This window comes from Talpa europaea, assembly GCF_964194135.1.
Source record: "Talpa europaea genome assembly, chromosome: 1".
Classification (NCBI taxonomy): Eukaryota; Metazoa; Chordata; class Mammalia; order Eulipotyphla; family Talpidae; genus Talpa; species Talpa europaea.
Genome location: NC_140073.1, coordinates 154,975,268 through 155,236,945, shown reverse-complemented (window position 1 = coordinate 155,236,945; position 261,678 = coordinate 154,975,268). Strand labels below are relative to the sequence as shown.

The window sequence follows — 261,678 nt, the reverse complement described above, 5'->3', positions numbered from 1 at the left end:
AAGTGCCCCCCGCCTCCTGCCCACATGCCCTTTCCGAGTACAGTCTCCCCCTTCGCTGCGTATATTTTACCACAATTAAAAAATATAAAATTAAAACAAACATAACAATGTAAAATAAAAACCTTCATTCCAGTCTCTTTCTCTCATTTTATTCCAGATGCCCATCAGGGGCTGAAGCCCTCTCCACAGAAGGACGGTCCCCGGCTCAACAGAAGGAACTGTCGCAATAAAGGGGGGAAATCCCCCAAATGCACCCCCCATGCCAGCGCCCACCTGACTTAACCTATTTCGGTCTCAGCCTCTCCCCAGGTGTCACCCTAAACCATGCCCTCTGGAATTCCCGGTCAGAAGGTCACCTGCATGACAGGACCCTCTCTGCCTGACGGGGAAGGAAGGGGGCTTCCCTTGAGATAACTGATTCTTCTGCTATAACCTTGCCCCACCCTCTCTCTGTCTATAAATACCCTTCATTCTGTGTGAGGATCGACAGGACATGCTGCCTGATCCATGAATCACCTGCTGTAGCCAAGTAGATGTGGGAAACTCTACGCCCATTAACTCCCCACCTAGGCCCCTCCCCAGCCTCTGAGAAGCACCATTCTGCTTCTGTCTATAAACACGCCTATTCTCGGAGCCTCATCCAGTGGATCACGCAGCATGTGCCCTTTTGTTTCCAATAAGAAACAGGTATCAGTAATCAAGTTTAACTGAGCCGCCGAGCGACTTCTAGAAAGATGCTCAGGAATTCCTTCCTTGGTGCAGGCGAGTAACACGCACTCAGCTATCAGACCCTTTCCCTCCTTCCTCGTGCATTTATGAAACACCTCAGGAACTGGCCACGCCGAGCATTGCACCCCAACTTCCCTCACAGACAGGATTACGTTCACCCCTTAAAAATGCCTCAAGGCCAGGTCAGGAGTGGTGAGGTCCCCGCCTGTGACCAAGCTGGGGACAGCCAGGCACAAGCATCCCTGCCCCCACCCCCAGCCCAACCCCTGCCCAGAAACCCAATCCTCATGCTCACTGTGGGGCCTCTGCTCCTTTTCCCAATACCCAGAGGCCCTGGGGGGTAAATCTGAATTTTGAGAAGCAATTGGCTAAAATACAGGACTTGGGTGAACAGGTCCAGTTACCCTGAGGCAGGCGTCACTGTGTTCAGGGTGCAGGGGCGAAACCCACAGGCTGAGGTGTCGACATGCTAATAACCGTCCTGGGGTGCACGCTCTAGCCCACTCAAGAGTTCACCCATCCAGAGTGTGCTCCCGACACCAGGCTGGGTGCAGGGAAGGGGCAGGAAAGCCGGGTGCAGCTCCTGCCACCCAGCGCTGGGAGGTGTGGCCGACGCTATCGGAGCTTTGTCAGAGAATTCACCCATCGCATGGTGCAAAGGGTGCCACCGGGCCCCTCAAGGACCCCTAGCTGGAGCGTGTGACCTGACCAGGGATCACGGAAAGTTGCCCAAGGAAGTCTCACTGAAGCCCAGGTGGCAAGGATGCATGAATTCAGCTCGGCTATGGATGAGAGAAGCGGACCCCGGGGAGAGGAGGAGCAGGTGAGAGGGCCCAGCTATGTGGACCGTGGGGGGCGAGAGGCCAGAAGCAGTGGTGTGGCTGCCACCTGAGGAGGGTGGGCCTGGGGCCGGAGGGACAGCAGCACCTGGTGACTCAGAGTTTTGTCAATTGCGTTGACAGAGTTGTGGGTCCCCATGTCCATACCAAACGCCACAAGCTAAAACTTGTCCAAGCAAACCACGCTTGGCCGCCCAGTCCAGTACCCCAGCCCGGCCACCGGGGAGCCAAAGCCGGCACGTGGCCATGTGACTCTGCCCTCGGGTCCACCGGGCATCCCCTGGAAGCAGAGCAGCAGACTCGGGCCTCTGGCGGAGGCCAGCACAAGGACGCAGCCCGGCCAGTGGGCTCAGCAGAAAGCAGACCAGGGCCAGCACCCCAGTGCTCATTTCTGCTTCACAGGAGCACACTGAGCAGCACCACGAGCGCTGAGACAAGCTACAACATGGAACATTCTAGCACACCCTGGCCCAGTCCCTACAACAAACCACCGCCTTCCCTTAAAAGGCAGGAAGCTTCATAGTATTAAAACAAACCATGCACATGGGAAATGTCCTCACGCTCTGATTCAAACAAACCAACTGTTGAAAGACTGGTCTTCGCTTTTTGAAATCGCGGTAAAGTGTATCTGATGTGGAGTCCCCCTCTTAACCATTTCAAAGAGTCCAATTCAGGGAAACTTAGCACAGTCACGAGGTAGGATATCTCAGCTGTCTCCTTCCAGAACACTCATCACCCCAAAAGGAAGCACTTCCCATTAAGTGCTCCCCGATCCCTTACCCCCAACCTTTGGAGGCCTCCTTTGTCTTCATGGATTTGCCCTTTCTAGATACTTCCTGTAAATGGGATTGTACAACATGAGCCTTTTGTGTGTCTGCTCCTTCCCTTGGCAGCATGCATGTTGCCGCCTGTGTCAGGACTCACTCATTTTTATGCTAGAATAACCCCACCGTGGAAGAGACTGCTTGGTGCTGGTGCATCCTTCAGCATGTTGTGCACTTGCAGTGTCACCACCTCTGGCAATTGTGGATAGGGCTGCTACGAACATTCCCCCAGCAATACTTGCTTCAATGCCTGTGTTCAATTATTTGGGTAAATATTTATTCAGGAATGGCTCCCTGGGCCATAGGATAATCTCGGTTTAGCTTACGAAGGACCTGCCAAACTTCCCACAGCAGCTATCTTAGTTCACTTGTCCCACCACTTGCTCCACATTCCTGCCCACTTGTTATTTTCCGTTTTTTCCCAAGTATGATCATGTTAGGTGTGAAGTGGCATGTCCCTGTGGTATGGACTTGCATTCCTCTAACACTTGCTATTTAGCATCTTTTCATGTGCTCATTGGCCATGTCTGTATCTTTTCTGAAGACATGTCTACTCAAGGTTTTTGGCATCTTCTAATCAGTTCTTTACTGATTTTTGGATACTAGGATCTTAGACTTATGATTTGCAAATATTTTCTCCCATTCTTTGGGTTGTCTATTTGCTCTCTTGAGAATGTCCTTGGATGCGCAAAATTTTTCATTTTGATGAAATCCAATTGGTCTCTTTTCTCTTTGTTTCTTGTGCTTTTCATGTTATATGTAAGAAACCATTGGCAAATCCCAGGTTATGAAGATTTGCTCACAGTTTTCTTCTAAGGGTTTTATAATTTTAGCTTGTGCGTTCACAAAACCTAAATATGTGGGCCTTGCACCCATTTTAATTTAATTTGTATATCTAGTGTGAGGTCAGGGTCCAACTTCACTGTTTTGCACACTGACACTTAGTTGTCTCAGGACCATGTGTTGAAGAGACTATTCTTCCCTCACTGAGTGTTTTTGGCGACTTTGTCAAAAAACGATTAGCCATAGATGCATAGGTTCTCAATTCCCAATTCTGTCTAGTCCACTGATCTTTATGTGAAAGGCAATTTTTAGACAGCTCGGGTAATTTAATTATAGACTGGAAATTGGGTAATATTGAAGAATTATTGATACTGTTTGCAACAATAATGTGGTTATGTAACAAATTTGCCTTACCTTTGATATTTAGGGAAGTATTTAAGAATGGAATAAAATATAAAGATCTAGCTTTGAAAATGTCAGTCAAGGGCCTCCCTGGTGGTGCAGCAGTTGAGCACTGGGCTGTGAAGCTCTGCAACACCGGTTCGATTCCGGACACGGGCGTGGGTCCCACATGGCGCGCAGACCTCTCCTGTGGCACCCGCTGCTCCCCTTAGCAGTGTACTTCATCGGTCTACCTATTCTGCTCTCTTCTCTGGCTCTGGTGAATTCTCTCACCCTTCCTCACTTCTGACTGTACCCAGTGCTTGTATAAATAAATAAAAAATTCTTAAAAAAAAAAATGACAGACAAACTTTTCTTAGAAGATAAACAAGGGTAGATGAACAAGTACAGCAAAATATGGAAAATTCTTTAACCTGGAGATTTGTAAATGTGTGTTCATTTTCCCATAATCTCTCCATCAGTGCACATTTGAAAACTTGGATAATAACAGTTGAACTAAATCGTCTTGGTGGAAGGCCTTGGGCTTCCCCACTAAAGCTAAATTTAAATTTGAATTTTGGAATAAAGTCAGAAGATGAGAGACTTGGGGAAGATCTTTTATTGCTGTGTAACTCACCCCTCCTGCTGTCCTCCAGTCATTGTATAGACCGAACTTGCATTTTTTTCCAGCAAGACCTAGTAATCAACTCTCATGGAATTCACCCAAAATTGAAAAAGACTGGAAATGATATCTGGGTTATTTTTGCCATTAAAATGATTTTCATTTTCTCCTGAATGATAATCTGCTGTACTTGCAACATGTTTTACTTAGTTATTTTTACTTTTTATTTTATTATTTATTTTTAACCGAGTCATGCTGAGGCACCCCATCAGGGATGACCACCATGGTGTACCCACCACCAACTCACCCATATTCCACCTCCACAGACCATTGTGCTTCCTCCCCTGTTGATTCTTTCCCCTCTCCCACACCCACCCTTGCTGCTTCAGTTCTGTACTCGGCTGTCAAAGGTTAGTTTTACACCTGGTTTTATCTGACTATTAATTGTGTTACTTTATATTTCACGGATTAGTATTTATTTTTCTCCCTCTGACTTATTCACTTAACATTATCCTTTCAAGCTGCATCCATGTGGACATAAATGGCATGAGTTTATCTTTTTTATCGCTGAGTAGTATTCCACTGCGTATACATACACACCACATCTTCAGGATCCAGTCATTTGTTCTGGTAACATATTTAATTACACCCCTGAACATAATTCCCCGGAGCAGACTCAATGAGATCATGTTACAGGCGACTCTCAGGAAAACTTCCTGAAATGCCCACATGACGAATCCACATATATTCTATCATCAAACCGTATAGCATTCCCATCAGACAGGTGATGCTGTAACTATGACTCCTGCTCTCAAACAAGATTCAACGAACTGTGTGCCTTTTCCTAAAAACTGTGTGCCTTTCCTAAAAGCCTTCCCATGGGAAACCAGCCTGGAGAAATAGACAATACCCATGATTTCGCTGATGAAAATTTACTTCAAACTGTGCTTTATCCAAGGTGCTGTGTTAAAAGTTCCCCTTGAGATCTGAATTTCTGTTTGAAAATTATGCTTTATATTTACATTTATAAATATATGCTGACGTATGAATATAGATAAACTTCCATATATTTAAAACATTTTGGACACACATATTCATAAATTATAAAACCATATATCTTACATGTCTTCATACATAAATATTTACATAAGAGAGTACACTTGTTAGTGGTAGGTGTAAAGTCACATATGGCTTGGTATAGCTCTAAATCCCTTTGTGACCCATGAACAGGATGAAGCCAATATGAGTTCAAAAGAGGTGGCAGGGCCCCACACTGGGGTGGGGTTGGGTGGTGCCTGGGTGAGTCCTGGAGCTCTAAAGGGGCAAGGTTCAGGCTCTCAGTCCTGGTGGCACCTGCATCTCCCTGCCATAGGAGAACCACAGCCAGATTTGCCAAGAACGGAGCCATGCATATTTTGACAGGCTAAACAGTAGTGTTGTTTATTTTTAGAAAGAGCATTATTTCATTTTCCCATCAGGTGGCTGAAAAGTCACCCATTTACCAAGTACCCGCTGAGCAAGTGGGCACCTCTGTGCCGCCTTCTCCCCGCCCTTAGTCTGCGACCAGCTGTCCAAGTGAATGAGAGTTCTCAGTGTTGGCCTCACTGAGGAAGGTTTAGTTCTCACCCCTCTCCCAGGCTAACGTGGGCCAGACCTGTTCTGGACTGAGGAGTGGCTTGCTGAGCTGAGATGGTGCTGAGAAGCCACAGGCCTACATGCAAGCAAACATGAAAGGCACAGCAAGCTTGGTCCTGGATGGTCTTTGAAGTTAGAGGCCACATTCCTCGCCCAATTTTCCAGGCAAGCTTCCCATCCCACCTTGGAATCACCTCCTCTTGGAAGCCCTTCCTGATTCCCCAAACAGGACTCAGGGGCCCACTTTCTGTGTGTTTCTGCATATTTTGTGGCCATTTCCATTGCCCAAGTCTGCCCCTGCACCACAGCTCCTCCAGCCCTCCTTACTTTAGCTCAGACCTAGTAGGATTCTGAACTCAGCATTGGAAACTTGAATGGAGAACCACCACATTCCAGGTACACTCAATGTGACTGAGGCTAAATGGTTAAATTGCTTTCAGAATTTAAATCACAAAAGTGGGGGGGGGAAAAGGATCTAAACTTTCCTCTGACACTTGTTTTTCACAAGGACAGCAGTGCCTGCAGGCTTCTCTACTCATGTTGAGCTGAGTCCCCAGGCAGCTGGAGCCTGGAGACTAAAAATGCAGAGGAGAAGGGCCACCCAGAGAAAAAGAGCCCAACAGAGCCCCCCAAAGCCGGGTATCTGAAGAAAATCTCCTCATACTGCTCCTTGTTTAAGCGGCCCTATAACTACCCCTTGAACCTGATCAAGTCTTCACACTTCTTTGCCCCAGCCCACTTGTTGTTAACCCTGATCCCTCAAATCCTATAGAACCTCATCCCCTATCTTAGTTAGGGAAGCAAATCTGAGTTTATCTCCTGTGTCCTTGCCAACTGATTTGCAGGAAATCTTGTTGCAAACCCCAAGCCATGGTATCTGACCCACACACACCCAGTTCCGTGATATCAGTAACCTGCATGACAGCTACCCAGCAAAGTCTATGGCATTGAGGACCTTCTAGAAAGAAATGAAAGGCTTTCGTTTTGAACCTCTGGGAAGCTCTCTTCTAGTCACCCCTGGAATGTGCTGGGGAGAAAAACATTAATGACATCACCCAGAAAATGTCTCCTTTTTTGAGAGGTGAAGGACAAAATGTCCAAGCCCAGGGAAAAGTGGGAAGTGAGACGTCTGGAAAGAGTTGTCCATATAGACCAGGACAGAGGCAGCTGGCAAAGGTGCAAAGGTCGAAGGACATGAGCCAACCCTAAATGAAGCCATTTGGAAGCCAGTTTCATTGCAAAATTGCCCTAACTGCACGCGCTTGTTACCTCATGCAGCGAGCGGGCAATGTTTTGTTTCATTTCAGGGTGAATATGTTATAGAGCAACCCCGATATTAAAACGGGTTCCTGGCTGTGGGTCCTCACCCGCGCGCTTTTAAGGGACTTATGAATACTCCACTGCAGGCACACACAAAAGGTTAATAAAAGGTTTATTTACAAGAGAAAAGGAAATAAGGAAAATGTACAACTCAGGGAAAAAATAGGGAAATAAAGTCTTTCATGCGTCCTACCCGATCCGACGACCTGGAAACCCAAAGGCACTCTCCGAGCTGGCCAGACGCTGCGAGCTGGTTGAGAGCCAAAATGGGGGATCCCCAAGGCCCACGTGTCTGCCTTTTATATCCACCTGGCTGCTTAACCCCACCCTCAGGTCCCAGCCACCTTCCCTTTGGTGATGATGGGATTTGGAGTTCCCAGTGTCTTTGGCTTTGACCTAGGGTGGGGGTGGAGTCCACAAAGCCTATATGGAATTAGCTTTGGGACAGCCTTTTTCCCCTAACAAATAGAGTACTGCAATATGTCTAGAACTAATGTTTTCTAATGTTTTCTATAAGACTTCCTATCTTCCTCAGAGACCCCACTTCTGACTTTGCCCTGGGGAGCCCAGAAATCTTGTCCCCCCACCTCTGCAAATACAGGAAAACTAAGCAAATTAGGTTTGGATGGCCCATGAGCTAAGAATGCTTTTTACATTAAAGAGCGGTGAACAAGCAAACAAAAAGATTATGCAACAGTAAACAAGTAAATAAAAAAATAATTATAAATAACTAAATGTAGGGCCTCACTGGTGGCACAGGGGTTAAAGTCTCCATGCTATCAAACTATCACCAGCCACTGGGGCCTGAGTTCCATCCCTGGCCAGGGAGCTGACCCACATGTGACACTACAGACCTCTCCTGTCTCGACCGCTGCTCCCCTCAGCATTGGATTTCAGTGGATCTGCCTGTTCTGCTCCCAATTCTTTCTGGTGAATCCTTTTACCCCCTCCACCCACAACTTTGGCCTCCATCCCAGTTCTTGTATACATAAATAAAAAAAAATTTTTAATGATAACAACTAAATATATGTTTTACCAGTAATCTTGCTCCTAGGATCCTAGCCTATTGATGAAGAGCAAAAATATAGAAATGCAAAGAGAGTTTTTAGGAATGTTTAATAAGTCTTGCTCATAGAAGGAAGAGTGGAAAAGTATAACTATCTGAATGTTAGTTAGTTGAATAAACTAAGTGCACACAGGCCAAGTCATTTTATGCAGTGTCCAAAAAGAATGTAGCAGATTTTAAGGTGCTGGCTGTGAAGATGGCCATACCTTATTGACAAGTTAAAAAAGCAAAGTAAAGAGCAATATAGCCATCTGAGACTAGATTGTGTTTTAATGAGTGAGACTTGACATTAACTATATCAGATACATTTCAAAATAACTGGGAAAAAAGATCAAAACTGCCATGAACATTTTTCCATAGGCATGACCTGGGATCAGTAAAAAGGAAAGTTTCTTACTGAGTTTTTCAGTACTTTTTCCAAAAACATTACTTCAAATTGCAGATGGGAGTTATAAACAATGACACCAGTTGTCCACACATACATACAATGAAAAGAAATGACAAAATGATCCATTTGATCAGAAAGGCATGCCAAACGCAACACGTGTGAACAAGAAGTCACCATCCAGCAAGGACCCGGGTTGTTTTAAGTCATGGCCAGATTGTTCTTGATAGGCTGAAGGACAGGTGACTTACCTTAGACAGTGGTTTTAGCTGGTGGCAGTTGATGCCTCCAGTGAAGACCATGTTGGGCATCATGGGTTTTGGATAATCCATAGTAAAGTCAGTTTCAATCAGCCAGATGGATGCATGGCTGTAGAGATCGTAGGGCGTGACGGGTGTTTGCAGGATCTCAGAGGCAACCTCTAAAGCAGTTTTGAGAAAATAGGGGCAAAATATATGTTCCTGCATGTGCAAGAATTGATTCTGCATTCTCTCCCAGAAAGTCATGACATCCGAGAATAACGAGAATGCCCTAGGGACGTAAGAAAGAGGGTTGGGACTCTGTGTCCCTTCATCCATATAATGGCAAAAAGCTGCCCTGGTGAAGATCACAGAAGGGACTGACAAGTACTTGGCTACAATTAAGCCACACATGTCAAGAGGATCTAGTAACACAGCATCAAAAGTACTCTCTTCTAAGAATTTCACTAATTTTTTGTCCTTAAACAAAACCCTGCAGTATGAAAAAAGGTGTTCAAAAACAGAGCTGCTGCGTGCATTCAACAGGGTAAATAAAACAATTCCTCTCTTTTCCCACTGAGCATCCATAAAAGTCTTGAATTCTTTAAATGTATTCTCCACAGTGTGAGCTGTGCCATAAGTCTTCAACGTAAGGTTGAGGTGGCTGTCCACATGCAAATTCATCTCTGGCGAGACCATGACGAGCTCATGTCCTCGGTGGAGGAGCTCCTTCACAACCTCTCGCATAGTGAACCAGTGGCTCCCGCCCATGGGCATCACCAGCAGCTTGCCTGCCTCTGCAAAGCCGGATGTCAGCAGGAGAGACACACAGAGTGGCAGGAAACCAGTCAAAATCGCAGGAGCCATCATATAACTGCAGCCCAGAGCGATCCAAGGATTCTAACCTTGTGTAACAGTTGGTGGCAGGACAGGTATAAACCCTGCCCTAGGAGAGGGCGTGTTTTCATGCATTCAAAAGAAAGATTAACTCGTGGCCAATGACTGGCTCACAAGAACAGTAACTACTGAGTTTTATATTCACAGGCACCTGTTTGTTGGTGGCAGATAAAATTAACTTTTGCTCCCTGGCATAGATTCCATGAATTGTACTGCAATACCCATTTAGAAACCAAATTGTTAAGCAATGTTTTTACACCTTGAGGACTCAGAAAGATTAAAAAAATATTTTTCAATAAAATTGATATTGTTGAAATTTGTCTCAAAGTAAAATTTGGATTTTCCCTCAGACTACCAAAGACGGCCCAGCAAAAATATTGGCATTCCAGGTGCCAAGAAGCACTTGAAGTCTCTGGCCCCCACCACCCGACAGGCAGCAGAAGTGTAATTCCTGAGGGTCTCTGCAATGCCTGGCAGGGTCTTACTCCATTTCAAGCCCTCTGAGACCTGCGAACGCTGAAATAGAGTTGATGACCCCATCTACTTGGGCCATCCTACAGATGCTGTGGGACCGTCACACATTTTAAATCCATTTCACCAAATACATTACAAATAATGGGCGCTCACCTGCCCCGTGCCTGCCAGAAGCACCCTGCTGACACTCCTCTCTTCTCTCTGCTTTCAAAGCACACTGCTAAAACCTCTGCAGTGGGCTCACCCCAAAAGGCCTGGTTACCTTCTTTCAGGAATCCCTGCATCTGTCTCCCACACGCGCCAACCACTCTTTGAGGTCAGGGGCTAAGCCTTCTTCGTGCCTGCAGCCTCCTCCCTAGCGTAGCTGTGTCTTGCACAGAGGAAGCGCGCAGGGATGTTGGATTGGACTGTGTGACAGCACGCAGTTATCTAGTGACCTTCACGAGTGCGTTCATGGTGCCTGTCAGGAGAGGTCCACAGCCAACTTGGAGGCGTAATCCATTAGGAGCCAAGATGTCTCTCTAGTACACCCCAACTCTGATGACACTTGCTGACTCCCCTTTAACCTTAGGCAGGTGGCGGGGGCACTTACAGATAAACATCTGAAGATGTTTCAATTGTGTGTGATCTGTCTTGTCTGGAGGTTTACTTCAGAGTAACTACCAATAGAATGAAATATAAAAAGCAGTAGAGATATTACTGATCCAAGGGCTCACTGCCCAACACGCCCAGAGACCGATTTCCAGGACATCAGAATGTGAGAAAAGAAAAAAGTGTTACTGCAAATCTTTGGCAAAGAGTCAGAAGATAAACTGAAATCTGCCTCCCTGCTTGAGGGAATGAGGTTACACAGACTCAAGGGGACAGGGACAACAAAAGAGCTCAATGCTGTTGGCTAAGAAGTGGGTTAGGGGCAAAGTAATGTAGACTTGTCTGTAGTTCACTGGCCAATTACAAGGCAGGTCACACATAGAGACGTATGAAGAGGCTTTGCTTCAGCTCTCCGGAGCTTTGAATGTCTGGTAGTGACCCCTTCCCTCCAAGCACCAACCACCCCTCTTCAGCATTTGCAGTGTCCTGGCTCTAGAATGCCTTGGTCTCAGCTCAAGGTTTGTCAGTACGACTCTGGGGTCTACTATGCTATATCTTCGAAAGCAAGTCTCAGAGAATATGATAGATAAGTTCACTTGTCTTTTGTTTTTGGGCTCTGAAAGACATGTAACCACTTATACTTGGCTACAGAGAATCCCAATGAACCCCAAAGCTGACTCTTTGAGAAGATGAATTAACTTGATAAAGCTCTAGCCAAACTGATCAGAAAAAAAAAGAGAAAGAAAAAATTACCATTGCCAGAAATGAGAGAGATTCTGTAAATATTGAAATAATAAGCGGCTATCATTAATAAGTTTATGCCACTATATTCTACAACTTAGATGAAACAGACACACTCTACAAAAGACGCAAACTGCTAGATCTTAATCAAGAAAACATAAGATGGGGCCTCCCCGATGGTGCAGCGGTTGAGCGCTGGGTTGCGAAGCTGCCCGCGGCCTCTGCGGCGCCGGTTCGATCCCCGGCTCCTCCCCGGCCACCGGAGGAGGGTCCCACATGGCGCGCAGACCTCTCCTGCCGCCCGCTGCTCCCCTCAGCAGTGTACTTCGGTCCCTCTGCCTGCTCTGCTCCCTGCTCTGGCTCTGGTGAATTCTCTCACCCTCCTGCGCTTCTGACTGAACCCAATGCATGTATAAACAAAACAAAACAAACAAACAAATAAGTAAATAAAACATGCCTTTATTAAAAAAAAGAAAACATAAGATGTATAGAAATAATTTATTTTATATTTTTAAAAATTAAACTATGTTTTATTTTTTTAAAGATTTGTTTATTCATATATACAAGAATTGGGTACAGTCAGAATTGCAGGAGGGTGAGAGAATTCACCAGAGCCAGAGCGGGGAAGAGAACAGGCAGACTGACGAAGTACACTGCTGAGGGGAGCAGCAGGCATGCCAGGAGAGGTCTGTGCACCATGTGGGACCCTCGCTGGGGGCCGGCTGGGGATCAAACTGGCGTTGCAGAGGCTGCAGACAGCTTCGCAGCCCAGCGCTCAACCATGCACCACCAGGGGAGACCCTAAACTATATTTTAAATTAAACTAAATTTGTGATTTACTTTACTACAAATAAAACCTCAAGCCCAGACTCACTGATAAATGCTACCAGACATGGGAGGAAGAAATAAGACAAATTATTATTCTGGAATATATACTGGAGACTAAACACAATATATTCTAAGAATAGAAGTTCAGGGGACTTCCTGATTCATTCAGTCGAAAAAAACTTCAATAGAATTAGTGTGCAATAGAGAGAGAGAGAAGAGAGAAAGGACATAGTTTCCCAATAAAACACCCAAAATCACATCATAGAATAAATCCATGAAAGTAGCATTGCCTTATAATATCACTAGACAGACACTACAAGAAAGCAAAAGACTAAAGAACAATACCTCTCAGCAGCATGGATGCCAAATGTTTAGCAAATCAAATTCAATAATATAAATATACAAAAAGATATAGATTACATATATGTATGACATAAAAATATAATACACCAAATGAAGTGGGATTTACCCCAGGAATGTAAGTCTCTTTTAACGTCAAAAAAAATTAATCAGGGAAACTCACCATATAAATTAACTAAAAAAGTAAAGCCATGCAATCATCTCATAGACACAGAAAGTATATTTGACAGAATACAGCATCCATACCTGAGAAAAATTCTTTGCAAAGTAGGATAAGAAAAGAAGTTTCTCAACCTAGGAAAGGACATCTACCCCAAAAGTTACAGCAAAATCATACTTAATGGTGCAGAACTGCATGTTTACTTCTAAGATCAGATAGAAGTCAAGGATGGCTGTCTCATCACGCTTATGCAACTTCTAGAGATACTATCCAGTGCAATCAGGCAAGAAAAGGAAAAATCTGTTATTCACAGACATGAGCATCTCTGTAGAAATCCCAAAAGAATCTACAAAAATCTCTTAAACAAATAAGTTCAGCAGGGTTGCAGAAGACAAGATCAATACTCAAACAAAATTGTTCTTTTATAACAGTGTAATCTCAACAGGAAGGGGAGGTTTCACGTTCCCTGCCCCCACCTAAGGAAGGGTGGAGCGGAGCACCCAGGGAAAGCTAGAAAGGACAGAGAAAGGACCTGGGGAGACAAGACTTGGAGGTGGTACATGGGGCAGAGGGATCATGCTCAGCAAAATAAGCCAGAAAGACAAAGAAAAATACTGGATGTTCTCACTCATAGCCGGAATTTAGGAAACCTAAATAAGTGAAAATAAAAATCAGCAAGCAACTATTAACCAGGTTGGGATTAGGGTCAAAATAAGGGGGTGGGAAATGTTTGGAGAACATAACCAAGAGGAAAATGCATACATTGTACAAAAATGAAAAATGATGTAAAAAGTATATAAAATAAAATAAAAAAGAGAGAAAGACATGTGAGGAAGCACCCACACTTGCTTCTCAGCCTTGGGCTTGCAACAAGGACTTGGGGGACACAGAAGATATGTGTCTGAGAGACCCGAGGGCAGGCTGACCATGGTAGCCTTTATCTTGACATGTGCTTTGATTTTGTTCCTTTCCTTCCAGACTTGCCTGGCCCTATCTACCCCTTTCCTGTGGTTCACTGCCAGAAGGTGCCATAGACTGCTGGCAAGCTTTCAGGTTTCAGTGTCCCTGCTTTGGCTAAACCTGCTTGGCTGGGCATTTACGCAAGAGGGGATAAGTAACTCTGGGGTTTCATTGGGAAACTATGTCCTTTCTCTCTTCTCTCTCTATTGCACACTAATTCCATTGAAGTTCTTTTCTACTGAAATTCTTATGCACTAAGGGTATGTTTTGTCTTTATGCTGTGGATGGCAAAACCTATTTAAGGCATGCAAGATTTTGGGGGTCAGGATGCTCCTTCATTTCCCCACTAATATTTCTATACTAGGAGTGAACATCTGGAAATTGGAATATCAAATACCATTTAAGTAGCATCGTGCATATGAAATATTCTTTTAAAATATGAAATATTTAAATGATAGCTCTGACAAAAGATGTGAAAGAATGCACACTGAGGTCTTCAAAACTTTCAATGATTTGAATAAATTAAAAAAATGAAATATTCATGAATTGGAAGACACAAAATTATTAAAATACGAATCCCCAAATAGATCTATAGATTCAGCACAATCCAACCCATATCCCAACATTCTTTTCTTGTGAAAATTGGAAAACTGAAATTTCTATGATTCATATGGAGACGTAAAAAACCTCTAAGAGCCAAAACAACCTTTAAAAAAGAACAAAGTTGTAAATGTTATATACTGAACATTTATGTTCCTCCCAAATTCATATGTTAAACTCTACCTTTTGGTATGATGGTATTAAGAGGTGGGATTTGGAGCAATAGTTAGTATTAGAGGAGGTTTTGAGGATGGGGCCCTCAGGAATGGGATTAGTGCATTTATAGGCATCAACATATAACTTGCTTCCTCTTGTACATGACTTGTTAGCTCAATGGTTAGCGAGTGTTACTAATAGCTTGCTTCTGCTCGCTGAGTCTCTGTTCACCAGTGAGGATACAAGAATTTGTCAGTCTACAACCCCAAAGAGTACTCTCAGCAGCACCTGAGCCTTTGATAACTTAATCTCCCACATCCAATATCCAGAACAGTGAAAAATAAATGTCTGTGGTTTATAAGCCACCCAATGTGCACTATCCTGTTACTGCAGCTGAACTAAGCAAGACAGAGGCCAAACACTACCTCACTTCAAGACATATTAAAAAGCTAGGGTATGGGTCTCCCTGGTGGCACAGGGGATAGAGCGCAGCTCTGTGACTTTGTCTGCAGCCTCTACCGTGCAGGTTGGATCCCAGGCTGACCAGGGAGATACCCACACGGTGAGGTAGACCTTTCATGTCTTGCCCACTGCTCCGCTCAGCAGTGTTTTCGGTCCCTCTGTCTGCTTGTTCTGCTCCCTGCTCTGTCTCTGCTGAATCCTCTCACCCTCCCACACCTCTGGTCTCCACCCCAGTTCTTATATGCATAAATAAATCAATATTTTTGTAAAAAGCTGGGGTAATCAAGTAGTTCATAAATAGGTGAATAGGATCAAATAAAAAGTCCAGAAATTAATGCACAGAATGATGCTTCTTTGTGTACAAAGATGCAAAGGAATTTGATGGAGAGTATTTTCATTAATTGGATATCCCCAAGCAAGAAATGAAATTAACTTTGGGTGTTCTGTGAAAATCTGAAACTCTGGTCTGATCATGACAAACATTCAGATAAACTCAAATTGAATTACCATCTACAAAGTGCCTGACCAGCACATGTAAGCACGTACGAGGTCAGCAACGACAAGGACAGTCTGAGGCCTGATGCTTTGAATAAATAAAACGGTGAACTATATTTAGTCCAGAGGAGACAGAGACATCAGAACGAAGTGTGGTGTTACATCCTGGATGGTGTTCTGGAAAAGACAATACAGGAAAATGTATTATATCTCATTAAAAATAATGAGATCTGGATGAAATATAGATTTTAGTTGATCATAATGTATCAGCATTGGCTCACTGGTTGTGATAAACACACAATAATCATGTGAGATGTTAACCACAGGGGAAAGAGGTATAGGATACACAGGATTTTTTTAAACCATTTTTCCAATTTTGCTAGAAATCTAAATCTATTCTCAAATACAATTTTTATTTTAAAAAAGTCTATGCACAGACTGGGAAAAAAATATTTGCAGGGCCTATCGCTGATAAAAGATTTATATCCAGAGTATAGAAAGAATGTTCCAACTCAATAATGAGGAAGAAAAAAAACCAATTTAAAAAGATAAAGATTTAAACACTCTGCCCCAAAGAAAACAGAGGAAAAACAGGCCCAGGGGAAAAAGGCTTTACATCACTTGTCAGTAAAGAAATTCAATTAAAACCACAATTTTATTTATACACCTATTACAATACAAATCCTGTGAGCTTTCAGAGAGCCAGAACTCTCCTGGAGCTAGAGAATCCTGTGGCCATTTCTTCAAAACAGGGATTTCCCTGAGAAAAGACAGCATTTCCTGTACTGGTCATACATTTTATTTTTGTACATTATGATGTTCTGATGTGTTGAAAGACCTTCTGGCTGGGGACAGACGGCCCCTCCCTAGACTAGCCAACTCTTGGCAACATCAAAGGGTCCAGTCCATTGCCATTCATGTGCAAACTAACTAGCCCAGAGCCAGGTCAGCCATAGCCCTTCCCCTTGACCACCTCAAGGCCAGGGACCAGGCCACTGACACACTGTAGGCCTGAGAGTCTGACAAAATGATGCCATCTAGCCAAGCCTACGCCATCTGCCCTGCCCAGAGTTGCCGGTCCATGAAACCTCCAGTAAAGAGCACGGCTCCTGCTGCATCTTTGTCCTGACCAAGCTTGGGGCTTCTTGTGGCCTGCGTGACCTTCCCTGACCCTGTCTCTGGGGACTATGGGTGTAATAACCTGGTTGTCCTGAGCTTTCCCGGAACCTCCCCTTACAGCCTCGCCTAACTGACCATCGCAGAAAAGACCACACAACACTTTCCTGGCTCCTGTACTCGTAAGATAAACACTGGAAGCAGCACTCGGAGGTTTTAAATCCAGTCCCGCTCTGTTCTAGTTTCCCTTTTTTCACTCTCTTTTAATGCTCATGTCAACTCTCTGACTAGATTGAACCATCCCATAGTGAGACATGACCCTCCTGTTTGAAAGATTAGTTTACAGCAGTGGTAGAGATTGGATAACACGCGGATTATGTAACAGAGCATAGATAAGGAAATGCGTAATAATTACCAAATTACAGTGCAAGTTTTGCAGGTTAGGGTCACGGTGTTATCTCTTATGTAAACCATTTAAAGCAAAAATCCCAGTTTTTGCAATAGTAAATATGAGCCTTGAAAGAGCGTGCCCAGTGATTCCAGCCTGCCCGAGTGGGTGTCTGTGGGGTGTCTGGCTGGGCTGAGTCTCTGGTTGTGGTGTTGTCTACTGTCTGCACCCAGGAGTCCCGGGGGCAGCACCCAAGAAGAAGGTGAACAACATAAGAGGAACGTCCACCCAAGCGAGACTCGAGAATGTCAGGGTTGAGCTCCAAGGTTAACCAAACCCACGTTCCACGGTCCCTGGACTGACAAGTCCTCCTTCCCTCGCACGTGGCTGTTCCTCGGCCCCTCCTGGGCCCCGCCCTCATAACAGCAGGTGAGGCTCAGATCTACTGCCTGATCTGTAGGTCCTCGGAAGGGCCTGGGTGCAATGTCCGTGCGACGCTGACTCCAGAAATACAATTCGAGGCAATAGGTAGTTTTCAATTTTCTAGTGGCCACATTTTAAAAACAAACAGAAGAAATTCACTTTCGTATTTGCCGAACCCAAGACATGCCCCAAGTGACCACTTCTGCAGTCACCAACATAGAAGTGAGGTCATTTACATACTCCTTTTCACACTCAGCCTTCAAAGTCAATGTGGCTTTGACACACCAGTGGAGCTGGTCTGGACGAGCCACATTTCAAGCGTGTCACAGCCACGTGTCCAGTGGCTGCCCCTCGGACAGGGCGGGACAGCCCTACCCACGAAGAGTCTCCGACCAGCAGGGTTGGCACCACCTGGGGTCTTGGCAGGAGTGTAAATGTAGGGTCCCGCTGCAGACCCCCTGAACCTGCCCATGAATGAGCTCCCAGAGGATCCCCAAGGATCTGTGGGCATGTTATCTCTGAGGCATCTGTTCCTCTCTTCCCCAAGCTGGTCGAGGGAAGCCAGAGTGTAGGGGACTCCCTACACTTTGTGTACAAAGATGCCCCCAGTAAATCAATTTCCCACACTCACATGTGTTCTCTCCCAGTGCCCATCTGCCTAAGAGAAAATGTGACGAAAGTGCCCCCTGCCTCCTGCCCACATGCCCTTTCCGAGTACAGTCTCCCCCTTCGCTGCGTATATTTTACCACAATTAAAAAATATAAAATTAAAACAAACGTAAAAATGTAAAATAAAAACCTTCATTCCACTCTCTTTCTCTCATTTTATTCCAGACGTCCATCACTCCACAGAAGGACGGTCCCCGGCTCAACAGAAGGAACTGTTACAATAAAGAGGGGAAATCCCCCCAATGCACCCCCCATGCCAGCGCCCACCCAGACTCAACCTATTTCAGTCTCAGCCTCTCCCCAGGTGTCACCCTAAACCATGCTCTCTGGAATTCCCGGTCAGAAGGTCACCTGCATGACAGGACCCCCTGCCTGACGGGGGAGGAAAGGGGGCTTCCCTTGAGATAACTGATTCTTCTGCTATAACCTTGCCCCACCCTCTCTCTGGCTATAAATACCCTTCATTCTGTGTGATGATCTACAGGGCATGCTGCCTGATTCATGAATCACCTGCTGTAGCCAAGTAGATGTGGGAAACTCTACGCCCATTAACTCCCCACCTAGGACCCTCCCCAGCCTCTGAGAAGCACCATTCTGCTTCTGTCTATAAACACGCCTATTCTCAGAGCCTCATCCAGTGGATCACGCAGCATGTGCCCTTTTGTGTCCAATAAGAAACAGGTATCAGTAATCAAGTTTAACTGAGCCGCCGAGGGACTTCTAGAAAGATAGATGCTCAGGAATTCCTTCCTTGGTGCAGGCGAGTCACAGGCACTCAGCTACCAGACCCTTTCCCTCCTTCCTCGTGCATTTATGAAACACCTCAGGACCTGGCCGCGCCGAGCATTGCACCCCAATTCCCCTCACACAGGATTACGTTCACCCCTTAAAAATGCCTCAAGGCCAGGTCAGGACTGGTGAGGTCCCCGCCTGTGACCAAGCTGGGGATAGCCAGGCACAAGCATCCCTGCCCCCACCCCCAGCCCAACCCCTGCCAAGAAACCCAATCCTCATGCTCACTGTGGGGCCTCTGCTCCCTTTCCCAATACCCAGAGGCCCTGGGGGGTAAATCTGAATTTTGAGAAGCAATTGGCTAAAATACAGGACGTGGGTGAACAGGTCCAGTTACCGTGAGGCAGGCGTCACTGTGCTCAGGGTGCAGGGGCGAAACCCACAGGCTGAGGTGTCAACATGCTAATAACCGTCCTGGGGTGCACGCTCTAGCCCACTCAAGAGTTCACCCATCCAGAGTGTGCTCCCGACACCAGGCTGGGTGCAGGGAAGGGGCAGGAAAGCCGGGTGCAGCTCCTGCCACCCAGCGCTGGGAGGTGTGGCCGACGCTATCGGAGCTTTGTCAGAGAATTCACCCATCGCATGGTGCAAAGGGTGCCACCGGGCCCCTCAAGGACCCCTAGCTGCCACCTGAGGAGGGCGGGCCTGCGGCCTGAGGGACAGCGGCACCTGGTGACTCAGAGTTTTGTCAATTGCGTTGACAGCATCGTGGGTCCTCATGTCCATACCAAACGCCACAAGCTAAAACTTGTCCAAGCAAACCACGCTTGGCCGCCCAGTCCAGTACCCCAGCCCGGCCGCTGGGGAGCTAAAGCCGGCACGTGGCCATGTGACTCTGCACTCGGCGCCACTGGGCATCCCCTGGAAACAGAGCAGCAGACTCGGGGCCTCTGGCGGAGGCCAGCACAAGGACGCAGCCCGGCCAGTGGGCTCAGCAGAAAGCAGACCGGGGCCAGCACCCCAGTGCTCATTTCTGCTTCACAGGAGCACACTGAGCAGCACCACGAGCGCTGAGACAAGCTACAACATGGAACATTCTAGCACATCCTGGCCCAGTCCCTACAACAAACCACCGCCTTCCCTTAAAAGGCAGGAAGCTTCATAGTATTAAAACAAACCACGCACATGGGAAATGTCCTCACGCTCTGATTCAAACAAACCAACTGTTGAAAGACTGGTCTTCGCTTTTTGAAATCGCGGTAAAGTGTATCTGATGTGGAGTCACCCTCTTAACCATTTCAAAGAGTCCAATTCAGGGAAACTTAGCACAGTCACGAGGTGGGACATCTCGGCTGTCTCCTTCAAGAACACTCATCACCCCAAAAGGAAGCACTTCCCATTAAGTGCTCCCCACTCTCCTCCCCCCAACCTTTGGAGGCCTCCTTTATCTTTATGGATTTGCCCTTTCTAGATATTTCCTGTAAATGGGATTGTACAACATGAGCCTTTTGTGTGTCTGCTCCTTCCCTTGGCAGCATGCATGTTGCCGCCTGTGTCAGGACGCACTCATTTTTATGCTAGAATAACCCCACCGTGGAAGAGACTGCTTGGTGCTGGTGCATCCTTCAGCATGTTGTGCACTTGCAGTGTCACCACCTCTGGCAATTGTGGATAGGGCTGCTACGAACATTCCCCCAGCAATACTTGCTTCAATGCCTGTGTTCAATTATTTGGGTAAATATTTATTCAGGAATGGCTCCCTGGGCCATAGGATAATCCTGGGTTTAGCTTACGAAGGACCTGCCAAACTTCCCACAGCAGCTACATCATTTCACTGTCCCACCACTTGCTCCACATTCCTGCCCACTTGTTATTTTCCGTTTTTGCCCAAGTATGACCATATTAGGTGTGAAGTGGCATCTCCCTGTGGTATGGACTTGCATTCCTCTAACACTTGCTATTTAGCATCTTTTCATGTGCTCATTGGCCATGTCTGTATCTTTTCTGAAGACATGTCTACTCAAGGTTTTTGGCATCTTCTAATCAGTTCTTTACTGATTTTTGGATACTAGGATCTTAGACTTATGATTTGCAAATATTTTCTCCCATTCTTTGGGTTATCTATTTGCTCTCTTGAGAATGTCCTTGGATGCGCAAAATTTTTCGTTTTGACGAAATCCAATTGGTCTCTTTTCTCTTTATTTCTTGCGCTTTTCGTTTCCTTCTAAGGGTTTTATAATTTTACCTTGTGTGTTCACAAAACCTAAATATGTGGGCCTTGCACCCATTTTAATTTAATTTGTATATCTGGTGTGAGGTAAGGGTCCAACTTCACTGTTTTGCACACTGACACTTAGTTGTCTCAGGACCATGTGTTGAAGAGACTGTTCTTCCCTCACTGAGTGTTTTTGGCGACTTTGTCAAAAACCGATTAGCCATAGATGCATAGGTTCTAAATTCCCAATTCTGTCTAGTCCACTGATCTTTATGTGAAAGGCAATTTTTAGACAGCTAGGGTAATTTAATTATAGACTGGAAATTGGGTAATATTGAAGAATTATTGATACTGTTTGCAACAATAATGTGGTTATGTAACAAATTTTCCTTACCGTTTATATTTAGGGAAGTATTTAAGAATGGAATAAAATATAAAGATCTAGCTTTAAAAATGACAGTCAAGGGCCTCCCTGGTGGTGCAGCGGTTGAGCACTGGGCTGTGAAGCTCTGCAACACCGGTTCGATCCCGGACACGGGCGTGGGTCCCACATGGCGCGCAGACCTCTCCTGTGGCACCCGCTGCTCCCCTTAGCAGTGTACTTCATCGGTCTACCTATTCTGCTCTCTTCTCTGGCTCTGGTGAATTCTCTCACCCTTCCTCTCTTGTGACTGTAGCCAGTGCTTGTATAAATAAATAAAAAATTCTTTAAAAAAAAAATGACAGACAAACTTTTCTTAGAAGATAAACAAGGATAGATGAACAAGTACAGCAAAATATGGAAAATTCTTTAACCTGGAGATGAGTAAATGTGTGTTCATTTTCCCATAATCTCTCCATCTGTGCACATTTGAAAACTTGGATAATAAAAGTTGAACTAAATCATCTTGGTGGAAGGCCTTGGGCTTCCCCACTAACAGCTAAATTTAAAGTTGAATTTTGGAATAAAGTCAGAAGTTGAGAGACTTGGGGAAGATCTTTTATTGCTGTGTAACTCACCCCTCTTGCTGTCCTCCAGTCATTGTATAGACTGAACTTGCATTTTTTTTCCAGCCAGACCTAGTAATCAACTCTCATGGAATTCACCCAAAATTGAAAAAGACTGGAAATGATATCTGGGTTATTTTTGCCATTAAAATGATTTTCATTTTCTCCTGAATGATAATCTGCTGTACTTGCAACATGTTTTACTTAGTTATTTTTACTTTTTATTTTATTATTTATTTTTAACCGAGTCATGCTGAGGCACCCCATCAGGGATGACCACCGTGGTGTACCCACCACCAACTCACCCATATTCCACCTCCACAGACCAGTGTGCTTCCTCCCCTCTTGATTCTTTCCCCTCCCCCACACACACCCTTGCTATTTCAGTTCTGTACTCAGTTGTCAAGGGTTAGTTTTTCAGCTGGTATTTATCTGACTATTAATTTTGTTATTTTATATTCCATGAATTAGTATTTATTTTTCTCCCTCTGACTTATTTCACTAAGCATTATCCTTTCAAGCTGCATCCATGTGGACATAAATGGCATGAGTTTATCTTTTTTGATCGCTGAGTAGTATTCCACTGCGTATACATACACACCACATCTTCAGGATCCAGTCATCTGTTCTGGTAACAAATTTAATTACATCCCTGAACATAATTCCCCTGAACAGACTCAATGAGATCATGTTACAGGAGACTCTCAGGAAAACTTCCTGAAATGCCCACACACATGACGAACCCACATAAATTCTATCATCAAACCATGTAGTCTTCCCATCAGACAGGTGATGCTACAATTATGACTCCTGCTCTCAAACAAGATTCAACGAACTGTGTGCTTTTTCCTAAAAACTCTGTGCCTTTCCTAAAAGCCTGCCCATGGGAAACCAGCCTGGAGAAATAGACAATACCCATCAGTTCTCTGATGAAAATTTACTTCAAACTGTGCTTTATCCAAGGTGCTGTGTTAAAAGTTCCCCTTGAGATCTGAATTTCTGTTTGAAAATTATGCTTTATATTTACATTTATAAATATATGCTTAGACGTATGAATATAGATAAACTTCCACATATTTAAAACATTTTGGACACACATATTCATAAATTATAAAACCATATATCTTACATGTCTTGATACATAAATATTTACATAAGAGAGAACACTTGTTAGTGGTAGGTGTAAAGTCACACATGGCTTGGCATAACTCTAAATCCCTTTGCGTGACCCATGAACAGGTTGAAGCCAATGTGAGTTCAGGAGGTGGCAGGGCCCCACCCTGGGGTGGGATTGGGTGCTGCCTGGGTGAGCCCTGGAGCTGTAAAGGGTAGAGGCTCAGCCTCTCAGTCCTGGTGTCACCTGCATCTCCCCGCTATGGGAGAACCACAGCCAGATTTGCCAAGAACGGAGCCATGCATATTTTGACAAGCTAAACAGAAGTGTTATTTATTTTTAGGAAGAGCATTATTTCATTTTCCCATCAGGTGGCTGAAAAGTCACCCATTTACCAAGTACCCGCTGAACAAGTGGCCACCTCTCTGCCGCCTTCTCCTCACCCTTAGTCTGCGACCAGCTGTCCAAGTGAATGAGAGTTCTCAGTGTTGGCCTCACTGAGGAAGGTTTAGTTCTCACTCCTCTCCCCGGCTAACATGGGCCAGAAACGTTCTGGACTGAGGAGGGTTTGCTGAGCTGAGATGGTGCTGGAGAAGCCACAGGCCTACATGCAAGCAAACATGAAAGGCACAGCAAGCTTGGTGCTGGACGGTCTGTGAAGATAGAGGCCACATTCCTCACCCACTTTTCCAGACAACCTTCCCATCCCACCTTGGAATCACCTCCTCTTGGAAGCCCTCCCTGATTCCCCAGAGAGGACTCAGGGGCCCACTTTCTGTGCGTTTCTGCATATTGTGTGGCCATTTCCATTGCCCAAGTCTGCCCCTGCACCACAGATCCTACAGCCCTCCTTCCTTCAGCACAGACCTAGTAGGATTCTGAACTCAGCTCTGGAAAACTTGAATGGAGAACCACCACATTCCAGGTACACTCAATGTGACTGAGGCTAAATGGTTAAATTGCTTTCAGAATTTAAATCACAAAAGTGGGGGGAAAAAAAGGATCTAAACTTTCCTCTGACACTTGTTTTTCACAAGAGCAGTGCCTGGAGGCTTCTCTACTCATGTTGAGCTGAGTCCCCAGGCAGCTGGAGCCAGGAGACTGCTAATGCAGAGAAGAGGGGCCACCCAGAGGCAAAGGGCCAACAGAGCCCCTCAAATCCGGTATCTGAAGAAAATCTCCTCATACTGCTCTTTGTTTAAGCGGCCCTATAACTACCACTTGAACCTGACCAAGTCTCCACATGTCTTTGCCCCAGCTCACTCCTTAAGCCAATAAAATTGAACTCCATTGTTGTTAACCCTGATCCCCCAAATCCTATAGAACCTCATCCCCTTTCTTAGTTAGGGAAGCAGATTTGAGTTAATCTCCTGTCTCCTTGCCAAATGATTTGCAGGAAATCTTCTTGTTGCAAACCCCAGTGCCATGGTATCTGACCCACCGTGATATCAGTAACCTGCATGACAGCTACCCAGCAAAGTCTATGGAATTGAGCACCTTCTAGAAAGAAATGAAGGCTTTGGTTTTTAACCTCTGGGAAGCTCTATTCTAGTCACCCCTGGAATGTGCTGGGGAGAAAAATATTAATGACATCACCCAGAAAATGTCTCCTTTTTTGAGAGGTGAAGGACAAAATGTCCAAGCCCAGGGAAAAGCGGGAAGTGAGACGTCTGGAAAGAGTTGTCCATATGGACCAGGACAGAGGCAGCTGGCAAAGGTGCAAAGGTCGAAGTGTAACAGGGTGGTCCCCAGGAAAAGGGAAGGTTCCCTGCCCCACCCAAGGGAGGGTGGAGCTGAGCAGGAAGAAGAGAAGCTGCAGAAGAGACTGAGGAAGGAAGCAGGATGGAGCCAGGAGACCTGGAGGAGGCGCATGGAGCCTAGAGACACGTGAAGAAGCTGTGCTTGTCTTTTGGTCGTGGACTGGGTGACACAGATGTGGGTGAGACCCGTGGGGAGGTGACAATGGCAGCTTTTATCTTGATGTTGATTTTGCTCTTTTCCTTCCGGGCTTGTCCGGTTGTTTGTGACCCTTTTCTGTGGGTCCCCACTGGAAGATGCTTTAGACTTGGGACAGACTTTGGGGCCTTGCTCTGCGCCATTCCCATATGGATGGACTTTTACCCACGAGGGGACGGGTCACTTTGGGTGCTTCATTTAGAAACTAGACTCTTTGCCTTACCTATATTGTTTCCTAGTTTTATTAAAGTTCCTTCCCATTAAAGTCTCCTATGTTTTGTGTTGATGCGGTGGATGGCAGAACCCTACATAGAATAGGCAGGTTTGCGGGGTTTGGGCTACCCCTCTCCCTGCCCTATAACAGAAGGACATAAGCCAACCCTAAATGAAGCCATTTGGAAGCCAGTTTCATTGCAAAATTGTCCTAACTGCATGCGCTTGTTACCTCATGCAGCAGCGCGCAATGTTTTGTTTCATTTCAGGGTGAATAGAGTACTACAGTATGTCTAGAACTAAAGTTATCTATAAGACTTCCTATCTTCCTGAGAGACCCCACTTCTGACTTTGCCCTGGGGAGCCCAGAAATCTTGTCCCCCCCACCTCTGCAAATACAGGAAAACTAAGCAAATTAGGTTTGTATGGCCCATGAGCTAAGAATGCTTTGTACATTTTTAAAGAACGGTGAACAAGCAAACAAAAAAGATTATGCAACAGTAAACAAGCAAATAAAAAAATAGTTAGAAATAACTAAATGTAGGGCCTCACTGGTGGCACAGGGGTTAAAGCCTCCGTGCAATCAAGCTATCACCAGCCACTGGGGCCTGAGTTCGATCCCTTGCCAGGGAGCTGACCCACATGTGACGCTACAGACCTCTCCTGTCTCGACCGCTGCTCCCATCAGCGTTGGATTTCAGTGGATCTGCCTGTTCTGCTCCCAACTCTTTCTGGTGAATCCTTTCACCCCTGCCCCCACACCTTTGGCCTCCATCCCAGTTCTTGTATACATAAATAAAAAAAAAATTTAAATGATAACAACTAAATGTATGTTTTACCACTAATCTTGCTCCTAGGATCCTAGCCTATTGATGAAGAGCAAAAATATAGAAATGCAAAGAGAGTTTGTAAGAATGTTTAATAAGTCTTGCTCATAGAAGGAAGAAGTGGAAAAATATAACTATCTGAATGTTAGTTAGTTGAATAAACTAAGTGCACACAGGCCAAGTCATTTTATGCAATGATCAAAAAGAATGTAGCAGATTTTAAGGTCCTGGCTGTGAGGATGCCCATTCCTTATCCACAAGTTAAAAAAGCAAAGTAAAGAGCGATATAGCCATCTGAGACTAGATTGTGTTTTAATGAGGTGAGACTTGACATTAACCATATCAGATACATTTCAAAAAAACTGGGAAAAAAGATCAAAACTGCTATGAATGTTTTTCCATAGGCATGACCTGGGATTAGTAAAAAGGAAAGTTTCTTACTGAGTTTTTCAGTGCTTTTTCCAAAAACATTACTTTAAATTGCAGATGGGAGTTATAAACAATGACACCCGTTGTCTACCCTGACATACAATGAAAAGAAATGACAAAATGATCCATTTGATCAGAAAGGCATGCCAAACACAACACGTGTGAACAAGAAGTCACCATCCAGAAGGACCCCGGTTGTTTTAAGTCATGGCCAGATTGTTCTTGATAGGCTGAAGGACAGGTGACTTACCTTAGACAGTGGTTTTAGCTGGTGGCAGTTGATGCCTCCAATGAAGACCATGTTGGGCATCATAGGTCTTGGATACTCCAAAATAAAGTCAGCTCGAATCAGCCAGATGGATGCATGGCTGTAGAGATCATAGGGCGTGACGGGTGTTTGCAGGATCTCAGAGGCAACCTCTAAAGCAGTTTTGAGAAAATAAGGGCAAAATATATGTTGCTGTATGTGCACGAATTGATTCTGCATTCTCTCCCAGAAAGTCATGACATCCGAGAATGACGAGTATGGCCTAGGGACGTAAGAAAGAGGGTTGGGACTCTGTGTCCCTTCGTCCATGTAATGGCAAAAAGCTGCCCTGGTGAAGATCACAGAAGGGACTGACAGGTACTTGGCTACAATTAAGCCACACATGTTAAAAGGATCTAGAAACACAGCATCAAAAGTACTCTCTTCTAAGTATTTCACTAATTTTTTGTCCTTAAACAAACCCCTACATTGTGAAAAAAAGTATTCAAAAATAGTGCTGCGTACATTCAACATAACAAATAAAACATTTACTCTATCTCCCCACTGAGCATCCGTAAAAATCTTCAATTCTTTGTTCACCTCCTCCGCTGTGTGACCTGTGACATAAGTCTTCAATGTAAGGTTGAGGTGGCTGTCCACATGCAAATTCATCTCTGGCGAGACCATGACGAGCTCATGTCCTCGGTGGAGGAGCTCCTTCACAACCTCTCGCATGGTAAACCAGTGGCTCCCGCCCATGGGCATCACCAGCAGCTTGCCTGCCTCTGCAAAGCCGGATGTCAGCAGGAGAGACACACAGAGTGGCAGGAAACCAGTCAAAATCACAGGAGCCATCATATAACTGCAGCCCAGAGCGATCCAAGGATTCTAACCTTGTGTAACAGTTGGTGGCAGGACAGGTATAAAACCTGCCCTAGGAGAGGGCGTGTTTTCATGCATTAAAAAGAAAGATTAACTCGTGGCCAATGATTGGCTCACAAGAACGGTAGCTACTGAGTAGTGTATTCACAGGCACCTGTTTGTTGGTGGCAGATAACAATAACTTTTGCTCTTTGGCTTAGATTCTGTGAATTGTACTGCAATACCAGTTTAGAAACCGAATTGTTAAGCAATGTTTCTAGACCTTGAGGACTCAGAAAGATTAAAAAAGTTTTTTTCAATAAAACTGATATTGTTGAAATTTGTCTCAAAGTAAAATTTGGATTTTACCCTCAGACTACCAAAGACGGCCCAGCAAAAATATTGGCATTCCGGGTGCCAAGGAAGCACTTGAAGTCCCTGGCCCCCACCACCCTACAGGCTGTAGAGGTGGAATTCCTGAGGGTCTCTGCAATGCCTGGCAGGGTCTTTTTTTTTTTTTTTAAGATTTATTTATTTATTTATACAAGCACTGGGTACAGTCAGAAGAGTGGGAGGGTGAGCGAATCACAAGAGCCAGAGCGGGGAGCAGAGCAGGCAGAAGGACCGAAGTACACTGCTGAGGGGAGCAGCGGGCAGCAGGAGAGGTCTGGGCACCATGTGGGACCCTCCTCCGGTGGCCGGGGAGCAGCCGGGAATTGAACCGTTGCCGCACAGGCTGCGGGCAGCTTCGCAACCCAGCGCTCAACCACTGTGCCACCGGGGAGGCCCACTACTCCATTTCAAGCTCTCTGAGACCTGCAAAGTACTGAAATAGAGTTGATGACCCCATCTACTTGGGCCATCCTACAGATGCCATATGACTGCGCCCATTTCAAATCCATTTCCCCAAATACATTACAAATAATGGGCGCTCACACGCCCAGTGCCTGCCGGAAACACCCTGCTGACACTCCTCTCTTCTCTCTGCTTTCACAGCACTCTGTTAAAACCTCTGCAGTGAGCTCACCCCAAAAGGCCTGGTTACCTTCTTTCAGGAATCCCTGCATCTGTCTCCCACACGCGCCAACCACTCTTTGAGGTCAGGGGCTAAGCCTTCTTCATGCCTGCAGCCTCCTCCCTAGCCTAGCTGTGTCTTGCACAGAGGAAGCGCGCAAGGATGTTGGATTGGACTGTGTAACAGCACGCGGTTATCTAATGACCTTCACGAGTGCGTTCATGGTGCCTGTCAGGAGAGGTCCACAGCTATGTTGGAGGCATCATCCATTAGGAGCCAAGATTTCGCTCTAGTACACCCCAACTCTGATGACACTTGCTGACTCCCCTTTAACCTTAGGCGGGTCGTGGGGGCACTTACAGGTAAACATCTGAAGATGTTTCAATTGTGTGTGATCTATTTTGTCTGGAGGTTTACTTCAGAGTAGCTACCAATAGAATGAAATTTAAAAAAGCAGTAGAGATATTACTGATCCAAGGGCTCACTGCCCAACACACACAGAGACCGATTTCCAGGACATCAGAATGTGAGGAAAGAAAGAAGTGTTACTGCAAATCATTGGCAAAGAGTCAGAAGATAAACTGAAACCTGCCTCCCTGCTTGAGGGAATGAGGTTATACAGATTAAAGGTGACAGGGACAACAAAAGAGTTCAATGCTATGGGCTAAGAAGTGGGTTGGGGCAAAGAAATGTAGACTTGTCTGTAGTTCACTGGCCAATTACAAGGCAGGTGACACATAGAGACATATGAAGAGGCTTTGCTTCAGCTCTCTGGCGCTTTGAATGTCTGGTGCTGACCTCTTGCCTCCAAGCACCACCCCTCATCAGCATTTGCTGTGTCCTGGCTCTAGAATGCCTTGGTCTCAGCTCAAGGTTCGTCAGTACAACTCTACGGTCTACTATGCTATATCTTCGAAAGCAAGTCTCAGAGAAAATGTTAGATAAGTTCACCTGTCTTTTGTTTTTGGGCTCTGAAAGACATGTAACCACTTATGCTTGGTTACAGAGAACCCCAATGGACCCCAAAGCTGACTCTTTGAGAAGATCAATTAACTTCATAAAGCTCTAGCCAAACTAATGAGAAAAAAAAAAGGGAAAGAAAAAATTACCATTGCCAGGAATGAGAGAGATTCTATAAATATGAAAATAATAAGCGGCTATCATTAATAAGTTTATGCCACTATATTCTACAACTTAGATGAAACAGACACACTCTATAAAAGATGCAAACTGCTAGATCTTAATCAAGAAAACAAAAGATGTATAGAAATAATTTATTTTATATTTTATAAAATTAAACTACTTTTTTAAAGATTTATTTATTCATTTATATAAGCACTGAGTACAGTCAGAAGTGCGGGAGGGTGAGAGAAATCACCAGAGCCAAAGCGGGGAACAGAACAAGCAGACTAGTGAAATACACTGCTGAGGGGAGCAGCAGGCATGGCGGGAGAGGTCTGTGCACCATGTGGGACCCTTGCTGGCGGCTGGCCTGGGATCAAACCTGTGCTGCAGAGTCTGTGGACAGCTTCGCAGCTCAGTGCTCATCCGCTGCACCACCAGGGGAAACCCTAAACTATATTTTTAATTAAACTAAATTTGTGATTTACTTTCCTACAAATAAAACCTTAAGCCCAGACTACTGATAAATGCTACCAGACATGGGAGGAAGAAATAAGACAAATTATTATTCTGGAATATATACTGGAGACTAAACACAATATATTCTAAGAATAGAAGCACAGGGAACTTCCTGATTCATTCAGTAGAAAAGAACTTCAACAGAATTAGTGTGCAATAGTGAGAAGAGATAAAGGACATAGTTTCCCCATAAAACACTCAAAGTTACATCATAGAATCAATCCATGAAAGTAGCATTGCCATACAGTATAACTAGACAGACACTACAAGTAAGCAAAAGACTATAGAACAATACCTCTCAGCAGCATGGATGCCAAACGTTTAGCAAATCAAATTCAATAATATAAGTATACAAAAAGATATAGATTACATATATGTATAACATAAAAATATAGTACACCAAACAAAGTGGGGTTTACCCCAGGAATGTAAGTCTATTTTAACATTAAAAAAATTAATTAGGGTAACTCACCATATAAATGAACTAAAAAAGTAAAGCCATGCAATCATCTCACAGACACAGAAAGTATATTTCACAGAATACAGCATCCATACCTGAGAAAAATTCTTTGCAAAGTAGGATAAGAAAAGAAATTTCTCAACCTAAGAAAGGACATCTACCCCAAAAGTTACAGCAAAATCATACTTAATGGTGAATAACTGCATGTTTACTTCTAAGATCAGATAGAAGTCAAGGATGGCTGTCTCATCACCCTTATGCAACTTCTAGAGATTCTATCCAGTGCAATCAGGCAAGAAAAAGAAAAGGCATTCAGGTTGGAAAGAAAAGGAAAAATCTCTTATTCGCAGACATGAGCATCTCCGGAGAAATCCCAACAGAATCTACAAAAATCTCTTAAACAAATAAGTTCAGCAGGGTTGCAGAAGACAAGATCAATACTCAAACAAAATTGTTCTTTTATAACAGTGTAATCTCCACAGGAAGGGGAGGTTTCATGTTCCCTGTCCCCACCTAAGGAAGGGTGGAGCAGAGCAGCCAGGGAAAGCTAGAAAGAACAGGGAAAGGACCTGGGGAGAGAAGACTTGGAGGTGGTACATGGGGCAGAGGGACCATGCTCAGCAAAATAAGCCAGAAAGAAAAAGAAAAATACTGGATGGTCTCACTCATTGCCAGAATTTAGGAAACCTAAATAAGTGAAAATAAATATCAACAAGCAACTATTAACCAGGGACACACTATTGGAAGGGAATTGGAAGGAAGGATTAGGGTGAAAACAAGGGGGGTGGGAATTGTGTGAGGAATATAACCAAGAGGAAAATGCATACATTGTGCAAAAATGAAAAATGATGTAAAAAATATATAAAATAAAATAAAAAAGAAAGAAAGACATGTGAAGAAGCAGCCACACTTACTTCTCAGTCTTGGGCTTGCACCAAGGACTTGGGGGACACAGAAGATATGTGTCTGAGAGACCCGAGGGCAGCTGACCATGGTAGCCTTTATCTTGACATGTGCTTTGATTTTGTTCCTTTCCTTCCAGACTTGCCTGGCCCTATCTACCCCTTTCCCGTGGTTCACTGCCAGAAGGTGCCATAGACTGCTGGCAAGCTTTCAGGTTTCAGTGGCCCTACTTTGGCCAAACCTGCTTGGCTGGGCATTTACGCACGAGGGGATAAGTAACTCTGGGGGTTTCATTGGGAAACTATGTCCTTTCTCTCTTCTCTCTCTCTATTGCACACTAATTCCATTGAAGTTCTTTTCTACTGAAATTCTTATGCACTAAGGGTATGTTTTGTCTTTATGCTGTGGATGGCAAAACCTATTTAGGGCATGCAAGATATTGGGGGTCTGGATGCTCCTTCATTTCCCCACTAACATTTCTATACTAGGAGTGAGCAACGGGAAATTGGAATATCAAATACCATTTAAGTAGCATCGTAAATATGAAATATTCTTTTTTTATATAACTTTTTTTTAAGAGGCATGTTTATTTATTTATTTATTATATTTGTTTGTTTGTTTTGTTTATACATGCACTGGGTACAGTCAGAAGCGCGGGGGAAGGGTGAGAGAATTCACCAGAGCCAGAGTGGGGAGCAGAGCAGGCAGAAGGACTGAAGTACACTGCTGAGGGGAGCAGCGGGTGGCAGGAGAGGTCTGCGCACCATGTGGGATCCTCCTCTGGTGGCCGGGGAGCAGCCGGGGATCGAACCGGCGCAGCAGAGGCCGCAGGCAGCTTCGCAACCCAGCGCTCAACCACTGCGCCACCGGGGAGGCCCTGAAATATTCTTTTAAAATATGAAATATTTAAATGATAGCTCTGACAAGAGATGTGAAAGAATGTACACTGAGGTCTTCAAAACTTTTAATGATTTGAATAAATATTGATTTGAAAAAAAATCATGAATTGGAAGACACAAAATTATTACAATATTAATCCTCAAATTGATCTATAGATTCAGCACAATCCAACCCATATCCCAACATTATTTTCTTCTAATTGGAAAATTGAGTCTATGATTCATATGGAGACGTAAAAAAACCTGTAAGAGCCAAAACAACCTTTAAAAAAGAACAAAGATGTAAATGTTATAAACTGAACATTTATGTTCCTCCCAAATTCATATGTTAAACTCTACCTTTTGGTATGATGGTATTAAGAGGTGGGATTTGGAGCAATAGTTAGTATTAGAGGAGGTTTTGAGGATGGGGCCCTCAGAAATGGGATTAGTGCATTTATAGGCATCAACATATAACTTGCTTCCTCTTGTACATGACTTGTTAGCTCAGTGGTTAGCGAGTGTTACTAATAGCTTGCTTCTGCTCGCTGAGTCTCTGTTCACCAGTGAGGATACAAGAATTTGTCAGTCTACAACCCCAAAGAGTACTCTCAGCAGCACCTGAGCCTTTGATAACTTGATCTCTCACATCCAATATCCAGAACAGTGAAAAATAAATGTCTGTGGTTTATAAGCCACCCAATGTGCACTATCCTGTTATTGCAGCTGAACTAAGGAAGACAGAGGCCAAACACTACCTCACTTCAAGACTTTTTAAAAAGCAAGGGTATGGGCCTCCCTGGTGGCACAGGGGGTTGAGCACAGCTCTGTGACTTTGTCTGCAGCCTCTACCGTGCAGGTTGGATCCCAGGCTGATCAGGGAGATACCCACACGGTGCGTTTATCTCAACTCTGCCTTCCAACTCCATCTATCATTATTCCTAGTCTTGATCTCTCAAACCTTCAGCTGACGTCAAAATGACTTTCTGTGTCTCCCTCATTCATTCCTAGGTGGAGGCCGGATGGACTGCACAGGGGAGATGCCCGAAGTATAGGCTAAATAGTCACCTACAGTGGGCAAGAGGTGGTCATTTTTTGAGATGCTTTTACCCTGTTGCATGCCACTTAAGATTTGGTGGAGACAAAATAAGCACTGAGGGTATTATAAAGGTTCAAGGCTACGTGGAGCATTGTCGCTGGGGGTTGGTTATATTGAAGTTCCATTTGGAAAATGTCTTGCAAAATGGAGGTCAACCTTTAAGATCTACACAGATGTATGCCATTTTAGGTAACTTGGGATAATTAACCACGCCAAACACAAGCGAGCTTTGTAAACCCTGCCGCGACTAGTATGGATCGCTAACAGCGGTGGATTTAAACTTGAAAATGGGAATGAAATTTTCCATCATGTGCAGTACTCCATCTAAATGAATTTGTTTGACCTGGAATTTGGTCTCCAAAGAATTTGCTTTAAGCATAGGTTTTGAGCTCAGATGACAGGTGTCGTGGCTGGCACTTCACTCCTTCCCGGCGCTTAAATAATTTGTATCGCGACAATGAACATACCACCAAAAAATTATTATTTTTTTAAATGTGAGTGAATGAACGGCACCTGCGGATCGCTAAGCCAGCGCAGGGACCCCGCAGCTTCCCGAGCTCTCCGGGCGAAAGAACTACATTGCCCAGAAGGCCGCGCGCGCCGCGCCGGCGTCCCGCGAGGAATCCTGGGAGGCGTAGTCCTCGCGGTCCGTCACCCCGCGCTGGCCCGGCCGCCGGCGACCCGCCCTCGCCAGCATGGCGGCGCCCGCTTGGGGCGCGTTCGTTTGCTTCGAGTTTTGGCCGGGGCGGGGTTCTGGGCTTTAGGCAGTAAGTGAGGCCGGCGGCCGGGGCCCGGGGAGGGACGCGGGAGGCCCGGGGAGCGTGTGGGCTGACGGCCCGGGCCGGCGACGCCAGGGGCTGTCCCGGCGGCGCGGCCCCCGCTCGGTCGCGCCCGGGGCCCGCGGTGGCCCGAGGCCTGAGGACCCGGCCCGGCGGGAGTCGGGGAAGCCGAAGCCCAGACCGCGAGCTCCGGGCCGCACTTTCCAGTTCCAGTTTTCGCGCTTTTCTTCTGAGGAACGAGTTGAAAAGAGAAATAGTGGCCTTTCGGGTTTCCTGTCAGGCGGGAGCTGCGCGCGGCGCCCTGCGTTTCGCTGCTCCGAGGGGTCGGCCCGCGCGCTCGAAGTGAGCCCTTGAGGGGGTCCCCGAGAGCCCAGGGCAAATAGTGGGGTGCCTGGACACAAGCTGAAGAGCCGCGGGCTTCTCCGCCAGCGAACCTCTTCCCCGGCTCTTCAGCCTTGGGGGTCTGCACTCAGCTGCTGTGAGGGTTGATTTCTTCATTTAAGTATCATAATTTGGTATAAAAAGTGTGAAAGGCAGAGATTGTGAGTAAGTGATTGCTGGGTCTCTGCATCCCGGTCAACTCATTATCTCGGATTGGCTTTGCCACACCCGGCGTGGATTAGGTCTGGTGATGGATGGGTTTTTTCTTTTTTCATTATGGCTTTTTAAAAACACCGGGCATTTATTGTGGACCCTGTGCCCTAAGTGCATTTCTTAACAGCATTTGTTTAAACCATGTCCCTCAGCCCCCACCTCTGGTTATAGGTGGGGTCCCCTTTTCTATATGAAAACACAGGGTAAGTAACTTGCCCAAGGTGAACTGCTAGTGAGGAGCCACGGATGAAAAAAAAACAGCTCTTGCCTGCGAAGCCCGGAATACTGTATATACTTTCTAAGGAACGATTTAAAATAGGTACTCCCAAGTATAAATTGGGAGATGCGGGGGAAATGTGTATTTAAAATAAAAGCATTTATATAACATGTCATTTTTTTAAGGAAAATATTTAGTTTCACAATGTTTGGGGACCTGTTTGAAGAGGATTATTCCAGTGTGTCAAATAATCAGTATGGAAAAGGGAAGAAATTAAAGACCAAAGCTTTGGAGCCACCCGCTCCTAGAGAATTCACCAATTTAAGCGGAATCAGAAATCAGGGTGGAACCTGTTACCTCAATTCCCTTCTTCAGACTCTCCATTTCACACCTGAATTCAGAGGTATGCTGTGTTACATGCATTTGATTAGTAATATGTACCCTCACCTCTACAGTAATTAATTATGCAGACTCACAAGTAATGTATCTTAAAGGTATATTCCACAATGTGAGTTGATTATTATTAATGTAAGACATAAATTGGTAATTCTCCCTGCAGAGAAATGTGAAACATCATCTAAAACGTATCCTGCATGCTTACGGTAATGTTTAGGAGTAAAATCACAAGCGAAAGCAACGTAGTTTCTAATTCCTATAGAGTACAACATACAGTTTTGTCATGCGTGCCAGACTATTATTCTTACAGTATTTGTATTTTTGAGTTTTGAAATTTCTCCAAAATAATAAACACTCAAGCCAGAGTTACCCAAAACAATCATACCATGCCTTTTGGAGCAGGGAGGTTTATCTGCAGTCCTGAAATCTGAAAACTGACCACCTCAATCCCAAACACCAAAGATACTAGAGAAGGAATTATATGTAAGAAACAGAAACCCTTTCAAATCAACTGAATTAAAAAGGGATGCTCCCAGAAACCATCCGCAGGATGCTGGCCTGACCTCACTGGACCTTTGATTTCTTGCCCCTAACCTCAGCGTGTCTGTCCCATTCTCACCTCTGCACACTAAGACCAGGGTCTTACTCTCTCTCCCTTGATTTCACTTTGAACTTTACTTTGCCCTCCCATGACCTTGCTTGGGGCCCCAACTACAAAGTCAGGTATAGCTCTCCATGGTGGCGCGTGCTCGGAGGACAGACACCTGTATCCATCAGTCTGGCCCATCTTGAGTAGGTCATCTTTTCTACTGCTGCCATATTTATCGAATCTTCATGACATTTTTTGTTGCTTCTACACTTAGATTAGAAATCTCCCGCTGGAGATTTTAGTAAATATCATCATCCCCTTCCCAGGGTCATTTCGATGGATTGGACTGTGTGTGAATTTAAGAGTGGTGTCTCTTGTTCTTGACTCCATCCTTCCGTAAAAATATCTCTGGGGTACACTCAGTAATTCTCCCATTAGAAGTTTTCAGTTTTAATAAGCAGATTCCCAGGGAGGGTTAAAACTGTTCTAAGTTTTAATACAGTTGAAGTTAAAGGGCAAGTTGAAGTAGAAACGTAGCCTTAACAAGACTGAAGAAGGTAGTCGTGTAGGGCGGGCAGGTCATGGACCATGTCCCCAGGGAGAACAGGACTGAGGGCCGCAGGCATCTTCCTCTCGAACAAAGGGGCTACCAGCCAAGCATGTGAGTAGACATCTTAGTGGACTCCTTGTGAGTCATCGTTGCTAATGCCCGATGAAGGGGACTGTCATTTGGAGAGAGTAAGGACTGTCCGAGAGTTAACAGAAAAACTTTGGAGCTTTATAGAATTATACTTTAAGGAGTGGGATTAGATTGGGCTCTCGGTTCAGCGTGTAGCTAAGAATGATGGGAAATGATTGTAGAAGTCCTGGCTGCTAAACTTCCATCTTTAGGCTTGTAGTTCATTCTTTCCCAATTCTGCCAGGAGCTCAGGAGGAGGGTAACTTTCCTAGCAGTCGGGCAGCAGTGGTTTTCATGGGAGACAACACCATCACTTCTCTGCCTGGAGCATATCAAAGTTTCCCAGCAGGAGTTTCCAACTAGGTGTGAATACAGACTTTCCAAAAGGTTCAGGTATGCCCCCTGGGGTAGTATTGAATTATTAAAAAGTTCTGGAAACTGGCACTAGGTTGCTAACTTATTTTTTTAGGTAAGATCACTATCTGTTGTGCCCTCCACACAGAAAAGAGATTTTCATGTTACAGAAAGGCAAGGCACGGTCTTTCTCACACAAGGGAGGCTGGAACCTCACAGGTGTAAGTGAGCACTGGCAGCGCTATCATATATTGTGTCTCCTGATAACCCTCCCGTTGCTTTTGGGGCCTGCTACCGTAGGCATTAGGAGCCATCAGAGATTTCTGATGTAACTGTTTTTCATTTTGTGTGCATAATTTTCTTTTTGTAGATTCTCCTCACTATGACTTTGGCATGCCACTTTATAGAGTCAGTGGTTAAAAATGTTACCAGAAAGTAAAAATGTGTATAGTAAAAATGCCATAATCATATTTCTGAATCCATAACTAATTTTACTTACTGATGGTCTTGACTTTCTAAAAAAGTTTTTAAAATGAAGTAATGTTATTTACACTCTGTTTCTATTTTTTTGTTTAGAAGCCTTATTTTCTCTTGGTCCAGAAGAGCTTGGTTCTTTAGAGGATAAGGATAAACCTGATGCCAAGGTACTATAATCTGTGATTTACAGGTGTTTTTCTTTTTCTTTCTTTTTTTTTTTTTTTTTTGACGTATCGAGGGAACGTCTTTTAAGGAAGGAGTTGTGTTCATTATTTCTAGAAATCAGTTATTTTATTAATTACCAAGTATGCTCTTTATTTTCAGAAAGTTATTGGCCAGTACTCTACTGGTAATAGAATTTCCTTTCCAAGAATTACTTTTCCAAATACAGTGCCACTGCTGCTTTCTAGACACACCTCACTCTCCAATATGTTTATTCTTTCTTATGCTCAAAGAGCTATTTGCAAATTGTTTATACTAGTCTGCCAGAAAAATCCATTTAATATACTTACTTGTAGCAACAACAAAGGGTAGAGGCCAGTATTATTTCAATTTGGTATTCTGGAAATAAATTGGTTAATTTTAAGCGTAGATCTAATGTTTCTTCCCTGTATAAACTTCGCTCAGCAGCTTATGACATGCAGACAAAATCTGGGTTTCTTAATAGGAGTGTCCCATGATCAGCCCAGGGCTTCTCAGCTCACTTGTGTGACCAGGGCCAATTTTTTGCATATTTTTTTAAAAAATCCTAATCTGTTGCAGATTATATTCCTTTTTTTTTTTTTTTAAGATTTTTTATTTATTTATTTATACAAGCACTGGGTACAGTCAGAAGTGCGGGAGGGTGAGAGGATTCACCAGAGCCAGAGCGGGGAGCAGAACAGGCAGACTGACGAAGTACACTGCTGAGGGGAGCAGCGAGCGGCAGGAGAGGTCTGCGCGCCATGTGGGACCCTTGCCAGTGACTGGGGATCGAACTGGTGCTGCAGAGGCTGCAGGCAGCTTCGCAGCCCAGCGCTCAACCGCTGTGCCACCGGGGAGGCCCTGCAGATTATATTCTTATAATATGTGAGGAACCTGTCATGGAAATGTCAGGTTGCTGTAAACACTCTAAAGGCCGATTCTCACTGTAGATGCTTAAATTCAGGCTGCAGACCAGTCACTAGCAACTTTGTCAGTCTGTCCAACCCTCTTCATGCCAAATGAGGCAACAGTGAGTGTGGAAGAAAGCGCACAGGGTGCAGCCAGCTCTATTGGGTGTCCAGATACCCTAGAGTGAGATACTGTCACCTGAAAATTTCTCATAGAGAATATATATGTAGCTGAAATATTTTAGAGAAAGAATGATCTATTAGAGATGTAAATTACTATCTGTAATTAATTGGGTGGTTTTTAGGGCCTATTTGGGCTTTAATATTGATCTGGACTTTCTTAAGGTAGAAAATTCCAGATAGCTAAAACTTTTTGCACTGAATTGGAATTTTCAAAGAAAACTAAATCTTTGTTTACCCTTTATAATATCAGTTTATTATAACTAGTTCATAATAAGGTAAACTTATAATGACGTATCATGTAATTTGTAAGCGTTTTCCTGAGCACACTAGTATGCAGTTCTTTTCAAAAGACACAACACTTAAAAGACTTCACCTAGAAACGCATTTGTTCCTCATTCAGGTTCGGATCATCCCTTTACAGTTACAGAGGCTGTTTGCTCAGCTTCTACTCTTAGACCAGGAAGCCGCATCCACAGCAGACCTCACAGACAGCTTTGGCTGGACCAGCAATGAGGTATGAAGGTCGGCTTTTCTAGGAATTTACCAGGAAGAATAAACACTGGTTTAATGATGTTAATCTGACTTTTAAAATTTTGTTACCAGTACTCAGGATAGTACTTAGATGTTTACTTCTCACATTAAATAATTATAAACCAGAAATATATATTTTAGACACTTGCTATAGGCAAGCATAAATTTCTGTGATTTGGGTTTGGGGAGGGGGTTGTGGATTCAGGGAACACGTGTTAGAACTGACTTTTCCAACTTCTGCCCAGAGAATCTGTGTATAGTCTCGCTGAGATACAGGACCTCTTACATAGGAATTGCTTATCCTTCTATAGCGAACTGCTAATCAGCTGAAAAACCTCAGCAATAATATTTTGCTGTCATGAGGTGCTTTGTGTTTGAGTCTGACTATTCTGATTTGAACTGTTGCATCAGTGAAACAGCGAAACCCTTCTTGGTGGGTCTTTTCCTTTTGCTATCCTGCCTTTCTCCTGACTCTTCATTTCCATTCTGTGCCCCCATGTGTAGACATTCTCTCATTTTTCTGTTTGCATCCCTGGAGGGGATTTCACTGTATACAAACACTAAACACTTGTCAGCAGCACATTATGGTGCCTGTTGTCAGTGTTGATGAGCTGTCTGCTATGCAGTCAAACAAACCAGGCCTGCCGAATAGATTCCCTCTTATAGGGACAGGTGTAGGGACTGCCACAGAATTTTACAGAGGCAGCGATCAGAATGATGTTATGTTGCTTCCGACAATAAATGCTGCACAGCGGTCTGAGAACAGGCTCCTTAACTGCATGGTGCTTGTGGTTGGGGGATAGCTTGGGCTGTGGAAGGAAAGCACAGTAGCGGGGTATCCCCTATTGGGGTGGTCAATTTCTGGTGTCAGGCTGGTGCTGAGAGCCAATTCCTTTTTCTTTCCTTGTTTAAAAACAACCACTTTATTGAGGTATAATTCACTTGCCATAAAATTCTCTCTTTTAAAGGGTAGAATTCTGGGTTTGTTTGAATTTTTTTTTAGTATTTTCACAGAGTTGTTCAGCCATCTCTGTACGTAATCATCACCTCACAGAAACCCCACACCAGTCAGCAGCTCTCCTCTACCCCTTTCCTCTTGTGTCTTGCTAATAACACTTTTCAAATTTGTTTTTAAGTCTGAAGCCCAAAATTACACTGAAAAATTACCTGTTTTGCAGGAAATGAGGCAGCATGACGTGCAGGAACTGAACCGCATTCTCTTTAGTGCTTTGGAAACGTCCTTAGTTGGGACGTCCGGCCACGATCTCATCCGCCGTCTGTACCACGGGACCGCCGTTAACCAGGTCGTTTGCGAAGAGTGTCGGGGTGTCAGTGAGAAGCAGGTGACTGTGCACGGGTACTTGTGGCGTGAATTATGATTCATGCTATTAAGTCTCTGACCTATATACATGAGGATGAAAGTATTCATTACTAGAAAGTTTTTTATCTGTTTTTTATCTTTTACTCTGGCTACACCTGTGTCATCAGTTTATTATCTGGATGGTCCCATGTGATCTGTAAGAAGCAAATAAAACTTAACTTTAATCTTTTAGTCAGTACTCTAATAGTTGGAAAACTGATTTGGGGGATATTTACAAAGAGGTCTTCCTGAGGGACGCCAATATCACAGTTGGTGGTTAGAATAGTATAAAGAAAGTTAATTAGGGAGATAATAAAAATAGAGCTTACTCAGGAATATTAAATGACAAACACCTACAATTAAATATTGGATTTGGTTTATTAATATCCTTCAGAAGGTTCATTTGTGTGTGTGTGTGCTTATGTTTATTATATATGTATATGCAGAGCTATTATAATCCCATTTTAACTAGTATAACCTTTAATTCTTTGTTGTAACCCAGATTGCCCATTTAATCTAACTGGTAATTAGATATTGGAAAATTTGCTCATATAAATATAATTCTGTTTGCTCTACAAATCTTACGCTGCAAATGGCTTCATCACTATAACAGTAATGTTGCTTAATACAAATTTCCTTATGGCAAAAGCTATAGAAAATTTCTGTGTTTTGCTATATGAGTGAAAAATTAAATGCCATATTTTAAATGTTGCAGTAACTACTTTTTGGAATATATCAATATGTATATATTTTTCCTCTTCTTTTTTATTTTTTATGAAAGAGCTGGAGATAAAAACCATTTCTTGGCCCTATTGCCTATGCCCTTAAAAGGTTTGGTCAACCCAGTTTGGAAAGATGAATATGTTGTGTGTGTGTCTTGTGTGTATTGCTGTATCATAGGCTTATCTGTAATATTTCACAAAGTGATTTTATTTTATTTAAGATTTTATTTTTGTGTGGAAGAACTGGCGTGTAATCCAGAGGTGTGTGGGGAGGGTGTGATTCACCAAAAACTGAATGGGGAGCAGAACAGGCAGTTCTACTGAAATACACTGCTGAGGGGAGCAGTGGGTGAGACAAGAGAGATCTGCTGTGCCATGTGGGTCAGTTCCTTAGCCGGTCCTCGAACTCAGGTCATTGTCACAGTAGTAGCGCTAAGCCTTAGCCTCTAGGCCACCAGAGAGCCCCACAAAGTGACTTTAAAGCATAGTGTGAATGAGGGCACATTATATGCACACTTTCCATGCATATATGATAAATTTCATGTATCACTTTTATTACTTTAGATTTCTTCTAACTAGTGCTGTATTTATGGTCCTTATAATGCTTTCAAGTAATACTATTGTTCTCACACACGTAGAACTATAAAGATGATTTAAACTTGTCAAATTATGTTTATTACTAAAAATGTGATAATTCAAATATATTTACAGTGGAACGGCAGGCTCTCATTTTGCAAATGTCATCCCCTTAGTTTTCATGGGATACCTTTTTATCTTGACTCAAATGATTTTTTTCTTGTAACTGTTTCAGTACACCTTAAACCAACTTTAGCAACAGCAGCAGAAGAAATGGAGTTTATATTGGGAGTCCAGTCCTGCCCTTGCTATTCTAATATAGAGACTAACTCAACACTAATAAACCTTGCACATACACATCTCTTAATTCAGATATGTATTCAGTGATTTATTTCTTTTACTTGCAGTATAGTATAACTCAAACTAGGTCCTGATAGATTTTAAGTTAAATTGCAGTTTGGTTTAGAAAGGATAATTTAGTGTTGCGCGTTTCACAATATCTGATGAGAAGATCTGTGCGTTCATGTGCTCTGTGGTTTTTTGTTGTTGTTTTTTTTTTAAGATTTATTTATTTATACAAGAACCGGGGTACAGGCCAGATGCATGGGAGGTTGAGAGGCTTCACCAGAGACAAAGTGGGGAACAGAACAGGCAGACTGACAAAATACACTGCTGAGGGGAGCAGTGGGCACGACAGGAGAGGTCTGCCACGCCATGTGGGACCCTCGCTGGCCGGCCGGCCGGGATGGAACCAGTTCTGCACAGGCTAGGGACAGCTTCACAGTGTGGCGCTCAACCGCCTGCGCCACCAGGGGAAGCCCACATGTGCTCTGTGTTTTGGGAGAACTACATCTGATTATTCCCAGTGTTTAAGTTGATGATGTGTTTGTGAACCTCTGTGAAATCATTTTCTCCATGTTATTTTCATGTGTATTGCAGGAAGACTTCTTAGATCTAACAGTAGCCGTCAAAAACGTGTCCGGGCTGGAAGATGCTCTCTGGAACATGTATGTAGAAGAGGAGCTTTTTGACTCTGACAATTTATACCACTGTGGGACTTGCGACAGGCTGGTTAAAGCAGCAAAGGTAAAGAGAGCTGCCTTCTCTGAGGGTGCCTGCTTAGAGCCTAGTAGCAGAATGTCTGTTAAGTGAAGTCAGCCTGGGTGAAGAGGCCTGGGGGATCCACGTTTCGGTCCTAATAAATACTAGGGATTGGAAAAGACATTTACATTATGTATTTTAATTTTTATAGTAAAAAATTTTTTTAAACTTTCAACCCAACAATTCTTTTAACTTCTGTCTGTCCTTGGAAAAATTTACATGTACCTCAGCGTTTCTTAAGTGTACCTTTTTGATGCCCTCCCCACATCCCTGCTTTCTGCAAGTTACCTTTAGGAAAAGACAGTGTTTTCATTTCTGCCAACCAAGAAACTTGTCAGGCTTTCCCATCATCGTCTGCTACTGTGAAGAGAGACGGTTTTCTTCATTTTCTGAAAAAGCAGTTACTGTACAATGTTCATAAACATCCCCCCTCATGCTAGCAAATCTAATTGCCCTTTCCTCCTCCCCCAGTTGGGAATACTAGATTGCTTATTAAAGGGCTTGACAGAGTTGCGGGTTTCTTTTTATACAGCATATCAAAATGGAGGATGAATAGGATTTAAGCAAATGATTGCCTCTGTAGCATGCCGTCGGCCCTATGCTGTCCCTGCCTGTACCCAGGGTGACGGCCAGGCTCAGAGAGAAATGAGCTCAGTCCAGTCAGTGGATTTACGCACTGACTTAACTACCACAGGGACATCTTTGCAGTTCCTCTGTGATGGCAAAGATAGCACTGTTCCTCGAGCTGACAACTGTTGAATTTTCCAACAAATCAAATGAGGACTGATACTGACTTGGATCCTGGAGATTATAGGTGGAAATATACTAAAAAGCAGTGAACCCCATGCCTGTTACTCTCACAATAGGATTTAAAGCCAGAGTGAATTTTAGATCTAACAGTAGATCTTTAAACAAATTGCTTAAAGTGTATTTTACTTCTCTTTGTGAAACTCAGATTTATTATTTGGTTAGGCCATATTTTACTTTTAGTGTTATAGCTACAATGTAATAAAATATAAACTATGTGACTAGAAAAGTCTTGTGAAGATATTTATACATTCTTAGTATTGGGTTGAATTTAATTTGCACATTAGTAAAACATAGCCTTTTGCTAGACAACAGAGGTTTTTTGGTGCATCTTTTTGTATTTTTGGTTTAGTTTCCTTTTAACAGAAATTTATCTTGATACTTAAAAAAAAATTTTACTCTAATTACATTTAATTCATTGTATTATTAATTTAGGTTTGGTTGTACTACCTAAATTAATGCAGATTTTCTTGTTCTGAGCAGGCTTCCTTCTTTCAATCACATTAGAGTTGAGTTACAATCTTTCTACATGTGTGTTTTTTTTTAACCCATTCTCTTTGTGGAATTGTTATTTGAAATGTGTTTTTCAGGATCTTAGAGTTACATGATTGTGTATTCTTTTTTATATGGGGTGGGGGATTTTTTTGCTCCCTCCCCTGCACATGCTGTTAATACAAGGAGTTTGGGGAAAGCTGGCAACTTAAATAAAAAGCACCTTAACTTAGTATTTTGTTTTAGAGGAAGGAATCAAAGCAGAAAGACCTTCTTGTCTACTTTTAAGAAGACTAAATGTAACGCCCAATGAATGGATTGTATCACCTGGGGAGTTAGAGCACTTTGAAAATTATGGATCTTCTCCCCAGGAAAATATACATACCCATCAATTCTTGTGTAATCCTGGGGTTTGGCTACATTGAGACAGGTCACTAGGACTGTGTGTCTGCTCGGAGACATGGAGACTATGAGGAGGGACATGAGGGCCAGGAGGCAGGTAGGAAATTGGCACTGCTAGAGGGGGGCACACCTGCCTGCAATGTGCTGCTCAGGTGGCTTTGATTTTTAGGCTCCCAACTTGAAAAAACAGAATTGGGTTGTAAGTTTTCCGTTATAAATGAGTTTAATGAAGAGTTTAATGAAGTTTAATAGATGAGTTTAATGAAGAGTTGTATTGAATTCATAGTGATGAGTATATGTTTTAAGGGTTTCTCTTAAAACTGTTCATAAGTTTTTTTTCACATCTTAAGAAATGTGTCCTTTTATGTAACTTTTTAAAACCTTTCAATTTTTTTCTTTTAACAGTCGGCCAAATTACGTAAGCTGCCTCCCTTTCTTACTGTCTCATTATTAAGATTTAACTTTGATTTTGTGAAGTGTGAACGATACAAGGAGACCAGCTGTTATACCTTCCCTCTCCAGATCAATCTCAAGCCTTTTTGTGAACAGGTTTGAACTATTTTCTTGTGAAATTGCATCTTTTCCCCTCTCAAACTTGAATCTTTTGTTGACCTCATTTTCACTTGGCTTCTTGCAGAATCTTTCTGTCTTGGCACTACTGACATTTTGAGTTGGCTCCTTCTCGGTTGTGGTGGGCTGTCCCTTGCCTTACAGGGTATTAAGCAGCACCCACCTCCTAGATGACAATGGCACCCTACCCTCTCTCCATGTGGTGGTCCACTAGGATGTCTTCAGATCTTGCCAGAGGTCTGTGTTTCTTAGGGGTAGCAGAGGTGTCCTGGCAGAGAGCTGCTGGTTTATTGCAGTTCTTTTTAATTTCCAAAGTGTGGATTTCTCCTCGGTTCTTTTTATTAAATTCTCCTTGAAAAGGCGTTGAAAGAAAATTTAAGAACAAAATTAGAAATGACCTTGCATTAGGAAAAACTGCCATTACTTGTCCTTTGCTACTTAGACTCAGTTTGCATTAGATGCAATAATGAATATACATCTAGAAAGCAAACAGGCAGCTGGAGCTTCACAAGTCTAGAATTTGTAATCTTTAAGACATGGGACACAAAAATTGTGAAAGCAAATTAACTACTCAGTCAACCTACTTTATACACCATTTTAAGATGTTTTCTGTATAATTGCTGTGTGTGCTAAAAGCAGAATACAGAGACTGCTGCCTTTCTTATAGATCTTTCTGTGTTGATTAAGAACAAAACATTGGCTAGCTGCTGTTGAATTTCTGTGTATAAAAGTTATCCTTGTTTTAAAGTTCTGAGACTCAGATGGCCTTCTACTTCAAGCTTAATTACTGAGTTTTTCAGGGTTTATTTTATTGCCTTAATTACCATGCAACATTCCAGGGTTGTGTTTGCCCTGAGCCTGTTATTGGCACACACATAGTAAACAGTTAATTTATTTGACACCCCCTCCCCCCATTTTGTGCCTGAAAAAATTTTGTCTTTTTATAAAAAGTAGTTTGTCAAATGATTTTAACATAATCTGAAATAATAAAACTAAAAGAAAACATAGAGTTCTTCTTTAGGGAAGTGACATTAATTTTACTTTTTGATTGCTGTAGTAATGCAAAAACATAGTCGTTTTGAATATTTGTGTATAGCTCTCTTTTGCCTGAGCGAGACATTTAAAAAAATGCCACTTACTTAAAAAGTAGTCTTTAAACAAATAAGCTCCTCTGGTAATTGGTAATCCCTCAAAATCTCTCTTAACCTAAAATAGATTATTTTTTTTAAATGGTGCCTGTGTAGCTAGGTGTTCACCTGTTGGGTGGGTGAACATAATCATAAAGCCCAGTAATGATAGAATTAATAAGGCAGAATTAATAGACCAAGAAAGAACATTTTCATTCCACCCCAAACCAAAACCAGTTTTCATGACTCTTCGTAGCTGCTAAGTTCCTGTTCTGTGCAGAGGACTGAAAATTCAGGAGGTCGTGGTGGAATTGACTCTAACATTGAGGGACATAGCAGCTGAGTTGAATACAGACAGATTCAATCAAAGCAGCACAGCGCATACAATGCAAGGATGGTTTTCTCTTGCTTAAAATTGCTAACAGACTCCCAGTAGGGGAGTGAACCTCCTTATCACGTGGGCTTACATCATCTCAGACGCAGTCTGTTAAAATATGTCCTGCTTGGATATATTTTCCTGTTGGGTGGTGTGGTGTAACTGGCATTAGCTCAAGGATAGATCATTTTCAGTATAAAATTAAGAATTCTAAAATTTAAAGCCAATTATTAGAATTTATCTTAATTTACTCTTAAATAATGATAAACAGTGAAATTTCATATTAATTTCAATAGTTGAATTGTTTTTTCCCTTTGGTTACGTGTCTTCCTGTTTTATGTAAACCGCGTCAGTGTTCATGTTCTTTATTTTTGTAGAGTGAACTGGATGACGTGGACTATATATACGACCTCTTCTCAGTTATCATCCACAGAGGCGGCTGCTATGGAGGGCACTACCACGTGTATATCAGAGATGTCGATCACCTGGGAAACTGGCAATTTCAAGTAAGTATAGAAATTGGTCTAGCCAAATCTTTGCAATTTCCTTTCCTGGTCCTATTATTTGGGGGAGGATAATATTTTGCTACTTACTATGCATTCCTCTGTAGAAAACATTTGTATATACTGAAAGTGAGCACAGATAGGAGTTTCAAATTTTTATTTCTAGATAATTTCACCCAGAAAATTGTGAATATAATATAAACCTGTTGTGCATACACCACCTTGATTCTCCAGTTAATATTTTGCCAGGTCTGTGCAGGCACACACTGCATGTGTGTGTGTACGCGCTGCACATTGTCCTCATTAGCAGTGAACCGTTTGACATTTGAAATTAAGTTGAAGACATTGGGCCCCTTACACTCAGCAGCTTCAGTGTTTCTCCTGAGAGCAAGGCTGTTCTCTTGCATAAGCATAGCTGAAAATTAGGAGCTTTAATGTTGATCGAACACTATTACGTAATATATAGTTTATATTTGTATTTCCCTAGTTGCCACATCCAAATCCTTCAGAGCCGGGTTTTCCCCCTCCAGTCGAGTCCGGGGTCATGCCTTGTATTTAACATCCTCTTTAGTCATCTTTAATAGCTGCCCCTCAGCTTTTATTTGTGTTTCAAGGCACCAGCCACAGGTGATCCCCTTGCCTGTATTGTCTCCCTGTGTAGTTGGAGCTGATTCTTGTCGTAGTACTGTTCTTCGCCTGGCTTTCTTACATTGCCAGTGTCCTGGAGTAGAGCCTTCTCTCCCAGCACACACCTTTTCAAATAGTTATTTTAGCTTTATTTCATTCTTTCTAGAAGATGAAGTTGAAGTGTTTTTCTTTGATTCTGAGAAGCTTGTCAGTAGGTCTAACATATTTCTTAGGTTGTTCACTTATTTTTTTCTCCTTGCCTTGTCTTCTGCCATTCTCCCCCCACCCCTTCTTCCAGTTATGTCTCCATCTGCTGTAACCTTTTCTTCCCAACTCCACCAGGTCTCTCCTCAGTCTTAGAAAATGCTCCCATCGCTCTCTGCCAGTTCATCTCCCACCTCAGGAAGTATGTCTACTTGGCTCAGTGCCTGACTAGCCAGTCAGATTTCAGACAATGTTCTAACTGCTGGGAGTTATTCTCTGTCTTCTGATACATAAAGCAGCTATCTGTAGTTCTGCCTTCACATTTGTCCTTGAGATTGTGTGCAGAGGTAGCGTCAGGCTGAGGTGAGGTCGTGTGTCATGATTCCTCTGTCTTCCTTTTGGCTTGTGCTCTCTTGGACAGCTTGCTATTTTGCCTTCATTCTTTGGAATTGATTTTCTCTCTTCTTGCAGTGTCAGGCTCTGCTCCAAGTTCTGTCACTTGCCTTGTGACCCCAGGGGCAGCAGACATTCTTTCACTGGGTTTTGCTCTCTGCACAGCTTCTCCAATCTTGAAGCTGTTATTTCAGCAAAACCTTCTTCAGGCTTTCATGAACAGCCAGAAGTCACTTTCCATTGCTGCTCAGTTTATGTTCTCACTCATGGCTCCTGTCAAGCATCTCATTGGCTAATTTTTCCCATGTTGTTCTCTCCTCTAACAATCTGGTTTTCATCCAGAGATTGTGGTATCCAAGTAACAGTTCAGTGCTCTTAAGAATTTCCGTAGGTACATCTGCTGGACACTGCACGTCTCTTTACCACCTTTACCTGAACGTTCTCTCGGGCCTAGAGATGAAGATCCCAGATATTCTAGGCATGGCTGGGTATTGTTCTGCTTCTGGTTTGGCAGTTTCTTCTTCCCTTTCAAGGGACTTTCCCTACGTCCGTGGAGCTCTCAGTAGGTGCTGTCTGCAAGGAACAACTCATGACCAAACCTCATGGAATTTTCCCCAATGAAAGCGAACATTTTAGTCTGTCGAGTATCTAGAAGATGATCCCTTTCTTCTGGCAGTCGACCATTAATTGTTCACAATGTGACTAATTTTGACTGAAGAGAGCCTGCTCTGCGCCCCCTTTCTGGGGCCTTTGCCTCGCTGACAGTCGCTTCATTCTGAGCGCCCTTCTCATGTTTGAAGAAGTGGGACCAGAAAGGCTTCACAGCTCACTCCTAGGGATGAGTGCCTGCTGGACCAGGCTGTGCCCACAGGTCAGTGGTGCACACTTGTGAGTAGAGGAGGATTGGGTTCAGCCTGGGTGTCAAATACTGGGCAATGCCAACCTGCCTCTCCCCTCCTACCATTTTTAAATCTTTCGTTCCATAGTAAATGTCTTTATACATTAACTCTATTATTTTGTTCTGTGTTGATAATTACAGTGTCTGAAGACTTTGTAAGTGTGATTTATGTAGCTCCTGATTCTATTTCTTTCATAATGTTGTTGTTTTAGACTGTTGGGCATCTTGATTGATTGGTTTGGTAAGAGCGTGACTTGAGGCCTGACTTGAATGTCCCTTCATCCAGGAAAGAGACAGATTCATCTCTACCACGTGCTTGGGTCACCAAGAAGCCTTAACAAATTTTCTTTCTTTCTTTTTAACAGACATTTATTCTTAAATACATAGCAGGCTCCAAAACCCTTAACATTACAGCTGTTAGAGAAGACAGATTTTAAGGCAGGAAGTCCAGAGTGGAATTAAGGGTCACCAATGCCTCAGGCACAAGGGACCACTTTTGCCAGATTTCGTATTCCCCCCGTGGCCAGGGCCCCTTCCTTTTTCCTTTGCTTTTAGGGGCTGTTCCTTTTCCTCCTATTTCTGCTTAAATGCCTCTTCCTCCTCCTCCATGTCCGTGGCCTGCTTCTTAGACAACTTCAGGGCTTCTTCCCTCCACCTGCCACCCCTGACCCTGGAACAGCTCTAGAGTAAGACCTTGTCTTGATAGTGTACAGCCACATGGCTTGTGTGATTTGGGCCACAACCCACACGAAGACCTTCTTCTGATCCCAGTGCTGAGAGGAACTGTTTTTCCACCTTCACCTGGTGTCGCAGTCAAATCAAGTCAGTTCCTCATGGTCCTTCATTGTGGAATAGATTTTTTCTAGGTCATGTTTATGAGCACATGTAGCCATTTGGGATTCCTGGCCTCTTGCTGGGTTCTGTCATTAGGATATAATCAGGGTTTGAGTGATGGGCTTATCTCTGGTTATTCGTAACAAACCCCTGCAACCAGCCTGAGTTTTTGCTAGTGAAGTGGCCCTGGTGATTAGGAGAGAGGAGGGAGTGAGTGAGCTGAGTCCGCAGGGATGGGCGGAATTTCATCAGGCCAACTCAAGTGAATGAGATTATTTTGGATGGAGGCCAGAAATTTTTATTTTTTTAAAATTGTATCTTTTGAGATAGCACAGATTTACAGCACTGTCTACATGACGATCGCATCCTAAGTTCCAGTAACCTTCGACTGCAGTCAGTCCAGTGAGCTCCCTTTCTCCTTTGCACCCCACCCTCCATCGGCCCCTTTCAGAGCCTCAGATTTCAAGGGTTGATTTTGGTTTAGTTTTGTGTGTTTCTTTGCTCTCTTTTTTTATATTCCACATATGAGTGAGATTATCCCGCATTTGTCTTTCTCCTTCTGGCTTACTTCACTTAGCATGCTCCCCTCCAGCTCCATCCATGTTGTCACAAGTGGCAAAATTTCATCCTGAACATTCCATCATGTTTATGTTCCACATTTTCCCAATCTGCTCCTCTGTCCAAGGGCACTTAGGTTGTTTCCTCAACTTGGCTGTTGACAGTAGTCCTGCCATGAATATAGGAGTGCAGATGTCGCTCGGTATTGGTGTTTTGCGTTCTTTGGGTAGATGCCTAGGAATGGAATTGCTGGATCACATGGCACATGTATTGTTAATATTTTGAGGAACCTCCATACTGTTTTTTATGGGGCCTGGACCCGTCTACATTCCCACCAACAGTGTCAAAGGGGTCTGTTTTCTCCACACCCTCATCAACACTTGCTTCTGACCAGAAATTATCAGCTCATTTCCATTTTGAACTGAATGGTAAGGAAAACATAACATATCAAAATTTGTGGGATGCAGCTAGTGTAATACTTACTGGGAAAATATTGGTGTTTTTTTTTTTTTGTGTGTGTGTGTGTGTGTTGTGCTAGAAGTTTTACTTAATCTCATTATCCCAACTTTCAGATAATGCCAGAGATAAACGTGTCCAGAATTGTCAACCAAAGCTAGGATTCAGAGCTAGTTCTGCCTTAGCCCAAAACATAAACAAATTATTGTGATGTGCTTATCGTTTTTTTAGTCTTAAAATCTCCATAGCACAAACATTTCTATTTTCTTTGTTATCTTTGAAGATTAGTGCTAGAAACTTTTAAAATTTGTTTTTCCTCCTAGGAGGAAAAAAATGAGCCAGATGAGAAATTGAAAAATCTTCAAAATGAAGAGGAGACTGATGATCCAGTGATGATTGTAAAAGCAATCTTACTGCAGGTATACAGAGAGAGCATGGTTCTATTTGTGCATATATTTGTATGTTAGATAAATAGGTGTGTGTGTGTGTGTGTGTGTGTGTGTGTGTGTGTGAGAGAGTGAGAGAGAGAGATTTAGTGGGTAGTGCTAATATTATTACTGTTAATAGTTTTCCTTTAAAATAGTCTCCATGTCTTTTTAAAATTTTTATTAAAAATTTTCTGGTTATAAAAGACATATGTTTTCGTGGTGGATAGTTTGAGAGAGAAAAAAACCCTAGACAATCTATGAGGAAATAAAACAACACAAATAAGCCAAATATCCAGATAGTCATTGCTGACACTTTGAATATATATTTTTTTGTGTTTGTATTTGAATTGGACTATGATTTGGGGGAGAGTATTATTGTCATTTCAAACAGAATTGGGATTGGCTTTACATACTATGTTAGAATTTACTGTTTTCTCATGTGATCCTTTTAACGTATGTCACCCCTAAAGTTATGTTCCCCTTTTCATTCCTAGTGTTGGTGATACCTCAGGTGTCTGCTCAGCTACCTGTTGTAAGGGTGGCAGGTGTCCTTTCACTTACTCCTTCCTTCTTGAACAAGTTCTCACTTCCTGTAGGGACTGAGTTGAGTCCTGTATCTGTATCGCCCTGTGGCCCCTGTCCCAAGGCTCCCATGGCGAGACGCCGCAGACTGTGGCTTACACAACACACGTCTGTCTCCTGACAGTTCTGGAGATGGGGTGTCCGCTCTTAAGAGGGGGTGGGTTTCCTCTGAGGCCTCCCTCCCTGCCTTGCAGATGCCGCCTTCTCATTGTGCTCTCACAGCCTGTCATCCATGCGTGCATGTCCCGTGCCTGCTGTGTGTCCAGGTTTCCTCCTGTCATAAGGACATAGCTGGCCATTGGACAAGGACCCACCCTGAGACCCCTATCCTGGCTCACCTCCCCAAAGCCCTACTTCCAAATGCAGTCACAGTCAAAGTTTTGAGGGAGTAGGCACTCAACATAAGAATCCCAGTGGGGGACAGGTTTTCATCCACGACAGTCACTTCTTCCCCCTTTAGAACTTGTTTGCACTCAGAGCATTCGGAGAAGACGTGAATACCCTTGTTTTGCACTTCAGTGTTTCCTCTGAAAAGCCTGTCGTCCCAAAAGTTTACCAAACCTCACAGTGCTCTTTGGACTTTGCTCTTTAAGTGATTAAACTATAGCACATGGGAGCTGGCAGAATTCAAGTTTTCTAAACTGAATCTTAATCTACATTTAAAATTTCTCTTCTTTTGAAATAAATATGGTAGATACACTTACACAATTAATTAGCTAGAATCCTGTTGGTCCCTCTCAGCTCATAGCATCGCAGTTAAATTGCCTCAGATTTCCTTATCATTGTGTATCTTTCTTCAGGAGGAGAGCAATCTAATTCTCATTGATCAACTGGGCCAGAAACTCTTGAAAAAGATAGGAATATCTTGGAACAAGAAATACAGAAAGCAGTACGGACCGCTGCGAAAGGTAATGGTGGTGTCTTGAGCGGAAGCACTGTCCCAGGAAATGTTGGTTACCATCCCACCACCACGGGTCCCTGAGAATGAAATCAGAATTTTTGTGCAATGATTAGAATTCAGTTACATTACTTAGTAAATATGAAGTAACTTGTTAAGGAATCAAGAAGTAAGCAGAAAAAGGAGAGGACAGGACTTCTAATAAGAACATCAGAGAATGTCACAAAGTTCACACCCTAGAGTTTATCACTTTCCTGAACGTGGTCGTGGTTGTCAGGTGCTCACCCAGATTTCACTTGGGCTTGCTTCCCCACAATTCTGATCAGCTTGGTGATCTGGCTTCCTGGCCTGTGATGACATGCAGAAACTGCTGCTGCCAGAAACAAGGTAACAACTTGACTCCAAACAAACAACCCAATGGCAGGACACTTAGGGAACATTGCGAGCTCTTTCTGTGGGGGAGCGAAGAGCTGAAACCCATGTTTTCGGTGCATCTCTTAATTAGACCAGACTCACAAAGGAATGTCAGTCCGGTGACCCTGAGTAATTCGGTTTGAACAGGTCTTCAATCAAAGTGATTGGATTGGTGTTTCAGTATTTCAAGGGTGCTGTATTAGCTGTGAAGGTTTTAAAAAATATAAATACCCTTTATTAGTGTGAGGAAATTAACTTTTACTCATTCATTGTTGACTGATAGAGATTGAATTTAATTAGATATGTGTGGTCTATTTATATCTATTGATAAGCTCTCACAGCTTTTCTCTTATCCATTAATGTGGTGAATTCTGTTGAGTGACCTTTTTAAATGCTGCTCAAACTTACATTTCTGGAGTCAGTCACACTGAGTCGTGGTGGGTTTCCATGTCTTGTTGATACGGTTGGCTCACATTTTATTAAGGATTTTTATGTTGATGAGAGTTACCACTCTTTAATTTCCTTTCTTTCTTTCTTTCTTTTTTTTTTTTTTTTTTTTTTGGTACTGTCTTTGACAGATTTTAGTGTCAGACTCATAAACAACTTGGGAAGTATTCCCTTTTTTTTTCTATTCTTGGAAAGAATTTCTCTAAGTCTGGTTATTATTTCTTTTTAAAATGTTTGATTAAACTGTTTAGACCTGGAAGTTTTGTAAGATTTTTGAATTATAGTTTTAATATCTCTAATTATAAGATTATGTAGATTTTGTCACTTCTTGCATTGTTTCAAGAAATTACATTTTTAAGGATTTTGCCCTTTTATGATGTCAAATATATGGACATAAAGTGGTTCAAAATATCTTGTTATCTTTTCAGTATTGTAGGAGCTGAAGTTATTTGCTCTTGTACATCCTCGATACTAGTAATCTGTGTTTTCTATTTTTTTTTTTCCATCAGTCTTACTGGGGACCTATTATTTATGTTTTCAAAAACAAACTTTTACTTCTGTTGATTTTTTTTTACTGCTCATAGGTTTTCTGTTTCCTTGGTTTCTGTTCTTATTTGTAATTATTTTCTTTTATTTTGGGGGGATTTAATTTGATCATCTTTTTCTAGATTCTTGGGTTGGTATCTCCGCTATACGTTTCCTTCTAAGCACTGATTTAGCTGCAGCTGAATTTAGAATGCTTTCTTTATCAGTCGGTTCACAACATTTCGTCATTTCCCTTGACAATCTCTTGTGATTCATCTTTGACTGATGAGTTTTTAGAAGGGTACTGCTTAATTTCCAAATCCTGGGAGGAGAGCTCTGGTTATCTTTCAGTTATATCTCAGTATAGTGTGCATTATTTATTTGCTTTGTGTTTATCAATATTTTTGTATCTGCTTAAAGTCTTCAACTTCAATCATTTTCTTTTCTATTTGTTTTTTTGCCCCCATTATCTCTTCTTTCCAGGACTACAATTACATATGTAATATTTCTTTACATGTCATGGGTGTTCAGGAGTCCCCACACTAATACCTGCTTCAATATGGAACTTTCTATCCATCTGTTTCCAAGTCCTCTGCCTCTGTCTTGCTGTATCTAGTCTATTAAACTCAGTCAATGACCTTTTTTTTTTTTTCCAGATGTCAGCTGTAGAAGTTCCACTTATTTAATGTGTCCATTTTTCTGCTGAAATTCCCTATCTGAACCTAGTCGCCCATCCTTTTCCTATAAGTTAACAGATTTATAAAGCTGTTTCCTATTAAAATATCTGGATTATTTCTGGGTCTGTTTCTATTAACATTTCTACTTTTTCCTTAAAAATTGACTCTTATCTCTTGATTGTGAATTACATTTTCCTGTTTATTTTCACGTCACATAATCTTACATTGTCTACTACACATAGGGGATGAAGTGTAGAGAGTAGATTATTTTTTGTTCTAAAGAGTGTTGCATTATGTATCTTGATCCTATAGAAGCTTCCTTTTTGGGCTTTGGTTGGATAGTCTTGTTGTCAGTCTCAGAGTAGCTCTTAGTCCCAGGGTACCCACGGACTGTTCTCTGAAGGCAGAGTTGAGCAGATTATCATCTGTGGGCAAATTAGGACCTACTGCCTATTTTTGAACAGCCCATGCTAAAAGTGGTCTTTTAATTTTTTTTTTCTGGTGGAAGGTGTTTGACTAAAGCCAAATTACTATAGCAGTTACATTTTTTAAAAGATTATTCTTTATAAAATAATTAATTTCCATTGGAGTATATTTATGAGACTGGATCAAATTTTTAAATTCTTTTATTGCCTTTATACCCAATATTAATCATCCAAAGTTCAAACTTCCAAGTTTTCTTGTTTCAAATCCTGCTCTTTCATTCCCTGAGAAATTTATTTTTCATATGGTCAAGACATTTAAAGTAATTGCATTTTCTTTTCCATCAGCCAGAGGGTAAATCAATGCCAAATTTAAACCTGATTTTTTTTAAAAATTTGAGTTAATATGGCTTAAATTTGAAAATGGCTCTTTTCTTTAAATTGTATATTTATACTTGCATGTCCTCTAGTCTATCTCCTAGCCCACAAAGCCTAAAATATTTACCATTTGGACCTTTTAAGGAAAAGTATGCAAGGCCCGGCCAAAGACACAGCCTTTGAAGGACATCAGTGGAAGCCTGGGGTGTTTGTCACCTGCTCTGATTTGGCGGGACTTGAGCCCGTGCTCTTTCTCCCCAGATGCAGGCTGCTAAAGTCTGCTCAGATCTTGAACCTCCTGGCCTTTGCTTTCTGCTGGCTTCCTTGGCTCCGAGGCTGTCTGTGTACCTTTCAAGAGCCAGCCAAGGATGGAGGGGAAATTGGATGCAGATTTGGGACACTTTTATAGTCTTTTCTCTCTCCAGACTTTGGAGAGATTCTCAGATTCTGTTTCCATAGCCCAGTTAGCCTCCTGCCGTTGCTGGAACTCTCTTCACCACTCACTTGACCAGCTGGGGTTGAGGGGGTTGGTATATGATTTATCTCATTTGCTTCCTCCCTTCCCCTCAATGCTTGCTGTTGGCTAATTTCCAGCAGTTGTTTTCATTGTTTTGTGTAGAATTTACCATTTTTATCAGGAAGATTTTGTCAAGAAGACCATTCCAGTAAAAGTTTTCTACCATTACTAGAACCTGAATGCACTGAAGTTTGAGGTTTTAAAGGGTTAAGCTTCAACTATGAAGCAAAGGGAAAACTGGCTACACAAAAATGTCATTACTCAGAAATTTCAAATTGTTGCTATTTTATTGTACCTATAATTAGTCACAAAGACCATTCACTTTTATGCACACTGTTGACAGTATTATCTTTGGACCGTATGTTCTCTGCCCTTATGTTTTGGATAAAATAATATTTTTGATTAGAGAATTGGCCACAGATTAATTCTATGAGAAAAATGGGGAAAAAATCACTTTTCTTATTTGATGGATGGGTTTAAGCTAGTGTTGCATCTAGTTCCCAAGTGATTTTCTGTATAAAATATATATTTGTGCTGCAGGAAAGGGAGGGGGGCACAGGACCAGAGAGGAGAGAAGAGCCTGGAAGGGAGAGGGGGTACACAAGCCCAGCTGCTGTTGCTAGAAGAACTTACGAAGTAGTTTCCAGGATTATGACAAAGCTTTTTGTGCTGTGATTTCCTGAGCTGGCCTGTCTCCTTCCAGGAAAGACAACATTCAATTTAGTTGATGTTATTTGTGTTAGTCAGGCTTGTAATCAGTGCTTTATCCCAACAGACTTTGTCTGGGATGCTGGCTTTCACAAGGTCTTCTGTTGTGCCTCACTGTGTGATTGCCTTTGTTCATACTATGTTAAGATTATTTTAAACATTCCAAAAGTGTTTATTCCACCCAATCTGTTTCAACAAAGTTGCCACTTTAAAAAAGTGTCACTGAGGTATAATGACAGTATTTTTTTGGAATGTGGCAGGGCAGTTTTCCTCCTTAATGTAACTATTAGGCTGTTTAACAACACTAATTTTTATTAAATGTTTTAATATGGCCCAAAAGGATTTTCTTTCCCTCCTAGCTGACCAGGCCAAAATTAAAGGTGACATTGAAAAACATCTAATCACAGAAAGGAAGAAAAAGTTTTCTTTTAATCATGACTAATTAAAAAATTTTTTATTAATCTAGTGTTTGTTTTTGTTTCTTTATAGTTTTTACAGCTTCACTCTCAGGTATTTCTGCTGAGTGCAGATGAAAGTACAGTCAGTCTATTGAAGACCCATTCTCTCCAGGCTGAGTCTGACACCCCAAGGAACAGTCAGCAGGCTTTCGAGACACTTACTGCAGAACCCCAAAGAGTAAATGATCAAACCTGCCCCCACTGGTTTGATATAAATGATTCCAAAGTCCAGCCAATCAAGGAAAAAGATATTGAACAGCAATTTCAGGGAAAAGAAAGTGCCTACATGTTGTTTTACCGGAAATCTCAGTTGCAGAGACCCCCTGAAGGTATGAGCAGTGAATGATTTGCTGTGTTTAAGTTAATGACTTCAGAAGGTGAATACTGAATGCTGTTTAAATTTTTACCCCTTTAAAAGATTTATTCTTGGAACATTTTAAAATATTTTAAAATGAGCAATAAGAAATATGTTATGATAAATGAAATCCAACAGTCTGTCATTGCATACAGATTACATATTTCTATTTAATTTTTCTCTCTGTAAGTTCTATAATTTCCAGAATTTTTACAGCAACCAATTATTGCATTTATAGTCAGAAAGAAAATAGTCGTCTTCTTAAAAAGTGTATTTAAAGAGCATTGAAGAAATAGAACTCCTCCAACTTGGTTTACAGAATTGGCTACTTTTCATACGTTCTAATTGTTTTATTTTTCACATGGGAAAACAGATTCCGAGAAAGCTCGCAATCACATAGAGAGTTAGTAGTTTTCCAGGCGCCCATCACAGGCCTTCCTTGTTTGCTTTGCTGCCTTCTAGCAGCCAGATTTCATTTAATGCACAGTTTTGTTCACAGCTCAAGGCAATCCAAGATACAGGGTTCCATGTCACTTGCTGAATGAAATGGATGCAGCCAACATCGAACTACAGGCAAAAAGGTAATTTTCACTTCCTTTTAGAGTTTGAATGATTTTTCTGGAGAATGAAGATTTAATGTGGATCTTAAGCATATAATGATGAATATTAAAAAGAAAAAGGTGAGTGAGCTCATGCTAGTGTCTCTTCAGCTGCTGCTGTATCGTAGTGAGTTATCCCTGTCTGTGGGAGTGAAGGGACCACACACGAGTGGCCACTGCTTGGGTAGGGCGGGAGCCCTGAGATGGGGAGAGGGACTGGTGAGCACACAGCTGCGCTTAGTGAGTTGTGTCCTGGGCGGCCAGGGCCTCCCCTGGCGCAGAGCCCACTGTATTTAAGTTGAGTGAAAGCGAATGTGGTGGCAGGCTAGAGGTGGCAAAAGGAAGAAAATACAGATTCTGCACACTCTTAGGTTTAATGTCAATATGGGCACAAACCTGTAATGATCCTTAAGGAGATGGTTTGTGAGAACCTGTGGTCTCAGCCTCCTCTTGTGAGGCCTAATCTCAGATCCTGAAGAACAGGTTATTTGCTCTCTGATCAGATTGGGCTAGGAAATGGATGTTCCGCTTTCTCCCTGTGGACTGACCATATGGCAGGGAGGTGTTCAACATTTTTATCATTGACTGGGAGCTGGGGAAGAGAGATGAAAAGTAAGTTGAATAGCAAGCCAAGATCAGGAAATCTTGACAAAAAGTAAGACACTAAAAAGATCAAAATTTAATAGCAAAATATTTTAAGTGTGAAGAATAACCTGCGTGAGCGATGTGGATTAAGAAGTTGGTATTTAAAAAAAAATAAACAGCCCAAGAGGTTAGTCAGCCAGCAGTAAGCTCTTCAATATGGTCGGCAAAATAGTGCCATCTTTGACCACAGTAGAGAACTGTATCTCGTCCTGCTCCCCTTTCATCAGCTGTCTGCAGCAAAGGGTGGGGCCCTGAGCTTCCAGGCAGCTGCTTGGATTCAGAGGAGCAGCCAGCGCCAGGCTGCTGAGCACATGCATGTGGACAGGGTGGAGGGTTGGGAGGGTCCCCAGAGGGGCTTCGGTTAGCTCGGAGGAGAGACTACTGGGCTCTCAAAAAAGCCCAGGTGAAGGTGGCTAATGTGGCAGGCCCCACAGTTAAAGGAGCCCACTTCTAGCATTTTGTTCCCACGGTTCATATAATCTCAGAGTTGGGAGACTCGTGTCTGGATTCGTTCAGGGGATCCTTGCATAGTGTGTGCTGGAACAGTTTTTCCTTGAAATTCAACAGCAAAAGTGAATTTTTGCTGTTCATTGAGAAACTAAAAGTCAGGTTGGAGCATGGAAGCAAGAGTGTTAATTACAGTTACTTAGCTGGAATAGGGAAGTTGTTTGTAGTATAAATCAAATATTGGGGATTTGCAATGCAACAGTGTCTTGGGAAAAACAAAGCATTTATATGTTTTTTTCTGTTCCTCTTTAAAGGTCAGAATATGATTCTACAAACAATAATTTTGAATTGCATCTCCACCTGGGCCCTCATTATCATTTCTTCAATGGGGCCCTGCACCCAGTTATCTCTCAAACAGAGAGCATGTGGGATTTGACCTTTGATAAAAGAAAAACTTTAGGAGATCTCCGGCAGTCCATATTTCAGGTAAATTAGCCTTGTTTCTTCTTAATTTGGACGTGAAGACCCATCTCAAGTTGGAGTCTCCTTTCTGAAATTCGGTTTACGATACAAGTATTTATTTGTCAAAGCTGCTTGGAAAAATGCTATGTCTGTCACGTCCATGGAGGGGTGGCCCAGTGTCTCCTTACAAGTAAGTCACGCCCTCAGGCAGACTCGCAGTTCCTTCCAGCAGGTTCGCAGGTGGACGGTCAAGTCTGCTAATGTTCTGTTTTGCAGGAATAAAGAGTAGATGGTTGGGAAAATAAATGAAAGGGACTCTTCCTTTAAGAGAAGTGAAAAGATGAGGATCAGCATGCTGCCTAAAACCAAGAACAAATGAAATGATTCACTTTTCTGTCACTGGTAGGGGAGAGCTCTCCTCACTGAGGTTCCCAAGTGGGGGGGCACCTGCTAGTCTGGGTGAAAGCGCCACTGTGTGCCCGCTGGTTGTAGTGGTCCCTAGTGTTTACAGGGCTTTTGTGTGCTCACACCCTCTGGTTGGGAACCCCAGGGAGGCCTGCTAACCCCATTTCAAAAATGCGGCCCATTACTTGCCAGTGCCGTAAGTCCAGCTGTGGGAGAAGCGGCACTCCAGCCTGGCCCTCCTGCACCTCCTTCCTCTCACACTTCTCCCTCCAGTTACTGCTGGCGAGGGCGAGGGGCACTAGCAAGTGGAAGGGTTTATTGTTTTTTCAGAAATAAAGTAGTTTACTGAAAAGCTGTATCAATTACCATAATTACAAACTTTTTTTTTTAATTTCCTCTTGTTAAAAAAAAAAAGGCAGGCCAATTTCTTTTTTATCTTTGGTTGAGTTGAATAATATTTAAATGTTGGATCAGCATCAGGATTTTTAAAATTATGTAATGTTTTTGAACTTCTGCATTAAAGCCTCATTTCTTTTCTTTTTTTTTAATTTATTTATTTATACAAGAACCCGGGTACAGGCCAGAGGCGCGGGAGGGTGAGAGGATTCACCAGAGACAAAGCAGGGAGCAGAACAAGCAGAAGGACCAAAGTATACTGCTGAGGGGAGCAGCGGGGAGACAGAAGAGTTCTGCCACTCCATGTGGGAATCTCCCTGGCCAGCGGGGAATTGAACCCACGCTGCAGAGGCTGCAGACAGCTTTACAGCACTGCGCTCACCCCCTTGTGTCACCGGGGAGGCCCTAAAGGCACATTTCTGAACCAGTCCTGACGGTGCTGCTGATACGATGACGTAGAGTCAGCCCTCTCTAGGGTGACGTTTCGAATGGCAAGGACCTTCCTCACTTTCATGTTTTAGAGTCACTCCAGTCTGCTTCTTGGTGTTTTGGTGCACATCTTTGTTCTCGTAGAAGTAAGCCCGTGGCAAGATGCTGGGAGATCGAACAATTCACTCCTATTTGTAAATTAGAAATTTCTCTTTACAGAGAATTACTTTGTTGTATTGTGGAGAGCGACTCTAGGGTTGATCTTTGCTGTTTTGCAGAGGTCGCCACATTTAGATTTAAGGCACTGAGAGTCAGTTGGCCTTCTGGTAAAAGTGCTCTCTCCGCACACGGAGAGGAAGTGCCGAGGTGGGCATCATGCCCTCGTGTGGGCCAGAAGTCCTCGGTCACCGGTGGGCAGATCGACCCTCTTCTGGAACTGACTGACTGAACAAGTGGATGTCTTAGTCCCATGATTCTGGTGTTGGGAAGAGCAGGGAAGGCTCAGTTGCTTGCTCCTGGGTCAGCTGTATGTGTAGTGGCGCAGGCTCAGCTTGACCTGAAACTGTGGCCGGTGACTTGTCACTGTTCTTCCATTCCTGTCTCCAGCTGTTAGAGTTTTGGGAAGGAGATATGGTTCTGAGCGTCGCAAAGTTCGTGCCAGCGGGACTTCACGTTTACCAGACGCTGCATGGTAAGAAGATACCAAACAAAACATTTTATATCTTTAGTTTTCGTGGGACTCATCCGAGATTTTCTACTCTTGGCCAGTTTTTAACCATACCTGCCACCTTCTTAAGTATGAAGATTACTGTCCGTTTTCAAATCATTCACCCAGTTTATGTATTTAAATGACAAGAAATGTTTTGTATTTTCTGAAATTAGCACTACCTCTCTACCAAAGCAATTTTTTTTAGACTTTGAACTTTTTGTTTTAATATCATCACAAGTTATTTGAGTAAAATAATTACTCAAAAAATTAATTTTTTACCCAACTCTCAGTTTCAGTCTTTGCAGCAAAACAAAGGTAGTTTGAGAGCTTAAAAAGCCTTTAACAGCAAAACAACAATAATAGTAGCAGTAACATTTCTTTCGGCCTGTGCCAAGTACGGTGATAAGTGTTTTATATAAATGATCTCATTTGATTTTTCACAAATTCTTTTACCCCCGTTTCATAATGAGAAAACGGGCACAGAGACCTGCGGCACACGTAGCGCCGACTAGTGGTGGGCGAGGCGGCTCGGCCTGGGCCTGCTCATGGTGTCAAGTACCGTTGACCTTTTAACTGTTTTTCCTACTTTATGCTCACAAAGCTTATGAAATAACATGGGGAAGTATGTAAAATGCCAGCGGGGGAGCTAAAATGTGATGGTAGGAATAAGTAAAATTAAGATAAAATAGCCAACATAGTTATTGCCTTTTCCTTAGTTTTCCTTGATGAGAATGCTTTTCAAACAAAGTATCTCAGCTTGCTTTATTTCAGTTGTTCATGATCGTGATGGCTGGTCTCACTGATAATCTCATCTTCCTAGGAGATGACCTGACACTGTGTGAAATTGAAATTGCTGATGGGGAAGACATCTTTGTATGGAATGGAGTAGAGGTAAAAAAGTATTGAAAAAGTAGTTCTGATTTTTTGTTACTATAATGAACTTTTTAAGCAAGTGTGTGCAGGCAGTTAGGCCTTAGAAAACTGTTGACATGTCCAGTAGTGGCACGGTCAGTGTGCATCACCTGTAGAGGAGCTGTTTATTGAACCCTAGCACGCCAGGCTGTGTGTCAGGTGGAGGCGCAAAGGTGGGTAAGTCAGTTTGTGTCCTTAGGCGAGCGTGGTGTCAGTTGTACTGAGTAATGCTGGGGGGCGGGGGGCGTGCAAGTCCCCTCTGGGGGCTCATCAGGGGTTGACTCCCTGTCATGAGTCCCCTTGGAGGGAACATGTGGGAACAGACTGAATTTTCTAAGTCAAAAAAGGGGTGAAGAACATCTCAGCCGCTCAGTGGACTGTCCTTGGTTCATCTCATACGTTTCCGAGGCCTCTGCCACCACTGAGGACTTGCACATCTCTGTCCCCAGAAAAATAAAAGATGACTGAGAGTTTCCAAAGAAAAATCTGAAGTTGTTCTTCTGATACTTAGATTCCTGAAAACTATGTTTCACCTGAAAAGGAAAAAAATGAGACTTACTCTATAGAGTAGCCTTTTACTTCATGCTGACTTGACTCTAGCAAGTGTAAACTCTAGTAATGGTTGTCTTGTACCATTGTAGGTTGGCGGAGTCCAGATTTCAACTGGTAGTGACTGTGAACCTCTGCTTTTAAATGTTCTTCATCTGACAAGCAGTGATGGAGAAAGCTGTCAGCAGCTGATAGAATCTTCCCACGTCTTTCCGTCTAACGCTGAAGTAGCCACCGTGTTCACGGCCTTAGCTCTCCCGGCAGGGGTGGTCTTCCTCAATAGCACTGACTCTACAGGAGAAGAGGGCTGGGCCCCTGTTCCCGAGGAGGACTTGAGGAAGACATTCAGAGAACAAGGCGTCAGAAACGGAAGCTCGATTTTAATTCAGGATTCTAATAATGATGACACCAGGTAACTCGCTGAAACAAAATTTCTTTAAAATTATTTCAGTTACAGTACTGTCTCTACAAACTCTAAAGGCTTTAATAAGATCCAAATTGAACGTTTCTTTTATTTCAAGACATTGTCATCTATGTAGGGTAAATAGAAATGTCCTAGGTTAGGCTACTTGGAGAAGAAATGGTTTTGTGATGTGATTTGAGAAAGTAAGTTAGATATAGTCTAGATTACTTGGCTATAAAGAAGAATCCTATCAAATGAATTCTGATAGTCCTCTTTCTAAAAATGAAGGCACTTTCTTACAAAGAAAGTTCTGGAGAAAGACATTAAAATCATCACTAAATTTGTCTGAATATTTGGTCACAAGAAAACCCATAAATCTACTCAGTTTTTCATCGGAACCCATTTTCTGACTGAGAGCCTCCCGCGCTGACTGGGAAAGGCCTTCCTCCTGGGGGGATGCGCCTGCATCCCTGTATGTCACCTAGGAGCTTAGAAGTGCTGCCTGGCTCTGTGTTTGCTGACCTCGTCTATGAGTACATTTCCATAGCCGTGGTGTCATGCACTGTCGCCCCAAACTTCCATCGTGGAGACACTAGGTTCCCTGTGCTGAGCCAGCTGCCTGCCTTGTCAGTGCTGTGAGCAGACTTGGGCCCAGGGTCTCTCTTCCGATATAAAGTGGCTGCGACACAGAGAGGCAACGCACCGTGAACTTGACTGTTTTATACTCTGCTCATCACTGTTACTCTTTCTGACAGCTGGTTTCCAGACATTCATTCTTCCCCCTGATTATTTAATACACTTTATTATCTATTCCTTTATAAAAAGTATGATGCATTCTTAGGCCTTGGGAAGTTCACAGTGAAGACAGGAGACGGGTCTCTGGCCTTGCTAGTATCAATCTCTGTTAACTTTGGTGATTTTCTGAGCTCAACTAATTGGCTTTTGTTGTGAAAGTTCTTTCTTTTTAAACAAAATAATGATTATTTTGTAGCTAGTTTTATCCTGCTCCCTCACCCCCTTTTTTGGAGGCTCTTCATAAGCCTCACCTCATGGCTACATTGATGTTACATTTGCACTGCAGGGCAGTACAGTGGTGAGGCTGCGCCTGTGTAGGCAGTGCACTGCCGTGCAGTGGTGAGGCCACCCCTGTGCCAGCAGTGCAGTGCGCTGGTGAGGCTGGGACTCTGAGCTGCCCACTAGGCTGACCTCCAGCCGTATCACTCACTACGACCATGAGCAAGTAACTTCATTTCTCCACTGTGTCTTCTTCTGTAAAATGGGGATGATCATCAGCATAACAGCAGAGAGTTGTAAGGTTCAAGAGAGTTAAGTGCTTGCAGAGCGTTGCTCACAGTGCCAAACATTTTAGCTGCATCATCGTCACAGTCATCATCATCCAGTTTTTCACTATTTTAAGGTAGCCTTTGTGCTTGACACTTTGCTGTTTCCAGGATTGCTAACTTGGGATGGAGTTCCAGAGTGAATAGCTGAAACAAAGAGTAGAATTGTGTGTTAGAGGTCTCCCAAAAAAGACTTCTCCTGGTGCATTCAGTGGTTCTGTGTGATTTAGAAGTCACCCCCCCCCCTCAAGCCCTGTGACCACTTTATGTAGGGACATTTTTGTAGGAGACACTACTGCCCCTTGCTATCACAAAACAGAATGCTACACTGAAGCACAAATATGCGACGTGGCGATGTGATGGGTACCCCTTAGATGTGGCACTTCCACGTGGTGGCGTTCTGCGCGACTGCCGTGGCTGTCCTAGCATTAAATTAAACCTCAGGCTGAGGGAGGTTTTGGCAGAAATAGTCTTAAGGCTCCCTGCTGATTCCCGGGTGCCAGCGGAAGCTAAAGACTGTTCAGTTACAGCAGTTCCCTTTGAAAAATGTGACAGTAAATTATTTGTATAAGTCGAGGACATTTGGAGTCATGAATGTGGACCCCCAAGGCTACCGCCTGCCAGTTCCCTGAGGGGCGCGTCACCTGCCAGAGCCTGCTCAGCAGAACGCGGGACCTTAGTTAGTCACAAGGAAGGGCACACGCGGACTTCAAAGTGGTGCCTAAGGAGAGATTTTAATTTTCTGATCTCTTTTGTCCTAGCAGTGCTGTGTAAAGACACTTTCTTTCCATGTCTTTTTCCTTACAGCTTGTTGACCAAACAAGTGAACTGCATCACCAGCGTGAGTGAGATTGACTGGCTCCAAGTAAAAAACTTATGCCAATTAGATTCTGAAGAGAAACAGGTTAAAATATCAGCAACTGTTAACACAGTGAGTAAATTATAACCAAAGTTTGGTGAATAGGTTTTTAGTTAACAGAATTTTATTTAGAATCTTTCATAACATTTTCTAAATCTTAACTTTCTTAATCTTAAGAAATCAGCTTAATTTTCAGTGTTTTATTATAGCTTATTTACATATATTATCCACTGGCATATATTTATTTTTTAAAAAGTCCAAAGCCTAGAATTGGAACGGGGGTGTTAAGCTACTTCATTAGTTCCTGTCTGGCTTTGATAAACATGAAATGCTGTTTTCAGGGTATATATGCTTTGGTTTTGTGTTGTGGTGTTTGGGTTTTTAAGTTTACCTTAAAGTGTTCCGCATAACACTGTGCTTTATATAAAGCCACCTGCCCTTAAGCGGGATCTGCTCAGTCTTCCATTCGGACTGCCATACTGGGGTCCTTAAACACTGCGGTCAGCAGCTTTTCTTGTTCCCATAGTACCTCCATTTATTATTTTTCTGTAATATTAAAGAAACTCAGAATGTTTTCTTTCATAAAGATATCATTTCTCAGAGTGTATGCATGTGATTGGTTGCGGCCGAGGGGGCAGTCTGTGGGCCAGACCACTACTGCTGGGAGGCCTCCCCTGTCCCTGTGGGGGCGGGGAGCCCTTGGTTGCTTCAGCCTCTGGAGTGCAACGTGGAGCACCAGCAGGAAGCGGGGAGTCATCTCTGCCATCAGTTTCACAGCTGAATTTCCAGTTTTAAGCCCTACAGGCAATTTAATTTGAACTTTAAAGGCAGAAAAGTTTTTCTAAAATAAATTTAAATAGTGTCTTTGGATTAGCATCATGGATTATTATATGAGTTTACTAGTTGTCCCTTAGAGATGGATTACCTCCAGTTTATTCTGCTCTTGGCAGAAAGATCAGTGGTTTGCCACCTCTTTGCCTTTGTAGCTAAATTGTTTTAGTGTTCTGTCGGTGTTCTTTCTTTTCCCAATAACATCGATTTGATAAAAATGTAACCATTAAGATATAAGTTTTTGCTTTCAATTTTGTGCAAGAGACAAAATGAATTTCAGTGGTGGAAAAAAGTTTTTCAAGTAGGTTGTACAGCTGGATGCCAGGTAGCGAGTAACTGCTGTAACCTGCGTACCACCTTGCCAGTCTCCACCCCCCACTGTTCACTGGTCACCTTATACACAGTCATTAGTTTATTTCTCTATTTTAGGTGGTGTTTGATATTCGAATTAAAGCCATAGAGGAATTAAAATTAATGAAGGAACTAGGTAATCATTTACGTTTGCTTTTGTTTTTTTGTTTTTTTATTTAATTTAGTTTCGTTTTGATTTCTAATTAAAAATACGGGCGAGTACAGTAGTGAGTCAGAGAAGCTCCTGCCCCTGCCGCCCAGAATGGACAAACTCAACTTCTGTCACCTGTAGGTTTGTGTTGGAAACACTGCGGGAAAGCTGACGTCCTCTTTGTTCTCTCCCTCCTCCCTCTCCTCGCTCCTTCCCCCGCGCAGCCAGCGGTGTGTATCCAGGCAGCGAGGCCCCGGCGCACCCTCGCATGCGCGTCTGCCTGTGCACACGCCTTCTCCTAATTGCATAAGTTCTGTCACACCGGATACAACTTTCTGTAAATTATTCACAACATGAGATTTTCATTAACAGCTTTATTGAAATTAATTTACATGCCTCAAAACACCCGCGTTAAGTGTAATTCTGCGATTGTTAGGTAATACGTAGATTTATGCAGCCATCACCCCAGTCCAGTTTTAGAGCATTTCTGTCACTCCAAAAAGCTCACTCAAGCCCTTTTACATTCCAAGCCTCTGGTAGTCACCCCTGCTCTCTGTGTACTTACTTTTTAGTAAATAATAGTCTTTGGTGTATGGTTTCTTTCACTGAGGTTCATCCCGGATTAGGAGCTGTCAGCAGTTGCTTTTTACTGCTGGCTGGCCCTGCGCAGTGTGTTGTGTGTGGTCATTTGCCAGGGCATGGATATTTGGGTTGTTTCCACTTTGGGGCTGTTATGATCAATGCTGCTGTGAACGTTTACATTTAAGTCTTTATGTGGACATAGTTTTCATTTTCCTTGGGTAGATACCTAGTATTGGAATTGCCGGGCCATATGGCAGGTTTGTGTAACTTTCTAAGAAACTGCCATCCTGCCTTCAACATGGCAAAGCTGTTTCTGTCCCCGCCAGCAGCCTGTTGGGTTGCAGGACCCCAGGTCCTTGCCAGTGGTTGGGACTGCCTTATTACGGCCACCCTGCGTAAGAACCACTGTCCCCATGATATGTGGGTTCGCGCTTTCTAGCGATGCACTGACTGCCTTCTTTATATCCTGTAGTTTTTATTCGGGAGCTACTAGAATTATTAAGTGGATTAAACAAGCACTCAAAGTCAACATGCAAAAATTTATGGTATTTTTACTAGCAACAAAAATGAAATTAAGATGACATTTATAATAGCAGAAAATACCATAAAATATTTGGTGATAAATGTGTGAGCCCTGTATGTAGAAATCATTGCTGTGAAGAACTCATTGCTGTTAATAATGAATGAATGGAGTGATATACATGTTCTCAAATTGTTAAAAGAATAATTCTCCCAAAGTTTATTTGTGGATTCGTTATATGCTCACTCAAAACCATAGTAGGATTTTTTTTTTTAAGAAATTGGTTAGCTGATTCTTAAATTTATATGGAAATAGAAAGAACTGAAGGTATCCATGAAAATTTTCGGGGAGGGTGGGGAGATGAAGTTGAAGAGTTACACTGTCTGATTTCAAGACTTGCTCTGAGGCCTGTCGCACCACGCCAGTGTGCTCTGCAGAAGCGCAGACAGGAAGTGGGCCACCAGGTGGGCCTCCAGCCCGCCAGGGTGCAGCCCTGAGCTGAGACTAGTTTTCCCTTTTCCTCTCCTCTTCCGTTTAGAATCTTAGCTCCTCATGTGTGGGCTCCTTGGCCGTCTTTTCATTAATACTGTCCAGCTCCCAGCTAAGGGCCTCGCCCACAGCGGCATTCGTGGAATACTTGTGCGAGGAATGAGTGAGTGAGTGAGTGAGTGAATGAACGAGTGGATAGATGCTGTTCCTGAGATTTCAGGGCTACAGTCCTACTCTCTGTGGCCCAAACTTTCTCCCTGAATTTTTCATTTTTTTCTCCACCACCATCCCTACTATTTCTTTGACTTTTTCTCCTTTTCACGTCCCTCTTAGCCTCAGAAGCCTATTTATTAGTGCCCACTAGTTTTTTTTTAAGTATTTTGCTTTTCAAATCATTTACTATGTAAATATCCAGCATTGGTCTTTGTCTTTCTGACTGGCTCTATGGCATGTAATTCCCTCAGAGTGTTTCCTTATGGCTGAATTGTTCTGTGGTGTGGCTATACCCCCTCTTCCTGACCCAGTGCCCTATCAGTGGGCACTCAGGCTGTCTCCAAGTCCTGGCTTTTGTAACTAATGCTGCAGTAAACACTGTAGAGCATAAAATTTTTTTAGTTGATGGTGTCATGTTCTGTAGATAGATCCCAAGAATGGGATTACTGGCTCCTACAGTGTCTGTTTTTAGTTTCTTTAGGCAAGTTCAGATCACTTTCCAAAATGGCTGCACTAGTTTACTTTCCCCCCCAACGGTGTAACAGGGTTTGGGGGCTTCTCGGTATGTGCCATTTCCATGAGCAAGAGATGGTACTCACTGTGGCTAAATTCCCCCCATTAAAACGGATGATGAACATTTTTCCATCCATCATTTGACGTCCTGAGTATGCCCTTTGGTGAATTGTCTCTTCAGACCTGCTGCCCATTTATTAATTGGCTGTATTTTTGAATTGTGTTTTTGGTATGTTTAAGATTTTAACCCCATCAGTGGCGTGATGTGTGACTATCTTCTCTCACTCAGGAAAATGCCTTTTTAATCTACTTGTATTTTTCTTTCACTGTGTAAAAGCCTTTTAACTTGAGGTAATCCCAGTTGTTTATTTTTCCTTTTTATTTCTCTTGCCATATGGATCAAATCTCAAAAATAATCTTTATCATTGACGTCATGAGACTTGTCAATGTTGTTTTCTTTTATATATTTCATTGTTGCAGTTTTTCATTTTTAAAGCCTCTATTTAGAAGAATTTACAACAAAGGATATACGTGGTTTTTAGAACCTAGAACATTCATAGTGGAACCACGGTAAGAATCCTGGCACACTTTGTCAGTTGACATTCATCACTAGTGCCAAGTTATTTCCATGGGGAGAGTCTCCATGCGTCACGGGCCCAGCTGGCTGGCCATCGATGCAGAAACGGGCCGCTAGCTTTGCTTTGCATCACATGACTCAAAGTGAATCCTGGTCCTAAATGTGAAAACTAAAACTAAATTTCCTGGAAGAAAATCTGTTACTCTTGCCATAACTAAAAGGAATTTTTAGGTAGAATTGAAAAAAAAACTAACAGTGAAAGAAAAACCTAATAATTTGGATTACATCAAAATTTTAATTTTCTATTCTTCAAAAGGCAAGCCACAATCTGGGAGAAAAGAATTGTAAAAAACGTATTTGACAGTAGTAGCCTTGCATCCAGCATGCAACCCGACTGACCGAGTCAGAAGACAACCCAACCCAAGTTAGAGGGCACTTCACCAAAAAAGCCTGCATGCACGCAACCTCCACACACAGGGCAAAGTGCACGGCGCCACTGGCCTTTGTGGCACTATCCACAGTGTACAGCGCTGATGCCCTGGCACGAGCACAGCTGTGGCCAGTGGGCATGCAGCGTGTGCGGGCCCTGGTGAAGGCGTGTTTGTTGTGAACTGAGCACTCGCTCACCAACTCTTTCAAATGTTTGTCCAAGAAAAACTAAGGCAATGCCTTACAAGTACTTATCCTGCATGTTCGCAACCCAAAACTGGAAATAACCCACGTGATGTGAGCAGGGAGTGAGGAGCAGATCGTGGTGTTGGTGCAGGGGAGCTGTTCACACGCAGAAGCAACGAACACTCACCTCATGCCAAACATGGGCCAACATCAGAGGCAGCATGCCGAGCAAAACAGGCTGGACCTGGGGACAAGTGCCCCCTCTGTCCCCCTCACATCAGGTCTTCCAAAGGAAAACCTCAGCTGTCTTTACACAGGCAGATTGGGACGGGGTGGCAGCTGCCCGCAGCGATGTGGGGGTCTTGGGGAGTAGGTGTAAGTTAAAGCTCCCCTTACGGGCAGTTATGGAGTGTGTGTATCAAGCCCTTGGAACTGCACTTAAGCTGGCTGTGCTGCACTGTAGGTCAGCAGCCCCTCAGGAGGCTCGCTGACTATCAGCTCATTAAAGTGACTAGTTCATCGTCTCCCTGCCTCCTGCCCACTCTGCACCCTGCTGCCAAGAGCAAGGGTCTCCCTAAATGCTGGCATGAGCCCTCACTGCTGCTCACAGCCTGTGGCACCTCCCCGGTGCGGGTGGCCTCTCCTGCTCCCTCCGCCACAGCCTGACTGCCTCGCTGCAGTGGCTGTTTTGCTTGTTCCGACTGATGCTGCCTGCGTACCTACTGTGACCTCTAGTGCACAAGCTCTACCCCACCACTGCAGCCTCCTGGTGCCCCATCACTGTGGACTCTCTTCCTTCACTCCTGCCCACCAACTCCACACTCATTTGGTCTCAGGAAAATGGAGCTTCCCCGCGCATCCCTGACCATGCAGCCTCAGTTCCTCTCTTCTCCACGCCTCTTCCCTCACAGCGCCGACACCAGCTCCCTGCATGCTCATGCGATGGACACGGCCTCCCACTGGACAAGGCTGTTTTGCTCACTGCTGTCCTGTCAGCTTCCAGAGTGCAGGGCCTGGACACAGTGTTGAGTGAGAGTGAAAAAATACCAGGAGACAATATTAAAATGCTTTTTCTAAGTTGGATAACTTTTTATATATTGTCAGGGAGTTTGTATTAGAATTATATGCTAGCCTCATGTCACTGTCGTGTAGATACAGAACTCAGGAGCCTCAGATGGCGCCTCTGCGATGGTCTGAGTAAAGTCAGAACTTTGCAGCCGTGGCCTTTCTTGCCTTCTCAGAAGGCTCCACCTCCCTCCCATCCCGCTTCACTAGCTCCAGTCCATTAATAACCTTAAAAATCACCTAACATCTTCAGTGTAGGCCATCTCTGCCCAGTACCGACTCGCACACATTTCATTTAAGAGTTCATCGCGTCACTCCAGCAACCCAGCAGCGCTGCTCGGTTCCCACCACGTTGGCTGAGCGAGCACTCAGAGCCCAGGCTTGCTGCAGCTCCTCAGCGCACGCTCAGCACGGAAGTCGCAGGCGCATCCTCAGTGACCAGTGACTTCCCTCTGAAGTCTGTCAGTGACTGGTCGCTGCCTCCCTGCAGGCCGCAAAGTGTGCAGTTCATTGCCTCCTCTCTCCCAGCAGTAAGCCCACGGTCAGTTTCACAAAAAAGGAACAATTGGAATTGGCCAACATGGGTCAAAGTGCAGCAAAGAAACAAAAGTATATGCAGTTATAGACGAAGTCGCTCATCACCGAACGTTGCCCCTGCTGGCGTTCAAGAGCCTCCAGAGGTGCAGCCGGAGGAAATGATGAACGTGAACCTGTCGACATAAGTCAGGGAATTAGTTGTGATGGAAAGAATGAGGCTGTCCCGGAGGAAGTGACATCTTCAAAAACTGCACGCCAAAGGAGCTCTTGAGACACGGCATCAGAAGCACAACATGGTTTTACTGGAAGCAGATCCAGACTCAGAGAGCACTGGAGCAATTCTCTGAGGCTTAGAAAGATGCTCCCTCTGTAATGAGAAGAAAGCCCCGTTTAAGCTATTCCTGGTTATGATTTTCACAAAGCATAAAAAAAAAAACTTTAATTCTCGGTGTTCCTAATATTTTAAATTACAATGTAAATGTAAATATTTTACTATTTTCTAATTTCACTATATATTCATTAGTGACAGATTTAAGTGCCTTGACAAAGATGCTGAAAGATCACAAAACCTTTCCTTTCAAAAATTCAGTTGTCATTTTTCTCATTAAGATTTTTTGCACAGCATCCCCTTGCTCGGGCATTTTTACCGCCTCACACATCTGCAAAAGGAAGAGTGCCCGTGCTTGTTTTTCGGTTGCTGGGTTTTGTTGAATTCCTTGGACTTGTGGCTAGTGGTAGCTTCCCGCTAATTGACACAGCAGAGCAGGTCTCTAGAGTTCTGTTTGGTTCTAACTCCCTTCTCTCTGTTTCTAGCTGAGGACAGCTGTTTGAGACCTATTGATAGAAACGGGAAGCTTCTCTGTCCAGGTAACTCCTTTTGGCCGCCTTCAGAAGCTGACACACACATGCCACCTGGCCTCCTGCGCACTTTCCTACGTGAAACAGTGACATCCAGCACCCAGTACTCTTGGTTTACATTTTAGAACCTGACTCAGGACAGTGCCGTCCAGTGTCTTCTTCGTGTGTGACAGAAAACTGAACAAAAAGTCGAGGACTTGTTTTTTTAAATAATAACACCCATCTGTCCGATTAGTCGATCCTCATTTTAGTTGTGATTTTGACATAGCTATCACTGTCTTGTTTTATTGTCAGTTTTTTGTTTTGCTAATTTTCGTGTGACAGCAGTTGGCTCATGGGTCCATAACACGTCTCGTCAGTAGACTTAATTCCGTCACGGACGGGTCAGCATAGCGGCTTTAAACCTAGAAGCAGCCAGTCCATCTTCAGCGAACTGATTTGGATTATCTGACTTTTAATCCGTGTAAACAACTGATTTTTTAATTAAGTCTGAACCTAGAGCATTCATTGCTGTCTCTTGTTTCTTAATTCTGTTGTACAGATAACAATATATCCAGGTGTGGAAACTGAAACCAGACACACCTATATAGATTACTCTTTCGTATGACGTGTAACTCACAGATTAGTATTTCTTCTTGACATTATTGATTTTCAAAAAAAGACTAATTTTGGCATATTATTTTGCCTAGGAGGGAGTTAATAGCATTCACCATGTTTTCAAAATTCTTTATAGTGCCAGACAACTATACTTTGAAGGAGGCAGAACTAAAGATGGGGAGCTCGCTGGGTCTGTGCCCCGGGAAGGCCCCGACATCCACTCAGGTAACGGCAGGTTGCATGGCCGAGTAAAGCCCCTTCCACATCCCTCATTTACTACAGCGGTGCTGGCTTTCTTAAAAGTTCCTTCTTCAATAATTTATTTGAGGATGACATCATGTAGTTCTGTTTAAATAAAATATGTCACAGCACTTTATAAGGTTCTTCTGTGAACACGTGACGGTTGAGGGGGCTGTTACAGTTGAGTACTGTCAGCTTCGGCTACCGCGCTTCATCAGTTCTGCAGTGTGCCCGCCCCCTTTACTCGCATTTTAAGTCAAGGGTGAGTCTGCATCTCGCAGTCAGTGGCATCCTGCAGTTACAGCTGAGACAGTTTTTACTTTCTCAGTGGTTCAAAAATTATGAGTAACCCCAGGAGCATAGGTTTGATGAAGCACAGCATGTGGACTTGGGACTTACTTGCTCTCTGCAGTAACATAATAGTCTCACAGTATCTCTGTCCTTTCCAGTCTTCATTTGCAGGATCAGATACCATCAGGCTGACCTTTGCCAGAAGCCTTGCCCATTTAATAAGCTCTTGTCCTTGTCCACAATCAGTGAGGCTCCCGCCTTCCGCGCTGCACGTCAGGTTCCCCGTGGGCCTGGATCCACTGCACTGCTTCCCCAAGCGCCTCCCTTTGGCCCTCCTTCTCCCCTGAACCCTAGAAAGTAGCAGTGCATGCCAAGCTGAGCAGAGGGCAAGCGTGACAAGAGAAGCCGCATTAGGAAGAGTCAGACCATTGGGAGCGGAGTTAGGTTTTTCTTGTGGGGTCTTGGGAGTTGCAGTGTATGGATCCCAGGACAGAAAATGAGATCGCAGCTGATGACTCAGGAAAAATGCCCCTTAATGCCAATAGGGTAAGGTACCTGCAAGTCCCTTTGACCGAGAAAGAGACAGAGGGCATAGCAAGGTAGAGGACGGTGCGCGCGGCAGATGATGTTTACTGAGGAAGAGCATTGGTGAGGAAGCGTTTGCATTTCTGGGTAGTGGAGATTATTGTTTAAATTGTATCGTTACCCAACACCGGCTCGTGTTTACATAATTTGAGATTTTTGTTAGTTTCATGGGCCTTTGGCTTTCCCTTTTGGAAGTGATATATTTATAGAATTTTAAAGTTCAGAGTGACTGCATTTACACTTCCTTCTTGGTCTCAGCTGTTCCTGTTTTTTGCTCTGGGGAGTGACATCCAGCCTGGGGCAGAGATGGAGGTCACAGTGGAAGAAACTACATCTGTGAGAGAAGTGAGTAATTCACTTTTGGAGCAGGGGTTGGGAGGCTCGGGGCATGTGGGTTGGGAGCAGTGGTAACTTGCGTCAGGATTTTGAGGTCCTAAGGCGAGGGTTTACAAATGTTGAAAGAATTTTAGGTATTTACTAAAGGAGTAGTTTGGGGAGCTTGAAAATTAGTGACCCAACTAGAATTTTTTAAATAAGATTCTTTTCTGATTATCAATAATACTTGATCATAGTAATTTTTTTTAAAGATTTATTTATTTATACAAGCACTGGATACAGTCAGAAGCGTGGGAGGGTGAGAGAATTCACCAGAGCCAGAGAGGGGAACAGAACAGGCAGACTGATGAAATACACTGCTGAGGGGAGCAGCGGGCGGCAGGAGAGGTCTGCGTACCATGTGGGACCCTCGCCGGTGGCCGGGGATCGAACCGGCGCTGCAGAGGCTGTGGGCAGCTTCGCAGCCCAGCACTAAACCACTGCGCCACCAGGGGAGGCCCTATCATAGTAATTTAAATTATACAGAAATAGATTAAAAGAGTTGAAGTCCCTCATCCCCTCGCCCACCAATACCAACCGCTTGGCATATATCCTCCTGGAGTCTTTGCTTTATCGACACACACAGCCACACACGCACGAGCATGAGTGTTTGCGTGAACATGATGATGCAGACAGACACTGACCTTGCCCTCACAGAGAGCTGGATTTGGAGTTCGGGGATGTGGAGCGGCGGTGCGTCAGGTGCTTAGATAAGCCTGTGCTCTGATGTGGAGGGTCAGGATGAACTCAATGTGTTTTTTTCTTTAAAACTATTTTTCCAGCTCTGTCCCCTAAAATAGCTTGGAAACCGTGATCAAACAGGCGCTAGAGAGCCCAGTTGGGATGGTAGTCGCCAAATACCATTTCCTGTGCTGGAAGGAACCAGGACTTCTGGGGGAATAGCGGCTTCTGCGTCTCGGTCAGCAGACGGAGATGAGCCTGGAGTACCTTGTCATAATAGCAAGGCGTCCTGACGCTGCAGATTGCCAGGAGCCCGCTAGGACAGGTTCCCGCTGCTCAGAGATGCCATCAGTGGGGGTGATGGTGGACACGCATAAAGCCAGTGAGTTCACACTCACTGAAAGAATTATTAGTTCTCTGGAGGATGGAGGGAAGAACGAGCATTTATCTTGTTTCTCCTGTGTCCATTATCGACAACAGAGTAGCCGAACAGAAGGGAAGGCTTTTTAGACGAATTCCAGCTAATAAAATGAAGAATCTTTAACCATCAGTTTTTCAACTCCTAATCTCATTTCCTAGATCTAAATAGTAGATTTAGGTAATGACCCTGCAAAACTTAGAACTCAGAAAGAGCAAAACGCAGGCATTCTGAAGGTTCCAAACAACCTTCCACGCCCTTCTTGCCAAAACAAACTCCAAACCCTGGCCCCGAGTTTCAAGTACAGGGACAGAAACTTGTTCCTTGCACACAGGCCCGCAGTCTGCACGCCCCGAAGCGGACACAGTTGCCGGGTGAGGCAGCCTGAAGGGCAGGAGAGGCTTAGGTAGAGGAGGCAGAAAAATTTGAACACTGGCTGCATATTTGCTGTTAAGGAATTACTGATTTTGGGAAGAATTTTTTATCTTTTAGCGATGAGGACAATTCATGAGTGGTAGAACATCCGAGCATTGCCTCTCGAGAGTGGGGCCGGGACGCAGAGGGGAGCAGGGGCTCCGCTAGGTGACAGGACTGGGCGCGGACTGTCCTGCTTGCGGGCGGGCGTTGGAGATTTTCTGTGGCAAAACATTTCTGATTTCTTTATTTTAACCCTTCGTTGCATGCTGTGAACATGTGCCCAGTTCTTCTTTACCTTTTAACTTAAGTGTTTTTTAATTTCAGAGAAAAGAAACCTTAAAACTTCAAAGGAGCAGTGTATCTCTTTGTTCTCCCTGAGGCCTTTGCAGGCCTCTGGTTCCTCAAGGCTGCAGGGGCCTCTCATCTTAATCACCGTGCACAGCAGGCCCCGGCTGGCTGGCCCGGAGGCATTTCTCACACTGTGACTCAGAAACAAAGCTAATGAGCATTATTCTTTTTTTTACAGTGTTTAAAAATAATGCTGGAGAAATCTGGCCTGTCAGGTAAGGCTGCCCCACCAGGGCTCTCGGCCACACCCTCTACTTAAAGTGAATGCAAACTCTTTACCATTTACATAGTTCATTGCTAAACAATATTTGCTTCCCGCCCCCTCAGGTGTAGTCCCATAGAACTTCCTTTCCCAGTGCACCGTGCGTGTGCGCTGTCACCCTGTGCGCCTCCCTCCCTCCCTCTGCTCCCTCTCCTTCCTCCTCCCCGTAGGGTGCCGCTGATTTACAATTGTCCATTTTTGCTTTGTTGTGTTTTGTACTGTTACTAATTTTCATAAAGTCCTATTTGGTTCCCCTGTATTCATGCTCTGAGTGAGACCATCCGATACTTTTCTGCTCTTTTCTCTCTGTAGTTTTTCCCCATGTCAGTTCCACTTTACATTTCTGTTCGTACATGATGAATTCTCCAGGTTCTTGTGTGCCACTGAGAGGAAGTGGCAGCAGATTAGCCTGCCCATCGGCAGAGAGCCTGGGGGGCGGTCCAGCACAGGTTCTTAAGAGTAAGGGCTAGCCTAGCCCTCCCTCCGGTCACCCAGCTCTCTGCTCTCACTGACCTGGAGCGGGCGCAAGTGTTGCAGGCTGCTTTTCCGGGGTGGAGACTAGGGGCTGTAGTGCAGAGGAAACGACTGGCCAGGGCGTCCTGAAGTGGGAGCCTTGGGTGGATAAGGCGTGGGGGTGGGGAGGGTGGAGGAGGCGCTGCCCTGCTCCCCAGTTCTTGCTATGCCTTCACTCCATGGAAGTGGAATGGGGGCGTCAGCTGTGGGTGCGGGCAGTCATTGTGCATGACAGTCTTCCCCGTCAGGGACCACCACCTGTTCCTGTGTTAGAGGCCACAGGACCGAGGCCAAGAAGGGCCCCATGGCTCCCCAGGGGTGCAGCAAGCGGCTAGGCCGCCAATTTCAGGACCCAAGCTCCTTCCACCCAGTGCGCCGTGAAGTCAGTGCTCGCTGTTAGCTCGCTGGTGTTTTGCTAAACATACATACGTCCGTTAACCGTTGCTGTCTGTCTTACCGGGTCTAAAGCTAAGGCCAGACAAAAGAGGGCTGGCGAAGAGGCGGCCTGGGCCTGGAAGCCTGTGGGCTGCAGGGGCTGATGTTGGATCTGGGTTTGTGCCTTTGGCTGCAGCTTCTTTGGGGGCGAAAGGGAGTTGACTGTTTGGTGATGGTTTTTATTTTTTAATAATCCAGGGTTAAAAATCCAACTTTCACTCTATTCAGCACCCTCCACTCCCCGAGGCACTGCTCTTTCCAGTTCCTCAGTGTAGCCTCACCACAGTGCTCGTCCAGGAAGAGGCTTGGTTAGTCTGTGAATAATAAAGGCGTAATCAAATGTCACAGAATAGTAGCAGGTGTCACTTTCATTCACAAGCATACGATTATTGGGGGACTAGAGAGCACATTAACCAAGCTGAGAAACAACTTAGTTTTCTTCCTATTCTGGAAGTATAATTTAATTTTAAAAGTTAGTTAATTATTAAATCAAGTTCCATTTGCTATTCATTTATCTAGAAGGGTCACTTTTTTTTTTTTAAAGATTTATTTATTTATTTACTTATATAAGCACTGGGTACAGTCAGAAGTGCGGGAGGGTGAGAGAATTCACCAGAGCCAGAGCGGGGAGCAGAGCAGGCAGAAGGACCGAAGTACACTGCTGAGGGGAGCAGCGGGCGGCAGGAGAGGTCCGCGCGCCATGGGGGACCCTCCTCCGGTGGCCGGGGAGCAGCCGGGGATCGAACCGGCCCCGCGGAGGCTGCGGGCAGCTTCGCAACCCAGCGTTCAACTGCTGTACCACTGGGGAGGCCCTAGAAGGGTCATTCTTGATAAAGTCTTAGAACATATTTTTCTGAATTTTTTCCATCTGGTTTGGTTCCTTCACAGGAGACTTGTGGCATTTACGAAAAATGGATTGGTGCTATGAGGCCGGAGAGCCTTTATGTGAAGAAGTAAGGCTCTTTCTATACATTCTATCCCTCAAAATGATTGTGTTTTGTATTTTCATACAAGATATACCACTCTTATGACTAAATTCTAGAGAAAGCTCTTTGTAGGGTATAAAAATCCACCCTTGGGTCTGCTTGCACTTTTTTCTTGCTCAGGCTTAAAGGGTGGTTAATCTTGTTGGCCTAAAAGCATCAAACCTCCCAGTCCAAACCCATGGCCTTAGAAGTTGACCCAAAGTGAAGCTCTGTGAGGAAGCTGAGAGGATGTGCTCAGCCACTCAGGCCCCGCCGCAGCTGCCCGCTGTCGGGGCGCTGAGAGGAGCCGCAGGCAGAGTGGGGCTGGCACGCTGGGCCCTGGGGTGCTCGGCCGCACTGCTGTCCAAGTGAAGAGGCCTCCCTTGGGCCCTGGCCGGGAACCTGGCTGCCCAGAGTCAGCAGCAGACTCAGCTGTTCAGGACGGAGAGGGTAGCTAGTCAGATGGTTTCCACACTTTCTTCTTCACTGATTCCCAAATTGCTGTCAAATAGCTCACCTGAAAGCATGCTCATTACGCCCAAGTCTGGCTCTTCTTCCTAGACGTCCCCATTTCAGAAGGAAGTGTGATTTGCTGTCTCCCCACGTGCCTGTCATCTTCACGTCACTCTCAGTCTTTCAAGGGCTGTCACTTCTCCCGTCCTCCCTGACCAGCCCCGCTGCTGGCCTCCTTCGAGCCTCTACTCCCCTTTACTCAAACTGCCACAGCAGGCTCCCAGGGCCGGTGTTCCCCACTTCCGTTTGTCGTCCATGTGCAGCCAGATCGTGGCACCTCTATTCGAAGCAGCGCCCTCCCCCGCGGTGACCACCTTCAGGTCCAGCTCTCCCCTCTCATCAGAACAAGCGGGCTTAGACCTGACCTCCCGGACACTCTGCTCTTTCCATGAGTTAGTTCTCTTCCCTCTGGCTCTCCCAGTTCAGTTCATTTTCCTAGGCTTAGCTGAAATTTCATCTCTTGTAAAAGGCTCTCATAATTTCTCATCTCATCCATGTCCCTTTCCTCTGATCTTTCATGAAATTTACAGTTTTTACCCATCATTTAATGCATGATGATATACTGCTTTATAGTCATTGCCTGTCTCCTCAACATCTGTTGCTTTAGTCATGTATTTCTTGAAAGAGTAATAGAGGCATAAGGTTAAAAAAATGTAAGCGTCCATTCCTTTCCGAAATCATAAGTGACAAAAAGGAAATTCTGTATTCCCAGGACGCCACACTGAAAGAGCTTACGATATGTTCTGGAGACACTTTGCTTGTAATTGAAGGAAAACTTCTTCCTCGGGTAAGATTTTTTCTGAGTCAACATTTTGTAAGTAACAGTCCCTATTTTCTGACTACATAGATGATATATTCTCGTTATGTGAAAATGGGAAATACAATCCTAAAAAGAATAGAGAACTCACCTAAAATCCTACCAGTGGGTCAGCTACCGCATTTTACATCTTTACAGATTTCCTTCCTAAAATATTTTTAAACAAAATTAAAAATCAACTATGTATATACAACTTGATTTCCTACTTTTTTGTATTTTTATTTTTTTAACCTAACCAGAAAACTGAATAAATCTATGAATTGGTTTTTCCGCCACTTTGTTTTAGTAAATTAGTAAAACTGACATCACAGGTAATGTTTACAGAAATGGGTTTATTTTGTGGCACTTGGATATAGGGTCAGCAGGTTGGTGCTTTATGAAATCCTGCAGGAGCCTCGTGGGTGAGAGCTGCTTGCATCTGGCGGTGGTGTGCTCGCCGCGCCTGGGACCGTCACCTCTGTGCTGTCAGACATTTTGTTTCTGCTTTTCTTGTGGCCACTTAGATACTTCCATTTAGTCCCGGTCGTCTCAAGACTGGATGTAAAAACAAGAAACAAGTGTAATATATGGCAATGATACTCTGAAAGGAAAAGTAATAAATTAGGGAATATTGAGGAATAGTTTCTGTTATCAAGATGTTTCTCCATGTGGAAGTCGAAGTTCACTTAACCTGTGTGCCTCACATGGCTTTGTTCCCCAGGGTTTCCTGAAGGTGCCCATCTGGTGGTACCAGCCTCTGGGCCCCTCGGGTCACTGGGCGAGCCATCAGGACCAGACGCACTGTCCCCCTTCTCAAGAAGGGGACCAGAGAGCTGCTTCCACCCAAGGTGAGAAGAGAGCAGATCAGTTTGCTGCCGTCAGAAGAGGCCAGAGGGCCCTGCTGCTCTGGGAGGCGGCGGGGGTGACAGGACCGTGAGGGTGACATCATCGTCACTCCATGGTGGTGCCCCGTTTATACGGGGCTGGTATTTATACGATACTGTCAGTTATTGTCTTTATTATTCAAGGATCTTTTCTGTGCCATCCCTTAAGATCCTCATGGCACTATGAGTAGCGGCCCTCTCTGGGGCACAGTGGTGCAGGGCACGGCCAGGGCTGGCGCCCACCAGAGCCCAAGCACTGCTTCCAGGGCCTTCCGCCTCCCCCGACTCCTGAGGAGACAGGCAGGGTGAAGACACCGGCCTCACTCTTCCCGAGCGGCTCCTGCACACACGACCCCACACATGCTGTGGCGAGGAAGAGGGCACCGGGCGTGCAGCCGCGTGGCCGCCGGAGACGGGGCTGCTGCTCTTAGAAAGTGCAAATCTTCCTGACTCTGCCTGAAATACTCTTAATAGACAAAAAAAAAAAAAAGTTAGACTAACTCTTCATAGACTTCTCTTTTTCTCACGCTTTGCTTATTTAGTTTTTCTAGTGCCTTGAAGTGTTTACTCAGCACTGAATTTTTTTTTTTAAGATTTATTTTTATACAAGAACTGGGGTACAGTCAGAGGCGTGGCACGGGAGGGTGAGAGAATTAATCAGAGACAGAGCAGGGAGCAGAGCAGGCGGACTGACTGAAACACTGCTGAGGGGAGCAGCGGGCGAGACAGGAGAGGTCTGCTGCGCTGTGTGGGTTGCTCCTTGGCAGGCTGGGAATCAAACCTGCGCTGCAGAGGCTGCAGACAGCTTCAGAGTGCTGCGCTCAACCCGCTGTGCCACTGGGGAGGCCCAGTATTGAAATTTTAAATCAAATTCTGAACTATTTACTCTGAGGTTGGAGTATATATAAGAATGATATGATTCTTTTCGTTGAATGAGTTGTGAAAATGGCATGAATCTTTGTTGGATTATATTTTATTATATCTTCTTATATTATATTATTATATGTTAACTAATTCCAGAAAGTGATCTGTTAATAGAATAATTTAGATTGATGTGAGCTCTAAAGCCTGTCGAGTCACTGTTTTTCTCCGTGAAAGTTAACGGAGCAGCTGCATCTTGGCAGTGCTGTCACGGCCCCAGCACACTAGGAGAGAGCGTGTGTCTTCACCCCTGAGGGCTTTCTGAGGGCACCTTTCGGGCTGCCGTGTCCTCGGGCCTTGAGACGTGTTCCTGAAGAGGCTTGTCACTGAGTCGACGTATAATCAGATTTCTTCCGAAGTGTTAGTGCCCAGCAATAAAGAGAGGCTTAAAGCAAAAGCGAGTGAAATTTATGCTGAGTTTGAAGTCAGGAGGGCACTGATTCAGGGATTCGGATCCACGTGTCTTGAATTGCACGAAACCTGTTTGCAGTCTCTGAACATGTGTGTGTTTCAGAAACGGGAGTGAGCACACTGAAAGCGCCTTTCACACGCCTGGCACTGTCCTTTGTAGGTGCTCCCGGTGCCCTGCAGGCGGAAGTGCCCCTCCACTACCTGGGAGACGTTGAGATCTCGGAAGACGCCACCTTGGCGGAGCTGAAGTCCCAGGTCAGACTCCTTCCCGCAGCAGCCCTTGGTGGTGACCTGGCTTCTTCCAGTGAGATAGTAACATGTTCTCTTATTTCCTTTTCCCGCAACTACAGTCTGTTCTGATATGGCATTTGTTATATGCCATGTTCAGTGGTAAGTACCCCGCAGGCAACACGCACACGGCCGCAGGGCGCCGGCAACCGTCCGCCGGCAGCCCGCCCCACAACAGGCATGCTGTGCTTCATTGGATGTGTCCTCGGTGACGCGCGGCTTATGTTCATTTTGATTTCTTTAGAAAAGAGTGACTTATTGAGACATCTGTAAAGCATTCACTTCTTTATTTACATCGTTTTTGTACCATTGTGATTCATGTGCTAAATGTTGTTAGTTACAAGACGCGTGAGCCGCTTCCAGGAGGTGGCGGCACCGGCGCTCGTGTCAGGCTAACCCAGATAACGCCGCGTCCCCCGTGTCCCCGCTTGTAGAAGGGGAGTGCTCGGTCCAGATGGGAGGAAGGGGTTGAAGAGGCGTCTGACTACGGTTGGACGAAGTGAGCAGCCCTTCTTCCTCTCAGAGCAAAAGCTGTGAGCGCACCACAGGGGGAACAGTCCTGACACTGGCCTCGCGTATGAAATAGACCGTTGGCTTTTTCTTGAGGAAGTCATTTCTCATGAGTAGGAAGATGCTTTTTTCCCTCCCTTGGACTGGGTTGAAAGATAAAAATAATCTGTTCTGTTTCTAGGTACCATAGTGTAACGTAAACAGAGAAACAGCGTCTGCCTCACAGAGTTAGAGCCTCACGGGTGGGTCAGAACAGAAGATTTGAAATATTCCAATACCAGAGTTATCTCTTTGGCAGAGCAAACACTTTTGAATTCTGTTTGCGCCAATCACAGCAGAGAGTGAGCCCTTGGGAGCAGCCTCTGCCTCCCGTGAGCTGGACTCACGCACGGGTTGGTGCTTCCGAAGGAAATGTTAAAAGTGAAGGCACCTTTTGAATCATATTCGAAAACAGGAAATTCAGTTATTCCTCAGGCTCACGTCCGTAGAGAGGAACACACGTGACTCAGGGTTCACTTCGCTTAGCAGCTAGTCTTGGGATGCCCTGTATAGGTTTGCATCAGTTCTCGAGCCGCTCTTCCCTCAGCTGTCACCGCGTAGTGCTGCCTTCTTCCCTCAGCGCTGTCTGTCAGAGTGCTTCCTCAAACCACTGGAGAAATGTCTGTTTCTTTCCCAGGCCATGACCTTGCCCTCCTTCTGGGACTTTGCCATCCTGTCCCCAGCGCTCCTCAGGGCCTGGACGGTGGAGAGTAAGCGCCCCGGCCGGCTCTTGCGTGTCAACCAGCAACAGCTCAAGTAGGTTCCTTGCTGGGCACCCGGCTTCGCTTTCCTGCACCCCACACTGGTGGGAGGGAAGTGGGCTCATGGGGAAGGCAGACAGAAATAGAAAGGCCATTCCTCAGCGGTACTTTTATTGGAATTAGATTCTGGGACAGCTTCCGTTTTCCAGCAGTAGCGAAAAGGTAGCTTCATTTATCTTGACTGCGCCAGACACTGACGGAAATTTTAGTGAGTTTTTTTCTAGCTTGATTTAGAGATGACCAACATGCAGCACTGTAACTGAGGCATCCTGCACGCTACCTGCCATGCTTGCACCCGCGGGATGCTGCCCCTGCGGCATGGCGTGAGTTACCCTTTCTTTTTTGTGGTGAGAGCATTTGAGACCTAGCGGCATTCAGGTGTCTGATCCAGTGTTCGGGGCGAGTCAGCGCTCTACACGAGCCTCAGAACTTTGAACCTCTCCTTGTCCCTCCGGGCCCTGAAAACCACCACTCTGCTGTCTTTCCATGACCTTGGCTGTTTTGGATTCCACATACAAGTGATGTTATACAGCGTCTGTCTTTCTCTGGCTGACTTCACTTAGCACGAGTGCTGCCAGGGCCCGCTCGTGTTCTCACAGATGATAGGACACCCTTCTTTCTTGAGGCTGAGTGTAAACGTGTCTCCCTCACGTGACTGCTCACGAGCACGGAGGTTTCCATGTCTCAGCTCTTGCAGTTAGCGCTTTGAGATGACTGTTTCATTTACCTCAGGTATCTGCCCAGAACCGGGATTGTGGGGTTATGTGGTGCTTCTATAATCTAAATTTCCAGGTATCCTTCGTCCTGTTTTCCAGTGGCTGTAACAGTTCACATTCCCTACGGGGCACAGTGGCTTCCCCTGAGCCATGTCCGCACCAGTGTCTGTTCTCTTATATTTTTTAATTGTATTTGTTGAGGTAATGTTGAGATCCGCCACTGTGTGTGTTTGGGGGTACAGGGGGAGACCTCTGCAGATGTGTCAGCACACCCCTCCCCCCACTGCCTTGTCTCCCAACCTGCCCTTCTGGGAGCCTGAGTTCTGCAAGCAGATTTCAAGGGTTTGGTCTGTGCCTTTGCTTTGTATTTTCGATCCCACATGAATGAAATTATCTGGTGATTGTCTCTTCTCTTACTTTGTTTAGCACAGTGCCCTCCAGTTCCATCCGTGTAGTGGTAAATGGCAAGATTTCCATTTTTTTAATAGCCGAGCAGTATTCCAGCACGTGTGGAGACCCCATCTTCTGTGTCTACTCAGCTCCCCTCGGGCAAAGCCTGGCCGTTACGGACAGTGCCGTGACAGACGTAGGCGCGCGTTCCTCTGAATTAGCGACTCCGTGGTCTTCAGGGGGCTGTGTGGGCGGGCTGGCAGCCTGCAGGAGCTCTAGCCTTCATGTCTTGGGAACCTCTGAACTGCTTTCCAGAGGGGCCGACTACGTCTACGTTGCCCCAACAGCGTGTGAAGGCTCCTTTTCTCCACCTAGGCTGCTCGTGGTCTTCTCCGGCCGCACTCACAGGTGCGTTGTGTGTCTCCCCACGGGCTGATCTGCAATTTCCCCAACCACGAGTGGGGACGGGCATGCGCATGTGCCTGCTGGCGCCTGCGTGTCTTCTCCGGAGACGCGCTGTGTAGCTCCTGCCCGCTCTTGGGTGCGGTGCTTTTCTCAGCGCTGACTTGCAGGGCTCTGTCAGCACAGCACTTTCTCCCCGTCAGTGGGGTGTCCTCGTTAATCTTTCACTTGGCAGTTTAATGATCAAGGAAAAGCTGTAGTGCTTTGATGTCCTTCGTTCCCCTTGCTCCTGGGCAGCAAGTCTCACCCAAGTCTTTGATCCATTCTGCATTAATTTAGTTATGGTATGAAATGGCCCCACGCCCCAGGGCCCCAGGGCTCCCGGCACACCTTGCTGAGTAGACCCGCCTTGCTCCTTTGTCTTGGCTCCTCTGCCTCGAATTAACAGCCCCACCGAGGTGGCCGGTGTCCGCCTTGCCCTGAGGAGCGGCCGTGAGCCAAGCACCTCCTCAGGTACCTGTTGCCCATTTGGAGGAAGCTTCTTTGCAGAAAATGTCTATTCTGTTCCCCGGCCCATTTCCTAATCTCATTGTGGTCTTGTGGGGTTTCTGCTTAAGAATTAATTGTACGGTTCTTCCTGTCCTGGGATGTTAATCCTGTTTCAGTAGCTGATTTGCAGATCGTTTCCACCAACCCATAGGTTGTCTTTTCTTGCAGTTGATGGTTTCCTTCGCTGGGCAGCAGCTTTTTCCGTTTGATGGACTCCCAGGTCTTTATTTTTGCTCTTGGTGTTGAATCCAAAAGTCATCACCAAAGGCAGTTTCAACGTACTTACCCCCGTTTTCTTCACGGTTCCAATCAAGTCTTTATCCATTTTGAGTTAATTTGTGCGTGGGGTGTGCGTCGTTTCATGCTTTTTTAAGAGACTGTCCTCTGCCCCTGTGTATCCTTTATCCTTGCTTCCTTGTAAACTGACCGACCACGCTAGTTCACGTGACCGTCCGTATGTGCCTGCATGTCTTTCGGGCTCTCTGATCTGTTCCATTGCTCTGTGTGCTCGTGTGCCAACACCACTAAGCTTTATGATGTCTGACACCTGGACGTGTGATCCTGCCAGCTTTGCCCTTCTTTCCCAGAATTGCCTCCGTTACCTTAGGGGTCTTTGGGACTCCATGCCAACAACTGCCAGGTTGCTTTTCTGTTTCTGGGACAAATGCCACTGAAATTTTGACAGGAACTGCGCTAGAGCTGTGGATCCCACGGAGCATTACGGGTAGTATTCCTAGCCGTTTATTATGTCCTCCGCCATTTCTTTCATTGGTGTCTTAACAGTTTTCAGTGTATAGTCTTTCACCTTCTTGATTAAATTTATTTCTAAGTATTTTATTCTTTTTGATGCTATTGTGGGGACACGTTCCTTAAATTTCTATTCCTAATAGTTCATTGTGAGTGTATAAAACACATCTGATTTTTGTGTATTGATTTTGTATCTTGCAACTTTACAGAATTCACTTATTTGAACAGGTTTTCAGTGGAGTGTTTAGGGCGTACACACACGCACACAGATTTCATCTGTAAGTAGAAATAATTTTACTGCTTCCTTTCTGATTTGATGCCTTTTGTTTCTGTCCAGCGCTGTGCAGAGAGGCATGGTGACGGGGGGACGTTCAGCTCTCACCACGCAGCAGGCTGCTGCGGGGGGCTCGTGTCCAGCCTTATGCGGGGAACGTGCTTCCTCTGCCTGGCTTGCCGAGGGGCTCTATCATGAAAGGATGTCAAATTTTGTCCACTCTTTCTGCATTTGTCGAGATGATCGTGTGCGCTCTATCCTTGGTTCTGTTACCGCGGTTTGTCAACGGCCACTCGCTGGCACTGAGCCGTCCTTGTGTGCCTGGAATAAATCCCACCTGACTGCATCGCGGGCCCCTCGTAAGGAACTGCTGAACTCACTTTGCTGATGTCTTGAGGGTTTTTGCATCTGTGCTCATCAGGGATATGCTTGCTCTTTAGTTATCTGGCCTGGTTTTGACGTGAGGGTAATGCTGGTCCCAGGAAGCAAGTGGAAGCTGCTCCCTCTCCTGTTCCTGAAGAGCCGCGTGTTGGACTCAGGAGCCCACCCGGCCCCACCCTTTCCCTGGGGCAGGTCAGCCTCCTGGTTCGCTAGTGGCCTGCTCAGGTCTTTGTCAGAGGTTCGGTCTCGGCGTAGTGTGTGTTCTAGGCGTCCACTTTTTCTAGGTTGTGTGTGTCGTTTATTGGCATAAAATTGTTCACTGTAGTCTCTTCAGTTGCGAGGGCTCTTGAACAGCATAATCTTTGTTTAAGAAAAGCTTAAAAGTGGCCCCCAAATGTTACAGAAGTGAAGGGCGCATTGACCAATAGTACTTTGTTCATCCGTCGCCAGGGAATACAAGCTGGGGAGGAAGACGGGGATCTGCCTGGAGCTGCTGCAGAAAGAAGAGACCTTGGGGTAAGAGCCGCAGCGCGTGCCTGTCTCCTAGGAAGTGTGCAGCTTTAACAGGAAATATTTTCCACAAAAGCAGAATTTTCCAGTAAGTCCCAAGTGTATAACGACCTGCAAGTGTCAGCAAGGGGCTCGTGCCCCGCCTGACCCATGCAGACGCCGGGGGCCCGTGACAGGCAGCACCTGCCCCTCTACCCCGCGGCTCCCGCATGTGTGACACACTTGCGAGAACGGGGCGGCCTCACAGAGCAGGCCCTTTGTCTGTGGCCACGGCCGTCTGCCCGGAACCCGGAGCGGCGCCCGCCCTGTGGGCGACAACTGTTTTCTCAACTATGGGAAAATCCTCTTGTCACCGTCACCAGAGACGAACTGCCGTCCTCCCGTCGGACAGGCTGTGAATGTCGCTTTCGTCATCAGCCTGTTACGTGGCATTTTAAACCGCTTAGCGTGTTAAACTCTTCCCCGGAAGTTAGACCGGCTTATGTTCCCAAAGCACTGCTGGAGTTTTCACTCCGCCTCCCTCCCCGACACCGAGCACGTCCCTGAGTTGCTAAGGCGAGAAGTGGCTCCTTGGGCTCCTCTGCTTGTTGCTCGGCGCGCTGGCGAGAGCAGGCGTCCGTTTCGGGGCTCGCGAGCCGTCTGGTGTGGTGAGAGGGAGTTCACAGTGCCTGTCTGGTGCCAGGCTTGCTTGCACGAGCCCTCCGCAGGAGACAGCGCTTCTCCGGCCCGCTGGGGGCCGTGGTGGCGGCGGCGCCCTTGGAAGGCCGTGCACGTGCTTCCCAGCCCCGCCGCCTGCTGTGCCTCCAGCCTCCGTGCTGCCCGTCCCTTCCACGCTCGCGCCACCCGCGCTCCTGGCGTCGCGCCCGCTGCCGTCTCTGAAAGACGCCTCCTGCCCACCGCCTCCATGCCGTGCCCTGGTGTCCTACCCACCAGCTTTGCTCCTCATGCTTCCCCCACCTCCGCCTCCCCTCCCGTTGCGTCTCTCTGGGTAAAAACACCCGGGAACAGCATTTCAAAGTCACTTGTCTCACTACCCTAAGAGAAGTTTCTGTTTCTCCCTCTCTGCCTCCCTGGGCTTGCTCCTGTCACTCTCTGCTCCGCAACTCCTTTCTCCCACCTAGACAGGCCCTGCTCCCTCCTCCTCCAGGACCTGCCTGCTGCTGGCCCCCACGCTGCGGTTCTCAGACCTGAAACTGCCTTTTTCTTGCAGCTTCTGGCTCTGACACCAGCTTGTCTTAGGAAGTCTGGCCCTCTGACACCCCCCCTGCAGTGAGGCTCTGCCTCCCACGGGACTCCCCCACCTCAGGATGGAAGTAGACCCAGCAGTGAGAGGGACCCGTGCCGGTGCAAGGAAGGGCTGCGCTTGTGGAAACCAGGCGCTTCGCCTGTCGTGCCCACCCCCACACCTTATTTTTGTTTGACCTTTGTCTCCCGGTGCAGGCCTCAGGACGTGCTGCTGCGGACACAGATGCGCATCCCCGGCGAGCGGGCGTACTCCCTGGCCGTGGACCTGGTGTGGGACACGGCGCGTGGCTGGACGGCCGGCTCCCTGAGGCAGCGAGTTGCCGACTTCTATTCTCTTCCTGTGGAGAAAACTGAAATTGCCAAATACTTTCCTGAAAAGTTTGAGTGGCTTCCAGTATCTAGCTGGGTAAAGTCGTGGGGCTGCTTTAGGGAAATCGGGCCTCGCTGGCTAAGCGAGTAGAAATTCAAGGTTGAGTTTTCTTGATTTAAGATGCTTGATTTTTCTGTAGAGTCAACAGATTGCCAAGAGGAAAAAGAAGAAAAAGCAAAATAATCTGCAAGGGGCGCCTTATTACTTGAAAGATGGAGATACCATTGGCATCAAGGTGAGTCCTTCAGCGACAGGTGGACAGACCACCGGGCTCAGGGGATGTTAGAAGTTTTATCAGCTCTTCGAGGCATGGAGAGTCTCATGTTAATTGTTTTTTAGGAAAAAAGTTAATTTTGAGGTTCACTGAACCTCGGTATCAAATCCTTGATTTTGGGTCTAATTTTAAGGAAAACGCTTTTGAGTTTTCCACTCTGAGCCGCCACTGGTTTTCAGTAGCTTAGGAGGCTTCCTTCCATTCCTTTCTTTCTGAAATCATGCATGAGCACTGGATTTTTCATTTAATTTGATGCTTTCTCTGCATCTGCGGCTGGCCACCTGTCTCTCCTCTGGTGTGCTAGTGCCGTGTGAGACCCACACATTCTGGACGCCAAGCCAACTCTGCTCCAGGGCAGTCCCGTTTTTTTGTATGGAGGAAGAACAGTTTGATCCTAGATTAAAAACTAACGTTTTGACACTAAGGAGCAAGCATTCTCTTAGCCACCACCCGCCTTCAACACTGCGCTCAACACCATGGCCGGTGAGATGAGCGTGTCGGGATGCGGTGCAGGGGAGGCGGCCCGTGAAGAGAGCTCAGAAGCACAACCCGTGTAGAACACAGGCCCCTAGGGACAGACGGGGTCGCGAGTGGCTACAGCTCCCGTGAGTCCTGGACGGGCGTCCTCACGACGGGGACGACACCAGGTCGCCCCACGTCTGTAAATTCAGAGAAGACCACCTGGGGCCACGTGGAAGGGCGCCCACGGGCTGGAGAACTAAAGTATTTTTAAAGGAGAACAAGATCAGGGAACTTGACTGACCAGACAGGCCGGAGCTGCAGCTTCTTCGGGGCGGCGGGCAGATGAGGCTGCGACGGAGCCCCAAGAGAGCCTGTCATGCGAGGACACTTGACAGGTATTCGAGGAGACGCTAACAACGGATCGTTCAGGAGCTAGTGCTAGGAGGGCTGGTTGTGCACACAGGAGCTACTGAAGTATAATTCTTACTTCATTTTCATAAAGAGGGTCCCCACATTTATGTGAGCTCAAAGTCCCATAAATCTCTACCTCTGTTCAACAAGACTTGGGGGTTGAGCACTAGACTTGCAAAATAAACAAAAGGTACAAAGGAAAGGATGGATTTGTCTACGGTAAGAGTAGAAACTTCCGTTTATCCACGGAAATCCTAAGTGAGAACATCAGCCACGAGAGGGAGAACGATACCACTGACAGGGTCTTACCCGAGCGCGAGCGCATCTGCTAATCTCGAAGGCAGGGTCCCCGTAGGAAGAGACAGGCAAAGAGCAACACCCCCCAGTTCCCAGGGGGCAGCAGGCAGGGCCAGGCCACTGCGGAGGGAGTGCCGAGCTGCGTCTCGCCTGCCGCACGCTGGGACCGGGGCGTGCTTTATGCCCCGTTCGGCCGTGTTACGAGGGCGTCCCCCCGGGGCGTCAGGGCAGTGGCACAGGTGCTAACCTGCATACAGATCAGATATACGAAGTGCGAGACTCAGTGACACACTGGGCGTGGCCGAGGGTGGCACGTGTGTGTCAGCAGAGCCTTTTGTCCTTGACAAAACTGAAGCAAATACAATGAGCTGTTAAGACCATGAGCAGCTGGCACACCCTGGGGGTGCTGTGTGTGCCGGGCACAACATCCCAGGAGTTGGTGCCGCCTTTCAATGAGGAAAGTAGGACCAGGGTGTCAGATAACTGGGGGCCTGGGAGGTGCGCTGCGGCTCAGGCCTGGAGGCCCGGCAGGCTGCACCCCTCGCCCAGCTGATCAGCAATTCCCGCAGCTGGTGTGAATTCAGTACCTGTTCCGGTCAGTAACGCTGCACGTACCTCTTAAGCACAGGCTAGGGACGTCTGCAAACGTTGCTCATTTGTTCTTTTGCCACATAGAACCTCTTGGTGGAAGACGACGACGATTTCAGCACGATCAGCGACGACATCGGCAGAGAAAGGCAGCAGCAGCTCGCTCTGGCGAGAAAGAGAAGGTACTGTGGGGTCTGCTCCCTTCGCATCCCACCCGACCTCCAGGCGGCACTTCCCCAGGCAGGGAGGGCCCCGCAGAAGGGCCGTGTCGGGCAGTGCTGGCTGCTCTCCCCACGTTCTCCCTCGCCCTTGAGCAGCCCTGCTGATGGGCTCCCTGGGGCACCCCACAAGCTGACAGACTCCACCCGCTCCAGCTCTCCCTCCCACCTCCCAGAACTGTGCCTCAGTCTCCCTCCTGTCTGCCCAGATGCAGCTTCTCCCCATTGTCCGTCTTGTCTTTCAGAGACCAGCACCCTGAGGTGCTCCCCAGCCTAGCTGCCACCCCACCATCTACTCCCGCCTCCTGAGTTGCCCGGGGTCACACACCCACCCACCCACCCACCCTCTGCCCCGCCTGCACCCTCCTACCTCTGCTCTTGTCCCGCTGTCGCATTCCCTTCACTAGGGTAGACTCGCTACATCCTCTCAGCTCCCCTCCCTCCCTGGGCTTCAGGCCACCTGTACCTACCAGAATCTACTGGAACATCCCACTGAGACCATGGTTCAGACCGCACAGGCCTGGACTTGACTCATCAGTGAGGTCCAGGCCCACCCTCTGGTCTCCATCCATTTCTCTTCCTACCCGAGTTACCACAGCAGCTCTGAGGAAACAGAACTGCCCGGGCACCCACGGCCTCCATGTCTAGGTGGCCTGGTCTAGGTCAGGGGAGGCGTGACGGCAGTGCGGAGGCGCCCTCTGCCAGCAGGGGCGAGTTGGGCTGTGCCAGTCTCCTGGCCACAGCCAAGCTCAGAAGGCAAGTGTGGCCGCCAGAGCTCGGGGGAGGGGAGAGGGGAGCGAGACGGTCTGACTTGCATTTTTAAGTGATGGCTTTGGCTGCTGCGTGGTGAGTTCTGGGGGCCAGGAGAGTCTCAGAGACCGACTGCATTAAGGTGGCCGTGGCGCGCACTGGGCGACGGGGTGAGGAGGGGGTTCCCCGTGTCTCCGTGCCGGGGCGCGGCTTGGTTGCACACACCACGAACATGTTTGGTGAGATCACGCACCTGTGCCGGGGGCGTCTGGGGACTTCGGGATCCCATCCCCAGGCCCTGCGGCTCACACCGCGGGGCTCTGCCTTCCCGGCGCCCTCAGCAGCTCGTCCACCCGACGGCCACCGCGCTCCGCGAACCCTGGGCAGTTCGAGGGTTTGCCCCTTCCCACTGCGTCCTCTCTGCCCCCGAAGCTCTCGGGGTGGGGGACAGCATCTGCACCCCACTCCCAGCCCTGCACTTTAGAGGGGCTGGACCCGCTGCCTGGAGGCTGCTGGCGCGAGGGGGCGCCGTCCTTGCACAGGCCCTGGGACCCGGCTCGCGCGTGTCCTCGTCGCAGCCTCACTTGGCCCTGGGGCCGGTACCTTGCAGGCCCAATTTTTCCATCATGTTGGGTCAAAGCGTAACATACGGTCGGTCACCCCTCAAACACTTGGGGTCTCCAGTCTCCTGCCATCACGTAGATGAGCAGCAAACAGCCTCACACAGGGGCTGTGGGTGTGACCAGGGCCTCTGGCAGTGGAGTTGCTGGGTAAAGAAGTCAGTCAGCAGGCCCAGGGCTGGGCAGGCAGTCCCGGGGGGGGGGGGGGGGCTGCCCACGTAGAAACCTGCTGCCAGGTCCGTCCAGAGGACCATGAGAGTCCAGACAGCACTGAGCTCACAGGTCCTCCAGAGACGCTAAAATGCTAGGCTCGCGATGCCAACTTGGCGAGCGTGTACCTGAGGCCTGATCTAATAACTTGACCCCAAAGACTGGGATGAATTTTGGAGTCCCGCGCCCCTGACCTGTGTCTACGACGGTAACAGCCTGTCTGTCTCCTGCAGCCAAGAAGCCCGCCGTGTGCAAAGCAGTGACGTTTTCTCTAGTGTAGAGACGATTGCCCGGCCCCGAGGACCAGAAGCTTCTCTTTCCATCCACGTTGGAAGCTTCAGATAGCACAGCCAACGGGGGCATCCCCTCGGGCACAGCAGCCCAAGGCCGGGCCCTGGGGGGCACGACTTTGCAGTTGGTTCCATGCCAGCAGGTTTGTGGTTTCTGCTCGCGCAGACATGGGCTCCAGACGCTCGGCTTTGTCGTGAGGGCGCCATCTGCCTCAGGCCATGCTCGCAGGTGCCGCCACGCGTGCCGCATGAGCCCACCCACAGCTCTCCCAAGGAAGCGTACTCGTGGACGAGGCACGTCCTGACAGCCCACGCGTCTACAGCGCACACGCCCCGTCTCCTCACTGCTGACGCTGCCGCTCTGGCTTGTCGGCAGAGGCCCCGACCCCAGCAGCCAGGCTCAGGGGCTGCCGCTGGCCCCTCACACCGCGTTCCCCGCTTTGCACAGATGCTGGAGCTGTCGCCGTCTCCCCACGATGACAGGCGGACGGCGTCTGCGCAAGCGCGCATGGCACGGGGGACTCCAGACGGCAGCGGGGTGGCGTGTGACCGTCTCACCAGAACCTTCGGCATCTGCCCACACGTGCCGAGCTCGTGCCTGGGCACCCGGGGTGGCGGTGTCATGGTGACAAGCCTGGCGTGGGCTGAGGTGACCGTCCACGAGCAGCCTTAGTTAAAATAGGGGGTGAATCAAACTGGTGACTATTAAAGGAGTAATTGGTCCTTTTGACAGATGAGTCGCTTTCTCCAGCTCACTCGGTCGAGGCTTCCTGGAAGAGGCCGTAGGGTCTCAGCTCGAGGTTTTGTAGCCACTCACTTGCTAACCGAGTAGCCATCACGTCACGTCCGCAGTTTCTCCGCGGCCCTCGCAGCACTGGCGCTAACGCGGAGCAGGCGTGGCTGGCGCCCATGGCCCTCGGCGCCGTCCGGGCGGTGTCGTGCAGCCATCCTGCCGCCTCCCGTGCTGCTCTGGAGAGACGTGGGGTCTCGCGTGCGCTGACCCGAGGCCGTCGGCGCAGGCGTGTCTCCATCCCGAAGCAGCTGCGCTGCGAGGCTGCCTGCCCAGCCGGCGGCTCAGGGGCTCCGTTCACTGAGCCTCAGCCCTGCTGCTCTGCTGGGAGCTCGACGCTAAGCTGTTCTGTCCCTTCTCCCCTCCACCTGTCTCCTTCGTCCAGCGCCAGCTTGTGAAACGCTGGTGGTCACTGAGCAGCCGTGCTTGCGAGATGCCAGAGGCCTCGCTGAAGGCCACTGGCCAGGGAGCCCGCGTCTGCACCAAGGAGCCGGCGGGGCAGCCTCCCTGCCTCCCACTCGGGGTGCGGTGGGCCTGGGAGCGCCGCGAGACTGTTAAGCAATAAACCATTCCTCACCTGGTGGCCTGGCTCTGCCTGTGCCTGCGCCGTGTTCCACCTGGAAAGCCTCAGGGCCCCTCTCCCAGGCGTGTGCCTCAGAGGCTAAAGAAACGTGCCTGAGGTTTAGAGAGATGTAGCGGGGCTGCTTAGAAACGGCGCCAGTGGGTTTTAGTCTGAGGTAAATTCAGACTCGTGGGAAATGGTATTGGATGGAAGCCAAGTGGCTTCTTCCCTTCTGGGGAACCAACCGGCCGCGACTGTGCTTTCAGAAAACGTGTTCTCTGACGCACTTACCTCCTGGCTGAGAAGAGGGAGGGGGTGGGGAGCGCGTCCCAGTCCCTGACTCTCGAGAGATGGCGTCTCCGGTGTGGTTTGCCGTCTGAAGGGGGAGGAGCAGCCCCTGCCGGGTCACACCACTCAGCACACAGCGCGCTCACGGGGCCCGTTTACCTGCTGGAAGCCTCTGACACGAAGGGCGACACCACCGTGGCATCTGACTCAACGCCTCTTTCGAGGCCTCTCCAGAGGACCCTGAGGTCCTGGGGTGGGGAGTCCCAAAACAAACAGCAGCAGAGGGCGCAAGGCCAGGCCACCGGGGCCCAGCTCTTCACACACCACAGCCCCCTCTGGCGGGTCCTGCCTCCAGGCCCAGCCCAGGCCGCGCGCCTCCTCGGGCCGGAACCCGTGACAACGGCAAGTGACCCAACCCCACTCCCAAGCCTGTTCCCACCCCTGCGAGATGTAGACACCCACGTCCCAGGAACATGCCCGAGTAGATGTGTTGGCACGGGACGTACTGCAGGCCAGTGCCTGGTGAAGTATCGTAGATGCTGGGCACCAGCGTGGCGAGCGGCATCGCGGGCACGGCCCACCCCCTGCTCCCTGGTCCCAGCTGTGGGACACGAGTCCAGACACCGAGACGTCAGGAAGGTCAGCAGGAGCCAGGGGTCCTGAAAAGGCCCCTTTCATCTCAAGAGACGAGGAGAGACAGCCGCCTGCCCCCACACCTCACACGCGGCCTGCGGCGTCTGGACCTGAGGCCTGAAGAGCAGCCGCCATCTTGCGGCCACGAGGCTCGGCCCAGGATGGCCCGTGAGCGGGGTGCCTGCCGGGACAGAGCAGGCTCTGTTACGCAAGGAAGGCGGTCCAGGCGCCGCGGGGAGGCCACCGCCCCCTCACAGCCCCGGTGACCGCCAGCCTGGTTCACCCCGTCTCCGGTGCCCCGAGAGGCCGCTCCCCCGGGACAAAGGGACTGCGACGGCAGACCGGGGTGGCCGGAGGCTGCAGCGGGCGAGAACACCCCGCCCGCCGTGAGGGGGCCACAGGGGCTGCCTGAGCGAGTCAAGCCCAGCTCCCCTACCCCGGCGTTGCTCCAGCGGGTCAGCGACCCCTGCTCCCAAAGAAAGTGGCTTTTCAGCCTCCACAGTCTCCACGGAGCTGCCGAGCTGCTGGAAACTAATTCCGGTCCGGCCTGCAGAGTTCGGCGACGGCCACTTCCTGCCGAAGCACAAGGAATGACAAGGGTCCGGCGGTGGCGGGTCAGAAACAGGTTTTATTTATACACAGAACAAAGTATTTACACCCAGAGGTGGGGCTGTACACAGCAAGGCGAAGGCGTGTGCTCCCGGGCGGGCGCGGTATAAATTAGGGTCATAAATAAGGGGCTGAGCCGCACCCAAGGGCACACAGCCGCTTCTCCAAGACTGCAGGGCCCTCCCTTCCTTCTCTGCTCGACAGGACCGCTCGGCCGGGCCCGAGGACACCCCGGCCGCATGCGGGGTGGCGCTTCGTGCCACAGACCCCCACCCAGCAGGTGTCACGCCAACTCACCAGAGCTAGAAAGTTTTTACGTAAACAGCGTTGCTTTCATCACCGGCGACGGTAACTGGACACCCCCCCGAGCTCCCTTCCGCGAGGCAGCGGCCCTGGCACCCCAGTGGGAGGCCCCGCGGCTCCCTGCTGCGCCCTCCGCCCCAGGTTCCGGCTCCTCTGGGGGTTGCCGGGAAATCAGACCCCAAGGAGCCCCGGAGGCGGCGGAGAGGAGCTGCTCTGCCCGCGGCACAGGCCCCCTGGGCCCTGCCAGCCTGTCCGACCGGGGCCGCGTGGCTTCCTCGCCCGCCGTCCGCAGCGGCCGCTCTGATGGGGCGGGCACCCCTAGAGGGAGCACGGCGTCACGTGCAGAGCACAGCCTCGCCGCAACCACACAGGACGGGGAGAGTGGGGGCGAGCCCCGAACCTGGAAGGACCACATGGGCACACCCCAAGCCAGAGGCAGGGGCCTGGCCTGACACCCAGCAGGGTCGGCAAAGCAAGTGGCAGGGACTTGCGGTTCAGCCGTCAGCTCCCAAGGGGCTCTCCTAGTGGTGAACAATCCCTCAGCACCCCAAGTGCAGGCAGAGCGCAAGGCGGGCAGGAGGGGGGACAGCCCACTCAGTGCACACAGCCTCCCCACCAGGCTGCTGGCCCCCCACACCAGGACTGGCTGCAGACAACCCCTCCAGGACGGCAAGCCCGTGACTGCCGGGGCGAGTCAGCGGCAGTGAGGACCAGGGCACCCAGGTGGCTGCTCTGCTGCGAGCCGACACGGCGTCTCCCCGGGCCTTACAGGAAGGACCACGCAAGCACATCCTCTGGCCACGGGGCGCAGCCACCCCATCTCGCACGGCCCGGGGGAGCCGCGCCCCGTACCCTCAGAAGCAGCCAGGCTCCGCCAGGACAGGGCCGAGGCCACGGGGACAGGGCTCGCTGGCCCCGCTTGCCAGGCGTAGAGGGGGCCTCGCTGCACATCCCGCTGCAGACAGGACGGGAACGCGCCCGTGCCACCTCCCGCAGATGCGGGCAGAGGGCACCTTGTGGGTGGCTATCAGGAGCCCAGCGGCCAGCACGCACAGGGCCTTCCGGCGTGGATGTGGCTGTGAGCAGCTGGCCACGTGTCAAGGCGTCGGCGGAGAGAAGCCCCAGCGCAGGTGCCCGCAGGTGCCCGTGCTGCCGGGTCTGCCCGGAGCCCGGGGCGGCCCTGTGGGGCTGGCACTGAGTCCCGCCCTCTGGCCAACACGCCCCCGGGGCAGACGGCGCTTCAAAGGTAGCTGTGTTGGTGTCGAGACACGGGGTCGGAGGCTTCCTGTTGCGAGCGAAGGGAGTAGCACCATGAGGAGCCCGCTCAGTCTTGGGGGGCGCGGGGGACGCAGGCCGACAGGGCGGAGGCTAGGCCTCGGCGGCGGGGACGCTGCGGCTCAGCTCCTTGATACCGCACAGGATGCGCTTCATGTGGCCCACCTTGGTCACGCCGAGGTCCTGCGAGGAGAGGACAGGCCCCCTGATGCTGGGAAGAGAGCTCCCCCGCCCCGTGCCCCCAGGGCCCTCTGGAAGGTTCTGAGCACAGATGAGAGCAACAAGGTGAGACAGTGACTCGATGGAAACGCGTGAGAAGTAACCGCCCACGGAAGCCTGACGCGGCCCGTGACCCTCGGCCCCCAAAGGACACGTCACGGACACAGCGAACGAGACCCCCAGGGCGCAGGCGGGCCTGCGGGAGCACCGGGTGGGCCAGGCCGCGCCCCTCCCCACAAGGAGGCCACGCACGGCCCCCACCCCAGGCCGCAGGGTGCTCCCCAGGAGACTTTCCACAGGGGCTGCCACCCTCCAGGTGGGCAGGCTCCTGCATCATCCTCCCGGGACGGACGGGCTCTCGGCCACCATCACACGGCACCCCAAGGCGGCAGCGGCGCATCACAACGCCAGGACATGCCCGCTCAGAGGGAGGGACAGACGGGGCCCGGGGGCGCCTGCCAGTACCTTGAGGTCCCTGCGCTCCAGGTGCAGGAGCTCGGCGCCCCTGATGTCGTGCCGCACGAAGATGTCCTTGTACTCACAGAGACTGAGGTGCTCCAGCCAGGCAGCAACCTCCTCTGTGCCCCAGAGCTGGACTGTCAGAGACGGAGACCAGGCGCGCGGTGAGTGCCCACAGCAGGCCAGGCAGGCGGCAGATGCCCAGAAGCCAGCACCCCAGCCACCCCAGCGCAGGCGCCCGAGACGCCCCAGCCACCAGCACCCCAGCCACCCCAACAACAGGCATCTGAGACACCCCAGCCACCAGCCCCCAAGGAGCTCCAGGAGCAAGCACGCGAGACGCTCCAGCCCCCAGCAGCAGGCACCCCAGATGCCTCAGCTACCAGCACCCCAGACCCCAGCAGCAGGCACCCCAGACGCCTCAGCTACCAGCACCCCAGACCCCAGCAGCAGGCACCCCAGACACCCCAGCCACCAGCACCCCAGCCACCCCAGCAGCAGGCGAGCAGCGCAAGGACAAGGCAGCCGGCACCCCAGGGTGGGTGTGGGGGCATGGGCATCGCTCTGTTCCTGCCGGGCCAGCCACCACCAAACGCAAGGGACACGTTCTGGGTGGGCTCTCCCTCTGCCTTCCAGGGGGTTCCCGTCCCTTCTGGCCCAGAGCAGGAAGGGAGACAAGCAGAGACGTCACGCAATCAGGCGTCAGCATCATAAACAGAAACCCAATTTCTGGACAAACACAAGGAAGAAAAATCAAAAGGCAGCCCACCGCCCCCAGGTGCCGGCAGGCCTGGCCCCCAGGGGCTGGGACACCGTGCAGGGGGCGGCGCTGCAGAGAGGAGAGCCCCAATTTACTGGCCCCAGGAGAGGTGGTATTTAGGCCATTTCTACTGATTTCAGCAACCACCCGGGGCCTGAGGCCGGGGATCGTGACTGTGACTCGATTAAAGAGATCCAGCAGCCCCCGAAGCAGCCCCGGGCGAGCCTCGTGTCTCTGAGTGTCCCTCTTCTGGGCTCCCCACCCCCCCGAGGGCAGTAGGACGGGCAGGGCGCACGGGCCTGCAGGCAGCACGCGCCCTTCAGGCAGCGCCGCCTCGGCCGCCCCGGCCCAGGAAGGACAGCTGGGAGTTGCGGCAGCCGCAGGCGGGACCCAGAGGCCGAGGCCTGAGGCCCAGGCGGGGCGCGGCACGGCCCAGGGAAGGGAGGCGACAGGGGACAGCAGGAGGGACAGCGGCGGGGACAGCGGGGGTGGGGGGGTGTTGGGGGGGACAGCGGCGGGGGCGGGGCGGGGGCGGTACCCGGGGCGCCCAGGCTGCCGCGGGCTTCCTTGCTCCTGTTGTTCTTCTCCTTCTTGAACTTGGTGACCAGGCGGAACTTCCCGCCGCGGCTGCGCTTGCAAGGATCCAGCATCACGCTCTGCGGAGACAGCGCGGCGTCAGCGCGGCCGGGCGGCTACTGCTGGGCCCCGGCCCTCCTCACGGGCCCACTCGGGGCTGACCCCGGCCGCGCAGCCGGCTCTGAGGGCACCCGCCAGTCCCTCCATGGGCTTCTGACCCGCGCACCTCCTGTTCCCCGAGTTTTCTGCCACGGAAGGGCCGCCGACGTGGAGACTGCACTGAGACCGGCCCGGGCTCGCTGCCGGCCTCCCGAGCGCCAGCAACCCGGGCTCTGGCACCACCTGTACCCTCCACCCCAGCCCACGGCAGGACGTCACCCTCCAGCCCGCGAAGCCAGCCCCCCGGGCCCGCTGGGGCAGAATGGGGGGACAGGGGTGTCTGCGGGGCTGCCCAGCTTTTGATGAGACGAAAGCACTGGCGCCCTGGACCAGAACCTACCCCGTCCTAGACCAGAACTAGCTTTAACAGCCTCCAGCGCTCAGTGGCTCGGTACTTCAATAAATTACTGGAAAATTTAAACCAAAAAAAGACCTAAACCTCAATTTTTCAATTTTCAACAGAAATACAACCTGTCATCTACCTAAAATAAAACTCCCCATTTCCGCGGTAAGCGTCTCCCAGCGGGCAGTGCTGACCCAGCGCGGGGGCGGGAGATGCCGGGAGCAGCGGAAGAGAAAGCAATGTCCCGCTTTCCGGCATCGAAAAACCACATGAACTGCCCACAACTGTCTCCAGAAAGAACCTGCCTCCCGCACACACCGGCTCCCTGCCAGCGCCACACCTGCAGGAGCGCCAGGCCCGGCCAGCACCGCTCCCTGGTGGCGCAGCAGTTAAGCGCCGCGCTGTGAAGCTGCCCACAGCCTCTGCAGCGCCAGTTCGATCCCGGCCGGCCAGGGAGGTGACCGACATGGCGCAGCAGACCTCTCCTGTCTCGCCCGCTGCTCCCCTCAGCAGTGTACTTTGTCAGTCTGCCTGTTCTGTTCCCCTCTCTGTTTCTGGTGAATCATCTCACCCTCCAGAGCATCTGCCCTGTATACCCCAGTTTGTGTATAAAAATAATTTTTTTTTAAAGATTTATTTATTTATTTATACATATAAGCACTGGGTACAGTGAGAAGCGCGGGAGGGTGAGAGAATTCACCAGAGCCAGAGCGGGGAGCAGAGCAGGCAGAAGGACCGAAGGACACTGCTGAGGGGAGCAGCGGGCGGCAGGAGAGGTCTGCGCGCCACGTGGGACCCTCCTCCGGTGGCCGGGGAGCAGCCGGGGATCGAACCGGCGCCGCAGAGGCTGCGGGCAGCTTCGCAACCCAGCGCTCAACCGCTGCGCCACCGGGGAGGCCCTAAAATAAATAAACCTTAAAAGAAAAAAACTTACAAACCAAAAGAAGTGTGTCCTCTTTCATACTTGATGCATGTAAATTAAAAATTTGGGGGCAAATCCCTAAAACACTAGACAGCGAGTATGTAGTCAGAGGGGACATGGAATATATTATACGGAAGAAAGATTCATCGATCAAAAAAGGAAGTTAAAAACAGGGGGTAAGTAGCACGAAACGAGGTGACTGTACGTGCCTAAATATGTCGGTGACCGCGCAGATGGCAACGGACTGAGCCTCCAATTAAAACACAGATTACCAGACTGGAAAAAAATCCGAAAATTTAACAATCTGCTATTTATGCGACACTCCAAAAAAGGCTTGAAAATAAAAGTTATGAGTAGGTAAAATAGGTAACTTGAAAATAAAAGGAATTACCAAAGAATTAACTCAAGGCCGCTACATCGTGATAAAATCTACACGCGCCAACACCACCTCAAAACACAGAAAACCACAAAAGGCATCACTCAGACATCCCCCTTCATGCGACATAAAGAAAACACCCTGCCTCCGTCAACGCTAACGGAAAGATCAAGACAAAAAAACACTGTCTCTGAACACAATGAAATTAAGTTAAAAGTCAACAAAAAGATGAGAAAAATCTCGCAGCACCTGCGTCACCTACTAGCTGCCACCACGCTCTACAGCTGCCAGCCGTGAGTAACGCGACTGGGAAATCTGACCACGTGATCTCTATCACTAATTGTCGCGGGTTTAGAATTCCATTTTCGTGCTAATATTGTCAACGTGGGTATTTCAGCTGCGCTTCCTTGGACCATCTCGTTTCTCGTAACGGTTCCGCCGTAAGCGTCGCGGCGCGTGTGGGACGGGACAAGGGCGCGGCAGGATTTCTTTCCCGCGTGACCCGAGACTGAGCAGGGGAGGCTTCTCTGCGGTCTTGTTTTCACGCTGTTGGCTCCACCTTTCCGAGCCTTTTATCTTCTTTCACGACCGCCTGTCTTTTGTTTTCCTCTTTGCAGTGTCCGCTTCTACTAGAACTTACGCTGGGTCCCTAGAGGCGCGACGCCGCCGCCTTTCTCAAAGTCAATCCTGACGCCTCCTCCCACCGCAGGGGCGCGGGAGCCCACTGTGCCTGTGCCCGCCGCGCCCCAGCCCTGCAGCCCCACGGCCCTGCGCGCACTCTGAGGACGCAGTCTGAAATTACGGGGCCACGTTACTGCTTTATCTGCTAAATATTTTGCATATCGTTATTTTCTCTTCAGTGAAGTTTTCATTACATTTATAATTAGCCATTTAAACAATTTTAATGAGCCTGACCTGGCCTTTCAGCTGAAACGTCCTCATTTTCAGCAGCCCAGCTCTGCTGCGTGGCAGGAAGGCCTCTAAGCCCGCAGCCACGAGGGCTCGGGACTGCAAGAGGCCCCACCTGCTCCACCACTGAGTCTCCTGAGGGACCACAGCTCCGGCCCCGCCTGCCTCAGCGAGACGATGTGACGAGTCGGGGCCTCTCAATACCCGTAAACAAAGTGACCAGTGCAGGCCACGCCGGCACCGTCCCGGTCAGCAGCAAATTCCCAGAAGCTGCCGCTTCTCCACTGCTGTGACCACTGTGCAGCCAACAGCAGGACTGGGCATAGCCTGGCCTCACCCGCTCCCCGAAGCCCTCAGCCATGCCCAGGGGCAAACCCGTCACACCATCTCCCATCTGCTTCCCACCTGCCCAAGCCTCTCTGTCTCGAGAGAAAAGTCCTGTGACGTCAGATCAAGGTCTTCGAGCCTGACGCCATCTTAGCCCCATGCTCACAGAGCTGGGGCGCCGGGCCGAGAGCAGCGCCCATGCAGGGGTGCCCACATACCTCTTCCTCACCGGGCTCCAGGGACTGGCCCAGCCAGGGCGTGTCCGCCAGCTTCCTGAGCTGTCGGTCCATCTCAGCCAGCGCGGCCCCAAGACGCTCCTTCTGAGGCGGGTCCAACTGCTGTACCGGGCAGGGGGAGAGGAAGGCGGGTTAAGAGCTGAGGGGAGCCAGGCAGTGAGCTCCCCCGTGCAGGGCCCATCACTGCCCGCTGGCCCTGAGTCTCAGACAGCGAGGAGCGATGCTCTGGCCAGGCTGAGGACCAGACTCAGCCTCCCCTCTGAGCAGTGAATGGAGAGCAAACTCCTTGTCAATAATGGGATGAACCACACCTGTCTGCAAATCACGCTGGCGGTGCTGACACTTCACTAGCCTCAGTTTACCCTGGGCCCCCGTTAGGAAGGGGTCTGCCGTGCCCACCCACACCAGGGAGCAGGGTATGCTGGGAGGCAGCCACACCAGCAGTGCAACCTCTTGGGGGCCAACACTGGATTGCTGACCGGAGAGCCCAGAAACCAGGCCGGGCGGTAGAGGCCACTGTGCTCTTGCCAGTCTCCTCTTCCCATGGCGCCCCACGTCCTCGTTTGCCACAGGAAGCTTGGCCAGGCCACTTCCACCTGCTGCCCACGCAGCTCCCCCAGGGCAGACTCAGCCCAGGCCCGCAGGCTGCAGCCCCGCGCGGGTCCATCTGGCCAGGGGCCCAGCGCCAACCAGTCGGACCAGCTGCAACACCGAGTCTGACCCGCGAGGGCCCGGCTGGGAGGGTGCCGCTTACCAGGGCCACCCTGCCTGCCAGCAGCAGCTCCGTCTCGCTGCGCAGAGCCTTCATGTTGTTCACCATCTCCAGGACAAAGCTGCAGTGGAGTCCCTGGGAGGAAACAGAGCAGACACCATGCAGGAGACGCCCAGTCCCACCAGCCTGGGGAGCAAGACTGGAAAGGCGCAGGCACCTCCGTGGTCCGGGGCCGGCCGTACACTCGGTCCATGGACTTAGAGCTGGCGTTGACGGCGTGGGCCAGTTCCTGCTCCATGTCATGGTGGGACTGGGCGATCTCCCGGATACTGGAGAGAAGAGAAACACGCCGTGTCAGCACAGAAGGGGCAGCCCACACACCGACTCCGGCCACTGCTTGGCACAGGACCTCCACACACAGGCTCGCCCCGCTGATCGATCAGGTGCCGACCGGCACACAGAGAGCTCAGACCCCAGGACTCGGCCAGCAGTGGCCCCAACAAGGCTCAGACCTCACACAGGACAAGCGGCGGCCCCAGACGCCATGCAGAGCCCCGGGCCCTCCCTGGAAGGGGACAGTGCCAGCTCCACACGGTCTAGAAAGGACAGTGCTGGCTTAGCCAATGGCTCAGACTGGGGGGGCACAGCCCAATCAGCTGCCCCACCAGAGGGGGCCACTAGGGCCGAGGGAGTGGCAGGCCAGAGGCTGGTGGGTAGGCGAGCTGTGGAGCCACCTGTCCTGACCCTGGAAACCCTGAACAAGGCCATGGCACAGCCCTCCAGGCCAGCCCCAAGGCTGCAAGGTGAGGACGGCACAGGAGACGGGGTAGGAACGGGAGCCACGCAAGTGAAGCTGTCAGCCCAGGTAGGTGAGAGCTGGTCGGGCCCACGGGGGCAGAGACATGGGGCAGGAGCCTGAGTCAGCACACGGGCCCCTGCCCAGGGAGGGTGGAGCCAGGGCAGACGCTCAGAGCCACAAAGGCCAGGAGAGCTGCCAATCTCCACCCCGGAGCAGGATCCCAGGCAAGGGGTAAGGACCGCCTGGAGGACCCCAGGGGGCGGTGCTGGGGTGGTGGGAGGGAGGGGGCAGAGAAGGAGGAAGCCAGGAGGACAAGAGCCATGCCAGAGCGGGCAGGCGGGCTTGGGAGAACAGAGGCAGGGAAGGGACGAGGGACAGAGCTGAGGCGGCTGAAGGGGACAGCGGAGGTGGCGCTACCAGGCACAGGTCACCACATGGGGTGACACTGGGAGTGAGGAGCCCAGGAGAAGGGACGGGTGGGGCCGAGCCCCAGGGCCCCCAGGTTGCCTCTGCTCCCCAGGACAGGTGCCGCACCTGAGTGGCAGCTCTCAGGAAGCCAGGCGGGCAGGATGCCCCGCGGGTCCCGAACACGTGGCGTCTACCCTGCCCCAACACAAGCGCCGCGCGGCCTCTGACAAGCAGGGTGAGGCCAGGGCTGCGCAAGCCCAAGGCGGCAGCCCGCACACCAGGTCGGACGGAGGACTCGCCACGCCCAGGAGGCTGGCTGCAGGACCCACCTGTGGATGAGGGCGCCAGCCGCCTGCCCAAACTGCTCCATCTGGGTGGCCTCCTCCTCAGACAGGATCTCCGGGTGCAGGGAGAAGGTCGGGGGGCGCGGCAGGTCACACTTCTGCTTGTCCTCCCAGGACTTGAGGGTGTTCTCAAAGGCCTGGGGCAAAGCACCCAGAGTCACACGCCAGCACCCTCCTGAGAGGCGCATGGTCTGACCAGCACCCGCTCCCAGGCTGACACCCCGACAGCCGAGCAGCGGTAAAGGGAGAGACCCCACTGGGCTGGGCAGGAGAATGGTCCCAGAACTCACTACCCCATTCACTTTATGGGTGAATAAAAAACCCTGGACCCCAGCCTCCTGCAGGGGTGCAGGTACAGGTGCCCGCACAAAGGACCCGCCCTTACCCTGTCCCTGGTGAGGGTCTGCGCCCGGTTCTTGTGGACGATCCGAATGTACCCCGGGGGCTGGATCCAGGCCTCCCCGTCCACCTGCACAGGGACGCCCTCGTCCCCCAGGATGGAAATCTTCACCGTGCGACACTGAGCAGACAGCACACAGGGTCACTCGTGTGCAGCTGACCTGGGGATCACGCCCACAGCCGGCCACCGCACCCCACGGTGCCCATGGCCTGTCCCAGCCCCCCAAGCCTCCTGCACCCAGCACTGGATCTGGAATCACACGAGCCAGGCCCGGTGGGAACTGGTGACCACTGAGGGCCCGGGGCTGGGGCCACACGTGACAGGCACCCAGTGCGTGGCCAGCGGTTCCTGCTGCTCGGAACCAAGCCCGGCTGAGGAATCCGCTCACGCTCCGCAGCAGCTCAGGCAGGGGCGGATGCAGGAGAGGACGAGAAGGCTCCACGCCCCCGGTCTCCTGGCTGAAGCACACCCTCTCCCATGCACACGGCCCCTTCCCGACCCCTCGCCAGAACCCACAACCGCAGCCCGCCCCGCCCCCGCAGCAGGGCAAGAAGGCAGGCGCAAGCACCTCTCCTGGCCGGGCACACACCCGCCTTCCCCATGCTCAGGCTGCTGCCCCAGCCTGGCCCCCTCCATCTCAGCAGGGGACAGGGCGACACCCACAGAGTCAGGGCCGGGGCTGAGGCGGGAACAAGTGGCCCGACTTCGAAGGCACACCTGCCGGCTGTCAGACGCGGCGGGTGACCCTGAGCAGCCGCGGGTGGCCCCAGGGAGCACCCACCTCCTTGTCTGCGCACACCAGTGGAGGGAGCTCACCGAGGGGAACTCAGGCCCAGCCCCTCCCACCCCCAGGGTCACCTGGTGGCCAGTACCTGGGCAATGCGGTGATGCTGCAGCTTGATGACGCGAGACACAGCCATCTGCATGCTGCCGAACACGGCCACCACCTCCAGGATCTTGTCATCGAAGGACGGCGCTGTGAAGGTCTGAAAGGCCAAGTCACAGCTGACCGCCGCCCCCACCTCCAAGGGCTGCCCCCTTCTTGCTCAGGGGCCGCCTCCCATCTGAAGTTACTGATCCTGATGCCAGCTCCTGGGGTGAGACCCCAGGCCTCGGCTCGCGGGCACGTGCCCGGGTCTCCCTCCTCCGTCTGCAGTCTCCCCAAGGAACCCCTAGCTGACGGACGTGCAGCCTCGGCACGATCTCCGCACAGGTCCAGCGAGGGGCAGCTGAACTCCTCCAACAGCTGCTGTGCGCTGAGGGAGCCCCGCCAGCCCCAGCCCTGGCTCGGTGTCCCCACCCAGTGCTGGCTTCCCAGCACCCACTGGCACCCTGCCGTCACACTACTTCCTTCTGCCCAGGACACCACCCTCACACCCCCCCATCACCTGACCTGCAACCTGAAGGTGTTCAGGTCTCAGTCGAGACGTCCCTTCCTCCCGGAAGCCTTCCTAGACCACCCCAGCCAGGGCTGGACCCGGTTTCTGCACCACACTCAGGCCCCTGACCATACCTGGTCTGCTCAGCTCCCTCTTCCGCGTGGGGTGCTCTGTCCTATTCTCCAGTGCACCCACACTCCCGCTCGCCCCTCCCCCCCACCCTGTGCATCACTGACTGCACCCGGAGCGCGCCAGGTGTGGCTGAAGCTCCGTGAGGGATGCTGCCCTGGCCGCCCCGCCCCCGCCGCCTGGCACCCCCACGTACATCGTCTTCTTTGGTGCCTCCCCAGAAGTTGGTGCCTCCAGCATAGCTGGGAATGTTGAGGACTGCAATTCCCTGGAGACTGGGGAGCGGGATGGGCCGCCCGTCACACTGAGCAGAGGAGAGAGGGCGGGCAGAGAAGAGCAATGAATGGCTCTCCCCTCCCCCTCCCCCCACAACGGGGTGGTGAGGCCGCCTGGGCCAGGAGGAGTGTGGGGTGCAGGCGCCCGCTCACCTCCAGCAGGACCTTCTGCTCCAGGTTCTTGTACGTTCTGTGCAGCAGCTCCTTGGTCCCCAGCACGCCGTACCACATCATGTTCTTGGTTCGACTCCTAGAGACGGAAGCAGGGACCGAGGTGGGGCTCGGCTCTCTGCAGGCCCAAGTGCAGGGAGGGCGACGGAGCACAGAGGGCGCCACCCGTGTGGAGAACGGTCCTCGTGCTAGAAAGCAACCTTCCCCAGAAAGTAACTGTACTCTGAAGAGCCAAAACGTTAGGACGTAGAACCTCATGGAATTTTTTTAAATCCCGGCTCCTTTTCTGGCTTGCAGAGACCACGGGGAAATCGGCCAAGCGGCCCACGTCTGCAGGTCTGTCCACACGGAAAGACACACAGCGGACCCTGGTCATTTCAAGCGAAGCAGCTGATCGTGCCCCTCACGGGCACCGAGCCTGCCCCGCTGTGTCCAACAGGTGGCGAGTCTCCCATCAGAGGCAGGCGCCTTGGCACAGCTCCCGCTGCCCCCTCGGGCCAGGTCTGCAGGCACGGGACTCCCTCAACCCCTCCCCCGCCCCAAGCTTCTGGTACAAAGACAGCATCACGCCAGGGGCACGGCCCTGCACAGGCCGCAGCCACCCCCTCCTCGCCCACCGCCCTGGACGGCATCTGCACGAAGGCACGACACAAACAGCCTGAGCGAGCGCCACGTGCGGTGGCAGGGCCACCCTGCCTTGCACCCGAGCGCTCCGAGGCCAAGCTGGAGCCAGTGTCCCAGCAATCCCCAGTCACCCTGAGCTCAGGCACTTCCCAGGTGGACTCCCTCCCCTCCACTGCCCTGGGTGTTTCAGACCCGCCCTGGGGCTCCTCCAACGTGGGAGCTGACCTCTCACCCTCCAGAAGACACTGGGGCTACACTGCTGTGTCCCTCCCGGGGAGGGGGGGAGCTTCTACTCAATACAGGGCAGCCCCTTCCTTTCCGCCATCCCACCCCAGACCCAGAGGAGCAAGCAGGTGGTGAGTGCGGGGGAGAAGGGAACATCCCCTGGAAGTCCTCAGGGTGGCCACAGAGGGCGTGTCGTGGAGGCGGGCCCGCCCTACTGTGAAGGCACAGGACCCCGTGGAGACCCGCCTACACCGGGCTGGCACCCAGGGGTCTACACAGCGAGGTCTCAGCGCACGGCCACCTGCCCCACAGCAGGCCCCAGGCATTGGCTTCCCAGAGCGCACCTGGCAGACTAAGCCATGGCCCCCTCCTCCAGGCTGGCCTCCTGCACGAGCCCTCCGCGTTCTCAGCGCAGGCGCTTGGGGTCCATGCCTCTGCCCAGCACCCTGCTCAGCGCCCCACTCCTGAGGGCAGCGCTCCCTGCGGAAGGAAAAAGGGGGAGCAGGCCATGGACGGGAGGCTGACACCTACCTGCACTTCTCGGGGTGCTCGTCCCGCTTGTTGTTGAAGTCCAGAGAGATCTTGGCGTCCAAGCCGATGCCGAAGTAGTTGTTCATGACGCACCGCTCCGTGTAGCGCTCGCTGCGAAGGGCGGGAGGTCAGGCTGTAGCTGTGTCCCCGAGGCTGCCGCAGGCGGGACTGGGCCAGCCGCTTAAGGGTTTTCTGCTAACAGCTTTCATGAAGACGTGACTTACGCACCACGTACGCAACACAGTGATTTAAAACGTACAACTTTTAACCGTGCAAGAGTTAACTTTTAAACGCACAATGGTAACCGTCACCACAGTTGTTTCAGGGCATCTCATGACCCCAAAGAAAGCCCACCCCCTTCCACCGCCAGCCCCCGTCCGCTGGCCTCGCCTGTCTGTGTGGGCCCCGGCTCTGGCTCGGGCGGGCTCACCACCGCACTCCCTGCCCCCAGGGGCCGGTGGCACGCCATGGTGGGGCCACACCGCCTCCTGCTGGCTGCTTCGCTCCTGGAGCTGTGCACAGTGGGCCCCACGCCCATGGACAAGCCCCCAGGAGGCCGATGCTGGGCCGCGCGTGACTTGAGGCTCGGACAGCCGCGCTGCCCTCACCACGCCAGCCATGCTGACCCTGCACCACATCGCCCGGACACACACGCTCAACAATAATCTCAAAACATGCCCCCAAACATCCTTAGACCCCATCAAAGCAAACCTGAAGACGTCTGCCCAGCCCCTCCCCCGCATCCACTGCTATAAGATGCTCACTGAGCTTCTGGCCAGGCCAGCAGAGCCCTGCTGCTGCCACTGCCCCCGCCCGCCCTCACCCCCCACTGCAGGATCCAGACCCCTTTCCTGGGCCACCGGGGTCCCAGCGGGCTCCTGTGCCTGGCTCCCCTCCAGAGCGGGTAGGTAAAGGGAGGAAGCAGCATGAACAAGCGTGTCCCTGACCCGAGGGAGGTCTCCACAGGAACTCCGCTCGACTCCACGGCCCCACGTCTGCCCCTCTGGGCGGGAGGCTGTGGCGGCCTGGCCCGATCCCCTCGGGAACATCTACTCTACCCAAGGGCTGAGCGAGCACAGAGCTGGGGATGCAACTGTTCTGTGTTCACAGGTCGTAGAAAAGAGGCGGCTCCGGCCCAGAAAAACAGCCCAGGGAAGGGCAGCAGGGTGGACGGAGGGGGCGCAGGGGTGGGGAGGCCCAGTGCGGGCAGAGTGAGCAGAGCCCCGGAGCCTCAGCGATGAGCGCCCCACTCTGGGGGCAGGGAACCAGCAGTGGTTCCCAGGTACAGGACGGCCCCCTGCGGGGGGTGGAGAGAGACCAACAGCCTCGGCCCCGAGGGGGGCTTCGGGGACCTCAGACTGTCATGGAGAGGAGATCGTCACGAAAGTGGGGACTCTGGTCACCCACAGACAATGCCCAGTGACTGATCATTATTTCTTTTGAACCCAATGGAACCCCAGAAAAAGACTATCTCCTAAGGCTGTACCCCAGGTCTTTGCCACCACAGAGATGGGGAAAAATGAAACAAGGGGGGGATTGTTAGAACTCTCCATTAAAAGGGGAGCTGAGCGGGAGGGGAGCCGGAGCAGACGAGAGGCCTTGGAGGAGGCGCGGGGCACGGAAACGGGTGACGAAGTCTGCTGGCTTTGCAGCGTGGACTTTGCCGGGGACGTGGGACAGGAGACACGGAGAGCAGAGACACGGAGAGACGCATGGGGGCTGACAACGGCAGCCTTCACCTTGCTGACTTTGCTCCCTTCCTTCCAGACCTGCCCGGCCCCTCCTGCCCCTTTCCTGTGGCTCCCACCACAAGGGCCTCAGCCTCCACTGGGCCAAGCCTGTTTGGCAAGGGGACGGGGAACTCGGGGCATGCCGTGTCTCAGCGGGAAAGTGCACTTCCTCCTCTCCCCTCTCCGTGCACGCTGTTCCATCGAAGACCTCACGCGCTGAGAGCCCTGACATGGGGGGTCGCAGAACCCCTACAGAGCGTGCAGGCCTGGGAAATCTTGGGGTCCCCCTCAGTCTGCATGCTAACGAGATGACGGGGACAAACAGAACATGAAGTCCAGGAGTGCCCGCGGGTGCTGCTCCTGAAAGATGGTAGGTTCTGGTCTTGCTGAAGAAACGATACAGTGAGCCGGGACCACCACCCCAGGTGGACCACCACCCCGGGTGGACCAAGGGCGCGCGGGCAGGCAGGGCCAGGGCAGCAAGGCACCGGCCCGAGGCCTCCGCTACACACCACGCACGTGGTGGGCAACTCTGAACCACTAGCCACCAGCTCTGCAGAACTGACTCTCTGCCAGCAGAAAGAAAGACCCAGAAGGATGGGCTTTCAAAGCGTGGTTTGTCTCCACACAGGCCTCTCACACACAAGAACAGACTCCTCTGAACTCGCGCTCACGTCCTTGAGGCCGCAGATGCCACGGAGGCAGCACCGAGCACCAGGCTGCCCTGCTCCGGGCCCAAGCCCAGGGCAGCGGGGACCTGGAATCCACAGACCTGTGGCACAACCAGGGCACAGCGGCAAGAGGCGCCAACTGGCCGGCCACAGACGCTGCAGGTGACACAAAGGACGAGCATGAAGCCACAGCCCCGCTGGGCCCGCCAGGACCTCAGAGCAGCAGACCACCTCACGCGGGACCACCAGAGCCCGGCACCCCCTGCAGCCACACGCGTCAGCTGAGGCCTCCCGAGTCCCAGGTTTTCCTCATCAGTCAATGCCAGCTGGACAAGGACACCCTCGTGGACAGTCCGGAACCTCGCTGGAAAACCCAAAACACCTCTGCGCCAGCATCCCCTTTACAGAGGCCGCGGGTCACCTGGATACTCACAGGTTCTCCGGTTCCGAGTTAAAGGGGTCAGCATTAATTAACAAGCGGCTGATGACGGAGCCTCCAGGCAAGGACCCGGACATCCCGGCCCGCACGGCTGAAAGGAGAGGAGACCTGGTCAGGACCAGCGAGGAGACACGTCTGCGGGGCCGGACGATGCTCTGCGGGACACTGCTGTGACAACTGAACCGTACGTGATGCCATCAAGTGAAACGGCGCAACCATGTCCAGGTTCTGCTGACCCGCTGGGGCCAGAAATCAGCATCGTGATTCCACAGTCATGAACAAAATAAGCGGAAAGCAGTACCGAAGAGACGCGCTAAAGAAACAGCTCTACGGACAGCTCCCAGCAAGTGGAGAGGAAACCACGTCGGAGGCACAAGCTCACAGAGCTCAACTGCACAGCATCTTAAGGCGGAATTCAGGGGAAGCAGTTAAGTATCAGGAAACACTCGGGGGGCCTGAACCCTCATGGCACCTGCACTTATTTAAAATGTACCTGTCGTGAACACTAAGGCAGACGGAATCCTGCCTTCCATCACTCCACCAATCCCTCCTCCAATAAGCTTTCTGTCACTGACTGACTAAATATGTCCTATTGGCCTCATTTTCCAAGAGCTTCTGGAATGTTCTGTCAGTCCACTGAGATATGCCTAGAAACTGCCAAATGGCTGGCGGGAGCAGACCCAGGAGACCTGCAATCCACTGAAGATGGCTGAGGGGGGCAATTCTGAGCCTTCGTGCCACTCCACACACCCACACCCCCCCACCACCACCCCAGAAGCCACAGGAGCTGCCTGACTTCGTGGGGCAGCCCAAAAGTGAATGAGGAGGGCGGCTTGGCATCCCTCCCAGGGCTGGCTGTCCCCCACAATCACGGTGCAGAGAGTGGGTCCCCCACCAGCCTACCCAACCCGCTCAAGGATCGCCTCCCCCGCGACACCTTTCCAGGCCCCTGGGAGGCGACGTGCGTCTGCTCTTTTGTGGGCACTTTTCATACCCGAGAGGACGTGGCAGTTCAGTCTCTTTCCAAGGACCTGAGCTCCAGGAGGGCAGAGAACAGTCCCACCCATCCCCCAGACCCAGTGTCCAGAGGGGCCTCGGGGTCTCAGGTGGGCACCCGCCTGCGCCCCGCCCGCCGCCAGCTGGGCCACACTCACTGGGGAACAGGATCTTGGTGTTCAGCGCCGGCAGGCCGTCACGGCTTCCCGACGTGGGAGGGAGGGAGGCAGAGCTGCCCAAGGACAAACTCCCCTTGCCGATCAGCTTCTCACACGGGGCCTTGGCCACTGCGAACAGAGAGGAAGCTGCAAGGCCGCCCCATGGGGGACATGGCAGAAATAGCAGCGCCTCCAGAGAAGAGCAGGCGGAAGGGCCGCGGGGCTGGGAGGAGAGGGAGGGACCAGGCTGAGCAGGAGGGAGGGCCACACAGCTTGGACCCCCTGTAGAGGGCAACCCAGGCCGAGGTGGGGGCACCCCCAATCACAGGCAGGACTGTGGGGGCCCAAGCATGGGCAGAGTCCTGAGCCGTAGAGATGGTGAAGACACCGCCTGGCGGCTTGTTCATGCCGGGCTCAGAGGAGCACGCCTCGTCAGGGGCACGTACTAGGGGCCTGTTCCAGGACAGAAGGGACCCTCAGCAGGTGACCAGCCAGAGGTGGCACCCGGGGCGGGGGCGTGCACAGGGAGGGCTGAGGAGAGCACACCCCTCCAGTTACCAGGCCCTGAGGGCCTGCCAGGCAGCCGCACACAGGCCCTCCACGAGGCGCCTCTAAGGCCACGAGGCCAAAGCAACCAGGAGGGGGCGTCCCGCAAGCTGGCTTCCGCTGCCGCGGGCTGAGCTACCTTTGCGGAGGCTCCTGGCCTTGGCAGCACCACAGCTCTCGCTGGCACACGTTCTGTCGTCCGGCTTCAGGTCTTTCTTCTCCGCTGACTCCGCGAGGCCGAGGACAAAGCCCTGCTGCTCTTGGGTCTGGGCGTTCTGCTCATCGACGGCTACAAGAGCAGAGCGACCCTGAGCGGTGGGCATCTCACCCACAGGCGCACCAGGGGCTCCTGCCCACAGAGCCTCCACCCGCAGGGGCCGTCCTCCCCGTGTCCTCAAGGAGGTGCGTGCCTGCACACCATGACAACCGCGGCCTGGGCTCGTGCCCAGGTGGGGAGGGGAGGATGGAGAGGCTGGGGACAGGGGGGAGCGGAGGGTAAGGGAGGAGGGCCCCTGGAGGCCGAGAGAAGGGGGACGGTGGAGGTGGAAGGTCGTAGGCCCAGGACCTCACTGAGGGAAGCAGCAGGGCCGGGGGCTCAGAGTGGAAAGGCAAGGCTGGGCAGGGCCTGCAGTGAGTGGAAAGGGTAAGAAATGATTTCCAGGGCCACGAGAAAGAGCCAATACAAGAGATTGCTGAGGGGAGCTTGGGGCACTAGAGGCCACAAGGTTCACGGGTCAATGTGGTTTCTCAGTATTCTCTTCGAAGCTTGGTTAAACCAAGTCTAGAAAGTGGGGGCGAGCCTTTCGTCCTACATGGCCTAACTGCTGTGTAGGCTGGTCTCACCAATGGTCCGCTGTGGCTACCTGGACAGCAGGTGGAGGAGCTGTCCTGCCTTGGACCCCATGGGCTAGACGTGTCTCCGATCGCCTCCGCCAGCTCACCAGCCTCCGCCCCTCAGGCAGCACCGTGCCTGGTCCACACCCACCCCACTAGCCCAGAGCCCGCCTCTCCTGATACAGGGCCTTCCTCTCCGGGTGTCCTCACTGCACCTCAGTCCCAAGTGCCAGGCAGGGCAGCCCCACCTCTAACCCAGCAAGGCCACACACCATGCTCCTGCCAGGCCCTGCCCGCCACCTGACAGTTTCCACCTGAAGACCCTGCGGGGAGCAGGTCCCCCAGCCTCGGGCTGGTTCCCCAGCATGGGCCCAGAGGCACATGCTCTCCAGCGGGGCCCCTCTCCACCCTGCCTCCACACTCTGGAACCCCAAGCACCCCTCCCCGGGCCCATGGGGCAGCAGCGTCGCATCAGACATTATCACGGGCACCATGGAGATGAGAGCCCGGTGTGTGCCCAGGGGGAAGGCAACCAGGCGTCAGGCGTCCAGAAGTAAACTGGACAGGCCGCAAGTCACCGGACCGCCTGGCTCTGGCCCACAAGGGTGTCCCGTCTGCAGTCACCCAGTTCAGGGGAGCCGGAGCCCGGCGCACACAGCCGCACGAGCCCCGCTACCTTTCTCCGTGTGCTCGATGACCTGGCGGATGGCCTTCTTCAGGCTGTTGGCTCTCAGCATGAGCTGCTCCCGGGGCCGGAAGATCTGAGGTCGGGCCGGGCAGGCCGAGCCCACGGCGCGGTCCCCGGGGGCGCTGCAGCCTCCGCCCCCGCCATCCCCGTCTTCCGCCTCCTCAGCAATGGTGGGGGGCGGGGTGGGCAGCGAGGACGTGGCCTGGGACTCATCATCCAAGGTCTTGAGGAGTGAGTCCAGCTTCTCCTTCAGGACTGAACACTGCACACGAAACACAGGGAATGGAGCAGGTGCCTCTACGTCCAGACCCCTCGCCCCGGGGCCCAGGGCACGGACCTTCTTGGCCATGACCTCCGACTCCTCCGAGCTCTCCGTCGTCTTCTCGTAGGCCTTCCCCACCCGAGCCACGAAGTCCTTCACGGTCTCACAGAGGACTCTGCGGGAGGAAATGCAGAAGGAGACTTCTAGAGCCAGTCCTGGCTGGACACTGGCCGCCCACGTGGGGACCCCTGGCCCGGCTGGGCGCTCACTTGGCCGAGGAGATCACCACCGAGTGCTGGTCGGAGGTCAGGATCTTGGAAAGATGGGCAGCGACCGAGTCTTCGTAGAAGAGAATTTGCTGCACCTATAACCACCCCAAATAAGTGGGGCAGCTGTCAATCTAGGCCTGAAGGGCTGTGAGAGGCCTCCAGGACTGCCACGCCCTGAGGTGTCCCCAGAACCCGCTCATCCGCCGCACACGCTTATCTGGAGCTGAGCTTTTCAAAGCAGCACCCAGCTTCGACGGCCCTTTCGGGCAGCTCCCACTCTCCAGCCTGAGCTGGACTCAGTGCTGGCAACTGCCGTCCGCACTCCCGCGCCTGAACGTGGCTCCATCCAGCCACAGCCCTAGACCCTCCTCCTCCTCTCCACATGGACCCTGCCCTCCGCAGTCCCCCTGCCCCTCTCCTCAGGTCCTGGCGAGTGGTCAGTGAACTCGATCAGCTGGAAGGCCTCAGTACAGACCTCTGCAGGCAGGCTCTCTCTCTCCCAGGGCACACGGACCAGCCTCCGCTCGCGGGCCTGGGAGCTATCGTTTGCCAACCACCACCCCGGCCCACTTCCTTGACCCTCCTGACCCTTGGGGGAATCCTCTCTCCTGCTCAGCAACAGTGGCTCACCCAGCAGGACGAGCTCTGTGCCCAGCGCCAGGCCACACACCCACAGAACACAGATGCACCCCTGGGCCTTGAGGGTACCAGGGGAGGTAGGGCGGGCAACAGGCACTACCGCGGAGGAATGGGGTCTAGAGCCAGAGCCAGGGGGTGGTGGCAGCAGGGGGCCTGCAGGCCTGCCCTACATACCAGTGCAGGGGTAGCTGAGGAGCAGAGAACGGTGTGCACCTAGAAACCAGGAAGGACCCCAAATCCTGGGGCAGCACCAGGATGCCCCAGACCACCCCAAAGCCCACGAGGTCGTCGAGAGTCCACCAGTCCCCGCTCGGCCTTGGTCTGCCTCGGCAGGTCTCGCCTGCAGCGGGGGCTCGAGCAGTGGCTCACCACCGAGGACGGGGAGGGGAAATACCTCGGAGCCCTCGCTCAAATCTTCAGTGACGGTGGAGGATGAGGCCTGCCGAGGGAGCTTGGTCTCGTATGCCATGACGCTCCACCTGCACACACCAAGGTGGCTGAGTCAGTGCTGCCACCAGGCCCTGCGCCCTCCCACCCGAGACCGGATCTCCCGACCATGCCACCCGTCTGCCAGCCCTCTCTCTGCCTTGCCCCGCCCCGCGGTTTGGCTCCTCTCTGACAACAAGCAGCACCACTAACAGGACACTCAGCTCGCTGGGGAGGGGCAGGCATCCCCCAACGCTGCTTCCCGGCGGCCCAGGTGGATGCTCTGCCAGCAGCCAGCTCCGGGGCCCCGCAGTGACCAGCACCAAAGGCAGTCACCTCCCTCCAAGGGGAAGAACAGCTGGGGCAGCGGGCAGAGCAGGGTCCTGCTGCACAGCCTCACACTGCACGGCAGGCATATTCCAAGGCTGGCACACGTGTGCCCAGAACAAGGAGCAGCTCTGCCAAAGCACCTTGATACCCAGCCCACCTGCAGCCTTCTGGGAACAGAACACGAGGCGTCAGGCTGGTCCTCAAGGGACAGGGCCTGTGGCGGTCATCAGAAGAGGCCAAAGGTGGCACGGCTACCTTCTCTAGTGGCCCCAGAGACCTGGACACCCGCAGAACCCGGCCTGTTTGGGTTTATCATTATCATAGCCTGATCAGAAGTTAGAGACTGCCGCCAGGAAAAGGAACTCCTGGCCAAGTCAAAATGTTCCGAGTGATTCCAGGGGGACCCTGGTCTCCAGGGCTTTGGGCCGGGAGCATCTGGTCAAGGAGAGCTGTGGCAGAAGTGTGCAGGGGGTGCTGGCCACTCACCTGTCCAGCATCTTGGTACTGGCTCTCTCCAGCTTCTCCAAGATCTGAGGGAGCTGGGTGTCGTCATCGCAGGCCGAGCCCCAGCCCAGCACACGGGCTAGGTCGTTCCCAGTGCCCAGGGGCAACACTCCCAGCTGGCACTGATGGGCAGAGGGGAAGGCATGGCATTAGCCACCACTGGTCACCAGGCAGCAGCAGAGGGGCGGGAGAGCTGACCTAACGCAGCGCGGATCTCACAGCCCAAGCCGGCCACTGTCCTGCTGCCCCAGCCCTTCCCCCGCAGGCAGGTTTGCATCTGCTCCACATCTTGACCATCAGTCCTCTGGGACTCTCTGATCTGCGTCTCCAAAATCCTGCTCACTTCCAGGCCCACAGCCACACACCTGGTCCTAAACCCCGAACCCCCGTCTCCCCAGTCATGACAATCCCTTTACCACGAAGGAGCCGAGCCCATCTTCCCAAACCGTCACCCGTCACTAGAGTTGTTTCACTCCCCTCAACACATCCTGGGGGGGGTTTCCTGTCCTTGCAAGACAGCTGCCAGGACACCCGCCGTCTAGCCACCCAAGAGCTCAAACATGAGTTTGTGGGGAGGGTCAGCATCTCCGTGGGACACCCACCCAGCCAGCAGGGAGGCCAGGAGAGCGAGGCGGATACTGGGCAGAAAGCACCACCTCCCGCAGATGAGGCAAGGACACGAAGCCCGGGTCCAGGCAGAGAGCAGCCAGTGCTGGCCTCCTGGAGCCCAAGGGGAAAGGGCCGCAGGTGGGGCTGTGACACCACCCAGAAAGGAGGGTGTCCGGAGGGAGGAAGCCAGGCCCATCAGGAGGAGCCCAAGTGGAGGCTCTGGCAAACCACGTAATGAAGTCTGGACTTTATCCTAAAGTCAGGAGCCGCCAAGGACAGCCGGGCGTGCAGGGGATGCACAGGTGGAGATGCCACAGGAAAGGGTCCCAGAAGGAGTGGACAGAGGCCGGGGCCAGCCACACGGTGTGGTCTGGACGATTAACCAGAAATGGGGGGGAGGCCGAGGAGCACCAAGAACAACTGCAGGTATCTCTGTTGGACAACTGGGCGGGTGGGGCAATGGGCAGGGAGCTGAGCAGTGCACTCAGTGCTGGAAAAGGCCAGGCCGCAGGGCCTGGAGGCATTGAGGAGAGGCCAGGGGCAGCCACACCTCTGTCCCACGGCTCAAAGAGACCTGGAGGAAGAATGTGACAAAGAGGGGGGCCCTGGCATGGCGGGGGGGGGGGGAGGAAGGGGCAGCCAGCAGACCTGGTGCCACAGAAAGCCAAAGGAGAAACCTCCCTGAGCTCAGCAGCAGGTGATAAGGAGCTTGTGAATAATCCTAGAGGCAACAAAACCTGTACCAGAATTCAGTGTCCTGCTCGGTCTCGCCACTAGGGGGCAGTGCACACCCTCCTGAGCACAGGGGCCCTTCAGCCCGGCCACCCGCCATCTCACCCCTGCCCAGAGCGGGACAACAGGGCGTCCACCCCACCTACTGTGTCCACTGCCACTAACAGGGCTTGGAGAGAGAATGAACTCTCTGGAAACCAGACTCAGGTCAGGCTGAGGGTTTTGGAAGAAAAAATAGTACCCCAAAAAGACCGGCCGAAAAAATATGCCCAAGAGATTCACTTAAAAGTTCAAAGTTAACTGGGATGCTTGACCTCACCAGTAGCTAAAAAAAATAAAACATACTTTTTGGGGCCCACATACATGGGCCTGAAGTAAAGAACAAAATGGACAGAGTAGGGGGAGGAGTTTTACGCCACATCAGAAAGGTCCATCAGCACAGCTGCGGGGAGCAGTTGGCACATTGGCCACTTCAATGGGGAGCCCCAGAGGCAGCGTCAGGGTGTGCCGGGCTTCCGGGGGCAGCCTGCAGGGGACCTCGAGGCACCAGGACCGTGCAGCCCACAGGAGGCACCACCCGCACCCACCCACACTGGCTCCGGACGGGTCCACCATGGACTAGCAGGACCAAGAGTCACGTGGTGGACGAGGTCGTGAAATGAAAGCCGTGTGGTGCGTTACCCCACGCGCATATGACAGCGAGGGTCTAAACAGTGACAGCAATCCATGGGGGGAGTGAAAAAATTCAATGATTACTTTTTAAATGACCAGGAAATTATCTTACAATACAAGGACTGAGTCAAATAGACCCTAATAGACCCCTTGAGGTGCGAATCCATTTCTGTCCCTCCCCAAAGCAGGAGGCGCCAGGCAGTGGCTTCTATGGTCACCCCACGAAGAGTTGGTAGGGGTGCAAGCAGGAGGGAAGCCCCCATGAGACCAGCTTCCCACCAGAACCCTTGGTTCTAGAAAGCTCTTTTTTAGCTCCCTTCACTTAGGAGCCTCTGGGCCCCACGACGCCATCAAGCCACCTGCTCTTCCCTACAATCCCCAACTGGTCCTCAGGGTAGGGGAGGGGGGAACTCCAGGGGACGAGGATTCCCAGGGACAAGGAAACCACAATCCTGACGGGCAGTACTCCCCATGGCCCAGGACCCCACACCCCAGTACCTGCTTGTGAAGGTTCAGGCTGTCAATTTCAGAGAGGACCCAGCCAACACTGCCATCCCCACCACAAACCAGAATCCGGAAGGTGTCGAACTTCTGGAACAGGCGTAAGCTGCAGAGGAAAGACAACGTTGGCCAAGAAAATACCTTCTCAAGGACCACTGATGGCCAGGCCCGTCTGTGCTCCTCACAGCTGACCCTGCCTACTCCCTCCTGGGCACAGCTGCTAGGAGGCCAGATCTCTGAGGTGCCCAGGCCCAGTCTGCTGGTTTTCGCCAGCCTGAGGGCAATGCCTCCCACCAGGCTCCACACTCAGGCAGCCCTGTCACGGCCCATCAGCTCCAGGTGCTGGGTGCTGTCCACACCCTGCTTGTCCCTCCACACAGGATGGACACATACCCTCTCCCGAGGCACTCACTCCCACATCCTCCCCACATGCCTCCCGGTCACTCAGTCTCCCTCGGGACCCCCGTGGCCTTCCCCCGTGGCCTTCCGCCCACTCCTCACCCTCTTCCTGAGCGGCGTTTCCGCATTTTGGCTTCAGGGGCCACGGAGACGCAGCGGCCTGGCCAACACCCCGCATTCCTGAGACAGTGCCGGTGCTCACAGGGCCCGGGTGCCACCTCATCCTGGGTCTCCTCCCCAGGAGACTGGCAGTGCCACCCTCAAACTGGTTACTAGGCCAGACCTGGAACCCCCAAGTGCTGGCCTAGATGCCGCCCTCATAGCCCCTACAAGAAAGAGGCTGCAGCCCACTTGACACTTTCTTCGGAAAGTTCCAACTCACGCTACCAGCAGGAGCTTCCTAAGGTCTTAGCCAGTGTCCAGCTTTAAGAAGGTGGCCCCTTGTCCCCAGGGAAGGCACTCCCTCTGTCTCCCTGGCCAGCAGCTGCCCACCTTCTGCCCAGTGTTCCCACCTCTGAACACACATGGAAACGCCCTCTCCTCAAGCGCCAGGAGCTGAGCCCCAGGAGCCCCGGTCTGATTTGTGAGCCCCTCCTCCAGGCTCCCGAAGATCCTGCACACCATCCTTCCCTGTGAGAAGCCACCCATCCTCGACCTTGACCTCTGTCTGACCTGCCCCCTACAAGCAGAACCTGGCCATCAGCACCTGAGCCAGGCCCCACTGACCTCCAGGGACAGCCCCGGCACCAGCCTCCAGGTGTAAGCAGGTGGCATTCTGGCCTGTGTGCTTCTTCAAGAACACTGACCTCTCTGACCCCCACTCTCTGAAGAGGAGGAGATTCGTGTAAGCTTTGCTACAAACCCCTGAGATCAGGGATGCTTCCAGAAATGGGATGTCCTGAGCCAACGCCAATAGCACCTCGAGGGGCCTCGTCTGCACGCACAGCACACCCACACCAGCTGGGGGGTTCGAGACCACCCTTCTTAAGCCCACTGTGCAGCTCACAGGCTAACGGCTGGTGCCCGGGGGACGCTTTCCCCATGGGGCTGACTGCGCTTTATGAGGTGATTCTTGCATCACTTGGGCTGGACACACCCTGCGTCCATCTGCAGCATCTGCAGGACACTGCTCATTTGCAGAACAGACCACAGGCGCCATGTGACTTCCTCCACAGCTGCTGTGAGTGGGGCGAAGCAGCACCCGTAGGAGCAGGGTTTGCTCAGCTCCCCACTGGTGCCCCAGTTCATGTCCCAGCAGCACCTGCTCCAAACCCAACATGCTCTCTAGAAGCAGCCCCATAAGCACATGGGAAGAGCAGCCTGCAGGCCCTCCCGCTGCCCCACCGTGAACTGCGTTCCAAGCAGGAGGGCCCTCTGCTGACGTGCGACTCACAAACCCGCAGAAGGTACAGAACTGGAGGAAACACACCTCAGCCCCCCAGCTGCAGATAAGGAGAGGGGTAGCCTCACCCAAGACCCACATGTCCCTGAGACCTGCAAACTGAGGACAAAGCTCCCACCTCAACATTCAGCACAAGAAACAGGAGGCATGTCTGCAACTACTGACCTCAGAAAGCCAGATGCGCACCAGGACCCAGGACCCAAGACCCAGGACCCCAGCTGGCGAGGTGTGCGCGTGACCCAGACACACCCAGAGGCTGCAGGACACACCCCTTGGCCAGCCCTGCCAGGGGCACCTCTGCGACTGGACTCAGGAGGAGACGTGTCGGGCAACCCTAATGCCCTGTTTCTTTAACGCATTAGTGCGCATCATGTGAACATGCCAGGAGAGACGCGTGTGCCCTACCCAAGGTGCGGGCCTCCGTTCATGAGGTCGAAGACCTGGGCGGGGTTCAGCAGCTGCTTGAATCTTCTGAGGAACTTCACCCCCTGGTTGTCCCCACTTTTGGAATTGACAAAGACCAGCAGTGGGCTCGTGCAGGACGGAGGGCACGTGGCTTTCCAGAAGCCTGGGTGTGAGATGGAAAAGGACAGGAAAGCCTGAAGGCAAGATACACCAGCACTCGGTCGAATGCTAACACCCTCTCACCGTCCCCCAGTCAACCAGCTCAAATCACAGTCTGTACCGCACACTGCCTGAGGGGGAGGGGCCCCCCAGCCTACTGTACATGACAGGTGCTGAATCTTGCAAGGACCCCACTCCCCAACACACTCCATCTGGAGAGTGGAATTCTTGAGACCCGCACCCCGGTCTCCCACCTTTCCAGCGACACATGTTCAGACATGTAATTTAAAGGCGCCTGGACAGGTGTGCACAGGTACACAATGGTGCTGGTTGGCACCTGTCACCAGGTGCAGACCAGATGCTGAAGAGCAGAAGTTCCATGGTCAGCTTCTGCTCAAGAGCCAACCACATCTATCACCTCCAAGTCCTAAGTGTGCTCAACACCTTGGATCTGGGCACTACCTCTGCACACAACTCTGCCCCCCACCTCAAAATCACCAGCATCACCCACCCTGGAGCGGGGGAGGAGAGTGTGCATGGAGGGGACACCCACCGTCGGAATCAATGCTGTTGAGAGCGGTGGGAGGGATGACCGACACCTTGCACAGGCCCAGCGGGCACTTGGTCACCAAGGAGTCTTTACAGGACGTGTGCACCTGAAAGAGAATGCAGGCCCCACCAGGGTGACAGCCTCTCCCTGCAGGAGGGAGAAGCCGCAGGCACAGGGCAAGCAGGCCAGCTGGGAGGGAGCCCACGGGCACCGGGCGCACTCACCATGGCCTTGCACCAGAGGCAGCGCCAGTCCTGCAGGCGCAGCACGCTGCCGCAGGTCTTGTCGCACACAGTGCACTTGGCACTCACAGGCAGGTTCCCTTCCAGCCACTGGTGGGGCATGGAGATCTGCGAGCCAGGCAGAGAGGGGCTGTGGCCGGCAGGCGCACACACGCCCCCAGCCCGTGGGCAAAAATGCTCGGGACGAACCCAACCAATACAGCCCTCTCCACACCCACAGCTGAGGGTGGGACCCCAGCCGGCCTCGGGGTGGCGGGGGGCAGCCTGGCACAAATACTTGGGGGAAGAACGCAAGTGAAAACCTCCTGGGATTTGAACAGGGGTCAGGGCAGCTCCCCGCCAGCACAGGGAGGGGCCGTATGCGCACCCCATCCTCATCCTCGATGATGTCCTTGCCGATAGAGGCCAGCGTGGTCCACTTGCAGTCGTTGTTGGCACGCACGGCGCACCGCTTGTGGGCCTTGAACTTGCACACTGTGGGGGGAGGGGCACAGGGACCTTCATGGCTTGTGCCGAGAGCAGGCCAGTGAGGGTCCCGGGTTTTGGGGGAGTCGGAGAGGAGAGGCCCTCGCTGGTAAGGAGCTCAGCCCCTGAATGCAGCGGCTGGAAGGGAGACGAGGTGCCGAGAGCAGGGATACCCAGCTTTTTGGAAGGGGCCTGAGTGACCAGAGGGCTTCGGGGGCCAAGCAGGCCTCCCTCCTCCCTCCCAACCACTGGCTGAGCAGGAGCAGCCAGGCCCACACCTCTTGATAGGATCCCACCCGACATGTCCCATGGTTTTCTGTGTCTCAAAACAGTCATTTTCTTCTGATTTGTCCAACCAGTTATAAATGTGAAAACTGTTCTGAAATCCGCGGGCTACTGTGCCCAGACAGCAGGTGGGGCAGGTGGGCAGGGGCACAGCTGCGCCTCAGAGGCAGCGCCGGTCACCCGGCCTGACCCACGAGGCCACCCACCCCCCATCCAGAGAGCGGGAATAACCAGAGGGGCTGACAGGCCCTGTCCGGTCTCTCCTCCCCGTTTCCTCTTCGTTTCTCCTTAGACCATCCCCCGTTTTACTTCGCCTTATCAAGGGCTCCCCGGGAGGGAAGGGAAGTAGGGTGGAGCCACAGGCATCTGAGGTGTCTGGATTCCGTGCACCCTCCACCTGCTCGGGCCACCGCCCCCAGCAGGAAGGGTCCTCCGCACCTTCACAGGACAGCCCGTGGGACGTGACCCCCGACAGCGCCTCTCGACACACGTTGCAGTAGGTGGGCCTAGCGTGGGAGCAGGCGTACCAGTTGTGCGTCCCTGAGAAGTGGTCCATGCTGTACTGGGTGGGCTGCAGAGGAGACGGGGCAAAGGTGAGCCCCCCCTACTCCGACATGGGACCTGGACAGGACGCAGGAAAGTGTCCAGGAGAGGGGCAGCCAGGGCTGAGTCTGCGGGCGCATGGGGAGGACGAGCCTTCGGTCACAGACGTGCCAAGGTCGGCGCCGGGGCAGGCACTCGGAGCGGGAGGGCAGACGCCTGGGACCACGGGCAGGGCGCTCCTTCACCTCAAAATGCTCCCTGTTCTGAACGGTCTTCAGGGCTGCGATCCAGTCTTCCATCTCCTTTCTGTTGTCAGCACAGAGGATGAGTCTCCTGCACGGGGTGATGACCTGGAAAGAGACATAGCAGCCTGCAAGAAGCCCTGGGACTCCCAGAAACCGACTTCACCACAGTTTCTAAAACAAAAGTTACCGTTTCACTCACTCAGTGGAACAGAACGTAAGAACGGTTATCACGGGTCACTAAAAGCCCAGGCCAGCCTCAAGCCCAAAATCAGATGAGCTCACACATCCACAGCAAGCCCAGGGGCGCGCGCTGTCCAGCGCCGGGACACAGCATGCGCCACGGGACATTTTTCTAAAAGGAGAACAGTGCGATGCCCCCCGAGTGCCCGCGGCTGTGCTCAGCACTGAGCAGCGGGAGCGGCCACGTCGCCAGGACCGCGTCCCCCACACACTCCAGCAGACCAATGACCGGCCAGAGGCCAGGGCCCGACGGCATCATGGAAACGGGTCACGACCTGACAGTGAAAAGCTTGGGTTTTATAAAAAAGCTTACAAACTTGCATTTCACAGAAGAAACAGAAATGAATGAGAGGCTACTGAATGAGAGGCTGCCTGGCCGCTGTGCCATCTCCCACCCAGCGGGCTGGCAAAGTCTTAAAAGATGATGTTCAAGCGTCAACACAGCTGCGGCAGAAGGGTCCCCTCAGGTACCGAGAGGAGGTACCCCCTGGAAACCTGTTCGATGAAATGTTGACGTCTGTCAAAAATTAAGAAGTCACAACCTGTCAATAGTGACACAAAATAGCTACCGGGATCCAAAGTGAAATGCACGGTCCGAAGTCCGGCTTTCACGTGTGTCCCTCCCTCCTGAGAGCCCCCTGCCCTAAGATGGTTACAAAAACAATGAGTAAAGGTGGGGCAGCCACACGCTGGCCCGAGGCTCCGCAGTCTGGAAGCGCCACCGTGTGGAAGCCCGGCCCGCTCCCTGGCCGCGAACATTCCAGGCTGTTGAAAATCCTTCCGTGTCAAACAGCCACAGCAGAGTCTTGCACAGAGCGCCCGCGTCTGCACTGCCACGCCTGGAGCACGCGCCGAGAGGCCCCGTTCCCAGCTTTGCCAAGGACCCCTGGGCGGCACGTGTCCCCCACAGCATTAGGATGCGTCTGCCCCTCACCCCACCCCAGGCTCACCCGGAGAGGGCGTGACCTTACTTCTGGACTCTCTCCCATCTCAGAGCTTTACATCAGGAACCCCCAATTTAAATTATGAAATGAGCTTTCTGACTCAGTAAGTTCAGAAACAGTGTCTTACGTCGACAGATGATTTCTTCCGAGTCCCATAAACTGCCTACAGAGCTCGGCCACACAGGGGTAAGAAGGAACAAATCACAAACACCCGCACGGGTCACACCTTCGCCTCGGCGGGCCGGGCGGAAGAGTCGCAGAAGCCATGGCAGGTGGGCAGGCCGCTCTGACAAGGGCATGTCAACGGCCTACACTCAGGACATGTGAGGCCCACCTGCTCGCCGGGGGCTCAAGGACCCGCACGGGCAAGGTTCCTGCTCACACAGAATGATCCAGCAAGAGAGAAACAAGAAAACTATTTCAGACACCGAAAGGCCACAGAGACAAGGCAGGCTGGGTGAGCTTGGCCGAGGGGGCTGTGCACAGAGGGGTCAGGGGAGGCGGGGGGAGCTGGCAGGTGCCAAGGTGTTGGTGCTTACAGAATTCTCAGCAGCAGCCGTCTGCCTATAAAATCTCGGCAAACAACTCCATTACTCACCCCAAAGTGAGTTTTAATATTTGAACATTTTTATCAGCACAATAAACACAGTTGCAGAAAAATAATTAGTTTGCATAACTCGGGGATCACACTGGGAGTGATGCAACAGGGTATTTACAGACGAGAACAATGAGATTCCATTTTTGCTTTTGCTTTGACTGCTCCCAAGATGACCACCAGGAGGTGAAGCCTCTCATCACTCCAGGACTCAGACAGGTCGCTGGGGAGGATCGTGGGCACCCCTCCACGTGCCTGAGGGGGCGCTTCAGCTCGTGGTAATGGGCTCCACTGGGCAACAGTGGACAGTGAGCTCAGAAAGCAAGTGACAAATGACGTCCTCTCTTCAAACTGGCTGCTGCCGCAGGGAATAAACACTGGCCAAGAGAAAAATGTCCAAGAACCTGATTTTCCCCCTTTTTTTACAGCCTTTCTGGTTCTGGTTTGTGGAGATAGACTCAGGTCTGACTCCCACTGGGCAGGGCTGGCTGGGCCGACTGCATTGCTTCCCTTCTGGAAAAGGGGTGGCCAGAGCTCCCTGATAGGCTGCTATGGATCAAAGGGGCCAGCGCACCGGGTGCAGTGCAGGCAGGAGGCCGTGTGTGCGCACATGGCTGCCCCTCCTGGACCCCCCCACTCGTCTGCAAGAGGGCCAGTCATGGCTGACCCCACAAGCCGGGGCTACTTCAGGCTCTGCGTCCTGACCTCAGGTGTTACCTGACCTCACCCAAGGCGGCGCTCCCGAGAACAGCACCTTCCTGAGCCGTTCTGGGGCCACCAGGCCAGCTCTCAGGCCAGAAGACTCCCACCCAAAAAAGCCAACAAATCTCAGCTTCCTGCTGATCTGCTCTAACTCCTTTCAGCCCGAATCCACATTCCTCAGCTGCTCCCAAGACCAGGTGTGAGGGTGGGGTCTTGGGGGTGGGGGGACATCAGGGGATGGAGGTGTGAGGGTGGGCAGCTTCAGGAGGAAAGGACTCGCGGTGGTTCTGCCAGAGGGATCCCAGACAGCACTTTCCAGTCGATCCCGAGGCTGGAGACTGAGGGAACAGCAGACCCAGGAGAGAGGTGAGCTGTCTCCTGCTGCCTGTCCCTGCCCGCCCTGAGCAGGCAGGAAGCTCCGAGCAGTACGAGCGGGGCCTGTGTTTGGACTGAAGCCAATACCATAGCTCCTAAGCAGACAGAACTAGACCCAAAATCAGGCCTCAACACAAGAAAGATTTCCGAAACCAAAAGATACACTGTATTTTTCAAGCAAACAACTAAATTTCAAAGATAAATGCAAACTAAAAGTACGTAACACAGTGAACTTGGGAGGAGAGGCCAGGTGCATGAGGGATAAGCAGACTCAGCACCTATGGAAGAGCACAGCCAAACAATGGGGTGCTAAGATGGAAACCCACAAATGCCAGAGTCAAAGCACCCCTAGACCTTGGCCCTGGGAAGACAAGAGAGCAACAGAAAGGACAGCACCGAGGACGGACCTCTGAGGCGGGGCAGGAGGGCGGCAGACAGAAGGGAATTCTCAGGCATGTGCAGCAAGAACAGAGCAGACCAGCAAACAGGAAAGCGGACAGAAGGAAGACCTGAACAGTTACTTCACAGATGACAAGACATGAAAAAACACTCAAGGGCAGAGTTTCCTGGTGAGCCCACACCAGCACAAAGGCCAGGACCAGTGCTGGCGAGGGTGTGAAGCAGCAGGAATGCAAATTCTGTGCAACCGCTCTGGAAAAGTCTTGCCCAACCGACATCCATTCACCCTCTGCCTCATGAGCCTGTTTCCTCCTCAGCAAGACGTACATAGGAATGTCCACGGCAGCCCCGGAGCAGGCTACGCTGGGCACACCCAACCATGGCCACGGGAGAGGACGAGCAAGCGGGAATGGAGCAGGGGGACTCCTGGCACCAGGGGCACCACGTTCTGCACGCTGGAGGGGAAAAGAGAGACACAGAGGGGCACACTGCCCCTACTGTCCACTGTGCCCGCGTGGAGATAAGAAAAAATGACTTATAAGGATGCCCCCCCCCAAAAAAAAAGCTTTACAAGTCCTATTTGAAATAAGAATGTTGCTGACATCCTTTCATCCAATGGCCTTCTGGGAGACGGGAGAAGTACCCCGTTACTCCAAAGAGTGCAGGACACCCCAGCCAGCCCCTGTCGCGGGAAGAACCAACCAGGGAGATGATGGAGTCTGGGGCAAAAGGAGGGGCGGAGGCTCTCTGCAGAGGCAGGGGTGATAAGCAGCCCCAGAGGGTGGCCCTGCAGCAACACGCAGGCAGCTGACCTGTGTCACCTGACACAGCAGACACCTCGGCCTGCCGACTCTGGGTCTCGAGGAATCTGCTGGGCATTCCCGGGCATTTGCTCAGCCCATCCTTTCTGGAGTCTAATCAAGTGGGTGTCAGGAGAGGAAACTGAAGCCGGCTGGACACAAGGCCCCAGAGCAGCTGAAGCAGGGAGCTCCCGACCTCTCCCGATATGGCTTTCCCCTGGGCCCCCACGAGCCCACCCCGTGGGCGATGCCAGGAGCAGTGGGCAAAGGGGGGCAGGAGCCGGCCCTCAGCAGGCGCCCCCCACCGGCTCTGAGCAGCAGGGGCTCGCACCCCGCCTTGGCTTCAGCGGGGATCCCGGCTCCGAGGACGGCGAGGACATCACAATGAGTCATCTGGCCGCCCCCCAACTCTGACCAGGTTTCCCGAAAGTGCAACATGGAGGTGGGTAAATCGGATCTGGAGGGGAGCGACCGGGCAGACATCCTGCGTTTCTCGTCGTGGACCGGCCTTGCCTCTCATTTGCAAACGAGACCTCAGGTGACAGAAAGACCAAGATCCTGCAGATGCCGTCATACTGGAACCCCTGGCCTGTCCTTCACAGCCATAAACATGCGGCCTGCGCCATGGTGGGCTGAGGCCTGGCCCAGCGTGCGGGGGAGGGGGCCAGTCCGCAGGGATGCAGGCTGCTCTGGCCCTTCAGAGTTCCTGCTGCAAAGGAACGACAGGAGAAGCCAGCAGGAGGCGTGTCCAGGAAGCCGGGGAGATATGCTTCCCCCTGCTGCGCTGGCTCTGTGCAAGAACTCCCCGCACACGCGACAGAGACAAACAGGAGACAGGCAGGCAGGGACAAGACGACAGACAGGTCTGGGACCACAGGGCCCGGGAAAGACCCAGGCCGGGTCTCCTGTCTCCATCTGCCTCACAGATCCTGATCCTAGACTTGGGGCTGAAAGTCGGCTGCCAGAAACACCCGTGCCAGGGAAACAAAAATCACACAAAGCCGCTCTCTGCAGCCAGGACACAGGGAATGGGGCAGAGTAACAGACACAAGTCAGAGCAGAGGAGCGGCTAACACCGCTCCACTCTGTCCAGCGCAATGGAAAAGGCCATGGCCTCTGTCCACCTGGCCCAGCGGTATCAGGGCGCTCCTGCAGCCTCCCCCCAGGGTGAAGGCCACGTAGAAATGTCCACCCACTGGGCACTCCCCCAGTGTCAGAGAACCTACAGGAGACAACAGGAGGAAGGGCTTAACCCCTTAGCCATTAAATAAACGCAGATTAAAATCACAAAGCCATACCACCTACCAGAAGGTGAAAATGGAAAAAACGACACCACCAAATCCTGGTGGGGAAGTGAGAAGCTGGCTCACACTGCTGGTGGGGCTGTGAAAGTTCAGCAACTTCTTAAAAACAGCTCCCCTACAGCCAGCAGTTACACTCCTGGCCACTCCGCAGAAATGGGGAATTGTGAGCAAACAAAACCCAGCCGGGGAAGTGCACAGCCACTTCACTCTTACTCACCCCACACTGGAGATGCCTGCATCCTCCCGTGGTCACTGATCATACCCGGCGCACCCCAGGGGGGCACCAACCTGCAGGAACCCCCTGGAGCCACACTGCGCAGACGGGCCCCAGGGACACGCACCGCATGCCGCTTTCGGCTCAGTCTCGAGATGACAAAATCACAGGATCCAGGGACAGATTAGGGGTAGTCGGAGGTGAAGGAGGTGGGAGGGGATAAAAAGGTTCTTACGGAGACAAAATATGCTGGATCTCGACGGCCACCAACATCCTGGGAGTGAAGCTGCACCACAGCATTGCAAGACGCTCGCCCTGGGAAGCCAGAAAGGACTCAGAGGCACCCTGCGCTGTTTCAGTTCTGTGCGAGTCCACAGTGTCTCAAAATGAAAGGTTTAACAACCACAATCAACAACATTTTCTAACGTGCGTGTAAATGGGAAACTCAGAAGTCCAGAATGTATTTCTCAAGGACAAGGGCGGAGGTGGTCCACAGCCCAAGTTCAAAGACTAATCTTATCTCGCTGCAGTCCTTTATCTGTAGGTGGGCAGACTGAGTACACGCCTGGCTCACCAGGAACACAGCACTGGGGACACCCCATGGCGGCCATGCCCTGGGAACAGCAGCCCCTGCCCACAGGCCCCAGCACACACCTGAGCCCACAGGGCTCACGTCCCCACCTGCCAGTGGGGCCTGCACCAGGCGGCGCTGCAAAGGCAGGGCAGGGGTCTTCCTATACACAATGGTGCTTGAGAAATTGTGACGCCACGTCTCCTGCCCACGGGGACCACAGACCTGCCCGCCAGCAGCCCTGTGCTTCGTGGGTAGTCTGGCCTGGGACACCCTCCCCCCCCGCAGCAGGTGCACTCTGGGGTCACAAGAAACACTGGGAAGACAAGCTGGCCCCCTGCCCGCCGCGGACCCACAGATCCCACTGTCCCACGACAGACCCGGTGGGGTCACACACACAGAAACCTGTCGTCCTGCCTGCTGCCCCACCACCCTATCTGCGCTACGGAGCCTTGCTCGACCCCCAAGCCAAGCCCAACCCTCATCCTCGGGCCGTAAGTCCTTCCTTTCTTGTCTAAGTTCAGGCAGCCTTTCAAGACCAGATCCCATGGAGCTCAGGTCCGGGTGGGTGCAGGAAACAAACACCGCAACAAGGGCGGGCCTGGGGCCGCAGAGAGGAGAGCGGCTGGCGGTAAGTGCTCCGCAGAAACCGCGGCCAGGCAAAGCCAGCCTCCTTGGGGAAGCCTGGGGGATGCGAGGAAGACGGGACGGAATGGGGAGACAGACAGCGGGATGAACTGGCAGACGCACGAGCCCCGGGTACCAGCAGGGATCCAGGAGAACCTTGGCTTTTGCTCCAAGTGAAGGGGGAGCTTTGAGAGAAAGGCCGACACCTGACATCGATGTAAAAATCCGGTGGTGAGGCGTGAAAGCTGGACTTCTGGTGACCAATGTAAGGGGCTATGTACAGATGTGGACTTCCAAGGATGTGCCACCTGGAACCTATACAAGGTTTACTTCAATTTGCAGAAGCATCATTCCAGCTGCATTACTGAAAACTGAGATCGACGAGGCCATGATTTTTAGATGACATCAAAAGCTCAAGCAACAAAAGCAAAAACCAACAGCTGGGATGACACTGAACTATAAAGCTCCTTGCTGCATAGCAAGAGGGAATGGGAACCCACAGAATGGGAGAAACGGGGCAAATAATGCATCTGGCAAGGGCTTAAAATTCAAATCATGTAAGGACCTCCTCCAGCTCAACGAGAAAGCAGTCCCAGCACGAAACGGGCGGAGAAGCAGACACACAGGTGCCAACAGGTACGTTTTGAAAGGTGCTCAGTGCCACTCACCATCAGGGAAACGCTCACCCCGCGCCAACCTCGCTCCTGGGAGCACTGTTGGGGGGTGGGAGGGAGTTCTGGCGAGGACAGGGAAGGGGACCCTGTGCACCGCTGGTGGGGGTGAGGCTGGTGCAGCCACGATGGAAAATGGTGGGGAGGGACTTGGGAGAATTTGCAACAGAACTAACGTATGATCCGACAAGTCTTCGTTTGGGTATCTTTCTGAAAGAAACAAATGTAGGATCCCTAAGGGACAGCTGCCCCCCCATATTCACTGCACCACCCACAACCACCCAGTCGGTCACAGAGGGAGATGTGGACATCCAGGCAACAGAACACGACCCAGCTGAGGAGGGGACCCCCGCCCTTCACCAGCACAGACGGCCCCTGGGGCACACGCTAAGCTGCTAACAGAGGGAGTCAGACAGAACAAACACTGTCAGATCTCATGCGTGGAGTCTGAGAAAGTCGAGCTCATAGAAACAGAACAAAATGGTCGTTACAAGGGGGGGGGCAGATATGTTTAAGGCAGACACATGCGGCTAGCAGAGGAGCAGCAGCAGGAGCTCTAACGCCAGGGTGACAACAGCAGACCACCACGTCATAAACATCAAAGCTGCTAAGAAACTAGCTATTGATTGTTCCCACCACCGAATAGAAATGGGTGTGGTGTGGTGTGGTGTGGTGTGGTGGGGTGGGGGGGGTGGGGGGTGGGGGGGGTGGGGGGGGTGTGGTGTGATGGAGGTGCCACCAATGCCCTGTGGCGTTCCCACTCGGCCAGTCCACTGGCCCCGGGCTGCGTGGCCGCTGTTTCCACAGGGGGGGAGGGGGAAGGGACAGGGGAGGCCCCTGGGAGAGGGTGCTCAGCAGTCCCACTGAACGGGAGGGTGTGCTAATGTGGCCGAAAGAGCCAGGACCAGGAGGTGCAGCTGCCAGCTGGGTGGGGGTGGCACCAACAGGCTTCTTGGCTGGGGGATGGGGTGAAAGGTTTGATTTTGGACACGCTGATCAAAATCTGGCCGTGTCCTGTGTCACCCATGAGGTGTCGGTGTTCGCCTTCCCATCTGCTCGTGAGTCACCAGTGCTGGCAACCACGCTCTGGGGCATCCTGACACCTCCTCAAGCGGAAAACACCCTCGCCTGCAGCTCTGCACTTAGAAACACACTCCAGGGCGCACGGAGCCCAGAAGCCAGTGCAGGAGGCTGGCGTGGTGCGGTCCCCACAGGGGAGGTCGGGGGCCGAGTAACACGGGCGCTCTACGCAGAAACCAACCCCGAGCGCAGGGACCCTCAACTCACACTCTGGCGGCAAGTTCTGAGTCTTGTGCCCCGCCATCCAGAAATTCTGATTAATTCCACGAGTCGGGGGTCACGGCAGTGTACGTGTGGCTTCACCTCCGCAACACACGCTGAGGGGAAAGCCACAGGATGAGTGCGCCGTGATGCCACGCATTCAAAATGGAGAACTAGCTTCCTTTCCGGTCCACCACCAGCGTGCACCTCGCCACGGAAACCGTACAGGGAAGGCCACCCACTCGGGCTGGGTCCTTGATAAAACAGAAGGTGGAAAGGCTGAGATGCAGGACAAGGAGGGACCCCCAGTCCGCAGAGACCCATCTCTGCCGGCAGCAACCAGAGATGGACGTCCTCTGATACAGCGTCCAAAGGCGTCCACTGCTGTCACATTTCAAGACCGTGAGGGGCAGGGGGTGCGGGGGGACACTAAGCAGCCACAGCGCCCAGAGGAAAGGCATGGGAGGAGGTCGAGCCGTCGTGGTGCTGGACCTGGGGCACCGCCGCTGGAGGCACAGTCAGGGCGATGCGGCCTGGCACTTGACTTCAGCAACCAGAAGACATGCGGCCGTGTCGCGGTCAGTGTCACCCGGGGACTATGAGCAACAGCACAGCGCCGCTTGGCAGCCCCAGGAGTGGCCACGTCTGCACGCCCACAAGAAGAGCTGGAGACTCACACGGATGAGAAAGCCCAACTCAGATTGGGGGCGAGGACAGGAGAGGACGGGAGGACGGGGCTGCACTGTGTCTGGCAAAAACACACACACACACACACCCCCTTCCAGTTCCCACACACTGAGACCTGCCTTGTGCTCACAGCACACAGAAGGGAATGGTCAGGTAATGGCAAGATTGGAACACAATGTGCAGGGGCACCTGGCATCTTGGGGAGCCTGACCATCGCCCTACATGCCACCCCCCCGCCCCAGGCTTCATCACACAACCAGGTCTTGAAATCTGGGGTTGCTGGAGACCAACACCCCCTGCACAAACCCTCAGGGGAGACATCGCTGGAAGTGAACACGAACCGACTTCCTTTTGGAGGCTCTCAAAGGACATGTGTCTGCTGCTCACAGGACGCTGGAACCGACTGGGCCTGGGTGACGGTGCGGAGAGGGGCGGGGCAGCCCGGGCCCGCAGCAGGCTGGCCCAGGGAGCCCAGGAGCAGTGACCTGTCTCTCGAGACCTCCGCTTCTAGGCCTACCGAGTGGGCAGCAAGGCCTGCTCGTGGGGAACTCATCGGAGGGAAGTTTCTCCAACCTGTAAGCCTCCAGTCTGGCCAAGTGTGGACCAATGACTGTTTCCACATCTGGGTCACACCACCAAGCCTTAGATTTAAAAATCCCAGCCCTCCCCTTCTAGGAACACAAGACCAAAACCCACACTCCTCGAGTCTAGGATAATCTACAATTCCTTCCACCCACTCCACTCTGAATCCCCACACCTGACTTCCCTCCCCAACAGCTTCCCTTGGCCGTACTGCCCCCCAGCTCCAGGACCGCTCACCTGCCGCTCCCTCCCCTTCAGCACATTTCCAGTTGCTGAAAACAGATCAGAATGGAAGTGGCCCAGCAGAAACCGAGTCTGAACTCGGCGTGCAAGGAAGGACCTGGAATCGCGGAGGCGGACCAGAGACCCAGAGCCGCAAGCCAGCCCACGTCACTCGGTCACTAACCAAAAGAGAAGCAAAGGGCCGGTCGGTCGGGGGCAGGACGAGGACCTGGAAGTCCTCTGCTAAATATAGCTCCAGCCTGGGGCGGGGGCGTGTGGGGGCTGGAAAGGTGGCCTCGAACCAGGATCTGGCACACTCGGCCATTTCTGTCACTTCCTATTACTCACATCCTGAAGCTCCCTCTGCCCCAGAACTGGAACTGCTGTCCACCAGCCCCTACCTGGAAGCCCCCCGAGACGCAGGCCATTCACAGCAGCTGGGATGTGCGTAGACAACAGACTTCCTCTCAGAGCAAAGACGAAAGACAAAAATAGACACCACCAGGCAGAGGCACGCCGCCCCAGGAGACCGGGCCGGGCCTCCAGGCGCCGGCTGGCTCCCGCAAGCTGCCCAGCTGGGGAGGAAGCCAGGCAGGGACTGCTGAGGGGACCTTTCCTCCAGTCCCAGGACAGCTTTGGGGCAGACGAGCGCCCCTGCCATCACCTCTATTCCACCTGACTGGGGACCCAGAGCACAGTCAGAGTGAAACACACTCAGCCCCCACCTCCCACCCGCCCGAGGACACCAGCACTGGAGGGCAGGCTGCCCAGGCAGGGAGCAAAGTCAACTTAGCCAGAAGCTAAAATCACAGGAAACTGGTCGGAAGGTAGATTTATTTTTTTTTTTAGGAAACTTTAGTAAAATGACGTAAAAGCTATGCTGAAACAGAAACATGGCGCTCTTGTGTTACTCCATGCGTTCAGTTCCTTAAGCCCTGGGATGTGTCAAGGGTGGAAACCTTAGAGATAAGCCCCAAGCGGAAGTCAAGTCACCGAGGCAAGCAAGGCCTGAAGGAAGGGCAACCCTTACCTACAAAGGGCACCTCAGGGTCCCCGGAGGGCATGTCCCAGCAGTAGACAGTGCCAATAAACCAGACGCAAAATGCAAACACAAGACTTAGCCGCTGCCAACAGGACTCCAGACACAACGCCCCCTCCAAGGCCGAGAGGTGGCATCCACGCAGCCCGTCCATGGGCACCGCCCACGCATTCTGACCAGGTTACAAATCGATCCGTGTAGATGACACCACTTTTTGTAAAAATAGCAGAAGTGTTTTTATTAGATAGAATGCAGCGTGTGAGTGGCAGCAACCCCCACCTTCTGTGTCAAGTACAATAAAAATAACAAATCTCACAGGAAAGGATGAGCTGGGCCACCGCAGAGCGGATGCAACTTCATAACCAAGAGTGAACAAACACCGCCCTGAGAGAAAACAGGCAGCGGCAGTGCCATGAACTCAGAGCTCTGCCTTTTAAGGGAGTGAAGAGGCTTCCTGGGTGGGGGTCCTGCAGCTGAGGCGGGGAGCCCTCCCCCTTGCGGCACGTCAGTGCACTTCTGCTTGAGAAACACAGAGCGCAGCAGAGAGGACTGTGGCTGCGCACAGAGGAACGACTCGCTCCACACCGTACCGTTGCTCATCCCCTCAGTGATAAGGAAGCCCCCGCACGGGGCTCCCCGGGGCTGTGGGATGGACGAAGTGGAACACCTGCTGTCTTGGCTGTGGCCACCGTTAGCTGTGTCTCATCTGGCCGCTTTTGTATGGGATTATTTGATGGCAAGTCTGCAAACATCCAAGTGCAGCTACCGTAACACCACAGTTACAGCAAGAGCAGGGGGAGGGGGGAGCACTCGGAAGCAGCCTGTGCTGCTTCACAAAGGCCAGGCAGGGTGGCCGCACAGGACACTCACACCTGTGGCGTCCCGGGGCCCGTCCGTCCCTCTACCTTCATGGACGCGCTGACGTCAGGGCTGCCTGCAAGCCCGATGCATCCCATGGAAAGCCAAGCCTGGGCCAGCTCCCAGGCAGCAGACAAGGGGGAAAGCAGGAATTTACAAAAGGGCATATTTACGTCACACTGTGTGTAAAAAATAAAAACAGACTTCGCTGGCAGAGACACACCCTGGAACACTGGAAGCTGCTACCCGGGTGGTAAGATCGAGGGGTTTTTTCTTTTTCCTTCTCATTTTCTGTTTTACCAATTGTCTGCAGTAAAGGCGTCTCAAAATGATCTGTGCCCTTTGTTTTCCACAAAATCAACACCTGGGACAAAGCCACCAGCTGCCCACACAGCCAGCACCACCAGAGCCCCCTCACCGGCCCGAGGCCAGGACATCCGGGGCCCAGGGTGGCTGCACAGGGCGCTGGGCTCGAGCCTCTGCCCTGTTTAAGCCATGGCCGGCTGGGTCTTCTCTCCACAGAAACAGCACCTCATCACACAGGGGCACACCGAGCACAGGAATAGAGCCTTCTTTGACCTCATGGAGGACGGGGTGACCCCACCATGCTGACAGTCGGGGGTGCCGGCGCTGCACGCCCAACTCTAGAGCCAGGAAGGCGGCGGGACACGAGCACATCGCCATCTACATGCCTGACTCTGCACAGGGGGTACAAGGACCCCGCCACTGGGCCACAAGGGGGGACACAAGACCCCTTCTAGGTGCTGGGGCCTGAAGGAGGGATCCGTGGCAGGAGTGTCGCTCAGAGGCAGCGGCTGGGCTGCAACGGGGCTGTGAGCCAGGCCCGGCCCAGAGGTGCAGAAGCGGCACCGGCACCCAGGTGCCTTCCGGGATGACCTCTGCAGACTGAGGGGGGAGGCCCCTTTGCGCTGGCCAAGCTTCCTGGGCTCCTCTGGGATTTCAAGCAATTTCAAAAATGAGAAGAGATCATTCCAACCACAGGATCTAACATTTCAAAAAACAAAACAGAAAACGTTGAAAATATTTTCTCCTTCGCCAGCCCAGACAGCGGGTCTGCCCATAGGGCTGTGGACACAGAGTCGGGGGCAGGAAAAGCCATGGGGGTGGGGAGAGCACATCAGGGGACCGGCTGAGGCCAGGAGCCACCTCCCTTGGTCACCACCAAGCACCCCACAGCGCAGTGGACAAAGGACAGAGGCTCCCGGAGATGCCAAGGGAGGGCCAGCAGCAAGGATCCAGTGACCACGGGGGTCTGCAGCGCTGGGCTGCAGAGGAAGGGGAGAGCCCCAGGGTGCCCCTGCCCTCCTAAAGGTCGCCCTCTCCTCCAACAGAAATGACCCGTCAGGGGCTTCCCCTGGTGGCGCAGCGGTTGAGCGCTGGACTGCGAAGCCGCCCGCAGCCTCTGCAGCGCCAGTTCGATCCCCAGCCACCGGAGAGGATCCCACATGGCGTGCAGACCTCTCCTGCCGCCCACTGCTCCCCTCAGTAGCGTGTTTCGTCAGTCTGCCTGTTCTGCTCCCTGCTCTGGCTCTGGTGAATTCTCTCACCCTCCTGTGCTTCTGACTTTACCCAGTGCTTGTATAAATAAATAAATACTTAAAAAAAAAAAAAAAGAAAAGAAATGACGCCCTCGGAGATGCAGACATAAGAAACAAACAACGTGAACAGCCTATGCCCATTAAAATTGTAATTTACCATCCAAATTTCCAAAGGTAGTATCAATATCCCACACCCAAGCAGTTTCATTGGAAAATTCAAGTAAAAATTTAAGACATAATCCAAACTTTATCAAAAAACAGGGACAGGGCCTCCTGGTGACGCAGGCGGTTGAGCGCCGCACTGTGAAGCTGTCCACAGCCTCTGCAGAGCAGGTTCCATGCCGGCCAGCTGGGAAGAATCCCACATGGCGCAGCAGACCTCTCCTGTCTCCCCGCTGCTCCCCTCAGCAGTGGATTTCAGTCAATCTGCCTGTTCTGTTCTCCACTCTGTCTCCAGTGAATCCTCTCACCCTCCCGCACATCTGGCGTGTACCCCGGTTCTCATATAAAAATAAATAAATCTTAAAAAAACAAACAAACAAACAAAAAACCAACGAGGGACAAGCAATGTCACCCCTCACTGTAGATGCCAGGAGGTTTATAAAGCCAGCTTGACCTTAGCGCGGAAGCCCGACAGAGTGGGAAGAAAGAAAATTACAGAACAGTATCTTTCATGGATAGAGAGGCAAAAATTCTTAAAACAATACATTATAACCCAACAATCGGCACTACCTCAGGAGGAAGGGAGGAACACAATGTTAAACTGGACATTTGAAAAATCAACCAATTTATCCTTTCAATAAAATAAAGGGGGGAGGGGAATGATCCCTGGAACAGGTGCAGAAAAGCATTTAACAAAATTCAACATTTTCTCATAATAAAAATTCTCAGCAAAAAGGAGAATTCTCAAATTGGCAAAGAGTAACCTACAGAAGTCTAAACGAACACCGTCCTTAACAGAGAAAGGCCAACTTGTCTCCGGGCATGACGAGGAGAAAGGACTCCTGGGCCCGCCACCTCTCTCCAGCTTTACTCCGGAGGTCCTGGCTTCTGCAGGGAGGCAGAAGAAGAGGAGGCCTCTGGGCGCGGCGGGAAGCTGCCCCTATCTGCGGATGACAGGAATGGGGGTGTCTGGGGAATCTAGTAAGTTATTTTTCCAAAGTCACAAAACCCACCGTATTCCTGTATATTCACAACCTACAACTGAAAAATATTTAATAGGAACAAAAAGCAAACAGTACAGGAATGAATCTAACAAATGATAATAAAGATGCCTACACTGAAGGCTACAAAATACAGCTGAGAAATCAGAGGACCTAAATAAACAGATCTCCCCACGCGCATTCAGACTCAGTGCAACCTCAGCCAAGACTCCAGCAGGACTTTTTCATAGGAATGGACATCTAGCTTCTACAATTTATAATTTCTATCATTTTTATGGAAACTGTCATTAATTTTAAATCTTACATGAAATGTAAAGGACATAGACTGCAGACCGATACTAAGACAGAAAAACAAGAAGTTAGCCCTTATTCCTGCGTGATTTCAACACTTACTGTAAAGTGACAGGGAGCGACTCACAGCCCAAGGGGCAGACCCCACCTCTGGAATCAGCCCGCGGCCAGTGGGGGTGATCACCATGCCAGGCCCGTGCAGCGGGGAGGGAAATCTCATCAACAAATGCTGCCGGAACAAGAAAACCCCCACATGGGAAAAGTGACATCAATCCCAGCTCGCCCCACATGCAAAGTTGACTGCCCATCGGCCACAATCGTCACCAGGAAGCCTAGAAGCACAAAACTTCTAGAAGAAAATCTCTGCAGTGAGGTAGAGAAAGGGTTTCTTAGATGGCACACAATAAGCATGGCCCATATAGAAGAAACCGTTCAAGTCAAAGTCTAAATAAAAAACTCCATGCCAAAGAGAAAGGCTGTGCTTTGAAAAAGGCGAACCTCAAGGAAGAGCACACGTAGCCAGAGAGGAACCAGACCAGTAAGGCGCTCCACACCCCTCCCACAAGGCAGCAAACGAATGGGCAATAAAACACACGCAAACTGACACCCTTTGTCCTCAGGAAATGGAACTCAAAAAGGCAACAAGACCCCTGCCAGCAGAGCCAGAGCGTGGGGCTGAGATCACTAACCGGGTTAACCCCCCAGAGCAGGGCACCAGCACACAGGCTATGGGAACAGCAAACACGAGCCACTCCTGGGCAAGATTAGAAACTTCCTGCACAAAGCATGGCGTTTGCTCCTCAGAAAACACTGGGAGCTGGCAGCTGCCTGCAGGACAGCAACGCCTGGGCCGGGCCTTTGGGAGAAGGGAGCTCGTGCAGATCAGGACCCACGCCGTAGGCCTGCCTCCACGGCCAGGGCGCCCTCAGTCCTGCACCGGCACGCAGGGCTCCCCGCTTCTCGTCCTCCCCTAACATCTAACCATCCACTCCACCAGTGAGCCACCACGCGACACAGAAGGCGGCACCGGGTGGCCAGGCCACCCCACCGCTGCTGGGCACGGCACACACCCACTCCCGGGGTTCGGCTGAACGCCAGGCGTGCCCACAACCTGCTCCCACAACCTACTCCCCTCAGAAAAAAAGGGGGGGATGTTTCATTTCATTTCTTCAGCTGCAGGAGGGGGGTTATCACATCAACAAAAGCAGTCTTCCCATGGCAGAGCAGGGGGTTCTCTCAACTTGAAAAATTGTTTCAAGGGAATAAAAGGATCCTACCTCTTGGAAATACCAGGTTACTCCGGGTGCGAAGTAGAATTTCCCACACCACCCTGCAGAATGACACCGCCCTCCTGACTTTCGGATAAAGCGACAGGCCTCGGCTCCATCACACCCCGGCACCAAAGAGCATAGAGAGGCCTGGCAGGTACGAACTGCCCTGAGACAAAGTCCAGCCAGGCCCACAGACCTCGCCCACCGCCGTCCTCTAAGCGCTGCCCCCCTACAGAGGCCCACAGTCCTACCACCGTCTCCAACACCTCCTGTCCGCGCCTGTCATCTGTGGACGCAATGAGACGCATGCTTTATGCCTGTTCACTACAGCGACAAGTGCACAAGTGCTCACACACCCGCTCTTCCCAGGATTCCCACAGGCGACCCGCCCGGCACTGACACGGCCCGACGCAACCCCGTGAGTGCCCACAACAGGCACCCCAACGCCTCCCGCTCGCCAGGCCCTCTCCGAGCGCCAGAGCCCACCAGAAGGACTTCAAATCCCGATCCCGAGGCTTGCAGCAGGCGCAGCCTGGCTCTGTGGGCACCGTGTGTCACGGAGGCAGGTACTGCCTTCAGCGACACCCCGCACTTGGCAAACACAGCCACCCGCTTGGCTCAACGCCCGCCTTTGCCTGCTCCCCAAGGCACAGGGCGGCCATTACGGCTGGGCTCACGGGCTTCACTTCCTTGTGTGGCTGCCCCCCAGCCCCACTCTGTGCTCCCAGGCATGAGTGGGCACCAGAGCCTATAGCCCCTGAACACCTACTGTGTGCCTGATACTGGCCCCACCACCAAGGGGTGTCCTTGTGCCGCCGCCGGGAGGGGGACACCTGGCACCGCTGGGACAGGGGTGGGGTCCCTGGAGGCCTGGCTGGAGCAGGATCCAGGTGGGCTCCCGTCTGTGGGGCTTCTCACTGTCAGACTGACACTGGGAACCACCCCAGCCCACAAGGACCCCCCCAACCCAGATCCAGGCCTGCAGTCACAGACGTTGGAAGCGCCTCCCCGGCCAGGAAACGTGCAGATTATACATCCAGCTTTCCTCGGTCTGAGCCAAGGGCCCGGCAAGGGGTTTTGCCCAGGAAATAGCTGCGCTCCAAGCAAACAGAGGAGGAAAGCCAATGGTGACGCTGGACAAAGGTCAGGACTCTGCGGCGAAGGAGCAGCGCCACCCCAGGCCAACGCCTGCTGGCCAGGCCCATTCACTGGACCAGACCCAGGCCAGGCAGATAGGCTGAGGCCGACTAAAAACACAACTAAAATCCATTCCACAGCTGCTTTTTTATTTAGAATTTTTGGGCAACAATTAATAAAATCAGGGAAAATAAAATGTGAAGGACACCCAACTGTAACGGAAAATGAGATAATTAAACAAAGGTATCCTACTTACAGTATTAACCACGTTTGGGTTTCCCTCCTGTTTTTCCCATTTTCACTGTTATTACCTCAAAACTCTTGAGGCTGTTAACTTCCCGGTACCCACTCTTTGGTTGCAGGTGCGACTTCCTAACACTGCGACTGACCTCATCTGAAATCCTCCGCATTTCCCATCAGTGGGTCACTGCCTGGTGCTGCACGTCGAGCTCCATCTCCCTGGCCAGCAGAGGTGAGTGGTGGGAGATGAAAGCAGGAAACTGTGTTTTCCTGGCCAGGCCCAAGCCTGCGAGGTGGATTCTGGTATTATCCCCACTCAGAGAAGAGAAAACTGAGTTTCAGAAAGGCGGCCTGACTTTCCCTAAGTCACAACTAGCAGAGAAGACCTTTTTCACGATAAGCCTTGTGAGACTCTGGATCCTGTCAGATAGACCCACCGGATAACTTGGGGGGAGGGAGTTACAACCACAGACACAAAAAAAACCACCCCCACCCCGCTGCAAGCCAGGGGCCCGCTCCAGCAGTGCAGCCGTGCCTTTCTCACCAGGTGTGTTCCAGAACGTGCCAGTACGCACGGTGCCAACCTCTATGTGGTCCTGTTTCTCACGTATTCACACACATATGCTATACGATAAAGGTTCATCTCGAAATCAGGCACAGTAAGAGACAGCAACAATAACCATAACGACAGAGAACAAGTACAGCAGTGCGCTGTGGTAAACGACGTGGCTGTGGCTGGTCTCCTGCTCTCAGAGCAACACCTTGCCACCCACAGTGCTCTCGGGTCACAGTTGGCTGTGGCCACTGACACCGTGGGCAGGGGACTTCTGTCTCTCCAAGAGAAAAACCAAAAACAGCCTGAGCCCCTAATGCCACCCGTGAGTAAAAGATCAGTCTAACTGATCCATGATGACACACGGACACAATAAATACCTGCCGCTGTCACCACAGGCCGTGGCCAGCCCTGAAGTCGGGCAGGGATGGGGCAAGTGTGTGAAGGGAGGCCGCTGAGCTCCGTGGGGCCATGTCGTCCTACTTTAAATTTCCTTCACAATCACCACTTAGACCCCAGTGCTCTAGGAGCTAAGTGAGCAGGTGGGGGGCTGCACCAAGGCCCTGCCACTCCACGTCCCAAAGTGACCCCAATGTCGTCCTCACTGCTCTTCTGTCACAGCATCATGGGGACCCTAATGCTTCTTTTCAAGGCTCCAGGCTATGAGACGTGACCCCGCCTCCGTCCACCCTCAGGCACCCAGTAGGGAACCTGCCACCTGATGTGATGGTTGCTGAAAGAAGGGACAGTGAGTTTTTCTGAAACATGCATCTTCTCCAGCTGATTTGTTTGATTTCTTCAATGCTGCTGCCATACCCGGGTGTGCTGTCAGACTCTCCCACAGCCTTGGGGTGACGCGCAGGGCTCCTGTGGCCAGATGCACCAAGACACACGGGCAGCACAAGGAGCCCCAGCCCTGGAGCTACTGCCAGCATCCTCCTGGCCCCACTCGCCCCACACCCGGAGCTCTGGCGCAGGTACTCAACATAGACAGGCCAGAGTCCAAAGTCACAGGCGCAGGTACTCGACACAGGACGAAGCCCAAGGTCATGGGCGCAGGTACTCAACACAGATAGGACGAAGCCCAAGGTCACGGGTGCAGGTACTTGACACAGTCAGGATGGAGCCCAAGGTCGCGGGCCAAGGCTGCTCAGCAGAGCTTCGCCAAACACTCTCTCTGGACACAAAGCTAATAAGCAGGACCTAGTTGCCATCTCACGCTCCCTCGCAGGCCCGGTGCAGGGCCAGGCTCTGGGGACAGCAGGAGCGAGCAAGGGCACGGGTCACCAAGGAGCCTGTGCTGACACAATATCACACGAGTGGTCCAGACGTGGCTGCACCTGGGAGTCAGGGAAAGCGGTGAAGACTCACTCATCTGTGGAGATGGTGCCAGGAACACTTAGGGTTTTTTTTAAGTTCCTAAGGGTGCCTGGGTACAGCCAAGTAAGGCAGCCACCGCCCTGGGTAGCAGAAGGTGGCAACATGCCCTTCCGACCAGTGGAAACAGGAAGATCTCATAGGACCCCTCCCTTGGAGATGGTTGGGGGGGACAGGCCTCCAGATGAGGGGCCCACGAAGACCAGGGTTGGCGAGTAGCCTGAAGAGTGGACTTGGCTGGAGCAGGTAGTGTCAGGGTGAGAGGCAGGGAGGGCCAGGAGACACTCAAGGATCACAGTACCTTTAAAAACGGGCAGGATATGACTCTTTGCAACGGTTTGTACTCCAGGTATATTCCAGTAAAACCTGCCTTTCCTCTGCCAGGCCCAGTGTGGCAGGTGTGGTGGCCCTGACCCAGGGGCAGAGGTGGAGACAACTCTAGGCCTGGGGAGAGCTCAGCAACCCACAGGGATTATGGGCAATTAGAAGGGATTATCAGTAAGCAGAAAAACATGCGACATTTCATTAAGAAATGAAATGAAGAAAACTTTCTAATTAGGTCCCAGAGGGCTCCACATGCTCTCTGGGCTCAGGCCTTTATCTGCAGGCCACGTCACTAGGTGCCTGCACCCACCCAGCCACTCCTCACAACACCCTCCGCCCCCTACCCCCCAGGCTCAATCAAGGGTCAGGGCCAGAGCGACCCAGGTGGTGGCTGACTGGGGTGAAGGGCTGAGGACATGAGATTCCCACCAGAAGTCGCGTCCTCTCTGGTCCAGGCGAGGCGAGTGAGGTCCCCACAGTTCCTGGGTCCTCCAAGGCACACGGCCAGTAGAGAGCTCACCTGTCTGCATGGGCCCTTGGCCTGCTGCCCTCAACCCACGAGGAGTACCTGTGTCCACCCTGAGACCAGCTCCTTCATCCTACACGTCACTTAGGAAATTCACTAAACTGAATCCAGCTCAATTCTGCCTCCCTCGCAAGGGGCAGAGGCTCTGATATGGCCGCGTGGGTCCAGCCAGGCTCTGGGGGAGAATCTCATTCACTCCTGGAGGAGGCAGGAAGCGGGAGTCACCTGCTCTCACCCGTGACTGTGGTCATGACAACATGTGCTGTGGGGTGTGGGCTGCTTTCGAGGAAGCATCTAGCACTGGCTGCTCAGCACCCCACTCTTCAACACTCCCTGAATCCTCAGAGTTGAGTGAGAGAAAGCCCAGCACTGGCAACAGCCTGGACAGCCCTCAGCTGCTCTCCACTCTGCACACGTCCACACATCTCCCACGTGGCCACAGCAAAGGCCACCTGCTAGACTCCCCGCTGCCACCTCTTCCCCCGCACTGCAGCTCAGACTCGGAACAAAAACCTGCTGTAATCACTCCCAACCCCCACCCCAACTTTAAAAACTTCTGTGGCTTTCCAACCCCTCTGGCAAGAAAACCCCCACTCACCCACAGCCTTCCAGAAAGCCCTCCACTTCTGAGCCTGTCCTCTCACCATGCTGCTCCGCCCAAACCATGGGCCGTGCCAGCCATCCTCCTAGCATCTGACCTCCTGCCTGCTGCTTCTGGACACTCTGCACCTGGGCTCCCCCAACACAGCAGAGGTGAGGCTGATGAGATCAGTAGACCAGCGAGAGCAGAGCCCGGATCCCTCCCAAGCCCTAGGCGATCGAGTCAACCAAGGGTACAAACTCGCTGCAAAGTGGGTCAGAACTGGTCAGAACCGGAAAGAACCCCTGGTGCTCTTGCAGCATCGGCCCCAGTGTGGTCACACTGGAGTGGAACCAATGGCCTCGCACCAGAGACCCAGGGACCCAGGGAGGGTGGGGCAGGGTGAGGCCGTAATTGCCTATGTCCCAGCTGCATTTTGAAACCCAAATCACATTCGAGGATGTGATGAAATACCATCAAATCTTTACTAAAATAGGACATAGGCTAACAATTAAGAAAACATCAACCTGGAAGAAAAAAGTCAACAAAAACACTCCTCTCTAATGCCCTACAACACCTGAGGGAGAAATCGCTAAAGCAGCTCAAGAAGATCGGGAGGAGGCAGGGGAAGGAGATGAGAACCTTCAGAAACCCAGGAGGACAGGGAGAGGCCCAAAGAAAAATCTCACCCTGCCGCAGGGAAATGACTGCACTAAGCAGAAAACATCTAAAATACACAGTTTATCAAATAAGAGAAAGTTAGGGTACAAAGTAAAAAGAACATGAAAGCTCTGCTGGAAGAGGGTGAAAACCACCAGTACATGTAAGAAAAAGCAAAATAAACCTTTTAACGACTAGCGCTAGAGAACACCTGAATGTCTAAACCTGCAGAACACGGCAGACCTGAAAGAGAAAGAACCAAGCCCATAGGCCCTACGGACTATGCGGGCCGTTTAGCCACCTGCCTCTCTCAGCCCGAACCCCGGACACCTACCTCGGCTTCGCTCCATGCTGAGCTCAAGGTAGCGCCTGCCCCTTCCCTCCCCCCACCCACTCCACTCCAAACCAGAAGCCTCCCCTCCCTTCCCTCCACCCACCACACTGCTACAGGCTGAGGACTGAGCCCCGAGCCCCTCCAGCGCGTCTGTGCACGTCCGTGCGGGGCCTCTCGCCCTCTGGCTCAGCCAGTCACACAGGCCCCGCTCTCATGGCTTCTGTCGTGCCGCCCCGTCACAGGCCCGTGCCCAGGCCGCTGCCTCACCCCCAGGGCCCCAAACAGGCCCACGAACGCACCCACAGCCACATCAATCTTCCCTTTCCACTTTCTCGGGGCGGGACTTCCAACCTGCCCCGGGTGACCAAGACCCGTTACAGGCACCTCCTGCGCTGTCTCGCTGTGATGACACCCTGTCTGGCGCGTCCTCGAGCCTGACGGAGAAGCGCCTGCTCCATTTCTGCGTGCCAATGGAGCTTCAGCGGGAGCGTGATGCTTGGCCTGGCGTGTGATGCTTGGCCGTGATGCTTGGCTTGGCTCAACATATACCAGCTGGATGGATAAATGGCCGGACAAAGTTCCCAAAGAACAGGACCAAGCACAGGAGCCAGGATTGCAGAAAAAAGAAAAAGACCTTTGCAAAGTAGAAAACCCAAACCAGATTCTGGGAGACAGCCAGACTAAGAGGAAACCGCCGCGTCCCAGGGAAAAGGGCCCACAAGGCTTCGCGCAGGGGCGGACAGAGACCCTGGAGACACGACCCGGGCACCAGGGCCCAGCACCCCATTCTGCAACACTCCCTGAATCCTCAGACTCTAGTGAGAGAAAGCCCAGCACTGGCAACACCTGGACAGCCCCTAGCAGAGGCAGACATTTGCCATTCCTGTCCTTCCTCGCCCTTTGGCCCTTCACTGGTTTGATTAGGTTGATACAAACAGAGAAGTATGTTCTGAATGGCCAGACACGCCGCTGGTGGGGCGCCCAATCAGAGCAGGGACGACGCAGCTGCAGGATTGGAGGGCGGGGACTCAGTTCCAGCAGCCGAGCTGAGGGAGAGGTAACCGGGCGCCACTGCCAGAAGAGGCAATACAGGGGAGCCCCCCAGGCTGCACGAAAACAAGCTACACGCGTGACCTCAGCCACGAACATGGCCGGAGGTGCTGCCCCAGGCACCAGCACCCGTGAAACCCCGTTGCTTGACCCAAACAAGAAAAAACAAATGGAGGCTGAGGGAAATGAGCACAGGGACAAAATTCTAAGCAAGGGCCTAGCGTGGTGGCACTGACAGCGGCGGCAGGGAGAGGTGGCTACTCCGCACCCCAGGGCCACTGGCCAGAAGAAAGCGCTTCAAAAACCGGGACGGCGGGACCTGTTAGAAATGCCAGACTCGTCCAGGAGGGAAGGAAGGTCTCGCGATCAGTCAACAGAACATCAAGGAGTGAAAATAACATCACGGAAAGAGCGAGAGCACCGAATGTGAGGCCCAGGAAGACCAGCTGGGCCCACGGCGAGCACACCCTCTGTCGGGTAACGGCCCCTGGCAGCACCCACATTTCACAGCACGGGGCCCCAAATGTCACATTTGGGAGTATCACAGCAACAAGACACAGAACAAGGGCCTCCCCTGGCGGCGCAGGGGTTGAGCACTGGGCTGTGAAGCTGCCCACAGACTGTGCAGTGCCGGTTCAATCCCCAGCCACCGGGTGAGGGTCCCACATGGCACGCAGACCTCTCCTGCCGCCCGCTGCTCCCCTCAGCAGTGTACTTCGTCAGTCTGCCTGCTCTGCTCCCCACTCTGGCTCTGGTGAATTCTCTCACCCTCCCGCGCTTCTGACTGTACCCAGTGCTTGTATAAATAAATAAATAAATCTTTAAAAAAAAAAAAAAACACAGAACAAGATTAGCATAACTAGTGGCAACACTGATTCCTGAGCAAGCCATGGAGGATGGAGGGGAGGGGGGCAAACAGCAGCTGTGGGGGAAGAGTCTGGACTAAGAGCCCCCAGAGAATAAGCACCTCAAACTTGCAGCTGAGACACCTGCAGGACCGCACAGAAGAGGAGGAAGTACAGGCAGACCAGGTGGCCAGAGAAGGTGAGGCCCACCTTCAAGTTTGCTCCTGCACAGACTACAAGCAAGAAGAGGTGCCCTCTGGCCGCCAGGAGCAGAAGTTGACCTGCTCAGGGGAAGACGTCGGCCTAAAGCTGCCTGTCAGCCAAAGTCAGCCGGCAAGTTAAGGCAGACGGCCGAGAGAAAGAAGACTCGAGAGAAAAGCCAGATGACAGAAGAGTCAGACAGTTTTCTGAGCACGGCGACATGTCTGATAAATAACAGACACCACTGAGGGCCTGGCCTGGGACTGGAAACCATCCTTAAAAGTCAAGTGAAAACTCCAGAACTGAAAAGTAAAATAACTGCAATTGAAAACTCAACATAGGGATTGAACAAGAACATGGGCAGGAAGGAGAGTAACAGACGCACACGCTACTTGGCGGCGGGGTGGGGGCGGGCTGCGCGCAGGGCCGCTCCCTGCCACGGCTGTGGCCTGGGCAGGGGTCCCACCCGCAGACGGGAATGAGAGCACCATCTGCTCGGCTCCCGCTCTGACAGCGCCCGCACCACCTCGGCCGTGGAGCCCGCGTCTGCCCTCAGCCCAGTGCCAGCAGACCCAACCCAGCTACGCAAGTCACATTCATGCCATCCTGCCTGTCTGAAAACCTCCCCTCTCCCCAGAGCCCCCCCCCCACCTCCCATGGAAGCTCCTCGCCCTTCAGGTCCCATCCCTTTATGGTCCAGTTCCTTGGCCACTGGGGAGCAGTGGACATGGATGGAGTCCTGTCGACTGTGGTACAAATTCACTCGCTGCTTCCCAGCTACAAAGGTTGCCATCTGTTGGCTGACACAGGATAACAGCAGCTTTCAATGACTGCTTGTTTGTGCCAGGCATGTAATTTTAGTGGAAGCCGTGGAATTTGGAAATTACTACTGCAATGGCTGGAAAACTAAATGAGATATTCCAGGAAGTACAGCAGCTTCTGGGCAGATGCATTCATTCACTCCTCACTCATGCCCAGGCACCGGCACCGCCCTCCAGAAGGGCGCGGCGACCAGGGAGAGCTGCACGCGGGTGAATGACAGGTGCTGGGGTCAGCAGGGACACTGAAGGGGCCAGAAATGGCAGGGACCACATAAGGGGGACCACAGAGCTCAGGAACCATCTGTGTCACCTGCAGTTCCAGGGCCCTGAACTTACCTGACTGACTGGGAAACTGGTGCCAGTCAACAGGCTCACAACACCGCCTCTCGCCCCCACCCCACTTCACTTGCCCCACAATCCAGGCACCATCACAGGTTGCTCAGGAAGGAGCCACGTTATTTTGGAATGTTTCTGGGGAATTCATCTCTCTCTCTCTCTCTCTCTCTCTCTCTCTCTCTCTCTCTCTCTCTCGCCCCCCACCGCCGCCCCTCTCGTCCTTGCTTACATCCTCAGAGAAAAGGCAGTTTTAGAGCACTGACAAAATCTCAAGTAAATGTGAAAGAAGCAGAGCCTCTGCCCAAGGACCAGGAATCAGCCATGACACCCGGCAGGAATGGGATCCAGAGGCCCCCACATGGGACTGGCTCTACACCTGAAAGCCGATGATACGGCAGGTGCAGACATCAGGGCTCATTCTCAGATCAGCGCAGAGCCCCACACAGCCTGTGCACCTCCAGACGACTTCTTCCAAGGAACCCTGTGCCTGCCAGTGGGAAGGGAGACATGTCGAGCCCCTACAGAGGTTTCTCAAGCTATTAAAAATGAACCTACCAACAACTCCACTCCTGAATGCCCACCCAAAGAGCACAGCAGCACCAACCTGAAGGGGCACATGCGCGCCTATACCCACTGCAGCTCCATCTAATGCCAAGCTGAGGAAACAGCATAGTGCCAAAGATGGGGTGTGCGTTAGAAAAATGTGCCTTAGGGGCCTCCCCAGTGGCACAGCGGTTGAGCGCTGGGTTGCAAAGCTACCCGCAGCCTCTGCAGCGCCGGTTCGATCCCCGGCTGCTCCCTGGCAACCGGAGGAGGGTCCCAAATGGCGCGCAGACCTCTCCTGCCACCTGCTGCTCCCCTCAGCAGTGTACTTCGGTCCTTCTGCCTGCTCTGCTCCCCGCTCTGGCTCTGGTGAATTCTTTCACCCTCCCACGCTTCTGACTGTACCCAGTGCTTGTATAAATAAATTTTTTAAAATAAATAAACAAACAAATAAATAAAAGTTTAAAAAAAAGAAAAATGTGCCTTATACGCACATCGGACTACTACTCAGCATCCAAAAAGATACACTCATGCCATTCGCAACAACGTGGAGGGAGCTGGAGTGGGTTACACTAAGCGAAATCAGTCAGAAGGCAACAGACAAATACAGATGGTGTCACTTCCATGTGGACTATGGAGAAACAGAACGAAGGTCAGACAACGCAAACCAGTGACAAACGCGACAAATCTGACTGCTGGACTGAGGCTACAGGAGGGGATGGGGTGGGGAAGGGGAAAGAACAAGTAGGGAGGGAGCACAGTGGACTATGGGGGTGCACTATGGATGTCTTGGTGCTGGGTGTGGTAACAGCATCTTAAGGGAAAGACCCTGTACCTCTAAATCATAAACAACATCGTAGGTACCTCAATTTTACAAAAGCTTTTTGTTCCCATAACATCTTTTATTGAAATGGAATTTCCACATAGTTGACACTTTCAAAGTGCACAGTTTGGTGTTTTCATCACATTCACAGGCTCCTGCGACCATCAGCCCCATCCAATGCTACAACATCCTGTCGCCTGCCTGCCAAAGGCCCCCCGACCTTAGCAGTCATTGCACCTCCCTGGGAAGTTGGAATCCACCTTCCATCCTCCTGGGTCTGCCCGTTGAGGCATTTCAGAGGAATGGCCTCCGGTGTCTGCCTTTTTTCACGCAGGTGATTTTTCAAGGCTCATCCGTGGGTGTCGGTACTTCGCTTATTTTACAAGTCTGTTCAAAGTTCTGCTCCAGTGGAATTCTAGTTCTAGAATTTGCACTCTAAACAAATCAGAAATGCACAAGAGGGCCTACACATACATGTACATGGCAACGTTACTCAGACGGGAAGAGGAAGGGCCCTCACCAGGCCTGGTGAGACACGCACGTGTCTAATTGGTGGGCTGCTACTAAACGTGACAGTGTTTATGGAGTAAGTGGGAAAATAAATTACAAAAATGGACTAAGAAAGAAAAAAAAGCTTAAATGAGCAAAAAGCCAACTGAGACCAAAGCCTTACTTTCCCTGAAAAGTCTTCATGAAAAATAACTTAAATTCTGGGCCTCCCCGGTGGCGCAGCGGTTGAGCGCTGGGTTGCGAAGCTGCCTGCAGCCTCTGCAGCGCCGGTTCGATCCCCGGCTGCTCCCCGGCCACTGGAGGAGGGTCCCGCATGGTGCACAGACCTCTCCTGCCGCCCGCTGCTCCCCTCAGCAGTGTACTTCGGTCCTTCTGCCTGCTCTGCTCCCCGCTCTGGTGAATTCTCTCACCCTCCCGCGCTTCTGACTGTACCCAGTGCTTGTATAAATAAATAAATAAATTTAAAAAAAAAAAGAAAAAATAACTTAAATTCTTTCAAACTGTCAAGAAACAGTTTTAAAGATCAACAAAGTGGTCCAGAACATATAAAATCTGGAAAGTGACTAGCTTTTATGGGGTTAGTTTAATTGTAAATTAAAACATAACAAAGGTTTCCTTCTACCCCAAAGGGAAACACACATGGAGGGGGAAATTCTAGATCAAAACTAAGGCTGCAAAATTCAACATTACCAAAGACAGGTCATCATTAGGAAATGCATAAGTAACCAAAACCAAACTGATGATCCAAATTAATGCTCAAAAAATTCCAATGAAATTCAACACCCATTCCTAACACTCTAAAAGGCACAAATCAAAGAATCCATTTACGTGGTCTTAAATGTCTCTACACAGCCCAGTAAGTAAATAATAAAATTAATGGAGGAAAAAATAAAAACATTCCAAGTAAAACGAAGAAAAAGACAAATCAGGAGAGTCTGACTAATTCAATAAACCACGAAGCAAAACCAAGGGTAGTTAGTAACATCAAAACAAAATAAGGAGAAGTTTAATGGAGGAAGGAAAATCCCATTCCCGAAAACCCATGATTAAATAAGATAAAGCAAAACCTGAGACCATCACAGACACACGATGATTGCAGACCCTAAGCACGGAGATGACGACACACTGACTGCTACAAAAGAACACTGAAAAGAGAGAGAGCATCCTCTCCTTCCAGATGGTAAAGCTGAAGAATGTAATGAACTATCTTAAAAGATCCAGAGCTACTGGAGCCATGGCCTGGACAGGCGGGCTCCGGAGCCAGAGCTGCAGGGGTGCAGGGAACGTCGTGCAGCCATGACAACACAACAGGCAGAGGCTGGGCACGTGCCTACACACAGCCTCTGTCAGAGCGACCGCCACGACCCCACGGTGTGCGTGGGTGAAGACACAGGTGCTTAGAAATAAAGGGAGCTGCCGGGCGGTGAGCTCGTGTGACTTTCATGTGTTCAGAACTTCTGAAAAAAGTTCTATGTAGCTTTTAGGAGTTGGATGGGGGAAGGGAGCACATAAAAGTAAAAAAAAAAGACAGTCTTCATTTTGAGGTGGCTGAAGTACGATTGCTTTAGTTTTAATTGCTGCAACAAATTTTCTGTATCTTCCAATTTTTTTTACAATAATCATGAAAAACAAACTTGTGCAAAACCATTAGAGAAATGTAAGCTACAAATTCAGAAATTCACTTGGACTCCCTTGTTCTTGGGCTTACATGTGCCAAGTTCTCAATTACTCTCCAACCACTGTATTTTTTTAGGCATTAAATTGAAAATCTACTAGGACTCTTTCCTGCCAGAGAGAAAAGGATGAAAAAGTCAAAACCACTCACACACATTTGCAGAAATTAAAAAGCAGAGCCGAATGTGAAGAATCCAGAAAGGTGTGGTCGGAATCTTACCGTAAAGCTGTTGTTGACGTTTTTGGTGCTGGATTCAGCCACGCTGGCGTCTGTCAGGTCCACCTCATCAAATATAATGGACTGCAGAGAGACGGGGACTGGTCAGTGGGGGCCAGAGCCCACCTCAGTCTGCCCCCCACCCCCAAGCAGCTACTGACACCGGGTGAGCCTACCCCACCTGCTCGAGCCACAAGCACAGCTCCGTGACCATGTTCCAGCGGAGCCCGCACTGAGACAAGGTAGAATCGCCGGGGAGCTGCAGCCACCGTGGGCGCTGCTCAGCTGCACTTGTCAACGTGAAGGATGCCCTCCCACAGAGACCACCTGAGTGCCGAGAACCCCGTCCTTTCAGTTTTAATTTCTACGGCAAGTACTCCTAGAGGGGAAGGTCCTGACTAAAATAAACAATTCTAGGGCAAGAGGAAAAGACCTAAATAGAAAGGATCCAACCTCAAAAGAAAACAAAGGAGAGAGCAGGAGGAATCTAGTCCTGGAGAGAGTCAGGCTCCCAAAGAAGGCTGGGAACAGGACTGGGCACCCCACCCCAGCCCCACCTCTCCCCACCACGCTCACCTCCTGTGCACCTCCAGCGCCCCCTGTGCTAAGAGGACCCACCCCATCAGGAACGGAGGGAGGAAACACTAACAGCTAAAGGAGACTGAGCCTTTGCAGCTCCTTCCCCCACCCCGATGCAGAACTGAAATAACTACAGGGTTTTTAAAAATAAGGGATGTGGTCAGAACCCTTTCTTACCAAATTGCTCTGTTCAATTTCAGAGCACCGACTCTCCAGGGATACCTCACAAAATATAAATGATTCCTATTCCAAATTTTTCTCTACCAAAATATCAGTAGTGACAGTAACCCTGATGCCAGAACACAGGCGCTCAGAACCAGCGCGCTGGGGGCGCCAGTCCCGCTCGGGCAGCATGGGGCAGCCTGTCCACACGCCACGACCCAGCACATTTCAAAACACTTCCAGCTAGTTTCACGGGGCGTGTTTATCTCCAAACTCACCAAGTCGTACAGGTCAAGTGCCTACAACTTTTTGCATGCCAATGACAGCTCTATAAAGTACTTTTTACAAGGCTCTTCCAGGTCATAATAAGAGATGGATAAGCCTGTGACGTTCTGGACAAGAGCCAACCACCACGTGGCTATCTGTGTGACACTTTCTACTCTCTCCTTCGGGAGCACAACAATAGAAGAGAAAGAATAAAAACTAATGTTTATAAGAAATAAAACATGCCCTGAGATCACCACCACCTGGCACCTGGAGCATCACAGGACGCGCAGGCAGCAACAGCCTGAGGGTGGGAAGCACGTGGCCACGAGCCCACGGGCCTGGGGCCCCAGCGGGTGCTCGGACTTCACACACTCACCTTCGCAGTCTTGGCGTAGTACAGCGTGCGCCCCCGAAGCTTGAAGTACCTCCTCTTGGACCGCTGGAACGAGCTGTTCTGCTTGGTCAGCATGCCCTCCTTGATGACGGTCTGCAAGCACAGAAGCAGCTCGTGAGCCTGGTCTCCCCCAGGGTTCCCCACGGCCACGCCCCACACACTGACCCATGGGCAGGCCGTGCCGCTGCGCGTAGGCCCACGCAGCCCTCCAGGGGGCAAGGGCACCAGGGCCGGGGTGGGTGCAGGATCCACCCCGGTCCGCCTGGGGATCAGAGGGGGCGCTGAGGGACCACAGTGAGCAACGCGGAGCCAAGCACAGTCTCCAACTTCAGCATTTGGTATTTTTCAGCTATTCTTGGCCTCAACTCCGAGCTCTCTGGCCTCCTGCCATTTCTCAGGGTCCTGCTGCCAAAACTGCTGACCTACGTAGCTATGGGGTTCAGGCAGCTTCAGGCCTGCGCCCCACTCCCCTCACCCCACCAAGAAAAAAGCACCCAGCACAGTCACCAACTCTTCTCATCCCGGCAGCCTGGTCCATCCATCCTGGAGATGCGGACAGCCCAGAAGGGGAACAAGGCTGTTCCAGACACCTGCTGAGTCCAGGACGCCCCACAGAGCAGGGGCTCCTCGTCCACTACACACCATGAGCCACAAACACCATCAAAAGGGAAAAATCGCAGGGTGACTGGAACTGGCCCTGGGCACACAAGCACCTGGCGCACCCCACCTGACCTGCTGCCAGGTCCCGCCAAGGAGCAGAGGCAGAACTGACAAGACAGCTGTTCGGAGTCGAGAGCGGGGGTTCAGAGAAGCCTTTCTTAATTACCTAATCGCACGCAGCTCTGCTTTTAGTGACTTTGGTAAAAGTATCTTTAAGGAGTATTTAGGCATCTGTGGCCACTTAAAACATAAGATGAAACCAGACACAGTAACCTCAGGTCGTCCCAAGGCGTCAGAAGCCCGGCCCTCCATCAGCCCACTCCTGAGGGTGTGGAGGGGGTGAACACCACACAGGCCTGTCTTGCTAGAGAAACCCGCTGAAGAGGGTCCCTGACCCACCAACAGCACTGCACGGGCCAGGACCCCCATCCAAGCAGCACGACACTCAGGGTGTCCTAAGGAGGCGCAGGCAGGCTGCTCCCCAGCTTATCCCCATCACAGGACATCCTCGGCAGGGTCGGCCACAGGCACCAGCCGGTCACACCGAACCGGGTGATCAATGCTGGCCAAGCGCTGCACACAGCAGCCTCGCCAACCCCCAAGAGAACCAGTCCAAGAGAAAAACTCCCGCGGACCCCACTCGCTCTTGGGATATGCCTTCATCTCTACATAGGAAGAGGTCGCCCACTCTCCCAGCTCGCCTGCGAGGACCAAGAGGAGAGAAAAGGCACCACACATCCCCCAGCAGCCCGGGGGCAAGGCGGCTGGATAACAGGCAGGTCCGAGGCCTCGCCCTGCACTAAAAAAGGCTCCAGCTTTTCTCAAGAGCAGGCTGGGGGCCCGCCCGGAGCGAGGCCGCTCCCAGGCAGAAGGGGCACCCTGGGCTGACCCGACTGCTACAGATACAGCCTTTCTGCAACCTGCAGGACTGCCAGGCCGCCGCCAGGCCGCCTCCAGACGCCAGGCCAGGAGCGCAGGGGGCTCGCACGTGGAGCCAGGAGCTGCCCTGCTCTGGGGAGAGCCTCTCCTCTGACCTCACAGGGCCTCGGGGTGAAGGCACCCTCCTCGCCCCCATGCTTCCTTACCTCGGCAGGGGCAGTGCTGGCTTCCATCTCTTTCCTAAATGCAAACTAAGGAAAAAAAAAAAAAAGACAACAAAGCCAGACCCAGAGACGTTATTAAAAGTTACTTTTAAAGGATAAATGAGAAAGTATTTTTCCTTGAATCTCCTGCTAAACATCTCACACATGAAAGGAAAGTAAAATAAAACACCATCTACTCCACGGCGCGCACACATTTTTCAGAAGCGGATGAGAGCGGTGAGCTCGGGCTACCCACGGAGAGCTGCGCTTCTATTTATAGCACAAGCGAGGCAGAAAAAGACTGGTGGGTCTCGGCGGAAAGGGCTGGGGAAGAGATAAAGACCAGCGCGTCTTTGAAGCTTTCTCCGAAACAGTGTTCTCCCGACGCGGCTCGTGAGTACGCAAACAAGCTACAGGGTATTTTTAAACACTCAGTCCAAAGCAATGGACTGAAAGTGGCCGAGAAAACAACCCCCTGAACAGGCTGCTGTTCTGCATCTGGCAGCCGGGGCCACTGGAAACGGCCTGGCCAGCAGGCCCCCCACAGCCAGGGAGCGAGCACCAGGAGCCACACCCAGGGAGCGAGCACCCTGGACCAGGGCAGCTGGCCGGGGCAGGCCGGCTCCGGGGACCAGGCCTCTGCACCTTGGGGGCCATTGGGGACAGGAAAGGCCAGGTTGGAGACGCAAGGGCGGCAGGCAGGGAGGTGGGCGGCCCTCCCCCAGCTCCCAGGGGAGGCAGGGCCGCACAGCCCCAGGGACAAAGCCTGGCAGAGAGCTCAGCCATGGTGCCACGCCCCCCCCCCCGCACCCCCACCCCAAGGAGACCGCCCAGGCACCCGCTGCATTGAGCCAGCTGGATCAGGAGCAATGACACTAAATGGGGCATTGGGGGGGGGCGGGGGGTGCAGAGAGAACCGGCGCCTGGTCAACAGGCGCACTCTGCCTGCAAGGGGCTGCCGCAGGGGAGCCTGCACAGGCGGGAGCTCCTTCCCTCCCAGACTCCACTCGCACCAGATCAAATGAGCTGTCGGCGAGGGGTGAGCCCACAGAGGGCATGGGTTGGAATTTTTAACGCGTGGGTCGTTCAGCTCTTGACACAGTCACACTGCGCAGCGCACCTCACTTCCTGCCCCGCCACCGCGGACCGCCAGGCCATGCGGGCCGTGGACCCTCCGTGGGTGCCAGGCCTCGCCGGGCAGCCCGCTCACTCCCGCCATCAGCCATGCTGTGAGGACCCTGCGCACGTCCTGGAGCAAGGCGCAGCAGTGAACTTGGGGATCACAGGGAGTTAGCAAGGGACCAGGCAGCAACGGGGCTGGGCCAGCCGCTGCCGAAGGGGCCCTCGCCTCACGCCGCAGGCAGGGCAGCCCAGGGGCCAGCAGAGGGAAGGCGACACCTGGAAACCAGCAGACGACACAGAAGTTCGTTACGATCAGGAAAGGTTTCTTGAATGGGATTCAAAAATACTTAGCACAGACTCTAAAAGTGCCAGAGCCAACTATATTGCAAACGGGAACTTGTGCCCTCCGAAGACAGTTTACTGAGGAAGAGAAATGCCGGGGTCTGGGAGGAGACACGTGCACCATGCCGAGCGCAAGGCCACACACACAACACGGTAACAAAGACAAAGAAACCCCAAAAGAAAAACTGGCAACAGGTGTTAGGGGGAAAAGGCTGTCCCAAAGCAAATTCCATACAGGCTTTGTGGACTCCACCCCCACCCCAGGTCAAAGCCAAAGACACTGGGAACTCCAAATCCCATCACCACCCAAGGGAAGGTGGCTGGGACCTGAGGGTGGGGTGAAGCAGCCAGGTGGATACAAAAGGCAGACACGTGGGCTTTGGGGCGCTCTCTCCATTTTTGGGCTCTCGGCCAGCTCGCAGCGTCCGGCCAGCTCTGAGAGAGCCTTTGGGTTTCCAGGTCGGCGGATCGGGTAGGACGCATTAAAGACTTTATTTCCCTATTTTTTCCCTGAGTTGTACATTTTTTTTATTTTTTTTTCTCTTGTAAATAAACCTTTTATTAACCCTTTTGCGTGTGTCTGTAGTAGAGTATTTATAAGTCCCTTTAAAGCGCACGGGTGAGGACCCACAGCCAGGAACCCGTTTAATATCGGGATTGCCCTATAACAGCTTGGCGTCCAACGTGATTTGCAAGTTTCACCCGTGGTTGACCAGCCCAAGGTAATTTTTCTTGCGTTGGTCACCATAAAAGCGCATTAGGTCTGCAGGACTCGCAGTGAAACTCTTTGTTTCACGTCTTGAAAAGTTTTTTTTTCTCCCCCCCCCCATACGGCCGTTGTGGGTGTGGTTCTGTAGTAGAGTATTCATAAGTCCCTTTAAAGCGCGCGGGTGAGGACCCACAGCCAGGAACCCATTTAATATCGGGGTTGCCCTATAACACAGGCACGGTTGGGAGTTGGTCAGCAGCGTGGGGAATGAGCCGCTGACCCCGGGAACACCGGGCTGGGCAGAGAGCAGCCCGAGGGACACCGCAGTGCCGAGATGGGCTCACACAGGGGCAGCCGCCGCTCAGGCTGACACGTGTCGTTCGGCAGGTAAAGAGATGTGGGGGAAATAATGTCATCCGTCCTCAGACAGACGTCAAATCCCAGGGAGAGCTGCACGGAGGCTGTTGTGCCCAGTGCAGGTTTGAGGGCCCGGCCCCTGCAGGGCTCAGGGGCCGAGTGAGGAAAGAGCCAAGCCCAGCCAAAAGCTCACTTCTCAGCCATCTGTCCTAAAACCTTTTCAGGCCTCAACAACAAAATTACATAAGCCTGGGGCAGGCGACAGCACCCGAGCCCAGAGTCAGAACAAGCGGGGGGAGTTAACAGAACACTGTGACCCGGGAGAGCATGGACTGCTCAGGGGGAGACGCCAGTAGAACTCACCACCATAGGTTTGCATGTCACTTGAACTTTTCGGGGGCATTTTTACACCTATTTGCCTTCTTAACAGAACAAACACTCATGGGCTGTGAGACAGACGCTAATTCACCAAATGACAAATGAGAGTGCCGGTCTTGAGAGCCTGGGCCTGGCACCCAAGGCAAGAGAGTTAACAGGCAACGAGAGAAATGCCAGGCCTCTGCTCTCCAGCCTTCTCCCAGGGCTCGGTTTATGAATACCACAGTTCAAAAACAGGAAGCAATCAAACACTCATTTGTTCACAAAACACAGAGCGGACAACACGCCCTGGACCTTCAGCCCCTTAAAGCGCCTCTGAGCACGAGAGCAGCCACCAGGCACACAGGGGCCATTTTCGCCTCAGAGCGCACCCCAGTTCAAGGCAGGTAGTAATGGCCACGTTAGAGATCAGGGAACTAAGGGCCAAATTAAGTCACTCACTCAAGGCCACACAGCTAGGAATGGGAGAGAAGGAATTCAAAGTTCAGACCCAGAACCGGGTCAAAACTATTTGTTGACAAAATGAAACCAAAATGAAAAGCTACTCTTAACCATGATTTAACCCAGTTAGGCAAAGGTAAGTTCCTTGATACATTCAGAACACCACCCACAAGTTCACCCTGACTCAATCACCTGCAATTATCCAGGTGCCAATGGCTACTGGGTCTGACGTGCAGAGCGGGCACAAGGCACAACTGGAGACGCCTCTCAAGCCTGCAGGGCCAGGGTAGGCCCAGCATCTGGTCCTGCCAGCGTGACAGAGTTCCCCACACCCACAAAGATCCCCAAAGACACCAAATCACAGAAAAAGGACAACTACCGTTTCCTTACCAATAGAGAAAACTCAACTTCCCCGGTCCCACCACCCTGGGGGGCCCTCCTTCAATGCACTATCTGTGAAATTAAAAGCTACCAGGTCCCAGGGCCCCCAAGTCATTAAAGGTTCCACTGACAGAAAGGGAGGCACCTCACTGCTGTCCCCACTAATACAAGGAAGGACTGACCAGGAAAGCCAAAAGTGGTGCCACAGTGCAATGACCAAATCCCCCAAAAGAGCTGGAGTTCACACCCACTCCCCCTAGGTTTGGAGCCACCTGTATGACTGGGTGTGCCTCCCCACCCACCCCCTTGGGCAAGCAGGCCAGACCCAGTGCAGCCAGTTATCACAGCCCTGCCCCCACTCAGGCCACACCATTCAGCCTCACCAGAGCCAGCAACACATGTCCTGCTGGGGCTGGGGAAGTCACTTTACTGATACATGGATGCACGAGGCTTCAACTACCCCCCACTTCTTGCTGTGAATGGAGACACACTGTCTAGAGTTGGAGCCACCACCTAAGTCCAGGAGGCAGTGAGCCAACCTGAAAGGGGCGGCAGAGGGGCAGCAATGACCTCTGCCAGCACCCTGCAGCCGCCCCGGCACCCCTGTGGCATCAAGGTGGGCTGCTGGTCAGCTCCCGAGTGGTCACTGCCAGAGGCTCTGTCCCCAGTTGAGTGTGGGACCCAGAGGCAAGCCCTGTCCCCAAAACATGGCTCAGCCAAGGAAGTTTCCTCTCAACCTGCTCCCACCAGCTACGTCCTCACTGGCTGACCGCGTCATCAAAGCTGACAGCAGTTTCAGGCGTACCAACTCATTCCACCTCGCTCCATTCCAACTGGTCACCAGCAGCCCCAATTTTACTTGTTAAAACAACTGAAGAGCCTGACCCATCCTCAGCCTCTGCCAACTACTGGGTCTGGACCCCTTCAGGACTGGCTACCCTGTCTTCTGTCTCTCAAGGGTGACCCAGAAAACGTGCACCAGGGCCTTCTGGGATGCCTGTTACAAAGCAGATCACAGCTCGGGGATCCTGGGACAGGAAGTTCTGACCACAACCCAGGTGGCACCCTCCTTCCCCATCCCCCACCCCTCCTCCACCTGCAGCTGGCTCCGGCTCCACTCCACTGCAGCACAACACCCTAGCAGGCTGGGGGGCACAGACAGCTGGGCCCACCCAGCAGTGCAACCAGAATCCCGGGGATTTGGGGTTCAAGTCAGTGCCCTGGCCTGCAAAGGGGTCCAGGGCACCCATGACACTCCCCTGGCTTCCGTGGTCTCCTCCACAGCCCCCTGGGCTCTTGCACAGGCCCCTGGGCCACCCCCAGCCAGGGCCCTCTACTTCAACCCCACACAAGCACACCCTCAGGCACACCCTTCCTCTGCGTGGGCATCCTATAGCAGCTGAAAAACTTGTGCCGGAGACCCATGTCAAATGCCACCAACACGGGAGCTGCACGCACCCAGCAGAGCACTCGGCCTGGGCTCCACAAGCCCACAGTCTCGGCCCTCCCCCCACCAGGGCATCCAGGGGCTACCTGGTGGCCAGCACAGGGCATTCTGGCAAAACCTTTTACAAAACATTGTGCAGGGTCCATAACCCTAGATCCATAAAGAGCTTCTGAAAATTGAGAACCTGAGGAAAAAAAGGTTAAAAATCTGAACATTTTACCAAAAATTAATTAAAGGGCCTCCCTCGTGGCACAAGGGGTTAAGCACAGCACTGTGAAGCAACCCACGGCTGCTGCAACATGAGTTTAATCCCGGCCAGGGAGCAACCCACATGGCGCAGCAGACCTCTCCTGACTCACCCGCTGCTCCCCTCAGCAGTGGATTTCAGTAGACCCGCCTGTTCCGGTCCCCACTCCATCTCTGGTGAATCCTCTCAACCCCTGCATCTCTGGCCTGTGCCCCAGTTCTCGTATGCATAAAAAAATAAATCTTAAAAAAAAAATTTAAGTTCATGCATGTACTGTACTGCTTTTAAATCTTTTTTTTTTTTTTTTTTAAGATTTGCTTTTAAATCTTTGAGCAGAAACAGTGGAAGGATGAGCCAGAATAATGAAATAATGAAGACGATGAAATGGTTCCCCAGAGGGGAGGATGGCAGGCCTCTGGGAAGACCCAGCAACCAGGGAGCCAGGCTGGCAGGCCTGAGGGCCTGCTGGAGACCACGGCCCTCCAGAAGGCGCCCAGAAACACAGGCACAGACCCCCGGCTCCACCTGGCTGTTCCGGCAGGTCACCCTCACCCGCCGGGGGCCACCCCACTTCCCTTCTCGAGAAGCAGAGTCTGGAGAGGACCCGCGTCTACCGAGAAGGGACAGGTGTGGGTACAGCCCCAGGGCTGCCTGCGTTCAGCTCTCTCCATACTTTCACGAACCAAAAAACAACAGGCTTGCAAAAAGGCCTTCTTGGCCGTTCTTTCTTTTTACAAGACAGATAAACTATAGTCGTAACTGTAGTCATAAACCCCCCCACTTTCTGGGGGGCACACCCATCCTCACCACCACGAAGGATGAATCTGAGCCCCCCCAAGCAAAAGCCACGTCTCTCACACACACACACACACACACACCTCGCACAGTGACAGTTACACAGTCACACACACACCACCGCACACAGTCACATACACAACCACACACGCAGTGACACACACACTGGGGGCCAGCAAGGCCCAGGGCCCCTCAGCCTCTGTGCGCCCAGAGCACAGCGCAGCTCCCGTGGCTGCGGCATGAAAGGCCTCCAGTCCAACAAATATTTATGGAGCACTTGAAGGCAGGCGTGCTGGGAATGTGGCGATGAGGCAGGACCCTTGACCTCTAAGGGCACTGCGGCTGACAGAAGGCGACTTCCACAGAGTGAAAAGTGCTTCGGAATCTGCTTGAAATGCTCAGAAAAAAGTTGGGGTGCCGAACTGGGGACAGAGGAAACAACACAAGCGAAGGCTGATGGCTGCTTAGTGCGGGTGATGGATGAAACTCCTCGCCGTCCTTTTGTGCACGTCTGGAAATTTCCACCGCAGCGCAGACAGGTGCCGGAGAAACTCGGAAGCCGCGGCCGCCACCCACAGGCCGGGAGCCGGGAGCCGGGCCCACGGCAGTCGCCCCGCCGCCCTCACTGCCCCATCTGCCCGCCCATCCCGGGGGCGCCGGGCGGCGGGAACGCCCGCCAGGAGCCCCACGCCCCACGGGGCGCGGGGGCACGCGCTGGGGACGGCGGGCGGCACGGGCCGTCGCTGCAGGCCGCCGGCGGAGGCCGCCTCTCCGCGGGCCAGCGCGCCCCGTGCTCGGGTAACACCCCTGCGCCGCCCGTGCGCTGCCCGACGCGGGCCCGGAACGTGGGCGCCGAGGCCCCGCTCCCCTCGCCCCTGCCCACCCTCGCGCGGGCCAGGGACGCCGAGGGCACAGGACGCGTCTGAGAAACTGAGAAACTGAGCGCGGCGCCTGGGATCGCCTCATGCACATCAAGGCCCTGAACCCCCCCCCACCCCGCCCCGCCCCCGCTTCGAGAAGTTTCCGTTTCGTCAGCACAAGAGTCAGAAGTGGAGACGAGGGAAGCGAGGGCCGCGCAGGCCCCGCCCCGCGCGCTCCTCACGCGGCGGCTCCTCACGCGGCGGCTCCTCACGCGGCGGCTCCTCACGCGGCGGCTCCTCACGCGGCGGCTCCTCACGCGGCGGCTCCTCACGCGGCGGCTCCTCACGCGGCGGCTCCTCACGCGGCGGCTCCTCACGCGGCGGCACCTCACGCGGCGGCTCCTCACGCGGCGGCTCCTCACGCGGCGGCTCCTCACGCGGCGCTGACGCCGGGACTGAGGACCAGGCCGAGAGGGGGTGCGGGCGGGGGCGCCCCCGTCCGTGTCCAGCCCACACCCCCACGGCCAAGGGCGACGCGCCCCGCGCGCTTCTTTCAGAAAACGCAGGAAAATGAAAAAACAAGCCAAACCCCCAGCCCCCCCCCCCGTGACGCACGCGGGGCGTCCTCGTCGCCACCTCCCTCCTCGGCGGGCCCCCCGCGAGCCAGCGCCGGCGGCCGGCCCGGCTCACCCCCTCCGCGGCCACCGCCGAGGCCGTCAGCCCGCGTCCTCAGCCGGGCTTCAGGGCGGGTGATGTTCACACTTGACGGCGCGACGAACACTTTCTCCGCCGCGCCGCCGCCATCTTCGGGGCGGTTTCCTCAGCGTGGCGTCCCCGTGGGCGTGCGGGGCCGGCAGGGCGCCGGGCCTGGAGTTTTCGCTCACGTCACCGCTGCCCCCCCGCGCCCGCGGCCGCCCACGCGTGCGGCGGGGAGGGGCGCGCGGGCCACCAGCTCGCGAGGGGCGGCCGCGTCCCTCCTCTGGGGAGGAGGACAGAGGCCAACGCACCCGGGGCGCCCGGCCCCGCTGGTGTTCGGGGAGACGCCGGCAGCCCCAGAGGAGAGCCACAACCACATGAAAAAAACAGAGAAAACGAGTTCACAATTCCGTTAGAAACACAAGCCGCAGGCTCGTGGAAACCGTCTGGGGTCCCGCAAGAGGGAAAGCACAGAGCCCCCGGGCCGTTCTGCGCCCAGCGTCCGCTGGGAACAGGCGCCCAGGCAGCGCTCCGTCCCGCAGCTCTGTTCGCAGTCACCGTGGGGGGAAAGGACTCAAATGCCAACCGACTGCGGGTCGTCGCTCAGCCACACGGAGGAGGCAGCACGGCGCGCGCTGGCGGCTGAGGGACACTGCGGGCGCGAGGGGGACTCCAGGCCCGTGAACTGCCCAGAACAGGCAAATCCACAAAGACAGAAAGCAGATTCACTGTTGCCCGAGGTGGGGGAGGGCAGGGCTGGGGGGATAAAAATGTTCTAGAACTGAACAGTGGCAATAAGCGTTGTTTATGTACTTAATGCCACAGAGCTGTACCCTTTAAAATGGTTAAAATGGCAAATTAAAAACAAGAAACAATAGCGGCCCCTTCCTTCCTGCCACAAGGACAGTGTGCTGTCAGGCCGGGGTGCGTCCTGCCACCGTGGGCCCGAGCAGCAGGCTGGACCCCCGCCAGCACCCCGCCCCTCCCGGAGCAGAGCTGAGCCACCGGCAGCCCGTGGCCTGACAAGGTCCCTCTGAGGCGGGCTCAGCCAAGGGCAGTTCAAACCCACAGGCAGGCAAACACCACTCCAGGACTGAAAAATCAAAACAAAAAAGTGGGTGTGGGTATTACAGATACCCCACCAAGCACACGCATAGATCAGAAATAAATTCTTCCAGAAAAGCCAAGACCACGTCGGAAAATGTGTGCTGCTTGTTGCTAAGATCACAGGAAGACATCGCCTCTATTAAAAAATTAAAAACGATGAAGTGTAGGAAGCACCAAAGTGAATGCAGGATGAAATGAAGAAACGAGTTAAAATACAGCCCAGACAAGCAAAGGAGGGACGAGTAAGCACACAGACAGCACGCGAGACCCGCTGCCAGGGCCCGCGGGAAACACCGCCCGTGACCCCAGGCCAGGGGAGAGAAGCACATGGTCCTAAGGACCCCCTAAAAGGAACACAAAATAAATGGGGATGCAAGAAGAGACCAAAGCTCTCCTCATTTCAATACACCCCAAAAAGGGGAGCAAAGACCTGCCAGCCCAGGCGCTGAGGCACAGCACAGCTGTCCTGGAGAGGAAGGACAGTCGCCCACCTCCAGGCTAAGACTGAGAGACGGCGGAGCCCAGCAAGCCCTCAACGGCCGCAGAACCAGCTTGAAGGAGATTATCTGGGGAAATGGAGACAACGTGACCACCAAGGAAAATGACTGTAAAACACAGAATAAGAATAGTTGTGAATGCGGGGGTGGGGGGAGGGGGGGAACGGGACACATTTGACTCCATCCAGGAACTATTCTACCAAATCCTTACTTTGAAAATTGGCAATTAAATGGGAAGAATCCAGCAATTACCCTGCCTTTTTTGGAGGAATTACAGTCCTGCCCCGTTGAAGGGGAAGAACTTACAGGAGCCAACGACAAATGTGGACGGCGCCGTGGAATGGAGGGGCACGGGGGGAGGGTATCTGTCTTCTCAAAATGTCACAGTGGCGCATCATGAACATGCACGCTGAGCACCATGAGGTGGAAAGTCGGTGGGGAGATGTGCACAGGAATCACTGGTTGGGGTTTGGGCCTGAGACCCTCAGCGTCCGCGTGCGTGAGGCTCCCCGATTCTTCGCTCGGTGCCATGCGGCGCTTGGAAGGTCTCGCGGAAACACGCTGCCTTTGGATAGCGAAGGAAACCTGCAGCAACGTTTCACCCCCATTTTACAAATGAAAACACGGAAGGTCAGAGCCCGAGCCCGGGTGTGGGTCGGAGCAGTCAGGTTACTGCCCGACTGCAGAGGGGGATCCTTCATAGCCAATGGGAAGATCTGCTGTCGGCACCGAAACCAACCAAACCCAGGGGCGGCAGAGCCACAGGTGGGCCCAAGGGGACAGGGCACTGGCACCCAGGAGAGCTGCCAGAACGTCGACCTGCAAACAGCACAGCCCTCTCGCTTCCGCCTTATGGCAAATACAGAGGGAGAAGATATAAAAGAAACCACGAGGAAGCAATCCTACCGTCCAGAAGCAGATTTTACAAGACCACAGCCCTTGTCTCTGTAAAAAGGTCTGCTTCAAGGCTGGGCAGGGGGCGCAGGGGCGGCGGGGTACTCTTATTCTAAGAGATACAACCACCAGATACAACGCATGACTTCTGACTGACATTTTTGGTTCAACTGGGGAAATCTGAAAATGACAGGGATATCAGATATCAGGAAATTTTGATGGACTTCTCAGGTGTGAGACAGAGGGGAGGCTACGCGCTGAGGTGTTTAGCCGTGACAACTGTCTGAAAGGCTGGGCAAGTCACTTACTTACAGCCCACACAGAGAAGCAAACCCACAACACACAAAGAGCCGCCCATGCTGGGAGCAAGGGCATTTGGTCTACAATGTGTTATTATTTCTTCTTAAAATTTTTCAGAATAAATTTGCTTTCCTAGCAAAGATGTTCTTCACCAAAAACTAGGGTAAGATAAAAGAGAGTTTAGTAACAGCGGAAATGCTCACTAGCATTAGAGTGAAATTCTGCATACAGATTCATCTCCGAGAAACTGAACATATCCAGAAAACGAGTGGGAATGCTAGAGCTCGCGGAGCTGTGGGGGCTAAAGTGGAGGACTTCTCTTAAGTCCCCTCCTTCTCTGACTGGGCCTCCTCCTCTGCTCACCCCCCAAAAGCAGAGAGCCCTAATCTGAGGCCCTGGTCCCTATCAACCGCTCACTCTGGGGCCAAGAGGGAACTCATGGGACTGGAGGTGCCATAAAGAATCAGGAGGTCAGGGGCTCCACGGCTCACCCCGACCTGCCTAAAGGCTCCACACCTCCCTGTGGAACCCCACAGGACCTGGGAAAGCAGGCAGCAGGGGAGCAGGGGCCTCTGCAGAGCCAGCTCCCCCTCCTCCCAGAGGGGAGCTCCACAGCAGCTGCCAGGGGGCCCACCAGCCTCCTCTCCCAGCACTCATCAAGCCCTGCCCAGCCCCTGCTCTCCACCACCCCACCTCAACCCTGGCCGGGGCCACCAATATCCTCTCACACGGGTCCACCACACCCACTCGGGCAGCCACAACACAGCCGGAGCACCTTCTCAACCTGCATCAGGTTATGTATGGCCCTTCCTAAAATAAAGCCAACAGTGTCCCACTACTCCAGAGCTCCCCGCCGTGGCTTCCTCCCCAGCCTCCCACCTGTCACCATCAAGGCTTCGCCACTCAGCAGCTGCTTCACCAATTTTCTCTCAGCCTCTGGATTTGCCAGAGGCCCCTCCGGCCCCAGGGCCTTTGCATACTTCTTTGACCAAGTACCTCCTCATTCCTTTATCAATCCGTTCCAAAAAAGCCTTTCCAATACAGCACACAGAGAGATAAGTCCACAAAACAAAAATGCAGAATCATCACAAACAGAACCCAAGTGAGCACCACGGAGGTCAAGGGCACCGCCAGCACTCAGAGACCTCCATGGCTGCCCGCCCCTTCCTGTCATCCAGATGTCTCTGGGAATCCTCTGCTTGCAGAAAGCTTAAATACTTTAATACAGTCCCCCTGTCATGAACTTGAGATAAATGGAACATTACAGGATGTATTTTCTTGTCTGGCTTTTCTGACTCAACGTGAATGCTTGACTGATTCTTAATGTAGCAGGAGGGAATAGTTCGTCTTCATTAACATATAGTATTCTTGTGGGGGCACGTACCGTAATTCTGCTGTCAGGCACTGGGTTGCTCCCACTTTTCAGCTATCACAAACAGCACAGTGGTCACACCCCGCGCGGGCCTGCTGGAGGGCACGCCTGCCACACGCTGCCACACTTAGAGCAGCTTCTAAGTGAGCCTCTGAAACACAGGGCACCTGCCCACATGTTCTCCATGGCGTCACAGCGTACCGTCCCCACCAGCAGCTGCTGAGTGCACGCTCCACACCCTTACTAACATGGGGGGAGCACAGCTGGAAGTCCCAGCAGAGCAAGGGGGGCTTCTGTGCTTTTTCTAGAGGCACCCACTCCCAGCACCTGGCACACCTTCTTGTGACAGTGTTTGTAACTCCAGCTCCAGGCCCTTGTGCCAGCTTTCCACGGCCCCTTCCTCCAGCTGCATTCCGAGGCGCCATCCCAAGCCATCGCAGAGTCATGAATCTGAGTGTAATCAAAAAGAGCTCAAGAGTGATGATAAAAGACACCCCTATTGCTCAGGAGCTCTGTGCAGGACCAGGGAGAGATTGCGATTTATAGCACCCGTCACAGAAATAAAACAACTTCGCACTGTCCGCGTATCCAGCTACCGTGCTACACTCGATTACCTGCTGTAATTTATCTCCGTACCTGCAGATGTAAGGAAACAGGACGCCCTCTGCAAATAATAACCTGTGTCTTCCTTTCCAACCCACAGGCCTTTTCTCTCTCGGGCGTGAGCGACTGCTGAAATGAGGGGCACGTCCACTGCCGGTCCCAGTGCCGGGAAAGCGCAGCACCAAAGCAGCGCCAGGTGGGCTGGGTTTGTGGACACGCCTCATCAGGTGAAGGAGGTGCCACCTGCAGGTGGGCGCCGCAGGGTGGGCACCACGGTGCCTAGTTCCTCAGGACGCCTTCACAAGGGGACCGGAGTTGGCCCAGAAGCTGTGCCTGGCACACAAAGCTGTAATATTTACGCCAATGTAGCTCTAGCCAATGAAGGTTGAATTTTATCAAAATGTTTCTTTCTGCATCTACTGAAATTATATCTCTTGTTTACAAATTTTTTTATCTACGCTTACCATTATACTGGGTTGTAACCTTCCTTCCTTATCATCAGGTTTTATACTATCCAAGCTTTTCTGGTCTCATAAAATGACAGCGAATACCTAGACCATCTTGTGTTTTCCCCAGGGGAGAGTTTATGGGAAATTGGTGTTATTTAGTCCTTAAGTGCTTATTATTCCCTAGTAAAGTCACCTGCGCCTGGTCTTCCTCATTAGAAGATTTTATGGGTCCGTAAAAAAAAATCTGTATGTTCTGTCTGACGTGCAGTTTTAAGTGTTTTCTAGGAATCTGTCCCTTTTGTTGACTTTCAAATGCACTTCATAAAGCTGTTCACATCGCCTCACCCTCCTTGCAGCTGTGGGGTGTCCAAAGTGCCCCCTCTCCATTCTTGACATTTATTTCCTCTATTTTTTCTTGACCACGGCTGGGGTTTGTCAATTTCATAAGCTTTTCCCAAGAATTGGGTTTTGACCTTGTCATTCATGTGCATGTTCCAGTAGTTTCCTTCATGCTGTCAGAGCAGAATGCACTGACCTCCTTCTAACTGCCTGACAAGCCTGCTGTGCTCGTGGCTGTCCAGGGCAGCTTCTCCCCTGAGGTAAGTGCAGTTAAAGTGGTGACAGTCCCTCTAAACACACCTCCAGCTGTGTCCCACCAGTTATGAGCATATGCTTGCTCTTGTTCAACTCAAATATTTCGACGCATGAATTTAGAAATACATTTCTAGATTTCCAGATGCATGGGGATTATTATGTTAGCAATTTCTAGCTTAATTCCACCGAAGCCAGAGAACACAGGGTGTGCCGCCTCCATCCTCTGAAACGTGCTGAGCCTTGCAATGTGGCCAGCATCGTGGACTCTGACAAATGCGTCTGAGCGTTCAGGAATCTCAATCCTGGACTGCAAGGTGCAGGGTTCTGCGCGGGTCTGCTCGGTCAAGCATAGCTGCTCAATGTACACGCCTTTACAAATTTTTCTGGCCAGCTCGTCCTAACAGCCTATGAGGAAGGTGTGTTAAATTATCCCACAATGACTGTGGATTTATTCCCACTACAGTTGTAATAATTTTTTTTTTTTTGTATTTCGAACCGTGACATTAGGTATACACAAATTTTAAATGATTATATCTGAAATTATTAACCTTTTCTCAATTATCAATATCATATGTCTACTAAAAACAAATCTGCCTCAAAGACTATTACTTTGTCTGATATTTAAATAACGACACCTCCTTTCTCTGGGTTACAGTGGTCCCCCGCTTATCCATGGTTTTGCTTTATGTAGTTTCTGTCACCTGCAGTCAATCAGAGTCTGAATTAGTTAAGTACCATAAGATGTTCTGAGACTACATTCACATTAACTTTCATCACAGTGTATTGCTAGAACTGCTCCACTTCTGTATTAACTATCATCGTTAGTCTCTTACCATGCCCAAGTTATAAATGAATTTACCATGGGGATGGATGGATGGGAACACGCGGTGAAGACCAGGCTCAGTACTCTGCAGCTCCGGACATTCACTGGGGGCCCTGGAACAACCGTGGTGCTTGAAAGAGCTTTTTTCCCATAGTATTTTAACCTTCCCTCTCTTGATAGGATTATATTTTAAATGTGTCTCTTTCGCATAGCTTGGTGAGGTTTAGTTTCCTTCCTTGACAATCTCTGCCTTTTAATCGGAGCCGTCAAGTCTACTTACATTTAATGTAAGTAATGGGATTCAAGTCTGTCAACTTCCTGTTTGCCTTCTATGTGTTCCACTTGTTCAATATTCTCTTTTCTCTCCTTTCTGGCCTCCCTTCAGATTACTCAATTTTTCTTGCCTTTTAGCTTGCACAGCATGCCATCTCTCACGAAGGAGTGGTGGCGACACAGACTGCAAGAGTACTGTTGACCTGGCTGCACTGACTGGTCTTTATTTTCCGCCTCCTGCAAATGCAAGAACCTTAAAGCAGCTTATTCTACTTACCTCCTTCCTGACTTTCTATATGCTACTGTAGTGCATTTCAATTCCACAAGTGTTAAGCCCTAAAGACACAGTTAAATTACAGTCAATAATCTATGGTCTTATCCACAGATTCCCTTTTTATTGCTCTTCATTCCTTCCTTAAGTCTGATCATTTTCCTCCAGCCAAAGGCAAACAAAAAAATACACCTTTGTGTTTCCTTAGTGTGGGTCTGCTAGCCAAAAAAAAAAAAAAAAAAAAAAAAAAAGGCTGGTTTTCTACTTTGAAAATGACTTTATTGCAACTTTATTTCTGAAGGATCTTTTTGCTGAGTAAAGAATTCTGACATAGCAGTCAGCTTCTTTCAGCACTCAAATTTCAAGCCACTTCTATTTTTCATGGTTTCTGTTAAGAACACAGCCGTTTTATTTTGAAGGGACAGGTATGGTTTGTGCTCAAGGGCCACTGGAGCTATGGATGGTACCAAAATCCTAAGGCTGAATTATCTTTTCAAATGTTGCTCCTGCCCAGTTTTCTCACTCCTCTCTTTCTGTGATAATTAAACACAGGGTCAAACCCACCGTTACGTCCCGTCTTCTCATTTTTTCCATTTGTTAAATGTCTCCTGTGGGTTGTTTTGGTCTTTGGGGCAACCTTTTGAGCCTGGGTCTCATCTAAGCTTCCTTTGAGTACTTAACTGTGATTATTACAATTTTCAGTTTCTGAATTTTTGTTTGGTTCTTTCTAGCTTCTAGTTCTCTGCCAAAATTCTCTATCGGTTCTTTTATTTCATTAAACACAATAAGCTGCCTCACTTCAGAGTCTGCAGCTGGTGTCCGGAGCCATCGTGTGCATGGACCTGTCTTTGTAGGCCGTTGTTTCTGTTGGTTTTAGCTCGGGTGGCCTGGTCTCCCTGCGGGTCTGCTTTTTCTAGTACTTTTTCTAGTACGCAGACACTGAATGCACATGCTGACTTGTGAAAATAACTGGAGGTTATTTCATCCTCTAGAGAGGGAGAAGGCCGCTGGCACCGTGCTGATCCACCAAGCTAACCCAGGCCTGGCAGGATCTGAGCTGGTCTGCACTCCTCTAAGTCCTATTTCTCATCCCTGGAATTGGCTTTGGAATTGCTGTGCGCTGGCAGACCAGACACTTCAGGTCCCCCGCATTTCTGACAGCCTCGCCAAGCTCAGCCTCTCGTCACCCCCATTGGTCAAAACATGGCTGGTATCGGTCTCCTGCAGCTGCTACACCAAGGGCCACAAGTTGCGGCTTGAACAACAGAAATGCACCGTCTTTGTCTTTGTTCTGGAGGGTCAAATGCCAGATCAGGGTGTCAACCAGGTCACGCTCCCTCTCAAAGACCCAAGGAAGATTCCACCCACTACTCTGAGTGGCTCTTTCAACAGGGCTATCTTCTCTGGGCCCACCATGCCCTCCTCTTTCTCTTATAAAGACACCAGGCCTTAGATTTACAATCCACCCTAAATGCTGGATGATTTTATCTCAAGATCTTTATTTATGTCTGCAGAGACACGATTTCCTAATGAGATCACATTCTGATGTTCCAGGTGAACACCAGAGACCCTTGGTAAAAGCAGCACCAAATGCCAAGCTGGCTTGCACAGACCTCCCCTCCCCTGAGGCTAGATCATCCTGCAGATCTCTCTGCAGAGCTCTCCAGCCAGCTCTCCAGTCACTCAGCCGCCTTCTGCACAAGTCACTCCCTGTCAGGCCACAGCCCTCCCCACACCTCCCTGTGCAGCAGGTGGAAGGGGCCCCTCAAGCCCTCAAGGCCCCAGCCCCTCCTCCATCACCACTACACATCATCGATAGTTTGGTTATGGCCTGTCTGGGCTGCAGACAATGAGCCTGGGAGTGTTTGTGCTGTGACTGAGGCACCCACAGGCCCAGCACAGCCCTCGGGGAAGTTCCAGTGTCCGGTATTTACTGAGGTAAACTGAATCTGTGAACTAAGGAAAGTAACACCGAGCCCTCAGTATCCCCATTCCCACCAGTGTCCGATAAATCAATCTTTAAAAAAAAAAGTTTATTACAGATTGTCTGCCAGATTTGTTTCTATTTGTTCTTCTGGCTGGTGGAGAGGCTCACCCAGATCAGCAAGAGCTGGGGAATGGAGATTTCAGGGAGGCGGCTACTATTTAGGGAACAAAAAGTGAACAATCAAAAAGGCAGAAACAATCATAAAAGCAACATTCACTGGATGCTTCCGGTTATCCCATTTAACTCTGAGTCGTCATTTCTGCTTTCCGGACCTGGGAACCAGCACTGCCGCTTCTATTTTGCAGATATGGACCCTGAGGCTCAGGAGCTCACAGCCAACATCCCTGTCACAACTGGCAACCCCAGAACCAATGCTGATGAGGAAACCAAGTCTTGAGAGGCTGAGATACTTGTGTGGGATAGTGAGTCTCCGAAGGACGAGAGTAGAGTATGAGCCAGCGTGCTTTGCTACCGAAGCCTTAAATGCTCTTAAATGCTCCTGTGGGGGTAACTTTGAGAATCTTCTACCCCCATCACCTGCCTGAGGATAGCACTGACCAAAAAGACGTAATAACTGAGGAAGCAGAGCAACTGGAAGCTTTGTCCTGCTTCGTCCGTGGCAGGTGGGACTGTGAAGAGGCCCAGCCCCTGGGCAACGGAGGAGCCACAGCTCTGAGGTTAGAGCAGCCATGTGACCAGCAAACCCCTTCCCAGGGACGTGCCAGAGAAACACCACCTGTATCTGCACAAAGCCTGTGCAGGGAAATCCACAGAGGCTCGACCTGGCCTAGCCAAACAGTGGAAATAACCCCAAATCCAGCAATTGGTGAATGGCAGTAAAACATAATGTACCCAGCCAGTGGAATATTAGTCACTCATAAAAAGGAAAAGAGTCTTGTGCTACCACATGAAAAAACCTTGGACTCACTGTGCTAGTGAGGGAAACCAGACACGCGCTGCATGCTTCTGTTTATAGGAAATATCCAGAACCCAGAAAGCACAGAAAGTAGACCAGCAGCTGCCTACAGTTGAAAGAGTTGGGAGGAAATGGGGAGTAATGCTAATGGTTGTGGGGTTTCTCTCTGGGGTGATAAAAATGTTCTAAAATTGACTGTGGTGATGGTTGCACAACGGTGAGTGTTACTCAAAACCACTGACCCAGACACTTTAAATGAGACCCCAGTATGGTGTGGGTTAGATCTTAATAAAGTTGCTATTTTTAATCTTTTACAACTTGAACTTTTTGCCGAATTCCTAGTAGTCTACATATCACAAACGAAAAAAATGCTGTTTACATTTGAAATCAAGAATATAGCCCCTTTCTCTGCAAAGTCCAACAAGCTAACTTTTACACACTCTTCTACAACTTGGACTCTGTCTTACTGGCAAGCTTCTCAGAATCACGCTGCTCTTCGCCCAAACTCCACAGGCCCGCTAAGGCACTAGTGGACTTCCCCACACCGTTTTCTTTCTTCCCCCCAGCCAGGCGAGGCTGTGGGATCTTTGTCGTGCACTGCAGTTAGCAAGCATGAACGAGTGAAGTCAGAGCTTGCTGGGGACACTTAGAACACGTGGCAGACACGTGTGAGACGCCAACTAGTAAGCGACTGACCCAAATCTACACACGCGAAGCTACTACACACATACATACCGGGGCAGGGGGCGGTCTGGGAAGGCCCTCGGGAGGTAAAGACCTACTTGGAATCTGGCAAGGCGTCTCCTTATACCCGTCACCAGGTCTTTTTCCTCAAAGTCTGGCCGACGGCTGGCCAGCAGCTGAGGTGCCTCCGCTGAATAAACACGCTGACACTCAAGCCCCACCCCAGACCTACTCAACCAGAATCCACCTGTTCACAAGACCCCCCAGGGGATACATCGGCACAGCAAAATTTGACAGGCACGATCATAAGAGACTTCCTGCCCCTGCCCCCTTCAGACAGCCCTCACTTACACAGGACCAGTATTTGTTTTTTTTTTTTTTTAAGATTTATTTATTTATGCATACAAGATCTGAGTTACAGGCCAGAGGTGTAAGGGGTGAGAGGAGTCACCTGAGACAGAGTGGGGAGCAGAACAGGCAGACTGACTGAAGTACACACTGCTGAGGGGAGCAGCGGGGACAGGAGAGGTCTGCTGCGCCATGTGGGTTGCTCCCTGGCTGGGGATCAAACTCGTGCGGCAGAGGCTGTGGACAGCTTCACAGGTTGTGTCTTAACCCCTTGCGCCACCGGGGAGACCCCAGGACCAATATTTGAAAAATTTAACACACCAAGAGCTCTGGTCCTGAGCTTGTCCTCAGCTTGTCCTCGCTCTTCCACTGTATGGCAAATGGGGGGAGAGGGGGACGGCTGGCCCCTGCAGCATGGGGCCCCAAGCAAGAGCAGGAAGGGTGAGCTTGCAGCAGTGCTGGCCAGTGAAAGGCTCCAGGACGGTTCCAGCCTCGGCTCATGGCTCCTGGAGTCAAGCATGGGGCCTCGCCCAGCTCGGGCTGCCTCCTGTTTCTCCTCTCTCCTCGTCACAGTACAACACTCCCTGCATACAATTCCCTTGGTCTTAAATATTTAAAAATGGGTCTGGTCTTTCTTTTTTGGACCCAGAATAACACCCCATGCTATTTTGGATATCTCTGTTATGCATCATATGCCAGAGGGATTTCCACGGCTTATCTGCTTAAAAAAAAAAAAAGGGAAGAAAGAAAGAAGCAGGGGATCTCACAAGTGGCCTCCTGTGTCCCACATCCTGACATCTCCAACCACCCAAAGGAAAGTCGCGAGGCTCTCTGCACAGCAGACGTGACAGTGTTGGGAAACTCAAGTCCTCGGGGTGTATTTTTAACACTACCCTTCACTCCTCAGCCAGAACAGCTGGTGCAGCAGCTATTGTTTTAGGAGGGGGAACACCAGAGAAGAGATTCTGGAGAGGCACTGGAATCTGATATAAATCTTAATCACGCCTATAAATCCCACGCTCCACCCCACACCGAGCCAACATGCCAGGCTCCAGGACCCCGTGAAGGTTCAGGGCCACTGGGAGACAGAGCTTCCTAAAAGCACTTCGCTCCCACACTCTGAACGACACTCTGTGGCCCCCTCTTGCCCAAGGCGAAAGACCCCATTACAAGACCAGGCCCTCACTGTGCTGCCAACTTACCTGTCCAGCCTCCTCCTAATTCCACCCAACCCAACCCACTCACCTTCTAACCGAGCCGGGATGCCTAAATCCCCACACAGTGGTCAAGTTTCAGGAAAGTCCTTCCTTCCCCCACTCAACCTGGCAAACTCTCCCTCAAGATCCCACGGTAAAGGGGAGACCTCTTCACCCCTGAACTTGCAGGCACTTAGGCCATCAGCGAAGTGTCGATGTCAGCTGCACAGGTGTCCAGCCCCAGGAGAAACCGCCTTCCCTCCTGGAGCCCTCATCTCCCTGACATCCTGCCCACCCTGGCTCCTGTGACAGCCTGGCGGACCTCTCGGCCCCTGGCCTGCATTTCCGATTCCTAAAGAGGGAGGTAAGTGGGGAGCAACAACCCCCCACTCCGCGGATAAACAGCAGCACCGAGAGAGTCCGCCCGAGAGAAGTCGCCGCGCGGGTGGCGGCGGCGAGGAGCTGCTGCCCTAACTTAACCGAAACAAAGGGGCGTCGAGCGGCCCGGGCTGCTGGGGGCGTCGAGCGGCCCGGGGAGGGGGGGCCTGAGGGCACCCGCTGAGCCCGCCCGGCCCGGCAGCCGCGCCCCGCGGCGGGATGGGCGTCCGCGCGGCTGGCCCGGCCCGGCCCGGCCCGGCCCCTGCCACCTGCCCGCCGCCGGCCCGCGGAGGCCGGGCTCCCCGGGGGCTCCCCGCGGCCGCGCTCCGCGGGACCCGCACCGGGGAACAAAGGGCGCAACTTTCCCCGCAGGAAACGCGTCCTCGCGCCGCGGTCCGGCGGGGCCCAGCGGGCAGGGGCGCGGGCAGCCGGGCGGCCCGGGGCGCGCAGCCCCCTCGGCGCGGACACCGCGAGGGCGCGGGGCGGGGGTCCGCGGGGCGGGGGGCGCGGGCGGCGGGGGCGCGGGGCGGGGGTCCGCGGGGCGGGGGTCCGCGGGGCGGGGGTCCGCGGGGCAGGGGGGCGCGGGGCGGGGGTCCGCGGGGCGCGCCCCTCAGCTCTCCCGGCGCGCGCCGGGCCTGCGTCTCCGCGGGCTGCGCCCCGGCCCGGCCCGGCCCACCTGCGCCCGCCCCGCCGCCCGCCCCGCCCGCCCGCCGCAGGGCGCGCTCCGCGGGGCCGCGGGCGTCGGGCCCGTTACGGGCGCGGCGCCGGCGGGCCGGGCCGGGCCGGGCCTGAGGCGGCCGGGCCGGGCCGGGCCTCGCGGGGCCGCCGCGGCGCGAGGGGCGCGCGCCCGGGCCGCCGCCGCGGACTCACCTTCTGGCGGATCTGGCCCGACGTGGACACCTTGCGGATGAGCTTCTGCGGCGAGCCGGGCTCCGCGTCGGGCTCGCTGTCCGACGACTCGTCGGGCGGCGGCGGCGGAGGAGACTGCGGCGCTCCCGGCGGAGGGGCGCCCGCCGCCGCCGCCATGCTGCCGGGCCCGCGCGCGCGCCGCGGCGGGGGCGGGCGGGGGCGGGGCGGGGGCGGGGCCGCGCGGCGGGGGCGGGGCTCCGGGGCGCGGCGGGGGCGGGGGCGGGGCTCCGGGGCGCGGCGGGGGCGGGGCTCCGGGGCGAGGCGGGCGGGGCTCCGGGGAGCGGCGGGGGCGGGGCTCCGGGGAGAGGCGGGGCGGGGCTCCGGGGCGAGGCGGGGCGGGGCTCCGTGCGGGGCGGGGGCGGGGCCGCGGCGGGCGGGGCGGGCCCCGGGGCGAGGAGGGGCGGGGCGGGGCGGGCGCCCGCGGCGCCCCCTGCCGGTCGGAGCGCGCCCCGCCCCCCGCCCCCCATCGGGTGTCCCGCCGGAGGACCCCCTGGAGGAAGCCTCAGATCCCGGTTTTCGCCTGGAAAACTTTGTGTTGTTTTGTGTGTTTATTCACTTTCTTAAACAAGCCTGCGCGCCCCCCGCGGGCGCCGCGTGCAGAGCGCTGTCCGCGCCGAGCTGCGGGAGGTGGACACGCGGCGCGAGGGAGGCGCGGGGAGGGAGGGGAATGAAGAAGGACGTGGCTGGGCGTCTGGGGTGCCGGGACAGGGACACACGACTCCATCTGGGAGGCGCCTGGAGGAAAAGGCGTTCAAGGAAGGAGAGGAAGTGTGCCCAGGAGCGCCCCCCAAGCATGAGCGCCCCCCAAGCAGGAGCGCCCCCCAAGCAGGAGTGCCCCTAAGCAGGAGTGCCCCCTAAGCAGGAGTGCCCCCCAAGGAGGAGTGCCCCCCAAACAGGAGTGCCCCTAAGCAGGAGTGCCCCTAAGCAGGAGTGCCCCCCAAGCAGGAGTGCCCCCCAAGCAGGAGCCCCCCGAAGCAGGAGTGCCCCCCAAGCAGGAGTGCCCCCCAAGCAGGAGCCCCCCTAAGCAGGAGTGCCCCCCAAGCAGGAGTGCCCCCTAAGCAGGAGGGTCTTCTAGGCGTAGTGCAAAGGCCTGGAGGAGAGAGAGCAAGCCTGCAGAGTAGAGCAGACAGGCACCGGGAGGAAGACAGCAGGAAGAGGGCTGAGCCTGGGGGTTCGCAGGTCAGACTGGACTTTGAGGAGCTTAGGGGGTGGTGATTAGGGGGTGGTGCCTTCACCCTGACTCCTGAGAGCTAGGGGAAGCCCTCCAGAAATTTTAACTGGGGCGTGGCTGAGTGACAAAACTAAGAACTGGGATCCCCACTGTGCCTAATCATGGCAGGTGGCACCTGGATTACTGGGAGGTGCTTTGGAGATGCAGAGTGGACTCCCAGAGGGCCCATCTGCAGGAGGGAAGCAGATCTTCTGGGGTGGGCTGGGCTTTTCCACCTGGAGCAGCAGCATGGTGGCATTGTGAGCAGGTGCCTAGAGCCCTTCACTGGGGAGAGGGGAGCACAGTTGGCCGTGAGATCAATTGAGTTTGTGGGGCACTGGGCTGGAGAAAGGCTTGATGCCACCTGGGAGGGGTAGCCAAGTGCAAGACCCCCCCCAGGAGCCACAGAGAAGCATCTAGCATGGGGACATGACCAGGGGGATGGACACAGCCAGGACAGAGGACACAGAAAGTCCTGCAGCATGGACCTGACTCCCCCCCAGCACCACTAGAACCATCAGTCCTGGTCCTCACCGAGCAAGCTCCCCTCATTCTGGAAGGATGCCTGCAAGCTGCCATCCAGAGACCTCGCTTGCCTGAGGAATGCAGATTTGAACTTGATCCACATGATCCCCATCCTGGCTGCTTAGAGCTTCTAACAGGATAGGCAACAGGTGTAGGCCGCAGCACCTCGAACCAGGCACCTCCAGCTGGGTTTGCTCAAAACCCAGTGGCTGTGTCAATATTGACTCATGCAGTGCGACCCCGCCCCTTTCAAGGAGAGAACTTAACGGGAGACTCAGGGCTGGGGGAGTGTGGGCAGGGGGCTCTGTCCTGTCGCTTTTGTATAACTAAAACTTCTGTAAATCTAAAACTTTAAAAATAGGTGGATTTTTGGAAAAGGTATTAGGTCTGAGAGAATGATTTTGTGTTCTGAAATCAGAGCCGTGATGCGGCCCCTTTTCCTCACCAGGCTCGGCCTCTGTTCTGTTCTGCCTGTTCCCTGGAGATCCTCCCCCAGGAACTGGCCTGTCAGAGCACATCCCCGCGGGTGCCTCTTCATGGGGTGAGTCACCCGTGAATCATCTCTAACAACATGCTGCTCCCCAAGGTTACCCCACCTTAAGGGCATCTCGAGGTGGCAGTAATAACACACGTCACATCCCACCTAATCCTGCTCAGCACAGGGCACCTCCCGGCAGAATGAACCCCTCAGGCAGCGAGATGGAGAGGCTGGACAGCAGAATGATCTACTTGCACCAGATCTTGGCTGCAGATCTCCGCTGCTGATGGTCATTTGCAAGGGGACACGCCTTCACTGTGGGTGACACAGTGTCCCTGGCCCGAGGCGTTGTGACAACCCCAAGCCACCCCTTACATTTCCAAGTGCACCTTACTGCCCTCCTCCGCCCCACCCCTGGATCAGTACGAGACCATGCAGGTCTGTGAAGTGAGTCTGGGGGGAGGGCCATGAAAAGTGTTAAGGGAACAGGAAGACAGACATTCTAGAAGGAAGTTAACATGGGATCCAACAGCTGCAAACTAAATACGCGTGTCTAACAGTCAATAAGGACAGATTGTACCAAAGTCAGTATCTATCTAGTGGTTTGTTTCTTTATTTTCATTGAAGTAACAGTGGCTTGCAGTGTGTGATTTCGGGGTACAGGGTCATACCTCCTCAGATGTATGGGATCACACCACATCTACCACCCAGTCCCCTGATCTTCCAGCACAGCCCTTTAGGTCCCCTCCCCCTTTGCTCCTCTCCTCCAACTCCCCTTCTGGGAGCTTCAGTTCTACAGCTGGATTTGCACTACAGTTTTGCAAGCTGTTACCCTTGGGGGAAATACAGACTTTGTCTGTACTGCTTTTGACAACTGGCTGTGAATCTGCCATTTGCTCAAGGAACTCTCCACTGCAGGCAAGGAACTCAAGGCCCATCCTCCAATAGTAGAGGGGGGCCTCCTCCTCTGCCCGGCCTGCCTCTTACACACTTACTCAGTGTTAGACAGCAAGCAAAGGTCTGGGAAGCCAGAGTTCAAGTCTCCACTCCGCCTCTCCCTAGCCGTGTGACCTTGGGTAAGGTACACAGTCTCTCTGATCTGGGGTTTGCACATCTTACTAACCGGACAACAGATGTTGGAGTGAGGAGGTGTAACAGATAGCAGGGAAGGTGCTCAATAAATTGTGGGACCCCTGCATCTCCAGGCCTTCTCAGCCACCACTTTTCCATGCAGCACCCTCAAGTGCTTCATGTACCATTTTCCCCACTGCACCTACCTGGTACCCCCTGGGACGCATGTCCAGTGTGCAGACGGATCCCAACTCCCAACGTGGATCTGCATGCTAGCACATGTGAGGCCACTAGTGGTTGGGGCCCAGCCAAGCCAAGGAGCCACATCCCACTGGGGGCTGCTTACTTCCTTCCCTCTGCTCCCCCCGATCTCCTGCCGCCTCTGGAGGGTGGCCAGCTATAGGCATAAACTAGCCAGCACCTGATGTCTGTGAGTTGGGTGCTTTGGCACCAAACTAACCTGGCAGGCAAGGGCTGCTCTGTCCCCTGGATACTATGAGTTGGACAGGCTTCTTGATGAGTGTCTTTGTCTAGATGGGGCCCAGCAGGGGTGGGGAGAGCATGCTCAGCGTCAGGCGGGAGGTGGGTTGCAAAGGAGATGCCCGTGCTGTGCCCTTCAAGGAATCGCCTCCCTGGCCAGGTTGCCCACCAGCCTGGTGGCTTCTCTCTGGCTCTCCCACCCACTCAGTTCCAAAGGTCAGGCCTATTCATGTCCACCCTGACTTAGGATGTCCTGGGGTCAAGCAATGCAGGAACCGATTAGAGGCTCCTCTCGCGGCCCCTGCAGGGCAAACTCCCAGGACCTGGCCTGCCCAGCTCTCCAGCAGAAGGCAACCAGGGGGGCCTAGGAGGGGTGGGGTCAGGACGAGCTCAGATCCAGAGTAGCATGCTACTTGCTCACCCCTTTTCCTGGGTGCCTGGAGAGAGAGGGGCATGGGCTGGAGAGAGAACGTGCTGTCCCCTTAGCCTGGGAGAAAAATGAGTGAGAAACTGACCTGCAAACCCCCAGACCAAAGGCCTCACCTTCTGCCTGTATCATCGCCATCCCCATCGTCATCACTCCTCATCCAGAAATGAATTCTCATCCCCTCCAATAGCAAGTGTCTCACACTCAACATAGGAGTACAAACTTTGCTTTATCGGACCTGCTAAGGTTCCCAAGTGGAGCCACTAGACTAAATTGCAGTTCCCAGGACACACACCAGCCTGGAATCCTGACCCACAACCCCAGATGCTGGAGGCCCCCGTGCATGGAGTGCGAACCGCTGTCCCGGCCTCTGCCAGCATTCTTGGTCCGGGAGACCCCGCCCACTGAGGACCTCCCCCGTCAGCCTCTCCACTTGAGTTAGTGGGTTGAAGTATGCAGCTCCTCAGTCCCACTTATTCCTGCCCCCCAGAAGCATGGGCCAGAGCCTGCATACCCCTTAGCCCCTCCAGCTCACCCAGAGGGCCTTTGACTCTGTCATCAGCAGCAGCTGGCAGGCTGGTGGACAGCCTGGCCAGGGAGGTGATTCCTTGAAGGGCACAGCATGGGCATCTCCTTTGCAACCCACCTCCCGCCTGACGCTGAGCATGCTCTCCCCACCCCTGCTGGGCCCCATTTAGACAAAGACACTCACCAAGAAGCCTGTCCAACTCATGATGAGCCCCCTTCTGGGACACCCCAGCCCTCAGGCTGAGCCCTGCCACCGCTGGCCACAGGGCATGGAAGCTCCTGGCTGAAGCTAGACCAGCAGACCCTCCTGCCCAGGCCCACACCAGAGCCTGCAAGAATCCGGGGCCAAGTGGCCGCCTTAGCTGAACAGCTGCCCAGAGGCTGGGCCCCTGAGCTGCAGGCCAGGGCCTCTGGCGCTTCTCTGATGTCTGCCCACCCAGGAGTGGCCACTCCGCATCTCCCTTTGAGTCAGTTCTCTGAGCCATCGGGGGTCTTCCAGTATATCCCCTCCCCCCCTTAAAATAGCCACACCTGATTCATCGCTTTCGTCCAGTAGAAACTTCACCACCAGAGCTCAAATGGGGTCCTGGCCCCAATAGTTGAATCAGTGAGAAAGTGTTTCTGCCTCCACTGTGGGCTACTCCGTTTTATCTCAGGAGGCGCTTTGGGGGCCCTGAAGCCAGGGTTGGTCAGGTTGTTAGAAAGAGCCCCCCATTTAGCCATAAGGTCCCAGGAAACCAGTTGATGCGGGACCCCGGGGGAAGGCCCAGGACACACCAGCGCCAACCGGGTGAGCACATTGGTTCGGGGAGACCTTCTCGCCCTGATGGTCTCTGGAAGGCCAGCCTCCTTTCTAGGCGCGGCCTGCCCCCACCCCAAGCTGCAGCTCCTTTGTCGGCGACAAAACTGAGCCTCACAACAAGTCGCCCGAACCACAGGCAGGGAGGAAGGGACAAGCTTTATTTCCGTGGAGCAGACACACTAGTGTACATGGCTGCGGTCACATGGCCAGATCCCCCGCCCCTCCCGCCCCCCTCCCCGGGTGCCGGCGCCTCATCCCTCATCCGTGGCCTCCACTTTCTTTCCTTCCTCGTACTCGGGGGCATCTCTCAGATTCTGACGACCAAACTCCTCAAACACCAAATTTTCATCCTTAAATCTAAAATTAAACAGAACATTTTGATCACGGCACGCGCTTTGAAGCTTGAAATGAAAATCTTCAGTGAAACAAGCTTAATCTTCCTTTTGCAGCAGAGGAGCCGACCCCTGGGCTGGGACACGGTTCGTGCCATTTTCCTCAGGAGAAAAAAAAGTGAGAGGAAATGGGAGAACCCGCAGAGCAGGCGTGTGTACCCAGTCTGTGTGCGTGCAAGGGTGCACACGTGTGCATGTGAGGCAAGAGCCTTGTGGGTGCATGTGGGTGCAGATGTCTGCATCTGTGCGGCACAGTGCCTGTGTGTGCATGTGTGTACACGTGTGTGCATGTGTGTTGACATGTGCAAACATGTCTCTGCACCTTCTGGTGTGCCTGTGTTTGCATGTGTGGTGTGCACACGTGCCTGTATGTGCATGTGTGCGCATGCCTGTGCACATGTGTGTGCGCTTTGTGCCGCATCATGCATGCTGTGCGTGTGTGCATGGATGGTGTGCCTGTGCGTGCATGCCCCGGCACTAGGGAGCAGAAGGCACACAGGCCTGCGCCCACATTGAGCGATGGGGCATGTTCGAAACGACCCCAGCAGGTGTGCGCCAGAGGAGGACGCCTCAGCCCACCCCCAGACAGCATCCAAGCGCTCACCTTTCCTTTGCCATTGCTGCAGCGGGAACAAAGAGAGAGACACCTATTAGCACAGGTTCTGGGCAACAGCCATCCCTGGAAAATGCCCTCCCTGCTGAGGTGACTAGGCACTGTGTGTGGTGGGGGGGAGAGGACGGACCCCAGCCCATGCAGCCTGCTCCTTTCCTCTCCCTCAGAGTTGTCCCTGCATGTCTGGCCATCACACCCTTTAAGAAAGGGTGACACTCACCTGCTCAAAGGCCAGGAGGCCACCCCCACCCCTGGAGCCTGATGAGCCTCGTGCCCCCAGCTGTCTCCCTTCTCTTTTCAAAGTGTTTCTCTCCATGTGTTCTTTGGATCCATCTAGAGCAGAATCCACAGGTGTTGCTGTGCCCCACACCAGGTCCCCCTCCCTGGCAGTCTCTTGAGGGGTGAGCCCTGGGGTGCCTGACCAGCACCCAGTGGTTAGGGTGTGCACCAACTTGAGAACTACTCCCCCTGCAATTTGATTTCTCTGCCAACAGATTGATCTCTTTTTTTGGTTGGGTTGTGTTTTGGTCTATGTTTGCACCCCCATGTTCATGGCTCTTAGTCTGAGTGGTTTTTTATTCTTTTATGGCTTTCTGCCCACCAGGAAGGTACTGGCATAGCCCCTCCGGGGATGGGCCAAGAGGAAGTCAGTGATGGCGAGTCACTACTTTTGTCTCTTGGGACCCCTGCAAGCCAGCAATGCGGGGTGTCCATTAGGGAGCCCTAACCACTCACCAAAACATCCGCTGGGTAAGACCCTCCTAGACCCCCAAGTGCTAAGCATAAATATCACATTAACAGGGAGCAACAGCCACAACAAAGCAGGGAGTAGACAACACCCTTCCTCGGGCCTGGAGACCCTGGCGTGGGGGGATGGGAGGGTGGAGGGAGGCTGGTGGCGTTTCGCAGCACGTGTCACAACACACAAGCCCCTGGGCCCTGGCCTGGGGGCCACTTAACTACAACTTACACTGGCTCTGCTTGGAATCCACCCAGCTAGACTGGGGGGCCAGGAACGAAGCAGGTGAGAGGAAGATGCCCCTACTTGTGTTGTGTGCAAACATGTAGGTGTGTCTTGTGCAGGTGAACGCAACTTGGTAACTGAGAAATCTCTGAATTTGGACTGTCAGGGTCCAGGATGATTTGTCCTTTCTCCTTGAAATCTCGCCGTACAAAAGATCACTGTTTAGTGTGGAGGCTGGGACAGGTCCAGAGGAAGGGCCGCACGATGGGAACAGAGAAATGCCGACCCCAGCCAAGGGGCAGCTCCACTGCCCCTGAGGGAAGCCTGGTCCGCCCCGCTCAGGAGGCAGCCCAGCGTAAATTATCATGACGTCTTCAGGCCGGGCTTTTCAAACGTCCTTGAAAAATGTCCCGAGTGCAGCTCCATCTCATGTAGTTAAAAAAGAGTTATTTTAATGATACAAGCATAAATTAATATAAAAAATATGGCTAGACTATTTTCCCTTGGGGGGAGGTTTTGGCAAAGCACATGGAGGACATGAGTCCAAAATATTTGGAAAAGATACTTTGAAACAAAATATTTTTGAGACAAAGCTCAAAATGAATGTGGTGGTTGACTCAATGTTTAAATGTCATTTTGTTATCAATACAGAGAAGCTATTTAGAAAGTCTGAGAAAACCCTGCTGGTTCTCACCGCTTTTCCTTAAAATAGTCTTTATTTTCTAACTGTGGAGGCTTCTCCTTTAGACAAGCCCGATTTTCTTTCCGATTAACTAAGCCGCTACCTTAACACACAGTGAAGAATTTTCCCTCAAAGTTCAATGAAATCAAAAGCACAGTGCACTGTGGACTGCACAGCGGGTATCAAAAGAGCACAAGGGGCACTGAGGAAGAGGAGAAAAAGAATCTCTGTGGTGGTGGTGTTGGCGCGGCCTCTATGGAAAAGGCATGGAGATTCCTTAAAAAACTAAAGATGGGGCCTCCCCAGTGGCCTAGGCGTTAGGTCTCAACGTTATCACCACTGAAGCCTGAGTTCCATCCCCAGCCAGGGAGCTACCCACATGGCGCGGCAGACCTCTCCTGTCCCGCCCCCTGGTGCCCTCAGCAGTGTATTTCAGTAGATCGGCCTGTTCTTCTCCCCACTCTGTCTCTGGTACATCCTCTCGCCCCTGCACCTCTGGCCTGCATCCCCGTTCTTGTATGCATAAATAAATAAAATAAATCTTAAAAAAACAAACAAACAAACATGAAGAATGGCCCAGAAGTGCCTCTCCTAGGAATTCATCCTAAGAAAGTGAAAACACTAATTTGAAAACTGCGTGCCCCGTGTTCACAGCAGCCAAGACACGGGACCAGCCTATAGGCCCTTGGCTAGGCGGCTGGAGAAAGACGTGGTCTGCATACGCAGCGGAACTGCTCAGCTATTGTAAAAGATGAAATCTTGCCTTTGGGGACAACAGGGATGGAACTTGGGGTGATAACGCAAAGCAAAATAAGTCAGAAATGAAAGAAAGCTCCTGGATGGTGTCACTCACTTGTAGAATATAAGTAACTAAAATGAATTGGCAAAACAAGCAGTAAAAAGAGCTCCTGTGCTCTGTGAAAAATATAGTGATGACTGGACGGAAGGAGAGGGGGGTCGTCCATGGCTAAGGGGGTCAGCAAGACGGAGCCAGAGAACTTGGTGGGGGGGCAGGGAAGCAAATATACATGGAGTCGGAGATTAAAAAAAGTCTCCCGGGCTATGCCTGCATCACAGAGCTGGTCCAGAGCCTGCAGGTCCCGCCGACAGGGCCCGGCAGGGGCAGACTCGGGGTTGCACCCCCATCACACCGCAGACTTCCAACAGCCCAAGAGCCAGTAAGGTCACAGTGCCAGGAGCCCAGCCCACTCACTTTCTAGTGTTTTCTGTGTTATCCTCACAGTTGCCCCGTCAACAGTACTCACCACCTTCTAAATACCTGTTGATGTTTCCCAATGAATGCAGAAGCCTGGGGCTCTCGATTTTGTTTTTCACCTAAATGATCTGCAAATCTAAACCCAAGTCTGTTCATGGCAAGCTCCTGCCTTTGAATCATTCCCGATAAAGTGGAACGGGGCAGCGGTGGTCAAAAGCAGGGGCACCTCCTCAGCCTGCTTGCTGGAGGCAGGCCAGCCAGGGCACCTCCCCTATACCCCCCCACCCCTGCTGCTGGGCACCTGAGCCTGCTTCCCGGCCTGCGGGCATCTGGGATGGCCTGGTGTGAGGGCCTGGCCACGCCCGTTCTCCCAGACAGGGCCGGCAACCCCCCGAAATGCACAAACACTGGACGTGACTGACCTGGGTCGTCGGGCTGGGGGTGCATGAGGCGGAACGGCACCTCCGTGGCCACTTCACTAGAAAAAAGCAGAAAGTAGACCCCGGTGGGTGAGAACTCAGACAATTATGCGTCCATAGCCACCAGCCACGGCCGCAGACACGTGCCAAGGGCCCCAGGCCAGGCCGAGAGAAGACGCGGCGAGATTCAAAACCAACCAAACCAACCAGAAATCAGGATGCGGTTAAGCAGGAATTTTAAGTGTATCCCCTGGAATGTGGTCCAGAAACATTGCTAGGGGTGGCCAAGCCCAGGGGGCTATTACTAGGCTTAGGGGGATCTTAGGTCCCCTCCTTCTGCCTATTAGTTGCAGTGAGGAGATACTGTGGGTAGAAAATTGACCTCCTGGAGAAAGGATTAAAAATAGGCTTTTGGAGAAAAGGCAGATCCAGACTCCAGGTAAAGGAAGAAAAGAGGAGAGTCAGGGTGAGAAAGGGTGTGAGGTCAAGGCTTTGAGTGTTTCTTGGGGCTGCTGCTGCTTCTTTGTGCACGATTTCAAAGGCAGCGGCACTAATCACAATAGCCCAAAGGGGGAAACAACCCAAATGGCCACTATCTGAAGAGCAGATAAGCAACACACACCTGGTGGAATATTATGCAGCCATAAAGAGGAACAAAGAACTGACTCATGCTACAATCTGAAAGAACCTGGAAAACATACTAAGAGAAAAAGCCAGTCACAAAAGGTCAAATCTTGTCTGAGTCCCTATATATAAATGTCCAGAATGGGCAAGGCTGTTGAGATAGGAAGCAACTTAGAAATTTCCATGGAAGAAGGAAGAGCAGAGACACTCCTTCAGGAGCATGGGTTTCCTGGGATTGTAAAAATATACTGGAGGGCCTCTCCGGTGGCACAGTGGGTTGAGCGCAGCACTGTGAAGCTGCCCATGGCCTCTGCAGCACAGGTTCAATTCCCAGCCGGCAGGGAGATCCCCACATGGCGCAGCAGACCTCTCCTGTCTCCCTGCTGCTCCCTTCAGCAGTGTCTTCAGTCTGTCTGCCTGTTCTGCTCCCTGCTCTGTTTCTGGTGAATTCTCTCACCCTCCCATGCATCTGGCCTGTATCCCGGTTCTTGCATAAATAAATAAATCTTAAAAAAAAAAAGTAAAAATATACTGAGCAAGATCATAGTGATTCAGGCTGTGCATTTGCCAGTGAACTTGATGCCACTGAATTCTCCACTAAAATGATGAAATGGCAAAATGAGTGACATGTGTATTTTACCATACACACCCCAAAGGCAGCTACCAGGAATGTGCCGTTTCCCAGAGTGTGTGTATGTGTGTGTTTGTGTGTCCTTGTCCAAGGGTAGGCACAGCTATAGCCTCAAAGGAACACCACAGCCTCACACCTTTCAGCCATGGTTTGCACACGCAGCCAAAGGCAGCGGGCTTGGCTTCCTCACACCCGGGGCACTGCTGCCAGAAGTCAATTTCTCTGTCACTGTTTGGTTCCCTTTGACACCCTGGGACTCCAGCAGAGAAGGTGAAGACGCTTACCTGGAGGTGAGCTCTCCCAGGAAGCTAGGAAGCAAAAGCAAAGATGCCAAGTCACTGCCCAGGATAGCGACCCGAGCGCACCCCTGTCACACAGAGGCAGCATGGCTCCGCCTGCAGCTCTCGGGACCTCAACCCTCCGTGCCTGCAACTTCATTCCTTCCTCGCAGGCACCAGTTAAAAAGAACAATCCTGGTGGCGCAAAGGGTTAAGCACCGCACTATGAAGCAATCTGCAGCCTCTGCAGCACGAGTTCAATCCCAGCCAGCCAGGGAGAAACCCACATGGTGCAGCAGACCTCTCCTGTCTCCCGGCTGCCCCCCTCAGCAGTGTATTACAGTCAGTCTGCCTGTTCTGTTCCCCACTCTGTCTCTGGTGAATCCTCTCACCCCCCGCATCTCTGGCCTGCACCCCAGCTCTTGTATGCATAAATAAATAAATCTTTTAAAAAAATTACATAAACTTGACTAAAAAAAGAACAATCACTGGGGTTACGTCCCACTGCTCGAGAGTAAACAGGAGCAGTTTCGGGGTCGCAGCGGTGGTGGCACACGTGTTCCCCTGGACTGAACTAACATCTCTCTCTTTTAGACGCGGGGCAGGGGCGGGGGGTGGCGGCGGGAGGAGGGAAGGCAAGAAGACGCACACACTTCGGAAAGCACAACAAAAACATTAACAAAATTGGTAAAACAGACCCATGTTCTACTTTGTGACTCCCCAAGAAAAATGTGGGGCGCCTGTATCTGCTCAGAGACAGGGGCAGGCCAGTGGGCTTGCCTGGGGGGCTGGGCACCCAGGGGCAGGAGGTCGCAGGGCTTTGGGAACCGTTCCCTTCCGGTGAGATCTTTGAAAGGGAAGACGTTCCTGTCAGAGAAAATGGAAAATCGTTTCCTTGGAATTCGGGGCTGGCCCCGCTCCCGCTTGGTCTCTGGATGTCACGTCACGTGTGGGGAAGAACAAGCCTCCTGATGAGCCGGTGAGTGACGCTGGCCCAGAGGCCGCCTGAGAGCCGCCAGCCTTCCCCCACCTACACTATGGTGTTGCTGGTTTTTCTTTCTTGCTGCTCAGCTCCCACCAGGTGGGCACGCAAGCGCGCACACACGCACGCACTCTAGTCAAGTGGACCTACGGGTGCACATATTTTGGAATCTCCATTTCTACCATTTCCACAGATGTCCTATCTGGCAAACAGTCTCTTCCAAAGTCAGCGGAATCAGGGGCCTTTCTGGTTTTCTGTCTGGAAGTCATTCCAGGAATGACCCAGGAAACGCACCTGCTGGAGCCAACACAGAGCAGACAGGCTGTGGGGCCAGACACTCACCCCGACACCGTGAGCTTCACCTTGATCTGGTAAGACACCAGGATCCCCAGGACAGTGCGGTCGATGCCCTCCTTCAGGCTGCTCAAACAGAAAGGAAAGGGAGGCGGATGCAGGGGGCTAGCGGGGAGCGGCCGGGGGGAGGCAGCCCCCACCTTCGGGCAGGCGTGCACCCCGGGCGTCTCCTGGGGGAAGCCCGGCCAGCTGTCCAAGTCCTACACCTTGCCCAGCTCAGGGCAGAGGGCAGCCCTTCCTGCTGCGTCGTTTGAACTTCCCTCTGGAAGCTCAGAGGGCACCGCATGCTTCCCGTCTCACCGCTCCGCCTCGGGTGCTCACCCACCTGCTCAGTGGCCAGAAACCAGTTTTCCAGCGCCCCCCACTCCGCCCCACCTGCCCTGCTGCCGAAGCCTGGACAGGCGCAGCTCCTGTGAAAGGCTCCATGAGCCCAGACGCTCTGTGGACGCTCTGCGGACGCTCTGCATCTGTGTGGACATCACTGCTTCCAGGCCCTCGGAGACATGGGCCTCAGATCGGTCTCCGTGGTATACTCTGGCCCCAGGCTCCCCAAACCAGCTTTCTAATGTAGCACACCATCTTGGAGAATCAGCCCCGGCCCGAGTCATTCACCGGCCCTCGGCCGAATGTTCGAATGTCCGCTGTCCCTCTGTTCACCTGGAGAGCCTTGCCCTGGGCTACAGGGGCACAGGTCAAAGTCAGAGGTGGTCTGCGGGGGGCAGCGCATCTTGGGGGTGGCAGCTAGGACCCCAAATACTCAGGGCTCCCCGCAGAGCTGCCCCCGGAACGCAGCCTCCAAGCCTGGCCTGGAGCGGCCACAACTGTTTTATTTGAAGCCCCCACCTTGCTAGATCTGCAGGCCTTGGCCGGGGGGCCTCTGATCGGGCCCACGGGCCGCCCTTACTTTCATCCACATGCAAGCAACATCTTTGCCTTTCCTGATGGACAGGAATAAACAGATGAATAAATGCAGCAGACCCATTATTCAGTTTATGTGCGTAGGGCACCCCACTAGCAAGTGACAGCTTCAGAAGTACACAGCCGACGTTTCTCTTTTTGAGAGAAAGGGAAGGAGTCCTGACCGGGGGGGCGGCTGCTGCAGTGGGGGTTTGTAGTAGGAGAGAGATTGCACGATCCAAGTACAACAAGGGAAAGTGGGGACTATAGCCCAGGAGCAGGGTGGGGTCCCTGGGCAGGAAATCACTACGAGGAAATGTCAGGGTGGGGGGCTCTGTCTGAACCCCCAGCAGAATCCTTGCTGACAGCGGTCAGGGCTGCCAGACCCCGGCAGTGGCAGAGGCAGTGGGGGAGGAGTTGGGTTAGATATTGGGATGGGGGGAGCCTCCCTGGTGGCACAAGGGGTTAAGACTCAGCACTATGAAGCTGTCCACAGCCACTGCAGCAAGAGTTCGATCCCCAGCCAGGGAGCAACCCACATGGCACAGCAGACCTCTCCTGTCTCCCCGCTGCTCCCCTCAGCAGTGTGTTTCAGGCAGTCTGCCTGTTCTGCTCCCCACTCTGTCTCTGGTGAATCCCCTCACCCCCCACACCTCTGGCCTGTACCCCAGCTCTTGTATGCATATTAAATAAGTCTTTAAAAAAAAAAAAGAGCCAAAAATTTAAAAAAAAAAAAAAAAAAAAGAAATCAGGATGATGAGATTTGGGGAAAGGGGCGTCGACTAAACTGACGTGGCCAGGTTCTTGCTCATATCAGACAACAGGGAGACTCTGGGCGCCCAGAAGGCAGGGCCTTGTTGAGAAGAGAAGCCTGAGTAGAGTTCGGCCAAGGACAGGCTTTGTCACGAGTTCTGCCCATTTGGTGGGTTCCCACACGAGAAAACCAGAGGCGGGACCCCAAGTAATTCACGTGGGCGTCCCTGAGGACAAGGTGCCGAGTGGGCACTTGGAAGACCCCGTTAATTGTCCTCATTTCTCCTGTTTCCTCCTCATGTGTGGGGACACCAGCACAGCCCTAATTAGGTCCCGAAATCCGTCAAATTTGAAACTCCACACTTAGCGAGGTGACGGGGAGACGGGATTCAAGGCCACGTCATGGTGGGGGGATGGCCTGCTTCGGCGGTGGCTCCCTGACCATCCTCTCCCTTCCCTCACCAGCCCTGAGTGGGACCCCCGTATGGGCCCCCTGTGCGGGGAGGCCCGGCTTCTCCGCTCTCTCTCTGCTGGTCACCCACGACGGGAAGCACCCCCGTCTGGAATGGTCAGAACTATGTAAATGCATCTCTAAAAAAAATAGGGTCACAGCCTATGCCGAGGGCTTGTTGCCCATCATGAAGGCTCGATTTTAACCGGTCTCGTCCCTTTCACACCTTCCGCCACTGCCAGTTAGAGGGCTGGTTAAGGGCAGGCTGTCTCCAGCTCACGAGTGGAATCGTTCATGTTCTAGACCCAGGTGGGAATAGCTGGCGTTCCTGGAGTACCCCGTGTGTGCCGGGCACCCAGATCGTCTCAGGGAACCCTTCTCACCTCTCTGGGCCCAACTGTCATCCCCGCTCCCAACCCTCCCACTCCCCCCCCACCCCAACCCCCCACCCCCCGGGTGCGTGGGAACGCCGAGGCGCTCAGCTTGAGGGCTGCGCTGGGCGGCCCAGAGGGTAACAGCGGAGGGGACCGGGGCTCAGCACTGTCTCCAGAGCCCACAGCTGTAACCGCCTTGCCCGTCACACCAGGGCCAGGAGTGGGGTCCCTGCTTGGGCCCCTCAGTCTTTCTCTGAACCCCAAATGCCAGCTGTCATGTGGCCCGTGAGCCGGTGGGGGAGGGGGAAACAGCCTGCACGGAGTTCAGGGCTCGGGACTCACACGGTGCTGGAGGCAAGGTTGGTGTCCTCGTGCTTGATTTTCCCGTCCAGGGCGATGCCCCGCCTCTCCAGGTTGTTGGCCAGCAAGGGCAGCAGTGTCAGCGTGGTGGACAAAGTGCCGCTTGGTGGCACTTTTTCTCTGCAGGGAGCAGCAGAGAGATGTGGCTAACTTGTGCTGGCCGTGATGTTGCCATCGAGCCTCTTCCAGGATCCAGCTTCCCGGCCGCCTGCCAGGGAGTCCAGGTGCCTGTGCACCTGCAGCAACCTGAGGACGCTGCCCCAAGGTCCTGGCCTGAACCTCCGGAACATTCTGTGGGGTCAAATGAGACCCACTGGCCCTAGAGGAGAGACCACACAGTCTGCTCCTGAAATTTTGTGGGCCACGCCGTGGGCTGCGGGGCCCTCTGGCCAGGGCAGTCTCCGACCAGTCTGGCTGTCTCCTGCCCAAAGCTGTGGCTGTAAGGGGATACGTGTGCCCGGGCAGGGTTGGGAAGGGCTGGGCAGTCCTCTGCTCATGCACCTGACTGACCGGCCTGGCCTGGCCTGGGCTCACGGCAGCACACGCTCTTTCTCTCCCACACCACCTCCACTGTCACTTGCTGGGCGGCCCCCCAGCATCTGGCAGGCCGGGAACCCGAGCTGGATGGGGGGGCGGGGGTCTGGGATGGAGCTGGGGACAAAGCATCTGAGAATGTCACCACATTTGACATCAGGTGCAGGCCAAGAGCCATCCACACGGCCTTGTGCCTCACCCCCACCCCCCAGTGACGGAGCAGGTGCTCCTGGGAGCCCCACTGTGCAGGCAGAAGCGTGGCCACTGTCCCAGAGCCACACACTCCTTATTGCAGATCAGGCGAGCCAGCAGCCTGGGTGATGCTCCTGGCATACCCTGCGCCCTTCCGCCCGCCAGGACGAGGCGGGGCGAGGGCATGGCCAGCCTCAGAGCCTCTTCCTTAGCCACAGCTGGGAACTCGCTGGAGCGTGGACTCCCACCCTGGGCAGGGCTTCCCTCCTTCCTCTTCCCACTTTACAGCGGCTGCAGCTTCTGTAGCCTCCAATGTCTCTAGGAGACTCCTGAGCAGGGTCCTCATGGAACCATGGCCTCCCCTCTGGGCCACGGCAGCTTGGGCAGCAGAGGGACAGGGCAGACATTACACTGCAAAGGTGCCTCTAGCAGGAAGGGGCCGCCAGGGGCTGGGTTCAGACAGCGGCCGTTCCCATAGCTGAGCTTGCCAAAGGCACATGCCAAGTCCCTAGAGCCAGCACAGCCGCTCCAGCACCTCCAGGGCCTGGGATTGGATGGTGGGTAGTAAATTTGGGAGTCATGTCTGACCTGCTCCCTGAGATCTTAGGGGTTCAGGGACAACGTTCATGCTCTGCTGCCTTCAGAGTGGCCTCTACTCTGAGACCCGCTAGCACGATTCAGCCCACCCTTGAGGAGACCCTAGAATGGCTCCCAGTTTCCTGACAGTCATTTGCTCCAAGATAAACAGAAGGACCAGAGAATGGAGCGACTTAGGAGAAAACCCATCAGGGGTCGCCCATTGTGTTGAGCATGGGAGCGACGGGACCCCCAGGACAAGGGTGCGCCAGCGGCACACTGAAAGACAGAGCAGACGTCTGGCGTGCTCTGGTTCCTTCCTGCCCGCCTCCCCTCAGATGGCTGTTTGCACGTGAGTCTGGATCTGCTCTGACTAAGAGTTTATCCCCAAGTTACCTTCTCAACACTATGTAACCTATGTCGTCCTCACGGCGTCTTTCTGCCTGAAGCGGTGGGTGTTTACATGCAACAGCGCTCACAACCCAAAGGGTCGACACCAGAGGAAGGGGCCTTCCCGGTCCTCTGGGGCGGGGAGTCACAGCCCCCCGAAGCCTGTGTGTTAAAGCAAACCCTTTCCCAGACAAAGTGAGCTGGGTCGTTCGCACCCCCGTGAAGCCGTCACAGGGGCCCGTGTGGCCCTGAGCCCACCAGGGGAGAGCACGTGCACGGCCCCCTCCTGGGACCCACGCAGCACCCTGATCACTGCTGCGAGCTCTCCGGACTGAGGGGCAGAGCAGAAGATGGAGACGCCTGGCCGGGGCTGGGGGGCGGCGCTGAAAGGGGCCAGGGCTCTCCTAGCTCATGCAACGCCAAACACAAAGTGTCAGCTGTGCCCAGCCTTGCTCCCGTCCTCTGCTCCTTCCTCCGCCTGCCCAGTCCCGGGACGCCGAGGGCAACAGAACTGAGGGCCGAAGGCCCTGCAGCCCCTGAGGTGGGAAAAGGAGAAGGAGATGAAGTGCCTGGGCCGCTACTTCCCTCTTCAGCAAGAACAGAAGGGGAACTCGGCCGGGGTCCGGGCCGCCCAGGAAGCCGAAGCCCGCCGCTACTCACTGCGTTTCCTCCACCGCCACCGGCTTGATGTAATAGTCGCTGGAGTAGAGAACCACGTTGGCCACTTGCTCCACTGCGAAGAGGTGGGGGGGAGGTGAGGCCCCTGCACATGGGCTGCGGCCTTGGGGGACGCGGTTGCTCAGGCCTCAGGAATGACCATCTGAGGGGACTTCTCAGGCTGGGCTTTTGAGCTCAGAGCATCCAGGCTGAGATTTCTGAGGCCACTTTCGTCCAGCGATCACCTGCTTGGTGTCAGCCCCCACCCAGGAGCCCGTCTCCTGACACGGGGAGCCCGGAAAAGCCCCAGGCACGCTCACCACGCACCCCTCCTCCACACCCGGCCCCCCAGCCGACTGGCATCTCCCCCGTTTCCAAGCTCGAATTCATTGCAGGCAGCACGGGGTCGACTGGCGGGTGGCGGGGGGAGGAGTCGGGGGCCAGAGCTTGAGCTCCAGGCCCAGCTTAGCTGTCAGTTCTGGGGCAAGAAACAAGCCGCTCAAAAGCCCAACATCCACATCAGCCAAAGGGCTGGTGATCCCTGCGTCTTACCACGTGGGTGTGGTGATGATTCACGGACAATTTTTAATCTCTGTTAAAATCTACTGTGAGGATGAAGGGAGCAGTCAGAGAAGCTCAGCCCTGTCCCCGCCCACAGAAAGCTGCTGCTGTCATGCCTGGAAGGTCCAGCGGCCGCGCTCAAAACTCAGTGGCGCCCCTGTCAGGCTACATGAAGCTTTGAGAATTCTTTTTAAATCAAGGTGTCCTTCGACACCATCCCAGCCTTGCTCCTCTGGGGCTCACTGGACCCTGACTAGTGCCTCGCAGTGCCAGAGCTGAGCCAAGAGAACAAAGCCATGAATCAAAGGCTCCCGTCAGTCTGAGAATAGTTACTCGCTACTGCGTCTGCATCCAGATTCTGAGTCTTCTCTACGCCGGACACAGCACAAGAAGAACGTGGTCCCCACGGGACCACCACCCTGGCTTGGCTGGGACTCGCCCCACGCAGTCTGGCATCCTCAGTTCTGGCCGCCGTCCGCGAGTATTTGTGCTAGCGGTGAGCTCAGAGGCCACCCTACCCTCACCGGTCACTCTGTCGTGTCTGCTTCACACAGCCCCAAGTAAGTTGATCTGAGCCCAGGGCCTGCCCTTTGATGCCTGTGAGCTGAGAAAGATGAGGGAACATGGGGCAGGACCCAGCCCTTATACTTGGTAAGGCTTGTACACGCCCTCACACAGGGGGAGGGGGTGACAGTCGCTCACAAATGGTCACTCTCATGCGTGACGAGGCTTCAGGCCCTCACAAAGCCCTGGAAGACAGGCCAGGAGGGGCACTGTGAGTCTCCGGAACCCCCAGCACTGTCCCCAGTAGGCCCATGTCCCAGGCCAGTGCTCCCCCCACACTGGGCCTCTGTCCGCAGAAACCACCACTGATCCCAGACAGGAGACTGCCCCCCACAGCAGGGCTCCCCAAGGACATGGCGTGGGCGCTGGGCCGGGTGGGGGCGTGTCCCAAGCCTTGGGTGACCCTGAAGGCCACTCCCTGTGGCCACGCCCTCCAGACAGCAGGACAGACAGGCGGGGCCTCTCCTGCCAGAGCCCAGCCCTGGGGAATCCCCTGCCAGGCAGAGGCACTTGGAAGACTCTGGCCTCCAGCCGAAGAAGGCCCTACCTGACGCTTTAATCTTCTTCACGGTCTTCTCTGTGTTATTGGTCACGGTCACGGTCACGGGGATAGGTTCCCCATGGAAGTAGATCTGACAAGTGAGCAGGGAGTCAGAGCGCGGCCAGGACGGGGGCGTGAGCACGGGGCTGAGGTCGCCTCGACCTTCACCGGAACAAAGGGCGCAAGTCCCGGCTTTCAGGAAGATGAGGCGCAGCATTCGCTCCTTCAGAGGAGTGCCTGGAGCTCGTTCTGGGTGTTTGTGGGACACGAGGGACAAGGTGGCCCCATAGACAGGGCCCGGGCTCTGCCAGCAGAATCTCGCACGAGGTCGCTGGAGCAGGAGAGGGGCAGTGGAGGAAGCTGCGGAAGCCGGGGGCAGTGGAGGCCCAGCTGAGGCTCCTGCTGGCCCTAAGCACCCCCAGCCCGGACAGGTGCACACCAAGTGGGGGCTCCTACAACAGGTGTGTGCAGGTTGGACCGGAGGGTCCGGCAAGGCAAACATGGCCTGGGGAGCAGTGAAGCCCCCCCCGTGAGTCAGGACAGACAATGAGCAGAAGGAGAAGGGCAACTTTGACTAACCCCAAATTATGGGGACAGAGCCAGCTGCTCACAGACCTTGGCTTTGACCATATCCCCAGACACGGGTGTCCCACAACAGCCCGGGACAGCAGGGGGGGCCTCACCTCTTTGCTGAGGGAGACCGAGAGCTGCAGGGGCTTGTCTGACATGAAGAACTGCCAGGTGGCCTCCGCCCGCGGCTGGGGGCCCATCTTCAGGGGCGCGTGCTGGACCTTGCGGATGAGCAGGCGCACGGATCCCCTGGGGGAGACCCAGGGCCCTGTCAGGACCCCCTCCCTACACACACACTTATGCACAGACACACACACGCGTGACTCGGGCCCACAGAGAGGGCCTGGACAGGGCTGGAGGACCTGGTCCCCATCCATTCTCTGCTGGGGGTCAGCCAGCTCTCCCGAGGGTCACTCTAGCCCTCTGTTAGGACCCTCGGGCTGGGCTTGCTCTTGGGGGGAGCTGGCCATGCGGATGTGCCTCACGTGGTGCCTCAAAGAGCCCTACAAATGTGATGCAGGGAGGTGGCTATTTGTGCTCAGGAGACTGGACGTGTCCATGGAGCGAGGCGTGTGCTACGGCCACAGCCCGACGCCTCGTCCAGGTCCCAGAAGCTGAATGCCGGGGCTGGGCGCCTGGGGGCCTGGGAGGAGGGGAGTCTGCTGATGGAGAGGGACCCCCATATGGGGGGAGGGGGGACCAGTCTACCCAGCACAGTATCTGGCTTATTGCCCTCGTGTCGTGCACTTGAAAATGGCTAAAGTGCCAAACCCCACGTTCCTCGCTGCCACAATGAAGTCTTGCAAAGGGAAGAAAGCGGGAAACCGCCCTGAGGTGGCGGATGGCCGGTCGTTGTCTTCTCCCTGGCAGGATCTGCCATCACCCCCACCCTGCGTGCAGGCGGCTCGGGCCTAACTGCCCTGACCTGGGAGACCCAGACCCGGCCTGGCGGAGATAAAGTAGGGGGTGGTTTCTTTTCCCTCTTCCCAGCCCCCCGGAGCCCTGCAATGCACTCTTACTTCTTGGGAATTTTGTCCTCTTGCAGGTCTGTGCTGTCCGTGGCAAAGGCTTTGACCTCGAAGTCCACCCCGCAGCACTGCAGGAGGAGAGCAGGCGCAGCTCAGCGCCTCCTCCCGGGGCTGGGCTGGGGCCCCGCCTCACGTGACACGGCACCTTTTTGTCTCAGCCAGAGCTTTGTAAGGTGGCGCCATTAAGGCAAGACTTTGAAGTTCACTGGTGATGTCTTAATGACATCAGATGGGATGGGCGGGCCTGCTGGGTACCCCCGGGGGCTGCATCCAGCCAGTCCCCCACGTCACCATCCTCAGATGTGCCTGAGTGTGTCACTGACCCACTGCCCGCTGGGAGTGGAGGCAGATGCAGGGGCCCCTGGGTAAGGGGACCCACAAATGCCAGTGCTGGAGACCCCAAGGTCCCGACCCCACCCTTCCCTGAAGGAGCAGATGAACCCAGGCCGTTTCTTCTTGGACTTACCTTCCCCGAATCTTGCGGGGCTGGCTGCAGCATCACGGAGCAGGGCAGGTAGTCGGGAAACTGGGGAGGGACAAAGGATCTCTCATGTGAAGGGCCCTGGCCCAGCCGTGCACCCACTGCCTGGCAGCTGGAAAACACCCCTCGACGCTCAGAGCGATGCTGTTAACCTCAGCTTCCAGAAATTTCCGCTGTGCACCTGCCCATGTGTGTGTGAGCATGTGTGTTACAGAAGTGTGGCCCGAGGACGCCCAGGGTGCCATCTCGTCTGCTCACTTCGCCAACCCAAACTGACTCGGGCGGCCTTAGATCCAATTTGCACGTCATGAAATGAACTAGCACCACCAGGCTCATGGCTTCAGTCCTCCCTCCGCCCCGTTTAATTCAGTCAGTCTGAGCTTTATCCAATGAACCCCACAGGTGACACTGGACCAGAGGAAACTCGGGTCAAGATCACATGGCGGAGGTTTGGCTACATCCTGACATGTCTCCAGAAGCTTGTGTCACTTCAAACTCCCCATCTGAGGGTACAGGAGTGACTGGGACCATGTTATTGTTTTAAGTGTGATTTTTAAAAAAGTAAGCGTGTGGGTCTCCTTGGTGGCACAAGTCTCAGCACTATGAAGCTATCCGCAGCCCCAGCAGCCACTGATCCCCGGCCAGGGAGGTGACCCACATGGCGCAGCAGACCCCTCCTGTCTCGCCCGCTGCTCCCCTCAGCCGTGTATCTCAGTAGATCCATGTGTTCTGTTCCCCACTGTTGTCTCTGGTGAATCCTCTCACCCTCGCTCCTCTGGCCTACACCCCAGCTCTTGCATGCATAAATAAAAAAATTAAATCTTAAAAAAAAAAAAAGAAGTGTGGTCAAATATACGCAAAACTCAGCATTTTACCCATACCACATGGTGGCATTAAGGGCATCCATGCTGCTCTGCAGTGACCCCCACCTTCCGTCTCCAGAATGTCTTCATCACCCCAAACTGAAACACTGCTCCCCAATTCCCTCCTCCCACAGCCCTGGTGGCTTCTATGCTGCTTTCTGTGCCTGGGACTCTGGAGACTCTGGGTCCCCAGGCCCACACTGGCTGAAGAGGTGTCGGGTTGCTTTCCCTCCGAGGCTGGGCAATGTGACCCTGCAGGGATATCAGCTCTCAAGACTCGACCAGCCCCCTCCCCAGAGAGTGAGGAGGGGACAAGGAGGGTAGTGGTAGCTGCAGCCACAGCCAGTTCACACCATGCTCAGAGAGCAGCTTTGGCCGGGGGAACTTGGGCCCAGGAGATGAAGCCATTTATCTACCATGAGCCCTGCAGCTGCAAACAGGCTTATTTCTCTGAGAGCTCCTGTCCCAAGGGAAACTCTTTCCTCTTTCTTTTTATAGCCGAGCACGCAAACACATGCACATGTAATTAGGTGGTGGGACCAAGGGAAATATTTAAACTGTAGGTTGAAACGAAATGGTCCCTTCAAAGGCTGGGAGGCTATTTTTGAGGACTTAAAAAAAAGACAACCACAGCCCGTGCAATCTAGAATTTCCTCTGAGGGTGCAATTTGAAGCCCACAAATGTGAGTCGTGACCCCGCGCCTTTTGCCTCGCTCTGTGGCACGTGACAAGGTGCAGGGTGAAGGAGCTGGAGGAGTCACCCACCGTGAGCAGAAAGGGGTACGTGTTGGCCCCCAGCTTCTTGAGCAGGCTCTCCTGCAGTTTTGTGGGGGAGCTCGCGTCCCCCACTGGCGGGAACACCTGCACCTGGCAGAAGTACAGGTCCCTGCGGAAGGTCAGGCCGATGACATCGATGTCCTCCTGGCCGTAGCGGAAGGCGCAGGTCAGAGAGACGTACACTGGAAGGAGGTCGAGAGAGGGTGGGCTCACCCGGGTGGCAGGGGCCCTCTGAGTCTGCCTGGAGGGACCACCACCCCTTTGGGCGTGGCTTCCAGCCCAGCATCCAGAGGGGGTGGGCTTGGAGACCCACACTACCCAGTGACCCACCCACAAACCCAGGGAGCACCTGCCTTCCTCAGGGTGCTGCTTCCTCTAAGGGGCACGTCAGAGGACTGGGGTGCACCTGCCAGAACCCACATGATGTTGCTGTTTGACTGTTTCCTCATCCCACCTCCCTCCTCCAGACCAGCTCTATGACCTCAGAGAGGCCGTTAGACAGTGTGAGGCCACGGGGTTCTTAGGGTGAAGCTTGGGGAAGGAAAGGAGCCATGCCAGGGAGCAGAGCTGTTTGGCTCTGAGCTGAGTGTGGGGGAGGGGCCAGAGGGGCCTGTGGGGGAGGGGACGGCGGGAGCACACCCAGCGGGGACCCTCTGCTTAGATAAGCAATTTTCAGGCTTTTCTGCCCTCTGGCCATTAGGAGTGCCCTGCCAGCCCAGCGGGGGCACCTGCATTTGTTTCACTGTCGTAAGCTGTGTTGCTTACTTCTGTGGGCCCTGGCTCAGTATTGAGATATTCACCAAGAGAAACAGAGGCAAGAAGCGCAGGAGAGAGAAGGGGAGAAAGAACACCAGAGAAGCCCAGACTGAAGACTTGTTGGGGGCTTGGAGGCCTACTGGCCTCCTGCCCTCCCCCCACCCCCACCTCTGCCTGCCACATACCTGGTTGCTGCATGTAGGGGCAGGAAGGGCACTGAGCAGGAAGCTATGATCCGGCAGACGGGTAAAGGAGAGTCCTGGAGCCCTCGGTGGCTTTCTCAGGCTTTTATTGGGCTTTTACATATAGTGCAGTGTAGGATACATGGTTTTTAGGGTTTTCTGCCCTCCCACCATTAGGATTCCCTGCCTGATGGGGCACCTGCAGTTGTTCTGCCCGAATCATAGACAACCTGCTCTGTGGCCTCCTGCCACAACAGAGATCTAAGCCAGAACTGCTGGAAATTCACTTTGACCCAGCGCGGCTGGTGCACTGGCAGAGAGAGAGCCCTGTGCCCGCCTGTGCCCGCCTGCTCCTGCACCAGTTGCACCAGGGAGGGTCAGCGCACCACTGTCTGCTGCGAAATGCAAAGCAGCGGGATTGCCCTAGTCCTGAACAGAGAGCATGTCAGGAGGGGACCCCCAAGTTCGTAGCTATTGTAGGTTGAGGATTTCATGTGTCTCCCCATGTCCCGAAGAGGAAGGTGCCAGAGCAGACTCAAGTCCACTCACCTCTCCCAGACAGGGGTGGGGGCTTCCAAGGCTGGAACCTCTTCCCCCAGGGTTAGGGAGAGCGGGACCTGGGGGAACTGGAGACACAGGGGTGGCTGGCAGCCCGTTTCTGCCGTGCCCATCCATCTGTGCTACCTTCCACACCCAGGCTGGGAACAATTCCCTGCGGTTGCTGGTAGCAACCGCTCCAGAAGGCATGTCTAGAACGGGACTGAGTCAGTGACACCATCGTAAGGCAAATCTGCTGGAACTGAATTTGCACAGCTGCCGTAGTAACAAGTGACTTGCCACTTGCGCTGCCAGAGCTCGAGGCTGCTGCCTGGGGAGGCTGCAGCTCGGGTAGATGGTGAGGAGAGTGTAACAGTGAATTCTGGGTTTTATGCCTCACCTTTCTTTCCCTTCACCAGCTCAGGATCCACCAACACGACACCATCTACCACAAAAGAGAGCGCAGGAGGATGGCGATGAAAGATCAGCTTGGTGTCTGCCCCTGAGGCCTGCATCAGCAGACAGAGGCAGAGAAGACAATGTCCCCCAAATTTCCACCCCACACACACCACTGGCCACATATCAGTGCTGGATCCTTTTCCAGATGTAGATGCACTTAAAGGAGTGTTTTTCACAAGGAAAATGATATCCCATTGCACTTACTATTCCCTTAAGTGCTTTCCTCGCCTAAATACATATCGCAAACATCTACTCATACACATGCACACACACACACACACACACACTCATGTACACCAACAGTATTTATGAATCATTTTAATGGCAAAGTGTTGCTCCACGGAACAGATGTATGGTGAATTATTTAACTAAATCCCTCTTGGTAGGACATCTGGGTTATTTCTAATGTCTTACATTATAATTAACACTGCCACGAGCATCTTTCTAGAGAAATCTCTCTCTGTCTCCATGACAGTTGGATTTGGCTGTTGACACACCATCGCATGACCTGTCAGAACGGGTTTTGCTGAGGGGCACATCTCCCGTGCCTGAAAAGATGCTGGCTTTTTACACTCGTTTTATAAAACAAAAACAAAAACAAAAACAAACAAACCAAAAAACTTTGCAGGTTGAAAAAATTACAGATTCACAGGAAGTTGCACTATAATATAGAGAGGTCCCATGTCCTACAACCAGGCATTAAAATGGTTAAGTCTTTGATAATTATAGTGTCCTATGAAACCCAGGACACTGGCTGGGTATCACGTGTTCATCAAGGCTATTCTAATACCCTTGGAGACTCCTGCAACTGCCACTGCAATCTAGATCAGAACCCTCCCCTCAGCACAGAGACCTCCCTTGGGTGGTCCCTTTAGTTCCACCTACCCCTCCACCATCCGTTGCGGAGGATGACAAACACTAATCTGTTTCCTATGCTACATTTTGTCATATAAATGGAATCATACCATCTATCGCCTTTTGCAATTGGCTTTTCCCACTCATAATGCCCTTGAGAGCCATAAGCTGTTGCATGCGTCAACAGTTCCTTCTTTATTGCTGAGTAGTATTCCACCATGTGGTTGGTGTGTTCAACTTTATGTGCCTAATGAGGGACATTTTCTAGTTTGGAGATATTACAAAGAAAGCTGCTATGAACAACTCTGTAGAGTTTTTTGGGTAGATACAAGTTTTCATTTCTTTCTCTTTACTAAATAGATTCCAGGAATGCAACTGTTCATCATATGCTAAGTATGTCTAATTTTTAAGAAAACAAACTACTTTCTAGAGCATCTATGCCATTTTACGTTCCCACCAGCAATGGACAAGGGACTCAGTTTATCTCATCCTCACCAGCGTTTTTTTTTTTTTTTAAAGATTTAATTTATTTATTTATACAAGCACTGGTACAGTCAGAAGTGCGGGAGGGTGAGAGAATTCACCAGAGCCAGAGCGGGGAGCAGAGCAGGCAGAAGGACCGAAGGACACTGCTGAGGGGAGCAGCGGGCGGTAGGAGAGGTCTGCGCGCCACGTGGGACCCTCCTCCGGTGGCCGGGGAGCAGCCGGGGATTGAACCGGCACTGCAGAGGCTGCGGGCAGCTTCGCAACCCAGCGCTCAACCACTGTGCCACTGAGGAGGCCCCCTCACCAGCATTTGGGGTTATCACTAATTTTTAATTTTAGTTGTTGTGATGGGTATATAATATTTCACCATGGTTTTAATTGGCATTTCCCTAATGGAAATTTTCCTATGTGCTGCCCAGATATCGTCTTTGATGAAGTAGCCCTTTACATCTTTTGTCTACGTTCCAGTTCAACTTTTTTTTTTTTTTTATAGAGGCATGCTTTTATTTATTTATTTGTTTGTTTGTTTTGTTTATACATGCATTGGGTACAGTCAGAAGCACGGGAGGGTGGGAGAATTCACCAGAGCTAGAGCGGGGAGCAGAGCAGGCAGAAGGACCGAAGGACACTGCTGAGGGGAGCAGCGGGCGGCAGGAGAGGTCTGCGCGCCATGTGGGACCCTCCTCTGGTGGCCGGGGAGCAGCCGGGGATCGAACCGGCGCTGCAGAGGCCGCGGGCAGCTTCGCAACCCAGCGCTCAACCGCTGCGCCACAGGGGAGGCCCCCAGTTCAACTTTTTTTAATGTTGAGTTTTGAGTAGTCTATATATTCTAGATATGAGTCCTTTGTCTTTTCCACACTATTTAGAATTGTTTCCTGTCAGCTGATGGTACCTCCCTGATTTTAACTTGCATTTCTTTGATTAGATGATGAACAAAGTCACGCTTCAAAAATACAAAACTAGCAGAAGTCTAATGACTGAGAGGGGCATCAGCATTAAAATCTTACTCCAAACTCAACTTACCCACAGGCTCAACTTTGTCAACATGGTCTATGTAGTCTCTCTTTCCCAGGTAGATGGTCACCTGTGGGAAGAATGGGTGTGGAACCTAAATGATCAAAGAACATAAGCTCAGACATTCATGATAAAAAGGACAGCCACTAAAAATATGTTGATTCATCCTAAGAAGAGGAGCTGTCTGGCTGAGAGCCCACCCTGGCACTGCAGCTCATCCATTGCTTCCTGTCTCCCTGCTCTGCGGTGGACTACAGGCAAGGTGTGCTCTTTCCACAGCCTCACAGATCTGCTCCAGGGAATTCCTGCCACTCCCCCCCACCATCCCATGGATGGTCCCTGTTCTCCCCACCATCAAGCCCAGGTCTGACATCAGCCAGGTAAACTTGCTGAATTAACTGATAATACATAGTGGAAAGTTAAACCCACACAAACACGGCTTCTCTCACCCATTTACACGGTAAGCCGATTATTTCTATCTGAGAATAAAAGGTTTATCCTTCTTGTTAAAAGAACCAAAATCCTACCAGATGAACCTCTGTACAGGTAAAACTGAACGCGTGCTCTGAGGAAGGGGGAGGAATTTGGGTGGGGACATTGACCTTTGTCTCAACCCTTGTCTGGTCTGTCTCCATGCCCCTGGCAGTGAAGGCCTCTTGTCCCAGCCTCTTTGTGTGAAAGCGTGGTCTGAGCTCACCACCACTTACCACTTTAACCCAAGGGACTACGAGCACTTTGATGGCAAGAACTGTGTCTTAATTCACCTTTCAGCTCTCATGGCTTCTACCAACTGCAGTGTCTGATACGGAACAGGGATTCAACCAACCTTGCCTGAGTGTACCAACGACTGAATGTGCACACCCTGGCTGGCTCCCCATTCCCCAGCCTCTTAAATTCATATTTTTATTTCCATGAACCCCCATATCATTTCTGTTGGCATTAAATTATCTCCTATACCTACACCCTCCTATTGGGTGCCTCTATACTTTCTAAGTTATTTGTGTTATGATGTCGAAGTACCAGAAGGACAGTGTGACGAGGTGATTGGGACTGGTGGTGAGGGGATTAGGTGGTCAGGAGGTGCTTTCTGGGCCAAAACAAATCTGTTTATAAAGTCCAGAGCCAAGAGAATGCTTCTGGGACTGCCAGTGGTTTCATCTGCAAATGAATGTTCACCAAAAGGGATTCAAGCTGATGCCAGAAAGGGTCTTATAGGAACTGACTGCAAAGAATCTAATATTTCAGGCAGAATAAAAGACATGCAGTTAAATAATATTTAGGGTGCATATCATGTGCCAGGTGCCAAGCTAAGCACTTTGCATTATTTCACATAATCCTCACAGCAAATCCATGAGACAGGGGCTCACCCCATTTTATGGAGAACACTAGGACTACAATCACATTAGCAGCAAAGTGGACTGGCAAAGGGAAACAGGTTAGGTAAGTGATTATGGATGGGAGGTGGAGGACTGAATTGTGAATGGGAGGAAAGGTTCATTTTCAAGTTTTGGCTGTGCAGGAATGGGAGCAAGAAAGGGGCCGGGGTTCAAGGGAGCTTGTTTGTTGTGGGGATACAGGACGTACTGATTTTTATACTCAACGTGGTGGCAGAGAGAGGGGTGCAGATAAGCCCAAGAGAGAAGTGATACAGGAGGAACTAAGGAGGTGGTGGGCCACGAGTTTCAGGGTATAAGAAGCAGGTGCCTCAAACAAAGCAAAGGCAACTTTCTTTTGCAACTGGAAGGGGAGGGAAGGGGCAGGAGCAGGTGGAGAACCACGTGAGGCCGTAGCTGGTGTGCTACCTGCCCACCCTCCAGCCAACGACCCTTGCCCCTGAATGAAAGTCACCAGTTGTGTTCTGGCCCATCTTCCCCTTGTGGTGACATGCTAGGAGGAGGCCAGCCCCAGTGGACAGTTCTTGACTGGCTGGATCCAGTTATGATCATCTACTCTTTTGGCTTGGGATTGGCTTGGGGGAGTCCAGGATCAGTTCTGACCCAAGAAATGGAAGTCTTTTGGAGGGCTGTTGGGAACCACTTCCTCACTCTCAAAAAGAGACCTCAGGAAGCCCCAGTTCCTACAAAGAAGAGAGATGAGACATCTGGAGCAGGGGCACCTATGTAGCCAGCAGCCTGAGGACAAAGATCACAGAAGGTGGAGTAGAGAGAATCACAGAGAAAGGGAGCAGAGGCCCTGGGAGACTGCACTGGGGTCCGAGATGGCAGTGGATACGATTCCAACATGTGACAGTCACCAATGAATTATTTTTCTCCCTTCTATACAAGAAAATTTTCTGTATTTCTCACGTCAATGAATGTCTCTTCCTGGTGTGAGGAAGAAAAGAGAGGGGTGTAATTTGGCCCAGTGGGGGTAGGTGGTCCTCTCCTCCTCGGTCAGAATAGAGCACTCCAGGAATGAGCAAGGTGGGGAAGACTGCGGAGAATAAAAGACTGGGGTGCCCAGCTTATGATGAAAGTGATGGTGTTTGGGAGCGGGAGGGGAGAAAGCGCCAGCAAGGCCTGATACTCGTGGGTGGCACAGTGGGGATTGGGGGGAGGCTGCTTCAGGGATCCTTTCAGGCTTCAGAAGTTGCTAGAAGGGGGCCTCCCCGGTGGCGCAGCGGGTTGAGCGCTGCGTGGTGAAGGTGTCTGCATCCTCTGCAGCGCGGGTTTGATTCCTGACCAGCCAGGGAGAAACCCACAAGGCACGGCAGACCTCTCCTGCCTCGCCCGCTGCTCCCCTCAGCAGTGCCTTCAGTCCGTCTGCCTGTTCTGCTCCCCGCTTTGTCTCTGGTGAATTCTCTCACCCTCCCGCACCTCTGACTGTACCCCAGTTCTTGTATAAATCAATAAATCTTAAAAAACAAAAAAAGCAGTTGCTAGAAGAATGACCTAGATCCACCCTGTCTGACACCACAACCACTAGTCACAGACAGACAGCTACTACACTTGAAGTGTGGCCACTCCTAGCTGACACGGCTAGAAATGTAGAATCAGATTTCAAAAGATTTAGAAAAAGGTGAAATAAGTCTTCAAGAATTTTTATACTATTTACATGTTGAAGTGCTAGTTTTCGGGCTCTGTTAGGTCAAAAAAATATAGTATTAAAATAAATTCCTGACTATAAATAGGATAGGAACTCTGACCTATGCAAAAATAAAAGATAATTGTTTTTTAAAAAAAAAATCCAATGATGCACTCCTCACACTTATATAATATAAATAGGCAACTTAAAAATTAACTTCAACTTAAAATTTAAAAATAAAATAATTCTGGGCCTCCCTGGTGGCTCAAAGGGTTAAGACGCAACCTATGAAGCTATCCGCAGCCACTGCAGCACAAGTTCAATCCCTGGCCAGGGAGCTGACCCACATGGCACAGCAGACCTCTCCTGACTTGCCCGCTGCTCCCCTCAGCAGTGTATTTAAGTCAATCTGCCTATTCTGCTCCCCACTCTGTCTCTGGTGAAGCCTCTCACCCCCCGTACCTCTCCTCTGGCCTGTGCCCCAGTTCTTGCATGCATAAATAAATAAATCTTTAAAAAAAAAATTCTGTTTTTTTTTTTATTTTTTTTTAAGATTTATTTATTTATTTGTTTGTTTATTTATTTGTTTATTTATTTATTTATATAAGCACTGGGTATAGTCAGAAGCGCAGGAGGGTGAAAGGATTCACCAGAGCCAGAGAGGGGAACAGAACAGGCAGACTGATGAAACACACTGCTGAGGGGAGCAGCGGGTGCGGCAGGAGAGGTCTGTCGCACCATGTGGGACCCTCACCAGCGGCCGGAGATCGAACCAGTGCCGCAGAGGCTGCGGGCAGCTTCACAGCCCAGTGCTCAACCGCCAATTGTTTCTTCGTATTTTTTTAATGTGGCTACTTTACTAGAACATTTAAAATTACATAGTCAGCTTGCACTGGACAGCGCTGAGGTCCCTGGCCCCCAGGAGCCATGGATTGGAGCAAGGAGAACCCACCCCCGTCAGGACCCAGGCCAGGAGGTTCTCGGCACACCTGGACCATTAAGTTGCCCCTGATGGAGCCGGGGGCCATGTCTGCCGAGCACAGGCCATTGTGCGCTACTGGCCAGGCAGTGACAGTGGCAGGTCCCTTGTCCAGAGGCCCTGGAGGCCTGTGGAGCTTTGTCATCATGGGGGGTGCCCGGGGCAGGGGCACAGCAGGGGATGGAGTTGCCGCTGCAGATCCAGGATCCCATCAGGCAGGCAGGGGAGAGGACACAGGGTCAAATGAGTCACAGGGACTGACAAGTGTTTGAAGTGCTGAGTCATGGTTCAAGGTCATCTGGGGACGAGTCTGAGTAAGGGGTTGGGGAGGAGAATTGAGATGAGGAGAAAATGAAGGGTCTCGGAACTGAAATGGCTGAGACAGGAGAGACGTGGCCTGCTGTTCACTCGGTCGTTTCAGCCCCTGACGGTCCATCTCAGAGATGAGAACAGACACGGGCTTCCCTCATCCTTATGAGGCTTGGGGTTGGTGGAGTCTAGTCTTAAAAAAGGCCCTTATTTTCTTGTCAACGGTGGTTTCATCAAGCAGCTCACTCCTGCGCACTCACCGATTTGTCCCGGGAGACCTTCTTGAAGATGACAGAGTCCGACGCAGACTTACTGGCCTTCCCGGCGGTGGCCATGGCAGTTCCGGCAGTGCTGGGTGGGTCCCGGGTCAGGTGCTGAGAGGCTGGGGAGGTAAGCGGATCCTGAAGGGAAAGTCAGGGACATCCTGGGCACAGAACCCGGTCCTCCCCCGCTGGCCCAGCATCCACGTCTGACTAACAGGCCTCTGTCTAGTGTGCGTGGGGCTCCCACCAGCATCAGCCCCTCCCAGGGACAGCAGGCGCCAGGCCAGGTCGCAGCACAGAGCCTTTGCTTCTGACCCATTTGGTCTCTTCACACATGGCCGTGTTGAATTAAATTCTGTCATGATGAGGCCCTGTGGCCCCAAAACAGAAGAACGTTCCCGAAAACCGCATCACAGCTGGTTTCCAGCTGGTATCATGTTCAAAACATGCTAATTCACCCCAAGTTCTATCCAGCGACTGGCGCTGGGTGTGCTGCTGCTGCTCCAAGCGTCACGGCGGCCAGTGCTGTTGGGCTGCCGAGTTCAGTGCCCTCGACCACCCTCAAGAGCACGTCAGGGGACGCACACAGCCCACATGAAGCCAGGGCAGCCGAGGAAACGGAAACCCGACCCCCGGCCCCGCACGTCCCTGAGCCCCCCGATTCTTACATACCCCGTACAACGCGTGGGGATGGCCGTCCGGGCGGGCAGCCGGGCCTGTGCTGAGTCCACTGCTAAGCAGGGGAGACAGGCCCTGGCTGATGGCTCGGAGAATTTGTAGGAAACCTGAAGGGGGGCCGGGCACTCGGGTCAGAATGTCCAAAAGCTAAATCCTATTTGCGGAGCAGAGTGGAAACTGGGTTAGGGCAAGAGGGGTGACCTGGTGGCTTCAGCAGTTCTGAGCATGAAGCAAGGGCGCCCATCTGTTCCCCGGGGCTCTCCCGGGTTCAGGAAGCTGCAGGCTCACTTGGGGGGGGGGGTGCTGTGGGCAGGGATGGTGGGCAGGAAAGCTGCTTTCATCCTAACCCTCTTTGGGCTCTGAAAATAGACTGATTATCCCTTTACCCCAGGATCACCAGGACAGGGGATTTTCAAGTGCTGAGCAGACTTGACTGAACTCAGCCGGCAGCTAATGCGACCCTGGGGATGGAGATATAAAGAAAAAGGCCGAGGAGAAGTGACAGCCTTGACAGCCTCAAGATGAGCCCCTCCGTCCAGCTCGGCGACACTGTCACAGGTCCCTCCCCCTCTCCCTGGTACACGCTCACCCCGTGTGCGTTCACCTCACCTCCATGGACGCCCCCCCACGCCAGGTCCAGGCCACCCCACCAGCTGCTTCCTGCCCTCCGCGGCCCTGCATCCACTGCCCCGTCAGCCCATCCTCAGGCGCTGAGGTGAGCCTGCCTGCCCACCTCTGCTCGTCCCTGCTCCGGGGACAGATCTCTACAACTCCACCTGCCTGGCACTTTCTGCCCCCACATAATCCTCCTCCCGCCTCCCCTCCTGGATTCTTGGCACTCAGGAGTCTCTCCCGCAGGAGACCTTCCCCGACTGCCTGGGCCAGGCTAGGGACACGCTGGCATTGATGCTTGCTTGGGAGGTGATTTTGCATCTGTCTCCCCTCTCTGGACACCAGGCTTCCCGAGAGAGGGCTCCTCGCCTCTGTGTTCCAGTGCCCAGAGCAACAGCTGTGCCCGCAGCACCTAGGGAGGGAGAGGAACAGGAGGCAGTGGCCACTACCGCCTTTGCATGCTGGACTTGACCTGGGGTCTGGGAAGGACGTCTGAGCCAAAGACTCTTCTGGGGTTGTGGGGTGCATGGTGTTAGCACATCGCAAGGTACCCCAAATGGCATCCTGCCTAGGTCTGGGCAATGCCTGCCAGGCCCTGAGGCTCTCCCACCTCTGGCCTTGTTCCTTACCTCCTCTCCTACTTCACTCCCTTCTACTGGCCCCTGCGCCTTTCCTCCAACTGCCTCAGGGCCTTTGCACTTATTCTTTGCACAGAGCCACCACCTGGCTCCTCCCTTCACTCCTTCAGGTCATTGCTCCACCTTACACCCCGGCCTTCCACCTGCCCAACACTGCCCGCCTCCTGTCTCTGCATTTCCCCCCTCTATAGCATGCAGCACCAGCCAAGGTACAAAATATCTTATTTACTGTCTGTCCCCAAGGCACATCCCACCATTCCCAGAACATGGTGAGTCAAATGACAGCAACGTACAAATTTAGGCCTGTTTTGTCCCTTGTCCATCTCCAGCGTCTAGAACAGGCATCGACACAGTTCAGTGGGTCAACGCACGTCACCGCACAGGGGACAGCTGCTAGCCTAACTGCTGACACTGCGGATTTCGTTTTTCCTAACGGAGAAGACACCGGGAACGCGGCGGTTGCTATTTCAAAGGAACCAACTCCAGGAGAACCAGCCTCTCCCCTCTAAGGATAAAGGAGAATAAAATAACCACCAAGAGGCACGAGTGTGAAAAGCATAGAACAGATTTGTTTATTTACAATCAAGTTGGGCAACATAATTAAATAAATAAAAGATGTGCCCTGGCCTGTGAATTCCACCTTCCTTCACCCCTTAACTCGCATTCTCAAGAAGGCAGACGGGGAAGGGAGGGGAGGCCAGGGGAGGGGGAGACGCTGCCCCCGTCAGGAATCGCGCACCTGGCCCCCGGCCCGCCCTGGCACTCACCCCCACAACCATCCACCAGGAAGTTAGGAAGGGAAAAAAAATAAAGTGCAAAATCAAAGTGATAGAAATATTGGTGTCTCAGTCACTCAGAAACAAAAATTTAAACACAGGTGTAACGGTAAAGATAAATGTTAAAAAAACAGAAAGCCACAGGCCAGTTTCCCGGCCCTGACCACAGCCCTGAAATCGAAGATGCCCTCAGGCTCCCCGGACCCAGGGGGCTTCTGGAACTAGAGCACCGAGGGCACCGCGCAGGCTCGGGGGCGGGACTGCAGCCTCGGCCCCACAGCCATGAGCCAGGCCTCGGCCCTGGCCGCTGCCCGGTGATGGAGGCGCGTCTGAGAGGCGGTGGCGGGGCCCGCCCTGGGAGTGCAAGGGAATAGCTTCTCCGCTCCTGCCGCTCTCCCAGGTTTTTGCACTTTTCCTACCTTGAAATAAATTTTTTAAAAAATACCAAATTGAGGTTTTCTTAATAGATGTGTAGACTTGCTGGGGAAAGCAGCTGGCGAATGGGCAGGAGGCCAGCGGTGCCCGCAGCGAGCAGACATCAGGAGCCGGGACGAGCATGGCGCCAGCAGGGAACCGGGACCCGCTGCCTAGAAATCAGGGTGGTCCATGTGTTCCGGTTTCCATCCACCCAATGACGGCAGCAGATTCCCTGGGGAAGGACCCCAGGAGCGGGCCATGCACCAGGCCAGGGCTGCTAGGAAGGAGGTCTGAGGAAGCACAGGGGAGGGGCCGCGCCCAGGTGTGGGCTGTTTGGCACTGGCTCCTGGCGAGGCGAGGCGGAGCCCTGAGGTGAGGAGGCCAGGGCCAGTAGTGTTTCCCACCCGGGTCGCGCACCAAGAACCCGACCTCTGCCGGGAGTCAGGTTCTCCGCAGTGTGATTCTTTGAGGTTGTGGGACGTCAGTCAAAATCCTCAGAAATCTGACTGGAAAGCAGGCCGCTGTGCCCCAGGCCCGAGTCTTCTCGGGAGGCAAAACTATGCCCACACACCCGCTGCTGTGAGGGCGCCGCGGGAGCCCGTGAGGCGGCAGCTGGGACCCCTCTCTCCCGAGCAAGTGCCGTCAGTAGTCCGTCCACAGCACAGCTTTGCTTCCCTTGTCCACACTGACCACGTGAGAGCCGGAGGGGGACCACGCCACGGCGTTGACTGAGGAGCTTCAAAGGGAGAAGCTCACAGTGAACAAGCGTTAGGGGCGGCTCTCCCCAAGGCCTTTGTGGGCCCGCAGCCGCCCTCACGGAACTGGGACTGGAGGAAACCTGCCCTGCCCACTCAGGAAGAAAAGGAGTCAGGCCACAGCACTGACCCAGAGGGGCAGCACTGAGTGAGTTAAGCAGAGAAGGACTCCACAAGTACCTCAGGGCGCCAGAGCCAGGAGGAAAAATGCTGAGAGGGAAGGGTATGGAGGAAACCTGGGCCGGGCCGGGGCCGGGTGGGCTGGGTAGACAGAACAAAGCTAGGAGGGGCCTGGCTGGCTGCGACGTGGAAGACAGCAAAGCAATGAGAAAACCAGCATTTCCAAGTCAGCTGGGCCAAAAGGGCCCAGGGAGCGAGAAGGCTCGCAGGAAGGAGGCGGCCAGGAAGCGCCGCACAAGGCGAGGCCAGAAAGCACTGCTCCCGACAGCTGCGGGCCCACGGGAATCCCTCACAGGCCTGTCGCAGAGAACTGCAGCGCGGTCCCAGTGAAGGGCCCCAGCTTCTCTTCACTGACCCAGCTCAGAATGCAGCAAGGAGGGGCCGCTGCCCTGGCAGGCCAACGTGGGTCGAGTCCAAAGGGGACAGGACGGGGATGGGGTGACTCAGCCCCTCAGAAGGGCTCATGGGCACAGTTTCCACCTTACCTGTGATGCTTGGACAGGACCTTCTCCACCTTCCCGGAGAGCACATTCCAGACGTAGAGAGCGCCCTCGGCCGAGCCTGCTGCCACGTAACTGCCATCAGGGCTGGAGAACAGTCAGACAAGAGGAGGTGTCATCCCACCCCTACGCCAGCAGCCCCGGGAACCTTTCCCAGGAAAGGTTTCCTTGCTCCTTCTCAAGGGCAAGATGGTTTCTGTGCGTGCCAAAAGTCAGTGTGTTAGCCATACCTCCCCTGCTACCTTGGCCTCACCCAGCTAATGAAGAATACAGCCTCCACGTTACTTCTTGGGGCCACGTCCTTAACCACTGTTGATGCCCCAACACAGCACACGGGAGCTCAGAGTCAGCCCCAAAAGGTAAAGGTTTCTTTCAGCTGACAGCTGCTCTGTTACAGGTTCTCGGAGGGCAGGAGACAAGAGCAGGGAGCAGCTCCTCCAACAAAGGAACTGGCCACAGCCGAATGGGGAACAAGGAGAGCTGGGAAGGGAAGGTGAGGCCACCCTGGCACAACCCCTCCAGGGAGCCTCCCAGCTCTGTCCCAGGGGCCGCCGGCCTGAAAGCGCTCAACTAGGTCTTGCGTAAGCATGTGATGTGTCTGTCCAGGACCAACCAACAAGCCAACACTGCCATCTGGTGCGGCCCAGCGCTCCAACGTGATCACAAAAAGCACCAGGATGGGCGAAGAGGGCAGTCACAGTGACTAGTGATGACCATCCAGGTCCAGTCTCAGACACTCACTGTACCAAGACACTGGAACGTTAACTCGTTTCCCTTGGGGAAAACACCCGGGCTCTAACCTGTGAGGTGAAGCAAGGAGGGAGGGGCAGCACCACTAACCTGAACACCACTCTCGTCCAATCCGAGCCGCACTTGAACCCAGGCGCACTGAAACAAACAAGAGGCCGTTCACCTGCGGGTCCAGCACCCGAGGGCTCGCCGCTCAGGAGCGGAGAGCAGGGCCAGCGCATCTCCAGTTACCTGAACGTCTGCCTGACAGCATTTATTCGCAGATCGATGATCTTGAGCAGGTCATCACGGGAGCAGGTAAGCAGCTCAGTCCTTTCCGGGTTCAAGTCCAGGGCAGTGATCTTTCCCAGCAACTCCATCTCTCGGACTATACTCTCTGACCTGAGACAGACATGGAAGGTCTGGGAAAATGTAACATGGGAAGGTCAAACATCCCCCTTTTAAACAGGATGTCAAGCCACGGAGGAGCAGCACAAAGGGCGCTCCAGCCAGCACAGCGTCTCCAGAGGCTCCCACCTCAGCCAGAGCGACTCCAGCAACCACGGCTTTCCCATTTATGGGCCCCACAACGGTAGTTCCGAACACTGCAATTCTGAGCTTGCCAACAGTGGTTTCCCTTGGCCATTTTTTGAACGACAAAGTAACTCAATCAGAGCTCCTGCTCAGCACACAGGAACCAGGGCTATCATCAGGTTAGCTCAGCTTCGGTGACACTGTTTAGCTTGTCTAAGAGGCAGTGACCCGGGCTGCTGTATACGGACCAGGCTGGTCCTGCCAGAAACTCAGCTCAGTGATTCTGTGCCCAGAGGGAGGCACTGCCCTAAGCATTGCCCACTGCCACCTCCCCCCACCACCCTGGGCCCCAGCTGAAGCCCTGCTGAGCTGACTGTTGACTTCACAGCGAAGTGTCAGGACGAATGTGCACTGGGTTCACTCCTGCCGTCTCCAGGGATTAAAAACACAACCCACCGTGCATCCTTGTGGCTCTACTACGCGCTGGCCCCTCACCTGCCTCCCCACCAGGCTCTTGGGGGTCATACCGGATATCCCAGAAACGAATCTTCTTGTCAAAATGTCCACTCATTACACACTGCTCCGTGCAGACAATATCGTTGCAGCTGGACCCCGCGAACACCGTCTTTATGCCTGAAAGAAAACCGAATGGCGGCTGTCAAGCAGAGGCTGAGTGCCTGTGAGGCAGCATCACCACCTCCCCCGGGAATTAGCACTGCTGGTTGCAGAAGTACCGCCATGACTGACTCACTACCCAGCATACTCTGCTTATGAAACCAGACTTGCAATGCAAACAGCATCCCCCCCACCAAATGCAGGCTTTGATGGGGGGCAGACACTGGGATTCACATCTATTTGCACACACAGACAGAGAGACTGAATTTCCTCACAGACTTTGCTGCGGAGATCCCAGAGTTTGAGGGTCCGGTCATGGCTTCCAGAGACGATACGCGCGTTGTCCAGCAGGAACTTGGCCGAGAGCACTTTGCCGCTGTGCCCCGTGAGCGTGTGCTGGGAGAGAGGACACCGCTGGGTCAGTTTTGAGGGCATGCTGACGCTAGACCTGGCCAGCTTCTCCAAAGGCCCTAAGTCTGGTCAAGAACACTCAGAGACAAAGCAGGGGTGTGGGGAGGTGCCCAGACAACCGGCCTTTGGGTGCTTCCCAGGTGAGCTTATCAAGAGGAAGGGGCCACAAAGAACCCTTCTCAGAACTAAGGAGAAAGAAACATAAAGAACATAAAGGAGAAAGAACACAAAGGAGAAAGAAACCCCACGTGGCAGGTGTCTTGACAGAGGAGGGGCGTGAGCACCCTGGCTGAAACCAGCCCCACGCCAGGCCCCTGCATGGGCTGCTCAGGCAACTTTATGGCCATCTGGACTATATCAAATCTTTAAAATCTCAGCTAGACCCCCAAATCGGCCTGTGTTGGGGCAGGGATGGTGCTAGAAGGATCTTTAAAAACAGTGATTTCTGTGTTTATTTGGACTTCCCAGTTTCTCAAAAGAGTTGAATGGAACATTCTTGGTGTCAGATGCTGGCTGTGTTGAGAGCCGGGGGCTCTGCTTGTGGGTAAGGGGCAGGCAGGTGGCACTTACAGGCAGGTTTGGGCTCCCCTCAGGCAACAGGCTACATCTGTCAAGAGTCTGCAAGTTTCCAACTGAAACCTGGTACGTCTGCGTCCTAAGCACGGAAAAGGTGCCCCGTCTCTCAGTCTAGATCAAGCCAGGCCTCAATTCAAATTCTGTGTGAACTCTGAATGCAGGCAAATTTGGGGTTTAGCTGGGCTTTTTGGTTATTTATTTATGCATACAAAAACTGGGGTGTAGGCCAGAGGTGTGGGGGGGTGAGAGGATTCACCAGACACAGAGTGGGGAGCAGAACATGTGGACCTACTGAAATACACTGCTGAGGGGAGCAGCAGAGGAGACAGGAGAGGTCTGCTGCGCCATGTGGGTCAACTCCCTAGCCAGGGATCAAACTTGGGTTGGCTGCTGATAGCTTCATAGAGTTGAGTTTACCCTGCACCACCAGGGAGGCCCCAGCTGAGCTTTTGAAAGATTTGATTTAACCAGTGCCTCTGAAAGTCAGTACAGACAGGGCCACTGCACGCAGGGCTTACAGGAGGAAATACGAGGGCTCTTCAAGTGAACAATGAAAACCCCGGGGGGGGGGGGGTTCAATCAAGCTTGAAACATAAGAGCTTTAGCACAGATACCAGCTCTCCCAGCATCCCTCCTGGGTGACTGCTGCCAAGAACATGGAACTGTACCCGGGGTCAACTCTGCAACTCTGCTGCTGCGCACAGCACTCCTCAGTGGTTCCGGGGCAGAGTGGGGGCCGTCACACGGGTCCCCTTTTACTGCGCGCGCCAGAGCAGGTCAGCACCTCTAAGACATAAAACCAACCCTCAAGGCTCAGATAGGGCTCACCGACATTTTCTTTCTTCTTAGGGGAAACAATGACACGAGTGTGCTCCCCATCACGCTGACATACAGGGTTCCCGCCTTACGTGACTGCCTGCAGATTAGTATTAAAACCTAGCAACCAGCTGGGTGCTAAGCCTCCCTTCACAACTGGGAAACGCAGGCTGCACGCACTTCTCCCTTCCAACGGGAGAGTCATGTGAGTCAGAGACGCCTTTCGGCCACATTGCATCCTCGTGAAACCTATAACTGCTGCCACCAACGGCTGTGGGAGCACCTGCCCGATCCCTCTGGAAACTGGAAGAATGCTCCGGCAGGGGGGGTTGACATGAAGTCCAGGAGTGGTGGCGCCAGTGTAAGGCCCCAGTCTGTGGCAACAGGACAGGGAGAGACAGGACTCGGGAAGGTGTTCCCCATGAGGCATGAGCTGAATCTTAGACCCACTGATACGTCATCCAAAACCTCAAGCTCTGTGTACACATACTTCTGCTGTGTCACTAAAAACCAACGCCATGTTCTGCAGGCACGGGATAAAGAAACCTCTCATCTGGGCTATGTGACCACACTCATCATTCCTGAATATCGGTCCCTTGATAACCCAAGCCACCGTGCCCAGGAAACGCGGACCGTGAGGAGGAAGTTTCTCACACAGAAACCACTGGAAAGCCAGCCTGGCGAGGACCCTGCGCGTGCCCTGGCAAAGCGGGCAGGGTCTGCAGCCCTGCACCCTGGTCCGTCTCGAGGCAGCCAGGGGGTTTCCAACCACCTCCAGTTTTGTGAGGAGTCTGGTAAGAAGCCTCTGTGATGGACTCGGGTGAGACCAGCGGTTTCTGGGGTACCTTCAAGAAGATTTCACAGTAAGCCGAGGCTGCGCTAGGCATTCCGGTCTCTCCTAACACCGCTGCCTCTCATCAAAAAGCAAAGGAGCTACTGGCAGGGGCTGGGGACCCCGGGGTTTCAGCACTTAGATGTCCATTCACGTCCTCCAACCTCGGCTGAATGAGGTTCAAGGAGGAGCCAGAGCCTCCGCCAGGGGCCAATTTACTTGCTGGGCCCGGTTAAGAGTCGTGCACAAATTCTCTGGATACGAAGAACCTATCTGAAAAAAGGTTCCTCAACCCCCTCCACAGCGTGAGCAAGGGCCCAGCCACGGTTGCAGGGGCCCTCAGAACCAGCTCCTCAGCACAGGCGGCCACAGCCCCACTTCTGCCCCCAGCTGGCCAGCAGCCTCTCCAAGTGACTTCCCAACATGACCCTTTTCTTCTAGGCCCGCCCCCTGCCTCCAGGTCACTTTGGACCAGACCTCTCCTACTAGCCAAAAGGCCTCACCCCGCACAGCTGCATGACCAACTACCGGCTCGTCTCCCCCAGGGCCTAAAGGTCAGGGTGGCAGCAAGTGCCCCCAATTGATCGGGCAGTTTCCCGTCTCCCAGCCTGGATGAAGCCAGGTTCACGGATCACAGGCCTGATACGTGTGTGAACTCTGAACGCAGGCAAATTTGGGGGTCTGGCTGAGCTTCAGTCCCCTCCTCTCCCCACCTTCCCTGGTTCTCCCGAGGACGAAAAGCAAGAACACACACAACACACTGCAGTTTGGGCCTGACATGCGGACACCATTCAAGAAAAGTCCCCTTTCTATTAGGCAAGCTAACGACGGCAGAAACCTCTGACCCTATCTCACTGTCCGGCGAGAGCTGGTGGCTAGAGGGGGCTGCAGACGAGGACGGGTCAGAAAGCAGCCATGACACAGGCCGGCAACTTTTCTGCCTTTAGGGAACAGACGTACCAGGTTTCAGTTGGAAACTTGTACTAACTCATAACAGATGTAGCCTGTTGCGCCTGAGGGGAGCCCAGACCTGCTTGCAGGTGTCACCTCCCTGCCCCTTACCCTTGAGCAGAGCCCTTGGATCTCTCAACACGTGGAGTATCTAACACCAACAATGTTCCATTCAACTCCTTTGAGAAAATGGGAAGTCTAAATAAACACGGAAATAACTGTTTTTAAAGATCCTTCCAGCTCCATCCCTGCACTAACAAATCAGACCAGATTCCTACCTAACAGACCATTCCCTGCTGCTCCCCACATGCCTGGAGATTTGTCTTTAAGAAATTCATCTTAACACGATGTTCTGTTTTTTATATGGGGTGATACACAAAAGCTTGTGTTATACTCTTTTTTGGTAAAATGCCAACCAAAGTGTCAAGTTCCTCCTCCACTCACCCTTCCAGCAGCCTTTATTAATGAGCTCCTGTGACAATTCCTTCAAGCTGAAGGATAAACACGTCTTCAAATTGAGCTGTGTGCTTTTCATTAGAACAAAAGTACTATGTCCATTAAGTTTTTTTTTTTTAAAGATTTATTTATCCAAGCACTGGGGTACAAGCCAGAGGCGCAGGAGAGTGGGAGAATTCACCAGAAGACAGAGCAGGGAGCAACACAGGCAGAAGGACCAAAATACACTGCTGAGGGGAGCAGCGGGCGAGACAGGAGAGGTCTGCTGCGCCATGTGGGTAGCTCCCTGGCTGGCCTGGATTTGAACCGGCACTGCAGAGGCTGCGGACAGCTTCACAGTGCGGCGCTCAACCCGCTGCGCCACCGGGGAGGCCCTGACCATTAAGTTTTTCATCTTTGTCATCAACGACTACTTAGGATGCAGATGTGAATGGATTTCTGCAACATCTGATCCATCCCCTCTTCCTCTCTCACACCTGCCCCCCGGCTGGAGCTGCTGCACAGCCATTTTCTCTGTCTCAAGTGTGTCCATCTACAGCCTCAAGCGTGAGTCTACAGCCCACTTTCCTCCTGCACGCTGTGCGGTGATTACAAGTCCCGGAACCCGGAGGAAGCACAGCTTACATGCTGGGGCTGATGGGGCTGAAGTTAAGCTGGAACTGTTCCCTGCTGAGTGTGGAGCTCCTGTGGAGAGGAGCGCCCGGGGCTTCCGTGAAGTGTGTGTGGGGTCCCCACTGTAAACACTCTGTAACGGACTCCTGCATAGAACAGGAGCGTGAAGTGGAAAACGAATCCTTCCCAGGAGGAAAGGAAAGGGCAGGGGGAACTGACCCTGTAAAATTTGCAGGAACACAGACACAACTCTCTGAACTCATCCGTCTGACACCCCGCACCCTGTCTCGATGACACCACCAAGGTCAGAAGTCACACGGAGGTTGACTTGGCCTTACCCGTAACCGATAATCATCCACTGTCCAGATGCGGCTGGCAAAGTCATTCGAAGCTGCTAAGAGGTAAGATCCCTATGGGAAAAAAGCGAGGGGGGGGGGGAAGGATCAAACTTCAGCCAAAATAACGCGGTTCGCACAAATTCTTTGATAATCAAGACCAAGGAGGTTGCGATGCCCGAAGCCACACGCCCACTCTAAACCCCGCCCTCACCGCCAGGGCACCGGCGGCCAACGCTCCTCCTCAGTTCGTGCCACCCCACCTGAAGGCTGCAGGCTCCTCCAGCTCACAGGGACCCTTCCTCCCGAGGTGGGCCCCCGTCCCACCCCCTGCAGTAGCAGCAACTACCAATTCTCTACCCACAACCCAAGCCGCCGGAGCGCAGAGGCGCCGGCCTCCTTCCTGCATCCCCAGCACAGACTGAAATTCCGAGGTCCCGAGCCCCTCCACACAACCGCCACCTGCCCCACGCGGCACGTGCCAGCCAGATTCCCCATCACCCCCTGCTGAACTCAAGCAGCAGCTACCCAGACTCCCAAGGAGCACTCCTGCTCCAGAGACCTGCGTGAGATGTGACGGGACCACCATGGCGCGGCCACGCAGGGACACCGAGCAGGCTCTCGGGCAGTGGGCACGACTCCTGGGAGGGGAGCAGTGACCCTCCCCTTGCCCTGCTCTCCCCTCCAGCCCAGCACCGAGCCAGCCCTGCCCAAACTCCCCCCTCTCCCTGCACCGCCCATTCTGATTCCTGCTACCTTCAGGGACCCCAAGCCCTGGCCCCGCGAGCACAGTACCCGGGACCCACAGCCCGGCCCGGAAGTGGAATTAGAGAATGCTGGGTCCTCACAGCTGAGGGTATCACCCCACGCCCCAAGCCAGCCAGTACCAGACCACTTAATTCTATAGTGACTCGCATCCGCTCTAACATGGACGTGACTCTTAGAAGAGCAGACACGCCAGTAAGCAGCTCTTCAATTTCAAGAACCAGAAGTTTTAAATTGCTTTTAAGAACTCCTAAATCACCGATTTCTGGGCTGTGAGGCACTTACAGCGCTGTCAAACTCGATGCTTGTAATCCCCGCGTTACTGCCAGAGAGGGCCCCCTTGAACTCACATTTCTCTGGATAAAGAGACAGAGGGGGGACAGGAAGGTCAGGCAGAGTGAGGATGACACACTGGGAGACTTTGGGGGTCAAGCGCATCCGCAAAGCAACTGCCCGGCACCGGCCGAGTCAGAGAAGAGGAAGACGCCGGCCCGAGAGCAGGGCCTGCGGGGGAGACGTAGAGCCCACAGCTCCCACACGTGCTCCTCAGCTGCGCAAGAGTTTGAGTGCCATCCCATTTCTTCATAAATCCCATTTCTGGAACTTAGCCTCATTAAAGAGACTTGACCTCAGGCCCCTTGTCCCATAGGTTATAAAACAGATTTTTTTCTGGGGGAGAGGGGGGTGCCCTTCTTTTTATTCCCAGGCTCAGCTATGCCTTCAGCCAGCTTTGCCCTAGGCAGTGGTGTCACCATACCCACACACCACAGCTCAACATGTAGTTCACAGTCCCCTGACCTGTAAGGGGTTTTATTTTTCCTTTTAAAACTGGACTCTGGGAGATATTCTGATTAATATCTATTTGCGGAAACACTCACAAGTGAAAACACAAGCTTAATTTAACAGCAATTCCCAGTCACCACTTGGAAACTGAGAGCAAACAGCCGCTGGGGTGTGAAGAGGAACGCAGGGCTGGGCTAGAGATGAACAATCGACAGACTGCCAGAAAGCAAGGCCGACTCACGCCACCCACACAGCTTCCTTCCGTGCACTCCTAGGGACGCTCACCTCCAAACACCTCCCAGAGCTTCACCCTGCGGTCCATGCCCCCAGTGGCCAGGAGCCGGGAGCCGGGGCCGAACTTCACCGCGTTGACTTCCCCGTCATGTGCGTCCTGCAAGACAAGCACCGGCTTTAGAGCCAATCATCGCCACTCCCAAGGAGAAAGAGTAGAAGTCAAGGAAAATTCTGGAAACCTAACCACAGCTTAACCCATCCTTAAAGACAGGATCAGAGGAGCCCATCATTAACTTGGATTCTTAGTTCAGGGTTTCTTTAATGATCTTAAGTTGTAAGAGCTGCAGTTTCATGCATTTAAATACAGTATGATCTTTTAGAAAAAAATAAAAACCTTTTATACTAACTGCCTAAAATTTGTCTTTGCATTAACTTTATTTCTTCTAAGAATAATGATATTTTGATCTTGTGTTCAATTATGATCTTAATAGCTTAAAAGCAGGCCTGATCTGTTTGGCCCAATCACATTCATACTACACATTAAACTGTGTGTCTAAGTCCTGCATGGCATAGCTTTCGGGAGAAAGCCAGCCTTTATGGAGCTTAAATATGAGATATCTGCTCGTCACCCCACGGCATCATGTGGGCTCCACATGGCTTCTTCCAGAGACTTGATGGTGTAAACGTGCACTGGCTGCGTGGCCTGTGCCGAGTCTTGACTTCGAAAAAGAGGAGCTTCTTTCTGCAGGTTTTGTGGCCTAGGACTGTGCCCGAGCAGAAACAGCCCTTCAATCAAGCACACGTGCTACCTAGGGGCCACTCAAACACCTGCGTGGGGCAGATGATGTCTGAGACAGGTGTCCACAGTGGAATACATGACCTGAACGCGCCATTTGCGCTCTGAATAAAAGGAACCCAAGGGCAAGGCGCCCGCCTTGGCATGGGAAAACGCATGCTAGGAGACGCCAGTCACCTCTCCTCTTAAAAAGACCAGGCACCAAAATGCTGACGTACCGTCCAGGATTTGCTTTGAGTTGTTCCAGCAAAAGTGTGGGGAGAGTAAGAGGGCAAAGGTAGAGACTGAGACTGACTGGATAGGGGACCTAGAAATTCATTCCCCTCCACTGCCGGAAGTTCCGTAGTTCCTGGGGTGCGCGCGCGCTATGGGAAACACGCACTGTAAACAAATATCATTCAACAGGCCCTCCATCGCTCGCTTAAAGGGTCATTTTGGGAAGACTAAAATCCGCTCTTCACACTTGCTTGAGACCGAAAGGGGAAGATGCTTGCAAAGTTACTGAAATACAGACTCTTAAGCAACGGGAGTCGTCGGTACTCGGCCTAGTAATGATTTCCCAGGTCCCCCGCGTCCCTCTGCTGTGGAGCTGGCCAGTGGTGGCCAAACCCCGACTTCCGGCACTTCCTGTCCTTTTCCCCCTCACGCTACACAGGAGGTCTCAGATTGAAAACTTGAGATCATGCACCATCACACCCAGGGCTGCCGCTCGTTACTCTCCTTCCGGGCCTGGTTCTGTCGGATACGCGTCAGCTGTGATTCGCGCACTCTCGGAAGCACATGCTGACAGGATCCCAAATTATCAGCCGCTCCACTGTCCAATACACATGACTTAAATGTGAAAGGAGGCCAAAAAGGGGGCTGCTGGGAGTTGAGGGCAGAGCAGGGACTGTGATATCAAGTGCAATCAGACCTTTTACCAATCATCACCGACCTCCGTGAGGGAGTGGAAGGGAGGGGCCTTGGTGTCCCCAGTCCAATTTTTCATCCAGAGCGGGGTTCTCTTCACAACGTCCAAGAACCACGCGCACAGTGACAGTGTGGAGACACCTAACTGCTCAAGCTCCTCCTTATGCCTAGAACTAAGAACTCCCCCAAAGAAATTCCATCCCATTCTTACAGCAAGGCTTCTACTCCCTTGTAAGCGGACTCTTCTGACTCCACCCAATCCGAGATTCCGCAACACTGCTAGCCTCTTAACCCTCCGCCCTGCCCCATAGTCCCCCTGCATCCCCAGCAAGGGCTTGGCTCTGAGCCAAGTGCTCTGTATCTTCCCCAGGCTGGTTCAATATCTGCTGCATCATCCCAGCAGGAGCCAGATTCCCCAGCAGTACTGGGACCCGGCTCCGAACTCCAAGTCGGGCACAATTCGTGAAGTTGTCAGTTGCACCGCTGACCTTCCAGAACAGACCAGCTAATCGATTAGACTCTCTAGACTGGAACCGACTGGTGACAACTGTATGGAAACCACCCCCTCCCTGCCCAGTTTCTTACCACCCCTAATTAGTTTCCCTGTCCCACTTCTCACACTGCCAGCCCTCTCAGGCAGTCCTGTGCTACAGAGGAAGCTGCCCCCCTCCCCCCCGCCACAACACGCACAGGAGGAAGAGCCTGATGCATAGAGAACCGCAAAGAGCTTGGCGAGCAGCAGAGGTGCCTCCAGCTGTCAGGCTGTCACTGCACCAGGCCTGCCAGTGGGCGGGGGCTGAGGACGAGCGTACTTACAAAGACAAACACCGCGGCCGTTGGCGCCCTCACTTCTTTACTAGAGCCAGGATGAGTGTCCGCATTGTCCTGGGGAACTGGAAAGGAAGAGACAGAGCGCCTCCTAAGAAGTAACAAAAGAGACTATCAGACAGGCTCGCACGGGCTCACTGTCCATCAAACTCAGAAGGGATTCAAAGAGCCCTTATCAATAGCTCCTTTCCTCTTCTAGAACCTTCAAACCACAGAATAACGTACCCAATCAGAAGCATACTCACTCAAATGGCCACCGGAAAGAGCACATACTTGTACTCTGGGCTTGCTAGCTCATGTGCCCCCACGCTCAACAGAGCCTTTAAAGAATCCAGGACAACCACTGCTTTCCCAGCCAGTTGCTAGAAAACGTTCTCAACCCAATGTTAACTGCTAGGTAAGAAGGAGCTGCTTGCTATGTTACACAACTATTTTAAGATGATCTCTGTGGCTCATTAACATCATCCTCAGTGTACACTGGTGGTCAAGGAGGAATCGAACACATGCCAAAGAGTGAGCAACAAGGGCATGACTGTAAGAGCTCGACCAGCGTGCCCCAGGAGGGCAGACATCATTTCTAGGAGCATGCAAAGCATCCTGGTTAGCATGTGGACATCTGGTGAGAGGGCAGTGAAGCGGCGATCAGCATGATTACCAACCACCCACATTCGCATGCTGGGCTAAGAGAGGAATGGATTTTCACCTGGCAGCATCAGAAGAGTGATGTCCCAAAAGGGGAGACTCGGACAGACTAAGGGGTAAGGCCAGAGATCAGCAGGCAGCGAGATTAAGAGAAAGGAAGTTGAGGAAAAAAGGAAGAAGCCGAAATTCAGGCATCTTATAGTCTGCACCACCGAGATTCTGGTGTACATTTACAAATCGATCATAAATCACGTATGAATTATTCTTAGGTTCATTTATACACATATTAACAAGGAAAGGCGAAGGTTTTCTAACCTACCCAAAGATATTAGTGATAGAATCCAGAAGGCCTCCAGCAGGCTGCGAGAGTCGCTTACTAAAGAGGAGGGGAGGATAGGTTTAAACCTTAGAAACATTTGCCCAAATAATTAATCAACAAAAATAATCCACAAAAATAGGCACCTGGGAGTATTTCCCATTGAGCCCCAAATCCCAGTGAGAAGCCCATTACAGTACTTAGCCACCAGGAAACAGTGGGAAGGTAGGAGGGAGAACCCAGCCTCAAAGTTTTAAAAGAAGCAAGGTTGGCCAGCTTCACACCTACTCCCTGGAGACCACGCTTCAGACAGTGACATGACACCAACTGACCCAACACCATCTAGCTGCTAACACCCACCCCCCCAACTCTGTGTGAGCCCACGTGGTCTGGTGGAGGTGAGTGGAACCATGTACATATGGAAAAGCAAAAAGGCAATCTCTAATAGTAAAAAAAAGAACCCATTCCCATTTGTGCAGACCTGCTTTAGCAAATCAACAAAAGCTCTGAGCCCCAGGGAGATCAGAGTCTGATCAAAAACAAGGCCCTGCCTAGCGAGGGACAGCTGCCCACCTGCCAGGAGGCACCTACACCTTTCTCTGCTTCCCTTCCCGCTGGTGGCAGCGCTAGGGAAGCCTGCTCCCCTCTTGGAGACAGGCAAACTGAGCGATGGGGACACACAGGAGCCCGCGGTCTCTGCAGCTGTGCAAGAGGGGCTGGGATTCTAGGGGCTGGGGGCCTGGATGGGTCTTCTGTCATGGCCACAGTGTGCTCTGTCCAACTGTGGCTGGACCCTGCACCCCACCCCCAACACTCACGAGGCCGCTCGGCTGATGGCTCGCACAGGTGAGGTCTCCTCAGGGTGATCCGAGGTTTCATCCACAATGACTTCAATGTCATCATCCCTGAAAGAGCAAGAAGCCACATCTGTGATGGGGGCCGCAAGCGCTCGGCAAGGGGTCCGCTCTGCAGTTCTCCGAGTGCTGGGGTGGGGTTCTCCGGAGGAAAAGAAGGTGCTGCTGAGCACAGGGCAACACTGAAAGCAACAGTGAGTCCATTTGAACCGAGTCCAGGGGAGCCTTCGGAAGGCCGACAGCAGGCTCTCGGGGGTGAACACAAGCAAGCACATCCGTGTATCACTGTACACCCGAAGCCTGTCATGTTATACACGAGTTTTACTTCAATAAAAAGTATATTCAAAAAAGTGATTTTGATGACATTTGCTCCTTTCCGGTGGAAATGCAGCTTCCAAGCAGAGAGCAATGAAGTAATGGCTGAAGTCTCCAGCCACATCCAGCACCAGCCGTCTGGCACGCAGCTCAGGGTCACCGCGCACGATCAATCAGCAGATCCTGCTGGAAGGTGGGCGGTGGGGGAATGGTGGGGAGCTGGAGGCACAGGGAAATGACAGCAGAGAGGAGAGCTGGCCGGCAAGGGGCTGCTGAAACGCAAGGGAATCAACGCCTTAACAACTCAGGTTTAAATACTGCGTCACTAATAAAAACCAGGAGAGCAAAATCTACACGCAACTCTCTTGACTCTGGGTATTTCGTGCTTCTATTTAAACAGCTGGTACTTCTGACATGTAGGAGTTGACCACATTTCACATGAAATAATTAAGTCATAGGCGCACACCCCTTTGCTGCTGTTTATCCCACCGGATACAAAGCACCTCTGGAATTTCCCTTCCTCCTGTTTTCCTGGTTGGGGGAAGGCAAGTCATCACTTTGGTCTCCCTGACCTCTTACCGGGTTGCAATCCTCAGGGAGAAGTAAAATAATGAAATGTAATCCCCCAAGACAGTCACCTAATGTTCGGGTTCATAGGAACTGGAAAGCAAGACTCTCCCATGATTGATCACCGGATTATGTAAATACAGGCTTCAGAACTTGTTACCAAGCAAGTTAAACCAAGTCCAGGTCAACTTATTTTCCTTGGCTGCTGAATGTAGGGTTCCGTGTAACTGAACCCAAACTTGGCAAGATGTGGAGAACAAAGCAGGCCTGACGAGAGAGACAGGGCCAGGCTTCTTTTCTCTTCAGTTGTGGTTTGGGGATCCCTTGTATTGAAACAAGGGTGACAACAGCACAGCAGAGAGGGCGAGAATGACATAGGGAAGCGGAATTCGCGTGAGAGCCTTAAGACAGAAGTTTACAGTCATCAAGGTACTTGGAACTGGGCAGAGGCCCCGGGTCACGAGAAAATACCAGATTGATAATGGATCATCAAAACGCTTCAAAGAAGTCAATGTCCTTTCACCCAGAACTCCACTCTTGGGGAGGCGCCAGGGTTAACAAACAAACCTGCACAGACACCGCTAATCAGGTTTGCACTCAAGCTTAGCCCTTTCCTGGGTGACCTGAGGCAGGACATTCAACCGTCTAAATCATGTTACAAAAAGGGAAGAGAAACATTAATAAACAAAATCACAAATGAAAGCAGAGAAATCAGTACAGAAATACACAGAGTGGTATCAGATTTCTATGAACAACTATATGCCAATAAACTCGATGACCTTGAGAAAATGGATACATTTTTAGACCCAGACAGCCTATGAATACCAGCCCAGGGAGAAACAGACGAGCTGGACAAGCTGATCAGAGGATGGCAACTGGAACAGTAACAGTCTTCTGAAAAACCACCCCAAAGACCAGTTTTACAAATGAATTTTATCCAACCTTTCAAGAATGAATGCCTTGCTTAACTGTTTTAAAACACCAGAAGAGGAATGCCCCGGGACACTTTCTGATGCCAACACGACCCTAATACTGAAACCAAAGAGCACAAGAAATTATAAGCCAGTACCTCTGAGGAACGTCAGTGGAAAAACTTTCAACAAAATACTGGCAAACTGAATTCAATACAGGGTTACAGACCTTGGGTTACAGACCTTGTCCCAGAGGTGCTAGGATGGCTTAACTCTCATAAATCAGTCTGATACATCCTAGCAACAAAATTAAAGATAAAAATCCTCTGATAATATCAACAGACAGCACTTAAAATTCAACACCCATTTATAACAAAAACTAAACAAGGCGGGAAGGAAAGGAACCTACTTTAACAGAACAAAGGCGATGCATCACAAACCAACAGCCAACGTAACACTTAGTGATGGAAACGTGAAAGCTTTCTCCACAAGCTCTGGTGCAAGACAAAGATGCCCACTGTCACCACTTCTGCTTAAGGTTTTGGCCCCAGCAGTCAGACAAAGAGGAAATTAAGGGAATCCGGAAAAGAAGTGAAACTATCACCATTCACAGGTGACATATTATACATTTGGATGCCATTAAAAAGTTATTAGAAATAATAGACGAATCTGCCAGCAAAGTGACAGGTTACAAAATCAACACATAAAAATCCACAATATTTTTATATATGAACAACAAACAAGCAGCAAAAAAATTAAGGACTGGGCCTTCCCTGGTGGCACAGCAGTTGAGCGCTGGGCTGTGAGGCTGCCCGCAGCCTCTGCAGCGCTGCTTCGTTCCCCAGCTGCCGGCGAGGGACCAAAAAAAAAAAAAAAAAAAGGACTAACTCTATTTATAATTGCTTCAAAAAAAAAAAAAAGAAAGAAAACCTCAAAATTAACCTAACAACGGAGGTAAAAGCCCTACACATTGAGAACTAAAAAATGTTATTAAAGGACTTAGTGACCTAAGGCGACAGAAGGCCATCCTAGGCCCATGGATGGGAGAACCAATACAATCAAAATGACTATCCTGCCCAAACTACTGCACAAATTTAATGCAATCCCCATCAAAATGCCAGCAATAACTTTCAAAGAAATTGAAAACATTGAAACTTATATGGAATCACAAATGTTCTCAAACTGCAAAAGCAATTTTTTTCTTTTTCTTATTTATCCAAGAGCTGGGGTGCAGGCCAGAGGCGCGGGAGGGTGAGAGAAGTCACCAGAGTCAGAATGGGAAGTAGAACAGGCAGACAACGGGAAGCAGAACAGGCAGACAACTGAAAACACTGCTGAGGGGAGCAGCGTGAGAGACAGGAGAGGTTTGCTGTGCCATGTGGGTTGCTCCCTGGCTGGTCAGGAATTGAACCCAGGCTGCAGAGGCTGCAGACAGCTTCACAGCACTGTGCTCAACCAGATGCGCCACAGGGGAAGCCCCTGCAAAAGCAATTCTGAGAAAAAAAGGAGAAAGAGGTATGTTACCTGATCTCAAACTTACCTATAGAAAGCGATGGTATTATAATATGGCACCTGCACAAAAATAGTTACACAGATCAATGGAATAGAATCAAAAGCCCAGGGTCCTCCCTGGTGGCGCAAGGGGTTACGCACACCACTGTGAAGCAATCCGCAGCTTCTGCAGCATGAGTTCAATCCCCGGCCAGCCAGGAAGCCACCCACATGGCACTGCAGACCTCTCCTGTCTCACCCTCTGCTCCCCTCAGCAGTGTACTTCGGTCAGTCTGCCTGTTCTGTTCCCCACTCTGTCTCTGGTGAATCCTCTCACCTCCCGCACCTCTGGCCTGTACCCCAGCTCTTGTATGCATAAATAAATAAATCTTAAAAAGGAGAAGGTAGGCAATGGGAAAAGGGAAAATGAGGGATCAGGTGTGGAGGAAAAAAAAGATCTGCTTAGTGGAAAAAAATCTCATGTTATACCTTGTCCTCTGGTTATGCTGGCAAATGGTGAGCAGACAAATGACACCTACAAATTGTCCCTTTTAAGGAAGGACATCTCATTTCCATGTCATTTATTTACTTTGCAGTTGGAGGAGATTCATTTCCCACATCAGAAAGTACAGAAGAAACACATACAGTGAAGTTTGTGGAACTTTTGTGTTCCCATCACTGGGCTTGGACAAGATGACCCCTACCTGAACGGAATCCACTCCCTTCTCACAGGGAAGCAACCACCATTTTTAAAAAGAGGGGCTTGCAACCCTAAGACTGTATTCCAGAGCATGTTTCAACAGAAATGCACCCTGAACTAGAGCAGATGGAATTTAGTCACTGAAACAAACATCACTCTCCAATCAAAGCCTTAAATCTCAGGGAAGGCCCTCCAACCCAACTCCAGATTAGGAAAAGCTCCAAACTGATCCAATTCCTCTTGGTCCAAGAGGTCCGTCAACACTTATGTTTCAAAGGTATCGCCAAACTCCCACCTAAAACCACAAACCAAGAACAGAGCAAGAGAGAGCAGCCCAGCCCAGCCTTATGTTTCAACAGCGCCAATGAGGTAGAAAATGGACCCAACTGTCAACAGGAAACCAGTGAGGCTGTCAGCGGTTCCAAGTGCAGGAAGTCAGAAGTCACACTCACAGCCGACGAGGATCGTAAGCTGGAACCAGTCTGGGTAAAGTAATGAGTTTACTAATTTCTCCCTTATGCCTTTTAACTTTCTTTCCACAATCTCTAGAATGGTTTGATAGCTTAAAAACACAGAATCCTTCAAAATAACCAAATCACATGCTAAGATCATGTTTTGCTTCAGACGTCTCTACTTACTGTTCCACGGGCAGAGGCTCCTTGGCGGCCTCCGCGAGCTCCTTCTGCAGCCGGGCTTGCCGCCGCCTGTCGAGAAGAAGAAGCCGACGGTTGGTGTCTGCGCCCAGGACGCAAGGGGGTTTGGCCTGAATAAACTACTAGTTTTAACAACACACTTGAATACTCATGCATTTAAAATAACTACCTGGGCTAGAACACCCAAAGCCCCAAACCTGTGTCAAACAGGATGGCCACTGCAAAGGACGGCAGTGCCCCCTCTGGAGTGGGATGTTAGCAGGGAAACCAGGGAGCCAGCAGGGAGAGCCTGCCTGTCGGGAGCCAGAGTCTCTCAGGGCAGAAAGCTGCCTCAGTTCACTCAGGGTTACTCCTGGTGAAGATTCATTTTTGTGCAGCAGTCTGAGGCCAGCACCCCCAGAGTGTGAACTATACAGACCCAGAGTTCACGCATGCTGCGGCTGAATTACTTTACAGCTCATTTGATTTGCAACAATACTTTGGGGTGAGAACTATTCTGCCTATTTTACAGATGAGGAAACTCAAGTTCAGCAAGATTCTCAAACCACCCAAGTGTACAGTTTCAATTTCCTAAGGTGGTCTCAGCAGCCTCAGAGGTGGCAGCACCTGAATTTGCTCAACAGGTGCACACTCTCCCCTGATTCTCCTCACACCCCATACACAGGGGCCCCCTCATGTGGCCTGGGCCTCACTCTTTTCGAGAACCCCCCTCTAACTGTGCTCCTCTGTGCTGAGGCCCCTCCCAGACCTCTGCACTGAGCACCGGTCAAGAACTCTGCTGAAACTTTTTAAAAAGCTTCCATCTGAGTGACACTCCTCAAAACAGGACATCTGCCGGGGACCCACCAGCACAGTGGGGAGGGATGAGACTGCAGCTCAAAAAAGTGCATTTTACACTTAGTTTTACACTTGAGGACAAACACTAAGTTTTACACGCCAAATGACCAAAAAAATACAGCTCAACAAAACTTTCCAAGCCAGAACAGACCTATGGATTATCCGAGGGAGTCCCAGAATCGGGGGTGGGGTGGGGTATGAGAGTCATACTCCTTCACTGATGGCACTGGGGTGAAGGACAGACCTTGGATCACAGGGAGAAGAAAGCCCGGGCCCAGACTCCACCGGCACGGCCAAAATGTCCCTGTTTAACAGGCACCCCCAAACTACAATCTCATAAGCTTGCTACTCGTGACCCAGGGGCCCAGAGCTCCAGCCATAGCAGACAGATGTCAAATGGGGGATGAGCAGTTAGGGGGCACAACCAGAAGGAGGAACTGTCTGAGCAAGAGGATGGCAGGCCCAAGTGCTCATTCTCAGGAAAGCCTTCCCGCAGAGGCAGCAGGGCACACAGGCTACACGAAGCGTCTCCCGTCCCGCCTTAGTGGGGAGCTGGTGGTGTCCCCGTCCACTTGACACCTGGCTCCTCCTCAGCGACCGTGCGCCAGCCCGCTGGCCTTCGCCGGCAGCAGCATCAGGTCTGTCAGGCCCCCTGTGGTCGTGCCCGCCCCAAGGCCACCCCAGAAGGCCATGGCAAAGGCCAAGCTCCGCAGGACAGAAAAGACACAAAAGGGACAGCTCATTTTCTTAACAGAAACTTAGAAAATACACAAAAGGATAAAGAAAAAACAAAACTATAATCTCATCGCAGAGTTCACAATTCCTTCTAGTTTTTTAAAACTCCTCTGACATTTGGATTATATTGTATGAAGATGTTTTATATGCCACTTTCAGCTAATTAATTTTATGCATTTTCAAAATATAATTTTAAAATGACTTTATAAAACCCCACAATATGAAAATATCACAAGGGACACAATGCTTTTCATTTTCTTACTGCAATGAATAATATCTTCTCATAAAACACTATCTGTAAACAAGTCTGCTTTCCTTAGATAAAGGCCAACCAGCGCCGGCTCCCGGTCGCCATAGTGGCCCGCAGGAGGTGGCGGGAACTGGCCTTCTGTCAGCAACTTGAGGGCCCCTTTCACCTTCCACCCGATGGCCCTTCCTGTCCCAGTTAATGACCATTTTACTTCCTTTTCCTGCGCTGTGTCCACCTGCCGAGGGCTTCCCTCTTCCCTACTGTTGCTGCACTCAGAACATTTACTTTGAAACCGCACGTCCGAGGGGACCCTTCAGTGTTCCTGATGCCGAGCCCTAAACCTTACCTAGCTCACTCTTTTTTCCCATTGCTTTTCTAAGTCCTCTAATACTCCGAGTTAGGAACTTGATAAAATAAACAGCCAGGAGTCCCTTAACTTTTTTAATCTGACACATGGTTCTAGTTTTTATACGAACTTCAAACTCTGCCTGGGAGATGACTGGGCAGGACTAAGGGCTCAGCATGATTCTGAGACGTCCCTGTGGTCATTCAGTCGTTTCTCCACGTGAACTGCAGCCATCTTTCCCTATTCTAAGCCATGGGATGCAGGTTTTAAATAATGTTCTAACCTCAACCCATCTCTTGGCATGAGTTTCTTGGCTGATTTTCTGAGGGTTTCTGGGTGGATACCTTAGGATCCCCCTCCCTTCCGTCAGCTCTGCACTGAGCATCCTCTCTGGGTGGGGGGCCCCGAACATCTGGACTGATGTCCTGCAGGAGTCAGAAGAGCGTGGGGCCTTCCTTCTTTTCTTCCTGGGTCTGAGAGCAGTGCATGTGGCTACGGCAGACATCGTGTGTGTGTGTGTGTGTTACTCTCGGGGGAGATTTCACCCCCCATTTCCCTCCACCCCGACTCAGACTCCTGGTGTGTATATGGGGTTCCTGCTAGATACAACAATGGCTGAAGGTTACAGACAAGTGTTTTTATTAACAGCTTTCGCTCTAAGTTTCAGGGTTTTTTCAGGATTGGCAACTACTGTGTATGAACAAATGGCCTTTTGGGGACCTACTGAAGCATTTCCTATCACCTAATCCAGTCTATTTAATTGATTTACTAATAAACCATCTTTAATTCCTGGGATAAATCCTAGGATTGCAGTAAATTGGAAAAAAAAAGCATCAATGAATTTTATCCCCAAAAATGTCACATTCATATCCATGTGGGGCTGGATTATACCGTCTTGAATACTAGCAAGATTAGAATTTTTGGCTTACAAACTCTGCTGTAGCTGATATTGTTGAAGAATTAGCTGCTGTCCTTAAACCACAGAATTCACTGTAAAACCAGTATGAGCCAAAGCCCAGCTGGGAGGTGGCCCTCAATCTCCCTGCATCCACGACCACTACGTCCTGTCCAGTCAGGTGGCCTCCCTGAGCGCAAGTTGGCTCCTTCCCCTCGAGCTCTACTTTACCAGAGGAGGAAACACTGATGGAAGTGGGGACAGGTCACCCACCTGGAATCCTTTTCATTCTCTGCATTCAGGCGATTGGCCTCCTGGGCTTTCTCGGCCATCCAGCGCGTGACCAGCTCCTGGTTCTCTTCAGTAGTTTTCCTCAGTTTCTCCTCCAGGGCCGTGAAGGTGATCTGCAGGGCGTCATACTCATCTTTCAGGGTCTGGTTGGCTCTCTCGAGGTCCTGGAGCTTACTGCGCAGCTCCAGGCACTCCGACTCCAGGTCGGAGATGGTCTGCAGGCACTCTGCGATCCTGGAAGCACAGATGGGAGGCATGGCACCCTGGGAGCATGGCCAGGGGGCCTGGCCCCACCCTCAAGCCTGGGCAGCAACAGAACCTCAGCCAGTGCCCACGTACCACGCGGCCACCCACATTCATTCCATCTCATTTAGCCAGGTGACCGTTCCACTAGGAACACCCAGGGTGCGACTCACCCAGGTGAGGGGCTACTCGCCGCACCTTTCAGAATGGCAGGGCTTGAAGAGGGATCTTTTGATGCTTGCACAGAATGGTAATGGTAGTGTGAAAGGATGGAAATCCTGGGTATCCCAACAGCTCCTCCCTCACTGAGCAAGCCCTCCCCCTGCTAAGCCTCCAGAGTCGTCTCTGCAGATTAAAGGGGGAGGAACAGGGGAAACCAGGCATTCCTCCAGCTCAGAGGTCCTCTCTCCTGCCAGGCTTCCTCCCAATCAAGAGCAACCCTGGCCCCTGGTGCCCAAGGCCATGGCTGGCGATACCGTGGCCCCATCTCCACCATAGACAGACCCTGTCCCCATGTGCCGGGGTCTTGGATACTTGCAAGGGCCAAGGTAACTTCCTCGGGGACCTGGAAGACCCAGGGTACTGTTCTGGCCTTTTCCATCCTGAGAGCAGGTGGGCAGGACCCAGGCTCGCATGCACACAGAGACTCTGGCTGAGTCCAGTGGGGTCACCACCGGTCCTACTGACAAGAGCCCCATGACACAGGGAGTGTGATCCCCGCCCAGGCCCAAGGAAGCATCTCCACTCACTTTGCTTCGTTCATCTGCATTTCCCTGTCCTTCTGCTGCATCTGGTTGTTCAGGTCAATCACCAGCTGGGCTAACTGCGGGTAAAGAAGAATACATTCATAAAGAAAGGGTTTCAGGACTTCACCTGGAAACCAGAAAGTGGTGGGTTTATTTGATTTTTAAGAAAGAAAAGGTGACTGTGGGTGGGGCCAGGATGCCAAGCAGCAGGCTGGGCAGTAGAGAGGAGCGAGGGAACCCTAGGGTACTCATGGAGAGGGGTGTTTTCCCTGTTGAAGGCAGACTTGGGGGATGAGAAGTATTCTAGGTGTCCTCCGTTGTTGCTGAGGCCACCTGGCTGCCCTTCATCCGGGCCACAGCTTCAGACTCTTCAGCTGAAGTGACCCACTCAGCGGAGTTAAAGGTAAACTGCCTTCATCACAGCTTGGCATGGATGACCACCTAGGGCAAACAAGCCCAGGCCCAGGCCATTCTGATGCATTGTTCTGGAACTGCCGGCTCGCTCTCAGTGCTCTATGAAGGATCAGGAGACCCCCGGCGCTGAGCAGCAAGCTTCTCTCCGGACAGCCAGGCCTGTTGTGCCTTGTCATCTTGGAGCAGAACAATAGGCAACTGTCTCAAAGGCTCGCCGCCCTCCTTGCAAGGGGGCTGCAAATGCTAATGGAAGAGGCTGCCGCCCGCCTGCCACCCCCACCAGGCAACCTGCCAGGAGCACAGGACAGCGGGCAAGTGTCGAGTTTTACCTCTCCACGTTTCTTATGTAATTCAGTCAGTTCTTCTTGATGTCGAATCCTCAGCTGGGCCATTTCTTGTAGCTGACTGTCATTCCATGCCCCATCATGCCCAGGACTAAATTCCCAAACCAGGCAGATGTAGGACACATGCAAAAAAGAGGGAGGGAAAAAAATCAGACCCCAAACCTAGTCAGCCAGGCAGTGGAACAATAGATCCAGAATTTCAAACCTGCACAACAGTGCAGGTCAGTTCCCCCAGCCAATGGCGTGATAACCACCATGACGAGCCCAAGGCAAAAGGGAGACGTGAGACACCCCATGAATTACGTCCGTAACCCAAACTGCAAGTCTGCTGGGAATAAAGGTGAAGCCGGAGGAGACACCGAGTCCGCTCACAACAAGATGGGAGTGCCAACTCTCTGCGCCTGCTTGGGGAGGAGGTGGCGGGCACCAAGCCCTGAGCTCATGCGGCTGACAACCAGTTCAGGGCAGACGGACCGGAAAAAGCCAATCTACGAAGCCAGGGCCAAGTCATGGAGAGAAAGGGACAGAGGGAAAGGGGTCTTGTCCCGTGGAGGATCACCCAAAAGGCTTCTCTGAGAGCTGACACGTGCCTGAGACCGGAGAGGGCGGGGACCATGCAGGTGAGCTGGGGCACACACCCCCCTGCAGGTGCTGGGGAGCAGTGGAGACAGAATAAGACTGGAGCAGCAGGGAAACAAGATTTGGGGTGAGGGGCACTGAGCCGGGGGGGTAGGGAGGGAGAGGGGAGTGTGCAGAGCCCTGCAGCGCCCTCTGAGGACAGTGGCTTTTACAAGGTATGATTAGAAGATATTGGGAGGTCTGGAGTCACAAAATGACTTGGGAAGTAAGGGCAGACTCAGGGAGACCACAGTTAGTGGGCTGTGTCGGAGTCTGGGCTCAGCACAGCCCCATCAAGGCAGCAGGGCAGCGCGATGCAGCTGGGTCTTGACACGTCTGGAGAGCCCACAGCACTTGTCTGAGTGGAAGGCGCACTGGGGCCAAGAGACAAGGCCACGCGAAGGCCTGAACAACTGCTAAGATGTCAGTGTCACCAGCTGATGGACTAGCAGGGCGAGAACACCAGGAGGAACAGGTTGGGGGCGGGGGCTGAAGCTTTCAGAGCGACATCCCATGGAGCGTGTTGAGTCTCAACTGGCTGTTAGAAACTGAGCTTCAAGCAGGGGTCCAGGCGGGGGTTGACGGCAAACAGACATGCCTAGAGCACGGAGTCAGTTCAGACTCATATGTATAGGACAGCAGCTGTGGGTTCACAGAGCAGGAGAGTGGTCTCTACAGAGGGCCAGAGAGGGATGACCGGATCACAAGGAGCAGGGAAAGCAGAGATGGAGACAGGAAGCGAGCTGGAGAAGCAGGACGCCAGCTTCTGAGGGAGAGGGAACGGCTTCCTCTAGGTGACCCATAATGAAGAGACAGGAAAGGGCAGTGGGACACACCCCCAAATTTCACCCTCCGCCTCTAACAGTGTTTCATTACACATGCTAAGCACATACTGCTCCTCGTCCTTGGCGGTGACACAATGCTTCCCCAAGCTCAGCCCTGAATCAGAGGCCAACACACGAGGAAGTGGAATGCACAAGTGACCATCCGAAACTAGGCAGAAGGACATATTTTTACCAAAATCCATTTACATTAATACCAAACATGGTGGATGATGTAAAATGCAAAACAAATCCCTCCTTCCAAGGAGCTGCTGGGAAAGAGACTCAGGTGAGGTGTTACTCACCCCACAGCTGAGGATCTGTCACTTCCAATTTTACTCTCAGTACAAGTCAAACTCCTTCCGGGGTTTACTAGGCAAGCAAAGAGGCACCCAGAGGGTTAGGAGACAGACTCCTGGGCCCCACCCCAGACTGACTCAGTACCTGTATTTTTTTTTTTAATTTTATTTTTATATTCCCCATACAATTGCAACCCCCTTATTTTGACCCCAATCCCTCTTTTCAACACCCCCCACCCCCCATAGAGTGTCTCTGGTTCATAGTTGTTTGTTGATTTTGATATTTTCTTTCTTATAGCTATTCTTTTTCCTGGTCCCTTATTTAAGTTTTCTAGATTCCTGCTATGAGTGTATTTCTAATAGTGTAACGGGGTCCCCAGGAAAAGGAAAGTTTCAGGTTTCCTGCCCCACCCAAAGAAGGGTGGCGCTAAAGAGAGGAGAAGAGGCTGCGGAGGAGACCGAGAAGGGAGGAGCAGGATGGAGCCAGGAGACCTGGAAGAGGCACGTGGAGCAGAGAGACATGTGAAGAAACTGCACTTGCCTTATGGTCGTGACGGGGTGACACAGATGTGGGTGAGAGACCCATGGGGAGCTTAAGAATGGCAGCTTTTATCTTGATTTTGCTCTTTCCCCTCAGACTTCTCTGGTTGTTTCTGATCCTTTTCTGTGGGTCCCCACTGAAAGGTGCTTTAGATTTGTGGCAGGCTTTCGGGCCTTGCTCTGGGCCAACCCCGTCTGGGTGGATTTTTACCCATGAGGGGACGCATAACTTTGGGTACTTGATTTAGAAACTAGATTCGTCACCTTTCCTGTACTGCTTACTAATTATATTAAAGTTCCTTTTCATTAAAGTCTTGTATTGTGTTTTGTGTTGATGCGGCGGATGGGAGAACCTATTTAGAACAGGCAGGTTTGCGGGGTCTGGGGGGCCCGTCTTCCTGCCCTGTAACAATAGCTTTCGGGTGAGGGTAGGGGTGAGGCAGCCGGTTCACAGGACCCTGAACAGCCCTGGACTGAAATAGGGGTTCTCAAGGTGAGAGGTTATCAGGGACACCTAATGGGCCTCTTCAAGCAGAGTACTGGGCCCTGCCCCAGTTTCTGAAACAACAGGTCTGGGGTGGGCCTTGCTGATGCCTCCTAACAGAGCTCCAGAGGCTGCATGCAGGAAGCACACTTAGCAAACCCGTGGACCAGCTATTCCAGGCTCAGGAGTTTAGCTTTCATCTATTTGGTGACAAGGGGATTGGCCCACTTTGAGAGGGGTCAGAAAACTGATGCAGTAAGAGTTTTGAAAATGTGGCGTATTCAGATTAATTAGGATGAAGTGGGCAGGCACCAAGCAAGTGCCCGTCTTCTGTGAAGACCTCATCCTACCAGCACCCCTTGACATGGTCCCCCCACGGGAACCAGCTCCTTGAGTGACCTATTTATTCACCTGGGTCACCACACCTGGTCCGCGCTGCAGCCACACACCTCTGTGGGAACAACTCCTGCCCAAGGCAGGAAAGGGAGGAAGGGCAGACTGGAGGGAGGGGGTGGCAAGCAGAGGACAGATGCACCAACCACGTGGGTGGGGGAACCATAGGCCCTGGTGCCTGGCTTGAGGAAAACAGGGACACTGTGAAGAGAAGCCAAGTGGTCAGGAGAGGCCCAAGCCCACACAGGCGTCGGCAGGGAAGGCCCTCCCATTAAGGGACACCCAGACTCCCAGCGACACCTGGACGCATCACCGTACAGCCGTCTCTAGCACCGCTCCCGGGGAACGAGTCTACAGGATCACGGTCACCAGCAGTCTAACCAGGTAGAAACAAAATAGTTTAAGCTTTCCAAGGACTGAATTCAGATGAGAGAAATGAGGCGGCATGGCAACATCGCAACCACTATTGTAGCAGCTACAGGAGGCGGCCAGGGCTGCGGCCAGAGAGGCTCTGTCCAGTCCAGTCATTTGGGAGGGATGGAACCACCGCCCTGCCCTGGTCTGCCGGGTGAGGGGCGTGATGGCGGGCAGTTACACAGCAGATGCAGGTCCACAGGGCAATAAATTCACCCACACCTAGAGTTTCTGGCTTTTTTTTTTAAATACCTTACATTGACATCAACCTTGTTTTGAACAACTACTAAATGTTAACCAATATGCAAAAACACATGTAGAGTTTAGAGCAACCACGACTACTGTTCTCACACAGATCATCAAATTTCATACGCAAGCACGAACCGGCAAGAAAGCAATGAGACGCCAGCAGGATTCCATTTAAGCTGCTCTGATGAAGTCTGGCTTCAGATGTTTTTGGATCCTTACATTCAAAAATGAAAACATAGTTTACATGGATGGCCCAAGAAAACAAAAGCAGCCACAACGTAAACAATATACAAAATATATGCATATTTAATAAGGCAATACTTAACCTCCTTATTAAAGTATTTTTTTTAAAGCGCTTGTTGCTAGTTTGATTTCACAATCTTCTAAGATACTGAAAGACAACGAACTAAAAAGAACCCTATATATTCGTATTGTGTAATAAAGCAAATTAGATTTATGGCCCAGTCAATCCTGTTATTAACTAGATCTATACAAATCTGCTCAAGAATGCTTGTCTGGTTACTGAGAAAAAATGAAGGCTGGGAGGCTGGGGGAGGAACTGGCCTGATGACAGACCTGAAGAAATCGCCAAGCTTATGGCCTAATAAATAAGCCTTCCAGGCAGGACAGCCCATCAGAAAATGATCTCCTTAGTTGCTTGGCTTCCCAAGTTCTCATTTGAAAGGTGCTGACAAAAACAGGCACAAAGCAGTGCCTGGGCTGCTTTTAAATTAGAGAAAGGACCACTGAAGCGAGTCAGATTTCAACTGAGGAGGAGATACGAATAATACAGGATGATTTCCAAATACCTGATTTCGTGCCTGTTGGGCAGGTCATGCTTTTCAGCTTGCAGCTTATGGGCCAACACAGAATGGAGGTCTGACTTTTCCAGCAACTTGTTATCTGTCCCCAAAAAACCCAAAGAAATGAAGTTACTTATTATGACCTGCAAACACTTTATCACTACTTAACATCTGAGAGAAAGACTGGGACGAAAGATGACTTTGCTTTTTACGAGGCACGAACCATAGCAATCACCCAAAATCCAGAAGCCATGCTCCTCAGATGCTTCTTGGCCTAAGCATGGGCAGCCCAGCCAAAGGAACCAGGGGAACACCCCTGAACCCCTCCTCCCCCCATGAAAGGCAGTCTACACTGCTTTCTACTCACATAGTTACCTATTCTTTGCTAGGAGTTTAAAAAAAGAAAGAAAATATACCAAAACACAAGAAAAGTGAACTGCTACCCATCGCTAAGTAACTCATGAGAATTGTACCTTATTAAATTTGGAAAATTTAATTTTGACATCAGGGCACTAGGAGTATAAATACAAACGAGAGGGCAGGGCCTCAAGGAGCCCAGTGTCATGAGGTCAAGCATAAAAAGGAAGAGCTGGTGACCCTTTACTCTCGGGTCAGTTTCACAGGTGGAGATGGCAGGCAGTTCGGCAGAAGGATGGGCAGAGCGGTGCGCTAAGTGGCTAGAAATAAAAGTGGGACCCGACCCATGAAATTTAGACCTTTTCTTACTGGCAATGGTGAAAGAAGAGAACTTAAAAGTAGACCATGACATCAGATTTACTTATTAGCAAGAATTCAAAGATTATCTTGAGGTTTCTTGCTCAGGCACCTGGGAAGACGAGACCTGCTGTGTCAGAGAACACAGCAGCAGAGAAACTGCACCTTCTGATTATAATAAATGTGACAGGGATCAAGTGCAGAATTCAAGCTGGGGCTGAGAGGACACTTAGGAACAACAGGCACAGAGCAGTCAGCAAGCAGGGTGGGGGCACTAAGCAGAACAAGAACTCGACTGTCGCAAGCTGCAGAATAACTACATTTGGTAGGGTTTGTCCAAATCCTAGAAATCTGAGATGAGAACTGCTGTAGGACAGGATTTTGACTGGGTTTATTCTGACTATTCCCATCAGAAGAGCTTATCTGTCCTCTGAGATCCAGTATCCAGTATCCAGTCCTATTTTTCCTTAATATATAAAAATGGAGGTCCAGGTTAGAACCAGAAACACGCCCTTCAACCATATTAATTCAGTAAGTTTGCTCAGCAGAAAAGGGAAGTGGTTCCTACTCCGTTGTCACTCTCGTCACTCCATACTATCAAAGGGCTCCTAAAACCTTCAAATTGTTACAGCAGGGCTGGGGGCCCCCAGGGAATTAGTGCCTGGGCTGAACAGAAGGCATTCAAGAGGGAAACCTTCCTTAAAGTCCTCTCAGATAAGAGAAGGATGGAGATGGGGGAAAGCTGCCCCCACATCCAAAGCCTCTTTCCTCCTTTCTCATCAGGCTCAGAGGGAGGGACTAAACAGGAAAATCTGGGTTGGTGGAGGGTCAGAGCATGACTGGCTGGAATGAGAAGTGGGAATGTCCCACTGTCAAATCAGACACGACCTCCCCAAATGTCACAGATGCCTCCTGCCCTCAGCTGTGTAACATCCTAGCCAGCCTTCTCCTCTAGGAGGAGCCATTCTCCTTCTGATTTTTCATCCATAGCCCCATGAAGATGTCCATTTTCAAAGTGCAGAAAAACACTCACGCACAATTACAGCACCATCTGTTTATAGATGTTACACAGGTGGCTTTCAAAGCAATTATATGCACAGCATTGTTTGGGTGAAGCAGGCTGGGCAGGCTTCACCCCACTTTACAGATGCAGCAAAGCAGGCACAGAAAGCTAAGTGAAAAGGTGGGTAAGGGCTGGGGCCAGACAACACAACTTGACTTTCAGAGTGAAGTGGCTTTTAAAGAGTAAGTTTTCAACAGACACCCGGGACCCTGAATTTAGGTAATCTATGAGGGAATCACATTGAGTCAAGGGTTTCCTGGGCTTCTGACTTTCTGAAACAGCTCAGGTCTGCCAGAGCTTTCTTAGAAGAAATTAGCACAAGAGGCACCTCCTCCTGTTTTTTGCCCATCTATGTTCAAAGGATGAGCTCAGTGAAAGAAAAAACAAAAGGCTACTTTCTTGGGGGCCCAGTGAGAAAAGCAATGCAGAAATTAGGAGCCATCCAGCCTGTCTTCAAATTCAGGCTCTGCCATTTATAGGCTGTGCAACCCCAGAGAGGTTACTGAATCTCTCCAAACCTCAGACTCTTCATATGTAAAAAGGCCAACAATAGGATCAGCTTTATAGGCCTTTCTAGAACATAAAGTGAAGTAACATATGCCAAACATTTACCACAAATTCAAACTTGACTGTTCGTTAAGATTTGGGGGACATCAGAAAAATAGCAATAGATGTGCCCAACTCCTGTATGTTGTGATTTAGTCACGCTAGAGTGTGGCCTGGCATTTGTAATTTTTAAAAGACTACCCCCCCACCCCCAAGATGACTCTAATATCAAGGCAATTTTGGGCACCACTGATTCAGCGCGATCAGAATTCAGTAAAGGGCAATTATTACTTTGAATCTTATCAACATAACCAGAGGATTCTGTCGGGCTTACTTCAGGGGTAGAGGGACTCTAGGGACCCCTAACTCCCCAAATACGTCACCAGTTACGGTCAACCTGGAGGGGGGCGGGTGTGGGGGGGAAACGCTTATTATTAGGATGCACTCAAAGGTACATTTTTAATACTGACATTGCAGTACACAAGGGGGGGAGAGGGGAGACCTCCTTCAAAGTTAAAATTTCAGTAACAGTAAAGACTTCAGATGCCACACACGAATTAAAAAGTAGGTTAAGACTCAAAATGTGTAACGAGGACCACCAAGGCAGAGACGAGGCAAGCGGCCTGCGGAATCGGGGCCAGACACTCATGGCCCGTAAGGTCGAGTTAGCGACGGGAGTGAGCGCTGAGGCAGCGCCCGTTTCACGGACACGACGGCGGAAACGGGATGCTCCGGCCCAGGCCCAGGTGAGCGCACGAGCCCCGGTGAGCAGCCGGAGTTCGCCGACACGCACTCGCCCGGGCCGCGCCACGAGCCAGCGGGCAGCCCCGCACCGCCCGCAGCCACACCCGAGGGCGCGGGGAGAGAGGTCAAGGTGTCGGGAGGCGCGGGCGGCGCCGGCGCCCGGCTCGGCTTCCCGCGGGCCCCGCGCCCCCGGCCGCGCGCTCACACTGCAGGATGATCTCCTCGAACGCCTGTCTCTGCAGCCGGTCCCGCCGCCGCAGCTCCTCCGAGATGTGGCGCTTCCAGCGGGGGAAGTCGGCGGCGCGGAGGCCCGACGACATGGCCGCGCTGCCCCGGCGTCTCAGCGCCGCCGATCCGAGCGGGGGCCGGCGGCCACGGCCCGCAGCATGAGGCGACCAGCGGGCGCGCGGAGGCCGGCCGCCCGGAGCTCAGCGCGCACAGGCCGCCCCCGAAGCCATCCGGGACGGTCTTCCGGCCCCGGCCGGAAATGGCTCGGGCCGGGGCCGGAAGGCCCGCCTCCTCACCCGCCGGCTGACCCCGAACGCGCACACTAGCCGCGCCGGCTGATGACGACTCCGGAGGCCGGAAGCGCCGCGCGGGGAGTGGCGGCCGCTGGGAGGCGACCTGTGCGCGCCGGGGGACTCCCCGGGGCGGCCGGGAAGGCACCTGCTTGCGGTGTTCGCGCCGCATTCCCGGTTTTATCTTTTCTTTTTGGCGGTTTAGAGGACAAAATGGCGTCCACTTCGCGCACAGCGGGGTAACCGTGGATAAGTCACGGTCTCCCTAAGTCGGATGCCTGATCTGTAAAAGGGGGACCGGGGCCTCCCCGGTGGCGCAGCGGATGAGCGCTGGGCTGCGAAGCTGCCCGCTGCCTCTGCAGCGCCGGTTCGATCCCCGGCCGCTAGCGAGGGTCCCCCATGGCGCGCAGACCTCTCCTGCCGCCCGCTGCTCCCCTCAGCAGTGAACTTCGGTCCTTCTGCCTGCTCTGCTCCCCGCTCTGGCTCTGGTGAATTCTCTCACCCTCCCGCGCTTCTGACTGTACTCCTGTGCTTCTATGTACAAACAAACAAACAAATATATATATATATATCTTAATAAAAATAAGTTAAGCCCACAATTTAAAAAAAAAAAAAAGAAATGAAGCTTTCGTTGCAAACGACAGTAAACACCCTGGAGAGTGTAAGCAGATTGGAGCCTTGGGTCTAGAGTATGTACACACATAGATTTATGCTAAGCAAGCAAATATTGCTTAATTGAGGGGGCAGGGGGTTCACGGATGGGGTTTTGACCAGTTTTGTTTAACAAAACCACTGGGCCATAGCACCCCCTTTAGTTAAGTAAGATGGAGAAGTTGTACAATCACTGGTGCCCAGGGGGAGCTAAAGGGTCCAAACTAATAGGGTCTGAGTCAGCTGCAGTGTGCACAGGTGGTTTTCAGAGTTCTTGGATAGGGGAAACAACCATCTCCTGTGCTCTATTCCTATTCTACCTCAGAGGCATATTAGAAAGCCTTTTCTCTCCTCTGGAGCCCTGGGGGTAGGACAATCAGACTTTTAGAACTGTCATTAAAGAGATTGCGTTGGGAGTTCTGAGTGACCTGAATGTGTGGAAGGGGCCTGTGGAGATCAAAAATTGAAGTGACTTCTTCACTGAAGAAAATAAAGAAGCAGATTCTGAAAGTTACCAGGAATGTCTCCAGATGTGTAAACCATAGCGTCAAATCTTGACAATTGAGTATGCTAATTTTCCAGACAACATTGTGATTTAAATGTGTTCACAGGGCCTCCCTGGTGGCACAGGGGATTAGGATGCAGCCTATGAAGCTGTCTGCAGCCACTGCAGCATGAGTTCGATCCCTGGTCAGGGAGCTACACACATGGGGCAGCAGACCTCTCCTGTCTTGCCTGCTGCTCCCCTCAGCAGTATATTTCAGTAGATCTGCCTGTTCTGCTCCCCACTCTGTCTCTGGTGAATTCTCTCACCCCCCCCCACCTCTGATCTGTACCCCAGTTCTTGTATGCATAAATAAATCTTTAAAAAAAAAGAAAGAAATGTGTTCACAAATGTGTAGAGCCAGCAATTCCCCTCCTCACAGCACTGAACTGTGCAAGTTGAAAACAATCTATTTCCAGCAATAGAAGGTTAAATTGTTGTATTTTATTGTCAAAAAAAAAAATAAAAGCAGTATATGGTATTAATCAGATCTATGAGAATGAAAAGTCTCCCTGGCTCCTCTATGCAGTATTTGTTGAGGAATCGTGGAATATAATTTCTAGACTGAGGATACCCAGCTGTGCTAGGTTGGCCTCGCTAGCCCAGCAGCTTTATGGCGCACACACTGCAGCGGCGTTGGGGATTCTTACTCGCTTCTATTCCCACTGTCTCCTTCCACTGCAGAGCTTTGATTTTCTGCGCTGTTGGGCATATTCTCTGGCCCTGACTGCTCTGAGTTAGTTCCTTTGAGTCAATTCTCATCTCGTTGTCAGCTCCTCACAACCTGCAGATGACAGACCTTCACCACTAGGTTCCCTCTAACAAGTCCATTTGTGTCATTACCTGATATAAGTGCATCTCCCTCCTGCAGGAGTATAAACAAGAGCTATGTCTGTTTTTTTTTTTTTTTTAAGAGGCATGTATTATTTATTTATTTGTTTGTTTGTTTATACAAGCACTGGGTATAGTCAGAAGCGCGGGAGGGTGAGAGAATTCACCAGAGCCAGAGCGGGGAGCAGAGCAGGCAGAAGGACTGAAGTACACTGCTGAGGGGAGCAGCGGGCAGCAGGAGAGACCATGTGCGCCATGTGGGACCCTCCTCCGGAGGCCGGGGAGCAGCCGGGGATCGAACCGGCGCTGCAGAGGCTGCAGGCAGCTTCACAACCCAGCGCTCAACCGCTGCGCCACCGGGGAGGCCCCCGCTATATCTGTTTTTGCTCATCATTAGATCTTCAACAAAAGCGCAGACTTTCATATATCAGGTGCTCTGTAAATATTTAACAAACTGTGTGAAAATACTAATAGTATTATCTCTGGCAGTGCCTTTGCGTTTTTTTAAAAATGTATTTTCTATATCTTGCACTTTCTAGTTATTGCATGTACTATCTGTGCAAGAAAAAGCTATAGATATGAACATGTGTTCACTGATAAATCCATTTATACAGTAGGGTGGCAGGCTTGGAGGGAAGTAACTGGTAAGCACAATCACTTCCGCAGTGCTTGGACCGTGTGTGCCTCTTCCCCATATTTCATTTACTGCAACTCTTTTAAACCTCAGTGGTGTAATTGTTAGCTACTGTTCGCATCTTCAGTCCCAAGTCCACTTTTCTTTCCCGCTACTAATATCCTGGGCCTGGGTGGCCACATTTCCACCACATGACTGGACCTATCTGGTCACTTTCTCTTTGGACCAGCAATGGACACTGGACTGAAGCTGGGCCAAATTCCTCTTCCGGGGGCTGGAGCGTAGGGGGCTGGAACTCAGGATCTGAGCAGCCACGTGAAGCCAAGGCATAGTCAAGGAGACCAGGATTGCAGACAAGCCGTCTGTGCTCAGGAGCAGGAATAGGTGGGCCCAGGAAATTCCCTGGGAAAGACCAGGCACAGGGAGGTGTCTCCCTGCGTCCCACAGCCCCATGCCACCCCTGGGGCTCTGCATCAGTTCTCCAAGGCAGCAGTGCTCCCTCTCTTTTTTACTAGTTTCTCTTCCTTGAAAGCAGAGAGCCTCGACTGAAATGGAAATGGAGAATTTCATAGCAGGAAAGCCCCTAGACATGATTTTATGGCAGAGACCTAAAGAGGGGCTTTCTGCTCTGTCCTGCCTGCCTTAGTCAAGAACAGAAAAATGCTGTGTGTCTTGGGAAAAGCACCGAGGGCCGGTCTGGGTCCGAGGTTGGGAGTGGGTGTGGCACCCACTGGAGATAACAGACTTGGTGGTGGGTGTGTCTCTCCTTGCATGCTGAGACCCTGGGTGAGTGGCAAGCAGCCTCACTCAACAATGCTCTGCTTGCTCCTCAGCAGTGACCCGGGAAGATGAGGAAACCCCTCTGCTGATCATCACAAAGACCCTGCACAACCACCTTTTTTCTGAAGACCAGACTGCCCCTAAAACTGGCTTCTGCCTCCCTTCCACCCCCAACCTATCCTGCACCCCAACACCTGTCTTGATGCAGGGACTGTGAGCATTTCTTCCATGAATTGCTCGCGCAAGAATCCGTCTCAGGCTCTGCTTCTTAGAACTGGGCCGAAGGCAGTCCCGGGGCCAGAGCTTGCGGTTATGTCCACAGAACAGTGGGGATGGCCAAAGCACACTGCCCGGGAAGAGAACATGAGCCAGAGATGCCATGGAACTGCCCTCAACAGCCACAGGGCCTAAGCCTTCTGGATACACCAGCTGCTTCTCCACAAAGGGTAGGAAGTAGCTTCTCAGACAGAACTTGCTGTCCTAGGTTAGGGAAGGCGCCCACTGCTGCTTTCCATGGCTGCTTTACTGGGAAATAATGGAATCCATCTGCTATGGACCGCCCCTCCCCCCCACCAAATTCATAGGTTGAATCCCTACCCCCCAGGGAAGTGAATCTGGAGACAGGGATTTTAGGAGGTAGTTCTGGTTAAATGAAGTCATGAGGGCAGGACCCTAACCCTACTGGATTTTTTGCCCGATAAGAAGAGAACCAGTCTCTCCCCGCCCCCCTGTTCTTCCCCCTCCCCACGCCATAATAGGACACAGTAAGCAGAAGGACATAAGTCTACCAGGACTTGGACCTTTCAAACCATGGTGTCCTGGGCCATTGAGGCGGGATGAGAATCGGGGCATATCAGGTCTCCTGCTTTTCCATTTTCACACCTAACCATAAGGTGGAAGCATTGTGAAAGGTCTGAAGACGGAGACAGGGAGACTTTTCTTAAAATTTTAATTATCTCCTGTGTAGCTGCTATTCTTTGAATACAGAGTAATCTCTTGTGGAGAACATGAATTCCAAGAGGTAACAGCTCCTGGCAAGACAAACTCCTCTTGACAAAGGGTTGGAAAGGATGGGTCTGGAGAAGGAGGCATGGCCCAGAGACCCGGGGTCTCCATGTTCTTGTGTGACCTCTGCCAAGAGCCCCCCGGAACCTTGAAATAACAAAATTTCAGTGCAGTTAATTTTAAAGATCTAATTGGCCTTATTAAACAGTGTTTGAATCGGCAGCAGCTCATCTAGCAAGGGGAAAGGGACTCCAAAAAGCTGTAGAAAATGAAAGGTGTTTGCAGGCAGAGGGTAGGACGAAGGCAAAGCAATGATTTCAGGCTCAGGCACCTTCCTGTGGGTAATGAGCAAAGTCTTGAGACGCGTTATCACATCTTCCTTTGGGGACTGGGAAAGACGACCTCGTTGGTGCTGACCAGAACATTCCACACTGACTAGTTAGGACAACATCTCTGGGGGAGGCTGAAACGGCGTGGGCTTGAAATTGCAGTTGGGTTAGGTGTTAAGTCTTGGGGGGCTTAACATAAAGGCCTCCATCTGGGACTTATTTTCTTTTGATCATTTTCTTTTCCTCTATAAAATAAGCATGAGGGCCTCCCTGGTGGCTCAAGGGGTTAAGCACAGCACTGTGAAGCTATCTGCAGCCTCTGTAGCATGAGTTCGATCCCTGGCCAGCCAGGGAGCTACCCACATGGTGAAACAGACCTCTCCTGTCTCGCCCGCTGTTCTCCTCAACAGTGTATTTCTGTTAGTGTCAGTCTGCCTGTTCTGCTCCCTACTCTGTCTCTGGTGAATCCTCTCACACTCCCCCCTCACCAACACCTCTGGCCTCTGGCCCATACCCACTTCTTGTATGCATAAATAAATCTTTTTAAAAAATAAACCTTTTGTTAACCTTTAAAAAATATTAAAAAATAAAAGTAAAAAAATTTTTAAAAGGAACCTAAAAAAAAAAAAAAGCATGAAACCCACCTAATGGAAGAGAACAAAGATGAGAGTGTATTTTATTTTTATTTGACCCAACAGCATCCGGCCTTAGAACTTCTCAGCACAGTCCTTGAGATGGGTAACCTGTTGGACTTGTTTATGCTTAGGTTGCTGTGCGGTCAAGAGAAGTTCATGAGCTGGACCAATCTTGCTTAGTCCTGGATCTACACCTGCCTGCAGGTCAGTGCTGAGAAGGCTGCTGGGTGGGAGTCTGCTCACAGGTGAGGGAATGGGCATGTCCCTGAAACAGAGTCTCAACGAGAGCCAGACAAAGAGTTTATTGGATCATCAAAGCGAGAACTTGAACTCGGGAAGCAGTCCCGACTGCGCTTACTCTGTGAGAGCTGTTCCAACAATCATAAGTTTCAGTTCAATTGATAGACCTCATTACAGAGTCTAGTATGTGCAGAAGAGAAAGGAACAGTGAAACACTGTGTTAAAAAAGAAAGACAATTATTCTTGACAGGGTGCTTTCTAGTTCCATCTATAAGTTCAGTTCTTTTGATTGCCGACATGCTCTTGACCTAAAGAAATGTTCAGATGCACTCTGCGTAGAGGAGAGCAAATGCTGGGGTTTAGTGATTCTCCTGACTTCTCAAGAATGCCCTGAGAGGCTGGAGGCCCATTATTCAAATCTTCTTTGTCTGGCTCCATGCTCGGTAGGGAGGGTTGAAAGTCAGGAGGCTCCTGTGTGCCTGTTGCATTGAGCAGGACAGAGCCAGCTCTGGCGTGAAGCCCCTGTGGATGTCTTTGTTTCCTCACTTGCTGGACTGGGGCAGGAGTGACCCACAATGTTCACAGTATGTTCCCAGGCAGGTGTCAATGAGCGAGCAGGGGCACTTCCAAGAAAATGGACGCGTCTCCCACTAGCTGGATCAGCATCCCCTGGGTCTCATCTCTCCCCTAGAGCTACTAAATCAGATTCTTTGTGGGTAACCCCAGAGCCTGCAAGTCTACACAATTCCTTGGGTGATTCTATGTGCATGAGGATTGAGAAGCACAGCTCTAGTGGCATTAGATCTAATTTTATAGTCACTAACAGGTTGCTGTAGATTTTGTATCTAAGTTATAAGTAAATGTTTTGAAAGACTTGCTTAGAACAGCTTGCAGTTCAAACTCATTCCTCATAATAAGCAGTATTTGTAGACTATTGACCAAAAAAAAAAAAAATGGAAGCTTGTTATATGTCATCTAGGATTAGTAATTACATTATGCAAAATATTTCTCATGTTAGTCGCATACTGTCATGTCCAATTAGGGTGATTTAAGAGAAACAATTGGAAACTTTTTACATGTGTTCCCTGAAAGTCAGTTAAGGAAAAGATTAGGGAAGAGCACCTGGTAGCTGGAATCTGGGCACCGGCCAGCCTGTTGCACTATGAGGTCTGATTTTCATTTCCCTGCTTGAGGGATCGATTTGCTGTTTGCTTTGGATACAGCCAATTAAATGGCAACAAAATGTATTTTGTAATGAGGCAGCAGAGGCGCACTTAAATTTAGCATCCTGACTTCATTAACAATTTGTCTTCCAGCACACAGAACACACTGTAAAACAGAAATCACAGAATGACATAGAACAACCCTCTGTCATCTGGGAGTCTATATTTAGAATCGTTTCTAAATGGTTCTGCACCACTGGAACTGTGGGAAAGATTTTCCTTTTCATTATGCTACAAATGAACCAGAACCAAAAATGTAAAACAGCCAACTTTAATATTTCTCGTTCACACCATCTTGTTGAATGGTCTGATGCCAACAGTGAGGGAGAATGGGCAAAAACCCTGGGCTCCATATGCCGAGGGATGAATAATAATTTCCTGAGTGGAAACAAGGAAGGAGCAAGTCTCAAGAACATGAAATCCACTCCCGACAGCCCCTCAGGTTGCTCCCAGCATCACCTGGGGCCACCTGGGTGCTGTCTCCATCGGTCCTTGAAGGTGGGACTCCCGGAGCCCAGCCATCTTGAGAAAGCCTCTTCCCAGAAGTTTCCTATAGAAACAGTGCTCACCACACACCCTGCTTCTTGATTTCACTTGTCACTTCGACCTCCAAGTGTATCTTTTTTTTTTTTTTAAAGATTTATTTATTTATTTATACAAGCACTGGGTACAGTGAGAAGCGCGGGAGGGTGAGAGGATTCACCAGAGCCAGAGCGGGGAGCAGAGCAGGCAGAAGGACCGGAGTACACTGCTGAGGGGAGCAGCGGGCGGCAGGAGAGGTCTGCGCGCCATGGGGGACCCTCCTCCGGTGGCCGGGGAGCAGCCGGGGATGAAACCGGCGCTGCAGAGGCCGCGGGCAGCTTCGCAACCCAGCGCTCAACCGCTGCGCCACCGGGGAGGCCCTCCAAGTGTATCTATTTTACAAGCGGCACTCTGAATATTGGGTGACACTGGGATTTGGGCCCTGCTGTACCCCGCCTCAGCCCCCCACTTCATTATATTACTTTGCCTCCTTTGAGTGGGAATGGTGTGTCCAGATCTTTGAAGAACGTTGTCCTGCATGTCTCGGCACTGGCATTGGAGTGACTGGGATGCTGTGGAAATTCAGACTCCTAGGCACAGCCCAGCCAGGGTGTAGGGCAAATAAAAAGTATCAGGCTTTTCTGCCCTCCCGCCATTAGGATAGATGATGTATCCTGAGGTCCTGAATGCATGCCTGATGGCGGGCACCTGGGGTGGGGTGTGGGCATGCATAATTGGGTACACCTGGGCTGAGAGACTGCGCTAATAAGGGCGGCATCACAGGGATGCCAGAAGAACCACAAGAAGAGCAGAGAGGCAGAGACCACCAGAGGACGTCGGAGAGCCCAGATAGAGTGAAGACTTGCTGGGGGCTGGGACGCCTGCCAGCCTCCTGGCCCCCCAGTACCCCCCTGCTGCGTACCCGGTAAATCCCAATAAAAGCCTGAAAAGTCACCGAGGGCTCCAGGACTCTCTAGGACACCTCCTTTACCCCGTCTGCTCGGGTCATAGAGATCCTGCTCCCTGTCCTCCTGTCATTACACGGGGCAACCCCTCCTTCTGAAGGGCCCAGGAATCTGCACCCTTACATGTTCCTCGGGGGATTGCAACACCTAGCAAAATCACAGTATCAGTCTTTTGAGGAATCCAGAGCAGCATGAGCCATATTAGCGGCCCATAATGCTTTTGCTGACTGTTGGGGAGAGCGGCCCGAGAAACTAAAGCAAAACTTCCACTTACTCTGGCATCTGCAGCGTGTGCCAAAAGCCCAGCCTGGCTTCCACCTGGTGCTCAGTGTCATTTCGAGCCTACTGCTTTGTGATCAGGTGGTATTTACTTGAGGAATCAAATCCTCCTATTAACATAAGCAAAACATAATTAGAAAAATCTGTTATAAAAACCATGCTGCCTTCCCAGCCAAATATAAATTACTTGGGAGTAAGTCTTGCCAGGAATCCCACTTTGTGAGCTCAGTAATTAAGAATGACTATCGGGGCCTCCCCTGGTGGCGCAGCGGTTGAGTGCTGGGCTGCGAGGCTGCCCGCAGCCCCCGCAGCGCCGGATTGTTCCCTGGCTGCCAGCGAGGGTCCCACAAAAAAAAAAAAAAAAACGACTATCAGGCCCATTGCTGTCAATGTCAGGGTTTCTTTCTTTTTTTAAAGATTTATTTTTATCTATGCATACAAGAACTGGGGTGCAGGCCAGAGGTACAGGAGTGAGAGGATTCCCCAGAGACAGAGTAGGGAGCAGAACAGATGGACCCACTGAAATCCACTACTGGGGGGAGCAGCGGGGAGACAGGAGAGGTCTGCTGTGCCATGTGGGTAGCTCCCTGGCCAGGGATGGAACTCAGGCTGCAGCGGCTAGCGATAGCTTGATAGCACTGAGACTTTAACCCCTGAGCCACCAGGGAGGCCCAAGTCAAAGTTTCTTAATCGACCTGTTTGTCCCTGGCCCCCTGCTCCCAACATCTTTTACTCCCCTTGTATGTGGGGTTTGAGAATTGCCATCAAAAGATGCCCTTACTCATTTTTGTACCAAGTTGGGCTGGTTTTTCTCCATTTGCCCACTGTCCTCTCCACCTACTCCCTGCCCTCTCCACGTGTTCTGTGCTTGGGGGTTGACCCCTATAGCAGAACACCCACCTGGACGGTCTCCCTCTCTGGTCGCTGGTTGGGTTCGGCCAAAAGGAAGAAGCAGTGTGAAGTAAAAGGGCAAATTTGAACATCTTTAACCCACCCCTTCCTGCCTCCTTCCTGTTCTTGGTTCCTTTTATGGCTGCAGCTTCCTGCAGGCTTCCCTCTCCCTGGGCTCCAGCTCTTCCTGCCTTGGGTCTCAGCACGCCCTTCCCATGTGAGGGGCCCTCTTCCTGCTGTGGCTAGTCCCCAGGGGCCTCATTATCCTTTGCAGGTTGCCCCTACTTACCTGCAGTCTCTCCATGGAGGTCTCTCCCCAGGAAGCCGGATTTCCTAGGCATCCAGGCGCATCTGTCTAAATTCACGGGATGTACTGACAAAGATGTCCAGTCTCGCCAGACTGCTAGGTTCCTCTGCAAATACAATTACTGAGTTAAAAATGATGGGGTTTGTTTTCCAATACAGACGTGTGTGTGTGTGTGTGTGTGTTTACACATGGAAGATATAAAAGAATCGAACAACCTGCCCCTCCCACTTTCCTCCAGAGGAAAGCCTGGGCTCCCTGGAAGGAATTGAGAGAATGGACTGTGGGGGAAGGGAGAATGTGATTGCTTAATTTTTTTTAATGACAAGTATAGCATTTTAATTGAAAACAGTTTTCTTGGGCCTCCCTGGTGGCACAAGGGGTTAAGCACCGCACTATGAAGCAATCTGCAGTCTCTGCAGCACGAGTTCCATCCCTGGCCGGCCAGGGAGATACCCACATGGCGAGCAGACCTCTCCTGACTCGCCCGCTGCTCCCCTCAGCAGTGTATTTCAGTCAGTCTGCCTGTTCTGTTCCCCACTCTGTCTTTGGTGGATCCTTTCACTCCCCTTCCCTGCATCTCTGGCCTGTGCCCCAGATTTGTATGCATAAATAAATAAATCTTAACCAAAAAAAGAAAATAGTTTCTTTCATAATTTTGATAATTTGATAATTTTGATAATTTCTTTCATAATTTTGAGGGCATTATTTTATTATCTTCTACCTGTTGAAAAGTTTGAAACTGATATTTAAACATTTTTTTACATGAGATTTTTATTCTACAAAAACTTGCAGAATCTTTGTATCCATAAATTTAACATTTCGTGATACATGTGTGTTTTTGGGTCATTCAGTATGTCAGGTACATGTTTCTTTAAGAAAAATGACACAGGGCCTGCCGGTTGGATCCCTGGCTGCCGTGCAAGGGTCCCACATGGCACACAGACCTCTCCTGCCGCCCGCTGCTCCCCTCAGCAGTGTCCTTCGTCAATCTGCCTGCTCTGCTCCCTGCCCTGGCTCTGGTAAATTCTCTCACCCTCCCACGCTTCTGACTGTACCCAGTGCTTGTATAAATAAATAAATAAATAAATAAATCTTTTAAAAAAAGAAAGGGCCTCCCCTGGTGGCGCAGCGGTTGAGCGCTGGGCTGCGAAGCTGCCTGCAGCCTCTGCAGCACTGGTTCAATCCCCGGCCACCGGCAAGGGTCCCACATGGCGCGCAGACATCTCCTGCCATACCCGCTGCTCCCCTCAGCAGTGTATTTCGTCAGTCTGCCTGTTCTGTTCCCTGCTCCAGCTCCTGTGAATTCTCTCACCCTCCCGCACTTCTGACTGTACCCAGTGCTTGTATAAATAAATAAATAAATATTTTTAAAAAAATTTAAAAAAAAAGAAAGAAAAATAACACAAACTTTACTGAATGCATACAACAAATGCAAACATGAAAAGTTTCGTGAATTTTGATAGTGTGTAGAAGACTAAGCCTTTGAATCTTTTAGTTCTGGGATAGTTTCTTGAATTATTTCTTTGATAATTTTTTCCCTGCTGTTGTCTTTGTTCTTTCTGTCTGGGATTTATATTATTTGAATGTTGCATATCCTGGAATGATCTTCTAATTTTCTTTTCTCTCAGTCAGGAAAAAGAGTATTGAGTGTCCTATTTAGTTTATTTTTCTGGATTATCTGATTCTAGAAAGGATCTTGACCTTTCATTGTCTTTCATCTATGTTACCCCTCTGTAAGGACCTGAGAGTAATGCAAACCATTTTTTTCCAGAGATACAAATTATATCCTCCTTTCCCCCCCCAAGATGTTTTGTGTCTATTAACACATTCATGTCTGATTTCCTGTGACTATTTCTGTGTATGCTCTTTAATTTTTCCATTAAACCATCCTAATGGTTCCTCATTAATATATAAGTTAGCAAAGCCTTTGACATGTGGTCATTTTAATATCCTAGTATGTCTTAGTTTCTATCTTTTCACTCTTACTGGGGTATTCCCTTACTTTATATTCTAGCTCTTCTATTGATTTTCTTACGTCTGTTTCCATATATGTTTTTAAAGATTTATTTATTTTTATACAAAAACTGGGGTACAGGCCAGATGCGCAGGAGAGTGAGAGGATTCACCAGAGACAGAGCAGGGAACAGAACAGGCAGACTGACGAAATACACTGCTGAGGGGAGCAGCAGGCGAGACAGGAGAGGTCTGCCGCCCCATGTGGGATTCTCGCTGGCTGGCTGGGATCGAACCCGCGCTGCAGAGGCTAGGGACAACTTCACGGTGTGGTGCTCAGCTGCCTGCGCCACCAGGGAGGCCCTCTGTTTCCATATTTTTAATTTTTAAAAGCTCTCTTTGTTTTTTGAATAGCTTAAAAAAAAACCCTTTCTTCTTGTTTCTTGGATACAAAATGTTATTTTTCTGAGGCTATAAATGATACTTGTGTTGTTTCTTTTTTTGCATTGAAATCTCTGCTTTTTAAAATTTTTTATTTTATACATTTTTTACATCATTTTCCATTTTTGCACAATGTGTGCCTCTTCATCTTGGTTATAGTCTCCATACAATTCCCACCCGCCTTGTTTTGCTCCTACTCCCTCCTCTCCCCCTGTAGTGTGTCTCTGGTTTATAGTTGCTTGTTGATTTTGATTTTTACTTTGTTATAAATAGGTTTTTTCCTGGTCCCTTATTTAGGTTTTCTAAATTCCTGCTATGAGTGAGACCATCCAGTATTTTTCTTTTTCTTTCTGGCTTATTTCGCTGAGCATGATCCCTTCCAGCTCCATCCATGTTGCTGCAAATTGCATGAGTTTATCTTTGTTGATTGCTGAGTGATATTCCATTGTGTATATGTACCACATCTTCTTGATCCAGTCATCTATTTTGGGCCATTTGGGTTGTTTCCATAGCTTACCTATTGTAAATAGTGCTGCTATAAATATAGGGGTGCAGGTGCCCCTTTGAATTAATGTTTTTGTGTCCTTTGGGTAAATACCTAGGAGTGGAATTGCTGGATTATATGGAAGCTCCATCTTTAGCAGGATGAGGAATCCCCACCCTGAGTGGTTGGACCAGTTTGCACTCCCACCAGCAGTGCAGGAGAGTTCCTTTTTCTCCACCTCCTCGCCAATATTTGTTGTTGCTAGTTTTTTTTTAACATGTGCCATTCTCACTGGTGTGAGATGGTATCTCAGGGTAGTTTTGATTTGCATTTCCCTGATGACAAGTGATGCTGAACATTTTTTCATGTGCCTGTTGGCCATTTGTATTTCCTCTTTGGAGAAGTTCCTTTTTAGCTCTTCTTCTGCCCATTTTTTGACTGGATTATTTACTTTGTTTTTGTTGAGTCTCATCAGCTCTTTGTAGATTTTTGTGATCAGTCCTTTATCATTAGTGTTGTGTGCAAAATTTTCTCCCAGTCGGTGGGGTGTCTCTTTGTTTTGGATACTGTCTCTTTTGCTGTACAGAAGCTCTTTAATTTGAGGTAGAGTATTGATTGTCCTATTTAGTTTATTTTTCTGAATTATCTGATTCTAGAAAGGATCTTGACCTTTCATTGTCTTTCATCTATGTTACCCCTCTGTAAGGACCTGAGAGTAATGCAAACCATTTTTTTCCAGAGATACAAACTAGATCCTCCTTTCCCCCAAAGATTTTTTTTTGTCTATTAACACATTCATATCTGATTTCCTGTGACTATTTTTGTGTCTGATCTTTATCTTTGCCTTCACTATAACTGCTTTGGGTGATGTGTCTTTAAAGATGTTACTGAGGTGCATGTCATGTAGTGTTTCACCTATATTTCCTTCTATATATTTTATGGTTTCAGGTCTTGTATGTAGTTCTTTAACCCATTTTGAGTTGGTTTTTGTGCATGGTGTGAGGTAGTAGTCAAGCTTCATTCTTTTGCATGTAGTGACCCAGTTTTCCCAGCACCATTTGTTCAACAAACTTTCTTTGCTCCATTGCATATTCTTTGCTCCTTTGTCAATGATTAGTTGACGGTAAATCTGTGGGTTTATTTCTGGATTTTCTATTTGGTTGCATTGGTCTGTGTGTCTGTTCTTGTTCCAGTGCCATGCAGTTTTGATTATTATGGCTTTGTAGTACAGTTTGAAGTCTGGGCATGTGATACCTCCATTCCCTTCTTTTTTTTTCAGGAGAGCTTTGGCTTTTGGGAGTTTGGTGGCTCCATATGAATTTCATCAATATTTGTTCTATTTCTTTGAAGAATGATATTGAAATTTTTTTAAGATTTATTTTTATTTATTTATACAAGCACAGGGTACAGTCAGA

The 261,678-nt window shown here is 51.8% G+C and overlaps 6 protein-coding genes across 13 annotated transcripts; 1 reads left to right on the top strand and 5 right to left on the bottom strand.

Moving 5' to 3' along the window:
- Window positions 1-8,790: 8,790 nt before the first annotated feature.
- On the bottom strand, window positions 8,791-9,690 carry LOC311167210 (UDP-glucuronosyltransferase 1A8-like; the record flags this gene model as incomplete). Its single annotated transcript, XM_084228066.1, has 1 exon — window positions 8,791-9,690. One exon carries the CDS (start codon window positions 9,688-9,690, stop codon window positions 8,791-8,793), a length of 900 nt encoding a protein of 299 aa, XP_084084192.1.
- Window positions 9,691-26,821: 17,131 nt separating this feature from the next.
- Window positions 26,822-27,718, bottom strand: LOC311167205 (UDP-glucuronosyltransferase 1A8-like; the record flags this gene model as incomplete). The annotated part of the gene is made up of 1 exon (XM_084228060.1): window positions 26,822-27,718. One exon carries the CDS (start codon window positions 27,716-27,718, stop codon window positions 26,822-26,824), a length of 897 nt encoding a protein of 298 aa, XP_084084186.1.
- Window positions 27,719-35,269: 7,551 nt separating this feature from the next.
- On the top strand, window positions 35,270-94,917 carry USP40 (ubiquitin specific peptidase 40; the record flags this gene model as incomplete). Of its 4 annotated transcripts, none has more annotated exons than XM_084244852.1 (31): window positions 35,270-35,713; window positions 37,905-37,972; window positions 39,480-39,593; window positions 40,789-40,953; window positions 43,208-43,354; window positions 45,476-45,619; window positions 47,521-47,649; window positions 51,940-52,035; window positions 53,430-53,534; window positions 58,102-58,399; window positions 58,925-59,006; window positions 60,431-60,602; window positions 62,415-62,499; window positions 63,338-63,408; window positions 64,071-64,390; window positions 66,529-66,652; window positions 67,841-67,898; window positions 73,838-73,891; window positions 74,616-74,704; window positions 75,854-75,940; window positions 78,013-78,049; window positions 79,933-79,997; window positions 81,235-81,309; window positions 82,040-82,166; window positions 83,695-83,789; window positions 85,009-85,127; window positions 89,042-89,107; window positions 90,542-90,752; window positions 90,856-90,951; window positions 92,836-92,930; window positions 94,780-94,917. In XM_084244852.1, 31 exons carry the CDS (start codon window positions 35,515-35,517, stop codon window positions 94,889-94,891), a joined length of 3,705 nt encoding a protein of 1,234 aa, XP_084100978.1. In that variant the 3' UTR covers window positions 94,892-94,917. The 4 variants fall into 4 exon arrangements, with proteins under 4 accessions (XP_084100978.1, XP_084100977.1, XP_084100979.1 ...); XM_084244851.1 differs by having other exon boundaries at window positions 53,427-53,534; XM_084244853.1 differs by lacking the exons at window positions 45,476-45,619; window positions 47,521-47,649 and having other exon boundaries at window positions 53,427-53,534.
- Window positions 94,918-99,389: 4,472 nt separating this feature from the next.
- On the bottom strand, window positions 99,390-180,063 carry DGKD (diacylglycerol kinase delta; the record flags this gene model as incomplete). Its single annotated transcript, XM_084243312.1, has 29 exons — window positions 99,390-99,479; window positions 99,981-100,111; window positions 101,273-101,390; window positions 104,565-104,684; window positions 105,337-105,429; window positions 105,512-105,623; window positions 106,831-106,982; window positions 107,231-107,365; window positions 108,118-108,231; window positions 108,950-109,057; window positions 109,182-109,278; window positions 110,580-110,690; window positions 113,414-113,510; window positions 114,574-114,702; window positions 115,259-115,408; window positions 116,630-117,078; window positions 117,173-117,267; window positions 118,206-118,290; window positions 119,054-119,193; window positions 121,583-121,691; window positions 123,792-123,954; window positions 124,504-124,606; window positions 124,725-124,850; window positions 125,110-125,216; window positions 125,931-126,063; window positions 126,281-126,385; window positions 155,430-155,510; window positions 156,811-156,921; window positions 179,908-180,063. The coding sequence occupies 29 exons, from the start codon at window positions 180,061-180,063 to the stop codon at window positions 99,390-99,392; spliced, it is 3,720 nt and encodes a 1,239-aa protein (XP_084099438.1).
- A 5,655-nt stretch (window positions 180,064-185,718) lies between these two features.
- On the bottom strand, window positions 185,719-212,127 carry SAG (S-antigen visual arrestin; the record flags this gene model as incomplete). Its single annotated transcript, XM_084228038.1, has 14 exons — window positions 185,719-185,824; window positions 189,741-189,812; window positions 191,293-191,316; window positions 192,611-192,688; window positions 195,440-195,577; window positions 197,810-197,882; window positions 199,479-199,563; window positions 200,156-200,291; window positions 201,062-201,138; window positions 201,537-201,596; window positions 203,180-203,373; window positions 205,067-205,111; window positions 207,490-207,550; window positions 212,053-212,127. The coding sequence occupies 14 exons, from the start codon at window positions 212,125-212,127 to the stop codon at window positions 185,719-185,721; spliced, it is 1,224 nt and encodes a 407-aa protein (XP_084084164.1).
- A 3,691-nt stretch (window positions 212,128-215,818) lies between these two features.
- Window positions 215,819-247,351, bottom strand: ATG16L1 (autophagy related 16 like 1; the record flags this gene model as incomplete). 5 transcript variants are annotated; one of them, XM_084231651.1, is made up of 19 exons in its annotated part: window positions 215,819-215,912; window positions 216,597-216,698; window positions 217,452-217,499; window positions 217,593-217,742; window positions 218,402-218,507; window positions 218,765-218,885; window positions 223,482-223,553; window positions 224,529-224,599; window positions 225,312-225,417; window positions 227,782-227,884; window positions 228,497-228,544; window positions 228,755-228,811; window positions 229,570-229,656; window positions 234,228-234,293; window positions 237,579-237,830; window positions 238,589-238,662; window positions 239,329-239,434; window positions 243,971-244,064; window positions 247,237-247,351. In XM_084231651.1, 19 exons carry the CDS (start codon window positions 247,349-247,351, stop codon window positions 215,819-215,821), a joined length of 1,872 nt encoding a protein of 623 aa, XP_084087777.1. The 5 variants fall into 5 exon arrangements, with proteins under 5 accessions (XP_084087777.1, XP_084087778.1, XP_084087779.1 ...); XM_084231652.1 differs by lacking the exon at window positions 228,497-228,544 and having other exon boundaries at window positions 239,329-239,473; XM_084231653.1 differs by lacking the exon at window positions 228,497-228,544.
- Between the last annotated feature and the right edge of the window lie 14,327 nt (window positions 247,352-261,678).